A 260962-nucleotide genomic window follows, 5' to 3' on the forward strand; every position below is an offset into this window, starting at 1 on the left:
GCACTTAAGGGGCACCTGTGGAAATGCAGCCAGCACTCAGGTGTGATGGGGAGGGACTGATTCTGTGCTGCTGCAGTGCACATACCAGGTATATGGCTCACAAACCACTGCCCTGTGCTGCTGATGAGAGTGGTGGAAGCTCTGTGGCTGCTCACACAGGTTGTCATTCCCAGTCATGCCACAAATGAGACACAGGGGTTAAATGACCTATTAAACCTTACAGTAAAGCACTGTCAGTCCCAGTGGCTGAATGGTGGGGTTTGTTTGCATGGTTTTGTTACTCTTGCTCAGTTTGTTTTCAAAAGAAGAGAAAGATTATACCTCATCTGTGTGTGTATCAAGGGTTCCAGTGAAACTGAGGTTTTTAATGCCTCTATTATACACTTCTAAATTGTTAATACTTATAACAAGAATGTATGCTATAAAATGCATTAGAGCAAAGTGAGACATAAGTATGGTTCTGTGAGTACAAATCCATATATTATCCTTGCAGGATAGAGGGTCAGAATTGGTAGCTGGTGTAGAAATGCCCCAGATTCAAACACTGAATTGCACACAGAGTAGCCTCAGGTATTTCCAGTTCTGTGAACAAGAAGCATCACTTCTCATGCACAGCGTTAAATCAGGAACACTTCTCAACACCATGTGATGTCACCTGTTAATGATATATATTTCCATATAAGTGCCCAGATCATTCTAAGATGACAAATGCATTTTCTATCCCTAAAATGAAGGTGTAGAACATACATCCCCCAGATCTGTATTACAGTAATGGACTTCCAAGTAGTTAAGCAAAGCCCAGTCTTACAGGGAGCTTAACCGAGGAATAGAAATTCTAGCTTATAGAACTGTTGTTTATTTTTCATTTACATGGAGGTGTTTAAGAATTCATTGGAGGTCAGTGACCAGCTGCTGGCAAACCACATTAGAGTTGTGTAATGCCCCACGTAATCTTTTATCTGTTGATAAACTCAATTGAACTTTTGAGATGCAGTGCCTCTGGTGTGTAGTTTCACCAGGAATTCTGTGTGAGAACCTGGCCGAGTGGTCCTGGGAACCCTTTTTAATTCTTGATTTTCTCCCTCAAAATATGCAAAATGAGAAGTACAGTTGCAGGAATGGCACAGTTTCTTCCTGAGCATCTTCATGTGCCTGTGGCAACCTCTTAGAGTTTTTCCCCAGTCCTAGCAGACTTCCCTAACACAGCAGCATGATCTGTTCATGCAGATGGGAGAAACAATTTTCTAACTGGACTAGAACCTCTTCATCATAATACAACTCATTTGCCATGACAGTTATTACAGCCAAGGAACTCAAAGTTCTTTACTAATATTAACAAATGTCTTAGCCTCACAATACTCATGGGAATTGAAATAATGCTAGAAAAGGTCATTTCATTTCCAAATGAAATGCTTTTAGCTTTGCAAAGGCACCTGGCAGTATTTGCCATCTAAGTAGAATAATAACAGTGAGGAGATGAAGGTTACTGTGTCGGGTGGAAATACCAGACAACTGAGATGGAGAGAAATAACCTGTAAGAGCTTGGCCTTATCAGTATCAGGGCTATGGCCTCATGCATTGTGAAGCACTGTGTGTTTTGTAGGACCAAAGCAGCGTAGTCTATGAGACTAGAGACTGTCCCAGGGAGTTGCCTGGCCATCCCCTGGAGTATCTTCCATCCTTCATGGCACTGACCTGACGTGGAGGGTTACCTGTGTTAGTCCCTTCTGTCAACTTTGCAGGGCACGAAGGACTGGGAAACCCTTTGCTTTGTCTTGCTTCTCTGTTGGTGCTCACCACAAAGGCCTAGGAAGTGCGGCAGAGGGAATGGCTGTTGATCAGAGCAGGGCCTGGAATTGCATCCTCCACTGTGTGCTGTGTTTAGCTTTAGCCAAAGGTAAAATGTGTCCAACCTGAATGCAGCTGTCCGAATGCTGGGTGTCTGATCTGGGCTGCTGTGCTTCGTGGCTGCAGAGATGGACTCTTCTGACTCATCCCGTCTGTGCAAACCTCTGTTTGCACATACCTGTTTGCCTCCTTCAGGAGTAGAGGAAACAGACAAGTTTAGCCTATATATCTACATTTGATATGGGTAATTCTGCCCTGTGTCCTCAGGTAGAGGTACTTATATACAAAGACAGCCTTTCCTATGAGCTTTGCGGAGATGGTCCTGACCAGAGGCACGTTCTGCAGGATGGAGCTATTCTCCAAAGCAGCTCTTGCCCTTTCAGTTGGGGTGTGCTGATATTCACAGCTGTGTGCTATGCTAGTGAGTGCTGGCTTGGGCTGCCAGAGCTGAGCTTCACCTACGGAACGAGAAGAAAGCTGAACAGGGTAAGCGATTGAAAGACTGTGTTAGTGTTTTTCTGTGTTGGTGATCTTTGGTAGGAGAGAAGAAGGGTAGGGAGTACGTTTAAGGACAGCAAGTTGGCAGGCCCATAGATTTTCACTGCTGCATCAAGTTCTTTATCATTTTCCTGAGAGGACCTAGAGCACCTTTTGGATGGACAGCTTTCCATGCCCTGTAAATTCCAGTTCCCAGAAGTGGTGGTGGAAACAGACACTGCTAATTTGCCTTGCAGTTTACTGCATTATTCTGGGATAAAACAGGGCACATCCTATGAATTCGGTTATTATTTATTTGATGTATAGAGTGCCTAGGAGGCATATGCTAACCTCCAGGACAGGTGAGGTGCTGGCTACATATAGGTCCCTAAGCCAGTAAACAGAGCTAAAGCCATCACTTTGTAGGATATGTAGTCTATTCCCAGTCCTGCATCCCTCGCATAGACAGTAGCATTGCCACAGTAGCTGCCTTAATCCTGTGGAGAGCTGCAAAGCCGTCACTGGGTGTGCCTCTCTCCACAATCTGCTCAGGCTGTCTTTTAAGCACACACATCCTCCAGTCCCTTGGGGATCAAAAGACAAGTTCACATTGGCAGTCTGTGAGCAAACAGGGTGGGGAACTTTGTGATGAAAGCATTTTTCACTGGAAAATGGCATGTTACGAAAACAGAAACCTTCTGTGGGAAGTCTCAGTTTGGAGTAACTTCAGCTAGGGATGCAGTTTCTAGAGAAAGAAGGCACCATCCCAGCCCTGCCTGCAGCTTGGTGATCTCCTGTGGGTGCAAGGTCTGGTTTCAAGACACAAGCCTGAATTAGGTGGGAAACTGTACTCATACATCTAGCAGGAGTCCTCTGCACAGCAAGACCTTTGGCTCTCCTGTGGCTGTTTCATGCAGCTTCTTGCAGACACGTTTGCTTCCTTATTCCTTTGTTTTGAAAAATGCAGGAGAAAAAAAAGGCCTCAAGAAAACCCCATTTGCTTCAAACACAGAATGGGAACAAATTGTTTCTCTAGCTGGGAAAAACATTTCCTGCACAGCTTTGTTCAAATACACAGTCGTGCACAGGCGGTTAGAAGCCCAATAGCCAGAGATGTGGGGCCGGCAGAGCCACGGGCACATTTCTGATGACTTGCTGCTCCTCTGTGGGATGGCAGCTTCAGAGGGAAGGACAGGAAGCACACGCAGTCATTAACAGTCTCTGTGCAACTTTCTTCTTTATACAAGAAGGGGAAACAAGACAAAAGGTTTAATGAATCACCCAAAGCCACGAAGCAAAGCTGGAAGAAGCCTGTCAGTCACTTAGGGCAACAACAAAGCAAAAGTGTAAGTAAAGCAATATACTGCAAGCAATTTTTTCTTGAAAACTGTCAGAAATGAGGAGTTTTCCTCTGGTGTGACCTTTTACCCATCCCTGCTACCATCCTGGTGGGTTCTTTCCTCTCTGGCTGGTTGAGGCTTGTCACTGCTTGCATTCCCAGCCTGATCTTCCCTTACATAGTCTTTCTTGCACTAGCGCAAAACCATCGGGGAACTGCCTGAAAAATTCTTAAACACGTGTTCATACACCAGAGGACAGCAGAGCACTTCATCCTTCTGCTAAAACATGGGAGATTAAAGGGTAAAGACTGTTCTTCTCCCATTATATGCTGCTTTGAACCGTAATCTGGTTTTTTAAGGTTTAACATGGGAGGAATATGTGATGTTCCATCTCTTTGTGTTTCCTCTCCAAGGTTGTTTTTGAACATCTCCTTGTAGCTATTTGACTCCTTTATAACTGAGTCTGCCTGGGGAGATCCTTACAGCTTATAAATATAATCTAGGCCCTGGGCCCATATGCCTCATAGGAAGAATTAACTGGTTTGGAGCAGGAGACAGGCTTGTGAGCCAAGAGTACAAAACAAGAGAAATGGTGGGGAAAACAAATAGCCATCAACAAAGACAAGCAGGCACAGGGTTTGATAACTTGTTCTGCTAGAGTTTGTGGCAGAGAGACAAAGGTACACCCCTAATGAGGAAGAAGTTCATAAGCCAGGTTTCATCCACACACAGTATTTCAGGTAAGAAAAATCTTCCATGTCTTTTAAGGCTCCTTCGTCCAGATCTTCTCCCTGCAGTGACCTTCCTCAGTTAGAGGCCAGATTCCATGTGAAAGGTTTTCCTTCGCCAGAATATGAACTTCAAAGTGTGAGAAAAATGGGCTTTATCCAGCTGTAGGTCTCAGAGTGAGCGACCAAGAATGCTCTTTTTATTTATTTTTCTTTGGATTCTTATTCCCTCTTTCTCTCTCTTCGGCGATAAAACAGGATTTTCTTAGCACTTAGGCTAAGAAACATGATTCATTTCCATAGTACTCTGAAGACATTCCCTTTACACTGAAGGTTTCTGCTGACGTCTTCAAAGCATGTTCACCAATTAGAACTGTCTGAGTCAAATAACTGGAGTGGAGGGGGAAAAGCCTTAGAGAAAGAAAAAGCACAGATAGGCCTTGACAAGTGGCAAGGCCAAACAACACTGGCATTTCCAGATCACTCACATTAATCAAGACAGTAGCCACATTGATCACAGAAGTGTTAGGGTTAATTCAACCGACAGCACAGGGCTGCAATGCTATCCTGTGAGCTTTTTAACTGGCACCAGAGGGACACTGTGCCCCAGTTTATCGCTTAAGTCTTAAAATGTTTCAGTGCTTACTCCAAAGACTTTTAAAAGCTGTGTTATAGCTGCTACACCCACTCCAGCCCTTCCCTACTCATGCTGCCTAGTGCAAACTGCAGTGGGAGTTGAGGATCAGCCTGTCCTGGCCTATTTTCTCACCCTGTTTACTACCTTGTAGTGGTTGCAGCATCTGGAGCAATGTGAGATGATCCCTTCAGCACTGACCTGGAAGCCTGATGGGGAGAGACCAGGACAGCCCCAGATGTCCCACTCTCTGGGTAAGCCATCCAGCAAGGCTCTGCAATCCAGCCATCAGCTGGAGAGTGTGTGGTCCTCTTGCAGTGATGTGAATGTCATTAATCATGACACTATTTTTGATTCCTGTTGCATAAGCTGCAAGAATATGCTCAGCCCTCCTTTCACTGAGCTGCCATCTTTCTGTTAGATTTCACAAGTAAATGCTTCTTGTCTCCATAGGAGAGCATTGAGATTATCACTGATTACACTAGCTCCAAAGTAAACCAGAGAGAGCTACAGAGTCAGTGCAGCCAAGCTTGTGAGGCAAAAATAGCAGGCTGGTGTGCTGAAATGATGGAAAGAATCAAAGAGACATTGTCTACCAAAATTAAAATGTCTGCAAATGAGCTTTTGGCCAGTGCAGAGCCAAAAGAAATGTTTCTTCCATAGACTTATTTATTGTGGAAATCTGAAAGGAAGCAGTTGCTAAGGACAAATGGACATTGTGTTTGGTTTTAGAAACGAGACATGGTGGCACAAAGACGCTGATAGTGAAACTGCCATCACTGATCTTCATTGTCCAAGCCAAGAGGGACTGAATAAAAGCTTGAGCTGAAGCCAGTAGAAGTGAATGGGAAGATTCCCACTGCCTTTAATGAGTTTTTGGCTCTGAACCTAGATGAAGAAACATAACTGGCAATGAATAAACTGGATTCTAAAAATCCTTTCACCTTTAACAGGGCAGAGTGGTGTTAGTAAAATGACAAAGAGAATCCTTTTATGGTGCAGGGGGTTCTCAGAAGGTGCCTGTGTCGCACACTGAACAAAAAGTCTAAGCTCCTTGTGTTGTCCTCGACCAGGGCAGGAACAGCAGCTATCAAGCTGGAATCTCAAAGCAGAAACACCCAGCAGAAAGCCTCTCTTCCACCTTTATGTTAGCAGCTTTGGCATCCTCTCCCCAAGGCCATCCACTACTGCCTGGAAGGGAAGAGGTGTCATGCTGGAGAGGACAGAGGGCAACTGTGAGCAGCCATCGACAGAAACAGAAAGTGCTTCAAGAAATAAGCCCCTGCCTCAAGGCTGCAGTGTGTCCTTATGATGCAAAGACCGAGACTCACGGGCACAGTTTATTGCAAATTAAGGAGGGAGGTGCAGAGAGACATTACAGGACAGATTCATCTCTGTCCGGTTCCTGCTCACCCCAGAGAGTGGGTGTTGAAGGAAAGCAGAATTATTTAATCTTTGTTCCTCGTCTATGCTTCAAATGGAATCCAATCTTAGGAGACCATGATGGCTTTTACAGACAGGCAGACTTGGATATAAGAGTCTTTCTCAGCAAGGTCACCGAGTGAGTCAGTGCAAGGCCAGGAATAGCGCTCAGGACCAGCATGGCTGTGTGGAGCTGGAGACAACAGGCTCTCCTTTGTGTCCTGCCCCAGCCAAGGAGGCCAGCTCAGGCCCTTGTTTCAGCGCAGTCCGTGCCATGAATTTCAGTGATAAAGCATAACACTTCTTGGATGCTGTTTCCTTTAGAAAAAAGCTAGCAAGACCTAGCAGTTCCCAGCCACTGCATTCTGCTGTTTTGCCTGTAAATGAAGTCAGATATGTTCTTCCTGTTTCGTGCTTTTCCTCCTCCAAGTTTCTCCATTAGCAGTCTCTTAAACTCAGTGGGGTGTCAGACATTAGGTGGAAGGCATGACCAGGGCATTAGCCTCCGGTTTGACAGTGTGATTCAAGCTGTTTCTCTGCCAAAGCCCACCTGTATGTTCCTGGAAAAGTCACTCGATCTCTCTGTCCTGTTCCTCATCTGGAAAGCTGGGTTAAGGATATATCTCAAAGACATAGGGTTCTCATAAAAGTTGTGCTCCAGACTCTGCAGGAACACCGGCTACTGAGTACTGTAGTTATCCTGAACAAGGAGTTTCAGCCTGGTTAGACACTGGATTTACTAGCAAGGTGAGTATGTGCTTCGGGGTTGAATGGGAGAGGGATGTCACTGCAGCCTCCCATGTCACCATGGTGTGGGGATGAGACTGACTGGTCCTGGGAAGCTGAATTGAAACTGTGGTACAGTAGAGCCTATGTCCCATGGCAGGTGAGCTCTGCTTGTCTCTGCCTGTGGGATCAGTAATGGGTGACGCTTACAAGTGAAAAAACCCACTGCTTCTCCCTTATAAAAACCCCAAAACTTAGTGTTTTCTGGGGCCAGGCACCTGCCATCTCACAGCCTAACACTTAAAGAACAAAGCAGTTCTTTTGAACAGCCTTAATATCCCTAGCAACGCCACAAGGCTTTTTTTCTGTATAGAGGTTCTTTGTCTTCTGGGCATCAGGAAGAATGAGAAATGTTGCAGGGATTTTGTACATTAAACAGCAGAGGTGGGAGTAGCAAGGGCTTTCAATAGGAAAAGCAAGGATTTAAAGAGCAGCTAGATGGGCTCTGAAGGTTGACTTGTGTTTCTATCTCTTAGCATTTCTTTGTACAGTATTTGTCTTAGTCTCTTGGCTGGTGTTTTGGGCAATTAAGACTGAGATCTCCGATCAGTTGTGTATCAGGTAGTACCTTCTTCAGGTGAGGGTTAAACTCACAGTCTGGTTTAAAAATGAAACCAAAACATGAAACTGCTGCTTCATCTTTTTTCTCTTCACTTCAAGCTCCTACAGCCAGACTTGCCCAGTGCTCCACAGAGCACAGACTCCACATTCGCTGCTGGAGAAACTGCCATCTGCAGCTAACTGCACATTTGCTCTGAAGCTGTCTCTTTGTTACTCATATGATTGTGCAATGATTGGTAGGTCATAGAAAACTTTCTCTTCTTCGGAGTCCAGGGACAGCCTCAGATTTATTGTTCCTTGCTACTGGCTAAACCCAAGGTGGCATTGCAAGTGTGAAGGCAATTTGTGCTGCTGCAGCAGCTGCCACGCTGCACAGAGGAGGCCTGGGCCATTTTGCAGGAAGGGGCCAGAGGAGAGCTCCACTGCTTCTGCTTTGGGTTTCATTGCTTTCTGCTTTTTGGGTTTGCCTCAGTCCAGACTCGGATTTCAAAAACAAAGGACCAAATCTCTCAAAACCAGTTGGGAAGGAGGGGAGGAATTGCACTTCTCTCTGTCCACACAGTGTGTCACCCTTACTCCATGCCGTTGTACACTCATATAACATTCCTACAGATCATAAATGGCTTTTAAAGGAGCCAACTTATGGACTTACGGTCCATAAACTGGCACTGTTCAGGTGAAATAGGAATTTTACTCATGACATCACTAGCCTGCAGGAGCATTAAACTAGCAGCTTCTTTTGAAGGAAGGGGCAGCCTTGGCTCATGAGCCATTGTGGTATCCTGCCTCCACCAATGGGTTGCTCGGGGTGTTGCAAAGCCAAGAGCTGCCTCTTCCTTCCCAGCATTATCCCAGAACACTAAGGAAAGCAATTGTCCATTCCTTCTGGATTTATAGCCAAACTTCCTATTTCCACCTGCCAAATGCTGCTTGCTGGAGCCAACAGGCATGAGCACCAATGCTGACAGCAGAGCCTCCTTAGCAGGATTTGACTGTTGCTTTCACATCAGCCAAAGGCAAACAGACCTTTGAACTCGAATTTCTCCTGCAGCTTCCCATGACCTCATCCCATGTTTTCAGATCTCCCTCTCAGCTCTCCTGCACCTCCTTCAGTCATAGCATGATGTTACTGGTAGTGCCATGCTTTCACCTTCATTGCCTGTTTGGACAGTTATGCCGCTAGTCCATGCCTAGCTACTGTGCTGTCGCAGTGTCCCTGCACAGTGCCACTATTGCTCTGCACTCCTTGGGTTTCGTCACGAGCATTGTGTTACTCTGGGTTTGACGTAGACTGCACCATCCTGCTCCAGGGAATAGCAGGTTTGACCTTGGGCAGACTGGAGGGAATGTGCTTTTGGTAATGATACCATTCCCACTTTCCTTGATGAAGTAGTGATGACAGTTCATGTGGAAAGAAGTGAGGTGCAGGATCCCTTTCCAAGGAGACATGTGATTCCATTGGTTCACCTGTGGGGGTTCAGCACATCCTTCTCTTCCCCAGCTATATTGGCTTTATTTTCTGTTTCAGGGGTTTTTTGTTACTCTGTTAGAGGTACATTGCAATGGGCTCAGAAAACGCGTCACTGTCAGTGGGGCTACCTCCTGAGTAAGGGACTATTCAAAATGCACTGAAGTCGCAGTCTTGCAGATGGAAACTGATCCAGAGATGTAACAAAGAGCGTTTCAGGAGGTACATTCTGCCAATTTTATGCGCTGTATTAAAATTCAGTAGGCATGAAACGACCAAGAAATCCAACGCTTTTATAGAAATTGTTTAAATGTATAAGCTGCATCTTCTGTTATTGGCAGAATCAATAGAGCTCTGCTGCTGTACACTGCCTTTCTGTGCCGTATCATTAAGTAACAAATGAGTTGTCTGCCGTAGATTGTTGGAGTATGGTCACAAATTGTAGACTGAAATGATTAGCCTGTGTTAAAGCATGTAGCATTCTCCTAGAAGAGTCTTTCTTTTAGTCCCGTGAACATCACAAGCAGCATTCTGCAGCTTGATGGCTGAATAATACTATGCTTCAAATCCCTTCTCCTAGCCCCAGAAACCTGAGCTGAAGTTTAGATGTCATTTTGACAAGTAATGTCATGACGTTCTTACAGCTCTAATATTAACTCAATTCTGTGTGATTTGACTGTTCTCTATCCTCTTCCTTGAGTCAGAAAAGCAATGCCCCTGAATGACAAGGAAAACATTCCAGGGTCAGCTGCTAATACTTGCTTTTTGCCATCCAGTTTGGCAGTAGCTTGTTACAAGTGCTGGCCTGGAAAACAACAGAGATTTTGCAATGGTTTGCAATGTTACGGTGATGAAGAATTATTTACTGCTTCAGTCTTGTAGCAGTGTTGATGTCAGTCCTCCACCCTCTCCAAACAAAAGCAAGATAGGGAAAATGCTTGACAAAGGGAGAAAAAGCATGGATCTCATTTTAACAGCAAGCACCCACTGAACACTTCCTTTCCCCTGGGTGAGTGTCTTGGCTTCCTCCTTTCCATGGGCCACATCCCCCTGAAAATGATGGTAGTTGCTGAAACTGAAAAGTCGTGGTGTTCAGTTCCAATCCTGGCTTCTTTTAATGCATTTTAGCAGCTGGAAATGAGGAGAGCCAGCAGCATGGGAGCAGCCAGCTCCCTGTGTGCTCCAGCAGCTGACCCACACACCATAGTGTGGGGCTGCTGCCATGCCTGCAAGGACTGTGCTGCTCTGAGCAGAAAAGCAGCAAATCTTTCTGTGACCTCAGACGTTCCTTCTGCTTTTCTCAGAGAAGAGAGGCAGGTTTAAGACCTGTGGAATGCTTGCAGAGAGGCAGCGTGTATCTCAGGATGCTGGTAAGAAATAAGACTCAGTTGGGAACAGCATGAAGGAATAGGTGAAGGAGAAGCAGCTTCCTGTAATGTTCCTCATTTAGCACAAAAACATTTAAGAACATAAGACCATCAATAGTATTTTCACATCAGAGATTCATCTTCTCCATCATCCTGTCTGATAGTGGCTCAAATTAGAGGTATATAAGAAGGCAGTAAGGAAATAGTCTTTTCCAGGGTTGGTTTCCCAGCCTGCAACCATCTGGGCACGTGCTGCCTGAGAGGTGGTGTCTTTTTGCTTAATAACTCTTGGTGTCTTTGCTATGACCTTAACCACTCTTCTTGAGGGCATGGATGCATTTAATATCCACAACAAGGTTTTCCATAGCCTGTCTGCAAGGTGCATGCAGAAGGATCTTCCTTTAAGAAGCCACCTGTGCATGACACCCCCAAACGAAGACAATAACCCCCTCATTCAGAAGCACCACCTCCCCTAGCCGCAGCCCTGCAGCAATTCATTCTGTTTCCTTTCCCTCCTCACGACTGACCTGTGCCACTTTCCCCCACATGACAGTGGTTTTAGGGCCCCTCCAGGCTCAGCAGCTCAACCTGAGGTGCCTCAGAGGGGAGTTAATCATAAAGGTGTTTATTTCTTTCTCAGTCTTTTAACAAGCCTCAAGATATGAGCATGTAAACCCCAGCCACAGACTGGAGTAAGCCTGCAGCCTCCATAGGGAAATCACAATGGATATCTGATAGTGCACTGGACAGTGCATTCACTCTGATTTATCTGGACACAGCACTGTCATCAAGGACTATCTTGCCTTCTGTTCTTGCATGATACGATAGTTAAAAGCAATGCTAGAGATGATTTGATCGTTTATGTTTTCAGCTGCCTGTGGTCTATTGCCATGTGTTGTCTCTGATGTGACAGAGGCCCTGAGAGCCATTATATGGGAAACTCCAGGGAAAATGGGAAAGCTGCTTATTTTTCTTGGCATAGGAATGATTGTTCTGGCCAAAGTGAGTCCAGTTTTGTGTGTGTTTATATCATGCTTCATTATTTGCATGGCTGGCCCTGGTATGGGCTTCAGGGGCTGGTGGTTTTGTAATTTGTACAACCCTTGGTCTGTGCCTTCACTGTAGTTGTGGCAGTTTCCTTTTTTATTACCACTTCCTCCTGAGGGAGCAGTAATTCGTGGTCAGAGGTTAACCTCATTTGCTGAAGCATCCAACTTCTGCGCCAATGCCTCTATAAAAATGGAGAGTGGGGACAAAGAGATGGGAAATAAATAAAAGAGATACTCTTCCAATGACATATGCAGCCATTCTTGTTGAGACACAGAAACAAAGGGATTTCTGTAGTGGCTGGGATCAACATCAAATCCAGTGTTCTGCCTTTATGGGTATATCCTAACAGTTCTTTGGAGGAAAAGAACAACTCCATTAAGTAAAAATTGGGGAGGCATCTGCCTGTAACGGGCTTTGCTCCCTAAGCCGATCTGCTTCCTGAGCCAAATGCCAGTTGGTGGGTACCTGACAGCACAACATTCCCTTATCACTACAGTTCTGTGCAGCTCTGGGTCCTTCCCTTGTGCACACAGCACTGTGAAGCCCTTGACTTGGATGGCAGTTCATGGTAATGAGTTCTGCAGATTAGCCAGGCATGAAGATGATTTCTTTCCTTTGCATAGTGACAGCAAGTGGCTACAACTCAAACTGTCACACCTGTTAAGGCTTTCTCTACCTACAGCTTTAGAAGGAGTGGGGAAGATGTGTTGCATGACAGAAGGCCTCACAGCAGCATGAGGGACAGGCCTGGGTTTGTGTTATGAGACCTTGAGTATTCTTGATTTATCTGGGCAGCTCACGCTGGTGGGTGAGAGCTGAAGTTCAAGGGTTAGTGACTTTGGCAACTAGAGTGCATTCCCCTTAAAGGCCAAGCTCTTGGAATGACATGGATGTGCCAGCTGCTGCTGCCAGGCTTTTGGGTTTTTCTCAAGGTAGATTCTAGCCTTTGTATGTATGTGTCTGTATGTCTGTGTGGGACTACGGAGTGCGAAACCAGAAGGCAGTATTGGTGATCAGGCAGTTACCCAAGCAATCATCAAGCTCAGTTGGTGGTTTTACGGCAGAGCCTGTGGTTTGATTGACTGCTGTCAGCAATAGCCTGTTCTAAGAGATTGCTCACATCTCACCCACCAACCTGCTCTGCTGTTTGAGCACACTGAGATCTGTTTTCTGATGTACATCCAGCATTGTCCTGTCAGCTAATATCTTCTGGTCTTCCCCATTAGCCACCAAGAACAAGTAACCACCATCACTGTTGTTAGCTATTGCTTACTGATTAGCAGATCAGTTCCTGGAACTAATGCTGACTCAGATGCGCTAAACTGAGCAGTAATAATCCATCTCCTTCACAGACCTGTGGGAGTTGTGTTCCTCACTGAACCTCCCTCCATCATCCCATGGGGTGGGGGTTGATAGGACAAGCTCACAGCCGTGGGTGGGCATCCTGTGTGTCTCAGACAGCCTCAGGCATCACCTCCCCTGGGTGTAGTGGAGCTACTTCTGATTCCTCGTAGAGCTCTGTCCTGATTTTGGCTCAGCATAGATGACTCTGTTAGCACTTGTGAACAGAGCAGCTTATCAACCTTGGCTGATAGCTGGCAATTGTGCGATGTATAAATCAGTCAATATATTCCTAATTCAGTCCCCAGAAATGGGCTGCATGGGCTGAGGCAATAATTTTAGGTTGCAGGAGTCATATTCAGCTAAGATGAGTTGGCAGCTTCCCTCAGACTGGAAGAAAAGATCCTAACTACAATAAAAAGCACTCTAAAGCCTGGCTCTAAATAAGTATTGGGCCTTGACACTTAACGGAAAGAAGCAAATTCCCAGCTGCCAAGAGGATGCCCAGCTCCCAGGAATGTAATCTGAGATTCTTGGCTCACTTTGTCCTAACAATTTAATAGTCATTTAGGCTAAAAAAAGCCCCAAAGTGTTGGCCATCAAAGTGATTTTGAACATAAGTTACAATTGTCCAGGGAACTCCTCTAAGTAGCTACAGGGTCGATTGCTTGCTGCAGTCTGCAGATACCCTCATCCCAGTACCTTGGCTATCCCCATCCATCTCCAAACACAGCCCTGCCCTGTCTCATACAGGCTACCCAGAACTTGTCATGGAGAGGGAACACCAGCCCGTGAACCCCAGTCCTGTGCTAAATTCCCATGGAAAACAATGTTGAGGTACTCATCCCTGTGGTTATTTTTTGGCAGGTCCTGTCTGGTAAACTGCCCGTGTTCCGTGTTTACTGATGGGAACAGGGTGGGGATCGCTGCTGCACTGGGTGATTCTAAATATATGCTGCATCCTTTCAGCAACGGATAAAGCAACTCCCCTGGTTTGAACTGAGGGACTCCAGCTCCACTTTCAGAGCACCCAAACAGCGTGATCCACAGGCTGCAAGATTCCCTGGTGACAGACAGAACATCCTGGAAAAAACCCCAAAACCTAAACAAAACAGGCTCCTGTGAGCTAAATACAGGGATACACAGGAAAAGCTTTTAATCTTGGATAGACAGTCAGAATTGTCCTGCCTTCCTCTCCCAGAAAATAAAAAGAGAATCCTATAAACCATGTTTTACTATCCAAGACATTGTCTGATAAATGAGAATGGGAGGGGGGAAGTGAGAGAAGAGGACACACCTTGAGAAAGGATGAAATCCTAGGCTTGGCTTTAGGACATGAATACAAAGTGCACCTCATGCTCATGGATATAGATGAAGTTTCTCTAGGAAAAATGTAGATGAGCAGCATCAGCATTGCATTTAATTATCTTTCCTCTGTTTTGGACAGTTGTTTTTGTGGGGATCAGGGATAAGTGATAGAAATCTCACCTCTGGCAGGAGAACAACGAACAGTGTTAAAAATGTAAATCCCACAGAACTAAATGCACCTGGAAACAGGTCTATAAGGGCCAGAGAGTGAAGCCCTGTCCATGTGCTCAGGCTACAGGTTATCTTTAGGGCATTTGGAAGAAGTTTTGTCCTTTTGCATCTCCATGCAGATCCCATGCTGAGCAGACCTTGGCCAACTCCAAGCCCTGAAGGGAGGTATCCAGGATCCCCCTGCATTCAGTCATACATCCCAAATTTCCTTATCCTCCTCACACACCCAGGCTTGTTTTGAGTCTTTCTCTGACCACTGTGTTCAAGTCAGTTTATGATAAGAAGTAAAAATCTCTTTATCCTGAATCTATCCCTGTTTAAGAAACAAGCAGGGGATTTCATGAGGAGCGAGGAGAGATTATGCAGGGAGGGGAGCAGGAAGAAGGCAGACCCCAAATAACGCCTGTTATTATCTTACTGTCATCTTACAGAAGAACATGAGTGCACTACTGACAGGAGCACCACAGTACAGACTGGGAGAGACCCCCAGGAAAAGTCAGGGCTGTTGTAGGAATGTGTGGCAGGACACATCCTAAACCTCCTGCCTTGCGTGAGGGACCTTCTCAGCAGGACCCAACCCACGGTGCTGCCCCTGGGGAACTGCATCACCAGGTCAGTGGTTGAGTTTGGCAGGCAGGTTGGTTTGTGCCCCGTGCAGGGTGTGGTGCTGGGGTGGTCAGGGGTGAACATCAGGTATATTGAAACAGTCAACATAAGAAGTCCTGAGAACTTTCCCCGGTTGGCATTCCTCTCCGTGCCGCTGGTATGTGTTGGACTGTGAGGTCCAAGTCTGACCTGTGTGTCGGAACTATAGTTCCTATGTGCAATCACAGCAAAATCCCCACCAATGTCTACAGGAACAAACTCCACATCTTAGGATTGGCTTTTTCCCCCTGTGAAATGCTTCCAGAGCAAGTCTGCGCATTCCATTTCTTTTCAGGGCTTGCAGTTAAATATCTGTGGCCTCTGACCCTGAATTTCAGGGTCTTTATTTGAACACACATGATTTCATTTCATTTCATTCTCAGGTTAAAATCTGGCTCTTGGGGTTGTTTCTCTTGGCTTCCTGCAGTTACAAACTCCTACCAGCTCTTCCACGGGTGTTCTTGCACACAAGGCAGTGATCTCATGTCACACCCTGAGCCATGAGTGCTCATGCATCCCTAAATTAATTTCTAGTGGCAACAGTAATGCCTTATTCTAAGATTAAAGAAGGCAGACGGAACTGAACCAAGAGAGCATTAGGCGTCCATGGCTGTGGTTGCCTGCACGATGGAGCGGCCGATGGCCCTCTAAAGGAAACGCATGTGATATCTGCTCTGATGTCCAAAAGCTGAATTACATCCTCTATGCCTCAGGACTGCTTTTTTGTCACCACCCTTCCCCCTGGAAGTATTAATAGCTCTATGGTCAAACAGTTTCACTTGTAACAGGAGGCGGAAGATGAAAAAGTAGAAAAAGGACTCGAGCCAGATCCTCACCTGACGTAGGCTTTGTAAAAGGAGCCAACCCTACAAGTATCCCAGTGTGTGTGTGGCTGTTTATCACTAAGGCAAAAGCTGTTATTGTGGTGTTAAAACTTCTGCAAGCAGAGAGACAAGCAACTGCTTTTGTCAGCTCGATTGCTTCTTCATCCTAAATATGTGTAGCATGTCCAGGACACTTCTGGCATCTGAATCTGGAGGCAGAGCATTAACCTTTATGAGCTTCAGGAGGGATTTAAGCTTTCTCTTGATTTCCTATTTTACCTCTTGTGATTTCATACTTTACCTCTTGCTATGTGTTACATAGCAGCGTGGCAGGAACAATGCACAGTCCTTTTGTAATGCCTTTTATTTAATGACTGCAGAATGCTTTGAAACCATTGACATTGGACGTTAGAAGTGGGTCAGTTCTGCCTTCCTCATTTAAGAGATGAGGACAAACAGGTAGAGAGGTTAAATGATTTGCCCTGCAGAAAGGAAATGTATGGATAGTGCAATTTGAAAGAGTACATAAAACTTTTGGCTCTGTTACCTCTGTGCTTACCACAGGAATGCATTTCCTCCTTCTGTGAAAATGACTTCCTCTGTGATCATTGACAGTGAGCCTGCCAGTCAGAGAGATATAATTAAAGAGACCTAAAAGATGGGCAGCCCAGAGCTGGGATTCCTCTCTCTACAACGAACTGGAAGGATGGATGATTGTGAGAATGGGACTAGCTCATGTGTGTTCAGCTGATGGGTGAAGTAACCACAGAAAGTGTCAGGGCCTCCCAAACCAGCTTTGTACCTGCCCCCCCCACGAGTGTGGGGCAGAACTGGCGCACAAAATCAAACTGCAGGGTCTTTTCCCAGTCCTGTGCTTCTAGGAAACTGCAGAGCTCCAGTGAATAAACCTGGGGAGCCAACAGCTGCAATAAGGATTTCTTCTCTCCATTTCTGTTTGCTTTCATTGCCAATCAAACCCTCAGTGTGGAATCAACTAGGAAGCACACTGCTGTCAATGATCTCATTTATTCTATGGCCTCATGATAACTTGTGGGTTTCTGGTAGTGACAATTTCTGCAGAGCTGGGGTTGCACAAGAGTCTCACTTTTCATTTACTGGTAAATGAAGTTTCCAGCCATCACAGTTGCAGAGAGAAGCCTGGGTGACAGGCCATAGAATACACAGCTTGAAATACTGCATGTCAGATCATCTGCATCAAATCACCCTGAAACAGAATCAACACAGATTGCAGCGTGCTGGTTTATCACCTAGCAGAGGTATTGCAGGCTTAGAAAGCAGAAGCTGTTGTGAAGCATTTTAAGTAGATCAGATTTATTCCCAGTTTATGTGACAATACAGTGACACCAGGTCAAATGGAACTGAATAGTGTTTCAGTGCAGGCTCAACAAAGTATCTCAGGAAGCTTAAAAAGGTAGAACCAAATGCGTGATTGTGCTACACCATCTTAGAATTACAAAAAGAATAATCTGCATTCATACCTGCTCCTAGCCAAGGGTGATACAGTCCCACACAAGCTATAATGCACTTTGCAACCCCTGTTTTCAGTTGCCTTTGCAACTTGAAGGCAAACCTGAGGGTTTCCTGTGTGGAAAAGCTGTTTAATAAAAACAAGTCCATGGCAGTTCCTTCAGTGATCTTCACCTTTGGCTTGAAATCTGCCTGCACTTGACCTTTACCTTTGCCTTGAAATCTGCCTGTATTTATTTCCAGTTGTATCTGTATCATGTTTGCTTTTAATAATCAGGTTTTGAGTTATGAAGGAAAGTTTCTCAATCTTGTGATTCCTGTGGGACCATCTCAGTGCTACTGCAATCAGCATGAAGTGCTTTTGACTGCAGTAGAAAATGTGCAATATAGGCCTTTGAGGAGAGTCTTCTAACAGCTAAAGTACTCTTTAGACTAAGCAAATCCACCCCCAAATACAGTGATTCAGTTCTGCAGTTTTCCTCCTTGCATGTATAAACACTGCTGAGGTGTGATGATGTGCCCTTGCCAAGTGAGTTGTGTGAAGTGAGGGGATACATGAGCAGGAGCAGGTCAGGGCGTCCCAAGGTTTCACTAGATTGTAGCCAAGCTTCATCTTCTTACTAGATGTGACCTACAGACAGGGGATGTCAAAGTGATGCCGCTGTTCACTTTGGTAGGAAACATCCATGTCCTTCGCTCTGTAGCATGGCACAAACCCCTCAACAGATCTGGCTCAAGGCTGTTGTCTGAAGTTTAAACTATAGCCCCTACATGAACGAAAACCTATTTCATTATCCTGACAACTTTTCCTTCCTTCTTGGTGGATCTTTGCAGAGGAAAGGAGAAGATGAGGTCTCCAAAGGCACGACAGGATTTCCAGCAGGAAGGGCAGCATGTTCTTATCTAGGACATTTACTGGAAGGGGAAGGAGGGGGAATGTTGATTCATCACTAACTGTTGTGGAACAAATATTTAAGAAATGGCTACATTTGTGTGTTGTTTATAAATAATTGTGGGTTTAAATGCCATGGCAAGGGTAGGATTGTGCTGGGAATTGCTGGTGTGAGCCTGGACAATCTGGCAACTGTGTGAGCAAACCAGCACCTTTTTATAGGTATCTGCAGAGATAAAGAGGGTTTGGGAGTCCCTGGAGCCAGAGATGAGGGACCAAGGAGTTATTTAGAGAAACAGACTGGAATATTCATGCTTGAACAGGGACCATGAGCTGTACAGGGGCCAAAAGAGCCAGCATGACCAGTGGAAAGCAATGACAGTCCCTTCTCATCCACTTGAAATACGGCAGGAGCTGATTGCAGCTGCAAGAATGGTCTTTTTAGACAGAAGCTGATTTTCAGTGGAGGAGTGCATTGGCATTAGCAGAACACACACAAACCCAGTGTTTGCTTCCAGCCCTCCAAATGGACAAAACATGAAGAATTTTGACAGTGCAGGACCTGACTCTCTGAAAAGTAGTTTTCAGTGAACCTGCAGGTTCTCTTCTGCAGGCTGAAGGGCAAAACTAAGTGTTCTTCCCCACATGAGGGTTTGTTGCAGTCTACCTGCTGGCTTGGCCTGTGAGCACAGCCTGTCTGAGCCGGGCTGGGATGGATAACTTTGACCGGCAGTTAGGGGTGAATGTGTTTCTGTCTGTGTCCAATCTCTGAATGTCCCCTGTGTTGTTCTGTAGCTTTGTGCCAGACATAATGATTATTTAAGGGCAATAATAATGTTTATTTAAAACTATCACAGCTGAAAACAGCAGCAAAAAATAAATTATACTTTTATATTCCAATACGGACTATAATATTTTTGGATTAGCTCAATATGTGTCAACAGGACATAGATCACTGCATCTTCCCCTTTGCTTGTTATCAGTCACACCAGCAATGGCAGAGGACACTTTCCCTTTGCTCCTCGAGGCAAGTCTTCAAGCAGCATTGCTTTTAAGCTGTTGCTGATTGTCATCTTAAAAGCAACCAGATTTCAGGAGCCAAGCAGGGCTTCTCAAATGATTTAGGATCCTGGGTATTGAGAGACTGAATGCCAAACAGGCATTCACTTTGAGGGAGATGGAAGGCAATGGAGACACAGAACCCAAAATGATGTATTTCCATATTCATACATGCATCTGAGAGCCCTGAAACATCAAAATCATAAAAATTGCCCCAAAAGCTTTTTAAATGATGCCAGGGATTAGAGCCAAGTCCCCTGTGATGCATGAGCACCATGCAAGCAGTGAGTGGAGGTAGGTAGGATGCAGGGGCTTTATCAGCTGGGACCAATCATTGAATCACAGCACAATTAGGCTGGGAGGGAGCTCAGGCCTGAGGTCACCTGGTTTAGCCATCACTCGGGCCAGGCCAGCTCCATCTGAAGTGTAACCACTTCTCTTACAGCATACTTGATGAAGCCTCATCCAGCAACTTGAGGACTCTGTTCTGCTGCGCATCACCTGAGCGCTGCCTGGGGAGGTAGGCTGGTTTGTTTTCTACTTCCTTTCTATAAACAAACAAATATTTCCTGGTTCAAAATGTTGGGGGGGAGAGGAGCATGGGGAGGGAAGAGGAAACCACAGAGAGCAGGAAATATTCTCCCCAGCTGTGGGAGAAGAGACAGAGTGGGGAGGCCACCAGCATACAGGTTATTAACAGGGCTGAGGATGTGTTATTTTACTTGTAATAACCAATGAAACCAGCTAATAAAGGAAAATTATAAGGTAGTCAAGGAAACCCAAGTCCTTTCTCTACTGACCAGCCTCAGGGAAAATGAATTCTCTGATAGGATGCCATCAGGGTAAAATTACATTTTAAAAGTATCTCTGCCTGTGCTGCTAGTAGTGCTAGATTGTTGGAGTGATGAGAACTGTTCCCACTTGTCTGGCAATTTCCATCACTGTGCCACCATTAACTAGTGCATCCCTGTCTGCCACCAAGAAGGAACACCAGGGTCAATCTTGTCTGAGTGAATTGTGTGCTTAAGGGCCGTGAGTTTCATTGAAGAGATGAGGAAATGGTTTGAAGTGCTGTCAGATGAGAGTACTTTGCAATGTGTGTGCTGCTTTTGGAGGGGGTACCTGAATCTGTGCTGAGGTTCAGCTCCTGTTGTGAGAGAGGAGAGGTAGGGATTGAAGCAGAAGCCTGACACGAGCCTTCTCCAGCTTTGTTGTCCCTCACTGTCCCTTTCCACAGCAGCGATATGGGTTCTGCCCAGCATGGACCTAGCATTAGGTGCTGGGGATGTGGTGATGCCTACAGCTGGCTGAGAGCTGCCAGCAGAAATCTTCCCATCCCCTTGTGTGCAGGCTGTGTGTGGGTATGAATTTAAGATCTCACTCATCTTTGTTTCACCAACCAACATTTTCCCTTGTTTCTTCATGGCTGGGGTGCTCTGTTAGTCTGTGCCTTACACTCACTTCTGGCTTGTTAGGCCCCTTTGGGTGGCCGGTGGACCCAAAATCACCCCTGGGTGGGCTCAGGGAAGGTGAGTGTGGTCCCAAACAACACTGTGTGGGAACAGACATCAGGTCACGTCTAATGAGAAATATTTACATGTCCGGGGCTCATAAAGCTTCATTGTGAAGCTGCCAGTTTCCTTCCACGGGCTGTGGGACGGCTCCGTCGTGGCTCTGAAGGAAACGGGGACGGGGTGGAGACTGGCCCGAGAAATGCATGGAATACTTTACAGATGAACTCCGGAGAATCCGGAGGGCAGCAGGGGCAGGAGGGCGGGAAGGGGAGTCTGCCGCTCACAGACAGCGGCTGCAGCCTTGGATGACACCATGGGGCATTTGACACTCTGAGGAAGGGTAAATGCAGAGGTAACTGGGCAGGGATGTGGGTGTAGAGTGCTTAGCTCTGAAAGGCCAAGTTTCCTGTGGCCTTTAGCACTCCTGCTATGCAGTTCTTGAGCTCTTAAGTAGGAACAGAAAGGTCATCCCTGCCTTCCCCCTGACTTGGGACTGCTGTCTGATGCTTCATTGCATGGGGATGCCCTGACTCACCCCATGCCTGTGGTGAGCTGCTGGGCTTTGGCAGCACCATCTTCTAAAACAGCACCTCCTCCCATGGAGCAGTCATAAGGAGCTAAAGGACAAGGTGTGTTCCCCTTATCCCAGGAAATCGTGAGGGATACAGGAGTTGCAGTGCAGTCATGCTTCCACTGATAATGCGCTTGAGTGGAACCAGAGGCTTACATGCAGTTTTGGGCTTTTTTGCTCACATTTATTAATGGTTTTCTGCCACTTGAAGAATAGCGTGAATTTCTACCCTAATTATGACAACAGTAATGTGGGAACTTGGAGTAAGATAACAATAATAAGTAGTTGTAAGTAACAATCAATTATTCACACTGAGCTCTTTAAACAAAGTGCTTCTCATCCCAAGTGATTCCCATGCACTTGCAGGCAGTGGCCAGTATTGCCCCCATTAATCTGCAGCTGGGGGCTGTAGCAGAATTGATCACTTCCCTGTACTTGCATCTTACAGAGATATCCTGTGCCATGGAGGACACGGATCATTAGGAAACTGCTTTTAGCTCATCTTTTACTCCTCAGCATCTGTCCTGCTTTCTCCTGACTGATGTTGGTAATTGATAGCCCATCATGTTGTCTCAAAAGAGATCCAGACAGCAGCACATGGGGCATGGATAGCACAGCCTGCACAGCTGCCAGACCCTGCATGATTTAAGCCTTTTGTGCCTCAGTTTTCCCACCCATGGGGTAGGAGACCATGAAGCTTCCTGGTACTGGAGATGCTGCAGGGAAGCTGAGGTTTGCTGAGCACGAACTGAAAACGTGCCCACACTCCAGTGGGATGCAGCGCTCCGGGGTGGAGCTGAGCAGCTGGTGAATGAATCCCAGCACCTTCCTGTGCCCAGTGGTTCCTGGAACCATCTGGTCCTGACCTGCTCGAGAGCAGCAAATCAGACTAGAAAGAATTGCTCTCTCTGAGTGAGTGATGTGGGGTTGCAGGCCTGTGTTCTCCATTCCATGGTAATGATCTCTCCTGAGGAGCAGAGAAGAGATGGGGAATAAAAGCTGCAGTGTACAAATGAGTTGCTGGAGGCAGGTCCCTGGCATTCTGCTTTGGTTATTTAAGCTGGAAAAATTAAACAGATGTAAAAAATGAGATAAATAGAGAAAACGGTGTTTTCTCCACTCTTTTTTAAACTTTAAATACTTCTAACAGTAATCACATCTGGCTTGATCATAAGCCATGTAACACTGAAGGAATGACACAGAACTGATGTTCCTAATAATTCCAGGTGGGCAGTTTACAGTGAGTATTTAAATATTAATATTTTATAATTATTTTAGTGAGGAATGTGTGTGTATATATACATAAACACACACACATACACACAGAGAGAGATCTACCCCAGAACCACTAGCCCCACCAGTGGCACAAGCAGACACTGTGTTTTCCCATGGGCCATGGAAGCCCAAGCCCGATCTGAGGGCTTTGAAGCCAGGTTGATGTCAATTAATGTAAGAGCAAGTTTCCCATCCTTCAGTTAGCTGGGGTGTTGTTCATCAGTGTGACACCCCATGCAGACACGCAGCCTGCATCTGGTTTGGGTACCAGTCCTTTGGCACATACACTTTGAAGATAAATAGATTCTGATGGTATCCAGGGACACTGGCAAAAAAGAGAAACCATTTTTGTCTCTGCACTCAGTGGTTTGTCAGGGGTGAAATGTTTCAGATGCTGGTGCTTGATTGAAAAAATATCAAGTAAACCAGAAGCTGAGCAACTTCAGAACTGATTTCTGACAGCAGTTACATGAGGCTTAGCAAGATGAACTTTCAGTGTCCCCATAAGATAAAGTAGACTAGAAAATTGATGTGATAAAAGAAGAGATTGGTGAAATAGACATTTTTGATGTGCCACCCTGAAATACACTGTATTTCATTAAATTATTCATTCAGTTGGGGGAATAACATTTAAGCACAATAAGATTAGGTATTTAAAAAGACTTCAAGAGAGCTTCATTTCTCAGAGAGCACATTCAGGGACATTCTGACATTTAATTTCTTAGCAAAATGTAAAGTGAAGCTAGAAAATGGAACACAATTAACATTGACTTCACACTTGGATCCAGTTTTGCATCGGTTCAACCAATGCAGTCAGAGGTGAGTGAATAGTTTGCTCAGTGACTTTGCCTCTTTATTTCTGCTTACCAATGCCTTGTGAGCAGCTTGCAGTTTGCTCCAATACCCCCATTCTTTCCTGGGAGGTACTAGTTCTTCATCAGATAAGTTTTATGAGTAATTCTCAGTCTTGCCTTGCTCAGTTCTATATTTAGATTTTCTGCTGTGGTGGCTAATATTGAGTGGAGGCTTAGGTCACACATTACTGTTTCTATTCTCTGACTGAGTGCAAATACACACGGTGCTGAGCCCCAGACTTAACTTCAGATGTCCTCTAATTTCTGTTAATATTCTTGTCCTCTCCAGCACTGGTCAGAAACGAATTGAAAAGGCAAATGTACAGATGTGAATTGACCTCAGCACCATTTTGAGCTGCTGTGGCAGATATCTGATGTGCTGCTTTCTTACTTCTAATTTTAAAACCACCAAACACAAAAATCTGAAGCAACATTCAGTAGAATGTTGCTTCATTAGCAGAATATCTCTGAACACAGACCTTCTCTTTGCCATTACCCTCTCTAGAGAGCAAGCTTAAATAACCAGCCTAGATGGAAAACCTTATTTTTAGATATCCAAATCTACATGAAATGAATCCTGTTTGAAGTAAATAATACCCCAAAAATCTCAGACAGCTTTGAAGAAACAGCTTCCTATCAGAAAAAGAGTTGTAGCAGACAGATTTCAATCACTGGTGTGTATTTCTGTATACCTGCAAATGCATGCTGACCCTCTGTGTTGTACTGGGCCCAAATCTAGTTTTGCTTAGAAGATTTGCTACAGATCCTCCTCTCTCAGCATAGAATCATAGAATAGTTAGGGTTGGAAAGCACCTTAAGATCATCCAGTTCCAGCCCCCTTCCATGGGCAGGGACACCTCACACTAAACCATGGCACCCAAGGCTCTGTACAACCTGGCCTCGAACACCGCCAGGGATGGAGCATTCACAACTTCCCTGGGCAACCCATTCCAGTGCCTCACCACCCTTACAGTAAAGAACTTCTTCCTTATATCCAATCTAAACTTCCCCTGTTTGAGAAGCATGGGTCAGACTGACAGGCACAAATACCCCTTTATATTCTGATGAACCTGAATCAGACCCTCCGTGCATCATTGCCTTTCTGTGGGCTACTAAAACCACTGCTGTATCTCCAGGCTCTACCCCTTACAATTTAAAACTGTTTTCTGCTAGAAACTATTAGGGGGTGAACAATGCATTGTTTGAAATGGAGACATTACTGCTTAGGAGGTTTTCTGCTATTACTTGGGGCTTCATGTGGAATGCCAGATCCATTCACATCACCAGTTGCTGCACTGGAAACGTCAGGTGCTGCACACATTTGCTGTATGTCTCCACAGGGGTTTCTCTGGGTATACACATTCTGTTACCCAATTTAGAGGCTGAACATTGATGTCTTCAGTGTTTGATTCAAAATTCAACAAATAACAAGCACTCAGGGTACAGTTCTGCATTGCATTAAGAAAGAAAATCTCTTTTGAGCTGTGAAAAACAATGTTCTACAATTTCACCTTGAATTACTCCCCTGAAGGCAGTTTTTGGAGAAGGAGCCAGGCTGGCACTGAGCAACAAGAAGGACCAAGGTCTGTTCTGCTTCTGTTCCATTGTGGGCTGCCCTGTGTCACTTTACAGGGGGGGTTCAGAAACTTGGACATCACAGACGCCTCAAAGGAGGTGCCAGTGGACATTAGCTTGAGGCTTGGAGGTCCAGGAGAGGAATCATGGCTGTCCTGAGGGCTTTCCGTCTAAGCTTTGTTTCCTCACCTCTGAAACAGGGCTGCATGGTTGACCCTGCCTTGGGAGGGTGTAGTGAGATGCTGTACAGTGAGGCATTCGCTATGCAGTGATTGTGTGAGCAGTAAAATAATAGACAAATCTATGCTGGGTTTAATCCAGCTAGCTCCAGGGTTGGTAGTTGGTTCTCTGCTGCAACAGGCCAGGCTGGTGTAGCAATGGTGTAACTCCTCCAGGAATGACTTTCATGGCCTGTGGCTATTTTTCCTGCAAGCTGGTTGTGAGCAGGCACCTTTTTAACTGTCCTTGGCAGCTGGTTGATTTACTAAGGTCTGGGTTCTTCCTATCTAATTGTAGGTACCTAACTGAGGCACCCCAGAGAGATGTGCACCTGCAGGGGGGATTCAGACATTCGATGGACTAAGGTTGTTTGCTGATGTCCATCTCTCACTGCCAGCATGGTGCTGGAGGGCACCTACATTCATTGTTTAGGTGACTGCTTTAGGAGCTTGCAGCTTGTGCTTTCATCTGGCTTCTGCCACATTTTTCTACACAACTTAAGAGAGTTGAGTCTCATGGTTCCTGTGTGCTAAGGTCCTGCAGCGTGCTCGGAATCCCAGTGGAGGCTGTTTCCAGCTCACTGGAGAGCTGTTCATCTAATACTATGCTTACTGGCATGCTGTTAGTCTTTCCTTGTGTTTTGGCCTCTTTCGTGTCATTTCCTCTAGTAGACCAAATCAGAGATTTGTGCAAGAACTGTGTAAAAATGGCTCTGGTGTTCAGTAGCTGTGTCAGGAAAGTTGTGCAGATGATACTGCAAAAGAGTGTTTCTAGCTTGACAAACTGCCTCTATTTGTCATTTTCCATTGGGTTTTAAGTTGTTTGCTGTTTTCAAGGAAGTTTCTTTACTCCCCACTAGGAAAAAGACATGGAAGTGGGGACACATATCAGAGCAAATATCACAAAACCTGTTGAGAATCAGTAGGTTGAACTGGCCTGGACAATGTACTTCTATCATGCTTATATGTTGGAAGCTTTCAGAACGTGCCACAGTTGTATGTTTAAGTATTATACTAAGAAATCTGCTTTAGTAAAGATGGGATGAGGTGAGTTCAAAACAGAACTAACAGCTCTCAGATTAATGGATGGGTTTAAAGGATGAGTAGGAAAATTAGTGGTCATGACTCACTAGCCAGGCCTGCTGTTCAAGAGTATGTCTAAATCCAAGATGTGCAAGCTCAAGAATCCTGATAACCACGATCTGACCTCTGAACCACACTGTTACATGCAAGAACATAAGGATCCCCATGGTGATCTCATGAATGCTTATCTCAGCAGGAGAACTGAACCCTGCTGCTGCTTTCAGGTGCTTCTGCCCAATTCAGATTCAAATCCAAAGCTTGGTCCATCTTTTTATACCAAGCCCTGGTCTGTTCTTTTAGAAAAGAACAGTCAATGATATAAAAATGCAATGTCAGAACAGAACATGGTGCCATTTGTCAGTGGTGGATCAGGGCAAAGGCCAAAGAGAACAAAGCGGTTGGCATTGCCATGTCTTTCATTAAAGAGCAGAGTCAAGTGCTGTGGAAATGAGAAAGCTGTGATGTTCAGGAGGAAGGGGAATTGCAGCTAGCAGCCCTAACCTGAAATGACCATTACCATACCACTGTAACCATAGCTACCCTTCTTTGAAAAGAAGTGCAGTGAGATGTGTAAAACCATCTTGATTAATGACAAAGTGAATGAGTCGCATACCCACTTGGAGCAAAACAAACCATCCTTTAACATAGCTTTCAGTACAGCTTTGTTCCTGAGAAAATGGAAGAGGGAAGGTGAGGGCATGATAAGAATGAAAAGACCTGCCATGACTTATACTTTAAATTAATCCAATTCCAGGAAAACATGGCCAGTAGTAAAAGAAATTCAATCTGTTCCTTTACTAAATCAACTGCTGAGTGGATTGTGTATAGACACATGCAGGCAGCATGTCACCAGAGGTCTCTATTACTAGATGACATTGCATGGCAGGTCACTGAGGTGTTCCTGGAACAATGCGGTATGAGACCACTTTAAATCAACCCATTTCTGCTCATCAGTAAACCACTATGAATCACAAACAACCTCGTTGACTGCAGCATGGTGGTTGCTCTTCACCTCAGAGGATCTCATGGAGGAGTCAAGGGGAACACAGCTTTTATTCCTGCAGAATGGCCAACAGGAATAAAAACTCTGAGAGTTCCTTTCAGCTGGCAGTGGTTTAAGGTTTTTGGATCAGAATTAAGGAATTCTTCCCAATCCAGCCAAAAGAGAGCAGAGCGGGTGTTTACCAGTCACCTTTGGGTAGAAAAGAAAGCAAAATTCATCTGTTAACCAGCCTGTGAGTGAGTCTGAAAAAGTCCCCATGTCCTGTCCTGGAAAACAGGTCTAGTGAGAGCTCAGGAATTCCCAAGGCAACAGGCAATATGTGCTTACAGAAGACGGCTATTGCAATAAGATAAGTAAACCATTGTCAACTGCAAATAGATGTGGGTAGAACAAAAAGGATTAGGTAGAAAGAAGGGGTTTTGAGAGGAGCACAATTAAATATTTATCTTTTGTTCAGTGTCCTTAGGGAACTCGAGGGCAAACTGAACTTAACATTTTTCAGAGGATGTGCGTAAAGAGATATTTTTCCCTCACTGCTTTTGAGTCCTATACATGTATTTACTCCAGGAGATTGGTTGTTTCAGTGGCTGATTTGTATAATCTAGCTGTTCGGTAGGTAACCAGGGGTGAAGAAAATGGTTAATAGTGCTTGCTGTTCTAACAGAGTGCACTGATTTGTGCTGAGGCTTTTAACAGCATTTGGTGTTTAATGCAGTATTGTCCAGCTCAAGCTTTCCCAGACCAGCTCTTTCATTGCTTCCTCCTCTCCAAAAATCATTATATTGGCTTATAAGAGAGAGTGAGATCTTCACTAACAGGGCAATGAGCTGAAGGGCTCCGTGTTTTGTAGTTGATGCTTGAAGGGAAACTGGGCCTCAGATGTGTGTGAAGGACTGGAGACCACAACCTGGCTTTACATCCATCTCCCTGTGTGAAAGCACGTCCCTTGCAGGGACAGGAGAGGATAGCCCCTTGCTCTTGGGTGCCACCACTGCTGCAAACAGCAGGTAGTGCCCAGCGAGAGCCCAAAGAGACTGTGCTGCATGTTAAGGGACCTACCAAAGGGATTGCCCTTTGCAGGCATTGCCTTCTGGTCTGTACAGCTTCATGCATCATTTCTTCATGCTTTGGCCCTCAAGTTCCCTTGTCCCCAGGTCCAGCTTGCTGTGCTAACCCCTACTAGCTATCAGGAGAGCGTTCGTGCAGCTTGTGAACCTCTTGGCCCTCCTTCTGTTTTCAGAAATCAATGAAGCTTTCCTCAGATGCCGACCAGGGCCAGTCTTCAGGCAGGGTTGAACTTTTCAGTAGAGGTCAGAACACCACCTTGTTACTATTTTTTCCCTTTCCTTATCCTCCCTGTGGAAGGGATTGAATCTGGGCTATGGCAGAGAATCTAGGCATGGTTGAGAACCAATCTGCATCACCACAGTGAATCCCTGTTCAGTTTGCGCCTTTGTCTTTTGTTGCTGTTCTGTGCCACTTATTTTCTCTGGTCGATGCATTGTCATTTCTTACATTTTCTCAGTATTTAATAGAGAAAAAAAAAAGTAGTTTTATTCTTCAGAGTTCTGATAGAAATGCTTTTGTGTCCATGTTGTTTGCTGTCTTATGCCTGACGTGCAGGATGGGTAATTGAGGAAATTCTTCTGCACCAGTGGCAGTAAATATTGGTGTCCATTTTCTTCCACAGAAAATGATTTCTGTGCTTGTTCCAGAAACTGAAATGACTCTTGTTCTTTGGAAGGAATTATCTTAAATTGTTGATGCATTTTCCCCACTGTTGTTCTCAGCACCACATTCAAGGACAGGATGTGATTTTTGTAACAATTTAAAAATACAGGATCATTTGGGTTCAACCTGCCATAAAAACTGTGTGAACTGTTCTGCAGCACATTTAATCACAGAGGAGATTCACAGGCTCGGGGAAGCTAAACAGTCTTCAGCAAACTTAGTTCATTTGCAGCCAGTCACAATCCTTCTCCCAGTTATTCCCATTTACTTTGACTCATAAGTACTGCAGCAGCAAATATTTTATGGGTTCAGGATGAGAAGTCTCCATCCCAGCTGCAGTGCTCAGGGGGATCCTTTCCTGAAGGCCAGAGGCTGTTTGTATCTATCCCAGACCCACAGCTGAGACCTGCCCCTTGTGCACAGGCCATTAGGGATGCTGGATGGGGCAGGTTGCTTATCTGCTCTGTCAGGAGCCTGGCCATGGAGGTTGTATCACTCATGTTCCACGTGTCTTGGGGCACTCAGTTAAAACACCTCTGAAGGGCAGTGATGCAGCACTTCCATCTCTCTCTGATGGCTCCCACAAATGGGAGTCCAAGCAGATGAGCTGCTTGGAAACAACACTGCAGGGTTATTGGTATTGTCACTAGGGCAGAGACAGAAGAAACAGGAAAATATGCGGCAAGCACATTTTGAAATAGCAAGAGACTAAGTTTCTAATAGCGTCACCAGGTAAGAGTGTCAGGTTGGAAGGGACCTCTGAAGCTTATCTCATGTATCCTGCTGTTCAAAGCAGGACCTACTGTAGCCATAGACTGGATTGCTCTGGGACATGAAGCCTTTGTGTGTCTCAGTCTCCACCGCCTATTACTATTTTGTGTAGATGCAAGCTAGTGGTAAGTTTGAACATGTGGCCATGTTGAAGTTGTCTTGGCACTTTTTGCTCTCCTAAGTGCTGCTCTGACTTGGATTCTTTGGGGAAACGCTTCTTGCAGGCAGATGTGCTAAAATGAGAAAATTAAAGCGTCTGCTACTGTTGTGGCTGGTGTTAATCTGCAGTTTCTGTGCTGTGCCTTTGAATACTTTCTGTGGTCAATAAAAATAGAGGATTGTTGTATTTTGGTTCAATTTCTTCCTGTTCATGTTCTCCATCTGACTCCCTCAGTGGCTCTCTGCAAAGTCTGAGACCACAAGCTTTTCCTGCTGCCTCCAGGGACAGCTCCTCTGGTTTTAGTGCTGCCACCAGAAGTACGTGCATTGGTAGTGAGATCTGATGTGCTGCAGCGCTCTTGTAGAAGAAAGTTTAGCAGCATCTTTAAATATTCCCAGCCACCATAAGGAATATTCTCTGCATGGCAGCTCACCTCTTGAGATTAAAGACCTGAGAATTCCCATGAGGGAGGTCTTTGGTTTGCTGAGGGATGGGTGGTGGGTGAGCAAGAGTGAACCTTACAGCAGGGACTGAGGGATGTCTATAGCTCTTGACTGAGGTGCCTGTCCTGGGTGCAGCTGTACACTGCCCACCTCTGCATGGCTTGATCTCACCAATGTCTTCCCGAGCTACTTGGAGCTCCACAGCAGGGCTGTTCCTAAAGAGAATCCCTCGAGCTAAACCCATCCAAGAGCAGAGTGAGAGCAGCTTGCTGGAGTTGAGAGCCGCATGTTCTAAATGTTAAGGGAATGTCGCAGGAGATGCTTAACAGACGCAAAAGGTCACCACTGCCCAAGCTTTCAGTAAAACAAAGGCCAACTATTTTTAACTTGAAGTGGGAAGCCTAAAGCCATGAGCTGGCCTGATTGCAGAAGGCCTGTACTCCTGTGATAATCAGAGCTGTATGCATAATGTGAGGCCATCACTGCTGCAAGCTGCGTCCAAAATCTGTTCTGACCCCTGCTAATGCCACGAGCCTGCAGTCACAGATGGGGCCTGACCTCATGAGGTCCTGCAAGCCCTGCACTGAAAATCCATTCCTGTCTTGGAGAGTTACTGTAAGAAGCAGTGAGTTCATGAACCAAAGGTGGGGGTTCACAGAGAGACACATGGATAATATGCTTTACTTAGTTGTGTCCCCATCTTCAGCTCTCCACTACAAGTGAGTGAAAAAGCAAGAGACTGATTGCCAGGCCGGTGGGACAGATGCAGGGATCTTGTGTCCTCCCAGGACATAAAGCTTGTTTTCTTTTTAAGGCAGCTGTGCAGAGATGATGTCAGTGTAGCCACGGGCAGGGGTATGAGCACTGACAGGAGAAGGTCTACACCTCTGTTTTGTATGGCTTTCTTCACCCTGGTGTTAGAGCCAAGAGAAGCCAAGTGCTGGTCCCAAATCATTTCCCAGCATTTCTCAGTGCTGCTGTAGAAATTGGGACTGTAGGTGTAGGTCTCTTTTTATACTTGTATCTGGTATGGAATAAAAGCTACTGTGACTTCTTGGTGAACTTTATGATCCCAGCAGGCTCTGAACATCATCTGGGATGTTGCACCACACTTCCTGGAAGTTCAGCTTGTCATCTCTGGTGTGAGTGACAAAGCTGTGTCATGAAGATAAAAATGCAAGTTCGGGCCAGTCTTACTCCTGCTGAAACAGCGTTTGCAGCAGGGCTTTTCTCAAGTTTATGGAGGACGTATGGAATATTCTGATTTCCTACCAGTCTGGAAGTGCTCAGAGGGGCACACTTTGCCTTGCAGTGATAGGCATGAGAGCTCTGCTCTTGTTCCATGCAGTTACAAAGCTGGATCACTTTCTAATTATGGTGCTCTGGGAGACTTTTTCCCTAAGAATAAGCTTGGAAAGCTTTTAAGTAGAGGAGCCATTTGTTTCATTGATGGCTGCTAAGAGCTGGGGACGGAGCGTTGCACTGATCCTGGAGCGCTCAGCGCATCCTTGCACTTGGATTGACAGCTTGCAAGCGAAGCTGATCTGTGCCGTGGGGAGGCTGCCAAGTGCACCATTAGGTCACTGCCTGCAGCAGTGATGCAGGCGAGACTGGAGAGGGTTTGTATCCTAATTAATAAATGCAATGCAGCCTGGGCCTGTTCTTGGCTGCCTTTCCGGCAACTCTGGTAGGAAGCAGTCATCAGTCTGACAGAGCGCTGCAGTGTGTTGTCATCAGAGCAAATGGTGCCAGGTACCCAAATAGATGATCCCAGGGTTAGAATCAGCTCAGCTCCCCAGTCAAACTTTGTATTCCAAGGGGTAGTTCTGCTAGTGCTGTGGTGGGTGGCTGTTTTCAGCTGAGCACAAGCAGGGAGCACACATGGCTCCTTCTGGTTCTGGATGTTATGATACCATCAGCCCGCTCCGTTTTTGCAAGCAGCACAAAGTGGTCTTCCATAGTACTGTAAGAGCCTTGAAGCTGTGTTTGGTATAAAGCCCAGCTACCTCGCTCGTGTCTGTCATCCCTTTGGGTCTGATGAGTGACCCAGCACTCCTGAACGCCTCCAGCACAGTCCTCTTTGTAGCGCTCTGCATTACTGCCACATGCTGTTGAGGAAGACAGTATGTACCCAGGTTGTGGCAGTGGAGTTACAAGAGGGATGGGGCCCTTGCTTTTTCTACCAAACCCACAAGAAATGACAGACCAAATACTTCTTTCTCCAGGTTTGCAAGGACCCGACTTACACACGGGTACACCCTGGTGTGGAGCCTTTCCTGTATTTCACCCTGCCCATCATAAAGCCCCACGCTAGGTGTTTGTACACAACAACCTCCCTCTGCTCTTTGGGAGAACAGCCTCCTAACCAAAACCAGGTTGCATTTCCGCAGTGTCCTGCAGTGCACGCTCCTTGGGGACTTGCCAGGGTTTGCCAGTACAATTAATAACAGTTAAAAGCAGAGCAGAGCAGCAGGGGGATAAATGCCTGTCTCAGTTAGTTTCAAAGCTGTTGCAGATTGCACGCTCCAAATCACAGAAGGGAGCTGATGCCACGAGTGAGGAGCAATGGTTAAAAAAAACCCCTGGCTGCTTCCTGGAGAACTGAAGTACTAATTAGGGCCATGGACAGTCAGCTAATTCAGACCTTAATGAGCCCTAAGGGGCTGAGACAACAAAAGCTCAGATGGGTACACTGCTGTGCAGCCTTGGAGCAGGACTGGTTTATTAATAAGAGCCTTGACAATAGATGGAGCATCGTACGTGCAACTGGGAGGAAGCTGTGGAAGAGAAGCCTGTGGAACCAGGTCCAGCCTTCTCTTGTGGCAGGTTTCACCTGGTAAAAAGCCAGATGCATGTCAGCAAGATTTGAGGGCTCTGTAGTGACAGCCCAGAGAGCTGCAAAATTGGGTTGGTTTGGGTTGCAAAGAGAAGTGAAACCTGTCCAAAGGTGAGACCAAAGTCTTCCTCTTGCGTTGAGGACTTTGGAATGGATCTTAAAGTTCTTCTCTAGGTGGTTGCTTTTGGTTTTGTTTTGAAAGAAGGCCTTTCCTATCCTTTATTTTCTGGGAAAACATCTTTGGTACGGCCATAGCAAGGATCTCTGTGTGCATGAGCAGGCCTGTGATCTGGCCTTGTCCTTCTGTCGCCGATGTGCAAACATGGCTGACATCTAGCACAGGACACTTACATGCCTTTAGGATATAAACCAGATATAAACTAGGATATAAGGCAATAAAGAAAACAAAACCCCTCTCACAGCAGCCTTTGCAACCTGCCCTCAGAGAGCCCCGTGCACCCTTGTATCATCTTTTCTTGGCTCTGTCTGATGCACTGCGGACCCTTTGTGGTCATTATGTGGCCCTTTCCAGCAGTGCCTTCCCCTTGGATATTTGCTCTTTTGCAGGATAAATAAATGATTTTGAACACAAACAAGCAGATTTCCCTTTTGGGGGTATCCTGGCAAAACATTCCCAGTGTCTCCCTGCTGGCTGCCAGAGCTGCGTGGCCCTAAGCCCTGCCAGGGGTGTTTGCTGCTGTCCTGCTCCGCTGTACCTGCGTGTGCACAGGCATTCCTACCCCAGTGTTTCTCCCAGGCAGTGAAGGGCAGGATCTGGCCTTTCCTCACAGGTTTCCATGACAGCTTGTGCCTGTCTGGCTGTAGCACCACTTACCTGCATTCAGCCTACCAGGAAGTTTGGGGTAATTGACACAATTTTGATTTCAGAGCTCATTTTTAATGAATTAAGTTCAAATTTAATTAACTGTTTCTAACATTTTTTGCACATTTTGTCCTTGCTAAGCTAAAATACTAATGGGGAGCAGCTGAGCATGATGTTAAGGTAGCTTTCAAAGAGGATAGCAGAGAGGAGGAATCCTCTGCACACACAATGGGTCCTCCCCACCACAGGAACATCTGGGTTCCTCTCCCTCCTCATCAGTCTGGTTTTATGTACCTGTATTACATTATAGGGATGTGAAAATCCCTCTGGGGCTGTTGCAGTTCTGTCTGTAAAAATAAATGGCCTTTTCTGCAGACTGCTTCAAACCTGATCTTGCTGGGAACTTGGAAACCCCTTCCCTGGTGTGTAAATGTTGTCCCTGGTCACCGTGGTGCTGAGTCCATCCCATTCACCGCTAATCCTTTCCAAATGCTGTATGCAATTTTATTGTCTATTACATGTATCAGAGTAGGCCTGTGCTAAGCCTTTGACTACCAAGCGCCTGCTAGAGAGCAGTTAGGTGTTAGCTGACCTGCAAAGGTCAATCTGGGCAATGGTTAAGAAAGGTTTATCTTGCTTCCCTGCTCAGCTAAAGGATGGTGCCTTGCTCCTTGTTTACACACCTCAGGAACAGCTCCTTGCTTTGTAAGTCAGGATCACACCCTTCCTCTCATTGCTGAAGTGTGCTTCCTGACAAAGTACAACCTGTCTCCTCCATCTGCTGCAGGGATCAAAATAGCCAGGGGGAAGCTCTCTGCTCTGGCCCCCCATGCCTGGCTCCATGCTTCCCACTGGCTCCGGCAGCGCTGCTGGGAGGGAATGACCTACTGGGCTGCAGTTGTACATTGCTGGGCTCGGTGTGCTCCATGTACTGTGTTCCATCCTGCATGGAGGCACCCCGGCAGTTTCAAAAGCTGGTGCTCACCAGGAGCAGGAGCCCAGAGCACTCCACGTGGTCCTGCTGTGACCGCAGGCAATCAGCGTGTTCCCCCATCTCTGTAACACCTTCCTACCTTCATCAGCCCGGCTGCATGGTATCTTCATTTCATTGTGTTTTGCTATTTATAGTTAAGTTTGTAGCTATGTTTTGTTTTCTGCATCATGTCAGTATTAACAGCTTGTGCTCCTTAAATAGCCCAGCCAGGCAAATGTGTTGTTTGCTGCTACCCTCTGCTCTGCTTGTGCCCTGCTCCTGTGCTGCAAAGGACAGCGTGTGTCCCCTCCCACCCACATCAAGCCTCTCGTGTCTACTGCATGGGCAGGGTCTTTAAGATTCTCTGGCTTTTTGTGCTGCTGCAGGTAGAAATGGCTGCAGTGTGGACAGGGAAGAAGTGCTATGGAACTTGGTACCACAAAATAATGGGATATGTTATAAATTGAGACCTTCGGATCATTATTTCTGGCGTGCTATCCTGAAGTTATTTTGCTGATATTCTTGCTACGTGAACCTTTGAAATTTCTTTTTGTAATCTGAAATCCTAAGAACATAAAATACTGCAAGGTTCTAGAGCTGGGGCCACCTGCAAGACAAATGCAGGTGTCGTGTGTCACCTCTGTCTCATTTGCAGAGCTTTTGCTTTAAGAACTTCTTTTAGCCCTGATGTGGGCTTGCTCTAACCTGTTTGCTACAATAATATGAGGATGTCTTGTTACTGTGAGTGAAGCCTGCTGTGTCATATGGATTTGTCAATTGAAATTCCCCAGTGACGGCTCTTCTGAGTCGTCATCTTCTGGGAAGCAGCCATTGGAAGTCTTTTCTCCCCTGTTCCCAGTTTCCAAGCCATTTAAAAGAATTCTGATAGACAAAGCTGTTGTGTTACTGCTCTAAGAGTTGTGTGCTTATTCTGAAGGTCTCTGCAGCTGCTTGACCATTGACTCTTGGAAGTATCCTAATGCTGATACTTCTATCTGTATGATAGATATGATGCATGTGTCCACTGAAATGAAAATGCTATGTGGTAAAATCCCTCTGGATTCTCTGCGTCATCCTTCCAGCTGAAATACATTTGTGGATGTGTTTGATGAGGGTACTTATGTGGAAACAACTCTCTTCTAAGCATTGGAATAGCTTTTATCCATTTATTTAAATTCCCAAGCAGGAGAAGACAATCCCAACCCCCAGAATCCCAAACCCACATGTGTGTAAGAATCATGAAACCTTCTGGTTGAGTCTGGTTTCCTGGCACCTCTGCTCCCCCCCTAGCAGTGCAGTGCATGGAGGGAGGCTGTAGAGTCAAATGGAACGTGAAAGGAATTACGATTTACCAGGTATTTTGCAGCCTTGTTGTTAGAAAACTGAGTATGTGAAAGAGCTGGGTTTGGATTAGGGATTCCTCATCCCTCCTTGTGCTTAGCTCTCTTCTTCCTTTTCACCTCTGATTTACTCAATGTAGAATTCATTACTGTGACAATGATACCTTAGATGAGCACCAGATGGATGCTTTGCCTTTCCTCCCAAGTTCAGTCCTCCTCCTTCTCTCCTGCTCCTCAGCTGCTTTTCTCAGCAGCATCCTTGATCCTAATTTTGGGCAGTAACAGGGCCCAGGAGGGCACTGGTTTATTGGTTCCCATCTGGAACCCTTTTTCCCTAGATTTGTCCAAGTATCTGATACATGTGGTGTATCAGACACCACTGTTTGGTGGCCAGTTCCTGGGACAGCAACTGAAGATAAACGATTCTCAAAGCTCACAGTGATAACAAACTGATTCAACTGTTTGGCATTGTCAAGGAGAAGCAATGTGAAATAGTAACACTCTTTAATTCATTAATGTGCTAATTCATGTTTGCAGGCACTTCAGGCAACCTCTGTTCTCTGCTTTTTATGAACTGCAAGTACAAGGCATAAATATGAAAGACAAGTCTGCCACTTGCACAAAGAAATGAAGATACTGATACAGAAACATTGCCTGAGAGCAGAACCCAAATTCTTTCCTGTTCTGCTGAACTTGGAGTGTGTCAAAAAGACAAACTCTGCATTTTCAGGACTCTGAGAAAAAGAAAAGGGCAATCTATTTCCCCATTAACAGCAAGCACCTAAGGGGCAATGGAATAACAGGGAGCAGCCCAACTTGGTGAATGTATTTTTCTGTCAAAAAGCCTCTCATCAATCTGTTGTCACAGATGAATGTTAGCGAGCGAATTGAGGCTTAGAAATGAAATGGAGTTGTTGTCATACAAAGTGTGTCTCCCTTCAAAACCACTTCTAATGGTATTTATTTCTTTGTATTGATTTCAAGCAGCTCTGGCTACAATACGGGTCCTCATTTGGCATGAATGCTTCTCTGGAGAATGTCTTGCAGGTGTTTTTATGAACACAGATGTGTAGCTGAGAAGTCAAATCAGTGATGCAGCAGGCAAAGGGAATAGCTTCAAAGATTCACCCATTGTAATGGGCTGGCATTACTTCCTCAGCATCTTTGCCTGGACATCTTTGTCCAAACAGCCAAACATGCTGTTGCTCTCAGGAAAGAAGGACCCATCTTCCCCAGTTTCTCTCTGAAAGTCTAATGCACATCCAGAAGATAAGAATGATGCTCCTAGAGAGGGAAAAAGAAGTGCAGATTGCTCCATTTGGAAGAAAACAATTGTTTTCTCCCATTTTATTTGAAGTGGAGATGGGGTTTAATGACAAAGTGTTGCTGGGTGGAAGGGATGTGTTCTTCCTCGCTTCAGATAGAAGCAAGGCTGGGTTGAGCAGGCACAGCCCTGGCCAGTTTGGGTCGTCCCCATGTAAAGCTTTGATTCTGAAAAGCATCTGAGGCTGAAACAGGGCTCTATTCACAGCGTTAAGGGTCTTTCTATCTGAGCACAAAGGAAATGGCAACCATGAGCCATGGGCCAAGGCTGTTTCTTCCCATTGTTTTTCAACACGGGCTTCTCTGAGCGGTGTCAGAGAACTTGCGTTGATGAAGATGGAAGGACTGTGAAGTACTGACATTTGTGATTACTACTATTGTGATGCTATTTGGGGCAGAGGAAGAGTTCAGGCATCTGGAAATGCATTATCTTAACGTTTGGCAAGATGAACATTTGGAGGAGAGAGTACTAAAAACTTGCTTTTCATGAGCACGGCATTAAATCATTGAGCACTTCCAGTACTGCGAGTGTGCAGCCATGGACTATTCTGAGGCTTCACTTGTTCTTCTGCCAAGTCCTAGTCTCCAGAGCAGCTTTATTTTTGAGTGGGAACTAAGGCCTTTTGGACAATGTCAAGCATCATCCATTGGATCTGCTAATTTGTGGCTGGATTGTGCAACTCTTGCCCAGCCGATGGGGCTAAGTTTAGATGTGCCTTGCAGGGCGAGTGTGCTTTGCTTCAGCACAGGCTGGAGGAGCAGTCCCAAGCATGAGGTTCAATTGTCTAAGAATTTAGTGCAACCATGAGTAAGGCTCATCTGATGTAGCCATTTCTTTGAATTCTGTGTGGTAATGACTTGAGCTTTGCTGTAGGCCAGGGTTTCCTGAGGCTATTATTTATAATGCACTCAGTTCCTAAACCCCTTGTATTTCTCAGCAGCAGAACCTCACCCCTTCTGTAGTTTCAGTGCACAGCCCGGGCAAAGGAGCTTTCTTCCCTTTTCGTGTGGAGTCATCTCTTTGCCATTGTGCTTCTCACATCTTTGTTGGATGCAGACTTTGTTTTCCTTTAATGAGCTTATTTTTAGCTCAATAGAGTACACGTGAGCTACCACCCTGCCCAGGCAGCCATGCTGCTGCCTAAGCAACCGGGTTCTTCCTGCAGCATTTAATGTAGGGTGTTGGGGCTTTTTTCCCCTAGTAAGGACTAAAGCTGCTCTGAAATGCATTTGCTGCTTGGACTGGAGTTTTATTTCCTGAGAAAGGCTGAAATCCTGAAAGTGAGCAGTAAAACCCTGAGTGACTCAGGTGAGGGGAGGATTGAACGGGGAGGAGCTGGTTTATAACCTTGATAAAACTGGGAATATGTGGGTGCAGCACATCCAGAGGGAACAAATCCCTGCCTGGCTTCTCACTGAGGAGGATGCAGAAGCTCAATGCACTCGCTCCCTGCTTGTCCCCCACTTTTCACCTCTGAGTGAAGCTGGGCTGCCCGAGGCGAGAGCGGATCCATCCCTCTGCATCCCCAGAGTGACTTTACCAGGGCTTGTGCCTGGGGTGGATTTGGCTGGAGCGTGGTGAAAGGAAGGAGGGAAATCTGTGATGAAACCTGAGAGGAGGCTGAGTGCAAATGGGATTTGTGCGGGAGAGTCAAAACTGAACACAGAGTTTCTAACGTGGACGAAAGCCCCGAGATCAGATCCTGGTGTTTGCCTGGTTAATTCAGAGAAGCATTCCACGTAGGTGTGGGTATGCTGTGAAGGAGGCTCTTCCTCTGCTGCTGCTGCCAGCTTTTGTTCAGTTCATCTTCAGTGAGGCCGTGCTTGGTGAGAATAAAGCTCCAGCACCTTTCCTGAGGTCACTGCTCACCTCACAGTTACAGCCAGCAAGGCGTTCATGGTATTTCTCTCTGGCCATAGGACCTTAGAGCTGGCTGTGTAATAATGCTAACAGAAACCTTGGCATGGAAGAAGTGTGGGCGCAAGCCACTGCTGCAGCTCAGGAATGAGGGGAGATAGGCCAGGGGCACAGATTTGATCTTAGAGGCCTTTTCCAACCTAAATGACTCTGTCATTTGGCTGGTTCTCTGTAGCTCATGAGAGGAGGTTTGCTCATCCCTGAGTTGTCCTAAGGGAGTTCCTGCTTGCAGTCTAGTTTGAGATACACTTTTTCCTCTCACTGCTGTCATTTGTTGTCAGAGTTCCTAATGGATTGCTCGGTGCTGCTCACTGAGCCCCAGAGCACAGAGTTTATTCCTGTGAGCAGGAACTTACAAATGTCTTTCGCAAGGCGCCGCGTGTCAGCAGCTCGGTACCACCGCATCTGTCGTCCTCCACATGGTGCCTTTTCCCACCATCAGCAGGAGCAGTCTTCACTCTATGCCTGGCTCACTGCTGATTTGCAGTGCTCCAAACACTTCCATGCCTGCCTGGCACTGCTTAATGGAAACTCAGCTACAGTGAGAGCAGAGAGAGAAAATGCTCAGGATGAAAAGCAGGAAAGAGATAACACCCTCTGTACACAGCAAGAGATGGTTTCGAAGGAGGGAGCCTTGCAGATCCTTATGGAAACCTGCTCCAGGTCTGAAGGGACGTGCACAGACCAATGCTTGAGAACTGGCTGCAGGGAGGCACCATGTTCCAGTTGGAAATGGAGTCTGGCACTGATTGATGCAGGATACGAGATGATAGCTAGCACGGCTTGGGCTGGAAAGGAGTTTGCAAGTGGAAGCCAAGAGCCCTGCAAACCAAAGGGCCTCTTATCACACTGCTTTCTCCAGTGAGAGGTGAGATGAGGAGGCTGTGGAGCAGGACTGGCACTGCCTGCTCAAGTGGTACATTGTTCCCATTGTTCTGTGTAGCTGGGATCTAGGCTCCATCACACTGATTTTGAATTTAAAAGAGCTCTGATCATGCCATTTACTGGCCTCCCATTGCATTTGAATCACACTATGAGACCCAAACAGCTGATGCTAGGGGTGTCCTTAACCCAGGTGCAACCTTACCAGCTTGTACTGTACCACTTGGGCTGGGTAAGGTGAAGAGGGGTTTGGGGGGACATAAGAGGGGAACTCAGAAGCTGTGATGTGCTCCCTGTGGCAGGCAGTGCCAGGGCACCCTCACACCCTGGTGTGCTGATTTTCCTCACTACTGAAATGAAGGGGGTGCAGGGATGCGTGCACACGGTGCTTTCCCAATCCATGCTGGGCTCCTGTTCACCACTGCATGAATAACGGAATAATGTCACTGGGAGAAATGCTGCTGTTTAAATGACTTGTGCATGGCTTTGTTCCCGCTGCTGCAACTAATGGCCAGGCGCTAACAGACAGCAACATCCTTGTCGCAGATGAATGCACACCCTGAGCTCTATTTGTGTAATGGCATTGGGCTGAGAGATAGTGAGGAAGAGGAATTTTTGTCCATGAATTGCAGCACATGTTAAAAATCACAAGTAGAAAGCAGAGGAGATTGATTGTGAATCACCTCACTGCTGAAGGGTTTACCGCTCCCAGTGCTGGTCAGAGCAGGGGAACAGAGGGTGATGACAGAAGTCCAGGCTTTCTGAATGAGCTGTACTAGCAAGATGTGTTGGGGAAGCAGGAGGACAATGGATTAGATTTCTAAGGAAATCAAAAAAGCAGAGGAAAGGAAAGGGAAGAAAGGAAGGAGAGGAACTAAAAGGGAGGGAGGAAAGGAAAAGAAGCAAATGGAAAAAGAAGGGAAGAAATACATGGATTTGTAAGTTTAAAGCTACAGGTTGGCCAGTCCAGTGCTCCCCTATGGGGAAGGGGAGGCTGCATGGGACTTGGCTGGGTCCATTCAGACACTGCACAGGGTGTCAGGGATGGTCTTTGAGGTCCCGTCCAACCCAAACCAGTCTCTCATGCTGTGATTCTGCGCCCAGCAAGAGGGGTACAGGTTGATGGGCTATGGGACAAGGATGTAAAACAGGAAGGCAGATGGAGAACATGGCTTCAGGCATCGCCCCAGGCTGCGGGGCCGGAAGGCACTGGGCTGGCCATAGGGACACAGGGTGCTGGGCACCGGCTGCCCTTTGGGGCCCACTGTGTGTCAGTCTCTCCAGGACTAAATCTAAACCACTCATTGCTTCTGCAGAGCAGGGTGATGGTGTCACGCATCCAGTGCAGCAGTTTGGGTGCACCCAGCCAGGCACTGAGGCTTTCCCCCACAGTGTGCAGGGTGCCCAGGGTGCTGCAGCAGACACTGATCTCTGCGCCGCACGCTCTTTGCTCACTCCTGGCTTTGTTCATCTTGTCAAGCCCTCAGCCTTTCTGTTCCTGTCAGACCCTGATGGAATGTCTTACACTGGCATGTTCGAAATGCTGTCCCCAGTGCACCATCCCCTTCCCACTGCCTTAGTCTAATCCATCACTGGCTTTAGGCACTGATTCTCAGGAGCCAAATAACAACAGCGCTTCTGCAAGAGCAGCTTTAAATTGATACGAGCCATAAGTCAAGAGGAACAATTAAAAGGCACACTTTAAAATCAGTGTATTTTACTTAGACAAGCAGTGCTCTGTCATCAGTACTGCCTTCATCTGCTAAGTCATTTACAGCCCACTTGGCCTGCAATCTGCCCGCTGTTAGCTCTGAGCGCTCCGCTAGACCGGGCAGGGACAGTGACCCTGAGCTGCTTTGCTGGCTGGTTCTTTATGCTTAGTTTCACTTGAAGGGTCTGGGCCACAGTGTTTGGATAGAAACACTGCAGAAACAGGGTTATTTATTGAACCCATCTGTTGCCATTGGCAGAGAGATAGCCCATCACAATATTGCTGTTGGTCTTCAAACTCTTTGCACACCTGGCAGCGGCTGTACATGATAGCAGATCAAAGTGAATGGCCCCTGCTGTTACCAACAGCTCATGCTAGTTTGGTGCAGGTATAAATAACCCCCGTCACTGAAGCAGTGCCCTTTTTGTGCCACCCTCCCTGAATTTCTCATCCTCCAGCCTGAGAATAGCACAGGAATTACAGCCCAGGGGGTGGAATTCGAACTGCATTTCTACAGCAGTTTGTATTAGCCTTCCTCTTCCAGCAGAAGCTTTTGTTGGTGTTTGGTGCAGAATAAGCATGACTGGGTATTGCTAACATGCCTTTTAATGAAAAGATGAAAGAATTCCAAAGTCAGGGCAAAGCCAGCACTGAGCAGTGTCCGCATTGCTCTTCCCTGGGGTTGTTACCTCTGGCTTTTTGGGGACCTGTTATTCCCTAGCTATAAACCATTCCCGCTAGCTCCTGACCCTGCTAAATCAAAATGGGTCTGTCTGGGGAGTGTGAAGAAACACTTTAACAGGGAACGTGGGCTTTGGTGTGTGCTGCCTCTTGAGTATGTGCTCTGATTTCTTCTTCGCTCCCCACAGGAGACAGCCTGAACACAGCCCAGTATCCCGTGTGTTTGTAACTCAGCAGGATCAGCATGGCCAAGGTGCAAGAAGTGGATGGGAAAACCCAACCCTTTGCTTCCTGTTACCAGGTAAGTGTTGTTATTACCCACTCCAGTATAACCCCGTGTTGTATCCACACACAACAAACAACCTGCTTCTTCCTATCCAGGGATGTCATTAACAGAGCCCCTGGGTAGTACTAAGTTATGTGTGAGGCTGAAACCACTCATCTGTAATCAGGCAACAGAATCAAACTTGTTTAATGGTACATCCAGACAGTAAAAACCAGGCCAGTAACTGCACCAGCAACACGGATAACAGCAGCGTGACACATCCTGGCTGCACGCACAGCTGGCCCCACGCCGTTAGTCAGCCCCTGCTCTGCAGCACAAAGTTCTTGCTTTTCTCCATCCATTTCCTTTTGCTCCCAGTGATCCTGCCCACACCTGATGAGCAACCAGAATCCAGGCTGGGGCAGGTATCCTGCCTGGATACATACCTTGTGTGTCAAAGCCCCTTTAGCATCATCTTTGCAGTCACCTTTACTGTCACCAGCAAACAGCAGATGCCTTCAGGCGGTGAGTCGGCTTTGTGGGGAGCCTGCACACTCAGTGTCCTTAGGGAATGGGCACAAACCATCTTGGGAGCAGAACCAGAGACCACATCACCCGTCTCAGCTTGGCTACGAGTATATATTGTGTTTGCTCCTATTTTCTTTTCCTGGTCCAAAGACTCTGGATTTCCTTTGTATAGCGTGAAACCACCGCAGCAGCAGGGCTGGCCAGGGACTCCTCTCTTGCTGCCCCGTATCTGTGGGGGAGTGAAACTTTGAGGAAATCAGTGCATTGGTCACATATGCCCTCACAAAATCAGCCTGCAGGATGAGGGCTCTGTTAAGGCTGGTGGCAGTGTTACAGCTCCCCTTGGCAGGACGAGAGATTAACCCTCCCTGTTCCTGACCCACACAGCACCCACCCACGGAACAGGCACCAGTGCTTTTGCCTGTTGGAGCCGGGCTCTTGGTGAGTGCCACAGGCTTTTGTGTCACTTACTTCGGTGTCCCCCGGGAGTGCAGGGGGACAGCTGGCCATGGACACCAACACCGCAGTGTTTCAGCCAAACTGAAAGCTAAATTCCACTTTAAGATGTGCTAAAATAACTTAGACTCCAAAGAAGCCCTGCACAGGAGTGATTGATGGTGGAAAAGCTTTCCTATGTCCAGGTCAGCTGGCATTGAATTGATATTAAACCGACCTGGGCAATATGGCTTAACAAAGCTCTGCTCAGCCCATTCATCCTGACAGGCCAGCTCTTGCCTGGGTGAAGAAAGAGCCAGTGACAAAGGACTTGCTGAGATAACAGCAGTGACTTCATTCTGTAAATGACTTATTTGTTCAAACCTGCTGCACTCTTCACACTTCTGGAGTGTTCTGCAGTGAATGTGATTTGATATCAACCCAGCCTAGATAAAACCTGCCTTAAAATCGCTGTCTTTAGGAGGAAGAGGTAAACTATTGCCAAGCATTTCCAGTCTGGATCAGTCCAGTCACTGACCTCTTGGATCAAGCACTGCTTTCAGTTCCACCTGCAATAAGTAAGTCTGTGGTAGGCCACTGAGGTTGTTCCAGTTTATATCAGTGCAGACAACAGTCAGGAATGGGATTCTTATTCACCTCAGTTACACAGTTCTAGGGAAAAAAACCCCACTGATTCAAAGGAGTCTCTCATGGCTTCAGTACAGGTAAGAGGGGCCCTGACCCTGTGCTTGGATAATGGCCATTACTTTTTTGGCATCACCCCCCACCATGCTGTGAGTGAGGGCCTCCTGCTTTCTGATGTCCTGTAAACCTGCAAAGGCTTGAATGCAAACCTGCACACCCTCTGGGTCATTGCTGCATGAAAGTGAGCTGAGAAGAGAAGCAAATGTACGAACATATCCTTGTATTGCCTCTCCAGATGGAAAACCACAACAAACCTCTCCTGGAGAGAACTTCTCCTGACTTCCAGGACCAGCCAGGAAGCCCCTTGGAGCCTCAGTTCTCAGAGGTAATTTATGAACCAGTTTAGTACCATGGTTTGTTCTGAAAAACCCAGATCCTTGCAGAACCATGTACGTGTTCCCCTCCAGCTGTACAATGGGTATAAAAGCCAGGCAGGCTCTAGCTGCACTGTTACAGCTCTCTGCTATTGCAGCACAAGGGCAGGAGAACATGTGAGCATAGCCCTGTGTGTGCACAGCCCCATCTCCACTGGGAGCGTGATTACCAGCAGAGGCAGCCAGCACTGACAGGGTGCCTCGGCCCAAGCACTTCTCAAGCACTGATGTTGTCTTTATGAGGCAAACGTCTCTGCAAGGGTTTAACTTCTTTATATCCTCTCCTAAATGAAAACCACAATCCCCACAGTGGCCATGTCTTGGGGATCATTCTTTGCTGCTGTAACCAGTAATGAAGGAAGGGGAAAGTGCTCTGTGGCTCTCAGACACCGTGCAGACCGGCTTTGGCTGCTGTGCTGACAGTGAGGTGCTGGAGGGAGGTTTGGGAATGGTTGGAATGGGGGGAACATTTTTGAGCCATTGCTGCTGCTCAGCCCAGCCTGTGGAAAGGGCTGAGCACAGAGGCCCTGTCAAACCTGCAAGAGGTGACAAATTACTGTGGCTCTGAAATGAGAAAGGTGCAAATCTTCACCAGGATGCATTTTGCCTGGAGTGAGCTGGAAAAAAAAAAGGATGTGAACATTAAAAGCATTTAAGAAATACCATGTAGCTCTTTTCCATAGCAAAGGTACGAGGTTCAGACAAATGAACACAGTTCAGTTTTGGGGAGGTTCTACTTGCAGTTAAACAGCCCCTGTCCTTCCTTGGCAGGGAAGGATTGTGAAACCCTCGATGGACAGCGCTTAGAAACACTCTTGAAAATGCCAGTTATTCCTGCTGCATCCCCAGCAATGTGCAATTCCAGTTTGCTCTTTAGAACCCCAGCACAGATGGTGCATTACACGCTTTGGAGGATGCTGACCTCCTGCTGTACTTAGTGCAAAACCTGTGTGCTTCTTAGCTACAGAATAACAAGAAAATCTATTGTTTGGGAAGACTGGGATCTGTAATCCCAGCACCATCAGTCAGATTGAAGGCCTGATTCCTTAAAAAGCAGAAGCTCAGCTGGGATACCACAGATATACACACACGGATAACACAGAGATGGCTTTGACGTACAGAGTCATTCATACAACATTCCAGTTATGTCACAGCCATATCAGCCTAAAAGCTTTACCCCTTCTATTGCAGTTCCAAAGCAGAGCCAGGGCCTGGCTCTGCCCATGGGGGCTTTTGCACAGATGCTGCACAACAGCCACACAGCCAAACAACCGCACAGGCAGCAGGTGAAGCACGACGACAGACCAACAACAGGCACAGTAACACAGATGGTAAGTTAAAGTCATTTCCCTACCCATCACCATTCATTGAGGGCTGAATTCTGCACTTTGCTGTGAATGGAGTAACATCTTTGGTGCAAAATGGCGGACTTGAGCATGAGTTGAAGTGAGTGTCTAACCGAGGGCTCAGGCACCAGCTGGTGTGTCCCTGCTGCTACCTTTTTGGTTGTTTTGGGCTGTTACCCAAAATTAATGGCCTGGTGAACCTAGTGCCCTAAGATAAATGGATTTGAAACTGGGTTTCTTTGGTTTTGGTTTTATGCAACCAAAGTTCTTAGTAGCTGAATGCTGGCTGGCTGGAGAGGGTTAAAACCAAACAAACACTGTTACTAAATGACATACCTAAGGTGACTGCCAGCTACAGGCTGCGGGGGCCTTTGTGGCCATGGCGTGCTCTTCTCTCCAGCCACCACCAGGAAAGCAAGCCAGGGCACGGACACAGAGTTCAGTTATTGCTTGAGCCAGCTTCGGTGCTGCTCTTGCTCCCAGCACACGTGCTGGGTGACTGGGTTTCTTCCCCATTCCCTGTGAGGGCTTTTTTTGGTCCATTACACATCTTGGGCGATGCGTACGGCTCCCTGCCTGCACTCCCTCCTTCCCCACAGCTCCCATTTGCAAACATGGAGTGCACAATTCTGGCAAACAACGATTTTGGCCTGCAAAGAAGGTGGGGGGGGTAGGAGAGGGGTTCTTCAAGGGACGTTTTGTACATAACCGCATTTTGGGTCTGCTCTCCCAGCAGCACACTTTGGAACCTCCCAAGTGACTTCAGTGACGTGCTACAAAAGGACCAGGATCATTTGGAGAGCACAGCACCAGCTCTCCACTGCAAGCAATAAGGTAAGCAAAAAAGCTTGGCTTGTTGGGGTATTGCTGAAGCAGGAGGCAAATGTGAAGCTGAGATGTTTGAGGTCTGGGTGAGCCGGTGCCTAAACCTGCTCTAACTCTGGCCCCACAGAAGCCGTCATGCTCATGTCTTTGCCTTTCTACTCTCTCTCTCCCACAGCAGAGCTGCTTTGGGTTTTGTTTCCTTGTCTGACTTGTTTCCTAATCTAGCTTCAATGTGGTCGGTCCATGTGCCAGCAAACTGGCACTGCTCACCCAGGCAGGCTCCTGCAGGACAGGTAGGAACAAGCAGAAAGTCAGGGAAACCTACCTCTTTGGCTGCAGTCATTGACTGTAACTCGGTACGTGTGCCTGTGCTTCTCCACACAACACCAAGGCATTGTTCCCAAGCACTGCTGGGTCCGGATACTGTGATGCCATAACCTGTTTTCTTGGGTGTAACTGTATTTTGGGCTACCTAGAAATACAGGACTGTCTTACCTGGTAAAGGCCACTGGGCTTCTGGAGAGAGCACTTTGCCTTTCAGGGGTGAAGAACCCGGCTCCTCCCTGCAGGCACTTGCCAAGGGAAAAACCAGGGCAGGAACCTGCTCCTCTCTCCCCGGGTCCAGCCCTGGTCCAGTGGAACAGCACAGGGCCAGGCTCCCTCCCCTCCAGAGCCCACCCCCTGCTCTACCTCCACATGCTCTGAAATGCTGCTTGCGTTGCTTACAACATGTTTGGGATCAGCTGTCTATGGAGGATGCAGCTCTCTTCATGCTTGAGCTGGAACTGAGCAAAGGGCAGGAACAAAAAGCGCTTTGAAGCCACGTTTGCAGCAGACTTGCTCTGAGCTGCACTTAGAGCAACCCCTGCCAGCACTCAGCAGTGCCCTGCCAGGGCTGGACCTCCAGCTACTCATTAATCACTGCACTCGCTTCAGATGGAGACACAAAGCACGGGGGAAGTGGGGTAAGTCCACAACAAACCTATATCTTGGGTGCAGACCAATGTCTTAGTGGCTGCTGTGCCGGAGCCCCCCCAGCCTGCAGGAAAAGGGAGCCCGCTCTGAGGGAAATGATTTAAAATGCCTTCAGATGCCTTTTCACTTCTTTTTATTTAATTCCATAAATATTTTCATAAGGCTCAGTGTGTCTTTACAACACTTCTTTAAACACTTTTTCTTTTGTTTTATACACACAACTTTGACACTTGTTTGACAGGGTCAAACAGTCCAATAGAAACAAAATAATAAAACTGGCAAGTGCGGATCAGCTGCGTTACCAAAATCCTTTTTTTTTTTTCTTTTTTTTTTTTAATATTTTTTGCTCTTACTGATAAAACCCCAAAAGCACTAAAATATCGGGTATTTGGCTTCAAACTAGAATTTTAAAAACCTTTTTTTTTTTAATATATTTTTTTTTTTGTGTTAAATTCTCTGCTACAAGTCCCTGTCGTCAATAGTGCCTTGAAACTCCTACAGCCTCTTCTGTTCTTCTTAAGGAAAAATAAGCTTGGTGATGCCATGCAGAACTTACAATAGCTACTAAATATACATGTTCCCTGAAATGTAGCTGCAATGAAAAGATGACAGAGCATAAAGAGAACAAAACCAGAAACCCAAAGCACCACAGTGTACTATCAATAACATTGCAGGGGATGGCCAGTGACCATCCAGAAACTGAAACAGATTTCAAATATATTTCTCTATGTAGTATTTTCTATTTACAACTGTTAGATGCACCTAGGTTGGTTCTTGTTTGAGCTTTTTGGAGAGGGTGGGGAGGCGGAAGGCTTGAATTTAGATCCTCTGTTCTAGTGTCTAGGTCAAGGGGTAATGCATGTCATTTACCTAGGGAAGAGGGTATTTTTTATTCTTTATATATATATATAGATTTCAGCCAGAGAAATACCGTAAACATGTCAGTTTGTTACAACTCTCATTTCTGCACATGGAATGGTAAGTGGGTTCCTCCTGTCTGGCATTGAAAGTCTCTATCAGATGCTCAGTCAAAATCACCCCAAATCTGCATCTGCGCTGCTCCCGGACACACAAGCAGCCCGACCCTGCTCCCTATGGGGAGGCCACAGCAGGCAGTGACAGTGGGACCCAGTGCTGGTTCTTCTTTGTGACAATGCTCCATCTCTTGCAGCACCGTGGCAATTTATGGAGGGGAAGAGCTTTCTTGCGTGCCATTGCCTGAGAGCCAAGCCTCTCTTCCCTCTGGAACAAAGGCCCGCATGTGCTTTGCCTGCCACCGGCCTCGGCAAGCACGAGCAATGCGAGTTTGGTTTGGCTTTCCAGTTAAGAAAGAAGCTGCGAGTCCAACAAGTGGCCTTGTCAGATCAAGCGAGTCTTGATTTATGATGCAAATAATGGTGTGGCGGTGGTGTTTCGTTTTTCCTAGTGCTGAATATTTAGGAAGCATCTTCTCATAAAAATTATGGATGTCTCATTCTCACTCTCTGAGGCACAAAACAGTAAATGAACAGGCTTAACTAATGTGCTTGTTACTTTTTTTTCCCCCTAAGCAATTAAAAAGGCAAAAGGAATAAGTGAAATTTTCATCAGGTTGACAACAGCTTGTAATCATCTCTCTCTTTCTCTCTCTCTCTCTGCGCATCTCTCCAGCCACTCAGAAATAGTACATTTAACTCCTGAGAACCCACCTCATCCGTGCCTTTAAATACCCATCCTCTCAACGAAACAAAATAAGATTTGCTACATGTTCAATATCCAAACCTGACCATCAAAATGCAGAGATACAAAAGAGCATAAAAATAACTTCTGATATAAAATTGGGTTGCTTCCTACTTGCGATTCCCTTCCCACTGGCACAGAGGGGCTGCTCTTCTTCTCCCAAACACTGACCTGCCTTTGCTGTTTCTCCAGTGTTTCTAGATGACTAAAAAGTGCAAGAGAGATTAGTTTTGTACTTAAAATAAACCCCATAGCCACTGCCTTGGAATATGCCCTGAAATAAAACAGGCTCCATGGAAATAATGGAATCACCTCTGCTCTTCCCATTCACTTGTACGAGGGGAGAAAAAACCTCTAGCTCCATGCATGGCCTGGGGTGCTTCTGCAGTGTATCAGGTTCAAAAGAAAATGGTACATTCTGTGATCAATCACTTCATCCCACATTATAAAGGAGCTTGCAGAACAGCTCTGCAAAGGTTTTAGCTTCCTCTTCTAAATCTGGTTAAACAGACTCATCTGCCCTAGGAGAAAAAAATCATCCTAGTGCACAAGGATTTGTTTTACAAGCTTAAACACAAGCTTTGCGCTTGCAAACAAACGTACTTAAGGCTGAAATCATAGGAAGTGTCTTTGAGAATAGAGCTATGAACCTCCAGAGGGAGAAAAAGAGAGAAAGGGACCTGGAGAGTTCAGCTGATCCCTCCAGAGTCACTGACAGGGATACACCTCTGTGAGCCACTGATGGGATTAGATTGAACTGATCTCTGATTTAGATTAGGCCACGTAATCATGGGCATAGGCTAAACCTTGCTAAACTCCTCAGGTCACATCCATCTCTTTCCTGAAAGGCAGTTCTCAACTCGGCATCAGTAAATACTTCCAATGACTTGGGCAATGATCCTTCTGCTACCAGGTCACTGCTGGCAGCTCAGGGTTTAGGTCAATGCCCAAATGAAACCAGGGATCCTGTATGCAACAGAGGGGAGCAGGCAATGACTGCAGCCGTAGTCCTCCTCACTGGTGGGATCACTGCTCCTGAAAATGGCAATCAGTGGTTCATTAACACTAATTAATGTGGGCGAGACTGTGGCCAACAGGATGGGACCTTAGTTCCTGAAGAAAGAAAGAAAGAAAACTGGCCATTTGCTGGAGCCCAATAGCCAATTTTCCTCAGCTGGATGGAGGGCGTGAAGCCATCAGTTGTTCAGCTTTTATCTTTGCAGGGAAAACAAAGATAGGAGTGGGCTTTTCAGAGTTGTGTCTCAGCTTAAAAAGAAAACAAATCAAACCCCACAGAAAGGAAGCTGAATGCAACAGAAATCAATAAAAGCCCCTGATATTCTTTTCTCAGTCTTGCTCCGAGTGTGACCAGATCACACTGAATCGAGAAAAAGAGAGTGCTTAAAAGGAATGCAAAAACTCACTGAGGAAAACCCATCTCTCGCTTCCTAAAGAGCTGAAACCCTTTCTGCTGGTTTTCACCTGCCACAACACAACAGTTAAAGCCAGAGAAATACTGCGCAGCAGAGCATGGTGCACAAGGGAGCACATCCAGACAGGCACGAGGCAGACCAGAGGATGCAGGACGGGACGGGGAGCGGGTCGATGCTCATCGCTGAAATGGCAACTCCGGGGACAGCCAAGGAAGGGACGGAGAGGGAGGGAGAGGGAGCGGAGACCTCCTGGCACTCCAAAAACCAAACAACCCCCCATAAATAAAATCAAATGAAATATACACCAATGTAGTCCATGAGGAACTTCCATGAGGAATTCACACAAGCGAGAAAGCATTCTGGGATGCCAGTGACGACTCGGATGGAAATGAAGAAGAGAAAAAGAAACAAAACAAAAAGAAGATGTCCAACCAATGGAGTAAAATAAAACAGGTCACATGGTCAGAAATCATTGGTGCTTCCTAGTATCTAGTAGCAGATTGCTTCCCAAAAACAACAAAAAAAGTTTTTGGTCCTTCTATATATATACATATATGTATATATATTATTATTTTTAGAATGGGGGTACATATATATATATGTATATATATTTAGTTGCAACAGTGCTTCTCCGAAAAAAGGTCCATCTATAAATATAATTTTATTTATTTTTATTTTTTAAGTTTTAGTTCTTTTAAGTTAAAATTCTCCATCTCTCTAGGTATTATTTTTTGAATGGTGTTAACCTGCTGAAGTTTTGCCAGAATGGTGCCTGGCTGCGTCTGGGTTCGGTGAACTCGAAGACCTGGGACTGGGATATGCCATCTGTCACCATGTATTGTCCCTGATTTAATGGATCCTGGGGTGGTGGGTAGGCTGGAGGAACCGACTTGGAGTAGCTCACACCTGCATCGATGATTGGGGGGAAAAAGAAACAGATCAGTCAAAGTGCAATTGGGTCAGTAGTCTTTCTTCGTCATGCTATCGCTTCTTATCGCTTAATAACAGGGTCCCAAACACCAGGGAGACGTGCTAGAGACGGCAAACCTACAGAGGAAGGCAGCGGCTGCCTCAAGCTCAGCTCGGAGGTTTCCTACACTAGACCATGTGTTGAAGGCTTGGAAAAGGTCCGTTACATTTGTATTTCTGCCCTCATGGAAAAGTCCTGTGAGACATAAGGAGCCCCAGACCCAGCCAGGCCACATGCAGCATCAGTCTGGTCAGACAGAGGCAGACAATCGCATCCTTCACCCCGCTCACATCTAACACTGGCTGTTCCCAAGTGTGGGCTTTACCCTCCCAGACCGCTGTGCTTCCAGAGTGGTTCTGCCCCAACCAGTGACCCTCAGGAGCACCCAGCACTGGTTCCTGCTCCAGGATGGAGCATAGCTACTGTGGAGGAAGTGCTGTCCTGCAGGGCCTGCGCCACCCAACGCTGGCTGCCTACACAAAGGGCAACTCACTGTTTCCTGTAGGAATCTGTAGGACTTTTCCATAGGGTTAGTTTTAAATCTCCCAGTTTGGGTTCAGCCAAAACTGGCTGCAACACAGAAAAGGCTGATTCTGCTCAATCCAAACTGGCAAGGCTACACTTGTAGGTTCTAGACACGCAATTCCCACATCCGTGCTGCACAGCTCCTGCACAGGAATGGGGAAAAGGGGAGCTTCAGCAAGCTGGGACCTACACACCCTGCTGTAAAGGATGGTGTAGAAAGGGTGGCTCTGGGTGAATGAAGTGGAGCAGAAGGGGTGCATGTCACCACCAGTGTAGACTACAGGGAACAGCATTACAGCTACTTCTGTATTCCCTTCCCACAGCACCACTGATGAGGGAGAATCCCTCCTTCAGCCTCAGGGCAGCGTGATCGGCTGGAACCACAACTCCAGAGAAGGGCAGGAAGGAGGGAGGAGCAGGGCTCTGGAGCAGTTGCTGTAAGCTCTGGCCATCTCTGGATCCCCTCTGCCGCACGCAGAACTGCTCTTCCTTCTGTGGGGAGGGCAGCACCGGCGGCGTGGCGGGTGGAGGCTTCCCAGGGCCATCGCCAGGCCATGGCCTCCCCTGGCTTTAGCCACCGAGCAGATCAGTGTCCTCGTCTGGAAAGCGGGATAGGCATCACCCACCTACCTCACACGAGGGTTGTGAAGCTAAATTAATTAATGATTGTAAAACACTTTGAGATCCTCGGCTGGGAAGGTGCTAGAGAAGGCAAAATACGGTGATTAGCACCCAGGTACCACAGCAACGTGTGTCAAAGAAATGCGACTCTTTGCATTCAGTTCATGGTTCCTGCCCACACACAGACACATGCTTCATGGGACCAGCCCGGCACAGGGAGGCTGCACACAGTCGGGTACTTACAGACAAGGGAAAAAGCCTCACAAAGTGCACTCATGGAGCTCACTGGACAACTTCTATACCTTATTGCATTCTAATTCAGGATCTCTTTTGCATACGACGCTGAGGCTTTAGTACGGGTATAGAAAAGAGGATTAATTCGCTTCCCCTGCGACAGAATTTACCAGTCAAGGGTTGTTAAGTCCTCAAAAGGTTCAGGCCAAATGGAGACACCATCTTGACTATGTCTAACTGATTTCTCCTTCACAGCAAATACCATCAAATCATGCAGCTCTGTCCACTGCAGGGAGCAACCAAGATCTTCCCTTACACTGGACAAAAACAGTTCCATGATTCATCCTTATCAACCTTTAACAAAGTCACTGCAGTTAGTACTTCAGAAGCACAACCTGGAGATGTTCTGTGTTTGTGTCCACGTGCTGGAGTAGGGTTACTGATCAACAAAGCTTTCTCCTCTGTCTTTCCCAAGCTCCTCTCTCCCACGGGAAGCCTGCAGAGCAGAATGCAGCCCCAGAGCCCTTGTGTCAAATATGGACAGGGTCAGTTCTAGGATACCTGACACAGCTTCTATAGCATCCTTGTTGGCAGGACCCAACTGCCAAATTTATCACACTCTGTGACTTAAGCCAGCGACATTCCATAAGGGCAGAGCATGGGCTTGAGCTCATCCCTGCCCTACCACTTCCATCCCTTCTTCTACCACTGTCCTGCTCCAGGGCACCTTGCTGGAAGGCAGGTCAGCATGTGGGCAGAGTCTGTTCTGGAGGGCAAACTCCAGCCCTGAACCTGTACAAGAGCACACACATTCTCCTGGAGGCCACCAGCCTTTAGTGCCTTGGCCACTTTTCCCAGCCGAGACTGGTGAGGAACTTTAGGATCTATAGGAATTACTTCAAAGTCCTTGCGCCACCAAGATTACTAATCACACAAGATTACTAACCACAGAAGATCTGTGAATCTAAAGCTGCTGCTAAGGGACATAGAGCAATTGTTCCTAGCTTTGGGAGGGCTAAACCCACACTGCGTTAATGACACAGCCCAAAGTCTTTTGCATCCTATGGCTGCAGCCACCAGCCTTGTGATGCACCAGTCAAGCTCTTTACTGTCTCTAAACCAATTTGTGAACTGATGTATTCTAATAATGATGCAGAAATGCTAATAAATCTGAATAAGCAAAATATTATGCATTTGGAAACCTAAAGAAGTAGGGAAAGGACAGTCTGGCTAAGGTCCACTGCCACTGCAAAGAACGCAATCCATAGCCTGTCTTCTCCAAAAGAGAACAAGGCAGACTCCCCTGGCCAGATCACCAGCAACCCCCTCCTGTTTTCTCCCAAAACAGCCTTTTTGGTCCAGACTCCTAAAGAAACTTCTGCCCACTGGGCCATTGGCTTTAACATCTGAGCTGGACCCACGTCCCAAGCTCCCGCCTGGTTCTACCTGAACAAGCAGCTGAAGGTCTGTGCATATTTATCATATCCATCCTATTTGTCAAGTGCCTCCCTGGCCTCAGCAACCCAAACCGCGGCTCCCAGTGGTGTGCAATGATCGGGTGCTTGTGGGCATGCAGAGAGATATGTTTGTGCTGTGGCAAGCAAGGCTGAGAATTCCATAGGATACATTTTCCTGTGAAACTGGGATACAGCACTTAGTAATAGCTTCAGGTGCCTCAAGAATGGCTTTTCTGGGGGGACATACCCACATTCTAGACAAGGTGCAATACAGGAATGGGGTGGGGGGAATTCACCTTATCCACACATCTTCAAATCCCAAGAAACAGCAATTCTGGGAAGAAGCGTGGCAGGTATTTTGCTGTTCTGCTCTGGAGCCATTTGCTCCCTCATCAGAACTCAGGGCCGTGGTGCAAAGTTGTCTCTCGAGGGATTAGTTTTAATATGCAAAGCCATAACTCCAGTGCAATCCCAGCAAAGCTCTTTTCCAATGCTGCTGTGGGCTGCTTGGGGAGCAGCATTCAAGGTGCCAAGGGAAAGGATCGATAGAGAAGCAATGATTTCTAGGCACGGCTGCCGCTGCCTTCCCAAGGCCTTGGAAAGACCAGCCTTGGAGCTCCTTCTGCTGGCTCCTGCCTAACTCTGCACTGACAGATCCTTCAGCAGGGTGGGGCTGTGGAAATGCTCATTATGAGAACAAGGAAACGCCAGGGTTTATAATTTGGTGCGACAGAAGTGAGAGATGCTGCACTGTCAGTTCAGTCATTGCGGCTTTTAGCACTGGGCAACGACACCAGGAACCTTCAGGATCTCTCCGCTCAGAGGAAAACAATTACCAGGATTTAAAACTCTCTCTTTTTTCCCTTCCAGATCTTTTATCTGAGGTTACCACACGGCTCCAGTAGCACCAGCAGCTTTGGGAGCACGCTATGAACACACAGGCAATCCACATGGACACGTGCAGACAGACCCAGGCAGGACACAGCGGGACACACGGTAACACTGCACCTTTCCAGGGTCAGTACACAACACACAGAGAATACACTCAGAGTTCCCTATATGTAACCACGGGAACTCGCCTTACAACCTGTTTATCCCACCCTCAACCTTTAAGACTTTAGCTTATACTTGATCAGGAGCTATTTATTTCATAGGCTTTTCATCCACCGAGCTGTCTAGGTACCAGTGCTGTCATTAGCCAGAGCTGAGTGGGAGACAATTAGATCTCAACACCTGCTTTCTCTGGAGGTGCTGGTAGGAAGGGAAGCAGCACTGTGCTCTGAGCCTCCATCTGCCTCTGAGCCCAACAGCACATAAGACAACCCGCATCCTTCAGGAGCCATGCTAAGAAATCCCATAAATCCCATTTCCTCCTGAATATCCCAGCCCATACACAACACGGGGTAGCCGGGACCATTCCTCAAGGACACTAATTGTTGTACTCCTGCAATAGCAACAAGTTTCAGTTACAGAAATCAGCAGTAATGACGGAGTGGGTACAGCCCTTTGCCCTTCTTCAGCACATTTCAACAGAGGATCTCAAAGCACCTCACTGCTGGTCACTGGGTTGCTGCTGTGTTTCCAGGTAGCAAACTGTGCTGTGTCTGACCTTAGTTCTGCTCCCTGACTACAGGCCTTGCTTGTGCAGCACAAGGGGGAGTGGCAGCGGGTGGACAGGAGACAGCTTGAGAAATGCAGCACAGAAAACCACTAATCTTGTGTCCTGGCTCCTCCACAGCCAGGCACAGGAGCCACAAACACTGAGATAACTCAACCTTCCTGAACCTATTTATCAAGTCTGTTCCTGCAGCCTGATGTCATTAGACTAGACATTGAGATAATGATCCCTCATGTGATAAGCAAACGCTAAGTGAGGCAAGATGAATAAATGATACCAGGGCTTTATCAATCACAGCCAGGTGAGAACTAATGTATCCCATCTCCTCCAGGACCACGCACTGACAGCAAAGATCATGCTGTGCTGGTTCCGCTGAGGGAAGAGATCAGTTCATCCATGGCTGCCCTGGGATGCAGCCCCTCACCTCAAACACCTCCCCAGGATAAAAGTGCAGGAGGACCTGGGCTGACAAACTTGGCTCTTCCGATGAGGGCCAGTGGAAAATCCAAGAGGCCCATTTCACATCCTGCCAACAAACTCTCTCAGTGCCCCATGTCCAGTCACTGGTACCATCCTTGGGGGTCTCCCAAACAAGAACTTGTTCACAATTTGCCCTAGCCTGTAGTGTATCTGACTGGATCCCAGATGATACTGCAAGCTCCAGTTGGGCTACTAATGCCTTGAGTGAGAAACCAGCTACCTGTGAGATACCACCAGTGAGGCTAGTGCCTGTGGGCCCAAAGCTTTCACCTGCACTGCTCTGTGTCAAAGGGAAGTGACCCAGATTATCTCAACATGCAGCTGCCCCCCTGTTTTAAAGTGGTTAGTCCCTGTGTTGTTCAGTCTCTTTTGATCTCCATGAGGCTATGCCATATTCCCTATGTGGGAATGGGATGAGAAAACTGTCAGAGCCACATCAATCTGGTTAGCAAGGAAGATACAATAAATAGGCTTCAGCACTCAGGAGAACCATGGGAGGCACCTACATACTCCATTTACCTACTAAGACCTGCCCTGGAGCCAGCACAAGTACACTAACAGTCATCTCATTGGCCTCTGCAGCCTTGCTGGGGCAGAGCTTGCAGTGCAGAGCGTGAGAAGTCAGAGAAAAGCTGCTGGGTGTTTGGGTCAGGGCTTTATGACAGCTCACTGTGAGCTCAAGTGATCAGAAAGGAAGAAATCAGCAGGAAAATGCAGTGATTCAGAGGGTGGTTTACTGCAGGCCAAAGCATTTGTGCTGGCTGATGAGTTAACCCCTGCTGGGTTTGCATAGCCGACTGTTCACGAGCAGATTTAAGGACAGCAAACTTCTAAGCTGAGGGCTGGGGGTGATGGTGACTGAACGTGTGAGTCCCAGACCACGAGGCTAAAGACTCGTCCAGGCCAAGGGCATCCGCTTTGGTGAAGCTGTGGCAAAGTGCATGGGAGAACAGAGAAGGCAAGAAGCAGCTGGCTCATGGTGAGGGGCTGGAGAGCTCTCCTGGGGTGGGAAACCCTCCCACCTACCACTAGGGTCACTTCTTTACATTTTCCAGGAAGAAATGTGAGAAACTGTGCTTTCAGAACAGGGTCTGCTTCCTGGCACTGGAGCCTCCACCTCCGGCACCCCTGGCTGTCACTTAGAAGGGCTCTGGGGTTATTGCTGTTTCTGCAAGTCAAGACAAATACATTCCTCTGTTTCTTTACTATCTCTAGGAGACACCACTCTGAGTTCTGTTCCGTTACCACACCGACACTGAGAGGAGCTAAGGGGCAGTAACCGAGAGGCAACATCCAGAACAATCAATGCAAAAAGAAAACACCCACAACCACCAGCCCCTGTCTCTATCTGCTAGTGAGGTGCAGAGTCAGCGCTACCCCTTTACTTTATATCTAATGGACTTAAAGCCAAAAACTGGTTTAATGCTGTCTTAAGGCACCTGCTCTAATATCATTACCTTTTGCCCAATCCAATAAGGAGTGCAAATCCTTCTGTAGTGCTGAAATCTCACCTTGTGCATCATTATATTGCTCTGGAGGAGAGCCTGGTGCTGCACAGACCTGAACGTGAGGAGGGGCTGCTTGTGCCCCACAGAGGACCCTCTAGACCTGGTCTAGTGGAAGGTGTCCCTGTGCAGGGCAGAGGCTTGGAACAGGATGAGCTTTAAGGTCCCTTCCAACCCAAACCAGTCTGGGATTCTATGATTTGGGATCAAAACTTCTCAACATGCTGAGAGCTGTGTGCCCTCAGAACCTGGATAGTTCCCATGATTTACAGAGCAGAGTTATAAGGTTTCTTCCCTGCTATCAGCTGATCCTCTCCCCTCTCCTTCGCCTGCTGCAGCTCTGGTAGTTCACTCGCTTCCTTTCCAAGCACATACCAGGCAGCTCCTGAGCAATCCTGGGAGCTGTGGTACAATGGCACATGAAATCAGCAGCAGTTTATACTATTTGAAAACTGTTTTTCTGCTTCACCTCCAACAAAGGTGATTGCATTTTCCGTTTCACCTCCTTCACGGCTTTTCTTTCCTCCTTAAGTACCCTGTGACAGGGAAATTACCATGGCTTCCTGTATAAGAGGTGGACGGAACAACTGAGATAATGTAAAAACAAGGCTGTAACAGGGATCCCTGAACATGGAGCAGGGCTCTCGCCATGTCAGGTTGAGCTGCTGGCTGTCAAGCCCTGCTGTAGCCAGAGACCCTCCTGCAAAGTCCATGAATCTAAATGAATAAATAGTTCCACTGAACACAGAGGAAGTATCCCTACTCCTAAAGGGCTTCACTGCTCTCCAGGTATAACTGATGCTCCAAAACCAACTTAAAGCCCCTTCCAACACTACTGTCCTGCTGCTGGAGGCTGTGTGGGGAGGGCAAAGGCAGCGACCTCCTGGCACAGGCTCAGCCATCAGCCTGCTCCCACCCCATGGCTGTGCCTCAGCCTCAGCAGCAACCCCAAGGGCCTGCCAAGATCCTTAGCAAAAAAGCTGCTGGCAGTGTAAGTAACATGGACGGTGAGATTCAAACCCTCAGTCACTAAAAGCCAACTCTGAGGAATTTCCTCCTACCTCCCTCTTCTGAGCAACGCCACCAGCTCCCTTGCTCCGCAGCCTCGTGCCTCAATCTGGGTCTGGGCTCAAGACAAACCACAGAGGAAGAAAACGTAGTTTTTCAGCAGCACATTCAGTGCCTGCACTCTAATTAATGTGAGCTCAGGCCATGACCACCACAGTGTAGGACAACAGAGCTACTAATTTAATGACCCAATTTGTTGGTTTTCAGATTTCACATTGTACATAAACCCACCCAGTTTCCCTTCCCTCAGTGCTTGGGCTCTGACTGAGCTTGTCTGACTTGAGGTTTTAATCTCATGAAAAGAACTGCCAGTGTTACAGCATAAGCTCGTTCTTCATAAAGGAAATGCTGACTGATGTTATAGGAGCTAATTAATTTTATAGCCAGAGAAGTCTATAACAGCCCCTCCTTTTCATCTCAGAGAGAAAGAGAGAGAAAGAGAAAGAGAGAAAACAAGAGAGCAACTGCTGTGTAAGATGTAAGTACAGTTGGGCATACTGTGCTTGTCAGGATGCAAGTCCAGTGATTCAAGTGGGAGTACTGGTAGGCATGCTCAGGCACCTCTGAACCGTGTCCCTTAATGACTGAACAGTACAATATTAATTAACACCTCAATAGTATAATTAATTGACAGCAAATAATAATGTAATCTGGTTTCGTCACCATGCACATCACACTCTCTGTTTTCCAGCTGCCACCATCCCCGTGGCTGCCGCCGTGCTGAGGGATGAGCACACAAGTGGTGAGAGGTGAACCTGCAAACCCAAGTTCGTGCCCACGCCTGCTCCGGCCCCAGGTCCCTGAGCACTGCCCGACACTGTCCCTGTGCCCGTCTGCACGCTCTGAGCTCAGGGAATCTGGCCAGGAGAGTTTCCAGGGGACACCTCAGAACACAACACAGGAAGTCAGTAGAGAGGAGAAGACTCGAGACAATGGAGAGACACAGCAAACCAAGGAGGTCACAGTTGGCCTAGCAAACCACTACTGGACCAGCAAAGCCAGTAGACAACAACAAGGCAAGGCAGAAAGCAAAGAGCTCCTTCAACTCCTGCAAAAACCAACCCACTGCCTGGACAGAGCAGGGACAACTCTGCCTGGAACTGCCTATAGCCAAGAAGTGATGATGAAATGAGCTGGCTCAAAACCCATTTGCAGGCCTAGGTGTGCCATGAGACTTTGGTAACGAACTGATGTGTCTACGACTTCGTGAAGCTTTGGACAACCTGAAAAATGACCCCCCTGACTTCCCTTCTGTATTTACCATTCCAAACCCTGTAGCTGCAAGTTATTGTAAGAGATCATGAACACTGGCTGTTTCACTGGTTGAGACGCTGTGTGGTATCCAGCATGGCATTTATTAGTTGGCTGTAGCCTGCCTGGGTGGGAAGGTGAATCTGACATTAAAGAGATAAAGCCTTTACTGAGAAACTTTATTTCCTAGAGCTGATATTATTGTGCTCTTCTTAAAAAGTTACAGGTAGCCCCAGGAAACATGAGTTTCCCCTTCCAAAAGCAGGACAGGGGTAGATCCTTCACCTTCTCCGATGTTTTATCCATCCTTCTTTCCCTGCTAATGGGAGGCTTTGGGAATTAGCAGAACCCCTACACATCTCCACACTCACTCCCACTGCAGCCTGAGAGAAACAACTGAGAGAGATTTCTGCCCCCAGGGACAGCTTCTGGACACCAGACTGGAGACACAAGATCAAATTCATCTCTGGTGCAATCCCACTGGCTTCAGCCACGTCAGACCAGAGATGAATTTGGTCCACAGATACATTAAGAAAGGATACAAAGCACAAACGGTGTTTGATATATAAAAAGAGAGAACGGGGAGGGGGAAGTTCAGGGGGACGCTGGCTCCTAACCCAGCAGGACTCAGCCCAGCCCGCTCCACCCTCACATCACCAGGCAGGGTGCGTGTTGCCGGTTACCTTTTTGCTTACTGACTTTCTTTACTGTCATTGCCGCTTGCCGCTTTTGATTCTCAGAAATCTCAAAGCCTGGAAGAGGGAACACGGCAAACACAATTCAGAAGGTTGCTCATAAAGCCTCTTTCCTTTGGGGAGGGGAGGAAAGGATCTGCACTCTTTGGCAAACACACAATGCCCAGGGAGACCAAGCAGCCCCCCAGAGCTGTGTGCACGGGGAGGTATTTGTCTGAACAGCAAATCTTCCTTGCAGGGACAGGCCTCTTTCTAACCTCACTTGTGCAGGGGCTGTGTGAAAAGTAAGATGAGACCCATTATTATTTATGAAGTATCATAAATAGGCCGAGTGCTTTACAGCTGAACAGCACAAACAGAGCCTGAACTGACTCTGGTTACAGTCAACTCATGGGCTGATGCTGAGGGAAGGGCATGGCCGGTACGCCACCAGCATCACCACCCTCCTACTCTGTGTGAGATGTGCTTAACAAAAGCAGAAGTGATGCAGCCAGGAGACTCTATGGTCAGATGGCCAAGGACTTCCTCCTCCCAAACTGTCCACAGTGGTCCAGGCTTAAAGCTATTGGTATTATTGAGGGCCAAAACTAACTGGAAAGAGACCTGTTGATGACTGTGAGAGCAACCAAGGACATCTGAACAAGGTTGAACTGTAATTCTAGTATCAAAAATTGGGCTTCTCCAACAGCTGGGGCTAAACTAAGCAATACCAACAATCTCCTTTCAGATTCATTTTATATTCCTCACCTATCTTTTCATCTTCTTTTACCATCTTCCTTTCTTCTCTGAAAGCTCTAATCCATCGTAACTTATCCTCCAGTTTCTTGGTAAAGAATAAGTGCATTTCCTCAGTCTCCTTGTTATGAAGCTTGAAGGCATTCTTCATGCTGACATTGAAGTCATCATCTCTCCCATCTTCTGTATCCACCACTTCATATTTATCCAAGTCTATGCGACCTTTGTAATACAGAATATCTCTTCTTATCAGATCCTGCAGAGAGAAAAGGAGAGATGGTTGATCATAAGATACTTACAGAGCTTGAACTCAGCAGGGAATCCATGGCGAATCCTGATCAGATTCTTCAAGCCTTATCTGTTGTGATGACGTTTCTTGCTAGCTAAACAAACAGGGTAGACCATGGGCACAGAGGAAACAAATACAAATCCTCATGCTGCAAATTTTGCTCACAGGAATGAAGAAATGCCTTTGAGCAGGTAATGTCCTTCCATCATGTTCCACAATGGGAAGTCTTATTCCATAGGATGAGCAACCAGGAAGTATAGGGCCTGATGGGGTTCCTGTGCTGCAAACCAGGTTGAGGAGAAGCAGAGATCCTGAGGAACCAGCTGGGGCCTGTTTTGGTAGAGTGAGCAGTGACCATCTCTGTTTTTCAACCGCATTCTCACAGAGTCAGGTCCCTTCCCCTTGGCACCATTCCCCATTCATACACAACTTGCTGGCAAGCAAATCACCCTGATTCTCAGGTCAAAGAGCCCTCAACCTGTCTCTGCCCCGTTACTCCTGGATTTAACCTCTTGATCCAGCTTACATTTTTTCTTTTCCCCCTCTTGATGTTCACAACCTTTACAACCAAACCCCCTCAACCCCATCTCCTCTCCCATTTGACTATTGCTACCATACTGGTGTAGGAGGAGCCCTGGCCCCTATGTAGGAACAGCTAACAGAAAACAATCATCAGAAACAGAACGCTAACAGCACAGGATGGCCACAGAAGGCGATCCAAATTACAAGGCATACAGAGATTTAAAAAGCCAAATTTAGCAACACACCATCAGGATTTCCTTGCCCTGCCCACTCTCAAAAGCAAATATTCAGGCGTATTACATTAGATTAACTTAAATACCTTTTTATTTTTGAGGGTGCTCTGAAGGTAAACGCCAGGTCAAAGATTTAATTTAAGGAGAAACATTAAATCAATGTGTAGTCTGTATTTACTCAGGTAAAATGCAGCAGTAAGGCTTTCTAAAGCCAAGCTGCAGGTATTGGTTTAAACAAATCATTAAGCTTGCAAAATGAATGGTACCATCATCATTTTTTAGCCAAGTTGCTCATGGGTCTGCCAGAGAACATGAACCATCATGAGACGGACTCTGGGCAGAGGCCTGGAGCCTCTAAAACTATTCTGCCCACTGCTGCTCACCCCCAGACCACCCCCAACCAGGCTGTGGGGTGAGCAGCACATGCCTGCACATGGGGACACCCTGTGCCCCCTGGCCTCCAGACAGTTCAGTCCATGTCACAGACTAATAACTGTGCCTGGGTCATGTCCTTCTTAGTGGCCTCAGCATCTCCTACTCCCACTATTCCCTTCTTCCCTACTGCTCAATGAATGGATATTATTTCCCAACTGACTACATTTTGACATCCATAGTATGGGAAACATAATAACTATTTGATCCATGAGTATTTTATCACTTACGTTCCAATAGCTCTTAAAAAGTAACATTATTATGTTTATATACTTACACATTAGAAGGCCAGGTTGGATGGGGCTTGGAGCAACCTGGTCTAGTGGAAGGTGTCCCTGCCTGTGGCAGGAGGTTGGAACTGGATGAGCTTTGAGGTCCTTCCCAACCCAAACCATTCCATGATTCTGTGATTCTACTTAGCTCCTCAGCAAAGCATCTTCAAATGCACTTGGCTTTCAATAACATTTAGAAATTCATCTGGGCTGCATGAGAGGTACACAGCAAACAAGGCCTGCTGCTGCTCCTGGTTATCTCAGGGATAATGTACAAGAGAATGAGGAAGAAGTTACTAAGCTATAGAATTCACCCTCCTTTATATACTGGCTCTGTTAGTACAGCATTATATCTTGCCCTGCCCATAGCTAAGCCATGCTGACGAGTGGCTGGTTTACACTGGCCAGTTCTAACTGTCACACTACATTAATTATTGTAGTTAAAGCAGTTAAGAGCAAGAAAATATAAAAAGACAAAAAAAGACTTTCCAAACCTGCTCAGTGGGGAAAGGCCAAAAATGGAGTTGTTTAATCTAGAAAGGCCATAAATAAAAGGAATATGCTATTGATATTCCAATACCTGAAAGCTGCTTCTCTTCTACAGAGGCTGGTGATCAATTATTTCCCATTTTGATTGTGGCTTGGCTTAATATACCACAAGGGAGAAGAGAATGAGGTACTCGGAAAAAGATGTTTCAAGCTGTAAGAGTCCTTCCACACCAGAACAGGCAAAACAGGGCAGCCTTGGGCTGGCATTCCAAGCAGACTGTCAAACATGAGGTTAGACAAACATCCATCAGAGATGATCCCAGTGTACTTAACCCTGCAAAGGGAATGGCTGATCTCCTGGGGCCTTCCCAGTGCTGTGTCTTGGTGATGCCTCTGGTGAAGGTGACAGATGGAGCAGACCACGGGGTGAGAGCAGGTGGAGTTGGATGGACCTGGGGATGCAGCTGTGAGGCGCAGAGCAGGACACGAGGAGCAGCAACACGGACCTGCAGCCTCTGCAGGCAGCATCCACAGGAAGGAAATGGATGCATCTGGGTCATCTGCACTGATCTGTCTAAACAGGATCTTCTTTTACCCTACAGCTTCTGTGAGTTCCTTTTCTTTCCGTAGCTGAGGTTAATTAGGCTCTTGTGAACAATGCTCTGCAGTCTGCTCACGTAATAGGTATGAAGGGTTCATAAGGAAAAGATGAAGCCAAATTTGATGGGAGCACAGAACAAAGTGTGACACATTATATAAACCTACCACACTCTGCTCCCTGCATGCACTGGGGGCTTACAGCTGAAGTGCTCGTGCTGAGGCAGTGCCTGTGCTCAGGGGATGGACCTACCTGTATGACCTGCTCAGGGTATTTACTGCTCTCACTCCAGCTTAACTACCCCCATTTCATTGTCCCTTCTCTGAAGGGCAGGGCAGGGGGGAGACCTTTTCTAGCTGGTCTTAGAAGAAACAAATCTCATTTGTGCCCATTGTAAGGAAACCAAGGCTGAACTTCCATTAGGAAACCTGAAGCTGGGTGTGCCTTCCACAATAAATTATGCACCTACCCCCAAATTATTGCAGTGCGTATTGATATCTGTAGGAAGGATTACCCTGAAAATCAGGCTGTTCAATTAAATTGACTTGTACTTGTCTTCAGCACTGCTTTCTCCCCCTGCTCTCTAGCTTTAATCAATCCCTTCTTTCTGCCACAAGCACCTCTTTGCAGGCTGTGGTTGTGTGAGCCCTGTAAGAGTCAAACCCTCCCGTGATGCTGAAAAGGTAATTATACTAACCACAAGGACAGCAATGTGCCTGCACAGCCAACTGCTAGTGCAAAATGGCAGTAGAATTAAAAGCTATTTAATGGCTTACACAGCACATGAGGAGGGAATTTCACCTCCATCAGGGGCACAGGTAAGTTCCTGAGAGGACAAGGTCCCAGGTAGTTTGTTCCCATTAGCTTTGTGTGCAGTCATTGTCACCCATTTCAGAAACTCCTCCTATTTATTCCTGAGGGTAATGTGTGAGGATGGATGGGGAGGCCTTATCCAAGGGCTCTGATTTTAAGATGGCACGTTTTTGCAAGGGCTGTGGTTTACTCTATCCTGGGTCGCACACTGCTTCTCATGCATAAAACAAACCATCTGTAAAACACAAGTGGAGAAAGCAGTTTCCAGCCATGAGTCACCAGATCCTTCTTATGAGCTGACAATATAAAGGATGCCAACCACAGAATGATCTGACGCAAGCTCCTCATTGCAAATGTAGGTTATTGGTCCTGGTTATCAAATTCCTGCACATTCCCATGGAGGAGCGGTTTCAAAGTGACTTGGGGAGGAATTCCACACTTGAATCTCTGGGTTCCAGGCTCTGGAGCGCAGCTCCTGAGGTTGGCTGGGACTGGCTGCGGGTCTCTGGGTGAAATGGAATTTCCCCCTCAGTCCCTCCCCATCTCTGTAATGGGATAATAATGCTGGTAAATTTTACAGTGCAGCTCGGAGCTGCAAATAAGTCCTCAGTGAAAGACCCATTGGAAGCCTTTGATGCACAAGAGCATCAGATTCAGAGCCTGCATTTCTGATATCAGAAATAAATCTAAGCCCTGCTGTGGCTGGATGGCACTAACTGAGCTTTGCTGTCACTGCTGGACACAGCAGGTTGGGATGAGTCTGCCTTTAGGAGCAGGGAAATGGGATGAGGGATGGATCCTATTAGATCGGGGGATGCAGCAACATCTCTCTGACACCACCTCAGCCACTTGCTTCCTACCACAAGCTTCCTAGGATAGGCCACATTGGTACAAGATCCGCAGGGCTGCCATGGGGCGAGGGGAGCTGAAACCTCTGTGATAGCAGTTCAGGTAACTCCTCCTTGCCCAAGCACAGCTGTGCTGGGGAGCTGGGCACATTCCTGATGGATTATTCAGCAGTGTCTGTCTCCCAAGCCAGGCAGAGATGTTTGATTCGTTCCTGCCAGCTCCATGAAGCTGCAGTGTGGGATCAGAGGGGGAGGACTGGAGCTGAAAGCATTGCTGGGAAATGCTATTTTTGCTCAATATTTAGTAGAACATTGGTGGCATTTTAGTGCCTTGTTCCACCTCAAGCCCAGTTCCGTTGGTGAGGTCAAGTGTGTTCCCAAAGAGCTGATCACAGGAGATGGGAACCCTCCTGCAGCCACTCGGCTCTTCTGGTCTTGCCAGTTTGCTCCAAGGGGCTTAAACTTGTGCTGCTGAAAGGCCACAGCAGGAAGGGGTTAGAAATTCAGCTCTGGAGGTTGGGCTTGGGAGCCAAACTGACACCCACTGCAATCCCAGGAGCGATAAATTAGGCACAGAGTGTATTGTACAGCATCTTGCCTCTTGCGTGGCTCTGTGGGTAGGCTGAACCTGTTCCCTACCCAGAAAACACAGGCTGTGCAGGACTCTTAAATCCAACACTTTCTGGATTTCACCACTGAGGGTCACTGAGCAAAGCACACAGGGCTGTTTTGCCTATGAAAAGGAATGTTTTCTTTCCTTGAATATGCCATATCTGAAAGCTAAAGTGCTTTTTCTAATACATATCCTGTCAATTGCTGGAATTCATCCTTTGTGTTCTGCTATCTGCTAGCCAATGGGAAGATCAAACTTCCTTGCTGTGCTGTATAGTCTGGACCCACATAAACCTTGTTTGCAGCCACCCTCATCAATGGGCATGAACCAGGCTGTGGGAACAGTGTTCTCCACAAACTTGCTTTCATACTTTGCCCATTCCCACCCTGCTGCAGGCTGGAGCCAGGCCTGACCCAAACCAGGGCAGTTTGTGGAGGTCTGTGCTACTGGGAGGGAAAGGGAAGGGGTGGGATGTGCTGCACAAGTCAACCAGTGTTCCTTGTGGGTCAAAAAACCACTTCAAGTAACAGGAATTGTCCCCATGCTGCTCAGTGTTTGCAAACAAGACTCTCAGCTGGCCCCGAGAGACCTATTTAGCCTGTACTAAAAGCAGGGCTGTTGTTTTGATGCAGAGATCCCCCCATATTTTGAACAGAAGCAATATGGGAAGTAGACTAAAAGGGCTCAGAAATGTCTCTTTTATCTTCCCATTTGGAAACCTGAACTGCAGTGGGGTTTGACAGGATTATTTTATTTACTCTCTCTCCTATAGCAGTGCTATTTCTGGCTGACTGTCTGGCGATTGCTATTAAACTGCTCTCATTTTGCTTCTCATCCAACCTGCTTTGCTCTGAGAGCTCAAGGGAAGACAGCAATAGCAATAAACCACAGGCTGGAGTTTGCATTGCCTTTTGATTACAAGAGACACATAAAAACTGAAAATGAAAACTAAATGTGTTTCATACAGTCACTGATCTTTCTGCGCTGTCAGAAAACACTAAACACAGAGCCCCATCAAGAGCTGTTGTACTACTGGTGAAAGACAAGCATCATTTGGTGCAGAAACTCTGTTAACTCCTCATACTTCATACTGTCATTTCCAGCCTCAATGCCACAGTGCTCTTGAGCCCATTGGAAAATCCAATCTATTACCCAAGAAAAGAAAAAGGAAGATCCTCATCTATTCCATGATCTGCACCTTGAGCATCCCCTGGCGTAACAAGCCACGATCAGAATTAATGCTGTGTATCACAGGCCTGCAAGTGAAGTACTGCAATTTGCTAATTTAAAGCATGCCTGTGTCAAACTCTCTCAACTTGAGGGTGATAAGAAAAGTAGACCCTGTGTCTTTAAGGCAACAGCTTTTAATGCTACCATCATCAAGGTTTGACTTAATTTCTTGATAATTATGGTTAGCATACTGGAATATGTATTCTTCTTTCCTGATTACAGACATATGGTTAAGTCAAGCTGAGGCCAGTGCTTGCTTCCTACACAGTTTATTCCCTTCCTTTCTGAAAGGCATTTTTGCATTAGGGTAACCAAGTGACAGCCTCTCTTGAAGAGAGCACCACTCTGTCCTCAGGCACACTGCAACGTCCCAGCTCTGGTTCAGGAAACACAGGCAGAAAATTCATTAGCAGAGCCTGACATTAATCCAATAGCTAAAAGTTCCCCATCTTTACAAAGATCTAAATCATGAGCTCTCCCAGTGGCTCTTTATCAGGGACTGCAGACATCCAAACCAGCTCAGTGCTCCCCTTCTGAGCCATGGTCTGGGAATGCTCTGCAGCACCTACCTGCACCCCTGCTATTTCAGCATTCACTTTATTAAAGACTGAAATGGTCGACATGACCATTTCATGTTATTAAACTTCTCACTTGGTGGTGACACTGAGAGGGAACCAGCACTGTCTCGGATGGCAAAGTCTAACCAAAGAGATCTGTAAGGCTCAGAAATCATTTTGATATATGAAATTCTCCCCCTAGAAGCTGGCTGCCACTGAGGAGAGCTATCTGCTGTAATGTCAACTTCCCCACCTCCTGCCACTGCTCTTCATGCAGCCCTCGTAAACCTCAGTGCAAGCTTCCTGCTTGGAAGAGAGACATAAATATACCTTTTCTGGCAGCAGTAACATCTGTCAGCACATTTGAATGCGGCCCTTTATAATTACTCATTTTCACAAACTAGGTCTGAAGTCCTGTCAGTTCTCCCAGACGTGGTGGCCATGGAAATGCATTCGGAATTTCTCAGTCTGAGGCAGCAGAACTTCCACTGGCAACCAGGGATGGCTGGATCCGAGCAGTGCCATCACACCCTTCCTGACAGCTGAACTGTATTAACGACTACTTCATCATAGTCAGATTAATACAGTCATAAAGTTCAAGACAGTCACATGTTAATGACCATCCCAATATCCAGCCCTCTGCATGCAAACAAACCATGAACCCAGTAACCACCAGCTGCCCGTACACCCATTTGCAAAGACAGGCCCTTGGCTCAGCTCACACTGCAAAAACCCTTGGCAAATTCCTAGGAAATGGAGCCAGTGGGAAGAAAACATGGACACGTTGAAGAAGCTGCTCCACCAGTAGCTCTCAGTCCATCCCACCCATCTGCTGAGTCCAGAACACCTTTAGGAGATGACTGAGCAATAGGATACAAGGCGTGATTCCAACCTGCAGAGATCAGGATCTGATCCACCAGCAACCCACGTAATCAGTGTCTGCCACAGAATCCATGCGTATTACTAGGGGATTCAACAGCACAGAGCTGCTGCAGTGCAGACACGTACCAGGGAGACAACAGGTCGTGGAGGTGAGGATGATGTGCAGGTAACTGCAATGAAGAGATGGAGGAGTGGGAGGTGTTTGAAATAAATGCTTGTCTTCTAGATGCTCTCAGGGTATCTAACACGCTCCCATCAAACTAAATTATCTGTGATATATTTAACTAAGGATCTGGGTGTAGTTCCTTATTTCTATTAAAAATCTCTTTTGACCAACAAACAGGTAAAATTCAAGCATTATACTTCAAAACCAACCCTATTCTCAAGTAGACTGTGTCACGATTGAGGATGTATCACACCTATTAATTTACTGTATCTGAAGCAAACCCACACATGCAGATGTTCTGAAGAGGACGATTCACTGAGATGTCCATTCTAAGTGGTCCCGAAGCTGGGTACGTTGATCAGGCTCATTGACTAAACAAACCTCATGCAAAACAAGTCAGGTTGTCCACGAATTTCGCACTGCCTGTGCCTGGAGGTCAGATCCTGCTTTGGAAACCTCTAAAGGATTTAATTCTCCTTGTACAGGAGGCAGGGGAGGAGGCAGCCCTGGGCCAGTCTGAGCTCTGAGACCTTTTGGAAATCTCAAACATTCCCTTCTGGACTCAGACAACTCCAACTCCCTGAGGGTTTGCTGAAGTGGGACATCAAAGCACTGAGCTCAGGCCACGTACAAGCACCTGAACTCCTGTGCCTGGCGCCAGGCTGTGCTGCAAATATCCCAGGACATGGTGCTCTTCCCATCCTTGGCCAGGATCTCTGTGGACCTGGTCCCTGGGGATGTGCAGGGCATATTTCATCTCCCTCAGAGTAACTTTAAAGCATGGGGTAAGGAAGGCTTCCTGCACCATGATATAAAAAGTGCTTCCCAAAGAAAGCCCCAGGATACAGTGCTCTGGTTCTAAAGCACAGGTTATCCTGCTAGATGGCTGCCTGCTGGGATCTGTAACAGCAAAGCCTGACACAAGGGTCAAGACAGCAGAGGCTATAAATCATTCAGATATATTTTATACAGGATGTGTGATCTCAAAATGTGAGCTCACACTCCTCTGGATTCCATGCTCAGACAATCTTCCTTAATAATGTCCATGGAAAACATTATCAAGATGTGAAAATCCAGCTGCAACCCCATCTCCCTCGTATTCCAACACTGAAAAGTAACAACTGCAGTTAGATGCTGGAAAAAGAGACGCAGGAGAACCTACTACAAGGTATGAACCATGTGCCCTCAGATCAGGCTCACCAGATGGGTCACCACATGCCTTTTGAATAAGGGAAGAGGACAGTGTTACACAAAAGCTGTTTGCATACAGACAACCTCTAGAGCCAGAGCAGGCTGCTGGGACTTGCTGAACATTCTCCAGTCATATTGTTGACCATGGAAATCCCAGCTCTGATTTTAGTGGGAGGTAAGAGAACATTCAATACCACTCTGGATCAGACCCAGTGCAAGCCAAACTGGACGCTGCCTTAGGAATTGGAAATTCAGGGTGACAAACAAAGTGCAGGAGGTCAAGATTAAAAACTAACCCCAGCTGCATGCTGCCAGGCTTATTGTGACAGTGCTCTGAACATCTGACTTGGCTAGTGTTGCTCTATGGCTGGTTTTGTTTTCACAGAGCCAGGAAAGAAGCAAAAGGCAACAAGGAAGGGAAAAACAAGCACCCGCATTCCAGAAGGCGAGACTTCAGTCAAGCATGACTCAGGAGCAGAAAGTGCCACCCACTGAAGTGCACTGGCCACGGTGCCGCACACCGCGGCAGCGGGCAGTGATGCTGCCGTGAGTCAGGAGCCTCCCACATCCCGGCCCACGCTGCTTCCTGCTGGACACGGCTCTCCTCAGGGGGCTGCCATGCGCCCGGCTCGGTCTCAACGTGTCCTTAGCAGATGAGATGTGACAGGAACATGGCCCCATTTGGCTACAGCTCGCCTTCGCTCCCACTTGAAGCCGGGCCAGGGGACTCCCTCAGCACTGTTATCTGTAGGGCTGCAGTGGGAATGTCAGTAAATCCTGGTCAGAGGCACCCAGGGCTTATGAGCTCTGTCACTTCACGTCATACACTTGTGATGGTAATGAGCTGGGATCACCTTAGCAGGACTACAGCAGTACAGCTGTGATGCTGCTGTTTAACACAGCTGCTCCCAAACAGTTCACCTGCTGCTATTAATACTATACCACATTAGCATCAGCATTCCTCACTACCTTCCTCTGCCTTCATGGCAGAGATATGCCCTGTAAAATCCAGCACAGCAGCTACATAAGCTTTAAAATGCATCTCACCAAGTGACAGCACACACATCCTGCCACGGACCAGGCTGCTGCCTAAGACTTCTTTGAGAGGCAGCAATTACCATTTGATGCAGTAATTGAGCTGTCTGCCCAAGAGCTAGGCTTCATAGTTCATACAGAAATTCCAGGGCTATCGACTCCTAGATCATATACAGCAACCAAAACTCCAAACTAGAAGTGAAGCAATGAGCCAAACAAGGGGTGCATGAGAAAAAGGCATGAAATGAACAAGTGGAGGCTGCATTTGCTATGAGCATAAAAATCTCTCTATCACAGTATACTCACCATCCTGTAACTCAGTATCTCTAGCATGTGGATTGCCCTTCCTCAGTGCCATCCATGTCCTCTTCTGCACGTGAAGCAAACAGCCACCTTGCCCTACAAACCACTTTGGACTGGAAAGCCTGCCCAGAGTATGTCCTTAGCTGTGCTGTTTCCCCCCGGATGTTCTTACCTTCTTGCAGAGAACCAACTGGTGATCAAAGAGAAAGAAAACACGCTGCTGGTTCCGTCCATAAGGCTGGTAAATCCAGGACATCTCCCCTGTGTAGATCAACTCTGAGCTGCGGTCCAAGATATCATCTCCCTGGAGGGCACAGAGAAGGAGGCCAAGTGAAGCTCTGCCCCCAGCCAGGGCAGAAGACATGGTTATCTTTGCAGCATGGGGAGAAGCAATAATTAAATGAGATTTTGGCCCTTCTGAAGCTCTCAAAGCCACCCCCCATCTGACTTCAGGCCAGAAACTGGAGATGAGGGATAATTCTGAAGGAAGGGAAGTGTGGACACTCAAAGCATACTCATTATGGTTCACAGTGCATTGACGAAAGGGCTGCTCCAGATACTGTCCTTGCTCCCTCCTCTCCAGCTACCCCAGACCCTGGAAGTTGCTGCAGGTGCTGGTGGCATCCTGAGAGCAAAGCCCCTTCCTCCTGCCCACGACAGAGCCGCTTTGTACTCAGGGTAACAAATTCCCTGGCACCCGCTCCCTTTAGAACAGCATCCTAGGGCACATCCCTTCCTGAAATCCCGAAGTCATCGACACTGGGCTATCAATTCCCTCACCCATGTGGCTGCCAGAACCCATCCCTCCAGATTGCTGCCTCTTCCCACTCGTTCAGGCAGTTCCAGTCCCTTCTCCCATAGCTCATTAGAGCTCCCCATCTCCCAGAAGCTGTGAGGACCAGCCTGGCTCCCGCAGCCGGCTGCCAGGATGCCCTCACCCTTCCTCTGCCTCCAGCTAACGCTTGTTTTCCTCTCCCAGGTTTTTTTAAGGATTCATGAGCAGATGGTCCTGCAAACACAGCACCCGCTCTCCCACTCTGCAAGGGAACAAATGCACTCACCCTCCGCTAATTGGGATGAGCTGGACTCCTTAAAAAGTTAATTAAAATCTATGGATTAAAAAGGGGTGAATTCACCCCCACTGGCCCTGTGGGCATCTCAGTGGCTCTGAACCACCAAAGAAGGAATAATCAGGATGACTTCAGCTGAAAGGTAAGGAGCAGGATGCAGGAGCAAGGGAGAGAAAAGACTTTTTCCCTCCTTTTTGGCTCTGAAACTACTGCAGTTCTGGCTTTGATGCCAAACTAGAACCAATTTCTGGGACCAGACCATCCCCAAATCTTAGCAAACAGCTTGTAAAGGTGCAGCAGCTACGGGATATGTAGATCAGCATGCTTCTTTGGTGGAGCTTACACCTGTAGGTGCCAAAGCAACCCAGAGTCATCCCCTCTCCTAATTTCTTGGTGCGGATTTCAGGCGGCTGCTCAGGTAAATGTGTAATTAACCTCTGAGCATTGATTTGAAGCGACTGCCTGAGTCCCTGGGCCCTGTGACAACAGCAACTTCATTAAGTCTCTGCATCATCACACTGCAGCACAGGCTTTCAAATCACCTTAGCGAGGTATTTATCTCACTTCTGTGGCTCCGGTATCTGATGGCCTCATTAGGGATAACTTCCCGGGAACACAGAGGGTCGTTCCCAGAAGGGACTGGCTGTGCATCATGCAGTGTCTCAAGAATCAGGGTCTGATTTCAGCATCCTGGCCAGAAACTGCATACCTGAGTGCTGCTGCAACAGCTCAGGTATGTGCAAGCCCTTGGATAAGAAGCCTCTGAAGAAAACACACCAGAAACTGAGCTAAATATGAGCTTATGTGAAGAAGATTCATACAAGCCTATGGACGGGAGCTTTTATGAGAGGGGGCGACCCTAGAAGAGGCTGGCTGCTAAAAATAGAAAAGCCAGTTTTGTCTTTTACTCCTGTCGTAGCATCTCAAGCCTGAGGACACACAGAGGGCTCTGTAAACACTTCTACTTGATTAGCTGAATCTAAACTGTGTAGTCCCTGCAAGCAATATAACCCAACAAAACTCGGATCTGAAACGATAGGATTTGTATTGCATTTTTTATGTTGGGAAAACAGTTCATATGTACAGTCTATAGGCTGGAAAGAGATGATTTCCAGCTCTGGGTTAGCAAATTTGGGAAGAGATACTGCGAACAGTTTTGGATAGCACACACTGGCCAGCCTGCAGCCCATGAGAGCAGCATCTCCCTCACCTGCTCCTCAAGCCCTTGGCTGCTATTCAGCCAGCAATTCAACAGTGTGGTTGTGCTGCTGGAGCCTCCCAGAGCAGATGCAGTGAACCTCAAAAGCCATTTTTCCCCCCCCTCAACACAGTTCTAGCCCCTCTTTGAACAGCAGGAACTGTCTTCTGCTGGTGGAGTGTTCCTACCGGGGGGCTCACAGGGTCAGTTGCAGGGTGGTGGGCAAGGTGAGGAGTGTTTTTCTGTCCCACAGCTATCCTGACTACCCCAGCATGCCTCAATAGTGGGTCCTGACTTGAGGCAGGTTTTCCACACTGCCTCTCCACAGTCCTTCTCTAAAGCCAGGCCTGGGCCTGGATCCCTCCAATCCTATACAAAACAAGGAAAAGAAAACTCTTTTCCATTTTTTTTCCAACCAACTCCTATAGAAGCTCCTCTATATTCTCTTGTATTTAAGAGAAACACTGCTGGAAAAGGAAGAGACTGAACTTTCAGTTACTCTGAACTGGCAGATGTTCTGGCTTCAGCAGAGCAGAGCAGCAAAATGGCCAAGAGAAGACTAGATGGCCTCCTGAGGTCTCTTTTCCTATAAGCCTGTAATAAAAATCCTAAGCCTGCATCAAGGGTTTCACTGTGCATCCTGCTACATACAAAGGGCAGCAAAAAGAAAGCTGACTCCTCTTTTCTTCATGCAGTCACAGGCAGAGTCCAACTACTTAGTGTGCAGTAATGGGAACAGGTCACACAGATCCAGGCTGGATGGATGCTTCCTGCTCCCTTGAGCTCGACACATAAAGTCCGAGGGCTGACCACAACTTGAAGCAGAGGGTCAGCTCTTCTGTTGCTATGGAATTTGCCCATCATCAGCTCCCCAGTTATGCTATAGGTGACCACCGCTTTCTGTAACAAGGAACTGGGGGGAATCAAAGGGTTTTTACTGGTGTCATGAAAAAAAGGCTGTTGGGAGCACCAACAGAACAAGGAAGGGCACAGCCCTGCGAGCTTCCCAGCCTGCTCTGCTCCTTCTCAAGAGCAATCCCTGAGCAGATGCTGTCCCAAGCTCAGAAATGCTCATCAGCCACAGGACCCGCTCCCCTGTGCCTGAGCCCACCTTTTGACATGACTCTTTGCTGTCACCACTGGGCACAAAATCCCCTTTCCTAGTTAACATTCAGCAAGCGGGGCTCTCTTCTGCCTGCCACTGCTGTTCTTTAATTAGAGACTGACAGGCTGATTAGCACTCTGGGCTACACAAAGATCAGAGAAAGCAAGAGAAATGTTGCTCTTTTCAACAGGCTCATTTTTGATACCTTCTGCTGCTGGGGGAAAGGAAAAAGAAAAGAAGAATACACAAAGAAGGATGTGTTTCAGTCCCTGATGCGATTTTTCCCCAGGAGGGTTTCTCATCAGGCTGCCCTCCCTTTGAAAACACTACTTTGGTTGCATGTATCTCTTTCTTCCATGTCATTCTTGGATTCAATAACATAATATTAGGCTGAGGCCCACAATTATGTATTACATAACTAAGGGCACCAAATCTTGATTGAAAGGCCCCACAAATAACAAGAATGGGAAAACATTTAAAAAGACAGTGTTCATTGTAGTTCTCAATTATATGTATTTTTCCCTCCATGTAAATGTAATACTCTTGAAACCTGCCAAAGTGGAAACCCAAGGGAATCTCTGGTAGAGATATCTGGGTATCTACGTAAACCAAAGTAAGCCGTTTAAATGGCAAGTTAAAATGAACAAGGCTCTCTTCCATGCCAAACATCGAAATGATGATGGGCTTTGTGGAAATCGCCTCTTTATAGTACTGTTGTGTGTGTACATATGTAGATATTACCCAGTAACCTTTGAGATCTGTAACTCTCAGAGGGCAAGAGCACAAGGAGGAACTGAGTGTGTAAAGGCTGACCAGGATGGGCTCTGTCCGGCCTGTTTGAAGTCTGATCCAGAGGAGACTGCATGGGCTGTTCTGAACCCGTTCCAGCTAACTTCTTGTGCTGGTTTTGCCTGCCTGCCTTTAAATGTCACTGTTTTGATCTGAGGGTATTTAACTACAAGGAAGGGGATGATGCTGAGCGAAGGGAAATAGATGTTGAACATCAGGAAACACTTCATAACAAGGAGAGCTCTCAGACACTGAAAGGTCTCTGCGGGAGGTGGTGGAAGCCCTACATTCTGTGCCATTAACAACTGAAAGGACAAAAGGCACTACAGAATTCAGTGTAGGCAGGGAGAGCACCTCTCCAGGGTTGTTTATGTGTTGGAAATTCAGGTTAGAAAATCAAGAAGTGAGTCATAGGTGGCAACAGGCCAAGCCAGGCTTTTCGGTCAGGACCACGCTCCTAAGAATTATACAGGAACACATTTCAAAGTGATGGGGATTATTTCTCATTTACAGCTGTCAGTGAGATCAGAATCTTCCCTTAAGAATCTGCTCAGTCATTACTTGTATAAAGCTGCCAAAGCTGCCAATAATTCCTTAAGACTTCATGCCCTGGCTGCCACAGCTTATCAGGTGCCATGAGAGTCAGGGTCCCATTGGCAAGTTAAACCCTCAGCCCCTGCCTATATGACTTCTTGGGGAAAAAAAACCCAGGCCTGGTTAACTCAAGGATATTCACATTTTTCAAACACTGACCCTGAAATTCACCTTCACGAGGCCATGCAGAAAATCTTGAGGGATAAAAACGAATCCTGAAACACACAGGCACAACTCCGTGGGATTCAGTAAAACCCCTTCTGCTTAAATTAGCTAGGACATGCCCCCTGCTTTTTCTCTTTGTTTCAGGATCAGCAATATGTACACAGGCTCAATAACACCCTCTCCTTGCAAGAAAAAATGTGTGCACACTTTGTATACAAGGACATTTCAAATATCCACTCGCTAAACATTTGTTGTTTGGTTTGGGGGTTTTCTTCTTTAAAAGCCTTTTCCCAACATCTCATCGCAAAACACGGGTGAATTTAGAGATGAAAATGCAATTTCAAATCAGAGGATCAACATGGTTAGTCTAGAGATGCTGAGAAAAACCAGACATTGCACCAGTGAAAGATCTCAATGTACTTAATACATTTAGTCTCTGCTGCTGAAATAATTCACCAAGTGCACCATCAGAGAGTAGAAGACCACGATTCCCAGGTCATCTTTGCTGGAAGACACCAAAGTGACCTGCCATCAGCTTTGTGCTTCTGAAAATGCTTATCCAGTTTATTATTAAGTGCTCACTGAAACAGAGAGAAGGCACAAAGGGACAGAAAAGGAGCACTTTTGGGCACAGACTCTAACCAGAGGAATAAGGCCACAGAAGGGGAGGAGAGTAATGCTGTGGGTTCTACCCTTGGACCCAGATAATAAAGGCACGCTCCCCACAGACTGGAAGAAGCCAGGGAGACATACCAGGAAATCCTCTTCTACTCCGTAACTGCCTATGTGTAGAAGAGGAAGGCTTCAACCCTTACAGGCTGGACGAAATATCAACTCCTGATGGTCTACGTCCTGGTACACGTCCTATAGATAAACATCAGCTGAGTGGAGTTTCTGGAGGTCAGCAGCTTGGGTTTGCAATGCCTAAAGGTCTAGGACGTATCTAGGACAGATCTAAGCACCTGGCACTGCTTTTGATTTTCTCCCACATTAGACCAGTTAACTCCTGAGTATTTTGGGGTTTGTGCATCCTTCTGACCATTACACGGACATCTGTGAAGTAGGGGCTGTGTCTGATGATTCAGAAGTTACTTTAGAGGAAAGAATCATGCAGTGAAGTCCTCTGCTGGACCCAGCTCTTATCCTTTAGTATTCTCATCACAACTCTATGACTCTTCTTGATCCAAAATACAGAATAGAAATGGCAAGAAAGTTGTTTTCCTTTGAATGAGGGCAGTAGCTGTATTCCCATCAGATCTCTGAGTGGTTTTGCTAGATTATGAGAAGCTGAAGGACGTTGCTGTAATATTGGGCTTAAAATTTGGAGTAGTTGAAAAAAGCCTGGAGGAATGATTTGGCAAGTTCCTGAGGATAGGATAGAGATAAAGAATGGGTACTGCTAGGCAGGAATGAATTATCAAGGATATGGCTAAATAAAAATGAATTATCAACTCAGCTAATGGAATAGAAAAAGAAACTGCTATTCCATAGATCCTATGTGGAGGTCACCTTGGCTTTGCATTCACACGTGAATATTCACTGACTTGGAATTGATCCGTCCTTAATCTAGGTTTATTTACAATGAGGGTCTCAGTATTTCTTACAAATGACACACATCAGCTCATCACATGGACTACTCTGAAGGCTGAATATCTATGTGATGGTCTTGTGAAACCTTGAGAGCAGTTTCTAATGCTGAAAATGAGCCTACATGTCAGTACGAGAGGTTTCTTCACAGGAAACAATGACAAAACAATCAAGCAAATCATCTTCATTCTCTGCTCCCAGAGCCAGTCATGACTTAACAAACAGCTCTGACTGCTGCATTTATGTGTTTTGCCAAGAGATCCCAGCCTGAATCCAACCTTCGTTACAGCAACAAAACTAATCCAGTCAAGGAGGATACGCAATCAGAAGGTGATCCACCTGCGTTTCCCTGCCTCTCCTTCCAGCCTTCCTAGGTCTTTTCTGGAAAAAACTAATTAAAGGATTAATCCATCTTTCCCATAAACTAATCTACATAGCATGAGCTCATTGACCTGAATGGGGAGTTATTCCAGATCTTCATAACTGTGAGGAAGAAAAAAGGTTGTTCCATCACTCTAAATATCTACTTACTAGACACATTGGAGTGATAACACAGAGAGGGATTTGCATTTGTCTTTGCTCTGCTTCAAACCCCTATTTACAGATCACATTCATACAATGATTTTTACAAAATCAGGATGAAAAGAACAGAAGAACATAATTTTAGGATGCCTTTTTTGTTAACACATGGCAAAAATGCCGGAGACTGGAGGCCTGCTGGTGAGGAATCCCTCTGCTGACTTTGCCTTGCCTGTGTTTCTCAGCTCCTTAATTACATGATCAGTACATACAGGGTTGCTTCAGAAATATCTTTGAGTGGGTACTCATTTTAAATGTGCAAATAGCAGCTCTAACTTCAGCATAATGTTTTGCCTTGTAATCATAAAGCAGCTTCAAGAAGAGTTTTCTCTATTTTCTTGACCTGTCACAATTCCTAGGCCTTTTTGCTATCTCTTTCCTTCCTTCTTCCCTAAAAACAAAGCACAGAGCCAGAATGCACATATTTTGATCCAAATCTCACTTAATCCCCAGACAACAGCATTACAATTGCCAAACTTACTCCAGATTTCTATTGATGAAATTGGAACTGGACCCTAGATTTTCTTCAGAGTACTATTCATGTTTTACATGTTAAGTACCATCTCTAAAGTCTCTAAATAGGTCGTCTCTGTCCCAAGCTTAAACCCAAGTCTAGGTTGTGTGAAATGAACTATACTGTCTTGGGTAATTCACCAGCTGCCTGGAATTTACTTCTTCCAGGTTTATACCATCAAAATGAGAGCTGAGCATTTACTGTACCTCCCAGTCCAGAACGGAGGCCTGCCACTGAGCTATCTTGTCAATGTTCTCCAGCCTCCGCTTCCGCTCGTTGATCTGCAGAGTCACGTTCCTCATGACAGCGAGAGCAGCAGCCACATACCTGTAGTCACTGTCAAACACAGAAGGGAAGTCCATGAAATTCCACACTGAGGTGCAGTGGAAGTGCACATAGGCTTAGCATTAGCAGTAGCATAGTCTCACCATCCTTTTAGAAAGGAATGCAGGTAGGATTTGCTTCTCATTGCTATGATACTGTACTTTTTCCATCAACAGTGTCTTTCTGGATCACCACAAACAGCAGCTTGAAACTGAAGTTGGGTGTGTAGAAGACAGAGAAGCCAGCCAGCCCCTCAGCTCATTCAGTGAGTACAGTCGAGCCTCTACAATGTATGACGGTTATGAATATTGCTCTCTAAAGTCTTCAGATCCTCAGCTAGAGAGCATCCTAAAGGAAAGTCTGGCCATTTTTATAGCCTCTGCCTTTGCACCTGGTCTTTTCCATTTTAAATTGAACATTAGGAACTAGTTTTTAAACAGACACAAGGCCAGAGCACCTTCCAAGCCATAAGAAGACTCCGAGAGTGCCACAGAGCATTTATCCCACAGCCTTCAGGCTTAGTGCAGACTTCAGGTGAGCAAATCAAAGCAGTTCTTTCTTTTTCATTCCTGGATGGGCCTGTGAGTGTAATAACAGAGAGTGAAACCAGCCTCCTGCCAGGGCCAGCAAAGATGATGATCAGTCTTTTCAAAAAGTGATGCCGAAATCAATGCTATTGATTTCCACCCTCTGCCTTCTTTTCCATTCCAAGGAACCTTAATGTTAATTTCAATTGGAAGGACAGACAAGGCCAGCTGCCATAATGCCACCATAATATATTATTAACTTAAGGGTTGATATTGATTGCTGACTAATGAGAAAAGCTGCCATCCTGGGCAGCTGCAGGGGGAATGGCTTTATTGATTATTGCTGGTGACAGCTCAAACGGGTGAGTGCTGTCAATTACGTCCCTTTCCTCATGGGAATCAAACAGGATAAATACTAAGAAACAATCACAAGATGATATACAACAGAGTATGATTTGCTATTTTGCTGCCCTTTCTTGGATGAAATCTGGAGATGCATTTTCAATTTTTATTCAATTCCTACATCAAAATTCCAGCTGAGGTTAAAAAAACCTCCTACAAATTCCAGAACATCAGGACTGGTCCTTCAATAAAGTAAAGGAGAACAGAGGATGGGCTGTCTGACATAGCCATCATGATACACAAGGAAGAATTTCTTGTGCCTTCCTTTGCAGAGCCACCTGTATGAAGTGAGTGCCTGGTTGTGTAACAGAGAAATGGAGCTATGCCAGAGAAACATCAGTCTGGTCTTCAAAATGTCTGTGAGCTCTTAGGGAACAGGTAAGTCACTATGGTCAGAAAGGATCTGCAGAGGTAGCGAGACATGCAGGACTTAAAGATAGTCACTATCTCCTAGCAATTATGCTCATGCAGAGAAGGGAGGCTAATGCCAGTCCACCCCTTAGCAGCATCTCCTCCTTCTCACTCATGTTCACTCACTCTTAACCCCCACTCAGTTCTGCAGCAGGAACGCTCAGGACACCAGGAAGCTGCATTTCAGACCTTCATACATTTAATTCTTATTAAGCTGGAGTGAATCTCTAAGAGGTGAACAGATGCGGCTTTGTGAAACATTCCAATGAACCAGTTTCAAAACAACAGCAACTGAAGGGAGCCAGGCTCTGAAACACCCCTGTGCCTGCCTCCACATGAGGTGGGTCAGTGCCAGCCAAGCTGGTTTTCATCTTGGTAATGCTAATTCACTAATTCTAATGTTATGTTTGAAGAGCAAACCCCATGCAGTAATGAAGGAAGAGTCATGACTGAACTTTTTGGGCTTCTAGCCCATGCCTGTGGCAGAGCTGGCAAAAACTCAGAGGAAAAATAACAGAAGCAAAGCATTTGGCCAGTGAAATAATAATGGGATGCCGTTAACTATGAAATGAAGGTATAAAAACGGTCTGTCAAATATAGTGGGGCTGGAATGACCACTTCCCAGTGCTCAATCAGCATGCAAGTCTAGACTCTTGCCAAACATCACATGCTAATGTCGGGGAGAGTGGTCAGGTTTCCTGTTTCAGCTCTGCTGTCCTGAACTGGTGCAAGGAAGATCCACAGCTCTACAAGTATGATGTTAGTGAAGAAGAGGAGAAAAAAGAAACAGAATATAATATCCCACTGTCAGATGAAGATGACACCTTTGCTTCCATTGGAATTCCTGGTCCTTTCCAAGTTTTGCCTTACTCCATAAATGGTTTTACTGATTCAAACAGTATTTTCTACACACTAAATTCTAATCGGAGTGCCTGAGAGACTCCTAATTCAGTCAATGATGAGACTGACTTCATGGTATTAGTCTGTAATTTTCCAGCTTCTGTTTCCAACTCTCAATCTCACCATGAGCACTGTCACACTACAAGTGCGTGAAGGCAATTTACCACCTGGGTAACGGGCCTCTGAGCTCCCCAGGAGGCTTCTCAGTTTCTCTTGTTCATAGCTGACCCTGATGGTATCCCAGCCTGCAGGTACATGGCTTTCCCAATGTCTTATATTGTCACATCATGATGTTCCCCCAAGATTATTTGCTTTTCCCACCTCAAGCTTTGCTTATCTTAGCCCCAATCACAAAGCAGAAAACAGTTGTATGTCAAGCAGACAACCATAGCAGCCTGGGTTTTCTGCACAGCCCCAGTGCTGTATCACACATTCTCTGTGTCTCACTCTCCTCATTTGTTGCATTGAGCTTGTCTGGGATGTGAAATGGGTTTCCTGAAGGATCAGTCCCTCACAGGCTCTTTGAACACTTGAATTGGAGGAGCTAGATCACAGGGAATTGTGGTGCAATCCACCCCATTTCGTTTTTAAAACATCCCAAAGGAAAAAGGAATGTACTCTCCAAATAATTCAACCCTTGTGCAATCACACTGTCCACATCCCCTTTGGCACTGCTACCAAGTAGCTCACTTTAAGGTCACTTTAAACACAGATCTCCTCTCTGAGGCTCCTTATGTCTTCTCATTGTAAAGCCACATCTGAATTCACACTCTTAAGTACTGTGAGGACATCACATGGCTGGTAAGGACAAAAAGCCACAACATTTGGGATCCTAGAGCTGCTTTCTGAGACCCTTGTTCCCATGAATCCACTCCAAGATTGATTTGATCTTGTTATGAAGAGAAAAAACAGAAATTGGATCTGGAGCCAAATGCTTGTCCAAGTTGGTGATTTTGAACTGAGCATTCAGCTAGCATGAATCAGTCAAACTCGTGAATCAGGTCAAAGCAAATGCATCTCTTTGCTCATATCACATCTCTCTGCACTTCCAGAGCTAGGTTTGGGGAAAAACAAACCCAACCAAATAGTTGCAGAAGTTTCTGAAACATCTCTGGTCATTTTTGTTCTCTGAAGCACTTCCTTTTAAATGGATTTTGGGAAACAGAAAGCTAATTGGCAAGGCAGGAGAAAATTCACTCCTAGGGGGCCTGATTCTTCTTTCACCTTATTTTCTTAGCAGTATATCTCAAGTGATATCACAGGTACTATTCCTGATTTACACTAAGTCAAGAGGTCAGGCTGATTGCCCTCAGCAGCAGCAAGAGACCCTGGGAATGTTGGGAAGTAATCAAACTGCTGGTGCTCCTTTGAACCTAAACCCAGTGGCAAAACCAGAGGTGGAGTCAGGCTGAAAGCAGAGCAAGTTCTGGATTCTCCCCAGATCTGAGCATAATCAGGTTTGAGCTGCGGGTGCTGGCCCTGTATTTGCTGTGTGCTGAGGTCCTCTTCAGGACAAAGGAAGGAGCCTTTCACCACTGAATGCTAATTAGGCAATTTTTCAAGTGTAACTGGTCACATCAGAAAGTACATCCAAGGGTAATTAGTTCACATGTCTGATTATAACAGAGATGAGTTTGGCTCCATTGAGAATCAGCGCTTTGAGAAGCTTTCTAACTGTCTGCTGAACCTTTGCCCTGCTTCAATTTATAATAGATGTCATGAGGAGAAGAGCTGGACAGCAAAAACCCAGCCCCGTGTGTGTGCAGAGACCACGTGAAGCAGCAGTGAGCTGCTTTGGTGTAGCAGGAGACCAGCATACCTGTGATCCTGTGCAGTGTACTTGAGTAGCTCCGCTAGCTGCAGGGGGTATTTGCAGATCTTCTGCACTGGTGTCAGAAGGAAACCATCTATGGCAATATCAATCATCTGCTGCAACAGACGACACGCTTCGAAGAAATGCTGGTACCTGCTGTCTTTCATCAGCTTGGAAAGCTCCATGCATGCATCCAAATGGTTGTTACAGTACTCCGAATAGATCCAGAAGCCATCTTGCTGTGAGAGGCAGGAGAAGAGGGATGCACACAGAGGGGGACACATGTCAGACAAGTGCTGTGAGCAGTCAATCACCCAGATTGCCAACAAGAACATGTTACAACTAAAAAAGAAAGAATACCCTAAGCAGGAAGAGGAAGTGCTGATCCTAAAGGAAGGACTTTTCCTGCTGCATCGTTGTGTTGGGAAAAAAGGGAAGCAGAGAGTGACCTGCATATTGATGTGTGGCTGAGGTCTCTGTAATGGCTGTGTTCAAGTGAAGCCCTGTGCAGTGTTGTCGGTGCTCTCAGTGTCAAAGACAACCTTATAAAAGGTTAAGGTAGAACACAGCAGAGCTCCAGCCTTTGATAATACAGGACCAGAACCTTGTTAGTTCTAGAGCCCTTTCCCTGAAAGCTCTTGAAGCACCTGCCAAGAGTTTAGGAGCTGGGTATATTTGAAATTCCCTTTACCAACAGGGAACTCAAGTCACTAACCACTGTGTTGCACGTGACCAGCAATTCTTATTTCTCAGTCCCATGACGGCCTTCCTGGGAATAACGGAGCCTGGTTTCTTTCCCATCCCTGCAGCTGACCAAGAGCTGACTCTTTTCTCCTCCTGAAGCAGATGAGGAGCAAGATGCTTTGCAGATCCATATAACAGGATCTTAATGTCCTCATCCCTCAGTTCCCCCAAATGGCTAAAGAGGGATCATTTATCAGGAATTCATTAGCCAGCTTCCAGCCTGTGTTTGATGACAGAGGAGTGTCAGATATTGCTCTGAATAACTACAGTAATTCTTGCTGTTGTCACTCTACATGAATTGACAGCACAGCCTCAAGACATGAAATTTCAGCTACTGATTCTCACCAAGATTTCTTGCATCTTTTTTGCACAGAGATGGAATGTGATGCTGCTTTGGAAGCAAGCAGCAGAGATTGCAGGCTCTGATAATAATGAGCAATATCAATGCCATCATGCAACTTCTCAACAAGAAACCTGCTTCTCAATTGGAAGATCAACAATGTTTAAGAGATGCTGTGAACCTGTTTAGGGATGCCTTGCTGAAGTTTCATGAATGTCTATCAGAAATTCCTCTGATAAGAAGTGAACTGTTGCCAGTTGAGCCCTGGCTGCAAGTAATGAGGTAGCACAGTGCAGGGTCTGCCTTCCAGGCTGGAGCACCTCATAGCTAAGCTCTGGTAACAGCACTTCATTCTCCATAAAGGAAAGTCTGGAACTGCGGGACTGTAACTTTCTTGACATTTCCTGGCATATTTACAGCACTGGTCAATTTATCAGCTTCTGTAGCATATGGCCATGGAACAGTACAATGGGCTGGGCACAAGCCTCCAGGACTATATGGTCAGTAAAAACATCCTGTTCAGTGTGAACTTAGTGTGAGCTGCACCTCTCCACCCAGCCCAATAGCTCTGCAGGGGAAGGCAACTGAAGCTCTGTGGGGTTTTCAGCCCTTGAAAGTACATCTCAGTGCCACAGCAAACAGCCCAGGCATTTGCTCTCCTCTCCTTTTTCTGTGTAATGCACAACTAAGGCCTCTTTTTACTCCTCTGAACTCTTACCTATTCCAACCTTCTGGCCATCCATGACCTGATTAGGCTGGCCTGTGAGTGGGTTTAAGTCATATTCTGAAGAGCAAAAGAGGGTGGGGAGTGAGGGACACAGCACCTACATAACATGATTAAGGGTGGATGTTAAAAGGTGTTGGGATTCAAGTTCTAGGGTGTTATCCAACTGCTTCACTTCCTATTTTCCCTTCTCTGCATCTCATGAAGTAGAGGGAGGGCCATGGAGTAATCCCTGATATGTAACTAGAACAGTACTGATGCACAAGTTATTCTGAGTGGTTCCTGCCTCCTGACTTTTTCTGCTACTCCCCCCCTACACTTTCCATCCCCTAAGACCAACCCCAGAACTCCCAAACAAACATGCCCAATTCACTCACGTGTTCAAGGAAACATGGTCCAATCTCGCTGAGATGGGGGTCCTCGTTGTTGTACTGTTTCTCCAAGTCCCGGACAAAACCCATCTGGAATCTGTAGATATCTTCAATGTTGCCAAAGATGATTTTTAGCTGTTCATCACTGAACATATCCCTCCTCTTCCGGCACTGCTTTAAGTAACCCTGTAAGGAGTAAGAAAGAACAATCCGTAAAGTAACCCAAATGCTTACACTGAGGCTGCTCTCAGATTATTCTTGAGGAAGGAGCAACTGAAAACAAGAAGATGGCTCTGAAAACAAAATCCACTGCTATGACATGACAGCCTCCATCAGCTCCTCTCTATCAGTAAGCATGCAATAAACAAAACCTGCCTTGAGACACTATGAGTACTGTTCTTGATAGACAGCATCTCCTTTGCAAGTTCCTACAGCATCCTGCAGTAGACCCACAGCACTACTCTTGCTAAGGACACATCAGACCCAGTACACTCAGGGCTTCACAGCCTGTGATTGGACTCGATGATCTTGGGGGTCTTTTCCAACCTAAACAGTTCTACGATTCTGTGATCATGCTGAGAAACACTCTATTGCCCAGAGAAGCTGTGGCTGCCTCATCCCTGGCAGTGTCCAAGGCCAGGTTGGACATGGCTTGGAGCAACCTGCTCTAGTGGAAAGTGTCCCTGCCCGTTGCAGGGGGTTGGAACTGGATGAGCTTTAAGGTCCCTTCAACCAAACCAGTTTGGGATTCTATTAATGTGTGACTGTCTATCAATGTCCCTTGCTCTAGGAAGCGGGTATGGAGGGTGCCACCCATCCTCACTGTTTCAGCACCAAGTGAAATACTGAAGGCAAACACTCTTTAAGTGTTCCCTGACTTGAAAGGCAACATGGACTATCCCACCACATTATTCATCTTTCCAAGTCCAAGATGAAAGCAGGAGGGCTTTTGTTCTATGTGATGGTCAGGAACCCCAAAGGCAATGCAGTAGGAGGGTAGGAGTTCTGGCTTGCCCAAGCAAGGGAGCCCAGTGGGAGCAAGAAGCCTGAGCTGATGATCAATGCCATCTAGAAGAAAGCAGCAGCATTTTTCTGTACCCTCCATTCCCTTAGTGCAGATGTGCTATTCCAAACAATGCAAAACGAGGGGGATTTTTTCCCTTGTTTTCTCAACAATCATCTTTCACAGCTTTTCTTCCCTTTTCAGTAGGACAGAAGAAAAGGCTTTGTACTCTCCTCTGTACAAACAGCAGGCTCCCTTGAGTCTACACACATTAAAGTCAAGTGGAGAAAGAGGGAGAAAGAATCAGGATGTGGAGAGTTTAAATAAATTCTCCAGAATCACAGACTGAACCTGCAGGAGGTTCTGGACAGAGTGTCCAGAGCAATAATAAACATCCTCTTTGCTGCTTCTTCAACAGCCCATGATGCCCACTGAGACTGAGCTTAGCTGGGCAGCACACAAATACAAACTGGTAGGCAAGCGCTGCTCTGAAGACTTCCTGACCTAAAAAGACCAAAGGGATCAATGTTCTGGCAAAAAGGGTAACACACCAAGTTGTGTCTGCCTCCTGTTGTGCTGACCCTGCCTTATCCATGAACTCACCATCCTTACTTCAGCTAAAAGCTCATCCAGTTCCAACCCCCTGCCACAGGCAGGGACACCTTCCGCTAGAGCAGGGTGCTCCAAGCCCCTGTGTCCAATCTGGCCTTGAACACTGCCAGGGATGGGGCAGCCACAGCTTCTCTGGGCACCCTGGGCCAGCGCCTCAGCACCCTCACAGGGAAGAGCTTCTGCCTAAGAGCTCATCTCAGTCTCCCCTCGGACAGGTTAAAGCCATTCCCCTTGTCCTGTCCCTACAGGCCCTTGTCCAAAGCCCCTCTCCAGGTTTCCTGTAGCCCCTTTAGGCACTGGAGCTGTTCTAAGGTCTCCCCTTAAGGAGGTTTCTCTTCTCCAGGCTGACCCAGCCCAGCTCTCTCAGCCTGGCTTCACAAGAGAGATGCCCCAGCCCTTGGGGCATCTTCGAGGACTTCAATCATGAGGACTTCTTCCAAACTTGTGCCTGAAGCACAAGTGGTTGAGCAGAGAGGGTGACACATGGAGGCTCCGGGTGTCTGGGCTGAACTTCTGGCTCTGCCACCATCTGTGACACTGAGCGCATCACTTCTTCCCCCCTGTGCTTCACCTGCCTGCACCGTTCAGACTAGAAATATTGCAAGGCCAAGTATCAGATGTTGGCCTGGTCTGGACTGTGGCCTCTTGACTGAAGAGAAATAACAAGGGGGGCATCATGAGATGACTTTGGCTGCCTTTATTATATAGGAAGAGAAAAAGAAACAAAGGGAAAAAATGCCAGCAGCTCCAGTTGAAGGCTATATTTGGGCACTCTAGATGCTTAGTCACACAGAGGAACTGCCAGCTGGTGACATGCAGCTGCTGGTCCACAATGCAAACTATTGGAATGCTATAATAAACTGTCCTTCAGCCTCACCATGTGGCTCCTGGGAGGGAGAACTTCACAGAGATGAATGAGAAATACAACTTTGGCCGACCTGGCAAAGACCCAACCTCTGTGATGTCCAGCTTTGCTAGAAGGATGCCACTACCCTGAAATTCCTGGCTTTTTCAGCTGAGAAGCTTGGGTTATGGAATACCTTCTGCACGTACTAAATCTAGGTCTCTCTTCTTCCAGGAGCTCCTTGATGACTCATTTTCCTGGGTTTCCCTCTCATTTTTCAAGGCCAGCAGGAATGGGAGCAGGCTGGTTCCCACGTTGCAGGACAAATACAAAGTCAAACTAGCAAGGAATAATGCAGAGTATCTTTTCCATGCTGCTTTTCATGTTTACCTGCTTATCTCAGATAAAACACAAAGAAAGCAGATGTTCACCTGCCCATGAGGCCAGGCTCTTTCTGACACTGGCTTTGGTGTCAGCAGCACTAAGTGAGTGCCCCAAGGTGTTTGTGTTGGACCTTTGCCCTGCTGCAGGCTGCCTGCAAGGCAGCTTCCCCCCTCGCATGCTGCTCTGTGAACTCACTCACTGCACGGTTTAGGGGAACATCTTTCAGCCCTGGGGTTGCTACTGGCTGCAGCAACTGTCTTGAACATTCCCTGTCCTTCCTGTGCTGGTTCACTGCTTCACCCGAGCCATGTGCTTTAGAGAAGCTGAAGAAGCACATTTTTGAACAGGCACCTATAAAACCACAGGGAAAAGAAAAGAACACACGGAGTTCCCAAGTCGTATCCTCTGTCCAGCTTGTGTGTTTGGAAGGCTGGTTTCCAGCACAAGCCAGCAAAGGGGAGACTGAAGATTTATACAGAACAGGCAGCAAGAGCCAGCTAGAAGGCTGCTGCAGAGTTTTTCCAGTAAATTTACTTCTGTTACATAAAACAATGTCATCTTCCTTCTGCTCATCCCGTCAGGTTTGCTCAGAGAAGGGATAACTGACTGATGAGCAGATGTTGGAGAGCATTTTGCTCAATGAAAACCTAAAAATAGCTGTCAAACTGTCTCTCTTTAAAGTACTTTTCCATGTACTCCCTGAAGTAAAGGCCAAAGTTGGAAAGTATTTGCAGGAGGTTAAGTGCTATGTTTTCTTCCCCCCACAGAGGGTTTAGAGACAGTCAGGAGAGGTGGCCAATCCAGCATCTTCTTCTTGTCCAGCTGAGAGCAAGGTGAAGAAGAGAATAAGGAGATGACAGCCACTGCAGGTCCTACCTTCAAAGGCAGCTGTGATGATATTCCAGTTTGTTGCCATCTCTGAGCCAATTTGGGGCTGTTTATACTGTCCTGTAGATCATCCCTTGGTTTGGACCAGCACCATCTGAGCTATAAAAACACTGCTCTCTGGAGCAGTGCTCTCAGCATTGAGGCGAGCACTGTGCTGATATGCACATAACAGAAATAAGCAGAAGAACAAAGCTGAGTCTGTTTGGATTGAAAAAGCAAACTACAGCCATGTCTGTTCCTGGGCAGTCAGGACTCTAAAGCACTTGTTCAAATACTGGTCTAGAGCAAGGACTGAATGTCAGGCTCTGTGATTGCCCTGGGGCTCACCTAAAACGTAAACTGAAGTCCAGCAGGAACATAAGCCTGTTTCTCTAAAGGGCAAGAAGCAGGCAGCTTCAGAACACAAAACCAGGGTGTGCACAAGCAGGCAGTGAGAGATACCTACAAATTGCACACTGGGGAATAGATCTATGGAGTGTATCTATCCCCACTGATTCAAACAGCTTTCTGCAGTCCCTAACCATTCTAGGATTCAATGATTTTCCTAAGCTCTAAGCCTAAAATTCCCCTTACTGGATATTTCCTTACAGCCAAATCCTTTTTTCTTTCTTTTCTTCTTGGCTGTATTTCAGAATATTGATCTGTCCACTCCTAGTAATGCAACCCAGGGAGCACCCCACATTTTACCCCTAGTAAGAATCTTCACAGAACTCTTTCACCAAGCAGCAGCCAGGCCTTTGTACTCTAAGCCAGGACACAGCAGCATTGTTCAGGGCAGTCAGTGGCACTGTGTGAAAGGGAGGTCCCCTCCAAGCCAGCTGCTTCATGCAGGTCTTGGCTTGCACAGGTCATTTCATTCTGGTGCTGGCAAGCTCATGAGCTCCTCACTTGGCAGAACTATCGGTATTATGAATAATAACATGGTCTATAATAATATAGTAGCAGATAGTGGAAATACATCTTGAAGCAGAAAAGAGCAATTGGAGGGCTCTTAATCACCTAGCAAGGGCTGCGTCCTCTGATAACATCTTAAGGTGCCTCAATGGTATTGGGATTTGTTATTCATTATAGCTCAGCAGCAAGAGTATAACTGCTCACTGCTAAACTCAGTGCTAAATCAGGCTCAGTCTTCACCACCCAGCCACAACTCCTCTTTCATCTCCTCCAATACGTCATACTGCTGCTGTTTGTCCTGACAACTTATAATAAAGAGCAAAGGGAAGAGGGAATTTGCCACTGTCACCAGCCCTCGTGTCTCATCAGCAGCTGTTGGGTGTCCACTTGTTCCCCAGCACAAATAACACCTCCATACACATTCCTCCAGCAGCATGCGGAGGAGCTCAAACCAGCCCCTGTCTCTCCACCTCCAGCCCCCCTCCTCTCATGCACAAACAGAAACCATCATGTCATGCAATGCTGGAGTGCCTGGGATGACTGAGCTGTCTCCCAGCCTTCTCGAGGCAAACGGATTGCTCTGATTAAACTGAGCACAATGAGGCTCTCTTCAGCAAGGGACAGCCCATCACTTTGCAGATGAGAATGCCCATGTCAGTCCTCCTCCTTCTTTAAGAGAAGCAGCTGAATCATTTCCTGGTGCTCTACCTGAAGGTAAGATTTATCCCCTCAACATTATTTTGCATCATAGACAGTAAAGAACAAGCTTTAAGGATCTCTTTCCTATCTGGGACTATCATTAGGTGCTGTAAATCAGTGCTACCCCACAGATACACCTACCTGTGCCTTCTGAAAATCTGATTTGACAAAATCAGATTGACATGGCTGGGAAATGCACGTTAAGGTTTATTTATCATAGAATGGTTAGAGTTGGAAGGGATCTTATTTAGTTTTTCATCAGAAAAGTGCAAACACAGGAAAAGAAACGACATGTGGAAAAGTTCCTGCAGTTCTTCCCTTCCTCAGTGCAAAGCCCTCTGACGGAAATAGCACAGTGAAATTAAGCTCATTTGTTTCCAAACTGAAATCCCAAGACTCTTCCATCTTTGAAAAGCGTCACAGATGCGTTTTGGATGGCTTTGCCTCGTCAGTAGGGAAGCAGCAGTATGAAGGGAGGAAGACATGTTTCTAAGCAGAATTCCCAGGGGGCTTCACCACATTGACTCTGCAAAGACTGGGCACAGGCTCACTAAATCCCAGACATTCAGAGGGATGAGCTGAAAGCCACGGGCTTTAGTTTTAGCGCTAACAAACTTCTGCCTTTAGTGATAAGTATACCCCCTACACATAAAGCCCAAGGTGTCCTGCAACACCATTCATTCCCCTTCCTGAACACCCAGCACCACATGCACTGTGCTTTGGGCTCAGCTCACAGTGCTAATTCTGTACACTGCAGGACAGTGAAGGGTGGTAGAGGTTAATTGTACCATCATGAAGAAGAACCAAGTTGAGGATGCATGGGGTCAGTCACCAAAGTCCATTTGCTTGCTGGTCCCCTTACACTGGATAAAACATACTTCATTTCCCGTGGTGAGAATGTTTTGCTCTCAGTCTCACCATAATAAAAGGCAACTGGGGGCCACCCTGAGGCAGGGGAAATAGTGAACCCAGTATGAAAGACACAGATGAAATGGGTAACTGGTTGGTTTAATTACAGCCTCATTTCCTCAATCACAAGTTCAAAAGCATTAGGTTTTAATTAAGAAGACTGCTTGAAGGATGTCAACCTCATCATTGTTTAGCCAAAGAGGTATGGAAAACTGGTCAGAAAATTGTACTTTTAGTTAATACAAACTCAAGGTAACGATCAGATCCAGCATATCGATACTTACTGACAGATGCTGCTCCTCTGTTAGACACGGGACTCAAACCCACTGCATCTTTTTCCCCCATCACCCAAAGACAAACCCAGACCTCAGCTTTCAACAGCCCACCCCACATCCTGCTGCAGTACCCCAGCTCCACAACCCCCACTGTACCTCACAGATGTCCTTGAGGTGCTTGATGTAGTGGCGCTCCGTACTCATGATTTCATTGATGACATTGGCTCTCATCTGGTCCCGGTTCTGGACGGTCCTGCCGAGACACAGGCAGTCGGCACTTGGATCCAAGTGGCCATTCTGCACATCGCTGGTTCCCTCCTCCACACCATCTTCTTGGTTTACCCATAGCTGTGACGGGAAGAGGGGAGAGAAACAGGCTCAAAGCATCAGGAAGCCAACAAGGTAAAGTCTTGGGCTGCAGGACGTGGGGAGATGGCTGGACCAACTTCCTCCTCACAGCAACAGCGATGCTCTTGCCAGTGGTGTCCTCAGCAGCTTTCAGCCCAGACGGTCCCTTTTCATTCACACTGGTGCAACCAGCCCCAAATGGTTCCTTGCACTGCCAAGCTCCTTTCCTAAGCAAGGAGATTTCAAGTATTGGCAGTTTTGATCCCAAACATAAAATAATCATGTGAAATGTAACTGGACTGTTGGATGCTGTCAAGTGCTCTGAACCAGGATGTACATACATAAACCAGACCAACCTAAAGGAAATGGCAGTTACTGGGGTACAGCCCTTCTTGGCCAGTTCCCACACACCATCAGCTGGGGTCTGTTCAATCAGGAGGAAACCTCTGGGAGGAGGGATAAGCCCTTTGCTCTTTACAGGTGACTGATCTCAGAAGGTTCAGAACCTGCAGCAATGTGATCGGCAGCCCAGGCTGACTGGGTTGTGGCACTGCTGTTTCTGTAAACCTCCCAGGCCAGGATTTGTGAATGAGCATTGATTTTCATTTCACAGCAGCTTTCCTCATCATTTCACATGAAGAGCCTTTCCACTCAGGCAAATGCCCAATCTCAGCATCCTGAGGTGCTGATCCCTGAACCACGCAGAGATCAGAGCAGCTGAACAAGCCTCCTCAAACCTGGGGGCTGAGGGCAGCTGTGGATGGGGTGCCAAGCACTTCTAAGCACTGAACACTCTAAACTGGAACAAATTCCCCCCAAATCTCTGAAAAGGACCACTGCATTTTCAGCACACTGAGTTTCCTTTCCATCATCAAACAAAAACCATACATGAACTTGTAAACTAAGAACTTGGATTTTTAAAGCTCAGCCTCCTGGAGTCAAGTGATCATGGAATCATAGAATCATAGAATAGTTAGTGTTGGAAAGGACCTTAAGATCATCCAGGTCCAACCCCCCTGCCATGGGCAGGGACACCTCACACTAAACCATGTCACCCAAGGCTTCATCCAACCTGGCCTTGAACACCGCCAGGGATGGAGCATTCACAGCTTCCCTGGGCAACCCATTCCAGTGCCTCACCACCCTCACAGTAAAGAATTTCTTCCTTAGATCCAATCTAAACTTCCCCTGTTTCAGTTTGAACCCGTTACCCCTTGTCCTGTCACTACAGTCCCTGATGAAGAGTCCCTCCCCAGCATCCTTGTAGGCCCCCTTCAGATACTGGAAGGCTGCTCTGAGGTCTCCACGCAGCCTTCTCTTCTCCAGGCTGAACAGCCCCAACTTTCTCAGCCTGTCTTCATACAGGAGGTGCTTCAGTCCCCTGATCATCCTCGTGGCCTCCTCTGGACTTGTTCCAACAGTTCCATGTCCTTTTTATGTTGAGGACACCAGAACTGCACACAATACTGCAAGTGAGGTCTCACGAGAGCAGAGTAGAGGGGCAGGATCACCTCCTTCGACCTGCTGGTCACACTCCTTTCGATGCGAGAAAATTCCATTTTCATTTACAAAATAAAGCAGGACAGATCTAATAACAGCAGAGGAAAAGGCCCAAACCCAGGAATCCTACAGGCTTGGGAACTTGAAGGCAAAAAGCAAGTTTGCAAACATTCATGATTTCTGAAACCCTCAGAATTTGCTTTGCCTTTTGTGCACTGCAGGAACACTCCCCACTGCCACATCTGGGAATCTCAGGAGACCTGCTTATTTCCTTAATGAAATTTTTGCTCCTTCCTGCTAGGATTCATGTTCCCAAAAGGAAAAAAAAACAACCCGCAGTTCTAATCGAGACGACTTCTACTTTAGATTAAAAACAAATGCAGCAATTTTATCAGCAGCAGAGGAAGCTGCATGTGCTTCATCCCCACGCTCTGCAGCCTCAGCTGCTGAAAGGATTAATCCCACTGCACTGCTCAAACACTCCTGCTTTCTGTCTTAATCTCTGAAGTTCCACCTAATTCAAGCGAGGATCATTCTTCCAGGGGATCACTTGAAGTCTGGACCTTGAGTCACAGAGATGAGATATCTTGGCAGCAACACTGCTGACCCTGGGCCAATTGCTTCAACTGGTGGAGGCTCTCTGCATTTCTAAATGAGATAATCCACCTTACCAGTGACATTTGTCATGAACATTTTTGAGGCTGACAGACTTTATGTTCAAGGGGAGGACTTAGAAAGCTCATGCATACCCTGAAAAATGGACTTACATGAATAACTTTGAACTCACCAAACTCCTGTACTCATATCAGGAAGCTCTTCCCTGTGAGGGTGCTGAGGCGCTGGCCCAGGGTGCCCAGAGAAGCTGTGGCTGCCCCATCCCTGGCAGTGTTCAAGGCCAGGTTGGACAGGGCTTGGAGCAAGCTGCGCTAGTGGAAGGTGTCCCTGCCTGTGGCAGGGGGTTGGAACTGGTTGAGCTTTAAGGTCCCTTCCAACCCAAACCATTCTATGATTCCATGATCCATAAGAAACAATTTGGCCAGACAGACCTTTGGTGTGACACAGTATAGCTGGTTTTGCAACTTCAGCTCTCAAATCCTCTTGTGCCTGTGCTGAGAAGGAGCTGGGCTGCTCTGGGGCAAAGGAAGGCTGCACCTTAAGTGTTCATGTGTCCTCTGACCCAACACCACCACCCCAGGCCAGATCCTCTCTGCTTCACTGACCTGCTTGCTCAAACCACAAGGGTGGTGTGCTGCAGGCGACAGGAAGGTGGAAGAGGCAAACTGGGGGTGACACTGGTTTTTCCCAGTAACATTAAATGTCATACTTAGTTGATTCAGACAATGCTGCAAAGGTTCCTATTTTAGCCCAGTCGACAGTCACCTCTAAGTAGGGTGTTCACTACTTTGGATGGGGCTTGGAGCAACCTGCTCAAGTGGAAGGTGTCTCTGCCTGTGGCAGGGGTTGGAACTGGATGAGCTCTAAGGTCCCTTCCAACCCAACCATTCTATGATATAAAAGCTATGGAAATGTGATGTATCAACTTGCAGCTATCCCCAAATGGTGCATAAAATCACCAAATGGCACTGTTCCAACATGAGCTGACCTGTAATTATTATATATTTAGACTGCTGAATGCACACACTGTATATAGAGGACATTTTACTTGAATAGGCTCTGAGGGCTGACAGTCTCATAATAATCACAAAGCATGATAAAACAAACATTTTACCAGCCATCTGGATTATTAATCTCCTTCCATTGGATATTCACAAGGACAAAACTAGCAGATAATGTGCCATCCTGGATTTTAGCTCACAATTAAATCCTGCGGCAGATTAATGATACAGGCAGATCCTTCCAGAGAGCTGCTGCAACTCCACTGAATCTCTGCTCACCACTGACTTTATAACAGATATCAGCGTGAGCAGCCCAACCTTCACCAAAACCTGGTATCAAGCAGTGGTCACTCCAGTAACTCTGCAGCACAAAGCCTTGGGACTGGTTCACCCACCAAACCACCCCTGCTCAGCAGAGCCACCCCATGAGCTGCAGGGTTTGTCCCCTCTCCCTTCTGGTGGTTCTCTAGTGCTGTGCCCTTGCTTTCAGCCACGTGCACTGCTTTATATGCATGCTCTGTTGGACTCTGCACTGGATTAAAAAGATCACTTGCTTATTTGCAATCAAGTAGGGCTCATGGTGCAGAGCTTTGCATAAGTAAAACATCATCTGTCTCTGCGTGTCTCTCCAGTGATCCAGCACAGCCTCTCTCTGCCCTCAGGAGGAAGCACAGGCTGTCCCGGGCTTTACAAATGCCCAAGGGCAGATGCTTCTCCCCTCTCTGTCATCAGAGAGGAGGTGAGAACCTGGCACATGGGGATGCTGCCTGTCCCCTAGCAGCTGCCCAGGCCAGTCCCAGCCTTGCTGCCCTTCTGTGTGCCCTTTCCATGAGGAAGTGTGGGACTGTGGCTGGGATGCCATTTGGTGTGAAACACAGCAAATCCCTGTATCCTTTTCCAGGACAAGGAACAGGACATTTGGCAGCAGAAGGAAAGCAAGCTGAAGCAAGCAGATTTTCCCTCCTGTGGTCCTACCACTGTTTTCTCCCACAGCCTGAATTTCTTCCTCTGTAATTTGGCTCCAGCCTCACCATCCTTCACTTCCCTTCAGTTCACAGGGTCTTTGGTACCTTCTCTGCTCTTCCCAAAACTCCCCAGCTTCAGGCAAACCCTCTTCCAGCTCTTCCTCTCCCCTTTAAAACTCCTCACTCCTAGCCTCAGAAGTTCCCTTTATCTGAGGTGAGAAATACCCTTCACTCCTTTCTGGAAAAGAAGAAAACAGGGACTATAGGGACAGCTTCACACTCTGTATCTGTGAAAGGTGAACACAAACAGCTCCAAAGACCTTGACCTGTGTTTGCTCCCTGTTTCCTCCAGTTTAAATGTACAGACTCCCATGGACTGGAGCTCCACCATGTAGCAAAACTTGCTTGCAATAAACTGGATGTTCTACACAATGTTCACCAAAATACCTGAGCTAGGGCCTTATTTCCTAAAAATCAGAAGCCCTCACTGTGTGATGCTACATATGATACACAGCAGGGAAGAGCGGAAGCTCAGCAGCTCCTGCAGAACCTCACCAGAGGCTGGATCTTCCTTCATGACCAGTTTGGCAGAGGACAGGAATGGGGCTGTGAAGATTTGTGCCCAGTTTACCTGCCTCAAAGAATGGTCTCAAAACATCAGTTCTGTTCCTGCAGTCAGCTCGTATAGGGAAGGGCCTCAGTGCCGCACTTGAACCTTTGGGGATCTGGCGCAGGCTGAGCTGAGTGACATAAGTTGTCATGATAATGGTATCTGCAATTAGCCCATTTGGATGCTAAAATGCTGCTTGACTTTAAAACCCCAACAAAAGCCCCCGTTTGTCTGCAGCGCATCCTGGATTGCTGCTCCACTGCGGGCGATACCTCTACCAGCAGCTATTTTTATGCCGGATTTGCCACGGGAGAATAAAATCTCCTTTGGAAGGCAGTGACTGCAGCAGACACTGCAGCACACGCTGTCCTGCTTGTCCCACAGGTAACAGCCACTTCAGCCCATCCTCTCTTCTCTGGAAAACCTCACCTTGATGCTGCTGCCATTGGTACTCAGTAGATGCAGTGACTGCAGTGATGGACAAGCAGGTGAGTGATGTGCTGTTGTATCAAGATCCCTATGCATGCAGTGAGACTTTAAAGGCAAAAAAAAAAGGCCTTTTTTTGCCTTGCTGATGGGCATCAAGATGTGGTTGGTTCTCAGAGCTACCCCTGCAATACAGAGCAGTCAACTCCCACAAATAAAAGCTAATCCCACCTACCCGATAAAAGGCATGAGCTGCTGGGCACTAAGACAAGACTCTGGGGTTAGAGTCTGCTTCTAAACAGTGCCTTAAAAGCTTACACCAATCCATCTAGCACTTCTCCTTCAGCATCAGAAAATAAAGTGGGTCAAAGGCAGCTTTTTCAGCAGGAAAATCAATCTAAAATTACAACACTTGGGGAAAGCTTGGCAACGATGAGAGAACAAGGAGCATTGCTGCACTGATCCACCCCTGCAGTTCCTCCTATGTAAGAGGTATGGACTGCATAGAATTTATACACCATCTTTGCTCAGGCTTTTAGAGGACCATTGCCCTTCATTTCTCATGGCAACCAAGTCAAAGGGCACTACATGAAGTTGCAGTAAAACCTTCTCAACCCCAGATCTGTCCGTTAGTTTAGCTCAGTAAATATAAGGCAGGGGTTGAGGTAAGAAATACAGTCTGGAAACTGTCTGCCTCATGGTGTCCAAAGAGATTAAGGAGAGCTTTATAACAAAATCAATCCCCTGCTCTGCCCAGGGTGGGTGCATTCTGCCACGTCTTTGGGGAAAGATTCCACAGCACTAAACATCCATAAGCTTTCATGGTTTTATTTCTTTCTCAGTGGAAACATGCCAGAGCCCAAATATGATGCCATTTGATTTCCTGTGTTTGGAGTGCTTGAATCTCACTTGGGCCTCACTATTTTAGAGATGTGATGCTGGGCTCTGCAATCAAAACTTTGTTTTAAGACTTACTGTATTTTCTAAAGGAGACCTTAAGGTACAACAATCGATGCATTTGCAGCACTGGGCTATTATCCTGGGCTCTAAATTCCTCCTTACAAACACTAAGTGCATTTTTTGAGTGGATGTGGAAAGTGCTGGTATGCAACAATGAATTTGTACCATATCGTGCAAAGACAGCCCAAGGCTATACCATCCACAAAGGAGAGAAGAGCAACAAGCAGCATCACCACTACAGGAATATGAAATCCTCTTTAAAAGTCCTGCTGGTTTCCCCCCAGTTGTACCTCCCACCCTCTCGGACCCCTAGAAGCTGACAGGACATTCAAAGACACTGTGCAGCACAAGACTGATGGGTGCACCCTGTGGCTGCCCAGCATGCTCACTTGATAACATGGGCTAAAATACAACACAGACACCTTCATCTGTCCTAAACCCAGCTCATCATTCAGCCTTAAACCTAGTTCTGGGGTTCTCATCCACCTCTCTAATGACTCAAGGCTTTTTGTAACTTTCTCACTGACTGCAGCAGCTTGCAGCAGAAAACCATGCCCCATTGCTTACTAGCTCCTAATTCTACTTCTCCTATGTTGTGCCTTTTCTCTTCCCCCAAAAGCACCACTTTACCATCCAATGAAAGTTCCTGTGCTCCCAAACTCTATGGCTTTCCCCTCTCTCCGTTATTTAAGCCAAGTCTCAAGCTACTAAGAGGATAACTGCAGGTGTTATGCGTAAAGGCAACAGCTCCTGTACGTGCAGGCAACTCAAGTATGCTTTTTGTTTGCAGCCCTCCCAACCACGCGTGTAAAGGAGGCCAAGGGAATCAGCAGGTTCCTGTTTTCCTCTGCACTCGCAAATGTGATTTTTTTCCTGCTATGAGATTTTGTGAGTGCCAAATGCTTTGCCAAACATTTTCATATGATCTGGCTGGAGAGCAAGAAGCGTCAGACGTCTCAGTGCAAAGTAGGTTTCCAGCCCAGGTTTGTCCTCAGAAGTGATCCAAATGACTTTTAGAGGAATCTGACTTTGCAGTGACCTGCTGCTGTTAGTAGGGACCTGCTCTTTTAGGTCCCTGTTAGGACCTACACGAGGCCTGGAGTCTAAAACAGCCTGAAATGAATCCTGTTTGATTCTATACCAGCCTGGTCTGTCCTGTCATCCCTCATTTGAACTGCTTTTCATCCTCTGCTATGCAACATGTTGTTCCCTTTCCCTCCTGTACTTGCATAAGAGAAATACAGATATAAAGGAAAGCAATTCTTTTGCAAGTAAAACTAGAACCACCCAGGCTAAATCAGGCAGTTTTCTAGCATCCTCTTAAAAAGGCAGGGCTCAAAGTACAACAGAGAACAAACCAGCCTCCTCATTATGAAGGAGTGATCAGCTGCAGAAGTACTACAAGGGAGAAAACTGCAGAGAAGAGTCAAGGGAAAGGGTTTAGGTTAAAAGGTCTTTGACTGGACCCTGAAGGAGCATAAACACCTGCAGCAATGGTCCTGCAAGTAAAAGAAGGATCAAAAGCACCTTCCCTAAAGGCTCTGCAGGCATCTGGTTCACATAACTTACTGAGAAAGACAGAGACAGTGAGGGGTGCAAGAATAGAAGTGAAGAGGCAAGCAAGCGACCTCAGCCAGCGAGGGGAGGAGAACATGACAGCCCAAATGGCAGTTGTTTTCTCAGCACAGGACAACCAGTGAGTAGGCTGCAGCACACAAGTGCTGCGGGGGTAAAGCAGCTCTGCTGTGTAAACCCAAGTGGTAAATTGTCCCCTTCAGCCTTCCTTGCAGAGCAGTGGACAAACTGTGCCAGAACTCTGCTTGCATGATAGCTGGAATGCCTGGGACTGAGTGTTAGGTATTAACTATCATTCATAGCATCAAAACCATGCCCCTTTTGGAGTGCATCAGTTGGTGCCAGGGCAGAGGGAGATGGAATAACCAAGCTGGCCTCTTGCAGAGCTGATGGAAGGACTGATTTTGTCGGAATGAAGTCAAGCCCCAGGGTTGTGGCATTAGGCAAAATGGGCAAGAAACTTGATGATCCTAAGCAGCAAGGTTTGTTCCAGGATGTTGTTCAGATGTTTGCGTACAACCATCCGAAATTCACTGATCCCTCTCCTTTGTTTTTCCCAGTTTCTAAAATCCTTCTTCCAGGCTTTGAAAAGTGTAGGGAGAGATGGGAAGTTCAGCCAAGCCAAATGATGCACGGTTTGGGGCCTCACAGCAAACAGGCCTGTTTGTTTTGGTGTTTGGTATGGGATTTAGCAAACAGGACAGTGCAAAACAAGGCTGTTATCACCTACCATGAACAGTATGTTTACAACACCACACAATAAGGATATTAAATCTTTTCCCCAGAATCACAAACCAAACAGCACTGGTCAGTGCACTGGAAAGTTAAACTGGCCCAGAATATGTCAGCCTCTAAATCAAGCGAAAATAAAGACAGACTTTTCCAGTTCAGCCTTTGCAGCCAGCAGCACACAGATGTGCTAGAGACACTGGGGAGAGCATTTCCTGCAATGAGATTACCATCTGCATCACACCTGATACAAAACCATTTCCAAACTTGTTGCCTCCACTGGCTGCAGGGTCAGACCCACAGTGTCCTATTCAACTAAACACACTTTGTTATTCTGGGCCAGAATAACTATGTAGCTTTTTCACACAGGCAACCCAGGCTCCAGTTCCAATCACTGATCAATCACTCTTGGCTCTGGTCAGACCTAGGACAGGCACAAGAGCTGCATCATGGTACCATGAAGGATGCATTTTAACCCAATTTTCCTAATCTGTATGGCTGTTTCCCAGATGAAATGATGCAATCAAACAGGGATGCTGATGACGCAGGGTTGCCCAACACAGGGCGGGTGACAGGCAGAGACCCAAAGCAAACACAGCATCTCCTTGGGGTGCAGCATGGTCTTCAGTGTGTGTTTCAGAGAGAACAGTCTTCCCCTTCACACTGTGAAGCCTGTCAAACTGCCTGGAAGGCTCAGAGGGAAGTCATCTTTCACAGTTTCACAAGGCAAAAGAAATCGCCATTTTTTGTTCCATAGCATAGAAGATATTAAACCTCTGATCCCACCTATCAAACACTGCGCAGAAAGGAAAGGAGAAGGAAATGCATGTGGTCAAAGCCTGAGGAAGGCTCAAGAGTGCCCAAATCGTGTGGCAGGAGCTGATGACAGCAAAAAGGACATCTTCTTGTCCCTTGGCTTTTTTAACACATACTGAGCAAAGGAAGTCAAGTGCTCAAACCCTTCCGATTTGCAATCACCGCTGGAGGTGGCTGGGCACAGCAAAACCTGCTTCAGCAGGAAAACACAGACCAGCCAAACGGTGCCTTGTCTCCTTGTCAGGGACTAATCAGTGAAGTGATTTTACATCCCAAAGTGCTGAAGAGTCAGAAAGCAGCACTGCTTTTGGCAAGGGGGGTGCTCACTTCTCCCTGTGCTAAAGCTCTTCCAAATGCAGGTCACTGAGAGCTGATGTGAACTTGCATGCCCCACCAAATGATCTACTCATAATCCACACAACATTAAACTGTTTTCCCAAACAACTGCTTAAGGAGAGAGGCTACAACAGACAGCAAAAGCCACTCCATATCCCACCAGCATGAAAAGCTGCGCCAATACCTATTCCTTCCCCCTCTACCCCACACCCATTTCTTTTGAAACCTTCTTTGCTCCCCATTTTTGCACAGGAAACAGACACACTGGGAACAAGTACCAGTGATAACAAGCACAGGAACCAGTTCAATTCACTGACAGTTCTGAGCAGCCTCGGCAGTGATTCATTGTAGTGGTAAAAAGAAGAAAGTCACTCACCCTCACGAAGCTGGCGGGAAACCATCCTTCTTCATCATCGATCTGACCCCACCACCAGTCCTTGTTGGAAGCATCCAGGACCTTGATAACGTCTCCTGCTTTAAACGCCAACTCCCGGTTGGCCATGGTGACGTGATCCCATACTGCCTCAGCACTTACAATAGAACCACCACTGATCAGCTTTGGAAACAGAAAACCAGCAGTCAGTAAGAGCTCGGTTCCCCAAAGCAAGCACATTCACAGCAGCAGCACAGAAAAAGCGCTCAGCCAAAGGAAAACAATATTCCTTCATTCCAATCCAGAACCATTTCACCCTCACGTGATGGAATTCAGGCTGCGACAGTATCTACAGACCAATGTTCTGCTCCTAACCATGCCACACAAGTGAGTACTGCAGGTGGATGCTCAGGATGTCTCAGGCCCCGGCCCCATGCGTGGAACAGCAGCACCCCCCATCTTAATGCCACCACCATGTAGTCATAAGCATGCACATCTACCAAGGCACACGGCTTTCAGATGCAATTTGGTTCGTGTAATGGATAGCTGGGAGGTCCCAAACATGGCAAAACTGAGCGACAGAGTCCTGCAAAGGAACCTCTCTTCCAGAACAAGTTGCTCAGTTAAAGGTTCAGATCGCAGCTCCAGGCTCAGAAAGGTTTCCATGCAAATCCAAGCAAAGTTTGTCAACATATGCAGAACATTTTTCTTTAAAACTAAAAATTGTATATTTATTCAGTGCTGGTGATGTGATGTACTGACATCCCTCGCTTCTGAAACCTTCAAGCTACCCAGCAGATACGAAGGGCCCTGTGGCACTCACTGACCTGTTCCAGACCCATCCTGGAGCACAGCCCAGCTCCATGGCACACTCAAACATCACTCTGGCACATGAAACCCTCCAGCACTGGCTGTCCTGACAGTGTTCCAGGGGCAGATTCCTGCCCAGGAGAAATGACTGAGGCCAGACCTGTGTCTGACAGGACCTCCTGAACGTCTCTCCACGCATATGGTCACTTTATTGCTGGGCCAGCACCATGGCATGACCTCACCAGTTCTCATTTCATTGTGAGCCATAAGTTTTCTATCCATCAAACTCCCACTTGATGCTGGCAGGAAGGACCCATCCAAACACTGGTGCTTGTGCATTCCCAGGACAAAGCATCCACCCGTGCTAGGCCACCTGCTGCTCCTCAGAATGACAGGCAGATAGTTTTTAACAGAATAATAAACTGTGTTTGTGATTCATCCACAGGAATTCTGCACTCAACAGTGAGACTGCCCGAGCAAACAGAGACTTTACCCATATGCTTATGAGCTTGTCAGAGCCATCCTGAACCTTGTTCATTAATTCTGCTGAGACTCGCTGAATATGTGCTTGGGCTCGCCTCCAAATCCAAATTTCAGCTCACAAAGAAAGAGCTCAGCGCTGCAACCATTACAGACCCTCCACATGGCAAGACTTTAACAGCCACAGATATCCATTCAATTTAGGCAAGCCATACAAAGCATAAAGACAATAACCCATCACAGCGGTTTTGCAAGTGTAAAAGCACTGGGAATGGTTAGAGAGCTCTTAACAGCTCTTTTATAAGCTTGGCTTACTGAAGTGCCTGCTAATAGCTACCTGCACAGTAAGAACTTGCAGGAAACCTTCTAGCACTGCTGCAGGGTTCGGAGCATAAACATGTAAGAACATTCAAGTCCCCACAGGCAATTCAGTCAACAGATTAAAGGACGTGATTCACTGTTTCCCTTGAACTGGGTTTCCTTTAAGAGCTCAAGCTCCTCAGGTTTGTGACAATTACAGCTGCAGTTTCAGCTCTTCAATTAGAAGAGTCAGTTGTACATAAAGCAGCAAGATCTAAGAGAGCCTAACTTGATACTTAGTGCCTTTCATCCTCAAAGCCAAGATGTATCTAGTCAATGGACCACTCTTGTTCCTGCAGTAGGTAAAGTAAAACCATGTTCTTCCTACTTCCATTTTGGCGAATCATCCTTTCTGATTCAAAATGAGCTGTAAAAGAAACATGGCTTCTTTGTGGATCATATGGAGGACTTCCTGCCTCACAAGATCACCAAATAGCAGACAGAAAACAGAGGCACGTGTTAATAACAACCTGTCATTGAAGAGTCAAGCAATGGACCTGATTGATGTGCTAAACTTATCGCAGGTGGCAGCTACTTGGGGTTATCTCACGTCTGGGCTTCTGAAACAGAGCTGCAAGGGGCTGGGTGCAAGAGGATCCCATCTAAACCAGTGGCAGTTGAAGTCAGATGGTGTGGGACCCCCCCCTTAGATCGTGAGATGTTTCAATGCTTCCTCACACATTCCATTGCTCTAAACCAAGGTTTCTAGATGCTTTAATTAATAAGAATCAGTTTAAACCACAAAGAACCCGAAGACAGATCTGAAAGAATGAAGACTCCACAGCTGAAGAAAACCCCTTCAATATATTCAAGACCAGATAACAGTCATCTGCTCTGTGGCCAGGACTGAGCTCTTCTCCTTCACCAGTGTTTCCCCTTGCTGTATTTATGGCCACTGTCCAGCTTGTGGTTTCCTAGGCTGACCAAGCTCTGCTCTTTCAGCCTCACCTCAGCAGACAGCTCTTCCTTCCCCTGAGCATTTCACCAGCTCTTTTCAGCAGCTGGATATTTTACCTGCATCTTTCTTGAACACAGATGACCGAAACAGCAAATTCTATTCCCAAAGAGACCTTACCAGAGATTTGTGATACAGTGTGAAGTAGTTATTACAGTGTCACAGAAATCCTGCAGTAATACATAACATCTCCTTCCTTTTCCCATAGCTACCTCCCACCAGTGGCTCGCTGTGATCATGCATTTAGCTTATTTAAATAAACGGGGTAGAGTCTTTGTCTGGAAAATCAGTGTTCCTGTCAGAAAATAGATCAGGTTGGCCTGACCCTCGTTCCTTTTGTTAATGTCATGGGGTATTTTAGCCCATTTTCCAGTGTGGATGAACCAGGAACAGAGCTCTTACGCAGAAGCCACATTTCTGTTTTTTCTGCTTCAGCTGACATAAGACTTTGCTGTCACTTCATACACAGGCAGTTCTGGGCATGAGCTGCCACAGAAACGTCATCGGGACCCAGCTTCAGAGGGACTGTGTTTCAGAGCCTACTTTGCAAAAGCACATTTCTGAGCCTCAGGCACAAAACCCCAGCTCCGAGAAGCCCGGCTCAGCCAGCAGCAAGGGCTGGCAGGGACTCACAGAGTCAGGAAAGCAGAGACCTGGGAGATGCTCTCAGTGGAGGTCAGGAGCTAAAGTGGCTTTGCCTTGCAAGGTGCTTTTTGGTACTCAAGGAGAAAGGCTCTAAGTCCTTGGCTTTCACTGTCTAGTGCCAGCAGAGGGAAGAAAGGCCCCTTCAGCCAGTCCTTTCCAGCTGGTCCATTCTCAGTCCAAGGAAGGCATCCACATGCCAGAAGCCTGCAGGCAAGCCTTAGCCTTCCAAAAGACACAGTTCAGCCTGTGAAAGGAGGACAGTAGGATGGCAGAATCCGAGTTCCAGCCACTGCACGTGCTGGGTCCATTGAGAGAATGTCAGAGCCTAAAATTAAAAGATCCAGTGTAATTTATTTTGCAAGACATCTTAAGCATCTGTGGAGCCATCTGCCTTGTGCAGGGCAGGGTTACAGAGACAGAACCTGACATCTGCAGCAGCCAGAGATGAGCAACTAGAGAAAGGTCAGGATGAAATATTATTTTCTGAGCAAATTGAAGATAGGAGCTTTTCACTCCCAAAAGTTCACATCTCTTGGATTCAAATCCACACCTCAGCACTGTGGTCAGACACGCTCAGCCAAAGACCATGAAAGGGACTTATCTCCTGTAATATTAAATGCCTACCACACAGCATCTGGACTCCTTTATCACCAGTGAAGAGAAAGAGACACATCTGGAGTATGATTCACCTCAGCTATTTCAGTTGTCTACCTTCAAGTGAGGTGAATCATGGCCCAGAAATGACTATTTCTCTGTGTTTAATTAGGTGATGCAGGAGTTTACATTCCACCATCTCCCATTCAGCCCAGCTACAATTTGGCCATCATTAAAAAGGGATAACAAAGAGCTGGGTTGAACAATAATAATCACAATAGGAATAGTCCAATCTTAAATCACACCCTCCCAGACACAGCAGTTTCTCAGTATGTGAAGGTTGCTGTAAATAATATCATGTTCTTCGTGCTCACCCAAAGTCACAAAATCACAGCCTTGTGAATTTACAACAATGAAGATTTGCAGAAAGTGTCTTAGGAGGAGAGGGAGGCAGGCAGAAAAAATGCAATAGGTGATAATGTATATTTGGCTCTGACATACCCTGAACACTGCTTGTCTTGCAGGTGGGAGTCCTAGTTCCCATTAAAATCAATTATTCTTGTCAGTTGGTTGTTCAAACTAAAGAGCGCGAAGAGGAAAGTTCCTCGACGCTTTTCACCATGGAACATCAGAGCAGAAGAAATGCCCACGAGCATTTCTTAACAACAGAATAATGTGTACGGTTTGACAGGAGACCTCAGAGCACTGCCAGCCACTCTGGGGAGAAGGAAAAGCTCTCTCAGTAGGCAGGAGGTAAGAAGAACTACTGGGATGTTGCCCATGGTTTAGGGACGAGAGTCACTGCTCCTCATGGGTCCTCTTCACCTCCTAGCAGACACTCGGCCATAGCCAAAGGTAAGAACCAGGACAGACAGATGAGGGACCACTTCTGTGTCCCAGCACCATAAACAAATTGATTTAATGAGGAAAAGAAAAAAGGAAAAAAGATGATGCTCTCTCATTATACTGACACATTTCTGGAAAGCACACTAAGAACATGAGCATTATCACTGGATCACCAGGACCGCACACATCGGCCTTCCAGGGATTTCTACTGCAGGTTTCCAAAGCACTCTGTAAACCTCCAATAATTCAGTCACAAAGCCTCACTCTAAAGATGCTTATTTAAGACACTCCTAACACTCAAGTACAACAGGTAAAGGCCTTCACAAGAGCAAGTCAAGCTAGTGGAAAGGAATTAAATCATTCCTACTTAAGGTCCGGTTGGATTTTCCCTTCTCTTCAAGTCTGGTGTTATTTCCAGGATGAAACATGGCAATGGGAAATACTGAATGACATGAGAGGTGCTGCCAAAGTAAAATGACAACAGCAACAACCAGTACAAAAGGGTTTCAGAGTACTCTGCAAGTCACAACCTCAGGGATGCAGAGCCATCAGTGCCTGCCAGCCCAGAGCCCCTGGCTCTGGCACACCATGGATGCTGTGGCAGAGATGCTGAAGGATGTACCACACCAAACATGTTGTGGTACATCAATGCAAAACCTCTGCTGAGCTCACCTCTTTGTGATGGTCCTCACCGGTGTGGGGAAAGCTCAGAAGTGCCCATCCAGCCAATGATCCTAACTGTTTCCTCCTTCCCTTGTGCTTTCCAAAGACCTCAGCAAAGGGAGGGATTATCATTAATGTCAAAGGGGGCTTCCAAGGAATATAAGGGAAGAGCTCCAAAGTAGTAGTTCTACTCTGGAATTCATGATTATTTCTTTCCTGGCCATGGCTCTGTAGCACTGCTCTCAAGATGAAACAACTCTCCCCATCAAAGCAAGCAGGAAAATCAAAATAGAAGGAATAACAAGAACAGCACCTGTTACATGGCATGACAGAATCACTCTGCCTAACCCCATTACTAGAGCAAGTCTGGAGCAAACCTGTACAACCCAAAGGAGAGCAGGGGAAGGGGGATGCCACGAAAGCCCCTCCTGCAGCAGCAGGTCCCACACACCTTGTCACCTCCTATCTCGTGGTCCTATCTATAGCACATCCTGATCAAACAAGCCCACGATCAGTGCCTAGGATGTGTTTCTAAAGAAAACTTCAGAAAGTGACCTCCGAACCAAGGCTTACAATGTCTTCCAGTCTACTGCAGGGTTTACATCTACCAGGCAGGAACCACCTGTGACACTACAAAGGAACTCTGATGCATCCTCTTAGAAGAGGGGTTTGGGGAATGGGTGAGCCTCTGCCTCCAATGCATCTGGTGCATCTCGCCTGACTTTGCTCACTTCCGAAGCCACGGTGCATGGCTGGAGGCCAATATCTGCTCCTCAGCAGCTGCCCGCAGTGAGGCAGCTGAGTATGAAACATGTATTTGGGAAATCAGCCACTCTTACACAACTTTGCTAAGTATTCCCAACGAATCAACCCTTCCTGCCTTCTTAGGGGCCAGCCTGGAGAAGAGATCAGGGACTTGCTGGTTCCTGGAGACTGAAATGGGCAGAAACCATCAGAAATATTCTCAGGGGGTGATCTGGTTTGAGGCCACACAAACCACTGTTACCAATCCACACCTCTTCCAGGGATAATAATCAGTGTTAGCCCACAAGATTCTGCCCTGAGTCACCAGCACAGAGTTTTTCACTAGTCCAAAACTCACTTCTTGTAGAGCCACCTCCCAAAAACCCCAAAGAAATCTACCACAGATCACCATCTCCTTAGAAAATTCTAAGTACCTACTGAGTTCGCAGGACCACAGCCTTTGGTAGCATGAACAATCTTAAGGCAGGGAAATATTCTTCTATTTGATCATTTATTAATGCATCAAGAGAGTTCTAATAGCTTTAAATATAAGCTCTGGGTAGTTCCCTTTCAACTCAGCATTACATCAACTCTGTGCTCCTCCAGAGGAGCAGGCTGTGAAGGGGACATGGAGAACTGTGGTGAAACTACACTGTTTGTTCAGATTGTTCTTATCCAGACATGCCCTTCATTCAGACAACATAAGAGTACTGTAAAATAACAATAGCATTTCCCACTGTACATAAAAGGCCCTTCCACAATGGCAGCAGGCAGCACATCTTCAAACAAGGATATACAGAGAGTTGGCATTTAGAGTAAAGAAATCAATGCTCCAAGCAATCCCAGCAGAACAGGAGCCACAAACCATCTGCAAACCTCCAGCCAAATGAGAATTCCCACTCTGCTTCCCAGAAGAAAGGCACCTGACACTGCTTTACCCTCCTGGGTTTTAACTGCATTGCTGCCTCATGAGCAGGAACACAACACACAGCAATGGGGCTGTTAATTATGGGGCCATTTACTGCAACAGCAACGCTGTCATCTTCAGGTTTTCCCAAGGAGGCATCTGTAGCTTTGTGGAGACCCACTTGTGTGGATCTCCCATGAAACCCATGTATATGGTACAGCACAGGAGCAGTTTGATGGTGCTCAGCTGAGCTCCACAGGCAGCAGAAGCCACAGCCCATGTTTCTGCCCAACACGTTGCTGGTTTTCATAACTAGGACAGGTTGATGGAGCAGACAAAAAGGTAGTGTACAGGAAAACGTCAGCCACCCCCCACCATGTTGTACTTTTGCTCTTGTGTGATCTCCCAACAGTCCCTGTGGCTGTGTATTTATTTTTAAAGCCCTCCTCAGAAATGAGACAAACTGAATAATGCCAAATCACAGCGAATTCTCCACACAGCTCATTCACAAAACAAATGGGAGGGCACTTCCACTTGATTTGCTTATTCTCTGAAGAGGTGCAATCACACAAAGGTCAAGCACAAGGCAAAGACTTTCCCTTTCTGCTTTCAAGCCCTTTGATGAATTTAACTAATGGCTGGATTTCAGCTGAAAGAGGCTGACTGGAATGAGAGAGCCACTGATATCCCCGTATACTGGAAAGACAGTGACACTTGGTTGGAAGCTCTATGCATATGTATCTAAAGGTGGAGAATCAGTACAAAGGTTCACTAGGGCTGGGTTATTTTATTATTCATTGATTTAAATTTTCCTGAAAAGATGTGGCCTGACAGACACGAAACCACCGGCCCCATGCAGGGTGCAACAGCAGACCCCAGGCTATGCCATTAGCCTTCTTCTCCACCTTATTATGGCTATTATCTATGGCATTCCTATTAATAATAACAGCACAACACAGAGCTGTGAGTGCCCATAAAACCCAGGCAGCAATGAGGAAAAGGCCCAGTAACAAGACAGAGTTCCCCCTCTAAAGCACTGCCCATGTGGTTTGTAATTGGCTCTGGGGCAGCAGTGAGCCCTCTGCTTTGATGACACATGTCACTGTAATTGCTTTCCAATTCCTTTTGCGTACCGGGCACATTAAGCCTTCCTTTGCCTGATGACATATCTTTCATGTAGAGTAATTACAAATAACCACTAACTGTAATCTTTTAACTCAGATGAATTATGAGATTGGTTCCAGGACTCAAAGTTAAAATTGCTCCAGGAAAACCAGCACCTTCCATCAGACACAGGCAGAGCAGCTCCCAGCACCTTCCTGCCATGTGGCCAACACAGGCTGTCAGCACGAATCCCTCCTTACAGCACATGGAAAACAAAGGTCTAAATACTCTTTATCATCTAAACCTAAAATACCTGCACAAATCCCAGTCTTCTGGGACTTTAGATGATTTTAGGTTTAAATGATAAAGAAGGACTCCTCATGTTCCTAAATGAAGGCTGGACCTGACTCAAAGAGCTAGAGTTGTACTGGAAACCCTTCCCGTGGTCAGAGAGTCAAAGCTGTGCTTTGGTTTATTCCCAGTTTAACATTCCTAGGCTGAGCCTGCAGAGTGCTGCCTGGGTGGGAAGCAGCCCGGAGATCACCAAGCCATGGTTCCAGTGTTAATGAAGCACCAGTCCCGCTGGCAGTGGCAGCAGAGGCTGTGCCAGACAACATCGAAGCGCCGTGTACAGATCACTGCGAGGCTGCGGAAGCTGCTACAGTCATCTCTCAACTACCCAAGGTGCAGAATGATGCTGATAAGCAACATGGATATTACAAGATACATATAAATTAGGCTCTGGGAGTGTACAGTGAGGGCAAGAGGCTGCTGTAGAGCCCTGAGCCAAGGGTCCCAGCAAAGAGATACAGCACAGAGCAGTCAGCTGTGCCGAGAACATCCCAAACATCCCTGTGCCCATGGTGTAGCTAACCCACAACCTCCAAACCCATTTGTGGATAACAAAGACTTGACTGAAAATGTCAGGAACGCCAAACCTAGCCTCATTTTACCTAAGGAGCCTGTCCTTATTGAAATGGGAAAGCAGAAGACTTGACCAGACTGGCTGACTGGAGGCAAACTGAGTTCATCTGAGCAACTGGATAGTTTTTGCAGGGAGGGAAGATAAAATTGTCATTGCTCTGAGGAAGGCAAGAGCCCCTGATGGTTTAGAGATTATGTATTTTAACATGCACATCACCTGCACTGTGGGGCATGGGAGTTTCCAAAGCAAAAAGGAATGAAAGAGCAAATTACACCAATTACTCCCAGAGGACTGCATTATTCGACACAACACAGCTACTCAACAAAGGCAACAACACAAGATCTGCTCATCCCAAATGTGGGGTCTTTACCCCTGAAGCCACAGGAGCTGCCACAAACCTGATGACACATGGGCACATACCCCAGCAACACAGAGTGCAGCAACTTCCCTTGCCTAGAATGAGGCATTCATAGTGAAATGAATAAAGTGACAGGCCCGAAACTAATGAAAGCCTAAGTAGATACTTTGTCCTATAAAAGCTGACACAGTTGGCCAGGGTCTAAAAATCATGAAAGGAAATTAATTCAAATGTAGGGCTGTTAATACAAATCAGAAACATTATTCCTGGATGGCCAAGTACAAGGAACACGCAGTAAAAGCCCCTTTGTGATATCAATCACTGCAATGTGTTTTGAAACACCTTTTAAAAATGAAGCAGATGCCTGATTATGTCATGTTAGACCACAATGTATGAGAAAACATCTTCAGTAATAGACTTAATAATGCATAATTCCCATCCCTCAGTATTGTAGCATGAGGTCAAAACGATAACACTGAAAAAAAGGAGAGCTATTTTTAGTAAGTGATGAGAACTTGGAACGTAACAAGCAGTGGCTGTTACTAGTGCAAATCAGAGCCCAGGCTGGATTAAAGTCCAGATCAATGTATTACACTGATTACACTCACTGCCCAGGCTCCTTATTTGCTGTTCTGATCTCTTAATTTCTTAGGGTCAGTCCCTGCAGCTCACATCTAATGCAGTCAAGGAGTGGCTTGTTGGCAGGTCAGCACAAAGAGGGGAAAATCATCTCCATATTGGTTTGCAGTCTGAGCTTCCAGAAACGTTTAATTAAATGCAAGTATGAAGTGAGCAGTGGCTGGAGAAAGAATACATGATCCCCAGCAACCATCCCTGGCTTCGCGTGGCTTTGCAGGGGCACTAACAGTTCCAGTGTCCAGCTGCTCCTGTGCAAACCAAGAGTCATCCAGGAAAAATCCCACTGCTTCTATCTCAGGCAGCAAAAGGACAAACCAGGATGAGCAACCAGAGTAAGCAATGACTGGACAAAGCTTCTGGCCCCTCAATTATGCTTCAAGAGAATTATTCCAGGAAAACTGCAAGTCTGCCTCACGTCTTTCAGTATTACAGTATTGCCTCTGGACCAAAACACAGTAAGCATCCTGAGCTAAAAGGATAGGCCATGACTGCTGCTTTTGGGGAAGCAGCACATGGGGCAATGGAAAAGAGAGGGGTGGCACAGCAGGGCGGGTATCACAGCACATACCTTTGCTCCTTTGGTTTCAACAGTGAGATACCAGGCACAATACTCTTATTCCCACCTAATTGACTTTGCATTACCAAGGGTTCTTCCTACTAAGAGCTCAAGGGACAATCCTGGATGTAAGAGGCTGTCTTGTCAGTGAGGTAATGAATTGATGCTAGTTAAGTGTGTGTAACTCTTGCAGATTGTCATCAGAGCCTGTAAGCCTATTACATGGCTTGGCCAGATCAGTGAGGGGATACGCAGCCTTCCACCTCTAAGCTGCTTTTCTCCATTCAGGTTAGGAATGAATGGAAGTCACTGCCTGATGGCTTTGCAGATTTTACGGGAAATTGCCACAGCCAAAATGTCCTCTTCAACAGGAACAACGCAAAGCAGACACTTGCCACAACCCTCTCCTTCAACCGGACTGCAGCTTGCATCTACACTTCCAGAGGGCTGGAGCAGCTCTGCTCTGGAGCCAGGCTGAGAGAGCTGGGCTGGTTCAGCATGGAGAAGAGAAGGCTCCTTAAAGGGAGACCTTAGAGCAGCTCCAGTGCCTGAAGGGGCGACAAGAAACCCGGAGAGGGGCCTTGGAGAAGGGCCAATCTGCCAGAGGGGAGATTGAGATGGGATCTTAGGAAGAAGTTCTTCCTGTGATGTGTCACCTCATCTGCTGTACAACCAGCCCCTTCCCATCTCTCCAGGTCACAGTGCACAAGACACATGCAGGTCCCATCCCTCTCTGTTCCACCTTTCCTGTTCATAAGAGACATTTGCTATCTAATATACCAAAATGATCAACTGGATGGTGCTGAAGAAAACAGTTACGTACCAAGAGAATTCTGTTCAAAAAATCTAGAGGGCAAAGTTGTCACAGATGAAATATCATTGTCTGTTATCTGTTGGCAAACACAGGACATAATGGCAGCCATTCCACTTAATGCCTTACATTCCAGCTCCTTCAAACGAGCCCGTCACTGCTCTATGTAAGCACAGTGTATATTTAAAAGCATAATTTCCATCCAAAAAGACTGTAGCTGGAGCAATATGACTCATACAGTTCCCTGTGCATCAGAAAGCATGTCATGAAGACTGGGATCTGTGAGCCAGCTACCATCTGTGGACAAATTCAGCTGCGGACCTGGCTCTTCAGACCAGTTGATGGCAAACTCCCTCTGACACAAATGGCAGGTTTGGGGCTGCTGAGACCTAAAAGCCCAGCCCCTCGCTTTCAAGAGAAGAGACACGTTCTCTGAAGCTGCGTGAGAAGGAAGGGATGCAAATATTAAAGAGAAATACACTAGAATTAAAAGGCTTCTATCCCCATGTACCTATTCCAGCACTTCATAGCTGAGTAGTTATAGCTGCAAAGTCGGTTTCATTTCTGCCGTAACAAAGCCATCTCCACAGCATAATTAGTGTGTTCACGTTCAAATGGGTCCAAACGCATGGAAAGAGGCATTCAAATATGATTTGTTTTTCAAGGCAACGTGATGTTTTCCCTGGCTAATAGATTCGATTCATTAAGGAACAACAAACCCTTTGCAGCAAATGCTTGTGATTTTAGCAGCCTTTCCTCCTTGGTGAATTATCCATCAACAGACTGGATTTCATGTTATTATTTCTTACCTGCTATGATTTGAGAACCTGTTTTAGTCTAACCTGGCTATGCATTGCTTACAAAGGATCTGGTCTGTAACTAATGCTTCAAATGGTGCTTAGTCCTAAGTTCCTTAATGGATCAATTAAGCCACCTGCACTGCTCTGTTCCTGGACTGGATGACTACCACATTCACACGCAGTTTTGATGAGAGCTGGATTGAACCTTCCTGTGGGCAGCTATTTGCACTAGGATTTGCAACACTATCTTAAAGCAAACATCTGAGTAGTCTGAAGGGGGTTTGAATAAATAATTTTCTGCATTATTCACCTTCCTCTAGAAATACCACTCCATCTGTTCATGGAGCAGCTCCTTTCTCTTACTTAGGTAAAATGAAGGTTATGCAAGCAAAGGCAAAATGTGCACATCCCCAACACCCTACAACCAAACACATTTACACAGCCACACGTGTACCTGGTCAAGGTCATTAACCAGTCAGAGGGAGAAGTACAGCTGTCAGGTCCAGGGTGGTGAGTAATCACCGAGTGCATCATTGCTGCGACAGGCACCCCGGGACACGGGCTGGAGTCAGAACCTGTCCTCTGCAATTAATCACTAATCAGGACATGTTACGACAAAGAAGTCAAACAGCAGCCCTAAAGGTGAACCGAAATGTGGCTTCTGAAACACCTACACTGAAAAAAACAAAAGGCAGCTCTTAAATCTGAGGAGAAAGGCAAATGGAGTGTGTATAAAACCCATACCAGCCTCTGGGTGGAAAACATCCAGCTCCTGCTGGAACATGATTCACCCCAGAAGAACCAGCAGCAGTCCAGCTCATGTGAAGCTAATCCCTGGCTGGGTGGGCTCTGCTGGGATGGAAGATCTCTCCCTTCCCTGGCCTGTTCTATGTCATTGACCTACAGAGGCCTGTAGGAGCAAGCCCTGGTTCCTTTGTATGGAAATAGTCCAATAGTATGGGCACTGTCCTCTTGGTTTCCAGCATCTAGCTCCTGCTTGGGCTAAACTCTTGGGATCCAAGTCATGTACAGCAGCCAGGTAACCCTAAACCCACACACTGAGCACTTATGGTCATGGTTAGTACTTGAAGGAGTGTGTTAAATGCAAGTCCTGCTCCAGCTTCAGGCTTCCAAAATGGAATTCAAGAGCACAAGAGGCCCAAGGGCACCTGGGCTCATACTCTGAAGAAAAGCGACCAACTTCTCAGTGCAGATCTTCACAGCAATCTAAACTTTTCTTATTTCCACCTAATACTATACTGCCCAATTGCACGTTGAGCAGGGCCAGCCTCGTTTGTACAGTAAGACTCTGTCCTTACTCAAGTGAATAGTGACACCAAATCAATGGGAACATCTGCAAGACCACATTCATCAAACACACTGGATTCTTCCTTCAAGGAACATATAAACCTCCCGTTTGATGTCTTGGCCGATTTCAATGCTGCTTTCCATTTTTAGAGGAAAATTTTTAGAGCAAAAGTAGTGTAAAATACGAATGACAGGCCAGGGAGGTTGCTACACATAGGCACAGACAGATCTGAGGGTGCATTATGATGGCCCAGTTGTATTTGTACTGAAACCTGCCCAAATGGACCTTGTTAGAGCCCATTAGCCCCAACGAATTCTCATCCATGGATCTGCTCCAAACTCAGAGGAGTTTGGCTTTGAGGCTCTGCTTCAGCTGAACACACAGACAGGTGCTCTCTTATCCACTCCCCATCAAGTGACTTTACCACGTCCTGGCTTTCAAAGCCCTTGGCTGGTAGGAGCCCAAACAGGAACAATACCGATGCAGGACAATAAATTCAGCTTGAGAGACAGGAATGGGCAGGAGGTGGCTGTGTCAAACTAACTCTAGAGAAGGTCAGAAACCTCAAAGGTGTGCTGGATGGTTTCACAATTCAAGTCTTAATACTTGATAGAAGGGGCTGTGCAATGTTTGCTCTGCCTCATAGGAGAGTGTGTCACTTCTACAGTAACATCATGGAAAGAAAATCATTTCCCCTCCAATTCAGTTGCAGTCTTTGATAACCTGGATCACACATGGAGCTGGCATCACACAGGCTTAGAGATCCTGTGATGTAGCACAAAGGCAAAAAAAAAAAAACAAGTGCAAAAAACTAGAAACAGGACCCAACATTTGCTGCAGTCTTTGATACCTCCACATCGTCACTGCAACGTGGAAGAGGTGATATTATTCACTACCATTCTCTGATGATACCAAACAGACAGATCTGTGAGTATATCTGAGGACTAAGAAATAAAACTGATGAACAGAAAGCAAATTCATTCCAAGCCCACGTTCAATGGGAGATACGCTCCTAGAGCAGGGAATCACAGAGCAACAGTGGCAGGAACCCTGGAATGCACTGAAAGGAGGGCCAAATCCATGCGAGGCTGTGACAGTTCCTCTTCCTGTGGCTGGTTCTGCAGGAAGCGACTCACTTCAGACAGATACTGGCGGTGTGGGAGGGACTCAGGGAAAGACAACAAATGTCATCAGAGGTTCCAGAAGGATTAATACCCAAAAGAGATTAAACATGCTAAAAGCTCAGCTAAACTACCACTGCAGAGGCTGTGCTAACACAGTTTAATAGTTCCAGGAGAGGCATTATTTATGTATAATGTAGGAGTCTGAAATGGAGAAAGGCTGCATTTTAACTATCGAAATGGAAACACCAACAAAGGGTTTAAAACAAAGGATCTAGATGGTGAGGAAGCCTTTGATCAAAACCTGAACTCCTTTACCCAGAAGGAGGAAGCAGCACCAGAGCTGCAGCAGCGCAGGAATGGAGGGGACAGTGCAGGAGGGCAAGGCAAAGGCCAAGCCCAGCAGCACGTGTGCAGCTGCAGCCAAAGAGCCTGGCAGGACAGAGGAAAGCATCAATTTGCTGTAGGACACATCACTTGGAATGCTGCAAGGTCAGAATAACACTGATGTGTTTTAATCTTCCCCAGTTATTCCGTCTCTAAGCCACACGTGCTCACATCCCCTCAAAACACCTTCACAGTGCCTATTCAGAACTCCTCTTACCACACCATTCTGTCAAATTAATTCATCATTAAGGACAGGGTTTTTTTTCCCTCACTACTGAGTGTTAATTAGCCAAAGGGTTGCCATGGGAACCAAGTAAAGGGAATGAGCACCACACACTTCACCATACTGGTAGAACGTGGGCTAGAGCCCTGCAACAGGTTCCACAACAGGCTCCAATGCCTGGGGTATGTCGAAGCCAGACTTGCTCCCTTGATGGAGGCTTTGATGCCCCTTTACTCAATAAAAGTTGGGAAAACTTCTAAAGACCTGGACACTGGGACTAGTTCTGCTGTGCATGGGGCTATGGCCAGGCTCCCCTTTTCCTGATGGTTCTGCAAATACAGTTTTATGACAAATGTAAAATAATTCTATGCCACATCCCTGGCAGTGTTCAAGGCCAGGCTGGACGGGGCTTGGAGCAACCTGCTCTAGTGGAAGGTGTCCCTGCCCATGGCAGGGGTTGAAAATGGATGAGCTTCAAGGTCCCTTCCAAAACAAACCAGTCTGCGGTTCTGGGTTCTTACCACTATGACACCCTAAGGGAGGCTGCTCCATCACCACACTCCTGCCTGATAATCAGAAACTGCCTCCTGACAAAGAGCCTGTGCTTCACTGTGCTTATTCAATACCAACTCACCCTTTCAGTTCTTCTGCTCAGTAGGTGTTTGTCCTCTGATCACTTGTACACAGTGGTTCTGCTCCTGCTCAGTGACCACTTCACCAGGCTAGACAAGGCACTCTGCAGCTCACCCTCTGCAGACAGAGCCTCCATTCCCCCAACTGTCCTTGTCCCTGTTCCAGTTCAAATACATTTCTGTTGAATATTGGCAGTCAAACAGCCTACTCCAAGTGAGGTTGCACCACTGTCTGGTACAGCAGCATCAATCTCTACTGGAAATTCATCTTCTAATACATCCTTGGATCATACCTTCCTTTCTTTCGACCATATCACACTGTCAGCTCCTCTTCAGCCTTTGATCACCCTGACAGAGCTCAGTCTTGTGCCTGCATGCATGACAGAAGGCTGCAGCAGGCACTGCTCTCCCTGCAAGCCACACACTGTTCTCTGCTGCTGTGTGCTGATAGTAACCTCCAATCTGCTGTCTGCTACTCTGGTTACCCTGGTAATATTCCATAGCTGCCTTTCCTAATACAAAAAAGAGAAAAATCCAAGGCTTAAATCTCTTTAAATAGTCAGTTTTCACTATCTGGGTAAAATTAGATCCAAATCTCAGCACCAGACTAATGAAGGTATTTCAGAAGAGGCAAAAAATCACAGCTTCCCCCAGCTAACAAAAGCTGAAATAAAAGCAGGGATTTGTTGGCACCTTGCTGAGCCAGCTCCCGAGGAATGCCAGAGCAGCAGGTCACCTTGGCGTGCCAAACCAAGGCACATTCCCCCCCTCCCACACTTCCTGGAGAAGAAACAATTCTGGCTATTCCAGTCTGTGAAACACCAGAGACCACCAGCAGGGCCCAACCACGCCGAGCCACCCTGTGGAACACACCATACTGAGCACAGCCACCTTCCCACCGCACCAAAACTGCTTCCTGGGAAGGACGTAGCCAGATAGGACTTTTCTTAACCTTTTCCACCTTCCTTCACTCCAGAGGGATGTGCATGGCTCATGTCAAAGCTGCCTGAAACATGGCACATGGAACTGGCCCTGAATCTGCTTCTGCAGAACATCCCATCTCCAAGCACCTCCTCCAGCTCCAGGGCACACCAGCAGACCCTCCTCTACTCACACCTCAGCTTCAGCCATTGCTGCAGCTCAGCACATCTGTGCAATGAGTAACCTACACCACCTCTGTGTTTTGGGAAAAAGAAAGGGATGTCCAGGTTCACAAGAGCAGGATCTGTGGGGAAGTTCAGCCTCTCCGTGAGCATCCACATGAAGAAAATTGGATTTCACAGAACTATTGAAGAAATTGGGCTGAAAGAGATACCCACTGCCAAGTTCCCCCATCCCTTCACATCATTCTAGCCAGCCATCAGCACAATTTTGTTCTCATCTTGAACGAACAGTTATTTTTGCCCTTTTCCATACTTTGAAACTTTCTCTGGCATCCCCATCAAGCTCAAATCCCTCCCCCTTTCTGGGGAGAAACATCCATGGCTTGTGCTAAAAGCCCCAGAAACTTTCTTTCATGGGCTGATGTTTCCTCAGCAACTTGCTTTCCTCTTAAATAACTCAAGAGCCAAAAAGAGACATGAACAGTGAGAAACAGAAATGCTCAGCCAAGGTTTGAACAGACAACCTGAAATGAGGGAGATTTGGCTTCTGAAAGGCAATATTTGGCAGAAGAGACAGTCAATAGGATCTCCTAAGCCCAACGCACATTGTTCTACCTTAGGTCAGAAGAATATGAAGCTTCCATGTCGTGTAGTCAAAGCAGAGACAGCTTTCCCCAAGCTGAGGGCACAAGGACGATTTGATATTAATAAAGGTTTAAGGTTGATACATCCCATCAAGCTCAAATTGCTGTTTCCTCAATTAGTCATTCTCAGTCCTGTTTCAAGTAGACAGGAATCCAGAAAGCACCAGCAGAGCTGGGAAATCAATGCCAACCTGCTGGACTTCCCAATTTCCAATAGGTTTTATGTTTAGCTTATATGACTGTGAATGAGATCAGGATTGGGTCTTCTTGTCCCAGGGTAGGATTGGGTTACCTGCCCCTGCAAGATGTCTGGTAAAGGGAAGAATATGAGGCAGAGATCAAGAACGAAGGGAAACGAAGCAGGTAGGCACGTCATCCAAATTTGGGAAAAGGTACAGTTATACTTGGATAATTCCCACACATTTCTGTGAGTATCCAGGCCAAACCTGATTTGGTTCAGAGAGTACCACCTGCCTGGTGCATTGTGCAGGTGGGTGGTATTGCCTCTCCAAGTAACATTGATTAACCCAGGGCTGGCCATATCCACCAGCAACACTCTGCTCTAGACATACTCCACTGTTATCTGTGGAGTCACTTCTCTGTCTCATCCACAGAGCGGTTACACCAGATTTAACTGCTGAGATTGAGGCCAGGACCCGGCCCAAAGGAAGGGACAGGGGAGACAGACAAAGGTTAAAGCAGAAGAACAGAATGTGAAGAGGAAAGCAGAGGCTGGAGGGGCCTTCAGTTGCAATTCAACCACTGTTCAGCTCAAGTGACCTGACACAACACAGCTGTTTGGGTTTCTCAGCCTGGATTTGAGGATCTGCATCCAAAGAGAAACCCTCTTCCCTTGTGTAACACACTGAAAAGCTTCTGTTTTCAGACCAGCTTGGGCTACTGCAAAGACTTATGGCTTGTTATTTTCTTCCAAAGGAGTGATTTTTGCTCATATGTCTAACTGAAAGCATTAAATACCACCAGAACAAACCAGCCCTTGAAGACAAGGGACACTGGGGGAGAAGGCACCAAAATACAGATGAAGGTAAGGCAGTGCAGCCAAAGCAGCCACATGCCCAAACAACTCCTTATCAGCCCTCCCAGCACTGCCTTAACCATTACTGCTGCTCCTGTGTCTTTTTTAGAGTTACTGAGCATCTCTCCACTGCAAACCTCCTGGGTAACAGACGTAAAACCCTCCTGGTCCTCCCCTCCAGGATTTAATCCCCCTTTATTTGGGCCAAACAGGATGCTCTGCTGGTTTATTCCCCTTGAAGCCCCCAGTCTCAGGCAGAGAGCACAGACGTGAAACCACCCAAGCTGGGAGCTGCAGATGAGCTGCATGCCGACAGCCCTGCAGCACAGACACTCTCCTTATCTCCCCTTAACTCTCTGCTCAGTGCTCTTCCTACGAGTCTTTTCTCTAGCAGCTTTAATTTAAGCATCGCCTTGCACTAGAAGATGCAGCTCTTGTTGACAGAGCTTTACTGGGAAACATAGATTTATGCATGCAAATGGTTCAAGTCTGCAGAAACTTGCTTTGGACATAACTGCGAGTTTGCTTTTGAGGCTGCTCTAAAACTGTCATTGTAGAGGATCTAAACTGGCTAATTCCACCAGTTCCATGCTCACTAAGGCTACCAAGGCTTGCACAACTCTACTTTCACCATGGTGGAAATACAAACCAGTAGACCCATCCCAAAGATCCTGCAGCCTCCGGGTGAATTCCCCAGCACTAAGCCATGAGGCAGCAGCACTGTGGCTGCATCTGGGGCAGCTTGGAGCTGGGCTGCAAAACATCACTAGGCATCACTTGCCTATAGTTCCCCTCCAAAAAAGAATCCCAAATTTCTCTATGGTGCCCAAAAGGTTCTGCAGGGGTCTGTCCATACACAGCTCACCAGATCTCGGACATTGCATTTCAAGTTTCCAAGCGCTTTAAAGCATCTCATCCCAAATTCCTTGCTTCAACCAGGATAGAAACTCCTTTTCTCTAACATGGTTTTTGAATAGGAATTAAGCCCAACACACCCCCCCCCCGTTCCCTGTTTCCATATTGCAAACCCAGCGCCGCAGGGCTGATGAGTGTGGACCATCCTGAGAATGCCAAAGAAAATGAAAGAAGTTGAAGAAAAACTGAAGCAACTCCAGAAGCATGGAGAGGAAAGGTGGATTCCCCAGCTGCACAGGGAGGAAAGCACCTGCTGTCCACGGGGAAAACTGCTGCCCACGTGCAGCTCCTTCCACTGCAGCACCCAAGGCAACAACAGGAGCTTTTAAATTACTGTTATCTCAACCACCTGCTTTTATTTGTGCCTTGTAGAAGGGAGATTTCTTCCTGTTATTTTTAAACGCTGCTGCTCAATACCTTACAGATTACAACCTCTGCAAACAGGCTGGCTCCTGTGGAAAGGTGCCTTATTTGTTGCATCTCCACATCCCATCCTCAGAGCTCGAAACACCAGACAGGGGGCCCCAGGGGATGTTCTGCAGAGAAAATCGTGGGCAGCAGATACATAAGGATAATTCTTGAACTGAAACCTGGCGGGACTTCCCTTCTTCTTTGCTTTTTGAGTGGGCTTTTTCAGTGTCCTGCATGAAATTTTCTTTCTTTCAGAGGTGTTTCTGGAACATTAGGCAAGAGATTTTGCATGATGAAGGTTCCACAATAGGAATTCAAAGAATCATAGAATGGTTTGGATTGGAAGGGACCTTAAAGCTCATCCAGTTCCAACCCCTTGCTACAGGCAGGGACACCTTCCACTACGGCGGGGTGCTCCAAGCCCCTGTGTCCAACCTGGCCTTGAACACTGCCAGGGATGGGGCAGCCACAGCTTCTCTGGGCACCCTGGGCCAGCGCCTCAGCACCCTCACAGGGAAGAGCTTCTGCCTAAGAGCTCATCTCAATCTCCCCTCTGGCAGGTTAAAGCCATTCCCCTTGTCCTGTCCCTACAGGCCCTTGTCCAAAGCCCCTCTCCAGGTTTCCTATAAGCCCCTTTAGGCATTGGAGCTGCTCTAAGGTCTCCTCTTAAGGAGCCTTCTCTTCCCCAGGCTGACCCAGCCCAGCTCTCTCAGCCTGGCTCCAGAGCAGAGCTGCTCCAGCCCTTGCAGCATCTCCGTGGCCTCCTCTGCACTTGCTCCAGCAGCTCCACGTCCCTCCTGTGGTGTTGCCCCAGAGCTGGATGCAGGATTGCAGGGGGGTCTCCCCAGATAGTTTATTACTCATCATCCACTCACTGACACATAAAGGCCCCACAGAAGCAGTGCACACACCTCCAGAGCCTCTCCGCCATGCAGCACACCTCCCTCAGCTGCTTCCATTCGCTGTTAGACACTGAAGGCAATCACCTTTCCCTGCAGCAGCTGCAACGATGAGGCAGCAGCGTGGCGCGTGGGACTCGTGCTGCTGGCAGCAGGATTAGCATATGAACAACCCAGAGCAAACCCAGCTCAAACTCACCTGGGGGAGGAGGAAGGATGAGGGGACAGTTGGGAAGGACAAGGCTGCTTGGTTGCCTGTGGTGGCTCTGGTAAGCAGCGTGCCAGCCCGTGAGCACACGTCTCCATGGAGAGAAACAGAAAGCATCTGGATCAGGGTTATCTGCAGTGCAAGACTGATCTTTCCATTCTCCATCACCCACAAGATCTCAGTGTGGTTTGCCACACTGATGGGAAGAGGAACTCCTGCCTGGCTAGTTGGGTTTTTTTTAAATCATAATTTAATCCCTGTTTTCAAACAATGCACAGCTCCCTGCGACAATCTGGGATTGTGCCACTGACTCCAGAGCATGTGGATAAATCTCATGGCAGACAAGCTAACCTATTCTTAAGGAAAGACACTGGGGTCTGCAGCAGTGTCAGCACAGCCTGACAGATCCTCCTCTCTCAGGAAGGCATTTATGCCCTAAACAAGCTCCAGAGCAAGGCACTGCTGTTGACACTATCTTCCAGCCACCCTGACATAACGGATCGTGGGATGTCAGGGAGGACGTTATCAGAGCTCACAGGTAATGGGAGCAGTGCCACTGCACTTCCTACCCACATCCTTCTGCAGGCAACCTCACCATGTTACTGGGAACACCAGCACCCACCCAAGCAGCTGCGGCTGAAAGATAACCACATGCCAGACCTGAGGTGGAAATCACTCTCCCTTCTTTCCTACATCAAGATATCGCTTCAATTTCTTTGGCTTAAACATGCACCAGACCTGAGTAGTCATTACTAGAGGCTGAAGGCTGCCCACTCTCTGGCTTTGCAAGGGAGCAGCCTCAGGGAGGTAAGGTTTGGAGGAAGAAAGTATTCTAGTAATTAATTCTCAGTTCAGACTCCACTCATCAGTAAAACAATATTAAGAAGAGGGAGGTGATGTGTGATCCCTAAAGTCATTGTTGTGCATCAAACAGCAAAGAGTTATTCATCAATCACAGAAAGGTTAAAAGACTCCGAACTCCTGTAGCACACTGTTCTCCAGCCTCTCTAAAGGCTCACTTGAGCTTCTTGCAGGAGAAAGGCAGCCACATTTTTATTTCACCTTAGAAAATACTGTGTATTAAAGCAAAGCAATAATACTTATTCTAGCTGCTGCTCCAAGTGCCACTGACATACTCATGTACAAGGACTGATGCTCATCCTGCATACACACAGAACTTCAGCAGCAAAATTCCCAAACAGGAAAGAGCACAGGAAACTGAGTATTCCTCTTGCCATTGGATCAGCATTTCATTTAGAAACAAAGAGAAAACAAGATAAAAGACAAACATGGCATGCCAGAGGAGGAAAAACCACAGTGCCACATAAATCTGATGTGCACCATTTCTTATCTTAAACAAATTAGTTCTTCTGATTCTCAGAGACAGAACATCCAAAACTCAATTATAGAAAAACATCTGGATTTGAGGCTTGCAGCTCACATGCTTTGAACATGGGTCTTCAGTATAGGTCTGGTGCAAACACACTGCTTCCCTTGAAACATCAGGCAACATCACCTGGCAAACGACTGGTGTCTCTCTTCTTTATCCACAGGGTTGTCTATCCCAAGTAACAGTGTATTTTGTTATAATGGCCAAAAATCACCTTGAAAATATGCAAAGCCTGGCAATTTCTGATCTTCTTCCAAATAGCGCAGCTCTGACATTTCACTTTGCTATTCCAGCCGTGGACAACCGGTTCTGATAAAATATCTGTCACAAACCAGTCCCTTACGCCCAGACCACAACAATCTCTTCTCTAAAAGGTTCTCTTAGACCATTAGGAACTTAACTCCAGCCAGAAAAGAAATGGAAGAGCTGGAGCACCAAGGCAGCTGCTATGCTTGTTAAACATTTTTTCTCCATTTTTCGAGTATCCTCTGAAACATTACAGAGATGAGAGCCCTCCGCTGCTCTGAAATCATGTGAGGTCTCTAAACCCCACCAAGTTTAATCAGGAATGTTCCATTCCAAAATCCCCTCCCACGTTTTCTAGGGTGTTCTGACTCTCAGTTTTCCAGGTCCGAAACACTAACCAAATAAACAGTCTGTTTCTTCCAGATTTTCCATGCTTCAACTTTTAAAAGGCCGAAGCACAAACACAGTTCCTGGGAGTCAGGGAAGCTTCAGCCATGGACTTTGTTATCAAAGACCCAGCTGCCAGGTTTTGTGCTTCTTGTGCACAGGAGTTCACCATTTCCCACAGTTACTTAGTGCCATTTACCATTGCCTCCTTTCCCAGTGTTCTAAGCCCTTGGCATTCTTGAGATAAAACTTCTCCTGCTTAGATCTTAGGCAGAAGTTCTTCCCTGTGAGGGTGCTGAGGCGCTGGCCCAGGGTGCCCAGAGAAGCTGTGGCTGCCCCATCCCTGGCAGTGTTCAAGGCCAGGTTGGACACAGGGGCTTGGAGCACCCTGCCGTAGTGGAAGGTGTCTCTGCACATGGCAGGGGAGTGGAATGGATGAGCTTTAAGGTCCCTTCTAACCAAAAACAGGATTCTATGACCCTTAACTGACAACCCTTAACATCAAGTATGAGCATGCTGCCCTGGTCTTTACATTTTCCATAAATCCCCTACATTCATGTAGGTTCATATTTCCCCTAAAGCAGGTTCTGAATTGATCAAAGTGCTTCCTCCTTCCTTTGTTCTCCCTCTTCCTGCCATTATGGATACATCGCTGTTTCATCTAACAGACTGAAATCCTGCAATACACGTACAACGTACCGTAGCTGCAGCAGCCCAAGGTTGCACCACATCAATTTACCAACACATACAACAGGCAATCTCTGGGCTCAAGGCAGGTCAGCCCTTGGCCTTGACAACAGTATCTTCAATGAGGGACATGAATTACAGTAATGGTGGTGGTGTGGGTCCAGTTGGACTGAAGCTGCAACATTATCTGGGGTCAAACAGTGATGCTTTCCAGATACTAAAAGCCAGGACTGGATTTACACATTTCATCTACTGCATGTCAGCTTTGTAAAACACCATCTTTCTTTCTGTCCTGCCCTTCCTTTCCAGATTAATTTTATTAACAGCTCTCTTCATGGGCACTATAAACCACTGTTCACATTCAGGCCCCTCTGAAGAGGACAAATCTCTTCTATGATCTGAGGGTGACTCTTCAAGCACACTCCACATTCCCCTTGACTTTTCACACTGGGCTCCCATCCTTTCTGTCTCCTTCAGAAGGGGTCAAAGCAATGACACAACCAAGCACTGAAATACCACAGCTGGTTTCTTTGAGGTTCATGCATGGCACATCATCACTCCTAAAATGCAAGCAAGGATGCAGAGGACCTGTGGCCTCCAGGTCCCTGGGGTTGGCCCAATCAGCTGCTGGAAAACCAAGGTGAATGCTGCTGTTTTGTGATATATACTTTACCTGCACCACTCATGTTCACAAATAAACCCCAATGTCTTATTTTCCACTGAATGACAGCACTGCAGTTCAGCAGATTCATACAACCACTCACCAGCTTTGTGTGTTGATTACTCCCTCCCTTTTATTATGAAATAAAATGTCAGACCTTTAATTTGAATCTCTGCAAAGCATTTGAGTGGTTTAGGAGCAGCTTCTCACCTCTGAAACAACCTGCTCCATACACAAGCCCACATCTGCTTTCTGATTTCATTAGAGCTGCCAACCAAACCCTACCAGGCTGAATCCCAGCACAAGCAGCCAAGGACTAATCTCTGCTGTCTGGAGCTGAAATTGCTGGAGATCATGCTATCAGATACTGAGATTTCAGGCTTGATTTCCATCTTGATGCTGAGCCACAAGCACGAGCCTCAGCTAATTCTGTGCAGCCAGCCCTCAGGTTGCACAGAGCTATCCTAGCCACCCAGCTAAGGTGCTTAGGAGGCATCAATCACTGCACTGCCTAGCGTCAAACACTGCGGTTAAGATTAACGTGTCAACCGAGGTCAGCACAAAGCTCCCCCTGTGCTCTCCTCTGCAGCTATTTCTCCACCAACACCAAGGGCACTATCCCTTTTCTGCTCTTTGATCTGGTGTGGTGATGACGTTCCCCTCCCCAGTGTTTGCTAAGGGGCTGCAGCAGCCGTGTCTCTCACTGAACATATTAATGAACCTTTGATGGAACACTTGGATCCTGCCAAGTCAACGAGGATGCTTCACAGAAAACAGTGAGACTCACGGGTGGCCAGGGGCTGTGCAGCACTGCCCTGGTGCTCAGCCCTGCCAAGAGCTCCTGATGGCAGCATGATCTTGACAATGCCGCTGCCTCCATCCAGAGAAGAACATTCTCTAGTAATGATTTACATGGCTAAAATGCTGCTCTCCCTGCTTTCCCAGCACTCTGCTTCACTGAGGTGCTGCATATTTGCCCCAAAGCACATACAGGCACACGGCTTAATGTTTAGCATGTCACTTCCTCCTCCTCCTCCTCCTCCTCTCCCTCTGAATTCTCCCTGCCTTGTTTTAGCCCATCGTACAAGGGAAAATTCTAGCCTGAGCTTCATTAGTATAAGACATAAAAATAGAAGCACGTTATCTTTTGTAGTTCTCTCAGTCAATTCATCAGTGGCATGAAGGTAAAATAATTGATGTTTGTTTAGTGAATAATCACAGGAGAGGTGGGTTTGTGCTTTACCTGAATCTGAGCATGGGTCTGTGGTGCTACAGACTTTGCCCTCCCCACTCTCCATAGCTATAAAAATACCTGATAATGATGATGATACCTCCCTCCTAGCTTCAAAAATTAACACAGGATGGAGACTCCAATTCAAGAGAAACTGGCAGAACATCCCTGCTGCAAAGCACGAGCCTCCACCAAATCCCCTCAACACTTCCAACCAAATCCTGCCCAGCAATTCCCTCAGCACCTCCAGAAGCTCTCTCCGAGGCTAGAGCAGCTGCATGTGTCTGCGAGGACCAAGGTCAGTCAGCACAGGAGATACTCAAACCCCATGAGCTTACTTGATCCTTCATAAAATACTTTCTGCTTTTCCTCCCTAACACTTCACTGCCCACGATGTGGCAGGTTGAGCCGATGTGACAAACTGTCGGAACACATTGTTTTAAACAGAAAAAGTTAAACCTACGCTTTCAAGGTAGAACTGGCCCCTTGGAGTCCCCCTGTCACACTCGACCTTCCTGCTGGAAGAACCATCAGCTTTGGGAGCAACTTGCTGGGAAAAGGCTCCAACAAGCTGGTCAGAGCTCCAGTGTGCTGAGACAAGTCTAGCAGCAGCAACCTCCTGGGTTTCACCTTGCCTTTTAAACTCGCATTAGTTAACAAAGGTAACCACAGAGGTGCAAATGCACCTCAGCATTTGTCAATCCCCAGACACTAACCTATGATAAGATGCTGTTCACTGATCGCATAAAGTAACAAGCAATTATTACCTAAATCATTCCTGCTGGCACTAGAAATAACATCTGTTACCAAAGAGGAAGGAACACAAGCACCATCACTCCTGACTCTAAATTCAGACATTGTGGTTATTATTGCTGTTGTATTAGTAATGACCTATTTACCACAAGGTATTGAGGATGTCAGATCCCAAATGCCTTTGTGTTCCCTGCTGGAGCCTAAGATTGCTATTGATGAGCTTCAGGATTTGATGGAAAGGAAATGAGCTGTGTTTAAGGCTCCTGGCACTGTTACTGGATAAATGCCAGGGAATTTTTAGATACAGCAACAATAAAATACCAGGGATCTGAGTCAACATCTCCCTGTAAAGCCATTAGCAGCAGAGGTCTGTCTCTGTACACGCAATAACTACACACATGAGAAACTAAGGAAGAATCCCACGTGTCCAAATTCCATGGAGCGATGGGTGATGATGTATTTGGTTCCTGAAGCTGCACACAACTCAAGATCGCTCACATGCACAGAGGGTCACCATTACAGTGCTCTGTAGATGCTGATTACACAGCCACATACCCACCTGCACAGGTAATTTCTGATGTGTGCGCCTGCAAATCAGTGTCTTGCTGCACACACTGTGTGTCTGTGAGCATGTAGCAGCCAATAAACATTTCATATTCTTTGCTTGTAATTACATCAGGTAGCAAAAAACCACCCTTTTCTTGAGGTTAGGTATGAGTATGTGTAGAAAGCACCTTACATATGGCCTGGGAATAGGCAAATGCCTAGGAATATTCATTAATACAAACTCCAGAGACTAAACCATTAAGTTTTCCTACAGAAAGTGGTGGTATATTTATTATTACTTCAATATTATTCTCCTGAAAGTGGACAGGTTAAACATATTGCTATCTCATTCAATCATGAGATAGCCATGATAGCCACAATGGAAAATTCATATCTGAGAGCTATAAGAATGAGGAAAGCTCAGAAACCTTATTTGCCCAACAATGTGGTTCATGGTTTTGGAAGTTCCTCCCCATTAGGCCCATCAGGATTAGCCAGAACCCTGGGGTTTCAGCTCGTAGTATTAAAATGGTGCTGCTGCTGCAGGTACAGAAAATGGAGGAAAACAATTTGCTCTGGATTTATGTATCAGCACAAAGTAGGGATGGTTTATGAATAAGTAGCACAGGATGGGACAGAATTATTTAAGAATTAAGGACTGGGTTTTGTTAGAAGATGCTCTTGGTGATGAATATAGAAGACTCTTTAAAAAGCAGCTACTGAAGCTGTTGGACCCAGATAAGGCTCCATAGCTTCATCTCTCTAGCACCCCAGCAGAGCAAATACTGCCTGTGCTTTCTAAGGTCCTCCATAAATTCAGGGCAATTCTGGCTAAACTGCAGAGATCAGGAAAGTTTGGGATAGGCTATCAAACTGCCAAGATAAATCCTTTCCTTACAGCCAAATCCACCTCTACCAATCTTTCCAAAGCAGTAATCAAAACACTGAGTCCAGCATACGAAACATCTCACTTACTTGTTTCTTCTTTAGGAGTGGTGCCAAACCCAAGATTTACTTGCAGTATAAGCTCCCAGCACCTATAACCACAACAGTACCCACCCTTGAGCTTTCACTTAACCAGTCTCTTCAGGTTCACAAAGCACTGGTGGACACAAGACCCAGAGTGATGGATAGGACTGATCAGCTTTCCAGCACAGTCCAACTGGCAAATCCCACCATCTGTTTAAGGCTTGAATCCACTCCAGGTAATAATCATAGAACATTCCCTTCCTCCCTGCTCCAGTGTTACCAATGGCCCATTTTCAGAACCCCTCTACATGTGAATCCATCTGTCCCTGTGAGATCTGTTGCTCCTCTCTGTCATTACCATTAGAATAAACTCCATCTTGAGCTGATCCTGCTGCTGCTGCCCCTTCACTAAGCTGAGCTGCACAGAGCTGCTCCAGGCTCAAAAAACCCCATATGGAATCATCTGTTCTGCTCAGAGCCAAAGGAAGTCTGTCCTCTCAAGTACCTGTTGGGGCATTTCCTCCAGTCTCATGAGAACTGTCCCACTGAAGATGCTTCAGTTATTTTCTAGAAATCCATGGCCCAGTGGATCACATTTTCTGCATGTTCTAATTTTCCTGATCTCCAGCCCCAGTTTTCCCTTTATAACCCCATTCCTCTATACTTAGTTTCATCTCTAGTATCATATCCTTCTCCCTCTTTCACCTGCATTCTCTCAATTCAGAGCCTGCATCTCCCCTTTCCTTGCCTTCTTCCCAGACCACGGATGGTTTCTTTGCAATGCAGTCTCTTCAGATTCATCTAAACGTACTGCAAACTCTCTTTCCATGTCTCTCTGTTGCTCTAAACCAGTCATTTAAATGCGTTACTGTTAGCTCCTGGAGTCCTGCGGCTGAGCTCTGCCCAGAAACGCTGCTGCTTCAGCCCCTGCATGGTGCTTGCCAAGATCTGGATCCAATGCAAGTCACCATCAGCAGCCCTGAACACTCAAGATGGACAAGAAACAAGGTAAAATGTCCTTCAGAAATGTCACCAAACACAAGAGAAATGTCAGGTGCACCACGCTGCCCTTTCAGGGGTCTGCTGGGAATGACACTGGTGACATCTGTTGATACAGGACTTCATTCTGCCAAGACCAATGTACCATACTCTGACAGGTACCTGAAGCCTTTAACACATCAACCAGTCTCTTACGGAGGCTGAGAATACATCTGGTGAAAGATAAACAGCAGAGGATTAGGCAGCTCTAATACCCATGTTGCACAATGTGATCTAATGTATTTTCAAAGGTGATTGGAGTAAATAACAAAGCATGGCCCCAGCTCTACCACTCATACAGACAGAAGTATTGTCCAGGGACAAGAAGAGCCCCCTGCGTGGGAGCGACAGCTCATCCAGTTGACCTCAGTCTAACCTGGAAGATGTAGATGGTCCTCTCAAAAGTGGGGTTGTCCTGTAGAAACCCTGGGGCTTCCAGCTTCCATCCCCCTGTGCTCACAGCACCTGGTGAGCTCACATCATGGGGTTTTGAGAGGGAAAATTCCAAGTAAAAAGTCTCAAGACACTCCACTTCCCACCCCACCTGCAATGCAGCCGGGGGCGGCGGGGGTGTCTTTCCATAGCCACTGCAAGGAAAAGGGATTCAAATCAATGTGGAAGGAAGCTGAAAATAACAATCCAGAAAGCTGCAAACATCTGGAAGACCAATGCTTTGCTCCACAATTTGGAATTGATTTCTTGCCTCAAATAGATTTCTAGAGGGACTGCAATTAAAATGAGCTCCACAATGCTGTAAAACCCTTACTCATTTCCGTTTCACTTCTTATTTTTGCATCTTTGCTTTCTAGATCCTTTCACATTTCAACAGCCACCCCCTGGCTTTTAATTGTCCTTTTCTTTCCTCTCTTCTCCTGGCCAAATCACTCCGCAGCCATTTTGCTGGTTTATTACTACAAGGATTATACTGGTGGTGGCTGACACAATCTTGTAACATTTCCCTCTGAATAGCTGTTCAGTGTGAGCATTGACTACAGCTGTTGAGAAACCTCAGAGAAACCTCTGAGCATCTATCAGAGGCAACTGATACCCTCAGGATGCCCTTGTCACATGCCCCCAGGACATACATGCCCATCTATTGTCTTGATTCCTGCTCCTAAGCCACAGGGAGGGAGGAAAACGGTGGGGAAGGAAGGATGGACTAAGGAAACCAGCTTGTAAAGCAACTCCAGCTGCCACTGAGAAGGGCAGCACTGCCCTGAGCCCAACGCCAGCCTTTGCTGACCATCATTGTGCAGGGATGGACATAAAAACAAGATAGAAAACATGGGATTTCCTGCCAGCCCAGCAGCAGGGATGTTACACACCAAGTCCAGCCCTTAACAGTATCAGGGTTGAGTTTTACAGATGCATTTATCCTACACAACCTTAGTGCTGAGCTCCTGTGGATGAAGCAGAGAACTGCTGCTAGTCCCAAGCCTTTGATCTCCATTGGACTTTTGAGGGGTTTCAGGCATCCGCTTCCATTTAAAATAGAAAAACTACTCAGGATTTATACAGCACGAAGACTTTTAAGTGACCCAACTTCAGGAAACAGTTTTAAGATGCTTGAATGAAGAATGTCAAGTATTATTGCTTGAATTTCAATCTGGGTTTGGAAAAACCTGCAAAAGTAAAACTGCCTGAAACAGAAAGACCTAAAGTCACTGCTGCTGATGGTGAGATGTCTCCGGCTGTGGGAGGACTGTTCAAAGGAAGTGGTGCAAGTCTTTCATGTCCATCTAAGACTTCTCACCGCAGACATTTCCTGCCAGGTTTGACAGAACAGGAGAGAATGTGCCCCAGAGAACAGCCTTCCCTTTGGGGAGAGCCTGGCCAAACACAGAAGCTCTAAAAGGAAAGACTTGGGAAGTAAGACATGAGCTCATGTTACTCAGTTGGAGAGACAGCATGTCTCTAGGAGCCAGTGCTTTCAGGGGATGCCACCATCAGAGCAGGGCCAGGCTGCCTTGGGTGGCCTTTGTGCCATTCCTTTGTGCAATGGGTGACTCTCCTGCACCTTCTTACTGGCTGTGAGGCAAGGACCATCAGCTACCCTGAATGCTTCTGCCCTGGAGCTTACAACAAGGAAGACTGAAAAGCTTCTGCTCCAACATTACTATTTTTACTGAGGTATTTTTGCTTAATGCAGATTAATTTCTTAACTGCACAGAAATACCACAAAAGGCTCAGAGAAACAAAAAAAAGCCTCATTGAGATCAATTCAGAACAAGGAACAACTGTATTATTAATGAGGAAGGACTGAAGGCTCAGAGGTAGAGACACCTTACATAGCTGAACGCTGTTCCAACAGTGAGAATGAAACCTGATGTTGCAGATGCAAAATATCTGAGGCCAAATACACCTTTGGCAGAACCCTGCTGACATCATCTGGCATCTCCTCTCGGCTTGGGATCTCAGGTGGGATTCAAGATGTTGCTTTTAACCAAAGGAGGGAGCTGGGGTCTGCCAGAGGCATTGTCAAAGCCCATCTCCCCTTTGCCAGCCCTCAGTCTGCTCTAATCCCACCTATCCTGAACACAGAACTCTCAGTCTTCACCCTGCCATGTCACAGGAAAGGGCCATTTCCTTTTACAGAAGTAGAAACAAAGATGTAGATGAAATGGCCTCTGCAGCATCACCCCTGGGGCTGCAGAGAGGCTGGAAATGGCTGCAGCTCCCCCAGACCCCAGCCCTACAGCACCCTGTTCTCTATTGCTCCAAACACACAGCTCAACCCAGGTTTTTGGATGAAGCATATGGAGAGCGCTGATGGATGGTGGCCTGAAGAGCACACCCCCTTTGCTGAGCTCCAGAAACCTTCTTGGTTATAGCAGAGATTTTTGTGATATTAAAAACACAGAAGATTTCAGTTCTCTTGTGTCCAAGCCTCAGAAAGTGGGGAGCTAACGGGGGTGAAGACAGAGTGCTCTGGATAAACAGGTTATTCCATCATCATCAATTCTTGTGTCTCTCTCCATTTTCTCGCCAGCGTGTCTCAGACACGGTCCCAGACAGGGCACAGAACACTCACACTCTGGCTTCAGCCAGCACAACAATTCACTGCCTCCTTGGGAAGGCTTTGGTATTTTAAACCCACAACAGAGCTTCCTCTTTGCTGGAAAGGCAACCATGAGCTCAGCCACAGCAGAAGGGCTTGCAGGGCCCTGGGTCATGAAAGCAGCTCAAAACCTGCCGGTTTTATTGGGCAAATGAAAACCAAACAAACAAGTCCTGTTCTTTATTTCCTTTAACTCTGCTAGTGCCCATTCCCATCCCAGGCTTTCAAAGCACCAGAAATGGAGGGATTCAACTGAACAGCCTGGAATTAAGCCTGGAATACTAGATGAGAACCAGAAATATGGCACTGTCGAGAGGGTAAGAGCACCCAACCACCGTGTCCTACTTGGTGTCCCACTGTTTCCTCTCCCTCCAAGTGTGCTGCAACTCACAACACCCATCATATGGCTGTAGGATCCAAACGTGCTGTCTGACTTGAGCCAGATCCATCGCACTCGGTCTTTTGTTTGTCCTCCTCGGCCTCTCCATCGTTCATGATGCTTCCCCTCTTCCCAGTGACGCTTAGTGCCCAAAAAGCAAACCGCATGTCCTCTCTCGTCCTTTATGTTAAGGCATACAACAGCACGATCACCGACAGGACCAAGCAAGTGCTCTTATGGCTGCAAAAGCTGTTAACATGGTGCTCAGCCCCCTCTGACTTCCACCCTCTGCACAGGCACCATGCAGTGCTGGGAAGGAGCTCGTGGGGAGCCAGGCAAGAGCAGGAGATGAAGGCTAAAAGCGGCTGTTGACTTCACTCTCCCATGCGGGTGGAGGCGGTGGAGGTGGAGGGGGCAGCATTTATTTCCAGCTGTACTCATCTCAGTGCTGAGATTTTATAGCAAACAGCAGGAGGGGGGGAGTGGGGAGAACCAAAAAGGAAAACCGCAGAGACTTTGCAGGAAAACATGTTAAGGAAGAGGAGAAACGTCGTTGTCATCATCACAGCCCTGAGACTCTGCTGCTGTTACTGGGGGGGGTTAAATATAACAAACCCCAATGCTACTGCAACTGTGTTTCTGCACAGGACACAAGTGTGGCCGAGGAAAATAAGACCACTTGATCGAGCGGCACACACTAATGTGCACTAACAAAATGATATTACAAAAGGCTGCTTGCAGAGAGCTGCCTTCTAATAAATGGGAAGTTTTTTTCCCTCCCTGAGATTATGTAATGTGTTCTTGCTGCTGCTGACTCATATTTTCCAAAATATATCTGGGAAGGAAAACATATGCACATGTGTTTTAATCTGTTCTGCTCCCCTCTGTATGTGAGAGAAATACATACGAAGATGCACAAGTGCCTGCACATGTATGCACACATGTGCACGTTGCTGTGTGCGAGGATGGGAGAGGGACAGCCTGGCACCTGCTCTAAAAAAATAGATTAAACCATCACCATTTTCTGGGGCAAAACACAGCAACTGTTTAACACAGGGAGTGTGGGAGGAGAACAAGAAACTGGGAAGCTGGGGGGGAGAGGGGAAAGCAAGACACAGTGGGCATGCGCTGCCTACAACCTCCAGCCAAGCCTGGGCTCTGAGGACCAGACACAGTCTCATACCGAGGTTAAAACTGAGCTGGGAAAATGGCTTTTGGGGCCACTGTGAGAAGCTGCAAAGAGCTGTGGGTTCAGAGTAGCATCCCATCTATCAGTACCTGGCTCGTCGGTACCACTCCTGCAGTGGGTGCTGGGTGTAGTGAGGCCAGTGCTGTCTGATAGATCTAGGGCCTTGATCCTGTGTGAATACACTTCCCAGGCTCCAGGTATGCACTGAAGAAGCCAGGCTCCTCCTGGCTGAAGACTGATAATTCAAAGGCAGTGGTTAGTCTTCAGCATACTTGCTCCCAGGCTGCAGGTCTGAGGTTTCGTTTCTTTGCTCTGCACCTTCACACTTTAAATTCTTTCCAAAGGACCTTCAGATGCTTCTGCCAAGGCCTCAGTGTCCAGGGAATGGGATCGATCTCCTGCTGGGCTCCAGATGAGACATTCATCTACCCTGGACCAGACTGAAAGTCCATCCTCATGTCAGCTCCTGATCACAAAACCAAGGCAGACGCTACGCTGCTGAGAGCTGAGCTTCCCCATAGCCCTGGGTGCCTGTGCCCGTGGGGCTGGGGGCTCCCCGTGTGCCACCATGGTGCTAGGGAGGTGGCTCAGAGCAGACACGACCATCTTCCTCACCCACCTCCTCCTCTCACCTGTTTCAGCATGAGCACAGCACCCTATGTCCCCACAGCCCTTCTCAATGGCACAGACACGCGACGCTGCCCCTGACCCTCCTCACTCTATAGGTGCCTACGGAGAGAGAAGAGTCCTCCTCTCCCTCCCCCTGTATCACATAGGTTCACACAAACATACACTCCTACATGCAGGCACCATTAATATTCTGTGTTTCAAGCACCCGGCTTTGCCTGTGTGCAGCACTACAGTAACACAATTCCAGTTTAATACCTAAACCCACATCAGTGAGCTGCTGTTTAAAGGCTGCTCTTTCTTGTTTTACAGACACTTGAAAGCGTTTCATCTGGATTCAAACCCTCTGTCTATATTTGTTACTTTTAAACTTTATTCGCTGAGAACTTCACAAAAGACCAAACATCCAACGTGCCCAAAAGGCTTTGGAATAAACCTGAAAAACAAACATTAAAGATTGATCACACTTTTCCTAGATTATACTAAAACTGTGAAGCTCAACTAGATAAGGGAAGAGAGTTGCATCAAATTAATCAGCACCTTATCGAGCCAGGAAGAAAGAATTGTATCAAAACAGAAACGTCAGTGCATTGCCTATTAAGAAAACCTTGTTCAGATACGCTGAGTACAACACAGGAGAGTGGAAACATCAGAAACAGCACAGGCTATGTGGCCCATAGAAATCCTTTCAAATAAACTGTTTTCTGATAATTCCAGCATTGGACCAATTTTCCTTGACAAAACTTTCCTACGGATACACTCAGCAAGTTGTCCTACTGCTTATCAGTGGGTATGAGACTGACCCTGAGGGTATTTCTCTACTTTACATTTGTGTAGCTGAGGCTATGCTGCATTTTTCAATCCTAAGAAACAGTGCAACACATGGTTTGGATCTTTGCTGCCTTCAAAATCCTCGTGCTTTGACTGATTCTTCTCCCGGCATCTTTCCAGCGTGAGCTGCAACCCCCCTCATGGCCAGAAGCTCCGAGCTCCCATAAAGCCCCACAGCGACCCAGGAATTGGCACCAGAAGCTTAACCCTCTGGTCAATATAGACACCCTCTGGTCAAACATCCCGAGTATCGAGAGGGAACTGACGCAAACGAACCCCATCAGCAACCTCAGGGATGTTTGTCTGATGCCTGGCTCTGGTGGCACAGGGCATGTCCAGGATGCTCAGGTACATCCCTGCCCATGTGGCAAACCCGATGACAGTTATCCTCATCATTTCAGGCAGGACCTGCTCTGAAAAGGTCACACAGGGGAGCAGAGCTGGGGACAGAGGCCATAGCCTTGAGCAGCAGTAGGACAGGCAGGCATGCTGCCTCCCATCAGCACCACTCGCTCCATCTACAGTCTCCACTGCCCTGCAGCAAGAGCGCAGACTTCCTGGTCAGGTCCTAGGGAAGGCGACAGGGCTACAGGAACAGCTCATAGACTTCCACAGGATCCCAGAGCAAAGCAGCTTGCAGTGCAGCCCCTGCTTCACTTAGCTGGAGATGCTGCCTGAAATAGCAGCACAGCGTTGCCGGGAATCTGTACACTACGTTATACACATCTTAGCTGACGCTAAAGAAGGGGCAGGAGCTAAACCACATGGGACCTTACACAGAGGCATGGACAGACCCTTCTGCTCTTGGAGTCTGCTCCCAAATCCCCCCAAAGCTCCTGCTCCAGCTGCAGCATTAACCTCCTCCCTGCCTCACACTGCCCTCTGACCACAGCGTGCCTCAGTTTCCCCAGCTGTGATGGAAGAACACTCCTGTGGAATTTGCTGTGTGAATAAAGCAGAATCAGTCCAAATCCAGACCTAATTCTTTAAGTATCTCCATGCAGGTGCTCCTTCACCCCTTTAGGCCCTCTTCAGTTCCGGTGGCAAAGCTCTCAGGCCTGCCCAACACAATCATCACAGGAGAGCTCTGAGAGCTTCTTGCCCTGAGCTCGGCTGTCCTAGTGAACATGCCACCAGTGTGGTGCTTCCAAAACACAGGAATACTCCACAAAACTGGAGATAAGCAGTCGAGGCTGCATAGTCCTTCACTGGTGAGGACAGCAGGGTTAGAGGCAATCATCCATCTGTGGGCTCTTTCAGATTAAGACTCATTTCTACTCAGGAAAGAAATGCAACCATAACCAATAAACTAAACACAAATAAATCATGGCTCCTCCAGCAGCTTTTCCTCCAGAGCACCTATTTTTAGTGAGAAGCATCAATCACCACAGCTTGCTGTCTACAACAGTTCCAACAGGCAAAGTCCTGCTGCACATAGTTGTGCCAACACGGGCACACACACATCCACCAGAGCCACCATTCCTGCCTCCTGAGCAGCACAACAACGCTCCATGGCTGCAGAACACAGCAGAAAAGGAAAACGAGGAACTGATGGGTCTCAGCTATGCCTCAATAATGGGTGATGTTCCTTTTCTAGAGCTGGGAAAGAGGAGTCACAAGGTAGTGAAAGAACATGCCCAAGGCCATGTAGTGAATCAGTGGGAAAGCCAGGAACTCTGCCACTGCTGTAACCCCTGGCCAAGCACCCTCTGCACAACAGGACAATTATTACCCAGTGACTGACATCAGGGAGTTTTCCTGAGGTTTCCTAACTTGTGGTCATTGGAAAGTCCACATACAAGAGACAAATCCCTGCATCTCACCAGAATAGCTCTCATGACGTTTCACTGGAGATGCACATTGAGCACAATCATCATCCCCCCCCGAGAAAGAGACACATTGTGAATGTAAAGTAAGAAAGCCTCCCTCCCTACTGTGAGCAACATATAGCACACACAGCTACAGCACAGGCATGACACGTACCTACACGCAAGCACTGCACACAAAGAGCACCGGGTCTTCCCCCTCACAACCAGCATTCCTTAAATACAGCAACCAAAGGATGACAGCAAGATGGAATGAACAACACAGGAGAGGGGCTCCAGGCACAAATTAAAACAAAACCAAAGAAAACTTACATGGATTTGGGACAATTTCCCTTCAGATATTACACACATCAGCTGGGCTGTGTACTGATACCTGATCCAAAAAGGAGTATAAGCACATAATGCAAAGTGATGGGGGCAGGAGTCAGGTGAACATGAAGCCCTCAGCAACAGTCACGTACAGGATGAGAAAGCACCTCTGCATTCCCACAGCAGGGCTTGCACTGGGCACATCTTCATTCATTACAAAGCAGAAGCGAGTGCCGTGCTGCTGCCATCCTGGGCAAAAATCCAAATGAAGGGCAGGAAAGCGCCACCACGTTGAGACCTCTGAGCTGCCCCGGCCCCCTTTTAACTTGTTGTGTGAGATTTAACACAGAGGTGGGGAATAGCCAGGGTAGGGAAGAAAGCTTTTCAAAATCCAAAAGGGATCCCTTGTATTAGGCTTAAAGCAAGCATCAGAATCACAGGGACACAGGACTGGCAGGGATCATCCTGACACATATGCTGTTTTCAAAGCACCCAAAGAGGGGAAAATGCACCTTTCCCATGGCAAGAAGGGGGCTGAATCTGTAAGACAGCGGCTCACTGCTCGGAAGGAATGGACTTCTTATGGACTGTGTGGAACAGGGTTGCTATGATACAGTCAGAGGCATTTCCATGAATCCTGTGGCAAATAACACTGAATCCTGCTTAAGCAGACAAACAGCGAGGCACGTCTCCTATCACCCAGCCTCAGCAAATACACAGGAACAATCACTGAAAGAGATTTTATGCATTATAAAGATGCTATTTGCATACAAATGACTATTTTTTCTTTGGGGCCATATTTTCCAGAGGGTCAGTGCTTGGATTCATTTAAAGGAATGATCCCTCTTCCCAAGCCCTGGGCTTGAGCATCCCCACAAACATGAAGAACTCAATGTTCACTGATGGGGGGAGTTATGGGGCTGACCTACCCCCAGGAACCCTGCCACAACCAGCCACATACGTGACCCAAATCGTCCCACAGAGCTCAGGAAGAAGGAAGCCTCCACTACGTGTTTGTGCACTGCAAAATATCTACACCCCGAAATTCACAAGCACAGTCACTCGTGAAGATAGAGGATCTACTGGAAGTGACCGGGAACGCTGTCACCTCAAACAGCTGCCCATGCAGAGGGGCATGGATGGAGCTGCTCCTGAAAGCCCGGAAGGACTGAGCTGTTAAAACTCAGAGGGAAATGCAGAATCAGAGGTGAAAAACTACACACACGGGGCTGGGGGAGATGGCTCAAGGCCTGTTTGAAAAGGTGGCCACTGAGGACTGGGGTGGGAAACACAGACCAGCCCTTGCTCACTGTTCAGCTCATTTCCTCTCTTTCCCCTGGAAGCCCAACATGAAGCCTGATAGAACAGGAACGGTGCTGCTACAATAACAAAGTTTTCTGCTCCAAACTTTCAGGCTCCTATTGCTCTGCACAAACTGGCTTTCCCAGCCTTTGGAGGATAACAGGCGAGAGAGCTGTAATAAAGTCACATTAATTCTCTCAAGCACATTCCACGATGGCAAAAACCACTCACCCAGTGCTTGCTCCCCAGGAAGCTGAGCGCGCTCAGCACCCATGTCCTGCCCATGCATCCACCGGGCAGAGATCCCCTAGGAGCACACACATAGTTCCACCAAGGGACCTGAAAGTCCCACCAGGTCCCGACACATGCGGTTACACACCCTGTGCACACACACACCTCCCAAATACCACCCGAGAAGCACACGCTCCGGATCAAGGAATGCACTTTGCATGCGCTAAAAAACCACGTCAGGTACTGTGTGTTCCTCATAGAAACCTTATTGAAGGGTAAACCTTCATACCAGAGAGCAAACCTTGAGGAAAATAAGGTCATATCCCATTTTTAACTTGCTCTTTTGTTTTGGTTTGGATTTTTCCTCTCATTTTTCCACCCTTATTCCTCCTAATCACTGTGTCGCTTGAAACCATCTCCCTGAAAGGACTGTGTTGGCTGCTGTTTGATTGATTCCCTTTTCCATGGTGATCTTCGCTCATTTATCCTGTTTCCAGGTGATTCTGCAACCTAGAAAACTAATGACATACGGTAGCTAACAGTGCTCTGTGCTCATTTATTGTATTTCCAGGAGATTCTGCAACCTATAAAACTAATGGCATATGATAGCTAACAGGAAAACAAAGCAAATTTGAGCTGTTTAACAACCCAAACCATCCTCAGCATCAGATCCGTCAGTTTTTGTTTAATAAAAAGAAGATTCCTTCTGTCTCTTCAGAAGTGAAGCCGATGCCTCTTGCACAGAGAGCTACAAGTGAAGAGGGGCAAACGGAGCCAGTAGGCACTGGAGCGTCTTTGCTGCGCTTCTAATGGGTCTTCTACCCATGAACATGGGCTGCTGCCACTAAACCCTTCGTGTCAGCTTTGGGGGCTGACTGTCATCACCCCAGCACGCGGGGAAATGTTATTTACAGCTAAAGCCACTTCGAAAGTGCCAGATTTGCAGCATTTAACTCCATTTCCAACCACACCACCGACCAAAACCAGCTCCTAAACTCAGCTATGCATTTAACTTGCAGCAGACAGACTCACGTGGCAGTAACTACATGTCTCCAAGTTCCAGCCATGTCTTTATCAATCAGTTCCATGATTATTTGGGTTTGCCCCATTAGAGGAGGACATCAAATGAATAACAAACAGCTGGAATTAGCATGAACTGGTTAAATTATCACACGCAGTATGATGCCAGTGAACATCAGCAAGAGATGGAAACATTTCCAAACTGTCACTATTTTGGTTTGAGCAATTCTGATTTTTCCAGAGGGGTAAATAAAACATAATACATAAAAAACTTCTCAACATTTCTAACAGAGACATATTTTCAAGAGGAAAAGCCATTTCTCTCTTCAGACATTCCCTTCATGTCCTCTCTAAACTTCATGCACTGCCACTGGAAGCCCCTGTCAGCTCCCAAGCAGTAAACATTGCAGTTCTGGTCTCCACAGAAGGACCTCTAACTATTGGACACCTTTTCACCAAGCCCGTAATATACAACTTGGCACTTCATTTTCAAGAAAATCAATGTAAATAAAGTCACCCAAAGAACCTGTCTCAAAATCTTGTTATCCTTGAGGTGGGCAAAGATTTTTCTTACATACATTACCAAAAACTCTATAGATACACACACAAGTACAGATACAGGGAAGGAAAGAAAGGCAAAATAGACTCTCTAGAGAAATCAAAGCAAACCCCAACCCCTCCGTATCTGTTGCTTTAGCAAAGAAAAACAAAGCATGCATCCCCCTTTCCTCTTTGATCCCTCCTTCCCAATGTGCAGAGACAGAAACTACATACAAAGAGGAAAAAACCCCACCAGGCTACGTTTCAGTCCCCCTCTCATCTTTAAAGAAAGAAGCAGCTACATCAGTGTGGCCGTAGAATTTGGAGGCTTTAGGGCTGAGTATTGAGAAATTAAGTCAGAGGATCAAGCAACACAGATAAATCAAGTCCAATTTCTCTCCCCCTTTTTTTTTTTTTGTGGCTGAATGTTATTTTAGCAAAGATTTAATCCTCTCATAGGATTTCTCATCTCCCTTCCCCCCCCTTAAAAATATCCAGAGCTCAATTCAATTGCAAACACCAGCACCTCTCACCTGGCAGCTACATGGTTACTCAGACATTGCACACTAACTGCTTGCTAGAAATATCACACAAAATGACTTCTTATTCACTGAAGCCCCTATTTTAAAGGAAGCAAACAACCCAGCCCGTGCTTACCACAGAAAGATATTTTCACTCTGCTTCTAACTAAACAGGAACAGCTCTATCTCACCAGCACAGAATGACAGAGGAATGGATTACTATTATTTATCACATTTAAAACCCAGGCAAAAGCAGCTACACTTACAGGCATACTTAAAAGACAAGACATGACAAAAGATTTAGGGAGAGATAATATACCAACGTCATACATATCACAGCGAGGCCATGTTGAAGCTCAACGCGTTTCCCCCCTCAGTAAGCAATCTCTCTCTGTCTCTCTCTCTCTCGCCTTTCTCTCGCGCTCTCGCGCTCGCTCTTGCTCTCTTGTTGAATTGCTACTGGTAGTAGTAGTAGCCCCCAACAGCTCAGGAGAAAAAATCCATTAACGAGTGCCCAGGAAGAACATGAGTATGACATTCACAAGCAATAGCACCACGATCACCGCAAAAACGACCACCGTTTGAACATCCAAGGTCATGGTGCAATGCAGAACACTGTAGTGTTCAAGATGTGGGGCTGGTAGATTTGGAGAAGTCAACCTCTGCTCTGTAAGACTGTCCATACATCCACCATGCTAGAATAGAGGAGAAAACTGTTCCTGGTTTTGGTTTTTGCGCGTAATGCTTTGTGGTCTGCTTAGTTTCTCCCCCTATCTGCTGTCTCTAGCTCATTCTGGAGCCCGCTAAGTGAAGCATCATCACAACCCGTGAGCACTTAAGATGCAAAATCCTTCCTTTAGGAGAAGAAAGCGAGCGCTGTCTGCAAGCTTCTCCCTCGCTCTCTTTCCCCCTCTCTCCCGGTCTCTCTCTTGCTGGCTGGCTTGCTTGCTTTTTAATTCGTCAAGCCAGTGCAGATAAGGAGCCTGTGTGAGTGTGACAGCTCTGCAAGCTGCTGCGGCTGCATCTCTCGAAGAGGAGCGAGGCGGACCCTTGCGCATACAAATCAGCTCCGGTGACCAGGCAGTGAAGGGATCCTGGCTGTCACTCAAACGCAGGAGGAAGCGCTGGCTCCATAAATATGCGACTCTTCCGCCCGCCGTGGCAGGAGCACCACGCACGTAGGTTCTTCCCCTCTGCTCCTGCGGCTGTTTGGGGCCGGGAGCCGGCGGATGCCAACGCTGAGCTCCGGAAAGGCGGCTCCGGGCTTTGTGTGCGGCGCAGCTCTCGCTGCTCCGTGCGCCGGGACTCGTCTGTCCGCCTGCGCCCGGCTTCGCATGGAAATAAACCCCGGCAAACAGAGCCGGTGCTGGTGGGAGCCTGCTCAGAACAGGTAGGGGAGCAGGAGGGGGAGCGGAGAAGAAAGGAACAAAAAGGCAGCCCCTGGTGACTTGGAAATTCGCTGTGAGCCTTTAACGTGGGAATTCTGCAGGGGAATCACTTTTTAGCTCAGGGTAATATTCACATCATCCCTTCATAAATCTATCGCACACCCTCTCGCCTCAGCACTGGGCTTCTCTGTGTTAAGAGTTAAACTGAATTCCTGTTTTACAGACAGAGATGTATAAAAGGGGGGTACAGGGGACGACAGGATGGGGAAATTCATTCCTTCTTCATTCCTGTGGTGAATCCACATACGCACCCAGGGTTGATGGTCCAGGTGCCAGCTGCTATCCCAAACATAGCTCTCAGATCCCAGAACCAGCAGTTACCTTAGAGAAGCATCACACATACACAATGATGTGCTCAGCTCGGAAAAGCAAATGATTCCACAGACAAATACAGAAATGGTGCCAATGCATGTACATTAAGCACTGAATTGTGCATACAGGGGCTGATCACCAGCACCTTCTAGGAAACCTGCTCCTTTGAACACACCCAGGACAGTCACACACAGGCCAACATGCACCAAACAAGCTCTTAGGTTGTTCTCCAGGAGCAAACAGCAAGAGTTCAGGAGGAATTTCATGTTTAAACCTGAACAGGCAGGGCCTGGATTTGACTCGCCTTTTTCCCATCACAGCATCCTTCCAGGGCACTCAGAGAAGGGACAAGCAGGCTTATGCTCCTACCCCCCCTCACCATTCAAACCAACACTAAACCCAGCCGCTTACTGCAAGGTGTATTTCATTTTCCTTCCTCTGCTCTATGGCTTGCTGAGGGCTCCCTCAGACACAGCAGGCTTCTGCATCCACCCCATATCACCAAAGGAGAGACAGTGTCTGGTGGGTGAGGTGCGACAGTGTTTCAGCCTCCATTGAGGCCCAGTGCTTGTGAAGACCAATGCTCATCCTATGCTCCATCCTCCTCCTTTCTGACCCCCCTGTAGCACATGTAGGCTGTGATGTGCCCACAGATGCAGGGTGAGTTGTGTTGAGCACCGTTAAATAAGAACAGTTTGGGTTAATCAGGTAGTTCCTTTTCTTCTCTTTTTCCTTCAGTGTGATAACTGAAAGCCAGAGGCTGCCTCCCCAGCAACCAAGATCCCTGCTCTGTTCAAGCGGACAATTTCTCACTCAGGAGGACAGCGAAATGTGATTTTTCACCTGTATATTGGTAAGAAGCTGCTGGAACTCTGCCCCAGGCAGGAAGCCCCATTAGCACATGTGCCCAGATGATGGATCTGCCTGATCATCAGCATCCAGACCTGCATCTCCTATCAAGGATGCATTTTTGGATAGCCAGCCTGTCTAATGCAATTTCAGACTAATCAGAATAGAAAACATAAATTAGATGTGGAGTATTTGTTACTGTTACAATCCTTTCCCAAAACAATGCAGGCAATTTTCCAAAAGCCAAGCCTGACCTCCCACAAACATCCAGGAACTCCCAGTTTCAGTCTCAGTAATAGCAGTGACCTCTCCAAAACATACAACAGGCCCCAATTTAGAGGCATCTTTACAACCAGTTCATCTTTTCCTCTGAACTGAAACGAGCACAGAGGGAGCCTGGGTTAGATCCAGCCTTACTCATACAGGAGGCACAGCAAAGATACTCCTCCTGCCCACAGCAGCCTGGAGGGTCTACAGCCACCTCCACAGCCATAGCCCATCCCTCGCCTTGATCTGCGCTGTTTCTGTCCTCTTAATGCCAGAAATGGGACATGACCACAGGGTATCACGGCAGATTCTGCTGAGCCTTTGCATATAGACAGAGGGGGTGAAAATTAGGCAGGTAAAAGCAGCAGAGGCCTAAGAAATATCCAGAAAAAGGTGCAGTAGCTACCACTCATGCTCAATAGCTACTTCCGTAGCTGAAGAAGAAGATTTCATCACAAGCAGTGTGCCTGGCAGGTCTCAGGCAGTCACTCTGCAAGAGCTGAGCCAGTCACAGCACAGGGGAGGGCAGAGACTATAAATAGAGGCGGTGGAGCCATCCCCTGCCTGCTGCAGGCAGGAGGTCCCCCCGATCCTGCTCACCACCATCAGCTCCTGCGTCACCAGCGGCTGTGCCCATCCCGGCTGCAGGAGCTGCCGCAGCCCCGGGTCCGGTACAGCATCCTCCTTTCTTGTCCTGCTTCACAGCAAACACCCCAAAGGATCGGGGTGTGCCCCATCCACATACATATGTATGTGAATGAGCGGCGCCCCATTCAAATACACATATGAATATCCAGTGAAAGCTGTGTGTGTATCAGCCACCAAGAGTGATCAGCACAGATTTACTGCATCAAAGCTTCCTTCTAAATGATATTCACAGTATTCCCAATAGTACTTGCTGCTTTATGTAATTTGCCATGCCTTCTGCATGTACCAAATGTTAATTCTACTAAAAAAATGGATGATACCTTCTTTTCGAAGCCTCAGAAAGAACACCTACACATGAGGGGTTTATATAAAACCACCGCAGAGTTTTTAACTCCGTGCAATGCTTTCTGAAAAGTTTCCTCTAACCTTCAGTAGAAATGAGCTGAGGAACAAGAAAAGATTTGTTCCAGTTACATAAAATACCACCTCCCCTCCCAGTACAGCACATGCCCTGACACTACAGCATCTTGCAGGAGCACAGTAATGCAAGATTAGCGCTGGCTTCTTCTGTATCAGAAAGCAGTTCTGAACCCCAGCACCTCTCCAGCAGCACATTAGCTAAGGAAGGAGCCAGGGCTTCCACTAACACATCACTTATACCTTTATGTAGACAAAACCTGCATATACACATACATAGATATGTTTATATCCGAAATAACAGACAAATCAGAAGGGCCCCTACAAGAACATTAATGACAACATGGTAATTTTGAGGCAAGCCTCCGATGCCAACTCTTCACTCCTTATGTGTGTGCAGCACATTGGGCTCAGACTTGTGACCACGACTCCCTCCAATGGATGTCTCCAGCAACTGGCACAACCCACTACTTCCAGCTGAACAAATACAGCTCTACTCGGGAGTGAGGATTTACGATTTGAATGCTTAAAGATCCCACATTCCACCCCCACTGAAAGGCACACCATCCCCACGTTAGCTAGCAGGATCATCCCACAACATTGTGGGGTTTCAGCTCCAATTCCCTGTTCTGCCACAGATTCCCTGTGCAGATGAACCTCCACTGCAGCCATCTCTTGACATGCAGAGGCATCTGTGTTTTCTAACACATCAGCACCATCTTCCATTAACTGCAAAAATGAACCACTAAATCTGTAACCGCAATGCAGACCCAGTGAATACTAGTAATGCTGTTGTAGTGGAGCTCTGGGCCCTGGCATAGGGACCCCAGCTCTGCCAGGCCTGGAAAAACTGCTGAGCAACACCAGTTGGCCAAAAGAGATGAATCTTTAAGTGAATTAGGGAAAGTTTCAAACAAATCCCATAGTTTCATGATTCTGAGTGGGAATAAAAGTATGGTTGTGTTGGCCTGGACTGGATGAACCATGGCCAAGGGCGAAATAGCTATGGGCAGCTTGAGTTCTTTGTTGAGCACAAGCCCCATCTCAGACCTGTATTTCACCATGAGAGAAGTTCAGTCTGCGTTAACACTGCCCCAAAGAGCAGCAATCAGCAGGGATGTGTGTGCAGGAGATGGGAACTGCTCCTCTATTCCCAGTCTCCTCTGCTGCGCACTCACTGACCCCGCCAGGCATCACGTGGGGTTTGAGTCACAGTCTCCATTAGAGATTATAAAACCATCAAATTAAGTATTTCTTTTCTAAATCTGGCCAGGAATTAAGGTCAGGGTTTCAGAGATTAAGGGCCAGTGGGATTATTATTTGCTAACTTTCCAAATAGAAAGATTTTCTTAAACCAGGACTTGCCTCTTTTTCCCTTTTCTTCACAGCAGGTCTGGCATCTCTTTATCCCACCCTTCAGCCAGATGGGATGCACCAGCCTATGAGCTGCAGAGCTGCTGCAAAGGGCAGTTTTGTCCTCAAGAATCTTCATTATCTTGTCTGTTCATTGACTGGCTTCACAGGAAGCTTTGAAAATCCCCAAATGCCTAAAGTTCCTTACCCAAACTGAGGTATGGAGAAAGATTTTTGGCAGTTAAAAGATTATCTTTCCAATCACCCTGCCTGTCCACTCCATCCTCAACAGGAAAACTTCCTCACTGTTCACATCAACTTGGGACTTTCTTCCAGTAATTCCCTCTACTTCCTTCTTTCATCGTTTTTCCTTTTCTTTATGCTACACATCTCCCTTAGAAGCTTTTATTCCACCTCACCTGCTGCCCCAGCCCTCCCTCCCACAGCAGCTCAAGGGTCCTCCAGCATAGAGACACACCAGAAACAAAGCGCTGTGGTGGCTGGAGCAAGCACAGCTCCCTCCAGCATCATCCACGCTAACCACACAACACAAGTAAGCAAATTCACAGCACAGCTAGACAAGAAATGATTCATTTACAGAGCTAACAAAAAATACAATTACAGAGAGACAAAGGGGGAAGAAGGAGAGGTGGGGAAGCATAAAATGATGATCTCAAAAGCTGCTGAGGCATAAACAGACTTCAGAGGAGGAACTGCATGAGAAAAGGCTAAGTCGAGAGCCTGCAAAGCAGTGAAATGGGAGAGAAGATAGATGGGGAAAACAAAAATAAGAATTTCACCAAAAGATGGGAAGCATCACCCTGACCTCTACACCTTACCCTTGGTAGATACGCTATATACAGACACACATTGCTGAGGGAAGCTGTAGAGGTAAACTCTTACACATTCCTCACCAGTTCTATTTTTATCTCAGAAAACAAGAAGTGACAGACAACAGATTTATGGCCTCAGTGCAGAGATTGATTTATTTATAACCATTTATTTTAATACTAAAGGCCAGACAACAATGAAAGGTAGGCCAGGGAGGTTGCCATATGCTTGTACATCAGCCCTGGTTAACCACAACCATGTTCCAGATGAACAGGTCTGAACCCCTTGAACGAAGGGCAGCAGTGACATGTCAGGTACTAACCTTGGACCACATCTGGAGACCTCAATTAATGCTGGTTCTTTCTACACACAGAACCAGCATCTCAGCAGATGGTGCTCTTTCCTCTGCTGAAGAATTAAAGCACTTGCATGATGCTGTGAGGGGGAAAATAAAGCCAAAACCTTGTCGCTGTTGTTACAAGGTACCCAGATGCTTCTTCCAAGGTACCCTGGCACACCTGCATCCCAGCATGGCTTAGTGCATCCCTGCTAACATCCTGCCATGCTGCACCACACACACACAACTGCAAGGCTCTACCCCAGCACTAGCTGAACCACAATGGGGAGTGATGTACAGATATCATCAGTTTCTATAGCTTTTGTAACACTACACAGAGCAGAAATGGCATGGAGAGCGAGCCTGTCTGGGGGTGGATTTCATTGTGCTTGTCTGGATTGCAGCGAGAACAGAACTGCTATTTTTGAGTTTACTTGAACTTGAAGCATTAAGACAGACTAAAATCTCATGCCCCTGGCAATCATGGTGCAAGTGCTCTCTCTTCTCCTTGCATCTGTTCTGCACCCCAGCCTGTGCTCTAGAAGTAACCTGAGACTCCCAGTTTTGAAACAGAAAAGGAAAAACCCCTCAAATGCAGCAGAGGTCAGATGTAGTGACACCAATTACCCTCATCACAGAGAGACACTTCAGGGAGCCATGAAGTTCAGTTTAACAGGACCCATCGAATCCAGATTGCATTTTATCCTTACATAAGCTCTCTTTTGCCTGAAAAAAAATGGCCTAAAAGAATACACAGACATTGACTTCTTAATTTTACTTCTCAAGCTTCTGGGCTTGCAATTGAGCCTGAGAACAAGATAAAGATGCAAAGCCCAAACAGCAGAGAAATCCAAGACAATTCCCTTCCTTCCACTGCTCCCTCCAGGAACCCATACAGGAACTCCAGTGCTTCTGCTCTCATTCCTGACATTAAATTGCAGAGATCTGCACATCAACACGTGCCTGGCCAAAGTGTTAAGTGAAGAATCACTGCTAGAATCTCCCTTACCAACCCCAGAGTTGTCCTGGACAAACACAGCTGCAGACACAAAGAGAAAGCTCTCTGCTGTGAAAAGCAGACAGTGTATTTCAGCTTTGCCACAACACAGGAATGTCCTTTGAAATCCACTGCATCCCATTTCCTATGCAGTTAAAAAGCAAACCTAACAGAGTATTTTCACTTGCTTAAGCCTGCAGAGGTCCAGCCATCAGCAGTGAGATGCTGGGCAGAATGGAAACAGCATGACCCATGATGCATGTACTGAACAGCAATGTCAGGAACCACACAGGGAAGAAAGCAGAACAGAAGTTGCTCTTTCTGGATCTGCTTTGTGCCTTTCCTGACTGACCTTGCAGAAGGGGTGGGTTCAGCGAGAAGCTCCTGCACCAGGACTCTCCCCTCTCCTCCGACCAGGTTATAATCAGCTCTGTTTATAGGCATGGCTGCATCAGGCCCTGCCCCAGCGCACCAGGAAAAGCACAAAGGCTTCTGAATGCGGAAGCCCTGATGCTTTGCACTCCTTGGGACTTGTGATTCAACTTGTTACTGCTGCTCTGTCAGCCTGAGCTTATGCTGAGGGAAATACGGAATTATCCACCACCTATTTATTAGGAAAGCTGAGCCTAGGCACAGGCCCATGACTTGCTGTGAGTCACGACATGCTGTGGCAGATGGGAGCAGAAGCTACGGCCCTGCTTCATGCAATAGGCTGAAGCTGGTTAAGAAATCCTTGCAGCCCTCCTCATTCTCCTGCTGTTGGCTTTGGCTTCCTTGGGTTTATCCTTGTCAAGATATTGAGTAAAGAAACAACCATCCTATTAAGAAGCTGACCCATGGGTCTCATGTTCTTCACACAAATTAACCTAGAGAATTAGATATATTTCATACAAATCATGTTCTCCTCCTCTCTCTGCCTCCCAAAACAGGAGAGGGAACAGCCTATTGAATCTGGCATTCTTTTAATGAAGAAAATGATGCAAGGCAACCTAATGAAGTAGGAATTCCAGCTGGATATCACTCATTGTATGAACAGCACATAAAATGCTCATTTTTAGCAGCAATAATATCAGCATTAAAAGAAGGAAAAAGAAGTTTATAGCTTTTTTTCCTGCCTCCAAATGAGGCAAATGAATGCCAGCAGCTTTCATTTCCTATTCCACCCAGCCCAGCGGGATGGCGTGCAGCGAGGCTGCAGTCCCCTCTGATGCCACGTTCCAGCCTGCAGGAGCAGCCAGCACTGCCTCTCGCCCACTGCTTGTGACAATGTGCCACCACCACGAGCCAAAGGACCGCTCACTGTGAGGGATCACACACACAGACCTGGGGGCCATGTCCCCCATGCTGGGGACATGGGAAGAACCTGGTGCTGCACTGGCTTCCTCCAGAAGCACAACTGCACGTTCATCACCAACAGGACAGAGCTGAGGCAGCCAAACCACGGCATTCCAAGGAGCTCCGAGAGCTTCAGCAACCTGGAAACAGCTACAGCAGCGCTGTGGTGTAATACACTGCACACCCAACATTATCTTGGGCTAAATCCTGCAGCATATCAGAGCTGGGGAGGCACAAGTTGGAGTCCCTCTACATAAGAATGCAGCTCTTGGGGTTCAGTGGAAGTTCACCAGAGCTCCAGACCAGCAGCTGGACTTCACTTTTCACCCACACCCTCCCAACCAGGCCACACCGGAGACTTCAGAGCCTGAAAGCAGTTCCCAGACATGCCGCTCCTGCCATTCTCCAGCAACACTCATCTCTCTTTCCCTGCCCATCTTACATAATAGGCAACTTTATTTATTTTTTCATAAGATGTCTTTTCATAACAATAGAAACTATCAGAGACTGAGATAACTTGATGAATTTCTCCTATTATCTAAGAGCTTAGTCACTCGGGGAATTAGTCATGTTCAAAATAACAGCCAGGCTCAAAGAGATTCAGAGCAGCCATTCTGGAGCAGGAGCAGTTAATGCCATAAATACATTAAGATGTCAGCTTGAAGCGTTTCAGAGATTTTTCAAGAAGCATTTAAAAAAAGAAAACCCCTTTGAGTAGCTACAAGGAATCAGGTTCCTCACAGTTAAACCAGCACTGTGCAAACCCGCTGGGCTCAGACACCAAGACCCTGCACACAGGAGGGACAGATGGACTTGGTGAGCACGCAGCGTGCGTGGTTTCCCAGTGCGTGCATCGTGCTCCATGCTCTGTGAAATACTGCCTCACATTCCCATGGCACACTCCAAGCAATGCTCTCAAAGGGTTTTCCAGACATCTCTGATGTATCATCAAGACGTATCTTGGGAGACAGGGAAGTTACCAGCATGTCTGTTATCCAGCACATAGGAACTGGGGCTCAGAGCCATGGTTTGTGCATGGGGCTTTAGTCAGGCCTCCTTCAAGCTCCGCTGGGACTGACACAAGGGCAATCCTCAGCATGCATCAGGTATTTACCCAGATATTTTTATTACCATAACATCAACTCTTTCTTAACCTGGACTCTTACTGTGTATTCTTACAGCAGCACTAGTAGGAGACTGTAAATGGAAAATTAAAGAAGCCCCAAACTGGGAGTGAAATGGAGAACAGAACATGAACCATGTGGGTGAGAAGAACCCCACTCAGAAATGCATTTGGTAGGACTGGCTTGAGGATTTGGGAGCTCCACAGCATCGCAGCATGCACGGAACACTCCAGTGCATGCAGAGCTCCTTTAACCCAAGTATCAGCCTCAGTGACAACACATCCTGGGATGAACAGGAACAAACCTGCATAAGGACTCTCCTATGGGAAGAGGTGCTCCTGGCTGAGGCTGCAGAGAAGATGCCCAAAGAGCATCCTCTGCGCACAGGTCACTGCAGTGAGAGCAGAGAGCTCTCTGCTCCCTTTGATCTCTGCAGGAGTCCAGGGTGCTCTGAGCCTTTCCAAGTCCCATTTTTCCCTAATGCCTAGATACTGCAAGATCCTTTTTCCGTCCCATCCTGGCTTCTCTCCACCAGCTGCATTTGCTTATCCACACTTTCAAACATGAAAATGGGACCCAAACTGCTTCCTTCCACTTGTTTTTTCCCAACTTCACACGGAGCTTTTTAGGATTCTGGAGTACAAATAGTCTCTGTACTTTAAATATCCCATGACGTGCAGACTGACAAGTGGAGAAGAATCAGTAAGGAAAAATGTAAGGAGGTTTCTGGCTGCTGCTGAACATCCCCGCTTGCAGTAGCTGGCCCTTTAGTCACTGAATTCCTTTTCAGTATATTTTAAGCTGTGATAACTTACAATAGCTCACTTTTTGTTTGTGACAGAAATGTAAAATATCAACAACAGATTGGTTTTAAATATCTGAACAACATGCACTGTCAAAATATGGCTATATGTGCCTGGAAAAAAACTAAACTAAAAGGCTGGGGCTCTGTGTCTATTGAAGCCAATGGCTGCGCTCACTTTACTTTTCACAGGCACAGCGTTAAGGCCAAAAGCAGACCCCATGTGAGAAATACCAAGGAATATGTACACTTGTCTCTCCTATACCACAGCCAAAGGCTTGGGGAAAAGCTCTGCCCTTGTCAGATAAAAAGCCATTCCAGAAAAGGCTGTATTTAAGCATGATTTGAACCAACTCATTTGATTATAATGCTGGATCAATACTCTCTGCAAGGAATGCCTAACGAAATAATTATCATGCTCCCAATGCCCGTCAGATGTGTAGATTTATCCTCATCACGACCAATGACAATTAGTTTCATCTTTCTAGGTTAGAAACTGATACTAGAGGAGTTTAGCAACTTAGTACCAATGAAGCATGGAAAATACCCTCCTGGGATGCCAGCATAATTGGCAAAGATTAATTGTTTAAGAAACAGAAAGCAGCATATGCAAAGGAGCAAAAAAAGAAGCCCCGACAGCTTAATATTATGGAATAATAGTAGGTTTAAGGGGCTGATTTAGGAATAAAGAGCCATCTGCCAGGAAAACAAAAGGTACTATCACTCGTAAAGCATAAGTGACATGCTTCTTAGAGATGATTAACTCTGAAAGGGAGCAGGTCTGATCCTTTAACCCAACCCAGCACTGAGAGCAACAGAAAACAGCACTTTGAATAAACCAGTGCTGTGCAGAATTTGGGAGCAATAAGTCTAAAATCTAGGTTTAGACCAAAGTGCCCGAGTAGAACGAAGTCCAAGGATGCTCTAAAATGCATTTCTACTCCTGATCTCTAGTTGATACACAGAAAAGAGTATCAGAATTTAAAAAGACAGCTGAAAATCCATAGTAGAGACTCAGTGCTTGTGAAAACTGGCCCAAATAAAAGGTGAAGGTCCTTCACTGCATGGCAGAAGCTTAATGTGTGTGAACAGATCCAATCTCCACTTAGGAGTAAACTGAGCCACTTTGTATTCCCATAGCACATTCCAGCCAGTAGACTGAGATGATAATATTCACACTGACTTGCTTAAATGCAGCTACTTCTGGTGTGGAGTAACTCATTTGTATAGCAGGGTACACCAATATGATCCAACATTTTAAGTACTATGAATTAAAGCAACTTACCAATGGGAACAGGAAATAAAATGTGCACTGGATGGAACAGAGCTCTGTGCTGGCATTTGGCCAGCCCAGCTGGACCAGGCTGCCTTGTCTTGCAAAGAGAGAGCAGGATTTGCAGGGACCAGGCGTGGCCAGGACCTTGGCTTGGCAGCACATCCAGCAGGAGCTCTGCGCACCCATCGGATCCCTGGACTGCAGCCTCCATCCCCAGGGAACCAGGCTCCTCTCTCACAAGTGACTGCAAAGATCTCTGCTGCATTTAAAGTTATTTGGCTCGGTTTTACTTTGTTTTGTCATCATTTTTCCCCTTATTTCCAGATGATCTCGAGATACACGGAGCATCCTCAACTACTGCTCTATAAAATACAGAAGCCACCACCCTTTCTTTTATTTTTCCCTTATTAGAAAGAGCAATATTGGGAAATTCCTGGGTAGTACCTGCTTCAAAATCAATCATTGGAGTTTCCCCCCAAGATGTTTTTAATTACTGGCTATTCAGCAACCACTACAAATTCTCTTTAAAAGGAGGCAAAGATTAGGCTAATCAGAACAAAATAACAAAATCTCCCTTATTGCCAGCAGCAAGAAAGGAAGCTGGAAAGATAAGAGAGCAAGAAAGTGTCAAGTCTTGTGCTATGTCAATTAGAAAAACCGTTTGCTCTGCACCACATCCCTCCCCTCGCACCAGAGCTCAGTAGTCACCCAGGAGGAAAGGAAAAAGGATGAAAGAGCCACTTTCCATCCCCACTTTTCTGTCAGTACAGACATCTCTGACAATGTAAATGGGCAAACGGGCGAGAGGCGATTTGTGGTGCTTAGGCACTGGCGGAGAGGGGAGAAGTGCTGGTGTGTGGGACAGGGGGAAGGAAAGCCTGGATGCTCAGAGGGTGGGAGGAGACAGAACCCCCCCACACCAAACTCTTGCTGGGTGCAGACAAGCCTTAAACAGGACCCCACACACACTCACTATCTGCTGCAGGCTGCTGCCTGCACCCCCACATTTGCTTCCAAGCACCAGCTTCAGTCTTTCCGAGGCATAAGCCGCTAAGTTCCTGCTTGTGGAAGTGTGGAAGAGGGGATGAGGGCAGGAGTGAGCTGCGCAGGGCGCCACGGAGCTGGCAGCTGGGCATCAGCAGAGAGCGGGCAGCGATTCCTGCTCCAAAGCATCCCTGCTGCCAGCAACATCTGCCGGGTGCCCCCAACGGAGCCCGAACACGGGGCTGAGCCAGGTGACACTGACGCCGCCCGGCACCGGAGGCAGGACCAGCCCGCAGGAATGCCCGGAGGCTCCCGCTGGGATGGAATGAGCCCAGGGAAGGGTAAAACAAAAACCCCCGCAAAACCCAGCACGGAGAGGGGAAAGCAAAGGGAAATGCCATTGTAAAGCAGAGCTGAGCAAGGAGGGACAGTGGGGAGGAGGATCTCAAGAACAACCTCATCTCTTCACAGGGAAGTTTCTGATGGAGAACCAGGGACCCTTGCTGTGATGGGGGAACTTCCCGCTGTTCCCCCAGGCAGACACAGCCCCTCGGAGCTGTGCTCCAGGCACCGCTGCAAACTGGCAGCGTTTTCCTTTATTAAGCAGAGCTGTCACTGTTTCAACTGCTCTCCTGAAGCCTCCACACTTCAGAGGAGTGTTTTACAGTCTGATGCAAGCAAAGGCAGCGACGCTCCGGCTCCCCCCGCACCGCAACTCATCATCCTCAGAAGGGGCAGATCTGACAGGTCCCAGCGGCGGCCGCCAGCCCGCAGCCCCGCTCCGCTGCTCCTCTCCCTGCCTTCCTCGTCCCCAGCTCTTACCCCACACACCCCACATGCAAGCACCTGGAAAACCCTTTGTTCCCCCCCGCCAAACCCACGGGTTCGCCCTCCGGACTCCCCTTGCCCAGCGCCTGCCAGCGCCGCTCCCCCCTCCCACGCCCCAGCCATGCACACCCTCCTTCCTTTCCTTTAAAATTCCTCTTCTGCTCAGCAGTTTGGGAATGCCGAGTCCATAAAATGGCTACAGAGTGATCAATGGTTTCAAGGACAGGGAGTAAAGGAGGAGTCAGGAGATAGGACGGAGGCTTATTTCCCTGGCAAAGTACTGCAATAAGAGGACAAGAGAAAGACATAGCTACCTGAACTCACCATTCCTGATCCATCCCTTAGCCACTGCATCTTGCTTCTGATGATGTCCTTATTATCAGAGAGGGGAAGGGGAAAAAAATCCCTACTGCCTGGTGAGGGCTGGCAGGAAAAAGAAGAAGCCCCCCACCCCCACCCGAGCCTGGAGCTTTCAGGCAGACATCCCTCAGCCCGGCAATCCCGTGCTGTCAGCAGCACGTTAGTAGCAGCCTCCTCACTACCTGGATTGTAGTTATTTATTTCAGTCACAGACCCAGGGCTTTGTGGGGAGGGGGATGTCCTGTTCCTTCCCCTTGCCGTGCTTCCAAACTCTGCAGGAGGGAAGGGAAGGAAAGGGGGGACCTAGAGAAACTTGAGGGTCCTGGAGGGACCTTGCACATCCCTGCCCATGGTAGGTCACCCTCATCCCCAGTGCTACAGGACTCCCCAGGCTGCAGAGCCAGAACCTGCCTCCATGCTCCTCCAGGGGCAGGGGATTTTGCTGAATCTGGAAGGGCAGTAATTGCTCTCAGCTCTCCACATGCAGGGTTAAGTCCCTTTCCCACTGAAACTAAAACCCCAGCCTAGCAAAGCGCTGCACCAGTGCAGGGCTATCCCCCCGGCAGCCACACTCCACTCCACATGGACAGCTTTAATCCCCTGCCCGCTCCCCTTGCCTTTTGCTGACTTTCTGGTCAGAGCAAGGAAACAACAGCCTCCTGCACAGTTAGGAAAGACAAGACAGTCATTAAGCGTTCATCATCCATACAGCCACCCACCACACCGGGGTACAAGAGATGAGTCTGTCTGGCGCTGGTTAGAAGAGGCGGCGATAGCATATGGGATGTGCACAGCCAACTGGAAACAGGAGTGAATCCTCCCAGCTCCTCCAGCTGGGACACGTGTGTCGACATGGTTCTCCCCATCTTAGAGAGGAGACATGGAGACAGAAAGGAGTTGGCCAAAGTCACTCAAAGAGGCTGTTGTGCTGCCGCCGCAGTCCTCTGCCATCCTGCTGGAGCCAACTGCCTGCAGGAAGGGGCGGCCCATGGCAAGGACTGACACACACCTGAACACAGCCAAAACACCCCACCAGCATCTCCTCTCTGGCAGCTGATGCGGCAAGCTTGAGAGGCAGGAGAGCACAGGTACGAAATGTGGAGACATGTGGGAAATGGCTGACATCCTGCTCTGGGTAGAGAAGCCACAGCCAGGACACACTTATGCTGGATTATCCTGTATAAGGATCCAGTTTTACTGCAAAACCCCCAGAGAAGCTACAGTCTCCTCTAACACATTTGCAGAGGATTTAGGGTCATGTTTGAATGGGGTTTTCTCTATGCACTCCTGCCTCAAGGGCAGGAAAGCATCTGTATCTCCTGCTCCGACCTCCAGAGGAGGCAACATTTTCCCTGCAGCTGGAGATCGTGAGTCAGGAAGCACCGTGCAGCTCCTCGTGACTGCCGCTTTCTGCTGGTCCTGCACGAAGCGAGCAGAGCCCGTGTGTCTTCACTTATCTATTGAAACAGGACAGACAAAGGGATGGGATGCTGCCCAGCATCTCTGCACTGCTGGGGCCCCACATAGCCTGCTCTAGTTAAATCAAGCCATATCCCATCACCTTTTAGATCAGCACTGACAGCCATCATTATTCCCTGAGATGCTGACAAAAGAAAGAGTCAGGAGCCAAACCCTTCTAGACATCCAACTCTGGAATTCTGCCCAGGTTTCCTTTGTTAGGTGGCAGAAACCCCAGGTAACTTATTCGTATCCAAAGGAGGAATCTCATCTGAAAATCCCACCTCTGAAAACCATTCTGGGATAGGTATTAGCCTGGGTCTGCTCCTAACTTCCTCCCCAGGAGGGCCCAGCCTCCTGCTGCACGTGACAGCCGCATCTCTGCAGTCCTGGTTTTCACAGGGCTAACAGGTACATCATCTGTTTGGATGTCAGTCAGATCCACTGCAACGTCACCAGCTCATTTGAAAGCTGTAGGGGTTGAGGAGTGCTGGGACAGAAGAACTGACAGACAGACACATATCCCTAATGCATGGGGTATTGTGTCCTTTGGAAAGTTGGCCTATAAATGAAAGCAATGATCAGGTTATCCGTAACTGAAGGGTAAATGTTTTTTCCTAAAGGAAATACTAAGTGAAAGATGCGTGTTACTCTCAAGCACACACACTAATAGTACAACAAAGACTGTTACACACAAGATCATCTTTAAAACACGCACTGCCATCATTCCAGTAACTCCACTAACATCAAAGTTACACTCCTCTTAACCTTGCAATGCAATGCAAATGGAGGGAGCAGTTGTCTGGCACATCCCACGCCGCTGCTCTAATTGTAAAGCAAAGCCGGAGGAGGAGGAGGACAGTTTTTGTTGAGGCTTGTTACACACCAACAGAAGTTACTCTGATTTGTCTCCTGCTGTCAGCTGCTGCTGAGGCCTGTCAATAAGGCGAATGTCCTCCTGCTCCACCTCCTGCCCCTTGTTTATGCTAAGCTGATTTGAGAAGTAAACCAAAGGTTGCCATGTTCATTCTTGCTCTCTGCAATGGTGACAAAAGGCAGCAAGGGCCAGAGATTAACCAAATCCCTGCATCAGCATCAGTCTGCACTCAAATCCAACCTTGCCCAGCCCAGCAATTCTCTCTGGCACATACAGTCTCAGGAAGAACCCAGCTGTGTTTCCCCTACACTGAGTTTTCACTGCAGGCCCCTGCCCTGGGACTCAGCTGTGACTTCTGCTATGAATGATAGCGAATAGTTCAATATTGCTTGAAATAATTGGAGGCAATCCCTCTATTTCTATAAAGGCACTAAGGCAGATAACAGAAGGTCCTTTTAGCTGTCCCTTCCCCATCCCTCCACTGGCTATGTGCAGTGGGGATGCCCCAGAGCTCCCAGCCCAAGGTGACCATCCTACGTGGCTGCAGACAACGTCATGCCAGATGACGGGTACATCTTCCCTTTGGGGGGACTCCACTTTGAGCTCTATTAAACGCGTATGAGCAGAAGGACACTCACTATCACACCGCACTGCTGAAAAGGCAAAAAGTCATCTCCATCCCTGTGCCTCATCCAGTATATTCGGAATTATGTAAGGCATACACCTGAGACTTCAACATTCCCACTGCGATCCACTGTCTGATCCAGCACCTGCAAACACCCCCCCTGCTCTCCCCACAATTACTCACTACTATGCTGCATTATTGCAGGGTAATTCTGGGTGCAGATCCCTACTTTTGGGATCCCACACTTGATGGTTCATTTTCTTGCAACCTGAAAGAACAGCAAAGGAAGCACAGCAGCATGATAGGGTTTTACCTGTCTCTAATCTCTTCTCTTGACTGTACTGTATTACCGTATCACCACTAAAATCTCCTTTAGATCTTCAAGGCCTTCTTTCTTTAATCCCACCATAAGGATACTGCTATAAACTGCTCTCTGAATGTGGAAATCCAGAGATGTGGCACAGCAGGGGAGGGAGAGATGCTTCTCTCCCTCTCCTGCTGCTGCCTTCACAAGGGCATTTCCCTTCCTTTGCTTTTCACCCACTCTCTCTCCTCCCCAACCACCATGCTGACTGCAGGCATTGGAGAACATCCCCCAGCAGACACTTCCCCATCCAAATTCCAGCCTCATTCAAGCAGAAGCCCAGCAGTGCTCTTTGGAGAGCCCCATCACACAATGGTTATTTCACTGCAGATGTTCTTCAGCATGTATTAGAGAGCACAGATACATTCTTGCAGCCAGTATCTCTATTGAAGTGCAAAGAAAAGGCACCAAATCCTACAGGTTAATTAATGGGAAAGGAGGGGAATCTGTCTAACCTGTACTAAGAATTATGCAGCCTGGCTTTGTAAACCAATCAGCCACGCTGCACAGCCAGGAAATATGTACCTTCCTGCAGGAAAAAGCCTCAAACCCTATGGAATACTTGCATAATGGCCCAGTGCCTCTCAAATTAGCACAGCAATAATGCAGAGCTTCAGGCTCTTGCAAAGCAGTATTATTATTTATGGTACATTACAAGATTGTTTGTTTGCTCTTTAATAGGAGATGACATATTCAGAAGCTCCAGATACAAGTGTCCTCCTGAACCAACTCTGACACTAAGATAGTTTCAGCCATAAATTATAGGACTTGAACAAGTGCATAAAAACCTTTGCTCTGATGTAAGCGATGGGGATCTTGCTGCTGACCACAGACAGGGGATAAGATGATGATCTCCCTCATGCAGATGCAGACCAGGGGCATTCAGATTTTCTCTTGACTTGCCTAAGGTTACGCATCCAAACAGCAACAAGGACAGAACAGAGAGCCCAAACTTGTGTGTCTCTGCTCCAAACCACCTCTCCAGTCCAGATCAGCTACATGCACATACATCCTGTCACAAACTATAGTTAGTTAGAGCTGGATGATCTTAAGGTCCTTTCCAACCCTAACTATTCTATGATTCTCATTTAATTCTATATATTTGACATTATTCATTAGTCAGTGTATTATATTTAGCCAGTCAGAGAAAGCAGACACCAGCCTAGCTCATCCTAGCTGGGAATGAAAACACACTGTAACTCTGATGAAAGCCCCAGTGTGTCTGCCTGTTTTTAACAGCAGGTTGTTATGAGGTAAGCTGTTGAGCTGACAGCAGAGGTCCCCCAGGCACCCAGACGTCCCCTTCCTGTGGTCCTGTGGCCTTGGGAAGGCAGCAAACACTAAGCCCTGTCGCACCTCCCTCCAGACCCACTCCCTGCCATGCTGCCCCATGGTTTGCATCTTGTTTACTACTCCCTCTTCCTCATCACCACCTGACTGACAGGACAACTCATGCCTCAGCCCATTTGCTTTGCTAATCTCTTGCAACTTCTTCTACCAGTGGCATTTTCACCCTCCCACACCTGATTTCATTAAAACACCGTGGTCTGTTGCCAAGGAATGCGCTCTGTTGCCAAGACCTCTGCTTAAGAAGCAAGAATTCATAACCTGCAGTCAAAGGCACCTCTTGGGTGGTGAGGAAAGCACCCCAGTTCAGATCCCCAAGCCTAGTACAAGGCTCTGCAGCATCAGTCTCCTTCATGTCCATCTGTCACTAGCACTGCCCTAGTTCTGCTTATTCAGGGAAAATCCTATGGAGATTAAAAAAAGGCATAAACCTAAATTTGACAAAGAAAGGGCTTTACAAGCAGTACAGTGCTCATATAGAAATTCATTTTGTTTGTGTACTTAGAGATCTGCAGCCAAAAAAAAAGAGTATTTTTAAGAAAACTAGAGCTTAGTATTACTATTCATGAGACTATCTCCAGGGAAACAATAGATGCACTCAGGCATTCTAAGGTCAGCAGGGACTAGCAAAGCCATATGCCCTGTAACTGTGCTCCTTCCTCTTGCCTAGAGGGATGTTCCCTTGCAGGACATAGGGGCCCATGTCATGGCCTTGCCTCTTCTCTTAGGGGCTCTTACAATCCTCCCCATACACAACCTCAAAAGCAAGAGCTCCTGTCTGTCCCCTCTCTCCCAAACCCTATGGGGACCTCACTGGAGCTGGGTGCCTTCAGACAAGGCATCCCAATCTGGTCCTACACCCAAAGACATGCACCAAACCTTGGAGCAGAAATGCTTTTCCTCCTTCTAAGGCATCCACACCAGCATAACCCACCATGGTGAGACGGTCACAGTGTGACCCAGCCAGGGCAGAGCTCCCACTGAAGTCCAAAGGATTGTTGCTTGAACACATTTTACAGCTTGGCTCTCACTAAACAACACGTGCAGAAGGTGAGTAGACTGCTCTCCAAAGACCTCTCATCAGGCAGGTGAAGGCTTAACGAGCAGGTCACATTCAGGTTATGGCCACAGTTTATCATCAAAATGCCCTGAGCGATGCAGAAGTCTTTTATATCTGTTCACTGCTCTTCTAGCTCTATTATTTAAAATCCTGTGGCCCTGGATGCCGAGCTTAAGCAACTCAGCTCACAGTTGTGTTTTCATGGCTTCAGTTAGTCTGAGTTGCAAGTACACAGTAAGAGACTCTCAGCCAAGCAAAGTGAGCAGAGAGGAGCACACACTGGAGTAAGGGCAGCTCCTGGAGCAGCTGAACCTCAGCCCTACAAACACAGGGTGTCCAGTGACAGACATCCAGGACAACAAGGAGTGTTTTGACCTTCTCTAGATGATGTCTATTCAGTCCTTCCATGCATGTTTGTCTCTTGCGCCTGGGTTAGGTCACTCTCCAGGTTTTTAGTGCCCTCTTGCACATCTCATTTTCTCTCCCATGCCTTCCATCAGCTGCAGCAGGCAGGCCACAGCTGGGTGATGAAGCAGGCAGGGAAAGGAGCAGCTGGGACCAGCCCCAACCTCACCACGAGAGCTCCTTGTGCTGGAGCAGCATCTGCAGCTCAGCTCAGCGTAAGGAAACCTCTTTGTCGAGTCCCTCTATTAACTGGGACTATTGACTTTCAGAGTCAGGAAAGTTACCCGGAGAGATGCTCTCCTTCAATACTTGAGGCTACTAAAGCACTATGAGGCTTCCCTCCTGAGAGAGCCCTGCCTTGAGTCACCCTCTGGAGTCAAAAGGATGGCAGAGAGACTCTCTCTTCCCCACCCACCATCCACAGAGGGATGTAAATTCACCAGATAAACAGTGCTGCAGACTGAGGGCTGCAGCTCTCCAAACACACTGAACGTGCTGCTTTCATCCCAGGCTACTCCTCAAGACCCCTCCAAGTCACTGACACAGCCAGTCCATGGCTCTTCCCCACTGAACTCAATCTGCAAACTAAAGTTTCAAAGTTGCTTCATTTACAAAAGGATACAAATTCACTTGCTCACATTGCCTTTCTTTCAACTTCCATCCCCATTCACTTCCCTAAACCTACAGCTCCTTGCTGGTGTCTTTTGAAATCACTAAAACTCATCTGCCTACAATAATTAATAACTCAACAGTTTAATTCCAAATGAAATGAGATCCCTCTTGGGTTTGTTTTAGTATTGCAGAGGAAACAGCCCATAGGCTCAAAGAGTCTCTGTCTTGCCAGGAAGAAAGCAGTGAGAAGGGGTATTGCTCTCCCGCTGTTCCCATGTCTTTCATTTCTATGCTCCCACACACTATGATACGCAGCATCAGTGCAGCTGAGTGTGCAGTAACATGAGGAGACAGGCAGATCCAGGAGGAGCCAGAGTTTTCCCCATGGAAGCCACTTCACAGCAGGGATGCTCAACAGCAAATACAGGGTGTAAAACACAGACAAGGATCATCCAACATCTTCAAGAGCATTTGCCATCTCAAGTCACAAACCAACAGAAGTCTACAGAGGTCAGATCTCAGGAGCAGTTATAAAACCACAGTTACATAAAGGGGTTAAACCCAGCCACAGCACTGCCTGGAAAGCTCTTCTGTAGAAAACCAATTTTCCAACCTTAACTATTCTATGATTCTATGATTCTTCATTAAGCACACATCCCCACACACATACAAAGCCATAAATATGTAGCATTCCCTCCCTCTAGTGGCTGGAGGCTTGGAAACTAAGGATGGAAAATGACCCTGCAATTTCTGGAAACAAATGGAGTTTGTCCCAGCTTGTTTTACCTGAAACCCCCAGAAAGCCAGCAATCACCCCAGCAGCTGAGGTACTGGATCCTTTGGAATAGGATGCAACAAGCTGGTATCTAGAATTAAGCCTGTTCTCGCTACACACCGACGGGTCATTGCTCCACAGTCACTTACTCACGTGCATTCAGTTTTCTTCTCCACAACGTTCCACTTCATGAGGCTAGAAGTTGTTAATGCTCCGCTGCCAAGTACATACAAGAGCCACTTCACACTTATTCTCACCGTGTCATCCCACACCAGTCAGTCTGCCAGGTCTGCCCACACCTTACAATGTCAGCATGCTTGTAGTAAAGCATGAGGCATAAGGAAAAGCCACCCTGAGAAGGTCTGACCACACAATGATGAGACAACCCAAATGTATAACTTGAGATGATGTAACACAAAAAGATCCATAATAAATTGTTTCTGAATATGCTCATCTTTGTGCTAGTACTGCTGGGGGATTTTAAAGCTCACCAAAGACTGAGCTTTTTGTACCACATCTCAGGTTCCCAGGTTTGGTTACACAGCTTCTCTATTTATAGGAGAGGAGGGACTTGTTTTCATATAAGCTTTCTGCCATTCAACCCACCCTCTAAGGATAACCAGTCTGGTACATGGCCTTCACTTTCAATAAACAGGTATTTTTTAGAAGGACAGCATTCTTGGAAGGAATGCAGCACAGAAATACCAGGTCAAGAGAGCTCTTTTCCACCAAGTGCAGTACAACCCTACCATTGCTTTTATTTTAGTCGCACTCAATAACAGGCATCATTACATCAGCACAAAATATGTGTGTGGGCACAAATGCTGGATGAATACTCTCAACAGCAGCAAAAATGTTCTTATGAAAGGCAAGGGAGAAAGGAAGAGAAAGGTGAGGGATGCTCTCGAGCAAGTTGGTGGTTTTGATTCAAAGCTAACGCTTGCAAACATTCTTTGCTGTTTTCCCAGGCTTACATGCCAATCAGAAGTGTATCTGGGTCTTTTCAACAGCCTTGGGAAAAGAGGATGAGTTTGAAGTGGAAAGGGCTGAAGCTCTACACAACCAGGAAAAGAATGTCCCAAAGGAAAACCTGTTTGGACCTCTCCTGGTGCAGGTTAACAGAGCTCCCCACAAGCCACCACTGTCCCACTGCTCCTGAGCTAACACACTGTGACAAGCCTGCCTGGGGCTTCTGAAAGGTCAGACTCATTGTATGACTATAATCATTTAAGTGCTGGCTTTTGAAGTGGATGCAAACCAGAATACATTCACCCAAGCAGATGCCTGTGAGAACTAATGGGGCAGGCAGATACTAAAAAACACATTTATGCCAAAATCTCATTAAACTATATTTAATCCAAATCCCATTAAGCTGTACTGGCCTCTTCATGCATCTCCTTCCCAGCTACTCATGATTCACAATGACCAGGGCCACCCTCTGCCCTCGAGAACCATCCTCTGCCATTTGGTACTTTGATTGGCAGTGAAGCTTGTAATTAGGTCCCAAATGTGCCACAACATCACTGCTGAGTACGAGGGATTAGACAGAGGTAAAAACTTCAAGAGCCCATGTGACGTGAAGTCAGAACATCATCTACTGCCTTCTGGGGTGCTAAATATACCCATATTTTACTATATACTTGTCTACTTAGCTATCTCAGAGCAGTCTGTATCAGTCCCTAAAAGAAGGCAGTTTGCTATTTATATATAATGTGCTTAGCCATTTTTGTCACTGAAGTTGCACAGATATATTCTACACGGGACTTTTCATCCTTCTAAACTTCAACACAGGAAAAAGCCATGCTACAAACTAATCTGCACAGGTTCTTAGAAAGAGATGTTGTCATTAAGGATGAGTGTCCTAATGCCTCTGAGACTGTAATTCCTGTAAACTGACAATTCCAACCACGTTTAGAATGTGGCATGAGAAATAAGTTATAGAGGCAGCCATTTAAGTTTTCCTGTATTCCATCTACAAGAATGGCCGATTGTTGTGGCTTACTCTGGATTTTCACAAAATAAAGGTGTACATGGAGTTCCTCAAGAAAAAGATACACAAAGTTACTTGCACAAGCCAGGTAAGACTCACTGCAAGATCATCTTTTCCATTTTTTCCCCAAATCTAAAGCTGCTGGGAACATGACAAGCAGATACATTGACTTCACATGCTGAAGACAACCACTGAGACTCCTGAAAACCTCAAAGGCACAGTGCTTTTACACTGGGTGCGTGGCCCTTGCTTGCTTAAACTGCCAAATGGGAGCTCAAATGGCATTAAATCTGAAGGGGGCCTATAAGGATGCTGGGGAGGGACTCTTCATTAGGGACTGTAGTGACAGGACAAGGGGTAACGGGTTCAAACTGAAACAGGGGAAGTTTAGATTGGATCTAAGGAAGAAATTCTTTACTGAGAGGGTGGTGAGGCACTGGAATGGGTTGCCCAGGGAAGTTGTGAATGCTCCATCCCTGGCGGTGTTCAAGGCCAGGTTGGATGAAGCCTTGGGTGACGTGGTTTAGTGTGAGGTGTCCCTGCCCATGGCAGGGGGGTTGGACCTGGATGATCTTAAGGTCCTTTCCAACACTAACTATTCTATGATTCTAAATCCATGAAATACACAACGCTGTTCATCCAAGCTGCACTGTGAACTATAAATGCAGCCAGAAAACTCCTCTGAGTGTGCTAGTCCAAGCCAGGCACTTGCCATTTACCCCCTGCATCCTGCTGGGGTACTTCTGGTTTTGAAGGGGTGGCTTTGAGATGTACAGGACTATTTATAAAACACAGTTTTTCTTAATGAAGCCAATATAAAAATAGCCTTTTGGGAACAGCAGACAAACTGTAGAGACATCGCCAAAACATTCCTGTGTGAAGTGAAAAGGTGTGAAATAACATGTTCTAAAAAAGAAACGTGTGGCTCATGTTTTACTCTGCTTCCACTATGCAGCCATATGTTGGCTGCTGTGTTCTATTAATAAACACAGTGCTCTGCCATCATTCCACTTCGTGTCTGGATAAGCATGACTGGTGCACAGTTTTGGGTACGTAAATACTTACTGCTGGTACCTTCAGTGGATAGTAACGCTCCAGTGGCAGCTCTGCCATAAAGAGAATTTGATTAAGCCTCCTGCAAGCCATTCTATTAAGAACACACTGATCCCATAAAAGTCACAAGTGGGAAGAGGAGGGAGGGCTTCCTCCACATCTCTAAATGACTCATTGCTCACTAATACAAAGGCCTTTCACCATAAAGACAAACAAAAACCATATAGAACTTCCTCCAGCTTTGACTCACAGCCACATCTTGGGTAGCACATTCCAGCTCCAGACTGGCACAAAGCAACATGAACACAGAAGGTAACAGGGTACCTGGGAGGTGCACCTCACTGGCAAGCAGCAGCTCATGGCTCATGTGTTGGGCACTGCAGGATTACTGCAGCCATTTCTGCTTTTGAATTAAAATGCCCATGTTGCATGGCAGCTCACTGCTGAAGTTCCTGGCACACAGATGCTCTCGCTTTCAGCTGCACAACCTTAGTTACTTTGGTAGTACATCGAAAGTGGCAGCCAACAGATCAATATTAAATGTGAACTCATGAGCCAAGAGAAAGCTGCGGGGAGACCTTACAGCAGCTCCCAGTGCCTAAGCGGCTACAAGAAACCTGGAGAGGGGCTATGGACAAGGGCCTGTAGGGATAGGACAAGGGGAATGGCTTTAACCTGCCAGAGGGGAGATCGAGATAAGAGCTTAGGCAGAAGTTCTTCCCTGTGAGGGTGCTGAGGCGCTGGCACAGGGTGCCCAGAGAAGCTGTGGCTGCCCCATCCCTGGCAGTGTTCAAGGCCAGGTTGGACAGGGCTTGGAGCAACCTGTTCTGGTGGAAGGCGTCCCTGCCCGTGGCAGGGGTTGGAACTGGATGAGCTTTGAGATCCCTTTCAACCCAAACCAGGCTGTGGTTCTACGATTAATTCTTTTTTGCCTCTCCCCCAATCCATTTTTACATATCAGTGTTATTTTTACATTTAATGGCAGCCCATGTCCCCATCCCAGATGGGGCAGCTCCTGTGAGACTCCAGGCATTTTTGCTCCCACTGACTTCAAGCCTATGTAAACCAGAGTGAGCAGCAGGACTGAGCTCTAGGGGCTCTTAAGTATTCACTTCTTTTTTTGATATTCTTAATGCTGAATCCTGTAAGACCTCAAATCACTTTATACTCATTTACAGGAATTACACACAATATTCACTTGCTCTGTCACTGAAATGGAGCTGGCTTGTTGAAGGCAGCTGTTATTTCTCAGCCCACACAAATACCGTACAAGAGATTAAGCCCCAAAGTAAAGAACACTCAGATGCACATTGTGCCACAGCCGGCATAAACCACTCAGATATTAAAGCAGGTTTAGGTTGTGGAGGTTTTCTATTTAGGGGTTTGTTTTGGATTTTAACAACCTTTCTGTAGAAAATGTTCAGTTTCAGCTAAAACCTGAAAGCAAAGTGTGTTCAGAGCACTAAACCTTCCTGATTGTTCTCATTTGTGCCTACACCCTCATAAAGAAGGAAAATACTTCACAGTAGCACAACTGGATAAGAAAAGCCTGGGTGCACACTGGTCCATCACTGCTGGGTGAGTGAACAGGAGAGGATGGGAAAATGTCTTACTGGACATTGCAGTCCTACTGGCTCCAGTGGGAGTTTTACACCTGGATTTATGGAAAACCCCCAAAATGCTGTATTGCTGCTGTGCTCATTCCATGGCTCTTGGTTTAATGGTACGTGATGGGCAAGGGTGCCAGCAGAGATGTTCCCAGGAGAATATGCACAAGCAGGACTCACAAATCCCTGGCAATCCCACAGAGCTCTGCAGTTATAGTATGTGAGAGCTTCATGCTGGCCCTGTTGCTCTTGGGGTCTCCAGTAACTCCAAGCCTAGGAGCACAAGGAATATTGGAAACCAGTCCCTTCTCAACCATCCTGGATGCGGTGAGCAATCCTGGTCCATTCCCATCTATCGCCCTGCCAGGGCCAAGTTAGCACTCCTCCTGTGAAGCTTTGTTATAAATCAGAGAGCTTTTAGTAATACTTTCAACCATCTACAGAGCTCACTGACAAAGAGTTATCCCTGGGGATCAGAGGACTGACCTGCCTGTGGAAGCTGCAAAAGCTCCATAAGAAAAAGGTACTGCTCTGACTGGAGCTGTTTGGAGCATGTCGGCAGGAACAACAAGGCAGTTTATCCTTGATGAAATTCCTTTATTTTTTTGGCCTCTTGCTTTATTTGTTCCCTCAGGGGGATTAGTGTTTTCTTGAGTTAAGACAGACTATTGAACCCTGAAAAATCAGTGTACCTGAAGCTTACTGGAAAACTACCTCTGGTATGTTCCTACACTACATTGACTGTGTTGCATACGCAGTATTTCAGCACATTAAATTGCTTCTCCCTGAAAGCTCTTCTCCCACTGAGCCTGTTAATTGTTTCTGCTTTTAAAAGTTATTAGTTGGGTATAGATGCTGGTTTAATAACCCCTGAGACTCTAAAGCAGGTATTGGATAAGCACTGGCAACAAAAGCCTCACTGCACCATCCATTAAACATGACTTGTGAAACCACCACTGCCCCCAAAGAGGAGAAAGCATCAGCTCATTCCTTATCTTTCCATGACATTGCCATAATAAGGCCAACTTCTGCCCCAAGGTAGGGCTTCATTCAGCTCCTCCTGAGAGCAGACCAGCTCCCTCACTGACATGAGGGCACCATGTACAGTGCTCTTGGACATGGAGATGGACAAGTCTGCACCCTCAAAGCACCTTCAGTCACCATCTGTGCACAGATATTGCTACCTGGGCAGCTAGACAGGAGACACTAACATCACCACAGAGCAGCTGCCAAAAAGGCAGTGTCAAGCTTCAGCATTACAGAAGCACTTTCAGGCTGAGAACATGTCCCACAACACCACTTTCAGAATCTGAGCCAAGCTTAGGGAATCCCAAATCATCCTTGGGCTCTTGCTGCTTCTCCCACTCCTATCTGTCTTCTCAAGCTGCTCTTGCAGAGATAAGAGATGCTGTTCCCTTTAATAAGACACATTCCAGCAAATCAACAAGTACTTTTCCTTCAACAAGGCTCTTGTTCCTATTCCCAGACGTGCATTCACATACATCTCCCACCTGCTTTGGGAATCCCATCTGAAACTGCACACCAGAACATTTTAAAGACTCATGAACCGATATGGTGGGAGGAAGAGAAGGAAAAAGAAAGCTGCCTGAATGTCTCTGAGATGATGAGACAGCAGAACACATACCCCAAATGCAAACATTGTTCCAGGTCAGAAAATGAGTGAAATATATTTAAGTTCCTTTGTGTCTGGTCTAAAATAAGAAGTGCTCTGGGCACGGCCATGAAAACATGCTCCCTTCCCAACTGTCTGAAGCACCAGCACCACATCAATCTGAATGCAGCCTCCATGCCATCGTGATGCCAACACAACGGCAGCACACAGCAGGTTTCTCAGCAAGACCAGGCCCAGGCCAGAGACACGAGTCTCCAACCAGCAAATATCAGCAAATCCCCAGTATGAGCAGGGGGAGGACAAGGAGGATTCTCAGATGTTTGCAAACACCTCCCAAGATGATTACAAGTGTGTCAAATACCTCCTTATTCAGAGGAAAGCAAGAGAAGGGTTTATGGAATCAGGCCCCAGGGGTGTCTGCACTGACATTTCCTTTACCCATGACGTTACCAGCCATGTTCCTAAAAATCAAGGTACTGATACGTTCCTACACAGAAAGGGAAGCAGGTAAACAACAGCATGTGTGGGCATCCTCCTCTGCTCACCATGGCTTTCATCTGCCCACCCCGAGCTCAGTTCAATCACTTCTTTTTTAATATCAAATAATTAATACAACCAAAGTGACTACAGCCAAAATGACACAAAACATGAAAGCCATAAAGTGCCTTCCAAATATACTCTTGCCCTCTTGTTTTGCTTTTCACCGAGTCTCTCGTGTATCAATTAAACCCGTCTCCCTGTGTTCGCTATGGAAATCAGACTGCCAGAACCTTGAAGCAAGCACAGGGCCTCTTCTAAACAGCCAGAGATTGTGCAGCGTTTAGCTGGATGGGTTTAATATTCATGGCATTAAAACTGACTTCAAAGTGTTCAATACTTAAAATCAAACACACACTTTAGGACTTTTGGGTTTTGGGCCTGAGTAGTAAATGTAATACTAATGCTGACAATACACTTCAGCTACTAACATCAAGAGAAGTGGTGCTGCAAGAGTGCAAGGAAATAATCAGCACTTAATATTTCATCCAAATGTTTAATTTTTGAACATTGGAGTTGGTGGGGAGGGGGGGGCGTATCAGTTTTAATTACTTAGGTGGTTTTACAGCATCTTTGAGGATTTCTCTTGGTGCTTTGCACAGCTCCAATGCCAACTGCTCACCCAATGATGCCACACATTGGGTTTCAATTTGGCTGCTCAACCAGTGAGCTTTTCAATCAAAACCTCTGGTGCTGACTACCAGTTGTGTTTGATTCCTGAGGAGGAGCATCTTCCCCTGAGCTTACACACTCCTGGGAGAGACCAAGCCCTTCTTCCAGCCCTCCTTCCTTCCTTGAGACCTGTTGCAAGGCAGTGACAAGGTGGACATGGCTCTTCCACGCCTGGCCTTCACTGACACTCTGGGTTTGACACCTCTTACAAACAGACAGTGGTTACCTCAACATTCAGCACTTTTGCCCAGCAAAGCAGCATCCTGATGGACCACACAGACATCCCAGGGGAGAGGCATGTCCAGCCCATCTCCCTCCTGGTTCTCTGGTCCCACCAGTCTCTCTGCAACCAAGGACAGCCCCAGCCACATCAGCTCAGGGGGAAGTAAATCTGACATCATGCCTTGCTTTCCTTCTCGCAACCCATCCCTGCTTCCACACACAGATGGCCTTGCCCTTCTCCACCTCATCAGTGGCCAGAGGAAGGCAGAGGCAAAGCAGTGTCTGCTCTTCTCATTCCCCAGCACATCACAGCTTTGGATGCACAAAGCAGAGTTCTGACCTGTGTCTCCCTGACAAAACCACCAGCTAAAGGCTTTTTTTTATCTGATGAGGTTAAAATGGAGGAGGAGGATCTGCTGTGTCCCAGGTGGACTTGCAGAGTGGCAGTTAGAAGGACCATCCTGTAATCAGAGCAACATTGCCATGGATGTCACTCAGGGAATAAACACGAGCCTCTGCAATCCACTTTTACACTCACTTGCCTGTCTCTATCTAGCCTTTAGCACCCCGAATACGGGATGTGAAGTGTTAGGACAAGACATGCTGTCAAATCCTGGATACATATCCTGCCAAAATTCTGACTTTTGGAATCAAGCCTCTACTGAAACCATCTCAGACCTGCTTCTGTGCAGCAAAAGAGAGCAAGCATGTTCCATGACTGTCTGTACCATGCCTGGGGAAGGCACAGAAAGTAACTCCCAAACAACCTGTCACTAAGGATAAATACATTGCAGAGTGTTTTTAATCCCCCTCATGCTGCCCCTTCCATAACCATGTATTTCAGTGCCTCCCCACACCAAGGGCTGGTGCTGCAAGAGCTCATCGGGGTTTTCAGAGCCATCTGTACAGAACAATCTTCAGATCACCTGGAAGCAATGATATTCAATGGGATTTTTGTTTTACCACCTTCTAAGAAATAGATGGGGAAGTTAATATTAGCTCTTCCAGGAATAGTTAGGTGGCTAAAAAGGGAACAAAGGTGATAAAATAGACTGTCTGCAGCAGCTACAGGAAGGGTTTTATTCCTCCAGCCTGCTATCTCCAACAGCCTTTGCCTTTTGTTGTCACTTGATGGAAGAGCTGGATAAAACCCTTGGGTCAGTTCTGTGACACCCACCATCAAAAGGGAATAGGATTAAATGCACATGAGCTAAAACTGATCACTGGCAGGTTTGGGCCTTCTGCCCAAATGTGTATCAGCTGATAAGGAAGGAAGAACCTCTGGCCAGCTCAAGGGCTTTTCATGTGCTTTTATTAAAGAGCAGACTCCACTGCACACCCAGCAGCTGAACGTCATCGTGGACATTCTGCATTCCCCAAAAGCCCTCACTGAAAACCCTGAGGGGCTTTAGAGAACTGAACATGCACTTTGCAGCTTCTCCAATGGAGAGATGCCACCCAGAGAGACAGAGGTGGGTTTGGCTCAAATCACAGCAGGTGTGGAGCCATAAGCTCCAGTGTCATCTCTGTCCAACCAGGGTGTGCTCATCACAGGCTCCTGACGTTCCTTTTCCCTCATTTCTTATCCCACCACACAGCACTGAACATGGGATCTCTGGGATCAAATAAATGCTGCCGTTTCCTGTGCATCAATATTCCCAATCCCTTTCAAATACAACTTTTTAACTGCTAAATTACCTGATGGCTCGATGTTCACCATGGCCAGGAAAGAGAAAGACCCTACAAATGGAAGTGAGTTAACTGCTGCCCAGCTACAACTAAGGTACAGCATCAAAAGCCACGAGTTAAATTCCTCCTGGATGTTTCACTTGCTACAAGCAAGGTAACAGTGGGGGAGCTGCATAATTTGTTTCCATTTCTGTGACTGCATTCTGCCTTTTTGGGCCACCACCAGGCCTGGCTTTAACGGCTTGCAAATTATACCCAGAAACACTCCAACTATGCCGAAGTGCTAAAGGACTTTTTCCCCCCTTCTCAGAAACAAAGGCTTGCCCTGCTGCTGCCTTATTAAGTCTATCATGAATGTGCCTGCTTGGAACACTGTAATTACAGGAATTTTAATAGGGTTTGGTTTTGTTTTATAAGCTAAAAAAATAGGGATCTAGAGAAAATGGAAGAAGAAAAGACCAGTGGACACAAAACCAGTTTCTAGGAACCACAAGTGTGAAGAATTGCCATTTGTGGCTCTGGATGGGGTTAACAGTGCAGAAGAGCTATTAAGCAACATTCAAAAAGCAACAGGGCTCCAAAGAAGGTATGTGGGAATCACATTGTGTCCTAGAGCCTCTTCATGGTACAGGGTAGCATTAGAGGAAGGTCTACAGTACTGTGAACAAAGTGGACTTACTCCATAGCACAGGCTGAATGTTTGAAGGTCCTCAAGAGGAGGCCTCAATGCTGTGTCCCTCATTCCCCCAAAAGTAACCAAGGCAACACTCCAGAGCAGAACACACATACCACCTTCCAAAATACATACCAACAGCCACAGAAGCAGCTTCCAGGTGCCTCCCTGTTAAGTGATCTAGTGTAACCAGAACATGAGCCACAAGAACAGCAGTGAGGCGGTGGCAGACAGTTCTGACATCTGCAGACAAGCAGGTTTGCAACACAAACAGAAGCTTGGTTCCACTCAGTGCAAACTGTACTATCCCACAATGAAAGGACACAGATCTTCCCAGGTGAACTCCAAAACTCAAAGCCAACTCCTGTCCCAATTTCTGCATAACCATCACATGCAGACAGGGAACATCAGCCTGCACAGGTACAAAAGCTAACACCTGTTACAGAAGAAAACAGCTTCTTGTGGTTTTTCCTTGCCAATTGGGACAGCTGAGAGCAAACAATGGCTTGTCACTGCTGTATCTTCCCTGCAATGGGAGCAGACCTGGAAATCCCACAAGGAAAGTGTGGATCTGATTCTGTGATGACTGTCTGATTTGGATCAGCAACCAGCAAGATACCTTCGTGCCCTGTATCTCACTGCTCCTCTAGACAAAGCTCTGCATCTATTAGCATCTGCTGCTAATAAACAAGCAGCCAAGCTACCAGCTCACTGCTATTTTTGGATTAGAAGCCTGTTGTGAAAGCAAAGGAAATTTCCAGCTTTCACAAAGGCCTTTAACCTTCATTATGTGGGAAACTACCTGCTGTATATTCCCACCAGGAATATACTCACATACAGGTTCTTTAAATTACCTGAAATGCTATTAGCTTCATTTCCACATTGGAAGCTAAAGGCCGCTGTCAGAAGAGAGAAAACAGGATCTAAATTAACATTAGCCACAAATGGAACATAAACCCAACTCTGCTGCTGAGCCAGTGAGAGACAGAGAGCCATCAGCTGTTTGGTACAGGAGGCACTGAGCAGTGAAGAAAGATCTCTTGTCCTGTGCCACTAGAGGCTCTTGGAGCTAAGCCACATGTCTGAGGTCAGAGCAAGACGCATTCACACAGCCTATGCCATGAGACTCCTATGGAAGCAAGGAGCTCAGAAGAGGAGCAGTGCTCTGGGTCACAGAATCTGACACCTTATGTCTTTACAGACAGATCTGCAAGAGAACAGTGAGGTATCATACAGGTATCACACAGCACAACACCAAAATAAGCACTTCTGTCACAATCTCAGCATCAAAAAGCAAAGTCATTGCAGATTGCATTAGAAGGCAGCAGTGGGATGAGTCCTGTGATGAACACAGCACCTTGTCTTGTAATGCAGCTAGCTGTGACAGTTTTCGAACTAATCCACATACTGGATACAAATGGGCCTCAAGCAAAACCACAGATCCTTAGTAGCTCCCTGCTTCACAATCAAGATCTCGGTTCAGTTACAAACCTTCTATTAGCACTGGGTGTTCCCAGCTGGATTCTGCCAACACTCAGAGCACATGGATCTCAAGGTATAAAGGGTTTGAAGCCTGGCCCAAGTCGCAGATCACCTAAAAGTCACAGATTCATCCAGTGCTGGTTTTATTTTCCTTTTTATCAAGTGTCAGCAGGCTGCATGTGCCCAGTGCCAGCAAAACTGGAGGCAGAGGAGCACGGGACGGAGCCACATGAGCCAAATACAACACAAAAGCTCCAGTACAAGGGCCAGTTTAAAGAAAGAACCCAAACCCACCATGTTCCTTTCATTTCTATTTGAAACAAAGATGCAATTTTCCCCTCAGTGTTATAATTTGAGGGTAGGTGGTGAGGACTGACTCAGGACTTGTGAATGCTTTGGGTTGGCAGTGCTGCAGCAATGGGGGAAACTACCATTAAATGTCCTTTCTTCTCAACCCTGGAGACAATCATTGCCACCAGAGATCAGAGGGCTGCAATAGCAACAAGGGACAACTTAGAGGGGTTCTCCAGTGACATTCTGTTGCTCACTCTGATACACACAAGCCTGAGCTCTCCTGCCCGCTCCAATGCCACCCTTGCCCCCTCCCCTCCCTGCGTCCTTGCCTCACTGTGCACAACCCTATTCCAAAACCATCCAGGGCAAAATCTTGGAGCAGATTCTCCTGGAAGGCATGCTAAGGCACATGAAAAACAACAAGGTACTTGGTGACAGCCAGCATGGCTTCACTAAGGGGAAATCCTGCCTGACCAATTTGGTGGCCTTCTATGATGGGGCTACAGAACTGATGGACAGGGGCAGAGCAGTTGACATCAACTACCTGGAACTGTGCAAAGCATTCAGCACTGTCCCACACAACATCCTTGTCTCTAAATTGGAGAGACATCAATTTGATGGGTGGGACACTTGGTGGATAAAGAACTGGCTGGATGGCCACATGCAAAGAGCTGTGGTCAATGGCTCAATGTCTGGCTGGAGGCCGGTAACGAGTGGTGTCCCTCAGGGATCGGTGTTGGGACCAGTCTTGTTCAACATCTTTGTCGGTGACATGGACAGTGGGATTGAGTGTGCCCTCAGCAAGTTTGCCAATGACACCAAGCTGTGTGGTTCGGTTGATACGCTGGAGGGAAGGGATGACATCCAGAGGGACCTCGACACGCTTGTGAGGTGGGCTGATGCCAACCTGATGAAGTTTAACCATGACAAGTGCAAGGTCCTACACCTGGGTCGGAGCAATCCCAGGCACAGCTACAGGTTGGGCAGAGAAAAGATTCAGAGCAGCCCTGCAGAGGAGGACTTGGGGGTGTTGGTGGATGAGAAAATGAACATGAGCCGGCTGCAGTGTGTGCTCGCAGCCCAGAAAGCAACCGTATCCTGGGCTGCATCAAGAGGAGCGTGACCAGCAGGTCGAAGGAGGTGATCCTGCCCCTCTACTCTGCTCTCGTGAGACCTCACTTGCAGTATTGTGTGCAGTTCTGGTGTCCTCATAAAAAGGACATGGAACTGTTGGAACAAGTCCAGAGGAGGCCACAAGGATGATCAGGGACTGGAGCACCTCCTGTATGAAGACAGGCTGAGAAAGTTGGGGCTGTTCAGCCTGGAGAAGAGAAGGCTGTGTGGAGACCTCAGAGCAGCCTTCCAGTATCTGAAGGGGGCCTACAAGGATGCTGGGGAGGGACTCTTCACTAGGAACTGTAATGACAGAACAAGGGGTAATGGGTTAAAACTTAAACAGAGAAAGTTTAGATTGGATATAAGGAAGAAATTCTTTACTGTGAGGGTGGTGAGGCACTGGAATGGGTTGCCCAGGGAGGTTGTGAATGCTCCATCCCTGGCGGTGTTCAAGGCCAGGCTGGACAGAGCCTTGGGTGACGTGGTTTAGTGGGAGGTGTCCCTGCCCATGGCAGGGGGGTTGGAACTGGATGATCTTAAGGTCCTTTCCAACCCTAACTATTCTATGATTAGGGAATGAAGCATGCGTCACTATATCTGCACATCAAAGACCTCGCAGCGACAGCATCTGCAGGGCAGGGAAAGGGAAGACAGAGAACAGAGGTGACAGTAGGGACTGATTGTGCGTAGGGGGAGCTCCCCATTGAGACTTTGTCAGAGTGTATTTAAAGATCCGGGAGGCTGCAGCTCCCCTGTGCTTCCATAATCCCTGCTCAGCACAAACCGGGCTGCATCAGCCCCCTCCCTCCCCTGGCAACCCTTTTAGTACCCAAACAAAGTGTCAGCCAGAGACAAAGGGAGGCTGAAATCTGCTGCTGGAGAGTTGTTGGTTTTGCATTTTTGTTTTCCACTTTAGTCTGCATTATCCACAGCAACTTGAATATTCAGATAATTCAAGTAACAGAAACCAAAGCCTGCAGTATGTGCGAAAAGGCCAGAAAAGAGAAGCCAGCCTCTTTCCAGTATCCCAAGAGATGTTCAAATCCTTTCTGTTTCTCATGATCCACTAAGTTGTCCCTCCACCCCTCCCCTCATCCCCCTGAAACATTGTGTTCAGGCACAATGTTTCTAAAAACATTTTAGACATTTATTTCACCACCAGACACACTCAGCCTGAACACATCCTCACAGTCACTTCAGCACTTGATGCACCACCCCCAGAAAAGGTGCTGGAGTTGTCTCCCTCCTGGTCCTGGTGAACATCACCCCCAAAGCTCAGCATCACCAGTGGATGCAGCATTAGCTTGCCTGGAAATTTACAGCTGATGAACTGCTCCATAATGGCCATGCCTGAGCAGGCAGCTCAATGAGAGGTGCCTCACTCCTGGTATCCAGCCAAATTGGCTTGTAGAGCTCTAACAAATTTCCAGGGAGAGAAGCACAGGGCAACAGATCACTCAAAGATGAATATAAGCTGCCTGCTATTTCTTGGTTATTGATCAGAGATCCCTTCAAAGCAGCACACAGAGCACAGCTCAGAAGCCACTGCTCTAACTACCACACCTGAGACACCAGTTGCTGGAGCTCAGCAAGTTTCCATAGCTTGAGGGCTGCCCACAATCCTCAAATTTACCACAGAAGAAATGCCTGGATTGCAGAGAAGGATACAGATTTAGGCTCTGACCTCTCCGAGATGATACTCTGTTCTCAAACCTGTTATCTAGTGGTGCTCTGAACATGTCAGTGATACTTACACTTACTCCAAATATAGGTAAAGAGTTCCATCTTCCTTCTGCGCAAACCAGCAGAGTTTGAAACTCTGAGATACTGCAACTCCATGAACAACCAACCCCACCTCTTCGTACTCAATACTTCTGTTAACCACCTCTGTGGACCTGATAGCACGGGATAATTCCTGCAGCAGCAGCACTGAAGGGTGCAAGGAGGTGATGAGACCACCTCTGCCCCAGCCAAGCAGCACGTCTCCAGCCTCCTAATTTCATGCCAAAGCCTCCAGCCCGTGCCACAGAGCGTGCTAATGAGATGACTTACATGACTAACCAGCACAGTGCGAGTTGTACATGTCAGCCAGTGCCAGCTGAACCACGGCGCACAATTCCCTCTGGGAGAATCCTCCTGCTTTAGAGAGTGATATTTATTTTTTAATGAACACACGACTGTGAGTATTCATGAGGCTACAGGAACAGAGCAGAGCAGCAGTGTGCACACACCTTAATCATCACTTCAATCTGGTTTATAGTATTCGCAGGTTTCTTCTATCCTTTTCACAGCTCCAACAAAGAATAACCCATTAGCTGAACTCAGAAATAAACCCCAACAGCTTCAAGCTATAAGTAACCAAGAATAAACTCCTATTTTCACCATGCAGGGGCAAGCAAACAGGAAAGGCAAGGAGAAAGGGTGGAGTTAGAGCCATTATATCTTTCTTAACAGCATATTACTGTAACAACAGACAATGCCTATATACAAATGCTGTGCGGATTGTCAGAGCTGAAGACACATGTGAGCTGCAGAATCACAAACCACCACCCTGGCTGGGTCTGTAAACAGGTCTCTGACCATCACTTTAGGTGTTCCCCTCACAGGAAAACATCTCCACAACCAATCTGGGTGGAATTTAGTGGAATTTGGTCAATCCCAGCATCACTGAGGCACCAAGACAAAGCATGTTACTTGATGCTGAGGATGCTCCAGAGGTCAGTGGTGCTCAGCACCTCTCTTCAGCTAAAAGGACTACAGGGTTTCCCTCCTGGCATCTTAGCAGTGGTTCTCCATGCTCAAATACCCTGTAGGAGACCTTAAATAACTCAATACCTTTCTCCCAGTTCATTTTATCCCTGCTGCTTAATAAGAGCTTGAAAACCTCATTTTTAAATAATAGTCCTGATCATATTCAGGGATAACTATTTTTGTTTAGGAATGGAGCAAAGAAATGGTATAAATTATGCTTAAGAAAACCCTTTGGCATTTTAACAGCACTGGAAAGAACTCATCTCAGAACAGTGCCTTATAATGGATGTCTCCATGGATACCTCTTTGTCAGCACCTCATTAGATAAGAGCTGAGACATGTAAGAGTATCTTCTCCTGCATTTCAGAGGCACCTCAAAAACACTAATTATGCAAATCTCCATCCTCTAACTGATGGATACTTGTAAGTTCAGGTGAGAAAATGCATCAGCTGAGCCCTGCTAAGAAAGGAGGGCATTAGGCTCTTTTACAATTGCTGACATTTAGACAATTACCAGAGACTGGGGCCACAAAACTGCTTTCCCCTCACCCCACTTTTCCTTTTAACAGCAAGAAAGAAAGATAGAAAGGAAAAGACAACTGGAGAGGCAGAATTCAGAGAGCAGCACCTGGGAAACCTGTGGTGTTTGAAAGAAAGCGGAGTCTGGGTGGCAGAACCACCGCCAGGACCAGCCCTGAGCAGCTCAGACAAGCGCTTTTTCTGGATACTTCCCAGAGCAGTGACTGATTAGTCTCCATAGGGACAAATACTTCCATTAAACCAAAAATCTAGCTCTGGTAGAAAGAGAGGAACCACAAAGCAGCCTGACTTCCAGAACAGTATCAATGGCACTAGAAAGACAAAGACATCGCGAGAGCCATGTTACCTGTAAGCTAGACACAGTTAACAAAAACCTCAGGAACAAGGTGAGTGTGGGAGATGGGTCCCACTGGGACCTCCAATTTGTTTTTCCACTGCTGAGCACAACACAGGTTATAAATGCTGCAATCTCCTGCTCCTGAAGCAGCTGGGAGCCCACTGAGATCCGAGTATGGCTCAGCACTGCCACAGGGAAGGGGGGTTTCTCTATTGCTGAGCAGTCACTGTCAGTCTAACTCACAAGAGAAATCCTTTGGACTGCTCTGTTATGCTGATGTGCAGCAGCCCCGTGGGACTATCCACCTGCGGGGAATGCCAGTGTGCTGCTTCTTGGCACTACCTTCCCTGCTTCCCAGGTGACTGCAGAGAAACAGGGAGCTCCCAAACAGGGAGAATCTTCCAGCACCAGCCAGCTGCATGCTTGAGCCTCTTCCCATGGCAAGGCTCAGGACTGAACCCACAGGGATAACCTCCAACAATCCTACTGAATCCTTAGGGGGATAATCCAAGATATGAGTTACCTGTTGGAAGTAACTCACTGGAAACCTTCCTGTGCATTGCTTCCATTTCAGGCATGCTGCTTTGGAAGCTCTGAACAAAGTGAAGCCATGAGGGTTTCTCACATCCAGAACAAAGAGGGGTCACCTGAGAAGCTACACTGCAATGCTTTGAACAGAAATAGGGGTTCAGTTGCACAGTTATGACTGGCACCAGCTCAGACCCAGCTTAAAACTGGGTTCAGGCTAAGAGAGGTGGATAGGAACATGAAGAACTGTCCAGAAATTTCCTGGTAAGGACTCAGGAAGAGTTCTCCTCCCAGCATCATCTTGCTGGCAACTCACACTCAGACAAATAGATTGCTCACACCCCTCTCCAAAGTGCATACAACATCCAGCTTACATGTCTCATTAAAGGTCAATTCTAAGTGTCCCCACTATCCATGTCTACAATGAGGACACCAGCACTTCACCATTCCCACAGGGAAGGTGCAGCAGGGAAGGTGTATCAGGAGGACACACCACCAGGAGATGCTGCATGCACGTTACATCACCAACCTATTACACTTTTGATGGCTGTTTAATGAAAATTCCTCTGATGCTCCTTTGCAAAAAGCTTCTTCAATCTCTGGGAAATACAGTGTCGGTGGGAGATGCCCCCAAGCAGGTCAGTCTCCCCAGCTTCTCTATCAGTCAACACCAGAGCTCTCCACCAGTGATCCCTGTGGCTGCCTGATCCACAGCCTTCCTGTCTTCCACATCAGGCGGAAGCCATCCCAGGCTCCTGCTGTGCCATTCTTGTACCCCAAGGCACACCAACACCAGGCACAGTAATTGAAAACTCTTTCTCTTCCTGCCACCTGAACTGTTGACTGAGCAGTGCCTGTACCCCTCTGAGCAGACCAAGTATTTGTGTTTCATCTGTCAAACACACCCCTAGATTTAATTACACAAGAATTGGCTCCCTTGTGGCTCATCTTCATTATTAGTCCTTTATCTGAGGCTGTGAGGTTTGGAGTTTTTCTAATGACAATTACTTGTATTTATAGTGCCTGTCATCCCAAAGAACACCTGAGCACTCTACAAGCAGGGAAGCACTTCACTTCTCCTTCAACTGTAGGAACCTCAGCAGAGCAACGAGGCAGCTCTTGAACACATTGTGCTGTGGGATTGAAAGGAAGAAAGTTTCCCCAACCTGGGACAAGGAAGCAGAAGAAACAACTTTACACATGGTGTTTCTTAACACTGAGACCTTCAGCACAGTCCTACCACATCAGACAGTCCCGTTGGGACACTGCCATGCAGACATGGGTGGCTCTTCAGACACAGACTACAGGAGCTCTCGTGGAACTCTGGTTGTGCTGAAAAGAGGTATTTTGGGTTAGCCCTTCAGGCTGATGACAGAGCTGTGACACACAGATAATGCCATTGAGTCAGGTACCCTGAAGTAAACATCGATATCCTGCAGCTTGTGGAGAGCTCAGAGGAGGTTACGGCACTTCTCAAACACAGGAAGGAAGCGATGTGGTTTGCAGAGCACAAGAGCACTTCTGAGCCTCAAATGTCACTCATTTTTTAAAGGGCAGACTTCTGCAAACCTCACTTATGAGCATTTTTTTTCTCCCAGCTGTTTTCTCTAGGAATCCCTGTCACAGAACAAAGCCTTGTTGTGCATACAAAAGATACATCCATTCCTGCCAAAAGCCTTCCGTACATAAGCAGAATTCACTGAAAGACTCCTGGCTCTCAGCTCTCCTCCACTCTCCCAGGAGTGGCAAACCAGAGCTTCCAGCTACCAACCAAGCACCATTCTACTGTGATTTCCTGTAGACTGGATCAGAACAATTACTATGCTCATGGTAGGTGTGGCAGTAGTTTTCATCCAACATCTCCTTCAGAGCAGATGTGAAGGAAGGGGATGGCTGAGGTTAACCAAAGCAATACTGACTACAACCTTAGAAAGTTCAACAGCTGAGTAAAAAGGATCATAACCTGTACAGAGGTCAGGGAGTCAAGAGCAGTTCATTCATTTCTACCACAATTCATCCTCCACGACCCTGAGGAAATCACATGGCTTTCTGGAGTTTCATTTGCCTATTCAGCCTCACACAAACCACAGCTCACGTTGGGGTGACTGGAGGAAAGCACTCTGACCACAGACTTACCCTCCACGTACATTTCTGTCATACAACACCCTTTTTGTCAGAGGCCTTCTTTTTATTCTTCATTAATTTCCTCAATAACTACAGCTTTCAGAATACGTTTTAAGACAAAGACATGATTGAATATTAATGTTATCGAAAAATAATGGGAGCTGAAAGTATGTCCTTGATCATGTCTAGACAGAACCAGATATAATGGATTTCTAGTATCTAGGTAGTAGATACAAATAGATTAATATTACTCAAACCTGGAACATGTCTATGCAGTATCCAGAGGAGTGATCCAATAGCACAAGCCCTTACCAAATATCTGTTGTCTACTGTCCAGTGCATCATTCGGCTGCTGAATTGTTACCTGCAAAGTATGTGGAGGAAAATGGTCCAGGGGTGCTGGGGAGCTGCTCAAAGCCTGAAAGGACCTGCCAACCTCTTCTCTTCTCATAAAGGGAGTGACAAATACCATCAGAACTGATCACAAAACTGAAGCTCAGGAAACTCTGAAGATCAGGAAACTGCATTCAAAGACTGCAGGCAAAGGGGCCTACCAACCTCCGAGTTCAGAATGTCAGTGTTCAAGTCAAACAACTGGCCAAGAAACATGCGAGGTCAAACCCAAGTCTGAACTCCATCACTGTGGTTCAGAGCCCTCGAAGGGAGAAGATCAATTCCCAACTCTGAGCTCCTAAGAAACTCCTGCTCCCATCCTGTTACAGCCAGCAACCCAGAAAAGGCATGAACTGAATTCCTCCAGCACCTTACAGAGCTCCTCACCAAGGCTTGAGTCTTGATACTGTGGAGTACTGCAGATGTTAACATCTGCAAACAGACCTAGCTGTTGAAAAGAAACAGCATACAGGCTCCCAGAAGCCCTCTTGCATTCCAGGCAAGCCCTATTCCCATTGCTTATGCCCACAGATTTGTTTCCCCAAGGGCAGCACAGAAATGTTCATTTGGCCCCAAAACTGGTTTGGTAAAAGCAGCAGAGTGTTGGCATGAGAAGCATTCACACCAACCAAGCACTCAGCAGCAAGGGGACCTTTGTCATGACAGGGGGAAAATGAGAAAGAAAGGAAAAACACAGCGAGCAGGAGTGGGTTCATCTCTGAGTTAAGGCTGTTTTAGGTGTAAGCCTGAGGGAATTCACTTTAACACTCCACTTCAGCTTCTTTTTTCCCCTTCTCTTTCGCACAAACTTGCATCTCTCTCCTGTCAGACTTTGATGGCTTTATGTAACTGTTTAAAAATTGAACAAGCTTCTTAACTTAGGTTTAGCAGAACACACGTTTTTTTGCCTCTCGGTCTCGAATGCACATTAAGAATAAAGATTTCCGGAGAAAACAAGACCTTTTCCATCCTCTGACATCAGCCACTGGAGTACACAAAGCCACGGCCTTGAGGACTGGAGTTTTTTGTACATTCTGTTCCAGAACAAGCCGCGGCATCCACAGCCCCAGTGGGCTTTACAAGTGGGAGCTGGAAAGAAAGCCTCATCCCAAAGAAAACACAGGTTCACCACCACAGCAGCACTCCAATGGAGGAGAATCCCGAAAAGTGGTACTGAGGGAAGAAACCCAGACCCCTTGGCAGGAAGGTATGGCAGCGAGAGCCCCAGGGAACAGGCAGGGGTCTGCCCCACATTATGGCCTGAGAAATGCTCTGTGACCTCCTGCCATCATGAGAATCACTTCTCTGTCTTTCTGAAGAAGTCTCTGCTCTGTGTGACTAAGATGAAAAAGCTTGAGAAGAGATTCCCTCAAGACTCAGAAAACAGAGGCAACTAACCCCCAACATTTTCTGTTTGGATTCCCTAAATACGTCAGTTTCTAAGACAGAACTGTGTTTGTAGATTCTCAAAGTTGGCAATGCTGGTGGAAGAGGCTTTGGGGAAACCCAGTAAAAACATCAACAACAAGATTTGTAATTAAAGTCCCTTTCTTCTTTTGCTTTGTCTATTAGAAAGTGTCTGTCTATGTTTGCATCATGGGCTCTTCAGGGCAAACACTGCTTCTTGCTGTATGCACAAGCTCAGAACAACAGACTCGGTCCCATCCATGGCCAGAAGCTATATTCAACAACAAACATGCAGCACAGGCATCTCTCGCCCAATCTGGTTTGTTCCCAACTTAGAGCTAAACCACAGGGCTTGTGGCACAGGGTGAGGACTGCAAAAGGCACCAGCCACAGGCTTTGCTCCGCTCCAGCTTTGGGAAAGAATAAGCAAAGAGCACCCAGTTCTGGGTGACAACCCTGAGCATCCCTGGACACGGCGATCCCAGCCAGCAAATCCAGTGTTCATGCTGCACACCAACACTACTGGCCTTCCTCAACACAATGGGCTGTGCTTCCCCCAAATCCAAAGAGACACAACTGCACGGAACACTGCAATCCCAGCAGCATAAACCCAAACCGAACATTTTGATACCCAACATCTCTGGCATTCAAACAACTGGGACACGATGTTTCACAACACTGCTGCACGGAGACCAGCATTGCCCCTGCTAAGGATAGGAATCACGGAATTAATCACAGACCGGTTTAGGTCGGAAGGGACCTTAAAGCTCATCCAGTTCCAACCCCCTGCCACAGGCAGGGACACCTTCCACTAGAGCAGGCTACTCCAAGCCCCATCCAGTGTGGCCTAAATGCCCAAGCACAGCAACACCTGAGTTTTCCAGTATCACACACAGTGAGTCATACAGGTGACATTAAAAACTAAAAAATTCACCATGATTATCTGCTGTTTGTCTCTAAACAAATTCCAGCCCACAGCCCAGCCACAAATGATCTCCTGAAACAACTGCCAAGTCATGAGCACTGTGTTTTTTTCCCTTTGTTGCTTTCGCCTGCCACATTCCCACACAAAATGTCCAATGTCCCCAGCTCGATGCTGTCCCTTGAGGAGGTATCCTTGACACCCACCTAACCCCATGGTGTCATATTGGTGCATCCCAAGTCAGCTACATGTGGACAGTCATGCTGCTGTGTCAACAACCCACAGTGAGCAGGATTCAGCTTTGGGGATGCAGCCCAGCCCATGGGCCATACATAGGACAGGTTTGCCTTAGGGACTGTCCAAGTACAGAACAGAAAGAAAATCTAAAGTGCAGAGCCAAAGTTTACACTGCAAATGGGACTTTGGAGTCTAAAGGCTGGATGGAGCAACCACTAGACCATGGGTGCATAAAAAAGAGCAGTGTCTTGAGGAAAATAAACACATTTTTAGAGCCCTGACCAAAAGATTTTAGTTTCATGAGGTTTCTGAATGTGGCCTGCTTAGGTATCTGCATCCAGAGGGCAGCATGTGGATCTAAGCAGACAGCAGAAGCTTTATCAGCAAAAGGAATGCCTAATGCAGACTTGCAGAACAAAAAGCAAATAATAAAATAACAATGGGAAGAAGGTCCTGGCCCTGCCTTAGAGCTGCAGAGGTGCTGCTGCCAGCAAGAGATCTGGGGCTCTACAGCAGCACTGGGGCTGACAAGGCGCAAAGGGAGAACATCAGGCTCATCTCCGCAAGGACACTGCTCTGCAGCACACCACAGAGCACAGCGCCTGCCTTCATCACCAGAGAGCTTCAACCTGCACTAACCTGCCCTCAGACCAGGCTGAGCTGCTTGCAGCCACCCTTGTTTCCTTCCCCATTCCATACAAAGCCCCCAAGGATCACCACCTGCCCTCGGGACTCCCACAGAGGCGGCTGCACCATGCTCTGCACCATGGGACCAGACCTGTGCTAGCCTATATGCAGCACATTTGTATAACAAGTATAGAGGCAAGTTCTTTCTCACCACCACCAGTTACCAGTTAACCCCCAAACCACAGCAGCATCACTCAGCTCAGCTCCTCTGTGTCAAGCAAGAGTTACCCACCGCCAAACTTCTGACCTACTTCTGCCTCGTGTTTCCCCCTCCCTACTCCTGCCCTCAGTCCCCAATTAAATCTGTGTGAGATTTCCTCAATTATCCTCTTCCTGCTAATAGATGTGGAAAGAGGATGCCATAACAATGTATTCCCCTGGCAATGGTTCAAAATAAATCTCAGAATTAATGTTGAAGAGTGCAGGATGTAGAAGTGTTTTAATTAAACAGAAATGGATAGGAATGAGCAGATACATTTAAGAAAGCTGATTTTTGGCTGGCACGAAAATACTCAACCTCTCAGCCATGCAAGGAGAATCTCAGTGCTCTCTTTTGACAGGCCAATAAATCAGTACTAATCTCCCCTTTCTGTGTAGCTATGCATGCTGAGGTTCAGCTGTTTCAGAACACAGCAATACCTAACTGGCACAACCTAAACAGCAACACGGATGGGGTTCCTGTTTGGGATACACTTGAGTTTGGAAGAGGCAAAGCATCCTAATACTTGAAGCAGCCACATACCTATAGCAAAGCTTGGAAGGGGGACATAAACAATAGCAACCTGTGTTTGCAGATTTTTAAAGGATAATGTTTCTATGTGGAAAGAGGAGGAGAAGGGATAAAGAACTCCTGTTTGAAGACATAAAGTTAGATGTTCCAATACAGATATAGAGATATTCTGTGTGGATATAATGTGAACACAATTCCTAATTAAGACAAAACACATCTGTGAGGAACAGGTAATGAACAGAATCTGGGAATCACTCTGCCCATTACAGAAGACATTAAGCCTTTGTTCAACTTCATAGGCCCCTTTTGACTCACCCCAGAGAAGTACTGTGAGATAAGAAATTGCGAGTCTTCATAAAAAGGAGGCTTTAACCCAATGGAAACCACATCTGCACACCTAAAAGCTGCATTTCCATACCTGAGCTCCTACTTTATCTCCTCTAGAAACAGAGCCACAAACACTCCACAATCTCTTAACAGCTAAATAACAAGCTGCACTTAAACCCATCACTGCAAAGGGAGCACAGTGGAGCAATATTACAGATGGAAGAAGAAAGTTTATTTTAAGCCTGGTAGAGAGTAACGCACAGCATGTTAAAGGGAGCCAGAGCACATCACTGCTGCAAATACCCAGAAACTTAACAGGGAGCATGTGCACAAGTACACAGTAAATAGCTCATAGGGTGAGCTCAAAATTATTTAGGACACTGCAGTGCTGGATGGGCTGAAAAGAAAACATGAAGACTTAAGTCAAGGTAGCAAAGGAAAGGCCTCTGTGATGAGATGTGAAACCACCTCCCACAGCAAGGAACTGATGGGCTAAGAATGCAGAAGGCTGCGCAATCAAGGAGGCTTTTGCCACGCTAGAGATGGACTTAGAGAGGAAGAAAAGGAAAGGAACATTTTTTAACTATTCTCCAGCATTTCTTTATGCTCTGGATGTTCTCATGTTTGTTCTCATGCAGGACCTGGATGTTAAATATTATTAACACCCCTGGTAGCGTGCTGTCTCTCAAAACCATAGTCCCCTTTTGTATACGAAAGGCAGTAACTCCTGTCCCACTGATATTATAGGCAGCAATACTCTGGTTCTCTCTGGAAAACACACTTCAAATATCTCCTGAGAGGCTCTAAACACAAAGCTGCAGCTTCCCCTCCTGCCTCCCTCCCTCCCACTGCTGTTTGCTGTATGTACACCAAAGGCTTCGTTTTCCACCTTACTGCACATGCACTGAAGCTATTTTTGGCCAGGAGTGACGTGGCTTTGTTTGCATAACTGGGTTCCCACCTCAGGATCTGCCGCTCTAATAGTCTGCAAAATAATAGCTGCAAAATGCCTGATTCCAAAGAAGTGCCTCTGAAGTTCAGTTTGCCTTGATCTTAAGACCAAAAAAGAGAAAAAAGGAGGAAAAATGTCTTCCTGCAGCAGCACTTATAAAATGCTTCAGCGAGATGTAACCCAAATTATTCAGTGAGGAGCAGCTGGGATATGGGGATTTGCTTCTCCTCTGTTTGGGATATCAAACCAGAAAAGCCAAACCGAAACTCATAGGAGAAGATAAGCATTTTACACGGTAGAGTTGTAACCACTACAGCCAGATCTACCACAGACCTGGTTTGTAACAACTGACGTCTACCCCAAATATCCTCCAAAGTTAATGCAAACTTATCAGGGGTGGCTAAAAACAAAAGCAGAGCTCAAGATAGCAGCATTTTAGATGAAGCAAATATGTTGGTTGGACTATTCTCAACTGTCAAAGCTGAGCTGTAATCAGAGATCTCTCCTGAGGAGCATCTGATATTTGTCCAGTGTTAAAATGATAAAAGTGAGATATTGTAGAACAGAAACAGCCCTAATGAAGAATGTAGGGAAATAAATCGTGTACAAGAAGATCCTACCTTGGCTGGATGGTTCTTCTTGTCCAGTCCCCAACTACTGGCAAAAGACGGATAAAATCCACTGCTGTAACAGCTCTAGTACTGGAAAATGTTTTCCTAATCTGTGCAGGCAGAAGAACTGATCATTTCCAGTTTAGCACATCCTTGTTTTGAAAATTCCAGTGCTTCAGGTTCTTACTTGACTCCCAGCCAAAGCTTTGCCTCCCAGGGTGGTGTTGCTTGACCAAGAACTTCACATTTGGGCAGGATTATAGTTCATTTAATACTTGAGACATCTCTCCGTTCACTATCTTCCTCCCTCATCCATCACCCTTATTCCCACCTGCACGCAATAGTAAAAGTACTTGAGGCATTTCAGTTACATCCTCATTGGCTCCAGTGAAGTCACACGATGAGTAACACAAGAACCATGAGCAGCTCAATCCCTTACAAACCCTGGTCACAGTTAAGAGATGGGACAGAGGCTGTGGTGGGGAACAGCTCTCCCTCCTCGCCGCTAGGAAGACGTTTCCCACCTGCACAAACCACTGAGCTGCCAGAGACAGGAGGAGAGTCTAGAAACATCTTTCTTACCCTGAACTGAAACAACACATCCTTGGAGCTTAGCTCACAACATTGTGCTGTTGTATTTTAGCAGGCTTCGGCATCACTGTTGTATAGAAGATGCATCTCAGAATCCCACCTCAGCAGCTACAGAAGAGATTTTGAATCTACAACTTGTGCTTTCATCTTTCCCTCCCAAATTTAGCTCCTGTTCAGCTAAACCCTGGTGACACTGCAGTGCCCCTGAACCACAAATGCATTGAGAGCTTCAGAAGCTCTACAAAAGCATTTGTTCCAATATTTACTCAGAGATTTTTCATGCTACACCTACCACAGACTTTAGTTTATTGAGAACATAGTGCACTGGGCAAGGGCAAACCACACAGCATATACTACTGCCAAGCAAAATGGCATTAAGGTTTTAGCAATGCAACACAAATTGAGTTTACAGTAAAGCTTCTTTTGTATAAACCATATCCCAGAGTGAAACACAGAGACAGAGCTGAGTAATGAGTTGAAGCAGAGCAATCAAGGTGGAACTAGTGAGCAGCAGGGAAAAGGATCTGTTCCAAGCTGATATTTAAGATGAGAACAGAGAGCTTAATTTGAACTATAAAGAGGTGATTACACACAGTCACCATTACACACACATTTAACACCATGTGGGATGCAGCAACCTGCAGTTGCAGAGAAGACACCCCAAGGTCCAACTGCACTATAAAGACTATCACAAACTGGAAACTGAGATTCTTCTTCATTTAGGTTTATACGTAACCTCTAAACAGCCGAAAGCCTCTTCTAAGTCTGGAACGTCAAATCTCTCTCCTGCTACCCAGAACAGAAACCCACCACGCAAAGTTCACCATTTTGTCATTTCAAGCTTCTCCCTCCTGTAAGGATTCACCCAGGTGTAGTGACCATGCTATGGCACTGCTGGTTCAAGGCTTATGTCCCCTCAGCACTACTTTGTGCAAAACCACGACAGTGAAATGTTATCTCTAAGAAAGACAAAATAAGCAGAGCTTAAGTACTGCTCACTTCTGGTACTAGCAATCCTAAAGTGTGTTTTGCACTAATATTCATCACAGTCACTGGAGAGCAAGTTCAAAGCACAGTCCAGTCATGCAAAATGGATGCAAATGGATTTAGGAATGACCTAGAGTTCACTGGAGACTTAAACACATTCATTCAATGTTCTCTGTGCTCTGACCAGTTCATAAATTAAATTGGATTAGACACATCAGACCTCAGGTGTCTGAAAGGCTGCCCACTGCTGCAAGCCCCATGAACACAGAGGTCCTGGCTGAGCACTCTTCACACAGAGGGGGGACCATAAAACAGCATTAGAGTTACGAGGCTTTGAGACAGGGGCATCAAGATCTTTCAGCCTGGACTGGATTGCCATTTCCCCCTTGAATGAGCAAGCCAACCTTTAGAGTTTTAACAATACTGCACAGACAGAGGTTTTAAGAACTTAGAACAAACATTTACAAACACCTCAGTGTGGCTTCATGGAGGAAAGCAATATGAAAGTTACATAAAGATTTCAGAGCACCCCTCCCCAAAACCATGCAGATCAGACACCGTCTGCCAGAAGAAGTAGTGAATGTTTAAAACAAGGGAAGAGAGATGCCAAGGGGCTGCATTTTCCTGGCAGGCCTCCATATGTGCATATAAAGCTCTCGTAACCAGCACAGTGATATTTAACCTAATGAGCAGCAAGAAAGCCACGGGTGCTTTTCCATCAGCCTCTTCACATGGCCACAAGGACTGAAAGATGACTACAATTACATACAGCTCACGTAGCAGAATGCAGCAGTCCACAGTGCCCACCACACCCTCTTCCTCCCCCAAGGAGCAAGGCAAAAGAAGCATCATGGTGCAGGACACATTTCAAATAGAGGGAAAAAAACCATCCCCACTAAACAGAATGCTCACTCAGCATTATGCCACCAGATAAAAATAGAAAGCAGCAGAGCTGGTACTGAATAGCAAGTAGCATTCCCTATTCATTGCAGCACTGTGTGAGCAAGAGAGAACCCAAATCAACTTTCCCTTCACTCTGTTCTCTTGGAGGCTGCACGTTGTTTGAATTTCCTATTCCTCATAAACAGGGCAGTGGGGAATCAGCTTTGGGGAGCTGTGACTCGCACATCCACCCTCTCTGCAATGGCAGCCCCCCACCAGCCTCTGGAAATAGCTGATGACTAGAGGGGACAGGCTGGGTTGGTGGTGTTTGGTGAATATTCAACACCTCTGCACAGCAGGCCTGCCTATTCTTAGCAGAGAGGATGTCAGAGAAGCTGGCTTACATGCAAAGCTTCCATTCTAACTAATTAGACAGTAGCTTCCTCCAGCATATAGATTTAGGCTTCAGTTCCTTGAACAAGAGCACAAAGGACAGGAAAGGGAGAAAGGAGCAGAAAACAGGAATGTATGCAGTCACCTTTGCTAAGTTAAAGGCTAAAAATCACATCTCAAGTCACAGGTAAGATAAAGAGAACCAATACACACACCTCCACACATGGAGAGGATGGTGCAGATTTTAGGATGGGCTGAATGTCTTTCTGGAGTACAACCCCACAGCATTTGTCTATGGAAAGAGACAACTCAGACTGGACAGCTAACTGTAAAACAGGGTATTTCATTGCTCTAACTGGAAGCAACAAGACCATTCATAAATAGCAGCAGAGGCCAGGGATTTGTGTGAGGATGAAGCCAGTCCAGTGTGGGATTGTCACCCTCTGCTTCTGCCGTCCAGAACATAGAACATCCTAGAAGCTGTTCCTCAACAGCTCCACATTCTGTGTGACATGTAGTGACACCAACGCTCTTTTTGCACGACCACCCACATCTCTCCAAGGGCCATGATGGCACCAATGCTGCTAAGACAAGCCCCATGCTTTGTCTGTCTCTTCTTGCTCTCTCCACCTCTCTCATTCCAATTCAAGATGGAAATCAGGCACAGTTTCTGCAAAAGCCTGGAATTCTAAATCACTCCTCCCTGTGCCAGCTCTACCACCTGAGCAGCCATCAGCTGCCAATGAATGAACCCAACAAGAGGTACCCAAACCCACAAATCTTACCTCAAATGTATAAATCTTGCCAAAGAAGAAGTTTCTTTCTGGCAGAGGCGATTTACAGACCACTAGATCTTCACTCAGCTTGGGGCAGAGGCGACATGAATTTTCCAGCACTGCTATTGTAAGGCACATTTACACATCCGACTATATATCCTAGGCTCCTTGCAGCACTTACCACAGCACCTCTGATTTATAAACCCCAGCACAGGTTTCACACCTGCCTGTTCACCATAACTCAGGCTGAGAAATTGGCAGCACTGAACAAGCCTCTGAAGGCACCTTGATTAGCACCAAACCTAACTCTCTGTGCTAGTGATGGGTCTTTCACATGCCCGTGTCAGAGCCGAATGCCACACACAAGTGTCTGCACTCAGGGGAAGCTCATTTCCCTTTGCATTTCCACATCCTTCCTATACATCACCACTGAAGAAGCAAAGTTCCTTCACTAACCCTTCCCAAACTTCAGCTGTATTTTTGGTTTGCTGACGTTTCAATTTTCCATTGCCTTTGTAAGGCTGCTCTAATGTCAGGCTAGATTTGCAGTCAGAAACAGGTCTGGTTTGACTGACACGACCAGGACACAGACCTTGTTGTTTCTCATGCATTCAGAAGCAATACTGTGTCAAAATAGAAGAGCACCTTGGTTTCCAAGCAGAATCTGAAGGACAGCTGAAGGCTGCAAAACATATGGCTCCTCTATAACCAGAACAGCGTTCCTGAGTAGAAAGAAGCAGTTTATATCCGGGAAGCAAGACAGGACCTTGGGAAGGGAGAGAAAAGGAAAGGCTGAACTCCTTATTTAGCTAAACTCTGGTTGATATCTCAGCCCACAAAAGGTCAAGAAAGAAAACAGGAGTGATGCAAGATGACATTCCAGAGAGTCAAAAGCAACTGGAATAGCAGTGATCCATCCCTGCACGTGGTCCCTGGAAGCCAGCACCCAACACAAGCAGGCTGGAGAAATCTGTCTCACTTATTGGTAACTTCCTGCTCTATGATGGAAAGGCAGACACAGAGCCCAGGTCCTCCCTGGAAACCACACTTAGGAAGGCAGTCCATCAAGTATCAAAGGGAAAATTAATACAATACAGGATTGGTGAGGAAGGACAATAACTGGTAAAGAAGGGGTGGGAAAGAGCCACAGAGATGCAACTGCAGAAGGTCAGTTCCCCCTCTTGATTCCATCAGGGAAGTTCCTGGCTCCCAGATTATCCTTTGTTTGCCTGCCCTGGAGGAACGACAAGGAAGGCCTAAACCTCTTCCGCCCTATGCACTAGAAAACTCTCCCTGAGTCATGTTAGTTGCCAGCTCACAAATCCATGGATTTTGAACAATCCAGAGTCTTACTGTTGGGTACCAGTGAAACCAGAATCTCAAATGATACAAATCCAAAACAAGACCATGGAATAACCAAGGCCTCCAGCCCTCAAACACATGGCATAGCATTGATGGAAAGCAATTCCCACATCCAAGCAGGGAAACCTATCAGACAAATGGTAACATTTTTGCCTTCTTTTCTGATTTTCCCCAGACAGACATGGGCATCCCCAGGCCCATAACAGCTTTTACTTCCCCTGCTAGAAGCATGATTCACAAAAAAAGAGCACGGTATATTGGGCCTACATTTGCAAAACACTTTGGGAAAGAATCAGTGCCATGAATTTGACACCAATTTGCCAGAACCAAATCCAAAGGACACGCGGTTAAAAAGGGAAAATCATCAAAACCACAAACCAAATCTATAGGTGATCTGAAATGTCACAATTCTTTCCACCTGCAAGGAACACTGAAATGAAGAAATGGGAGGCTCAATGCCTCTGTTAGACCATAGGACCTCCAATATACATTGAAAGGAAACTAATCCAGCCTGAAAAGGATAACACAGCTCTTCCTGTATTGCTACAAAATAACTCCAGTAACAAAGAAATTCCCATCTGTGGCTGAGGAGACCACAGATCCAGGAAGCTGTTAGTAAAGCACAGTTAGTTGCTAAGGCTAAACATGCAGCAGGTCAATGCTACCCCGGGAAGCAGGCAGAGGCATACGCCAACCACCACCTTACCCTACTGATCTGCAGCTTCTCAGCTCCAGGCTTGAAGAGGTTCCATCGGCGTCCCCCGTTCCTGCAGTTCCCGCGCACCTTCAGGGTCTTTGAAGCCTGTTCGTTCTCAGCTGCCAGGATAAAATCCACAGGAAAGGGAAAAAAAAAAAAGGGAATCACAAAAGAGAAATGCTGTGCTTCAGCTCAGGCTGGGGGCGGAGGCTGCTCTTTTCAATGAAAGAAACAAAATTGTTTGCAAGAGACTCATTCAACTTCTTCTTTAGAAAACGAGAGCAGGGAGTGTATTTAGGTGCTTTATTCAGAGCTCTTGGGATCCAAGAAGAAAAGTGCAGCTTGGATACTACAAAACCACAGCACAAACTGAGAGCCACGTTCAGAAGTGGTCACACAAGCTGGGTGGGAGGTCAGGGTGCTCTCCCATGAGCACCAGGCAGCACAAGAGCCTCATCCACATGCACCACTACTGAAAGTGCAATAGCTGCTTGGGACATAACTGTTCACAGCATCTCTGCAGTTTGGACCTGCAGAAACCCCAGCTCTACACTGTGCTCTATGTGATACAATGCCTTGAGAAAGACACAGCTCCTGGAATTTATGCAGGAAATAAAAATGGAAAAGTCCGTAAGAGCTGCTTTTCAAAGAAACTGAGTTACTTCTCACCCCAGCATTTCAGGCCAGTCCCTCACAGATGCAAATCTGATCTAGCCTTAAGCAAGCTGTACAACTGACACCAAACCTCAGCCTGTCCTCACAGATGGTACATATCCAGGTACAAACCAGCTCGTGCAGGAAAGGCAAGTAAGTGGAGGGGGGCTGGCAACTCATCTTTCAAAACTGAGTTCTCCTTTTCTAACCAACCCAAATTTTCTGCTCCACATTGTCTCCCTCCCTTTTGGGGTGAAGATGCCATTCTGTGGGAGACCAGGATTTTTTCCTACCACATTTGGCAAGGGTAGATTTTAATCCCTTCTCCATCAGACTCCTCATGTTCCCTAGCCTGCGATGACAGCCACTGGGAGGAACGAAACAGAGCTGAGCCCTGCTCATGCCCTCAGCAGGTACCTATGGTCCAGGCAGCACACTTAGATGTGCTTGTGTATGCATACACACACCCCCATGGGTGTTCCCATCCCCTGGAAGCTTGTCAACCCCTTCATGGAGAAAGGCATCTACAGAAAACAGCCAAATTCTGGAATTCTTCCCTGAAAGATGGATAATGCTCATTTTCTTTTCCCTGCTACACCTCTAATCCAGGCAGAGGTTTCAGACTGGGTCAGACCTGAGGGGTTTGGAACCAGATAACAGAAGGTAAATGGTGCCAGACTTTGGGAAAGGGGAGATCCACACCTGTGAATGATTTTCTGGCAAAGAACGGACACATACCCAGATCAGCAAGTGCCTACGTGGAGTTCAACATGAACCGATGGACAACTAAAGGTGAAGGAGGATGGGAGTGAGGCACTGGGAGTGAGAATCCCAGCAAGATAAGAAGGAGCTGGAATTCACTGAGTTGATAAATTGAGGACTGTTGGAAAACTTTGAAGGTCAAGTTCTCACACCTGTGCTTAACCAATTATATGTTAGTTGTTAAGGGCCTCACAGATATGTATCCAATCACAATGGGCCAAGTTAGTGCAAACAACTTTAAGAAACAGTATATAAAGAGTTCGTTTTCTATAATAAATGGCTTTGCCTGATCACATTGATCTCCGACTGAGTCCATTCCGTGACACACACCCCTGCTCCTGAGGTTCAGGTCACTTTACTTTCCAGGGGCAGCACACACACACACTACAGGCTCCCTAGCTCCAAATCAAAGAGGTGGATACCTGCTTTGCCCAGGACAGCAGCACAGCATGGAGCAGGGCTGAGACCCTGCTGCAGCCCTGCCATGGCTGGGTGGGCAGCAATCTTGGTTTTCTTCCAGCATTACTGGGAGAGAGATTGCACTGAGACCTGTTTCCTCACTGTGATGCTGATGCAGGCAGCCTGATGGTATTTTTAGCAACAGCATTTCACTTTCTACACTCGCAGAAAATCAAACTGCAGCTTGAGAGCCGATTATAGCAAGAGGCTGCTCCCAGACTCCAGAGGCAATGTGCCCATGTAGTAGCACTCAGGAACAAACACAGTGATGCTCACACCAAGAGGTGCCTGCGTTACTACCTGTGTGCTAGAAACACCTGCACCCCGACCCAGGAGCCATCAACTGAAGAGGCAGCCACTTTGCCTTCTCCTCCCTCTTCTTATCCCTGATGTGCTGCCACCATCCATTCTCTGTCCAGATCGCCAGCATGCTCTGGAGCAATGCCAGCACACTCCAGCAGCACTCCTGCGCTTGAATTCTTGGTGTTCACAGTATCCCTTCAGGAAGTAATTTCCTTACTCTAATTATCAATCTCTTCAGTTAGAGGTTCAAAAAATGATGTCATCTATTCAACCATCAGCATATTCACCTGCCAACACAAGACCCTTCCAGCAAATACCTTCAGTAGTGCTTTCCCTAGTGTCGGTTTAAGCAGGACAAGTGCAGAGGATAGCTCATGATAGTCTTTGGCTCATGAGATCCCTTCTTAAACAGAAACAGTACCCAAGCACAGGAGAAAAATCCCTCACTTCTTGCTGTGTCTCCAAACAAACATCAGATTTTAGTTGAGATCTCTGTATCCATCACCTCTTGCCCACTCCAAATGGCATGTACTCACAACAGAGGCTGGGAAAAGGGGCAGAAAGCCAAGAAGAAACTACCAAATGAAAACTCACACAAGCTGCAGCACAGCTTTTACACCTGATGTCCCTATCTGTCTTCTCATAACCAAATTATAGGAATTGTGTTAAAAGACATAGAGAGAAAATAGCTTTATGTCATCAAACTCTGAATATAAACACATCTTATTAGCTAATAAGAAACTCCTCAGCATGTGGCTATCAGAGCTCCCTCACCTGGCTCCAGGGCTGTAACAAGCACAGATGCAAGCTGCATTTCTGACTTCCCAACCCCTACTGCCTTCGGCTTGCTCTGGATGAGCCCAAACACACAAACTTGGGAGCAAAGCCTCACAAAGCTACTCACCACGTCTTTTGAGCAAGTGCTGCATGCGTTCTCCTAACTGATCCAGCCCCATTGGCGTGCTCTGGGACAGGGGCTCAGAGCGGCATCTCTCCACGAGGACTTTGAAGGGTGGTGTTTGTGGGGATGGTTGAGAAGGATGAGATACAGGCTGGCAAGAAAAGGGTCAGAGAATTACCAATATGTGTCAAACCTCAGACAAAGCAATCACAGTACATACAATTTTCAAGACAGTGCAACATGCCTTAGACCTTCTCACTGCAACCTGCACCCACTACTTGTTTTTGTAGGAAAGTTCTGGTGATGGAGTGCCCTGACTCCCACTGCATGAGGCTCATACCTTGAACACAGCACAGTGAGAGTGAACACCAGAAGTCTGCTTCAATGGGCACTCCTGAACTGGAGACCCACCCTTTGAATCTTTCTCTAGGTTACAGCTATCAGTCACCACTGATCTCCATGTAGAGCCATGCTCAAGATACTTGTGAGTAAGCAGTGGAAAATAGAAGAAGTATCTTCAGAAAGATCTCCAGCACTTGAAAGACATAGTCATAGAGTAATAAGTTTGCAGTGGTGAGATTCAGAACAGCCTGTTTATGTGTGTGCTCATGCAACAGTGTAATAATAGCATCTAAGCCTACTATTATAAAAATAAAAGTTACAAGTTCTTAGAATAAAACTGGGATACCCATCCAGAACAATTCCTGCAAAACAGACTTTCTGGTAATAAGATCCATGTACAAGTGAATTAAATTAGTAACAGGATGTCATTTTTCTCATTCCCAAAACCCTTAACATAACACTCCCTTCCAGGTATTACCAGAGGTCATATAAGGCTTTTTAAGAAATCCATAAAAAGAAGCCTACAGATGGTCTGTGGAGAGGGCAGGAGGTGAACAAATGTAACAGCATTGCTTATTGCTGTGCTGCTGGAGTCATTGGGAGGGTACAGAGAAAGGCCTCTTCACCTGCAGATGGACTGCAATCACTTTGCTGGAACACATAACTGCAAAAGAAGATACCAGACCCACAGACTGTCCTTCAAAAGCCAAGACTTGCATCACTTACCTGCTAACAAAGGTCTAATATACATGCACTGATCCTCCTGCAACCCAGTATCTGCAATATCAAGGCTCTTTACAAGCACAACTGCTTTTCTCTCAAAGTATTTCCTACCCACCCTACATCACCCCCTGGTGGCTCCTGGTGTGATTGGGGAGATGTACCCAGCTGCTGTTTGGTAATATTAATCCAAAGCAGGAATTAGCATTTATAGCTAACTGGAGAACAACAATGGAATTCCCCTCACTTTTGGATGATTCCAACTTTTATCATTCTTTTCCAGAAGGGGAAGATCCTGAAAGACACAACTTGTACAGCAATATTTTGCAAAATGGGATTTTCTTCACAAAAAAAATAATCACAATTCAAACTCCTACTTTTCAGTGTATTCTCTGTGACATGTGTCACTGTGGAAGTCTTGTGTGTAATCTTAGAGGCAAGAAATCAGCAGAAAAATCAGTTTATAAAGGTCAGGAGCAGAAAACAGGAGGTGCTCCTCACTGGGAGGCTTCTAGCCTCAATTAGAGTTGTCATACATCCATGGCCCTGATAATAACTGGGTGCCTCCTATGGGTCAGTGGATCTGTCCTCAGACTCCAGCAGCCCCAGTGTTTGCTGATGTGCCATTACCTTTATGTACAGATGGAAAACAAAGCAGACAGGCTGTAATTACCCCAAACAGCACAGGGGAAGTCTAGATCAAATAAAGCTTCATCTCCCGTTCCCCTGCTCCCAGCACCAGCTCTGTGCCCAGTGAGGCTTCTTTTGACCAGGTAAAAGCCAAACAAAACCTTCCACCCAGAGAAATTCTGGACACACAGTCCCTTTAGCACACAGGCCAGCAGCATACCATTACACCGATGGCACCAAGGATGGCAGGAAGTGGCCTGTTGTAACTTCAAGGCTGGGAACTAGATGAAGGCAAGACCCAACAAGTATTTGAGGAAAACACGTGGAAATGTGAATTATCCATGTGTTCTGTGGCTGGTTATATATACACACATGCAAAGCCTATCAGCTTTGCAAACTCAACCTGCCTTTCTCTAACAATGCTACAAATGTGTTTCCCAAAAAAAACCCTACCCCACTAAGGATAGCACTAAATATAGGCTTTAATTCAAGATTTTGCTAGCACCCCATGGTTATTACAAATATAAAAACCTGAACAGCTTGGAGACAGGCTGTAGAGGCTTTGTCTCCTCTAAAAATAAGATGATTGTCAGACATAACCATGTTAAAGGCCATAAATACACAGAATCTTCTTTCTGTGACTAAATCGTACCTTGCTACAAACAGGAATATAGTGCTCTTTGGCAACAGCAGGATTTAGAAAGTAAAGTACTATTTCTTATTTTGGAACAACTATGAAGACTTTTGGAAGCACAACTACCAGCAGCATGCTGAGACCCAACCCAGTTTACTGTTAATAACCAGGAGATGAAGAGAGCTCTGAAGATCAACTCTTAGCAATACCCATTTCCTGGTTAGTGTTACTCAACAGAGCAGGAAAGGAAAACACAAATCGGCTCGGCAGCCCCATTTCTGCAGCTGCACCTAAAATGTTCTGTAGCAGAGAGACAATAAACCAATCTCAAGTTAAAGGTCACTGTGAGAACTTGTTGCACATCACGTGCAGCTTCTGATCAAACACAGAAAAGAACATTGCTGTATCTTCCTCCTGCACAAAGGCACTTGCAGCTGCAGCAGTAAAACTCCCAACCTGCGGGAGGATCTGATCTCTGCCCCAGGTATCAGATGGCAAATCTGCAAATGCATCCTCTGGCATGTGCATGCGCAGGCAAAAGAGTAATCCTGTGCTTCCAGTCGGACCCACCACAAAGGGAGAGTCTCATTTTCCCACACAGAGCAACACAGCGTGCAGCTATCATACAGAATCCCAAATCCCAATAACGGGGTGGAAGTACCGGACCTGCACCCGCAGCATGGGCTGCTCACAGCATCACCACACTCCACAACAAGGAGTTACAGCCTTTATGGCACCCACACAGGTTGGCTCTGGTGTAGGACTCAGAGGAACAAACTCGATGGCTGTTCAGGAGAGACATCTGCAACCATCTGCAGTGGTGCTGAGAAGTGACATTAATCAGACAGCCTCTCATAGGGCTCTGCAACCACACTGGCTGGGAACATTGAGGATCCTGGTGGGCCTGGCACCTCATCCTAAGGGACAGACCCCTTTCACAGATTGACAAGCCTGGAGAAATCTCATTTTCACACTTCTGGCAATGGTAATTCCTCCAGGAACTGACAGCACAAAGTCAGCTGGTGTCTCTGTGCAGCAACAACAGCCAGAAGCAAGCTGCAGCCTGGTAATGTTCCAGAGATAAAAATTTAAATCCTATGAAAAAACTGTCCTGGTTTCAGCTCGGATAGAGCTATAAAATAACTTCTATTATTTATAAAATAAACTCTTATTTCACAAATAAGCCAGCAGAGGGCATAGAAAGACTGCAGTGAAAATCCTCTGCTCCTTCACAGCAAGACTGACACAACCCAAACACTCTACAGTGCTCAGCCCCTGTGCATGCCCCTGCGCAAGAAGGATCTCTGCCAGCAGTAACCCTGCACCCAGGTTCTGGGTCCTACAAGCTCGAAACTGATGCCTGAAATACGAACTCAGATGCATATTTTGCAACCTTTCCTCATGTCATTCCCAAAGGAAGTAATCAAATCCCCACAAACCCTATCCAAGGACACATGGTGAGGTTTGAAACCCCGATGGAAAAGCCAGAACCTCGAAGTAGCCTGTGTGGTATCAAAACTTCCTTCCACCCAAGCATCACCACAAGCTACAGGAAGTGGTCAAATACACCCTTTGAGGGCATGCCTGACTCTCTGCAGCAGCATTCTCGCTGTTGGGATGCTGTGGTGGTTTTAGAGGTGGGATAACAATAATTCACTTCAGTGGGGACACTTGTTCTGGAGACTTTCACGGCTTACAACAGTCACAGATGTAGCAAAACCTCCCTGTCACCTCTCAGTTCATTCCTCGTGTCTATCTCAAAATAATGAAGGCACTTACACTCCAGAGTTGCAGTGAAATCAGTAATTCATTTCCTATTGACAATCTATTTCGACCTTTACTTTCTGTCAATTCTTCAGAACATTTTAACTGCACTGTTTCACAAGTTCCCAGAATAAAGGAGAATTTGGGATGGGGTCTGAAAGCAACTTGGCAGGGGGACAGTTTGGCAAGTGGTTTTCTACCTTCCTACAACTGTTCTTAAATGCTGCTGCAATATTATTCCCTTTACAGCATTAAGATCAAATCCTATTGAGCTTTTACTTGCCTGTAACATCAATCAGCTCCTGCCCAAAGACATTAACATTTAAGAAGGCAAGATTAGGAAAGAAAGAACCAGGCATTAATTGCAGGAGAATACAGCTAAACATATTTGCTGATCTGCTAAAACCAGTGCGCAAGTCCCAGAAAGCTGCAGAGCCAGCAACTGTCCTAGGGAACAAGAGCCAGCAAAGAGCTGGATTTAGCCCTAAAACAATAAAAGGCTGGAGTTCACTGCTACTGTCACGCTCAGGCTGAAGTTATTCCTCTTCCATGTTTATTTTTGGTAAAACATTTCCAAGTGCCACTCCCTGATGAGAGATAGGCAGGCAAATCCCTCGGGTATTCCAGGACATTTGTTACTGGAGCTGCAGATGGACTCTCCAGGTCTGGTTCTATCTGAGAGCACCCTTCCCTTAGCATGTCTCTTGGCTGCTCTGGATTTGATGCTGCCACCAGATCAGTGCCTATTTCTCAATCCCTAGTCTGAGTTTCTGGGATGCAGGAGGTGTTTACAAGCTGTACACTTTCTCTTCCATCCCATTGCTCCTGCCTGGAGAGGAAGCCGCAGCAGTCTGGAGGCCGTTCTGCTCCCGCTGCACTCGACGGGAACTCGGGGGAGGTTTCCTGTCCAGTTATCTCAAGCACCATATTTAAGTTTCTTGGTCATGTTTGTAAGCTGTGACAGCTGAGCTGGGACTTACCCCATCTCCTGTTACACAGCTGACCTGGGAAATGGCTCACATTTTGCCCCAACAGCTCTGCCATCAGGCATGCAGCCATTGCCCTCAGCTACCAGAGATGTGGCTGCTCTGGGAAAAGAGTGCCAATGTTTTCCTCTGCTCTGCTTAATCCTTTTGTGCCTCTGTTATCTTGCTCCTGCCCAGAATGCTTTCAGCTTGCTCCTTGTGAAGGGATATCAAATCACAGCCCTCTCATTCAAGCTCCTCCTAAACATTTCTTCTGGAGACCACAAGAAGTGACTAACCATTATCCACCCCACTCCATAAGTGCCTGGAATTACACTGCAAGCTGTCTTTATTCTTTTGTATTACACAAAATGAAGCAGAAAAACAAATCCAGGAATAACTAACAATGGTTCTGACTATTTTAGCTGGAGTCACAAGTTCAGACTTTTTTTTCCCAGCATTTCTAATCTGCTGCCAATTTTCAATCACTTCCCCTCTTGGCTCTGAAGTTACAGTGACCCCTTTTCCAACAGGGAGCAATGTCATCACCTCTGCAACATCTCTGGTCTCTTCAAGCCCAAAAGGAAAGGAGAAAGTTTCTTCACAAACTGATCCAATTTCCCTACCTGGCACCTTAAAAACAAATGAAAAATAATATAAATCAGAATTTTAGCCTCAGCTAATCAGCAGGGACCCAATAGAAACCAACTGGGCTCCACACTGGGTCCTACCATGGTTTGTGGACAAACCTCATCGATTCCACAACTGGCAAGGAGCAACATGAGCCTGGCACAGCTGGCAGGGCTCAAGGCCAGGTTGGATGGGGCTTGGAGCAACCTGCTCTAGTGGAAGGTGTCCCTAATCATGGCAGGCGGCTAGGACTGGATGAGCGTTAAGGTCCCTTCCAACCCAAACCAATCTGTGATTCTATGATGATTATATGAGACTGCTACTGCTCAGGGATTTCTGCTCCACACACAGAGATACATGTACAGGTGCTACAGAGATGGGATGAGTTAATGGGTGAGTCTATCAGCTTTGGGAGGGCTTTTCTAGATGTGTTCTAGATGTTGTGCTGTAACTAGCATCACCCAATAAAAATCAACAACCACCACCCCTACCGCTTTTTTTAGGTAAAAGAACACAAGGTCCAAAGTGCAATTGCTGAATGCCAGCTGCCCACAGCACACTTCAAACCTCTAGATGTTTCAACAGCACTCGTCTCACAAGTTTCTACTTCAAATTAACTAAATGCAGAGAGGGCAAAGGTTAAAGGTAGTACCTAGAAGTACATAAACTTCTACTACAGCCCTCTTCTAGAGGCACTGATACAAACAAATGTCCAGACGGTTGTAGGAGGCATAGCTCTGGAGGTTTACACTAATAGCTCAGGGATATGCCACTTATCTGACTCCTCTTGGACAGACCAAAAAGCTGTGTCTGCTGCCATCATTCACATGACCATTTACTTCACTGAAAATCCCAATGAATGATATATAAAAATGCTTTCAAGTGCAGACCACCTCCATACAGTACCACAGTATGGTCTTATTGAAACATTGTAGTAAAAGTTACTCATACCTTTCCATTCTTGAGACGTCCAGAGGAGACAATCCTGGAGACATGCACTTGGAAGGGCTGGCACTCGTCGGTGCAGTCCGTGAGCTTCACAGAGCTCTGCTCTGCAAATGAAGCAGCTCCGCGCTTACGCAGGCAGCAGCTGCTCTGCCCTGGAACTGTGGAACACTTCAAGAAAGTCACTACAGAGAAGTTCACATCAGCAACTGCAGAACAGCCCAGGCCCACAGCATCCAGGTCATCCACAGGAAAAGCCTGAGAACATGGCAGGTCCCTGACCACAGCCTGTGTCTTCTCTGGAGTACTGCCTGAGTCCTGGACCTCTGTAGTCAGGGTTGGCTGTGGAAGGTGGATCGGAGCCTCAGTCACTGCAGGGAAGTCACCATCTGCAGCTGAAGAACAGTCCAAGTCCACAGTATCCAGATTATTCACAGGAAGATCTTGAGAACATGACAGTTCCTTGCCCACAGCCTGCGTCTCCTCTGGAGTACTGCCTGAGTCCTGAACCCTCAGCTCACTTCTAGATAAGTCTTGCAAAGGCAGCTCAGGATTTCTCAAGTCCTGTATATCCAGCTCTGGCTCTGAAAGCTCCTGAGCCACTGCTGGAGACAGGTCCACATCTTTAGCAACCACTGGAGCACCAGCCACATCCTCAGCATCAAGTTCAGTTTGGGCTTGCTGTGGAACGTGGATCAGAGCCTCGGTCACTGAAGAAATGTCACCATCAGCAGCTGGAGAACAGTCCAGGGATGCAGCATCCAGATTAGTCACAGGAAGACCTTGAGACTGTGGCAGGTCCCTGCCCATGACCTGTGTTTTCTCCAGAGTACTGCCAGTGTCTTGAATCCCCAGCTCACCTCTAGACAAGTCTTGCAAAGGCAGCTTAGGATTTCTCAAGTCCTGTATATCCAGTTCTGGCTTTGAAAGCTCCTCAGCCACTGCTGCAGATGGATCCATGTCTTTAGCAACCACTGGAGCACCAGCCACATCATTGGCATGAAGTTGAGTCAGGGTTGTCTGTGGAACGTGGATCAGAGCCTCAGTTACCGAGGAAACGTCACAGTCAGGAGGTGAACAGCCCAGGCCCACAGCATCCAGATTATTCACAGGAAGACCTTCAGAACATGGCAGATCTCTGCCCATGACCTGTGTCTTCTCTGAAGTACTGCCCAAGTCCTGACCATCTTTAGTCAAAGTCGTTTGTGGAAAGTCCATCAGATCCTCAGAGGGGTCTTTAGTATTTAGGTCAGTGAAGGAGCTGTCTGCAAGCTCTGGCAGGTGGGAGATGGATGGTTCTGGCCCAAAGGGACAAAGTGATGTTTCATTAAATCTGTCATTCTCACTGCCCAGAGCAGAGGATCCAATGTCTTTCAACACTTCTGTGGTTTTGCAATGCTGCACTGGCTCCTTCCCCACTAAACTCTCAAAGCTCAGATTATCCCACGTGCCTGAATCTGGGGACTGCAGACATGCTCCCACTGTGCAGAAGGCCCTTGCGCTCTCATTCTCAATAACCAAGACCTCTTTGTGGGAAGCAACATCCTGCCTCCAGCTTCGGAAACTCCGCTGAGGCCTTTTTTCATCAGGTGAAAATGCCCTTGAGGAGCCTCGCAGCCTCCGAGCTGCCTCAGCCATGCTGGTTAAGAACCTCACAACACCACCAAAGTGAGTGGCTTTGGTTGCACTGTTTGATTTTTTCCTCTGGTTGAGATTCTCCTCACATCTCGTATCAAAGTCACAATAACATGTAGAATGATCAGTTATATTTTCTAAGTTCTGGAAACTGGTTTCAGCCCTTTGATCTGGAAGCCTTGAATTATCTTTGCTAGTTAATGAAATTCTTTTCAGATAGCTCCAGACATCTGAGCTTCCTCCTCTTCTGCCCTCCTGGGGGAGCACAGTACCCCTCTTTTGATTGTTCCCTTCTGTAATTGCAGGGCTCTGAAAGTTTTCACAATTCAAAGACTCGCTCTTTCTAGCTGGTATTCTATGGCAGTTACTATCATTATCTTCACTGTGTAACCTGACATTAATATCCCTGAGACATTTACTTTCATTTCCATCAATTTCAGGAACGCTGATATTCAGCTCTATGTCTTCAAAAGAAGAGTCCAGATCATCAATGTACCCCGCATAGGAGTGACGGGAAGGCCTCCGACTGTCACCCAGCTTCTTAATCCTGTAGACAGCTCTCTGCCCACTGGCATGATTGTCCTCCTCAGGGTCACAAGCAGCCTGGACTCCAGATGCTCTCAAATCCACGTTCTTAGATATCCTGGAGCTTCTTCCCTTTTTTGATGGCCTTACCCTGTCCATGAAGGATGGTTTCTTCAACTCTGAGACCTCAGAGGTAACTCCCAGCAGGATCATGGACTGGGGTCTTTCTTTATTTGTAGACAGTCCTTTCCTTCGTTTAACAAAATTCCAGATCCGGTTGCCCTTGGTTGTCTTCTTATACCTGGGTGCCTCCTCCAGTTCATTTGGGATGGTATCATTGGAGGTGCAGTGCTCAGCACCACAAACCTCCAAGGCGTCAGTACTCCCTTTCTCCATGTTTGCTTGGAAAACCCTGTTGGCATATCCATTTGGAGCTACCACGGGACCAGTATGCCGGCGGCCCTCTACAACTTCCATTGCCCTGCCTCACAAGCTGGTATCAGGGGTCACAGATGCATTGTCTTCAGATTGTTTTCTTCACAAGACTGAAGGAAAAAAAGAACAAAAGAAATGCAATTAGGAACAGAAAGGGTTTTTAGAAGACACATTTGTTAAAAGCATCACAGGTCAAATCTTATCCCAGTAGTGGTTTTGCCATTGATTTCAGTGAGTTTGAAATTTTGCTCCCAAACCACTTAAATTTTAAACCAACTTAAATCTGATTTAAATGACTGAAGATTTAGTGAGCACAAATAAACCTCCTGCATTAATAAAGTTACCACAAAGTACAGGCAGGATACCATACATCACACCTTCCTTTTGCAGATCACTAGTACACTGAATACATCAGATACACGGCAGAGAGGAAAAGAAGAAACCACAGTACAGTGTTCCTGTGCATGTCACTGTCATCTTCACCAGTCTCATCTGCCAGGAACTGGCACTGCACTCCCAGAGAGTTCAGTCTTTTCAAGCAGGCATTTAAAGAAAAGTCAGGATGAGGCTCTTCCTGGAACCAGTGCAATCCTGAAATACTACAATATCAGAAAACTCATCAATAGCCAAGCCAAGTTTTTCCTACTATAGCTATGGCACCAGCACACAAATCCCTCACTAGAACTGGACTGCTAAATGAAAGCTGCTTGGCCACCATTCAACACTACACAAAACACACGTTCCCCTCAAGTGAGCTCCAACTTAAGTGAACAGGATTATAAGTACAAATACCTCATATCCAACAGCAACGGAAATGGCCCCAAAACCTTTGTGGGAATACATTTGGACTCCAGCTCATATAGATCCTAAAGCTTTCCTTCCACTGACGTACCTCCATTCTGTCTCGCTGCTTCAGCTTCATAAGGTGGTCCTGGGTTTGTTGTCTGCCTTCACAACATGCAGAACTACATGCCAGGCACTAAACATGGTTAAATTCCCTATCCTACTTTCAGCTGGCAGAAGGAAGCGAGAGTGGGAACAAGGGGACCACAGCCTCAGAGAAGTGGATTTAACAAAGGAAAACCCCTCCATTTTACCGCAAGCAGAGGGAGGAGACAGGCAGTCACACTGTAGCACTCCGGCACAAAGGCATGAAGCTCACTCCTGCTCTTGTCCCTTTCACTCTTACTGCTTTGTGAACAGTTGCCATATCTATAAAAAACATAAACAACAACAACAAAACCAAACAAACCAAACCCAAACAAAACCATTAAACTCACTATTTCCACTACAACGAAGGTTGTGCAGCAGCTACTGCCCTGGACACCTCATGGACAAGGAAAGGCTCAGCCTTGCATTCAGGCAAATAAACTTCTGTTTCTACCTTGCCACCACATCCATCTTCAACAAGCGATAAGCCATGAGACCTCCATGGATGGCAAAGGCATCAAGGAACCAAGTGAGGTTGAAAACTTTAACAGAAGCAACTACTGTCCTGCTTTTTTATGAACAACAATCATCTGGCTTTCGCTACAGCCATGACACAGGGGTTGTGCCAAGCATTTTTGGCTCCAATGGTACTGAGAGTAGCAAAAATGAATGTTGACTACGGCCCGCTGCTGGATGCCCACCTCACTGCACCATCACTTCTCTCTCCAGACTGGACAGGGGGGGAAAGCAAGATGAAAAAGCTCATGGGTTGATATAAAGATATGGAGATCCCTCACCAATTACTGACACAGACAAAACACATTTGACTGGGGGGAAATTGATTCATTGCCCACTAAACTGATTTACATAATGAGAAACAGAAATAAAACTAACACAACACCTTACCTCCACCCACCCTCTTTTCCATGGCTCAGCTTCCCTCCCTTGCTGCTGCTGGCTCTACCTCCCCTGCAAGGGGAATTGGAAGATGGACCATCAGGACGTAACAGTTCCTCTCTGCTACTCCTTGCTCCTCATGACTTTTCCATGCTCCTGCGTGGGGCCTCCACACACCATTCCCATCAGGAGAACCTCTCCTGTGAGAGCTCCACACACCATTCCCATCAGGAGAACCTCCCCTGTGAGAGCTCCACACACCATTCCTGTCAGGAGAACCTGCTCCTGTGGGAGCTCCACACACCATTCCCGTCAGGAGAACCTGCTCCTGTGGGAGCTCCACACACCATTCCCGTCAGGAGAACCTGCTCCTGCGTGGGGCCTCCACACACCATTCCCATCAGGAGAACCTCTCCTGTGAGAGCTCCACACACCATTCCCATCAGGAGAACCTCCCCTGTGAGAGCTCCACACACCATTCCTGTCAGAAGAACCTGCTCCTGTGGGAGCCTCCACACACCATTCCCATCAGGAGAACCTGCTCCTGTGGGAGCTCCACACACCATTCCTGTCAGGAGAACCTGCTCCTGTGGGAGCCTCCACACACCATTCCCATCAGGAGAACCTGCTCCTGTGAGAGCTCCACACACCATTCCTGTCAGGAGAACCTGCTCCTGTGGGAGCTCCACACACCATTCCCGTCAGGAGAACCTGCTCCTGTGGGAGCCTCCACACACCATTCCCGTCAGGAGAACCTGCTCCTGTGGGAGCTCCACACACCATTCCCGTCAGGAGAACCTGCTCCTGTGGGAGCTCCACACACCATTCCCGTCAGGAGAACCTGCTCCTGTGGGAGCTCCACACACCATTCCTGTCAGGAGAACCTGCTCCTGTGGGAGCTCCACACACCATTCCTGTCAGGAGAGCCTCTCCTGTGAGAGCTCCACACACCATTCCTGTCAGGAGAGCCTCTCCTGTGAGAGCTCCACACACCATTCCTGTCAGGAGAGCCTCTCCTGTGAGAGCTCCACACACCATTCCCATCAGGAGAACCTGCTCCTGTGAGAGCTCCACACACCATTCCCATCAGGAGAACCTCTCCTGTGGGAGCTCCACACACCATTCCTGTCAGGAGAACCTGCTCCTGTGGGAGCTCCACACACCATTCCCATCAGGAGAACCTGCTCCTGTGGGAGCTCCACAGGCCGCCATTCCTGTCAGGGAGCATCCCCCTGCTCCAGCACCCCTTCCCACCATCTCCACTTACCTCAGGGATCACAGCACCATTCCTCACCTTCCTTTACCCCCTCACTCCTCCCTGGCCCTTTTGCCCTCCCCTCAGACACATCTCCATGGAGGCACTGCCAGCAGCTGCCGGGCCCGCTCTGGGCTGTGCTGCGGCCCCATCTCTCCACAATGGCCGCCGGCACCAACGCCTCCCCCCATGCACCCACACAGAGCCCAACCGTCACCCTCCACACACCCGCTTGGCTCGGCTTTGGCCACTGATTGACTGAGCCCATTGCCTTTTGTCCTCGCTGTGTTGGAGACTGGGAAAGAGAACCTTCCTCCTCAGGCCTCAGCACCACCCGAAACGCTGCAGCCCAGCTTCACACAGGAGCTGTGTCCCTGCAGACAACACGTAAAGCTTCCGCTCCCAAACACACAAGGGATTAGCGGGAATATTCCTCCATCTGGTGCTCGAGGAGGAGACCAGTTCCCCATTCCCTGGGCTGTCACTCTGGGCATGCAAGCTCTTCACAGACATCCCCGCTGTGATTAAAAGAGTAACGCATTTGAATGGATCTGAAGTGAAGAAAAGGCCCCAAAAGAGCATCTGAGGAGTTTCAAGTTGTGCAGCCAACTGGCAGCAAAAGACAAAAATCACAAAAGGTCCCTCTCTTTTTGTTTGCTCTTTCCAGCTTTATGGTTTATTGGTTTTGGCTGGGTGGATCCTGCATGAGGAAAGAAGATTCAAAGGGAACGGGCTTGCCTGGGAAGTCTTTGGACGGATGCTAGCAACGGAGGCTGTTGCTCATGTGTCAAGCAAATAGAGCCCATAACAGGAGGCACATTCTCTGTGGCCCTCCCCAGAGAAGCAACACAACCCAGAAACACAGGTTACAAGGGCAGCTTCCAAATAAATATATATATCTTTATTTCTTTTAAAAGCAGCTTTAAACCAGATGTAAACTGAGCCACCATCACAAAGCCAAACCTGAGCACCCAAAGCAGACAGGAGACCAGTGCTTGGTGGCCTTCCCTTCCACCACAGCTTCACCTGAACCTCTCCTGATCTTTGAAACCATCATCTTTGCTTTCACAAAGCTCTCCCTGATGGATAAATGGAATAACAGGACACGGGCTTTTTGACCAGCTGCTAGCAAATATTTATGTGAGAAAAGCATCTTGTTGTTGTCTAATCCACACCAATTAAGCCTGTGGGATTGCACACACTGAAATCACTCACTGCCCTTGGCAGGAGCCATCTCACAGCAGTGCAGCTTTGTTAGTGGCTGCAGTCCCAGCACCATCCCCTAAACCAGAGCCAGCCCAAGGACTGGCACCGCATTGTATCCATCAACTGATACAGCCACCAAAAGCAGTGTCTGCCACTGAGCAAACACGCAGCAGCAGCATGCTTGTGGGAAACATTAAATAAGCCAAACAGAAAAGACAGCCTTATCAACCAAACCACACAGGCTCAGGGGCAGTAAGGCCCATAATGACAAAATAAGACCTGAGTATGGAGAAGAACAGCTTTGAAAGTGTCTTTCTGGGTCACAGAAGGAGGAGGTTTTGAAGAAACACTTGGAGCATATTTTGGAGCACACCTATTAGCCAGAAAACCACTACAGTCAGCCAACTGCCTTCATTTTTCCCCCTCCTCAAGCTGCAGGTGTTTTGCTGATGTCAAGCTGTAGCAAGTTACCACCTCACAGGCAAGCTGTGACTACCATCTGTATGGGGGGACATCAATCATTGACAACATGAGGTAATGCAACTACCTTACACCTCTTCTACTATCCTCCGAACTACCTCGAGCCCAAAAAGGGTGGCTCAACCACCTCAGGTGGCTGTGGCTGGTGCCTTTGGTTTACCAAACACACATCATCTTACCTGGAAAATGGCTTCCTAAAACCACAGCTATCAATCACAGCTCCAACTAAGGAGCTGCACAGGTCCCTACCCTGCCCTCTGCACAGAGCCCTGTTCTCACACAAGCAGCAGCTCTTCATTCTGAACAGTCACCTCCCTTTTCCAAGTCACTGAGGAGGACAAGTAAGTCAGGATTGCACAAATTCCCAAGCAAATGGTACAGGGTGTTTTACACAAATACTGTGTCCATGGCCATGATTTGTCTCTAAATTCTTTCCATTCTTTTGCACTATCCAAATCTTTAAGGAAGAATGAGGTACTCTCTATCTCATTCATAATTGCATAACATTTCCTTGGCAACAAGGCTTTTCTTGCATGATACAGGTGGGAGCAACAGCAATCCTGCTCCTTTTAAGTGTGATTTAGCAGACATGTACAAGAGCAAAAATAACAGCACAGGCCCAGGTAATACCCACTGAAGTTCACAGTTCTCACAGACTTAAAGGACACTGAATCAGGCCCAAGCAATCTGGGCTGTCACAAGCCACCACTCAGGGACTGATGCTTTACTTGGGCAACCTTGTTCTTCCAAGCTGGTCCTTAGTAAATTTACAGGAGTTATCCACAGACACAACAAAATAATGGTATCCATGAGCCTACCAAAGGCAACAGGGTAGCGAGACCAGCTAGCAAAGAAGCATCAGTTAGGAAAGGTCTGACCCTGGTCTGACCCAGGCTGTGTCCAGCTCTGGGACAAGAAGACAAGAGGGATGTGGAGCTGTTGGAATGACTCCAGAGAAGGCCACAGAGATGCTGTGAGGGCTGGAGCAGCTCTGCTCTGGAGGCAGGCTGAGAGAGCTGGGCTGGTTCAGCCTGGAGAAGAGAAGGCTCCTGAAGGGGAGACCTTAGAGCAGCTCCAGTGCCTAAAGGGGCTGCAGGAAACCTGGAGAGTTTTGGACAAAGGCCTGTAAGGACAGAATAAAGCAGAATAGTTTTAGATTAGCTATTAGAGAAAAAATTCTTTACTATGAGGGCAGTGGGCAGAGAAGCTGTGGCTGCCCCATCCCTGGCAGTGTTCAAGGCCAGGTTGGATGGGGCTTGGAGCAACCTGCTCTAGTGGAAGGTGCCCCTGCCCGTGGCAGGGGGTTGGGACTGCACGAGTTTTAAGGTCCCTTCCAACACAACCCATTCCATGATACTGCAATCCCCAGGCATTGCAGAATTCTGGAGAATGCATATTCCAGGTTACAGTCAACTCCTAAATCCCCTCTATCAAGTGACCTGAAAGAGCTATTTTGACTGGGGCCCTAAGGAGCAACAAGCTTTTGAAGGGATCAAAGAGGAAATTGGCAATGCGGTTGCCCTTGGGGCAGTACAGACAGGATCACATGTGAGAAATGTGCTCTCCACCACAAAGCCTTTGGCAGAAAGCACCTGGAGAGACTTGAGGTCAACCTGGAGCCAGGGGTACAGCAAATCTGAGGCTCATTACACCATGACTGCAAAGGAGATACCAGCAGCATAGGAGAGAGTTCAAGCCACATCAGAAATAGTTGGTACTAAAGCTCTTGGAACAACGACCTGTGCTGCACTGGATGTTCTAAGGAGAGGATCTGCTCCTGCTGCAGAACAATGACTCCAGACACCCCTCCAAGTTCTCCATCCCCCTTCTCTCACCTTTCAGCAGTGCTAAAAGTGCTTCAGAAACCCTTGGCCACCTCTAGCATCACAGGGCGCTGCTGATTCCTGCTAAAGGCCTGGGGAATGTGCTGCAAAGGCACCAGCAGCCTTGTAAAGCAGCAGCCAGAGCTGGAATGCACAGAGGGCCCCCAGGGACATGATCTTCCATTCGGCTCTTCCTCTGCAGGATCCAAAATAACAAACAAGAAGGAGCCTTTGGCCATTGTTTGTCGGGGAAGGGGGGTGACGGGGAGAGGGCACGCTGCATGGCCTGCCAGAAGGCATGGCTGAGCTAAGGAAGTCCTGCCTGGGCTTCAGTGTATCCGCTCCTCTCCAGGAGGGGCGGGGGGAGGCAGGAAGGAGAGAAAATAGAGAACAAATGATCTTATAACCCTTGAGAGAAACCTGTCTGCTCTCGGGGAGCGTATTTAGCCCAAGCACGCGGTGCCTCTTGCTATACAAAAGAAAAAGAGGAAAGAAAACCCCGCCAGTTCTTCCGTTACCATGTTCTACCACCATAAAAAAATGGGAGGAAACAGATGTTAAGCTCTCCACCGTCAGGAAATTATCTCTTTCATGAGGGTATGGTTACTTCAGTGTATTTAGGTCAAATAAATAGGGGGAGAAGTCATGATTCTCTTTCTATGTCTCCTCACACGTTTCAGCCTCTCTCAGTGCCGCTCCAAAGGATCAAAGCCACATCCATGCCTTCACAGCACACAACGAGTTGATGCAGGCAGGGCTCGAGCCCCTGCCCCCCCCAGCAGATCCTCAGCCCACAGCCACCCTCACCACGAATTGCTGCAGCCCCTACAAAATGCAACACCCTCTTGTTTTGAGGACAACAGGACGGTGCGCTGCCTGGCTTCGGCCAGCCATGGCAGTGCTGATGCTTGCAGATTAGCTTCTTTTAAATAGAAGTGGAAGGAGAATGGAGAAGAGACTCGGGTGAAACATCTGCAAAAGGGATCTCCAGGCCATTAGCAAGAGCAGTTACGGTTTTCCGGTGCTGGGCTCCCCGAGGAGGGCTGAGCAAGTGCCCATAGGAAGTGACCATAGAATTCAACCAGTTTTACATGCTCTGCAAAACAGGTTACACAGGAAGCTAAACCCCCTCATTAGGAGCAGAAGGCAGAGGAGAGCAGTTTGAGTCCCTATGCAGTGTGGAGCAGACAGACCTTGCTGAAACACTGAGTTTTCAGTGAAAGAAGGGAATCTGTAGCAATAGTTGCACTCCGTCACTGACGACAACCAGACCAGTTAACACCAGGCAAACACATTGCTTCCGCTGTGGCAGCATGCATCTGCCCCACACAGTTTGCAATGGTTTAAGCCAAAGCTTTTACAGTACTGGATATGGCTTTGTGTTTCTGTTAATTCAATATTCACCAGGCAGACGGATGGATGCACAGACAGATAGCTCCATCCCTGTATTCAAAAGGACGGAACTCAAAACTTGGGTTTGAGTAAATCAGTTCACTCATGTATAATTTAAACATTACTTCCTTCCCATTACAGGGAGCTTTGGAGTTTGTGCAATGGCTAAACACAATGAAATTAGAGCAGGAGAATCTTTTTGCCTGTGGCCAAGGAAGACAGAGTTGCTCAGCTGCATCTCTCAGATAAAGTGGACTTGTGCTGGTGCTGCCAGGAGAGGAACCAGTTCCTCACTGAGGGCTTCGCGGGCCTGATGAAACAGTGGGACAGTGCAGAGAGGTGCCAGGCAGGTTAGCAGGGTACCAGCGCTTGGCTCTGCCTCATGCTGAGCTTTAATATCTTCTGCCAAGCCAGCAACAGCTTTATATATGCAATGCCTCTGCTGAAAAGGGAGAGCACCATCATCTAGTTCCTCATGCAAAGTTAAACTGGAGAAAGTCAAGAAGAAAACAGAGGTTTAAACGCCCATGTTAACTGGAATCAAAAGATGAAGATGCAATAGATTAGCTTCTCCTGAAGCTAAATTTCTGAGCAAGGCTTTTGCATACAGAAGGCTTTGGCATTGTACCTGTGGCTAGATATTTCTCCAGACTCCCACAGCTGACCCATGAATTGCAGATGAGAAGCCACCCTTTCTCCATCTAACAGGCATTGTGGCTGTGGTAGCATGACCCCCTGCACACTCCTGTACATTTTCATAAGCCCTTTTTTGCAAGTCTAAACTCTTTTGCTATGCAGAAAATAAAACCAAGGTATCAAACAGATCCCAAAGGAGACTTTGCTATTGACACCCAGGATGCACAAGAACCCCCCAACAAAGAGAGGGAGCTTGAAAACACAGCCATCTTTCAGACCCAGGTTATGTTTTGATGCACAATAGCTGTTTCCCCAATCTTCTCAGATACTTGGTGCCAACTGTCACCACTATGGTAGAGAAATATCTGCTGTTACATGTAGTTTTTTAAGCTGTTCAGCAGTCAGTTGAAAGTAATTATATGTAAGAACACTTAATTATTATCCAGTAGCAGACGTAGGTACTCCAATACCACAGCAATGAGCTAAACTGCAACAGTACAGACAGATTCAGGGGTCTACACCCATACACACCCCATTACTGTCAGCTGAACAACATCAAGCTGCTGGCTGCTGTTCTTCATGAGGATGCTGGAAGGCAATGACTTCATGATGCTTGTGACATTACTCTGCATTCCCAAATAGTCAATTTAGGAGAGATGCCTCAGGAGCTTTATAGCCAGGACATTTCTCCACCATCAACCCCTTAAAAATCCCTTCCCCCAAAATCCTTCAGCAACAAAGCACGGCTGCCCATAGCCTGAAGTGGAGAACAGAAAGCAGTAGCCATTATTTAATTGTTTATATCTTGAGACAAAGACAGCGTCTAAATAATTGTCTATTGTATCCCAGAGACAGCACAGGAAAGCTCTTCCCCTAGCAGGGAGCCTACAGGTCACACATGCTTCTGCCATAACATTTGCTATAAATAATCTTCAGTTGAGCAAAGGTTTGTGCTAGTTACAAAGCGGAGTAAGGCAGGCACCATGCTCCTATCGGTTTCAGCCATTAGCAATCCCCAGAGAGTGCATATCCTACCCTATTGTTCCTGCTCAAATGTTTGAAAGAATTATTTTTTCCTTGCTTCTTTTGTCTGGGGAGTTTATTTATATTTCCTCTTTGACATGGAATTACTACTAGAAAAAATAAGTGCCATCTTACAGGGCAGCTCACCAAAACTGCACTGAAAGTAGGTGCAGAAGGTCACATTTGTAGTTCTATTGCCATAGTTACGGACCTTGCAGTCTGTGATTCTGTGTTAATGTATGTTCAGTGCATTCAGCTCAGGATCAGAAACAAAGAGCTGTGTGCCAATGACAGCCCCAGATTCCCATGCAAAGCCTGGGAGCACATGCAGCAACTGGTTTTGCTCAAGCATTTCCAAGAATTACTTCAGTGTATTACTCAGCAACTCCCTTACATTACCCTGGTGATGACAAAGGGCATCTCACACGTACTTAAGTGCTCCCTCTAAACCCTACTTCTGTCTCCGGACAGATCCCAAGTGACCTATTCTTTTTAGCCAGCTATATAGGTGGGATTTCCCCTGTACTCCTTTCCTCCCTGTCCTTTTTCCTTACAACAGTTTGAACAGGAACCATCACCTCTTTCAGGTTTCTTCATCAAACATCATGTCAAAGGAGGGAAATGGAAAGGCAATGACGCAGGCTGGAGTGCTGCTCCCAGCTCTCATGCTGAGAACAAACCTGCTTCACAGCCTTGGTTTATAACACAGCAAACCACACCAACCAACACCTCCTTTCAACACAAACACAACGGCACAGGACTGACAGTTGGTTGCTCTCCATTCCCCAAGCACCACGTCACAGAAAACCTAACTCACCAAGCAAAGGTGAGGTATAGCTTTACTGTGCTCTGAAATGGGTGACAAGTCTCACTTTGCAACCCAGGGTATCAGGTGTAAAGTGTGTTTCGTCTTCAAGAGCAAACAACTGCTTTAAGAGTCTTTTGCAATGGTTTTGAGTAAAATACAACCCAATTTCTGGGTATATGGAGGTTTGAAGTTTCAAACAGGCCAATGACACCTGCTGCTGTGTTCCAGGATATCCAACTTAGGAATGCATTGCCTTCAGGTATACGAAAACCTAACCTTTGCAGAAAAGCACCATGACCGCTGGGTGCCTGCTCTCCGGCTGAGGCTCTCACCTCAGAGAGGCACAGAGATATTAGGGGTGCCTCCTGGCCATGCAGAAACCCTTCTCCTGCCTTCCCCCCTCACTAGCAACAACAAAAAATCACCCTTATTTGCATCCAGAGGCCTCACACAGTAGCTGAGACCACACGGTCAGCCCTGGCCAGCACATGGAGTGGTTGCTCTGCAGGAACCATCAAGCGGGTGATGTCTGGAGCCCAGTTTGGGTGGCAATGCTGCCATTGCTGTAGGCGTTACCCTGCATTTCCTCAGTCCAGCTCAGCCAGAGCTGGTCCTCTCATGCACATCTTATAACCCAAGACTTCTAAACTTTAGTTTGTCAGTGCAAGCCTGCCCTGCTGACCCAAAATGGATGCTAAACCAAATGAGCATCATGAGCACATCCCCTGTCTGGACCACTGCGCGCTTTGCCTGATGTGGCTTTTCCCTTCAAAAGGGGCTGTCAGCTCACATTCCTCACGCCCCAGGGACCCGCTCAAGCCAGGCACACTCTGCTGGGCAACGGAGCAGGAGCCGGCTTGGAACACAGGGAAGCCACATCGGATTCTATCAGCATCATTACCGATGAGTTCTTTCATCTTTTGGCTGTGCCCTCGCCACACACCCCAGTCATCAGGATAGGGCTATGCCCTCCTCAAGAATACATTTATCCATTTTTAGGGTTAAAATACTCAGCTGAGCAGGAGCAGCTAAAGGTTCCCTTTATCACCACTTATGGAACAAAGCCTGAATCTTTTCTACACGGAGCTGGAGATTGTGTTCCAAGTATTGGGCATCTTTTTATTTCACTCTTTTCTATATTCTGTTGAGTGTCTCCAATAACTCCTTTTCAACAGCAAGTGAATTTATTGCTATAGGTGGCAAGGGACTGAAAAACTGTAAGCAGGAAAATACAGAACCAGTCACCTTAAAAGTGCCCATTGCATTCCCTCTGAAGGTGCATCTCTTCATCTCCAAAGGTAAGCCCAGTGCACCTACATCTTCATCCCTGCTTTAAAAGCACGAACGGTTTGGGAACACATCCAGACAGCATCTAGTTTTCACAGGAAATTGCACAGTATGGATGGGATATACAAACATTGCTATCATGCAAAAAAACCAATGTGGTGATTACATAGAATCCCAGACTGGTTTGGGTTGAAGGAACCTTAAAGCTCATCCAGTTCCAGCCCCCTGCCACAGGCAGGGACACCTTCCACTAGAGCAGGTTGCTCCAAGCCCTGTCCAACCTGGCCTTGAACACTTCCATTACACATTTCTCCAAGGACGTGCACCCCACAGGAGGCACAGGACCAGCCCACAGTGAGTCAAAGCAACAGCACCTTGTGTTTCCTCAGTGATGAGGTTCAAACCCTGCTCAGCTGGTGTGAGAGCTGCAGGAACTCCCACACCAGTGCTCAACCTGCTCACACAGGCAGGGCAGGGCCAGCCCTGGCTCAGCTCACAGCACTGCCGGGGTTTGCAGTATCTCCTGGATATTATTCCAGTTGTGTCTTTCATTTGGCTGGAGCTAACACTCAGCACTGAGGCAAAATCACCTTGGCTTCCAGGCCATACACTGGATCTTTGCTACGTGTTGACACACTTCCTTCCTGTAGTAAAATGAACAGGCTGTCCATACATACACTGTATCACTCCCTTGAAACAGAAGCCTTTAAGGAGCTGATCCTTCCTGTCCATCCTACTCAAGAAGCACCAAAAGAGCCCTCTGAACTGCGGTCATACCCAACCACTTGGCACCTGGGTTGCAAAACACTCAAGGCCATCAGGATGAAGATGGCTAATGTTGTGACAGGTTACTGGTCCCAGTAACAGCACTTTCCCACGTCCCTTGTGATTCACCCTTCACGTCAGCAGCATGGAAAAAGTGACCTCTTGCTTCAGAGGAGACAAAAGAAGTGCTTAACAAGAAGTGTTAAAGAATATAGGCTTGTCCAGCAGAAAACCTGAGCAAAACTCAACTACCAAAGAAGCCAGAGGAATCTTTCATTAAGTTTAATTGCTGTTGGGCTTTTTCTTATTGGTCTTTAAATACATAGTCCCTCCTCCCCATAGGAGCATGCAAACAAGAGTGAAAACCCCCACAGATGGCAGGGAAGCATTCCTGGCATTAGCAGAACAGCCACTATTTCACAACTACTCGCAGCAAGAAAAATCAAGAAACCCAACTCAGTCAGTGTGCCAAAAATAATCTCCCTGAAGGACATGGCAATGGGGAAGGGTTGCAAAGAGCTTCCCTGGCACACGGGCAGGCAGATGCTTTGGACCTGACGGCATCAGCTGAGGATATGGATAAGTCAGGCAGCGATCGCTCTGCCTCACAGCCCCAGAGGGTGACAAAAACAGGCCCAGGGACATCAGGAATGAAGCAGCAAGAGAAGCACCTGTGTACACAATTAAACCCCGTCTTTTTGATTCTCATGGCAAAGGCATATGCCCATGTTCAGTTTGGCTTCAGCTCCAAAAGACGACTCTGCTGAACCTTCCCCCCAAGCTGCACCTCCCTGGCTGGTCAGATGCAGTAGCAGAGAAGGGACAAAGGAAGAGATAAATGAATCAAGCACCTAATTTGGGAGCTGAATATGAAGTTATGACCCAGCACTACAGCAATGCAGCTCCACAGCCTCCAGGCCAAATCTGTCTGCTGCTTACCCACCTCAAAACATGATTTCCCCATACCCTTATGGCGAGAAAGCACAATTTAAGCCACATGAGGCTGAACCCCAGCTTGTTACCACCAGCAGATAGAAACAGCACATTAACACAGGGTTCCAAAGGGTATTTTGATATATTTCTTACGTAGACCTTGTCCCATATTGCTACTCCTCTAGAAACCTTCCTGCACGCTCAGGAAATGCTCACAGCCCATTCACCTCACAGACACCCCCAAGCACAGCTCCTACCAACCATGCCCCAGCTACCAGGGAGGAGAGCTGCACCTTCAGGTTTCCCACTTTCACACTCAAACATGTATTTAGGTGCCCAAACTAAACTTGAATTAGGGATCTTACATTCATTCCTGCAATGTATTTATCCTCATGCAGCAGAGGATGTATAAAGAACCATGGAAATACAGCAGAGAACATTCTCCAGCACCACCATTCACAGATCTGGTCTCCAAAGACGATTTAATACCTAAATGAATGGCTCAATCCTGCTCCCAGCAAAAGCTGCACCTCCTTTTGTGAGTGTGTTTGAAAGAAGACAGGCAATGCTTTTGCTTTTCTGAAGATTGCCCACAGAAGCACGCAGTGATCAGGTCAGTGTCCCCTGGCTATAGCACTGCACTGATCCATGGAGCTGTCCCACATCATCCTGCAGGAAAGGTTTTCTCCAAGAAAACTTCACTGTGTTTTCAACTCTGTTTTATTAAAGGTGTTTACGCTGTAGCTGTAAACAAAGGTGAAACCATTCAGGAATCAAAGTGTCTGGAAAGATTAGAGAGTAATTATCACTTAAAGTCCAAGCCTGAAACCATACAAACAGACTCCCTCTATTTATTACAGACAGTTTACATGGCAATGCTCTAACTTTTTATGGGTGCAAAACCCACCGATTATAATCAGAGGGATGTCAAGGAGTACAAACACACCAGCCTGGATCACACAGGGCCTTCCACTGCTTCCTCCTATGCTCTGGACAAGGGCAAATGCTCCAGGGGAAGGAGGCAAGAACTTCATTAATGAGTAATTATGGAATAATCTGTGCCTTGAAGAAAATTGCTTCTACCTCTGTCAAACATGGGCTGGCTTATGCCCTGAAATGCATTTATTTTCTTTCCTTTTATATAAATATTCCTAACTAACGCCACTTATTATCTTCATAAAAGATTATTAAAATGCTTGGCTTTAACTTTGTATAGCAAGAAGTCGCAGGGACCAATTACAGACCAGAGAGAGACCAGGAAGGCAATGCCTGCCCTTGGGGGTTACAACACAGTGAGAAAACATCAACCACTGAAGAGTAAGAAGCAAAGATTTGGCTACTGCTCCAGCAGATCCTATCTGCAGGAGTCCTGTTTGCAAGCACCAACTTCAGGCAGCTCACAGCATTAGACCTAGGCAGGAGGACCTGTAGGGCAGCCCAGCTGAGGAGTTCAGCTCCCTTCTGCTTGAGAGAGACACCATTCCAGGCACATATCCACCCCAAACCTTGCTTTCCACAGGTGAAGTGGTGACCTCCCCCCCACACCTCCCAGGACTGCCCTGGCACCCTTATTCAGAAGGGCAGCACCTCACCTAGCGACTGAGTGACTTTGTTCCTGTTTTTCCTTCCTCTCAGCAGCCCACTCTTAGGAACGGCAGTGCAGCCTATTCAATTTCAATTGTTAGGTGGTGACAAGAGCCCTCCCAGCCCTGGAGCTGGGTTTGCAATCAGGAAACCTGAAAATGATTCCTTTATCATAAGCAATTGTGGCTGATCTGGTACCACCTTCTACAGGCTCGTCCTGGAACCCTGCAAACCTTCTTGCGGCTCTGCGTTAGGTTCAGTTTGTTCACCCAAAAGGAATTAAAACCCAAGCAGAAGAGGGTTTAAGATCCATCTTCAGTCCTATTACAGTATTTAAGGTTTGGCCTTATAAAACTGCCTTTGCAGGAGCAGAAACCCACATTCAGCAGCACTTGTGCAGCAAGGGGAAACAGAACGATGCAGCAACATGAAACGTCAGAAGCCACAAGGTCCAAGCTGGAGAAGTGGTGAGACTTGTGGTTCTCTCCCACCTCCATCCAGGTCCAAACAAACCCAGCTTCCGCTTCCACAAGCCTTTTCTTCAAGGCCAAAGTCTTTGTCATCCTTAAGTACCTCCTTAGGCAACTGAATAGAGAATTCTTGGGAAATATCACTTTAAATGAACCTGATCCATTTGGTTACAGACAGACCCTACATAAACTACACTCACATGTTCCTTCTATCATTTAACTAAATGTAACTCTGAAACTTAGCTAAACAAGTGAGGAAAAGTTGCCCTGAGAACTGTGCTCACAGCTCCCGGATTGGAGCAGGAGAGCCTCTGGGAGAAACCAGCTCCCTGCAACAGGCTCTTATCGCTCTGCTAAGGCTGGAGGAGCAATAACAGGAAGAAATTGTTTTGGCAGGACTTACACCACATAACGTAAACTCACCAGCTGCTGCCGTGTAAAACCTCACTGGAAAACACACGCAGCCATCATCCCCGTGGCTGCAAACAGCATTCCTTGGATGTGGTGGGCTCCATGTGCCCACTCCGCCAGTATCGCCCACATAAAGTACTGCCTGCACCATGGAGCCATGCACAGCACAGTGTGAGAATGTTCAGAGGCCACCACCTCAAGCCCTGCTGCTACTTCTCCTGGCTTTCTGTGTTATCTATAAGCAGATGCTCCAAGTGTGATCACAGAGAGTCACCAAGGGACATGGGGTGTGCTGCTCACCTGCTCTCACTGCTGCCAGTGTCTCTTCCAGCTCTGGCCTACAGTGTGCAAATCAGAGAAGCTTAGGATGTGCTTTGACCCAGGAATGTGGTCAAACTCCCTACAACAGGCAGGAAGGATGGGAAGATGGTAATGGGCTCTGGGGCTGGTGCCTTTGCTCACCCAGAAATGCCCTTCCAGTGCAAACCCAATTCCTTGCACAGCTCAGAAACGCAGCTGCTGCTCTCCTCCTCCTGCTTGCTCTCTGCTGTGCTGCCTGAGCTCAGGCATGACGCTGGTGCCACCCTCCAGCCTCCCAGCTAGGAGCATCCTCCACACCAGTGTGGGTGAAGAAGGCCAGGCAATTCTGCGATGCTGCGGAGAATCCCAACACAACTGCCTGGTCGAAGCTGCAAGTGCAGAGGCTCCATGACCACAGGGCTCCAGCTAGATATAAGACTTCATGTACTTCAGCTGAACAACCCCAGCGCAGAGGACAGCCATTCACATCAGTGCCATTGTTTTGACACACAATAGGCATTTCTCATACGCGCGCGTGAAATGGGGCTGGTTTAAACTGATTAATAGTTCCCTCAAACAAGTCCTTAAGTGTACAGAGGCCTCTGACAGACAATGCCAACCCAGTTTCAGTGGGACAGCATCAGCTGCCACCCTGGCACACAAGGAGCAGCAGGAGCAAATGAGCTACAACCGCTCCCAGTGTGGCTTGTTCAGATGAGGGACACAGGACGGCTGCTGCCAGGCTCTCCATCCCTCTGCCAGGCACGTGCATCACATAGCATCAGAGAAGCCTTCTGGATCACTTTCTCATGCCAGAGCACAGTGGCATCAGCCACCTGGTTTCCAAAAACCCAGCAGAGCCCTCGACCTGAAGCTGGGGTCCATTGAAGTGAAGATACCAGCAGTTTGCTGCAGCAGTGACAGAGCCTGTGGGCATCTCCTGCTGCCTCCCCAGCCAGGGCTAGATCCAAGGGGACTTATCTCTTCACCTAACACATACCAAAGCGCAGCATCAGGATGAGAACTCCCCAACACCAAATCCCCTCCAGCGCAGGGCTGGTTGGTGGCAGCTCTGTGCAGCCTGTGCACGGAGGGTTGGCTGCCTCCACAGCCTCACCAGGGCTTTACTGGGGCAGCAAAAGCTCAGCTCTTGGGACACAGAGTTTGCAAAAGCCTTGGGAACTTCTATGCTCAGTTCTGCCCCGCTGTGCAGTGGTAGAGGAGTGTCATTCGTGCGGCTTTGCTCTTTACACCTGCCCCGGTTTGGTGCTTTCCCTCTTTTGGGATGGCAGCCAAAAGCCAAGGGAAACACAGTGAGAGGGAGCCGAGAGCTGGGCAGGCAAACCCAGGGGTGAGCAACCACTCCCGGTTCATACAGCAAAGCTTTCAAATCCTCTTGCTGTGCCAGCAGGCAAGTCATAGCCAAACATGACACATAGCCCTGTGTGAGAGGAGCTGCGGTTCGCACGGGTGAGGAGCCGTGGTTTGCAACAGGGAGAGCACAGCCTGGGAAACACGGCTATCGCTGCCAACCATCTAAGCCACAAAGATTAGGTAAGGAAAAAACAAAGTGAACGCAAACACAGGCAGTGCAGCGTTCACTCCAGTGCTCAGATAAGAAACTGAGGCACAGACGGGTTAACAGGCATCCTCGATCACGCCACGAGGCTGCAGCAGATGAAAACAGCCTGCCACATGCTGTACCTGCCTATTTACACCTGTGCCATCCAGGCCACAGGTTTTGGCATCTCAAAGGTAGGGCTTTGATGAGTTCCTGCATCCACACACACCCGGGTACACCAACTCTGCATCACTCAATGCATCTGCTATGCATCACCCACAAGCATGAGCGAGCCAACCAACAAGAAGCTGCCAACTGTGATGAGGGACCTTGCCCTGACTCCAGTTTCATTCCAAGATTTCCTTAACCCTGCAGATTCCCATAAAACCCCGAGCAGCGTTAGCACAAACACAGGGATCTGGGCTAAGCGTGAACTCGGCACAAAAGCAGCTCCGAGCTCCGCCACCCCTTCAGCAGCCCTGGATAGTCTGCAACATCCTTTTAACGCAGTGAGACATTGTAGGATGTGAGCAAGACCAAATCCTGCTCTTGCCCCAAACAATAGGCTCTGTAATAATGGTGCAACCAGAATTTCCTGTGCAGCGGCGCACGCCAGCTCCTGGGAGAACACACCATGGGAAAGCGCTGCAGAGCACCAGGGCAGCTCCTCCAGGCTCCCGGGACAGAGCTTCTGCAACAAGCAAAGCACCAGAACCAAGTCCAGGCCAGGAAGCAGGCGAAACCACACCAGCGGCTTGAAACAGGAGGCGTCCAGCCTGGGAATGGCTGTGGATAATTCATTACTGCACCGAGCCTTTTCCCACATCTGGATGCGGCTCTTCTCTCACGGATATTTCACTACCCTGCAGCCCTTGTGAAAACATCACATCAGAGTGGGTTATGATTTGAAGGCTTCAATCTCAGCTTGGCCGGGGTAGATTGTTCAACATCATGGTGCAGGAAGCTCGGAGTGGGGCTGATCCAGTGCATCTCATGGTAAGGCAACTAGTCCTCAGATGGCACAGGTCCCAGTAAGAAAAGAATCACTGCATCAGGCACTGAGAAGAAACAACTACATTCAAAATGCTCCAGTGCTGAACTGTTAAGAGCTTCTACGGTGAATGAGGAATCAAAATGGATTGCAGTCCCAAACACAAAGAAAAGCAAATTGAAACTCCTACAGCAAAACAGGAACTGGGTATTCCACAGCTCTGCTATGCTCAAGAATGTGTTAACAGGAAAGGACTAAACCGGTGCTCAACACAGATACCACCAGTGCCCTGCTCCAAGCTCAAGAGCTTTTTGCCTTTCACCTGACAGCACAATGCAAAAGCTACAGGGTTGAAGCTGCAAACATCATGTGCTGGGGCTTTGCTGCCACCCCCTTCCAGGGCAGAGACCTCTGACCTTCCTTGGCAGCAGGAGATGCAGTGTTCAGCATCCAACACAGGGTGGAGGATCACCTTTATACAGCATCTTTCTGACATCTCATCCTTACCATCTCTCTAGCTTCGCTTGTGACACTTGTCATCAAACACTGGTGTCATACATAATCTTTTCCAAAGAGGGGCAGAAACCATTTCTACAAGGTTTTTTGGTCGTAAAGTTATTTACCTGCCTAAAGGTATTGTATTGGGTTTGTGTGCCAAGGTTTTGGTAGCAGGGCGGCTTACAGGGGGGCTGCTGTGAGAAGCTACCAGAAACTTCCCTTATGTCCTCTTGGAACTAACACAACTGGCCAAATTCAGACCCTTACTGCTGGATTAGCACATATGAAGCACCCAGTGTTGCAAAGTGTATCACTACGAGCTGTTTAGAGGCCTGGAACCTTCTACCTCTGTTCCAGAGGTACGTTAATACACAAGAAGAAGGACACTTTACAAGGAAAACTGCCAAACCAGAAGTTGGCACGTTGAACAGGAAACAAGTAAAGAAAGAAGAGGTTTTCACCCTACTTCTTCCACCAGCTCACCTAACTTGTCTCTGCCTTGCTCTCCCCAGCTATGAAGAGGGGATGAGAGGCATCACAGCCCCACACAATAGTTCCCACCACGCAAGGTTGCAGCTGAGAACCAGAAGCTGTGGCTGCCCCATCTCTGGCAGTGCTCAAGGCCAGGTTGGACAGGGCTTGGAGCAACCTGCTCTAGTGGAAGGTGTCCCTGCCCATGGCAGGGGGTTAGAAATGGAAGAGCTTTAAGGTTCCCCCCAGTACAAACCAGTCTGCAATAATTCATTAGCGTGTAGGTGCACAGTAACTTTGTTCCATTTAGTCACCGGGGAACTCTTCCCCAAGAAGCTGTGGTTTCCAGATGTGCATCCCTGCCTGCTGAATTATCAAGCTGAGCTGTGCCCATGTCCCGTGCTATGAAATCCTCTTTGGTGTTTGCAAAATGCCCCCTTCTGGCAAATTATAACTCAGGTTTTCAGGTCATACTGCTTAGATGAAAACTCCAATAAATCTGTCATTTAACGGAAAGTTAATGTTGTACCCTCATGTCAGCACTGAACATGGAAATAACCTCTTCTCCACAGCCAGTTATTGCATGTTTGACGCAAGAAGGCCAAATGCAACAAACCTTAAACACAAAAAGCCCTAAAATATCAAGGTTGGTGATGTTCATGGCCTGAAACACAGCTGGCAAGAGGCCATCAGGCAAGACACGTGGGTCAGGTCTCCGGCTCGTGCTACCGGCAGAAACCTGGCCATGGAGGAGGCAAAAATTAGGGAAGTCTTTGAGATCACAAGACACAACCGACCAGCCAGGTAAATACAGGCAGAAATAGCTGCCCCAAGCGTAACCAGGCTGTGGTAATGAGCTCGGTGGTTTTCAGCTCCCAGCCTCAGGTCCTTGGGATTCCCAAGACTATTTCTGAAAGGTTTTAGTAGGATAAATCCAAACAGAAACCCATTTTCACGCTTCAGCTCGAAGTCACACAGGAGCCTGCAAGCTGAAGAGAAAACCACTGAACAGGATGGTTGAGAGGAATTAGCACTCGAGGAAAGAGTGGTGGCAGGAGAGGGCAGGAGACTCCAGTGCCTGGGGAGCCAGGATGGGAAGAGATTTTCGACAGGTATGGGACCAACCAAAACTGGAGCAAAGGGCCAGAAGATCAACCTGTTGCACCCTTGACTTTTAGTTCCCAGGATCAGGAACTGCAGTTTCCAGACTCATCTTCTCAAGGCAAACCTTTCCCCAGCACCTCCAGCTTAACTCATCAGGAGGCTCTTCCAAAGGAGATGATATGTTTCCCTGCCCTTGCCTGCACACCTATGTGCGGTGCACCTGCTGCTTCCTCCTCCCATGCGCAGCTTCTCCCCTTGGACCACCAGCTCCTGATGTCAAAGGGCTCAGGTCCCACCTCCACAAGCGATGACCACCACCAGAGCTCCGGTTTGAGACACCCTGCAGCAGCCAACCAAGCTCCTTGGCTCTGGGATGGGTCTTCTGTTGCAGGAGAGCACAGCAGAGCTTGCTGGAGCCTCTCTCAACGACAGAGCCCATGCTGAGGCCACAGAGCCACGCATCCTGCCCCACAACCCCACCACAGCAGGCACCAGTAACACAGGAGGGTTTGCTCCAAGAGGCTCTCGGTACATAAACTCCCCAGTACCGTGGATGCCAGGCAGCACAGCATACCCCTCTCCTGCCCTGACAGAACCATCCAGCTGGCTCTTCTAGAGGAACACCTTGAAATCAAACCAGGACACATTAACTTACTTTAAAAGACATAAATTTGGCACTTTTATTTTCCCCAAAGCCAATCAGTGAAGATCCAGTGGAGGGAGTGAGCAACATTCCATAAATACTTGATTTAAACAGTTACAGTACATTTAGATCCAGCTCGCTGCATCACAGACAGAGGCTTTGATAACCTGAAGCCAACAAAACGCCTGAGCCCCGTGCAACAACTTCTGCACCACGGCTCAGCTCAACTTAAAAATGGAGCTGGGGCTGGCAAGCATCGTGCCTCGTCTTAGAATAAAGCATGAGGGAGGAGCAGGGAGGTTCTATCACTTATTAATCCCTGTATTTTGAAACATCTCATCTCACAAACGTGAAGGTGTAAAACAAAACCACAGAGGGGGTGATCTGAACATGGCATCAAACAGGAACCCTCCAGCCAGGCTCTGTAAACACATGAGTAAGACTTTCTCCCTGAGATTGCCCCATCCGCTTCCCTGAGACTACTAAAACCAGTCAGGACTGAGCCCTCCCCATCAAAACCCATTTGCTACAGCCAACAGAAACACTCTCCTGGGCTCAGCCGTCCTTTGAATCAGTCTAGGTGAGTAATGACCCAGTTCTTGGGCAGCTCACCCGAGCGTTAACCAGGCATAAACTACAGAAAAGTGACACATACAGTGGAAAATTAAACCAGAATCGGGCCCGCAGTAAGCTCAACTTCAACTTGCGCTTCTTCAGTAGCTCAAACAAAAAGAAACATGAAATAAACCCATTTTACGTTATACAGAGATAGTTTTTCACAACTGAGCTGAACTCCGCGGCTTTGCGCTCACATTTGAGCTGCGGGACGTGCCCTGCAGGTACCTGCGCGGGGGGGGACCCATATTTATCAGGTCAGAACACAAAGCATAGCGATGCTACCCCTCTCCCCCGACAGCCCCGGCGCCGCCTGCGCCCGGAACAGGACTGGCGCTGGGACCCGCAGGGGAGCCAGTCCCGGCCGTGGCTGCGCTCTTACCTCTCCGCATGGCCTCGGCGCCGCACGGTAACACGGTCCCGGGAAATAAGTGCAAATCTCCGCGGGTGTCTTCAAGTTGAAATGATGAAAAATAAGAATAAAAAAAAAAAAAATTAAAAATAATAATAAAAAAAAAGACTACTGGTGCGAGGCTCCTCCGAGGAAAATTAAACCCAAAAAAGAAGCTGGAAAGGGGGTGCCGGTGCCATGCACGGCCCCGTCCGCCGGGCCGCCCCCGGGACCTGCCTCCCGCCGCCGCCCAGGGGAGCGCTCCCCGCCGGCCCCGGGACCGGCCCGGGACCCCCGGAGCGCTCAGAGCGCGGCGGCGAGGGCGGCCCCGGGCCGGGCGAGGGCTGCCCCGCGGGCCGGGGGCCGCCCGCGGGCAGCGGGGCGCTGGGGGCGCCCGCCGAGGCCCGGCGCGGGCCGCGCTGCTCTGCCGCCGCCGCGCATCCCCCGCAGCCGCGTCCCGTCGGGGCCCGCCCGGCGCCGGCCGGTGCCCGCCGCGCCCGGGCGCTGCCCCAAAGTAACGAGAATAACACAACCGAGCTTAAACAAACTGATCTCTGCCGAAGCGGGCGGGAGCGCGCAGGACAGCGCTCTGCAGCCGGTGCGCGAGGAGCCGCTCCGCGCCTCTCCCCCACCGCAGCCTGCGCGGCGCCGCCCGCGCTCCGCGGCCGCGGGGGAGGCTCCGCGCCCGCCGGCAGCGCCCCGGGGTGACGGGGCCGCGTCCAGTGGCGATGCCCCGAGAGAAAGGCTCCGGTGATGGGAAGGCGCTGCCCCGCTGCCCGCGCCCTCGGGCCGTGTGAGTGCCCGCGGCCGCTCCCCTCCGCGGCGAGAACAATCGGAGGAAGCGCTGCCGCGTCTGCTCCAGCCCCACCGCGGTTACTGCCCCATCCCGCCCCGGCACACCCCGGGCCTCGAGCGTTCGGAGACCGAGGCCTCGAAGCCTGAAGACCGCCTCCGACCGGGGCTCCTCTAAGCCCTCAGCCCCACAGGGACCAGCACCGCAGTTGTGCAGGTGCCCATGGCAGGCACTTTGCCGCAGGCACAAGTCAAGACAAGTACCAGGTTTCACCACGGCTTGTCCACCATTGACCAGCCCATAGTTGAGATTAGAAAACTACCTCAATTCTATCCAGGGTCCTCAGTCCTGAATGGAGGCATCATCATGGACTAGGTTCACCATTAGCTCTTTCCAGCTTCTTTGGTTTCCCTCTCATTGAAGAAGACAACTTCTTTCTCCCCCTCCCACATGGAGAAATGCCCTTTTATACAGCCACAAGCCCACCTGAGCAAAATCAAATCATTTGAGTTCAACCAGGTGCTTCAAATTGCTCATCTGACAGCCCACTGGCACCTGGTGAAGCAGCAACGAGCGCTGTCAGCCCCTCAGCCCCAGTCTTTCTCCAGGCATTCCCATCCATCCCTGCAAGGGGCTGCCCCTGTGGTCTTAGAGAGATGGAGAACAACACCTTTTCCACGGGAGAAGTGAGGTCTTGAGAGTGTTCACTAAGCTACAAGGGAGGACAAGAGATGGGGACCCTCAATGGCCTGCCAGAAGGAGATGGGTCCTCCCTGAGGTCTGACAGAGCAAACGGCATCATGGCACAGCAGCGTTTGAGGCTGTTTTCACTTTACCAAGGAACAGCTCAGCCCTCCTGGTGCCATACGCAGGGATTACATCCCAACTCCTCCCCATCCCATAAAGGACATCGGGAAACATCCATGGGCAGCCCCAGCACATACAGCACTGCCTGCCTTGGGTGGTCAGACACATGGGACAGGGGGTTGGCTGTGAAAATGAGGGCTCTTCTCCAGGCTGCAAGTTCTCTTTGCACTTGCAGTGTTTAGCCACGATGTCTCCCATTCTCCTGCTTGCAGGGGACAGCTAAAAGCTCGCTTTTCCAGAGAAGAAACGTCAAAGTCTTACACCTTTAGAAGCTGGGCCTGGAGAAAACCTGCAGAGCTTAAAGGAAAAGAAACAACTCGTAATAACCACAAAACCCAGGGGCAGCAACACTGATGTGCCCATATGTGCATCTCCCACAGATGAGGGTAACACCTTGCATCCCTCTGCCCTTTTTGCCCCCCCCCCCCCCCCCAGTGTTTATGATGTATCTGCCCTTAAACCTTGACAAACAGCCCCACCAGGCAGGACCTTTTCCCTCCTCTGCTAAAGCAGCACCTGCCAACAGCCACCTTAACTAGCTAAAGGAGCACTGATGAAGTAATTCTGTTCCACTCTTTCCCCTCCTCCCAGCAATGTTATTTCCATTTCCTTCAGCTGAAGCTGATTATTGGCCACAAACCACTGAGCACAGCAGGGGGCCCAGAATTTGTGACTGCTCAGAAACACCTCCTGCACTTACCTGCTGTAGAGCAATGCTCTGGCCCTCCTTGGCTGCTTCTGTAGGGATGATCACGCTGCAGGAAAACCTCTAAAACCTGGACCATTAGATGAGCCATACGGAACATGAGGCCTCTTCTGTTTTCCCTGAAGATACTGTTGTGTTAGGGGGGTTATTCCCGCTATGGACTAGAACAAAATCTAAACCATGGACCACCCATCACCAGCTGACCAACAGTGATCACTAAGACAGCATGATTCTATTCTGTCTTCAGGAGGATCTATAGCTCTTGTCCCTTTCTCACCTACTGACTTCTGAAGCTGGATGCTGGTGTTTATTGTCAGTGGTGTCTTGACAAAGCCCTGAGCAGTGACAGTCCCAGGAATTTGGTTACATGCTCCTATGAGAAGAAACCCATAGCTGTGTGGACACACCAGCTGTTTCACCGCCCATCCTTCCAGACGTATCCCCAGCATCTTCCTATCCTGCCTGGGGTGGAGAAGGCCAGGCCACACCGTCTCTCCAGCCCCCAGGAGCATCACCCTAGCAGCTCTGGGCTCCTGTTTACAAAAGCCCTCCAAAAAAACCCTCTTACTAGCAGAAGGAGCAGAAGTGTAACTGGGTTCATTTGAGTAGGAACCTACACTCTGCAGAAACATTGAGGATACTGAAAGCAGCAGAAAGACCTGAAATCCTGGTTACACCAGGAAATTCCTTGATAGTTACTTCCAGTGCTCTGCAGAGAACTAAATGACCGAAATGCAGGCAGGCCTGCAGTGAAGATGGGTAATTCTCAAATAGGAGGTGGTGGAGCCCAGGTGAGACATAAAGGACAGGAGCAAGTGGACATTTCTTTGCCTATTACATTATTACAACAGATTAACAGCCTTAAGGGACCACAAGGACCACTGAAGGTTAAAGCAAGCCCAGAAAACACTGAACTGGCTTAATTATTGATTTATTTTTTCCAGGCCTAGCACAAATTGGCAGCTTAAGGCAGCTCAATGGTGGCTTCCTCATCCCTGTTCCTTCATCCCTTCCCTCCCTCCTCACCTCTCCCCCAGCAGATGCCTCAAGTACCATCAAGGATGTGACTGCCCCGAGGCCACCTAAACAGGACTCCTTCATATCCCTGAAGTGAGAAAAACCAAAACAATAGTGATAAGGAGTTAACAGCTTCTTGGAAACCCAAATAAAGTCTCTGTAGTGATGCAGGTGCCAGAAATTGTGTCTCTGTAATTGAAGACAGTCCAACTGCTTCCTGCCGGGATGCCTATAGGGAGCTCAGCCCTATAGCAATGCAGAAGCAGCTTGAGAACTGCAGCAGCTGCCTTGTAAAGGAGATCTTGAGTGTCTGCAGGAGTTCAGATTTACAGCTGGGTCTTATGGACTGGGTCAGGAGTGGATTGCAAAAGCCCCTGTTTGAAAGGAAATGGATCATATCAGCAATTTCTTCTAGTAGATACCAGGTGGAGGGATGCCAAATTACCACGGTGTTACCCCATCCCATAACCTAAAGTCCTTTCTTCTCTCTGTAGCCAAATTGCCATCAGTCTCATCTGCGATGTGTGCACTGAAACCAATGAAAACAAGAGATCATAGAATCATAGATCCCCATCAGAATTCCACCAAAGCTGTTTGTCTGAGGGGAGGAACATCCAACCACCCCATGCTTGGGAGCCAAATCCAAACACAGACCCTCCTAAATCCAGCAGATTTCCCATCCCTGTGGTTTTTCTGGTGCTCCCACTGGCTTCCAGGTGACACCTGGCCTGGGGTAGGGCAAACACCATAACATGGAGGTGGGGGGATTAAACTTATGTGAGCTTGATTTGTGGTGTCAAAGGAGACAGGCACTGGGTGGCTTAGTCCAAATCCCAGTTTTATAGCCTACAATTAATTCATTTAAGTGACCCATAGTCCAGGTGACATGGCCCTGAGGAGCTCGGGGGCATGGATGGGAACAGCTTCCACTTCACCACCAGCATGATGCTGAGTTAAGGACGGTGGGCTGGAAATACGGCAGCATTTTATCCTACCTTTTAAATCAAGCACAGCCCTGGGGCTTTGGCCGCACAGAGCAGGAGAAGGAGGGGACCCCTCTGTCCCTATGGGAAGGGGAATGAATGTCCCCACCCTGGCGTTAGCATCCCTTCACCGGAGGGTTTGGTTTACTTTCAGGTCCATCTGCACATCCAGGATAAAGCAGTCCACACAGAGCAGGAGAGCTGAGGCTCCCTTTTCCCCATTGAAAGTTTTGATGGCTGGAGATGGAGCAGAGAAACCTTCTACTCTTCAGCATATCACCAAACCACACTCATTAACTCCCGATTCATGCTGTAACGAGGGTTCGTTTGTGCTCTTTGTCCCCCTTTAAGCCACCCAAGCAATGTGCTAGGTTTATTCATGGGTGACTCCTGTTCTTGCCCTGGGCTGTGCTTCCTCCTCATCTGCAAGTGTAATTCTTTAGAGAGCCCAGGAGTATGTTCCTGGAGTAACACAGGAGCCCTCACAGCATTGCCTACACCCGGAGAGCCCAGGCGGTGGCAAACCACAGTGGGAAGCAAATTAAGGCTGGGAAACCTGAAGGAAAAGGTGAAATCCCAATGCAAGAGCTGAACACGAGGCACATCACTGGAGTGGCTCCCTTTCCATGGGAGCTCCGGTGGTTCTCCGTAACTTAGCAGAAAGTTTCCAGGATGTTTTCCATGCTGCCTCCACTCCTCCGGCCAGTGCTTGGTGGGGAAGGTCTCGCTGTCTTGCAGCATCACTGATGGGATGCTCCATCCGCACAGGTTTGGGGATGTGGCGCTTGCTCAAGCATCTGCTGTACAGGTCTCCTTGCACCCCGTTTCTGTGCTCAGCTCCCCACGTCATGGCTCTGCCCTGCAGCAGGCTCAGCTCCACCCAGGAACACATTAAGGAGAATCTTGTCTTAACAAGAAACCAACTGGCAGAGGAGCAAACAACAAACAACAACAAGAGTCAGCATGTACCCCAGAGCCACCCCATGGAGGCAATGCCATTGCTCTCACTCTCTCACAAAGGCAGGAAAGCATTTTGACAGCACCATGGTAGGGTTTGGGATTTGCCCGTGAAGCTGCTCTTTGCTGAGTGAAGCCTTGCTCTTGGTGTGAGAGCCAGGGCTCCTGCCCTGAAACCCCAGTTTTCCTGTCTCCAGCTACCGCAGAGCTCTCACATGGGGCTGGCAAGAAACAACACTGCCCCCAAATCCACAAGTAAATGTACTCTTTATCACTTCACCCCTAAGGAACAGCCTCCTCAACCCCTCTCCCTCTTTCTATGCAGCTCAGACAAGCCTTAAACATCCTTTCCTTTCAGTTTGCCATCCCCAGGATCCCTGTTCCTCAACACTTCACCCTAAGCTGGGCTCTCCCAGAGCCACCACCCAGCCCCTGCGTGTGTGAGAGGGGCAGGAATGACAGGCAGGCCCCTGAGCACCAAGTGGGAAAACAAGGAAACATTTCCACGTATTAACTTCATTTCCTTCATTTCCTCATCCCGGCAGCCTTGTGGGTTATTAATAGCACACTGCAGATGAGTGCCACGGCTGCAGCACCCCTCCGTGCCCGGGGGATGCTGCTGGTGGGATCCACTCACTAAACACACAGGAAAACCATGTCCCCTGTGGCTGCCCTGCAAATACCTCACAGGAAAACAGCACTGAGGAAAGGTCTGGGAGCACCCAGGCTTTCACTGCTTCCCCACGTGGGATCCTGGAAACCACGTTTTCAACATCAAACCTCCTGCGGCCTCCTTGCTTTCTTATTTGTGGAGGAGGAAGCTATGGTCTCCTGTGCTTGCAAAGCAAACGCTGCTGTGATCCAGTGCGCAGAGGGGAGTTAGACAAAGACAAAGCTGCTGCCCAGGCTGGGAGCAGCACCCACAAAAGCAGAAAACCCCATTGGCCCCATCACTTACAGCACAGACACGAGCATTTCTTAAAGCACATAACACTCTTCTAACTTGAGAAGTGGCTTTTTGAGTGAGCAGAGGACAAAGCAGAACAAAGCTGGATGCTTGCAAGGCAGTCAGGGAGATTCTAAGTCCCATATGATGGGTGCTTCACCCTGGCTGCATCTTTGGGATAGATCTGCTTTGATGTGCCATCCAGGATGTGCCACCAAGGGGAGGGGGGACCCCTCTGGGACCCACCAGTGACATGGTCAGGACTGAAAGCCCCATTTCCCCACCATCTCCTGGCCAAACTGCCTTGTCTGCCCTTTGCTGCTCCCGTGTTACAACCTGTGAGAAGGCATTTCTTCAGCAGCATCCTCCTCCCACTCCCGGGGCTCAGCCCATGTGCCTCAGGCAAGGGGGAAGGCACTTGTGAGACCACCGCCCACATCCACCCTAGGGATTCGAGTTGAAGCCGGGAGGGAGAGCCGGAGTGGGCAGGAGCCTCTGGGTCCGTCCCCGGGTTGAGGAGCGATGTTCTCACCCCAGCCCAGCTCCCCCATCATAGGGTGCCAAGCCCTTTACCCAGTTACAGCAGCTCTGCTTGAACCAGTCCCAACGTGCCGCTGGAGATGGGCACGATTCCCAAGCACAGGAACCAGGAGCAGCCTTGGGAAGATTCCTGCAGCGTGATTCACGCTCACCCAGCCCGGAGCAGCGCAGGGACCTGGGCAAAGCCCCTGCAGCAGCCCAGGGTGGAGGAGGATGGAGACCCAGCACCCAGGCAACATCCTGCAGTTGGTTTTAAGCCTGAACGATGTAGTTTTGTTTATCCAGCCTGCCCCGACTCCCCTGGGCAGAGGAGTTTCTCCTGCTGACGGCTGCAGACCTGGAGATGCCGCTGGAGGGAAAACCCACGCTTGAAAACACCTGAATTGAAACTAAAGCTTCAGAGCAATGGAGAGGTTCCAGCTGCCTTCCAAAGCTCCCCAGGTGCCAAAGACCCTCTGAAAATCGCAAACTCCGTGTTTTGTGGGAGGTTCCTGACCTGCAGCTTCCAGCCCTGGCTCTCCCCAGAGCAGGATCCTAAACCCAAACGTTCTGACCCTAGCACTGACTCCACCACCTCATCTACATTGCGAATGGTCCTGGTGTCCTCCGCCACTGCGTCCCCACTCCTTCCTACAAGCCAGGATTTAATGCTTCCAATAGAACTGCAGCATGACTCCCCACAGACAGACCTCGAAAGGGTTCCTGGAGACCTGCCAGCTCCTCCTGGGATCTGAAGACAGAGCTGCATTCCCTGGGGAAAGCTTGTTGAGGAAGCGAACTGCTGAGATGCTCCTGGGACCATCCGGGGCGGCTGGAGCAGGCAGATGGGAGCTCCTTCACCCAGCACCATGGCCAGGATGGCTTCTGCTGCCCCATCCCTCCAGATCCTCTCTCAAACCCCATGCGTAAGGGATATCCAGCACTTCCAAGTGCAGAGCTTTGGTGGCTGATGCGTTCCAGCCACTGTGGCATGGATAACACCCTCAGAAACATCAGCTTCATGATTCAGTGTTTGGGCACAGTGCAATTCCTAACAGTAAACAGGGAGGAGGAATGTGCAGGAGAGATCAATGACAGGAAGGATTGAAATGGCAGGAAGCACAGAAGTGTGTGAATCTGTGGCCGGCATAGTTCAGTGGGTGTAAATATATGCATTTATTATTTTGGCTTATGTTTTGTTATTTATCTGTATTCTTCCAGTTACACACTTGTGTAAATAAACCCCTGCGTATCCTGGGGTGTATTTTGAGCCAACTGAAACCCCTTGTTCCTGACTGCTCATAAAGAAGCTTTCAATATCAAAGCTGATCAGTCTTCTCAAACACCTTGCTCCGGTGCTTTTCCAGCCATGCCTTATCCCAACAGCCTTTCAAAGCCAGCACTGTCATCCTCTGCTGTTCAGATCAATGTTTGGTGTTTGGTATCAGCCTGGCTTCAGACACCTGGGCAAACCCACCACCAAGAATGCAAAAGCCTGTGTCTGAGCACATTCTGCACCAGCAAAAGGTAAAAGAAGTTGCTCTTTATCCTTGGCACGGGAGGGTTGACCCTCCCAGCCTTGCAAGTGGCTCCCATGGGTGCTGTGCTCCTGGCAGATGACGTTATGCATCATTAGTGGCACCTGGTCACCCGCTGGGAAGAGATTTTGGGTAAGAGGGACTGGAGAGAGTCAAGGTGTAAGAGAGGCAGCCTTGTACCAACAGAAAGACATGCATAGCTGCATAGTTATCCTGGCAGAGGCTAGAACTTATCTTGGTTGCAGGCAAGTACTTATGCAGCGAGAGTATCCAGTGAAGAACCCTGCAGGAAAAGTGCTCCATGGCTCTTAGTCCTTGTCCTGGAAAACCAGGACTTGAGTTCATGGTCACAGGAGGGCAGTAAAATGGTGTTCCAGCTCTGGCACAGGGCAAGAGCACTGCCCCGCTCCCCTGTCAGCAGAGACCATGATAGCCCAGGGCGGTGCTGACTCCAAAAGGCTGCACACGTACCCGGGCAGGTCTCACCGATGACACCAGCCTCACCTCCAACACTCGTTCTGGGGCCAAAAGCCGGTGATGTGTCTGTCCGCTGTGGTCATGGGACTTGCTGGGGTGAGCAGCTCCAGGGAGGACGCCTTCGGCACCGGAGCGAGGAGAAGCTCAGGGTCCAGGAGCCTCAACTCAGAGCGGCAACAGCCACCGAGGGAGCCTCGAGTGCTCGACAGCACCTGCCCAGGAGCCGGCAGCTCCACTGATGAGAGCAGGGACTCACAGGAGGAGCAGCACCAGCCCTGACAGGGTAAAAACCTGCCCCAGGGAGTGCGGTGCGGGCAGGCGAGCGGGATGGTGAGTACTCGCCGTATGACCAGGGACCGGTCTGGGAGCTCTGCTCTGGCTGCCCTGGCAGGGGCCAGCGTAGGCACCCAGACAGAGCTGATGAGAGGGGAGGCTGCAGGGCAGAGCTTGGGGTGCAGAAACTGCCTGCACTGGTCTCTTGAGGTGAGGGTGCACAATGGGCAGGGCTGCACTCGGTGCTCCCTGGTGGAGGTCCTCCTGCAGCAGGGGCTGAGCTGCGGGATGCTGTTAATAGGCTGCAAGATGTCAGGGAAGCTGAGAGGAAGCAGGACTGCTTGCTCCAGGCCCAAACTGTGCAGGGGCCTCAAGCATCCCCTGTAGTTCATGGAGGAAAGAAGGAGGCTGCTAACCCAGGAAGCTGGGAAACAGCAACAAAAAAAAAAAACAACAAAAAAAGGAGGAAGAGGACAATTAAAAGCAAGGGGCTCCCTCCTCAATCTGTTGTCCCCACCCAGAACCGCTCTGCTGTCCTCCAGGGAGCTGATGAGGAAATACCCTCGCACCAGAAACAACCGGCTGGGGCACTGGTAGAGAAGATCTCTACTGGTGCTGCCAGGAAAAAGAGGCGGATCATAGTGGTAGGGGACTCTACTTTGAAAGGGATAGAAGCACTCATCTGTCAGCCTGACCCGCTCTCAAGGGAGGTGTGTTGCCTACCTGGGGCACGGATCAGGGATGTTGCAGACAGGCTGCCTGCTGTAGTGAGTCCCACAGACTATTACCCACTTCTGGTGATCCATGTGGGTGCTAGTGATATTGATAGCAGTAGCCCGGAGAACATAAAGAAGGACTACAGAGCCCTGGGAGAGGTGGTTAGGGGCTCTGGAGCTCAGATTGTCTTTTCATCAATTCTCCAGGATAAAGGGTAGGACCTTAAAAAAGCTAGGAGGATTGGCCAGGTTAATAAATGGTTAGAATGGTGGTGCCATAGTCAGGGGTTTGGGTGTCTTGAACATGGGACCCTAGTTTGTAGGCCAGGTCTACTGGGCGCTGGTGGAGCTGGTCTGACAAAGAAGGGAAAGAGTGGTTTTGGTAGGAGGCTTGCCAGGCTGGTCAAGGATGCTTTAAACTAGATGTGTTGGGGGAGGGGGGCATCATTCCATCCCAACACACCCAGTCAGTTGCCAGCACATATAATAAATGCTTGGAGCAATGCAGAGATATTCCAGCCACTCCAGCCAATGAGCCGGCTTCATTTGGAGCTCGGCTCAGATGCCTCTGTACAAATACCCGTAGCATGGGGAACAAACAAGAGGAATTAGAGATGTGTGCACGTCTATGGGGGTATGATATAATAGGCATCACAGAAACATGGGGGGATGGCTCCTAAGACCAGTCAGTCTCACCTCTGTGCCTGGCAGAATCTTGGAGCAGATTCTCCTGGAAGGCATGCTAAGGCACATGAAAAACAACAAGGTACTTGGTGACAGCCAGCATGGCTTCACTAAGGGGAAATCCTGCCTGACCAATTTGGTGGCCTTCTATGATGGGGCTACAGAACTGATGGATAGGGGCAGAGCAGTTGACATCAACTACCTGGAACTGTGCAAAGCGTTTGACACTGTCCCACACAACATCCTTGTCTCTAAATTGGAGAGACATCAATTTGATGGGTGGGACACTCGGTGGATAAAGAACTGGCTGGATGGCCGCACGCAAAGAGTTGTGGTCAATGGCTCCATGTCCGGCTGGAGACCGGTAACGAGTGGTGTCCCTCAGGGATCAGTGTTGGGACCGGTCTTGTTCAACATCTTTGTCGGTGACATGGACAGTGGGATTGAGTGCGCCCTCAGCAAGTTTGCCAATGACACCAAGCTGTGTGGTTCAGTTGATACGCCGGAGGGAAGGGATGCCATCCAGAGGGACCTCGACACGCTTGTGAGGTGGGCTGATGCCAACCTGATGAAGTTTAACCATGCCAAGTGCAAGGTCCTACACCTGGGTCAGAGCAATCCCAGGCACAGCTACAGGTTGGGCAGAGAAGAGATTCAGAGCAGCCCTGCAGAGAAGGACTTGGGGGTGTTGGTGGATGAGAAAATGAACATGAGCCGGCTTCAGTGTGCGCTCGCAGCCCAGAAAGCAACCGTATCCTGGGCTGCATCAAGAGGAGCGTGACCAGCAGGTCGAAGGAGGTGATCCTGCCCCTCTACTCTGCTCTTGTGAGACCTCACTTGGAGTATTGTGTGCAGTTCTGGTGTCCTCATAAAAAGGACATGGAACTGTTGGAACAAGTCCAGAGGAGGTCACGAGGATGATCAGGGACTGGAGCACCTCCTGTATGGAGACAGGCTGAGAAAGTTGGGGCTGTTCAGCCTGGAGAAGAGAAGGCTGCGTGGAGACCTCATAGCAGCCTTCCAGTATCTGAAGGGGGCCTACAAGGATGCTGGGGATGGACTCTTCATCAGGGACTGTAGTGATAGAACAAGGGGTAACGGGTTAAAACTTAAACAGGGGAAGTTTAGATTGGATATAAGGAAGAAATTCTTTACTGTGAGGGTGGTGAGGCACTGGAATGGGTTGCCCAGGGAGGTTGTGAATGCTCCATCCTTGGCGGTGTTCAAGGCCAGGTTGGATGAGGCCTTGGCTGACATGGTTTAGTGTGAGGTGTCCCTGCCCATGGCAGGGGGTTGGAACTGGATGATCTTAAGGTCCTTTCCAACCCTGACTATTCTATGATTCTATGATTTACCTGTCTCACTGCAGAAGCATTCCGGCAGCTCCGTTTCCTTCTGCTCAGCTGCCAAATCCATTGCTCCAATAAAATCACTACTGTGTGGGGCTTCAGAAGACAAAACAATCCTTCCATACACCTCATTGCACCAGCAATGGCTCGTGCTCCTTTTTGAGCATCCCACCTCTGGAGTGGGCTTCCAAGTGTCTGATGCTGTGTCCATGGTTCAGATGCCAAGATCGCTTTATCCCAGGTTTAAAACTGATCCCCAAAATTACTGTTCACGGCCAGTTTTACCTCTATTACATGGTGCCTTGGTCACTGCAGCTCCCCTGCTTCCAAGGTCCAGATGCCAGCAGCTCTCCCAGATGCAAGAAAATTGTAGGACTCATTTGCTGTGTTTAATGGAAAACCAGAGTTGAACCTCTCCCTGAGTGAGCCTGAACTAAAAATCCTACCAGCTCCTCTCATCCTGGGGGTCTCATTGCTTCCTCCTTGGCACAGGGCTCTCATCAGCCTCAAAACTCCTAAAAGAAGGAGCTGAGGATGCTGTGTGACAACCAGAAATATTCCCAGGGTGGTCAGCGTTGGGATTCGGGAAGAGGGAAAAAGGCCCTCAATAAGAAGCCGTGCTGTGCCATCCGCCCTGGGGAGGGAAACAGCCACCAAGCAAAAATAACATGCTGCAGTGCCAGGGGAAACACTTGGGGTGCACAAGAGGAGCAGAAAGACCCGGCTTCACTCTGTAACCTCGGCATTCCTGGTGGTGTTGTTAATGTACAACCTACAGGCACACACTAAGGAGTTTTCTGTTTTAGACTGATCCATGGGTGGTTTTGGGAGGAAACAAGAAATCAGCACTCCTCCCTCCCCGGGCCTGGCTCAGCTCCAGATTTCACCTCTCTCCCCCCCCTTAGTTTCACACCAAGAGGCACTTTGTTATTGTAAACAAGTGATTTATCCAAAATGAAACAGGAGCCCTTAGACAATAACAGCACATCCTTGACACGACGTCAACACGCACACGGAATTTAACATCCCTGCGTTGCATAAAAGGCACAGGGAAAGACGTAGCCGAGCGCAGCAGGGAGGCAGGAGACGAGATCAAACAGATCACATCAAACAGAGCAAACCTCCCCATCAAAGCCAACACGACTTTGCATGTCACCGCTCAACAGCACCGACCCGGGGCGGAGGAGGAAGATCCTCAGACGTGCAGGAAGCACACACCGGCACCAACAAGTGAGTTCCTGCCTTCCCTCGCTGGGCCTTGGGTTGGACAGCACCGCTTATCCCCAGTGCCGAGCCCTCTGTATGGACACACAGGCAGGATTTGCCCCAGAAGGAAGGCAGGGCAGGGGCTGCAGAGCATCCACGGAGGCTGGCAGGAGGAGCTGCTGTTACAGAGCCCCATTGTGCTGGAATTCCCGAGGGAAGAAGTCAGGGTGGAGCCAAGCAGGTGAAAATTGAATAAAGGAGAAAGCACCCAGGGAACAGAGGTGAGCAGTGAAGGGAGGCAGCAAATCCCCACCTCCTGCAGCGCTGGAAGGGGTTAACCAGGAGTGGACAGAAGCTGGAATCCAGAGAAGCTGTGGCTGCCCCATCCCTGGCAGTGTTCAAGGCCAGGTTGGACACAGGGGCTTGGAGCAAGCTGCTCTAGTGGAAGGGGTCCCTGCCTGTGGTAGGGGTTGGAACTGGATGAGCTTTAAGGTCCCTTCCAACACAAACCAGGCTGTGGTTCTATGACACCGCAGCACCCTGAACAGGAGCCTACCTGCACTGCATTACATGGGGGATCAGCACAGCCCAGATGGCCAAAGTGGAGCTGAGCTCACCACCACCACCCCAGCAGTACGAGAAACCCTCTCTGCAGGTCCCATTGCAGCAGCACAGCATGGCCTCCCTCCCCATCTGCACCCGCTCCTGGAGATGCTAAGTAACGCCCTGGAAACCTTCCTGTGCACTTCCGAAGTGCAGGGAAGAGAAGGGAGCCTTCCTCAGGCAGTGCTTGGCACGAGAACAAACGCAGCCAGCCTCCTGTGGCTTTATAAAGCATTGGTTTATTTATCCATTGGTGTGTCCCTAGCAACCTGCCCTTTAGACATCCCTTCTCCAGGCATGGCAGCTCCTGCCTGGCCCCAGAGCACCCTTTAGGGACATTTGAGGTCAGCAGTGATGGCACCAAGTGCACTACCCAAGGGCCAGAAGCAATAACCCAGTGGCAGGGCAGGGGCTGGCCCCGTGATACCTGAGCAAGGTGAGCAGGATAAGGATGGTGCCCAAGGCACGTTCATGGTCATGAGGCAGCTCCACGGCCAGGCTGGGAAGTCAATCCATGCACTGGGGTCCGGGTCAGTGGGGTCCATGGCCAGGGATGGGCTGGGATTGAGCTACAGCCCCGCACCCCTACAAGACAGCCCAGGAAGGGCTAAAGAGCAAGGGCTGAGCTTAAATGGGCTCCTGGGCCCATGGGTGGGGGTCCCAGGTGAGGCTTCTCAGGGCCATTAAGGACTATTGGTGCCCTCAGTGCTCCGGTAACTGGCTCTAAAGCTGTCCTGTGGGAAAGCAGGGAGAGAACTGTGACACTGTGTGACACGGCTACTTGATGGCATGTGAGAAATAGTAGTTGTGGGCTCATCAGCCAAAGGCAGCTCATGTAGATAAAGAATAACTGATGAATAATGGTTAGATGCCCCAAATCACCCTGCTCTCTTGTCCAGACACTTGTTGGAAAAATAGGGAGGGGAAAAATAGGGATAAATAAGGAAAACCCATAAGGAAGCCCAAGTAGGGTGAGCAGACCCATGCAGAGCTGGGATCCAGCCAACAGTGCTGCAAAGCCAGGTTTGTGTCCCTCCAGCATGATGGAACATGGCTGATGTATTTTACAGGGCACCACATCACTTGCTGTGGGGTTATGTCTTAGAGCAGCTGGTGCTGAAGGCTCATGGACCAAGGCAGGCCGGACCCATGGGAGTGTGAAGCTCTGGACTGTCTCCGTTTCCCCCCATTGTGTCCCCAGAAAGCCCTGGGAAGGACTTTGGGGAACACTGGCTCAGCCTCACCGCAGCCGGATAACTGCAATAACTGAGCTCTCCCTTAGAGGTCAGCCCAGCACCAAAACTGGTCCGAAAATCCCGGCAGACGGGTGTGATTCCTGCCCAGAGCGGGAGTTTGATTCGAAAGCTCCTCAGGGAGCGCAGGGGTTGTCCCAGCACCTACAGATCTCTCTGGAGGGAGCTAAGAGCAGCCAGAGATTCAGGACCTTTCCCCAGCCCTCGGACCCAGGCTCAGATCAGCAGCTGTCCTGGTACCGTGACAGACTGGAGCAGTTCCAGGGGGAAAAGCCTCGTTAAAAGGAGCGATGCTCCGGGATGTGATCCAGCCCACTGCGACGGAGCAGCAGTTAACCAGGACTCAGTCATTCCCTGCATGAAGCCTGGTCCCCAGCCCCGTATCTCTTTGGCTTTCCCTGTTTCCAAGGTGAAACGTTATTTGCAGTTCTCGTGTTCCATCCCTGAAGACTTCAGGGGCACAAAGGGCTTTACCTGCCTGACAGTTTCTCCCATTAACAGCAATCCCATTAAGTAGATCCTGCCTGACCCCACTGGCTTTGTGCACCTTTGAAAAGGGATTTACCTTGACCGGCGCTTTCACACCCCGCACCCCCCCCCCCCCCCCCCCCCCCGCCCGAGCAGAGAGTTCTGCTTCAAGTGAGGATTTAGAGAGCTAAAGATTAAAGCCTGACAGAGCGGGTGGTGCAGCAGAGACAGTGGGAAGAGCTTCATGGCCCCAAATCCCCAACAACTGCCTGGATCAATGGGCTGGCCACTAATTATCACATCAGGCTTAAGAAACAGGAGCCAGGCTGGGCTTTGCCTGGTCCCAGTTGGGATCTCAGTCCCACGGGTCCCTCCAGCACCCACGTTATTGCTGAGCTGCACCCTAAGCTCAAAGCCCCAGAGCTGCCCTTCCCCAACCACCCCTTCCTCCACTGAGGTGAAGTTCACAGTCTTCTTGGTTTGGGGTTTTTAATGGGTATCCACAGCTGGGACCTACATCAGAGCCATGCTCAGCCCTGGAAAGACCCATTTTGCTCCAGTCTGGGAAACAAGAGCCACGAGGAATCCTGCAGGCATCACAGATGCTCGCGTCTTCCTGCTGGAGCGATGTTGTTGTGTTGAAGCTTTTTAAATGACTTCGGAATAAAAAGGGAATAAAAGAAGAAACACTTCAAAGTGTGGAACACATCTGCATGATGACAGCTGCCTGCCAGGGTGTTCCTGTCAGCAGAGCCTTGTTTGCACTGAATGAGCCAATTTGTATTTACTAGCAGGCAATTAAGTTTGAAGCATTCCCGGTGGGATGAGCCATCTCAAGTGTCCATCACACCATCTTCATCAGCACGGCTCCACTGCCACAGTCCAATGCTTCTCCTGCCACGTGTGCAGCAGGAAGGTGGTGCGAGAAGGGGAAAGCAATGCAGGGACAAGGTGGAATCATCTCCTGCAGCATCCCTCTGTCAGTCTGTGCCCTGGCAGTCCCTGGATAAACCAGTCCCACAATCCCAGACTGGTTTGTGTTGGAAGGACCTTAAAGCTCATCCAGCTCCAACCCCTGCCGCAGGGACACCTTCCACTACAGCAGCTTGCTCCAAGCCCCATCGAACCTATCACACCATTAGTTCCCAGTTGCCTCCCATTAGAGCCATCAAGCATAAGTAGGGGTGACCTGTGCAGAGCTCTGGCTGGTCTGTTGAGGTGCCCTGAAGCTTTTCAATGGCTACAGGCATCGATGGCTGTAGACAGCAGATGGTGGCTGTGCTCGACCTGGCACAGGGCAGTTTCCCTGATAGCTGATGCTCGGCCACATCTGGTGGTCCAGGAGCAAAATCAGTCACAATTGCAGAAAGGATGCTCCCATCTAAGGAGGTTTAGGGCAGCACAAGGAGGAGGAGAGGCAGCACACACCCCTGATTGCTCACAGACCCCCGCAGCAGAGGTTTGCCCTTCCCACCGGCATGATGGATAGCCAGGAATCTCCAGTGGATGGAGTGAGAAAAGAAAAAGCCTCCCCAGAGCATCTGCCTTGCAGCCAGGGTTTGCTCAGTGGCTGCTCCAGACTCATTAATGTAGCAACTCATCAGCACTAAGATAATTGCAGCTCTTTAAAAATGCAGTTTTTGCCTGAGGAGGGGAGGGAGGGAAGCAGGAGTCGTCTTCTGGGCCTTCTGATACATTTTGAAACCTTGGGATGATCCTGAGGAATGCATGAAACAGCATCCAAGCTACTGCCAGGATAGACGGTAGCTCTCCTCCGGCGGTATTCAGAGCAGGCTGGGTGGGAAGGATGTTCCCGGTATCTGCATCAACCTTACGGAGACACCCATCATCCCCACCCTGTGGTGCAGCAGGACCCCATGGCCAGCAGAGCAGGTGCCACCACAAATAGAACTGTTTGGGCAGGGAAAAGCCCCATCTCCGCCAGCTTCCTCATTTAATTTGCCCCAAAGGCAGCTGAGCCCTGAGCCAGTGTCCTGCATTACTGCCTGCCCCTCACCCTGCCTCTGGTCTGTGCTCCATCACACCTCAGACTGCAGATGTTCAGAGAAAAGCCAGTTTGGGGAGCACTGTGTCTGCACTAACAGCAGGAGAGGTTCTGTCCTCCCATACACACATGGGGTGATGCATCCCCATCGCTCTTGGTCATTGTTTCTATTCACTCAAAGCTATCACTTGGCTCAGGGTGTTACAGCAAATCTATTTCAGCTTTCCTCCCCAATTCCAGCATGAAATCACCCAGGCTGGGTGCTGAGGAGGAAGAGGAGGGGGTGAAGCAGGACTCATGTAGACGGATGGGTTTCTTTCATCCAGCAGAGCAGGCGCCTCAGCTCACCTCCACACCCTGCCCCATCCATCATCAGCCACATGCTCCCTACACACTCTTGAGCACCTCATCACCCAGAGCGGTGAGGCTGCTAATTAAAACCCATCGGGAATGAAACATTCATCAGCTATTAGGTGGGGGAAGCTGCAGTTCTCAGCAGTGCCCATGAGCACGTGCCATCGCCCAGGGGTACACACAAAGACACAGCAGAGCCGGATACAGAGACACAGCCTGGAGAAACTCATAGACCAGGGAACTAATGCTACTAAACAATACTGCTGATGAGTTTCCCTAGAAATGCTTATTACTTAATAGAAAAACAAATCAAACCATCCCTTCAACCCCTTCTATACCAAGAAACCTACTGGAGAGGCCAACCAAGTAGCACAGGGCAGAGGAGGAGGTAAAGGTGTCACTGGTTTTCCTGCTCCCATGGACGCCATGGAAATTCCTGTTGTAATATATCCTCACCACCATCAAAAGGGGCCAATAAGAAACCTGGAGAGAGGCTTTGGACAAGGGCCTGCAGGGACAGGGCAAGGGGAATGGCTTTAACCTGCCAGAGGGGAGACTGAGATGAGCTCTTAGGCAGAAGCTTTTCCCTGTGAGGGTGCTGAGGCACTGGCCCAGGGTGCCCAGAGAAGCTGTGGCTGCCCCATCCCTGGCAGTGTTCAAGGCCAGGTTGGACACAGGGGCTTGGAGCAACCTGCTCTAGTGGAAGGTGTCCCTGCCCGTGGCAGGAGTTGGAACCGGATGAGCTTTGAGGTCCTTTCCAACCCAAACCAGTCTGGGATTCTACGGTTCTATGGAATGTTGCTGGAAGGGAAGGAGCCCGGCTCGCTGCTGTGTGCTGCCTCAACCCTGGGAGGAGCAACCCCACCAGTGATGCCTCATTAACTCAGAGCCACACGATCTCTGCTCTCCATCACCCACATCAGCCCCGGCCACCACTCAAGTGCAGCGACAGAGAATGAGAAATGAAGAGGAAAAATTCACCTCTGGGGGCTGGTGTCTTAAATGATGGATGTTCTGCAGGGTTCATTTGGCCGGGTGTGGTACGGAGCAGCCGCGTGCTGTGCTCTCTGAAGCATCTCTTCTGTTGCCTTCTCCCACTGAAAAGCCACTTCACTTGCAAATAATCAAGAGATAGAAGGGGAAGAAAGATTAAATCAAGCATAAAATAAGCAGGAAGAAACCAAACCACAAGTGAAATCCAATGTTCTCTAAAAATCTGAAGTTTATTCATTAGAATTCAGTGAAAGGAACATTCACTTTGAAACACAATCAATACATTAGAAAGTTGAAAGGACGAGTAGCAATGAGACCAGAAAGAAAGCAAAATAACCCCAAATTCAGACAAGTTGGTCACTGGGGAGGAGCTGCCTCCGGTCCCAGCTCTGCAGTGGGGCAGCGTGGTCCTGGCTAGGGCAAGGGGAATCACTGTATTTCTGTATTACCAAGAGGCTTTTGTAGCTCATCACCCAAGCGAGGCCTCCAGAAGGACTCAGCACCCGGAGAGGAGCAGGAAGCTCCAGCTGGAGGAGAGGGAGCCTTAAGGGGCAGAGGGAATGTGGAAGGCAGCACGAGTCGGAGCACCCCAGGAATGTTTGCTGAGCAACCTGCCCACCCCATCCAAAGCCAAACACCAGTGGGTGAAGAGCTATTAAAGACATACAGATCTATGTAGAGCCCAATGGCTAGGCACCAGTTGCCGTCTCTGCTGGCGTTGGTGGGGTGAAAGAAGAGGAAAAATCTTGTTTTGGGCTGTAATCTTTTAGCTTTTCAGCACTTATTTTTCTTGCTGCCCACCACTGTTTGCTCACAACCACAGCCTTCTGCAGAGAAGCTGTTTCAGCCCTTACCCCTGTGCAGGGTTGCAAACTCGGCAGGGGCACAGCTCCTCCAGAGTCAAGCAAACGAAGCAGCACATTCATTCAACTAAGTGAAAAACACAAGCAAGAAGAGCCACATGCACCAGTGTTAGGTCTTATCTTACCAGAAGCTCTCCTTGCTTTCCTGATCCCAAAATTCAAGGTGCTATTATTCCAGGAAGATGCTTTGTTGATGCTGGCAACGCAGGCGGCTTGGGGCTGGAGCTCCCCAGGCTCCAGCCCGGCATGGCAGGAGAGGAAGAGAAGGTGGAAAGCCCTGTTAATCCCATGTGGATCCTGGGATTATGGGAAGAGCAATCCTCAGACATGGACAAGCTCCCAGCCCAGCCAGGGAGCACCAAGGGGAAACTCATCTCTGGCTTCAAGAGCATCGCCATGCACCAACCCACAGCATCTCCTGCCTGGGGAGTTAAGTAAAGCCACAGTTGGACAAAAGAATTTAAGCAGACAGAAGGGGAAGCCCCAGCTGAAATCTGTGGTTTTCTGGTTTAAAGACAACATTTGAGGGAGAAATCACCAAAATCCGCAAATTCAGATTAAAAACAAAGCTTAAAAAGTAAGAAACAGCAGTTGATGAGCGTGACAAAGCTGCCTGAAAGCAAAGATGTCCCAGCGGTGTGTGCAGAGAGGGGTGTTGGTAATGGGGTTTTGGAGCGGGCCCCGGGTATGGAGTGGAGCATGAGGTGACAGGAGGTGATTTCCTTGCATTGCACAGGCAGTGGGAGCAGCAGCAGGAGTTGCTTTTTCTCCATGGGAAGGGGTGAACCACACCGCTTCACCAGACACCGCACACGAGGAAAGGAACAGTCCGTAAAGATTCCCCATGAATAGAAAATGCCAAACTATACAAAAATAGATAAAATTGACCATTTTCTTATGTGTATAAAAACAAACAAACAAACAAACAAAACCCTAAAGTCCCCAAAATGCAATACAGAATTACTTGGTAGACTGACCCAATGTCAGTGGTTTCATCGCAGGTTAACAGCCATAACTCATCCCTTTGAGGCAAAACCTTCCATGCATTCCAGGAGTTCCTCAAGGGGAAATTCCCTTAACACCCTGGTGAGACAATCTGAAGCCCTTTTTCATTGAAAAGCCTCCATTACCACTCTCAGATCTGAGTTCCTCAGGTAAGGCAGGATCTGACTAAAGGATGGATCCAGATCAGGACCAGAAGCCCTGTTCCTGTTTATCCCGGGACAAGACGGGTGGTTTAGGAAGAGCAGCACGTTAGGCAGTGAAATCCAATCTCTCTACAGCAGTGATAATTTACAGGCTGGGTTAGCCCATTGAAAACTCTTCATTTCTTTGGGTTAATGGAGCAGAATATGCCAATAATCCAGCAAATGAGCTCCAAAACTGCTTCTGGAAAGCTCATTTAAAGCCAATGGATTTTTGCTTCATTTAGTTCCCATCCAATTAAGGGGAGAAACCTTTGGTATAAAGTCAGATTATCAAGTCTTGGCTGTATTGCTTTCACCCACTCGAGCCTAGAAGCTGTTTGCACTGAGCCTTCCCACGACGTACCTACAACCAGAAGGATTATTCCTAGAGACATGCGCTTGCAACGGAACATTCATTTGAGCACCGAGACACTTCCACACCTCACCAAGGCTTTGGCAAAGGCTGCACCATGGAGACACAAAATGCTACAAGAAACCCCCTGAAACCCACGAGGTGCCTTTGGTGACACGCTGAAATTAAAGAGTAATTAAAAAGCCATCAAGGAGCTGCTGTCAGGGCAGGCAGAGGCTGTGAACGCCTGCGTGGCCAACCGGGTTCTCCTCTGCAGGCTGGGGATGCGGAGCAGGAGCGGCTTCAAGAGCCAGGTTTGTCCCATGAAATCCTCTCTGGATGTGCAAAGGGATGGGAGGAAAGAAATGTGGCACTGCAGTGACTCTCTGGAGCAGGACTGGGACAAAACCACTGGAAAACTGAGGTTTCAGCCCAGGGATAGAGATGGGTCTACTCTAACCGCAGCAGTCTGCTCAGGGATGAAAACAATGAAAACAAATAGAAGCAGGCAGGCAAAGCCTGGCTTTACCTTTCCCTGCTCCTTCAACACACACAAGGACAAGGCAGTAAAGAATCACTTCTCAATAGGAAATACCAGCACCTCATTTTGCTTGGGAGGGGGGGACCAAACCCCAACCAGCTCCTTGGGCCTGTAAATCCGGCAATGCCAGGGAGCTGCTGAGGTTTCCAACCGGAGCCACATCCCTGCAGGGCTGTGGGTCAAGAGAGCAGCAGGAGTTGGCAGGAAAAGCAAGTCAGGGCCGGGAAGAGCTGCCCCTTGCCCTGCACTTTGCTCCGGAGAGGGGAGAAGACACCAGAGGCAACTTGGGAGGAAACTCTGATATTTCAGGTCGTGATCGTTCCATTTAATGCTACAAATTCTGCAGGAAAGAAAGCAGAAAAGGGGCAACTCGGGGGAGAACAAATCCCATTGTCAGGACCTGAATTAAAATGAGGATGCAGGGAGGGAGGGCAGGGAGGAAGCAGCTTTGAGAGTCATGGACAGGGAGGTTTGGTTTAGAGACGTGTGTTTGAGATCAGAGTGAGGACACGGGAGATGCCTCCAGGACCAACAGCCTCCAGCGGATGCTTGCAGGAGCTCGTCTCAGCTCGCATCCCTCCTCCATGCTCCTTCAAACAGGAAAACCAAATCCCAAACCTGCAGCAACCTCCAGCTCTTCCATCCCCTCCAGTCAGGAGGAAGAAGCCGTGGAGGCCAGCTGGGGCTGCCACATTCTGCGTTCCAACCAACAGAACACTTCCCTCGCATGAGTTTATGCAAAGAAAGCAACCATAAAGTAATGGGAATTAAAGAAACCAACCCCCAAACCTTCCTTCTGAAGGAAGTGACAACACCTGCAACTTCACAGCTACAGGCACGAGGCAGATTTAGCTTATTCCAAAGACCTCATCCCTGTGCCCATGGCGTGTGAGAGGCCAGGAGCCTGGGACAATGCACGGGAAAGGCTGCAATTGGAATTCTACACTGTGAAGACAGACAACGACAAAGAAGGTACTGATGCTTTGTTCTTAAGAGGGACAGCACATCTCTCCAAGCGTGGCATCTCTTAGCAAATCAAAACTAGACCTGGGGACGTGATGAGCACGCACACACCAGCTCCTGCTCTCCTTGGGGCCAGGGAAAAGAAGTAATAAATAAGAGCGTTACTGCAAAGTTCCCCTTTCAGCTGAGTGTCCTCCATCCTCACTCTGGAAACAACATCCCTCCTCCCCAAATGGAGGCTGAGACGGAGACATTCAGCATGAGCCTGAACCAAAGCGTTTCACCAAGAACAGGAAGACCCCCCCCCGATTTCCCTCAACAGCTTTCCCCAAGCTCCAATCCCGCAGGAAACCCCCAACCATGCCACGGGTCCATTCCCAGCTCTCATTCCAGCAGCAACGTGAGCATGCACGGGGGCAACAAGAAGGTGCCTCAGTGTTAACACACAAATCCCGCAGGCGATCCGGAGCCTTGGCAGAGCATCCGCAGCACCGAGAGCATGGCCAAGGCTGCAGCAGAGGAGCTCCTCAGCCCAGGTCTCATTTCAAGTCACTCACTGGTCTATTTCCTCCCTCCCTTTGCAACCACTGCCGCTCCCTCCGCGGAGCAGCTACTCGGGGTCGGTGCGGCTGAGGGCAGCGCTGCGGGTGCCGGCGGGGGCTCTGCCTTTCAGGGGCTCTCCGCAGCGCTCCGGGCTCTGTGTGGAGCCGCTGGGATGCTGCGGAACGCCCTGGGCAATGCCCACGGGTTTGCACTTGCCGCGCTTCTCCAGGGAACAAGAGAACCCGAAGCCCGGGGGCAGCTCGGGCTCTGTCCCACCCGAGGGTAACAAATGGGGCAAGGTTTTGGTGGCGGCTTCTCCACGGTACCTGTAGGAACCGGCTGCCTCCCGGGACCACCTCGCGTCAGGCTGCAGAGGCAAGTTGTGGGGCCTGAGCGGGTGCCTGCTCAGCTCCGGCTCCGGGGTCTCCCCAGAGATGCTCTGGGAAAGAGGCAAGAAAGGGGACACAGAGCCAGGCTGCTCCGGGGACTCCCAGGCACCATCCATGGCAGTGGCCGGAGCGAACCCCCAGAGCTCCATCCCCATGTCGGGGTCGTGCTGGAGATGCTGCAAGCCCGGCCAGCTCAACCCACCATCAGGAGCCGCCAGCTCGCCCTCCTCCTTGCTCCTGCTCCTCCTCGCTCCACCGTCCCGCTTCGCCCAGAGCCGGCCGGGCTGGGGGCCGCTCCTGGCAGCCTGGGGCTCAGCGAGCTCGAACTCCAGGCTCTCTGTGTCCAGTGACCGGCTCCTGCGGTCCATGGAGAGCGGCGCCATGGAGGGGCTCAGCCCGTGCAGGCGCAGGTGCCGGGGCAGGCTGGTGACGCCCCAGTCGCAGCTCTGGAAGGAGCCCGGGGCGAACCCCGGGGACATTCGCTCGTCACATTCAGCCAACGACTCCTTCTGCCCGTAGCTGTCCTCAAAGGCCTCGGCAATGTCCTCACCCGCAGTCATGTCAGGATGCTGCTCGCACTCCCCTTCTCCTTCCTGCTCCACATCGACCACGTCGAAGGTGACCATGGTGGGGAGGGCAGGGAGGTTCTGGGTGAAGGAGGAGCCGGAGGCCGAGCTGCCCAGGCTTTCAGACAGGCTGGAGAAGAGGGTCCCGCTGCTGGCAAACTCCACCAGCGCTTGCGAGAAGCTCACGGCGTGCTCAGGCTCGCTGCCTGCCTGGGGCTTGCTGCTGGAGGTCTCCTCTCCACCACCATCTTCGTCCTCCGGGAGCCTGTAGCCAGGGAACATCCCTGCTGTGGCTGGGGTGATGCTGCCATGGATGGAGTCCTGAAACAACCTATGGTCTGGGTCTGATTCGAACCCCGAGTTGTTCTGCACGAGCTGAATAAGGCAACTTCCAGCTTTTTGGCTGGTGTAACAGTTTTCTGGACACAGAGTCCCTGGAAAATCCCTCCACTCCGGATTTTCAGCTCTAGCCACAGAACCCACACTGTTACCCCCTCTGTTTGGGGCGTGCGAGGCCACCTGCTCACCACCAAGGCCACTCTTTTTGCCAGTTGAGCTGGCTGCTCTGGTTTTACATTCAACACACTGCTTCTCAAGAGGACAATTCTCCTTGCTGGGAACATCAAGGCGTTTCAAGACCGGTTCCCGCTGCAGCTCCCAGTACAGCAGCTCTTTCTGAATGGCCGCCAGCCCCTCTTCTTCCTTCTCCATCACCCCTCTTTTCTGATCAATCATCTGGATGAGGCTCTTCTCAGCAGGGAGGCAGAAGTCCAAGAAGTAGCTGAAGATCCCAGGGAGGGAGATTTTGCTCTCAAACAGGGATTCCTCCCCATGAGAGGGACTCATCAGCGTGTCGAACTCATAAAGTGCATCACCGCTGTAACTGTCCCGGGGCAGCCGATCCTTCTTGAGCTCACCCAGCCCATCCCCGGCGTCATCCTCTGGCCCCGGCGTGGTAGAGTCGTAGTAACCCTCGTCGCTGTTAGGGGCGGACTCTTGCTGGTCACTCTGTGGCGTCAGGAGGTCAACGCCATCCATCGCATCCCCTATGTAGGGGTGGGCTTCAGCCTCGTGCGAGGCGTGGGTCTCCAGGCTGCTGCTCGACACTTGGGCTCCGTAGCTCCTGTCCCCTGCCACGTTGCTGCTCCACAGCTGGTGGAGGTACTCCTCTGCCTCCTCGGGTATGGCCATCTCCTCCCCACCGCCCTGGTAGGTGACCAGGCAGGAGCTCCGCTTCACAGCATCTCTGCTGCGCTCCACAGAGATGGTGCTCTCGGCGATATCGGGCTCAGCGATGTCATCTCCACACCCCGTCAGGGAATCGAAGCTCTTCAGGGACGCAGCATCTCCCAGGATGAGGCTCAGCAGGTCCCCAGAGTTGAGGCAGGGGGGGTCGTTGTCCATGAAGTCCGGATGAAAAGCCAGCAGCATATTACCATGGTCAAACTCTGCGCACACAACAGCGTCAGCCTCTGATTTTGTATCCAGAGCATCCCTCTTCCCTGGCACTGTCCCTGTGTCACACTCAGAGCTGCCCTCAGCAGCGGTCAGGCAGCCGGGCTCGGCCTCCCCACAGTTATCAGCCGTGCCCACAGAGTGCTCATCCTCTGGGCCCCCTGAGCAGGCTGTGCCAGGAGGGATCGGTTCCAGTCCCCTTCCCTCTGCAGCACCGTGGCTCTTCACTGCCCCTCCGGGAGCTTTGCCGGCCTCCTCCGTGTCCTCACTCCACTCAGGCAGCTCGGCTTTCTCACACTCGGCCACCTTGCTCTTCCGGTGACGTCGGATGCTGCTAAAAAACCCTTTCAGGCCTTTTTTGGGTCTGGGAAGAGAGGATTTATCTCCACTGGGCTTTTTCTCACAGCCCTCAATGCTCCCGGGTGGTGAGCCATCCTGTTGGCCAAAATCACACCTGGCGCTGGCGTCTACGGCAACATGAGCACTTTGGGAGCTCGGCAAAGGGCTGGGATGTGGGTCCCTGCTCCCCTCCGCAGGGCTTTCCAGCTGTGCCCCACCACCCTTGTCATAAGCAGCACTGCTGAGCCCATCGTGGGTCTTACATTTACTGAGGCCCTTCTTAGAGTTTGCCTTGCCCTGGCCTTTGCTCCTGCCCCCAAAGAAGCTGGGCAGCGTGCAGATGCTCCTCTTCCCTCCAAACAGCTTGAACGCCGTCTTCTTCAGCTTCCCGGGCACTGGCTGCGGCTCCGCAGCTGCGATGGAGGCACTGCCCTGCTCAGGGAGCTGGTCCCTGCTCTCCTCCCGCTGCTGGTCACTGGCACAGGCCACCGACTGTGTCCTGGTCCGGGCAGGCTCCTCCGTGCAGCCCGTTTCCATGGCAGCTGCCTGGTTTGGGTGCATCTAGCTGGAAAGGGTGACTTTGGGAGGGGAGTTCTCTTCTGGGTGCGGAGATCGAGGCATCACAGCTGAGCTAAAGCAAAGAGAAAGGGGAGAGACGTGAGAGGAGGGCAGTGGATGGTGCAAAGCCAGAGATGAAGAGCGTGGTCACCAGCTGCAACTGGAGCTGCAAATGCCTCCAAAAGCCACTCAGCTCCTTCCGTTCCTTAAAATGAGCATAAAAAACATCACGCTGCTCAAATACACCAGCTTACAATAGCAGGAAAACCATTCCCACTGACCAGGGACAAGCAGCTCTCATCCCTGAGCCACCTCCCTCCAAACCCTTTGGCTTCCCGGCCCTTTTGCCACCAGATTCTGGTACCAGCCACAGCTGAGCTGGCAAACACAGGCTGGGACAGGGACCAACACCTGCCAAACCCCATCCCAGCCCTCCCAGACCTAGTGTCGAGCTACAGGGAGCATTCCAATGGAGACCCAGCCAGGATGCAGCTCATGCTGAGCACCTGCCCAGGAGGAAAGCTGCTCTAATGCACTTGTTAGCTTTTTTAAGAGGATTGCAGCTGTTTTCCAAACCATCTCTCCAGCGAGAGGGAATTGCATCCAAAGCACCCACAATGAACCACCCTGATCAGATTATCCCAGCAGCAGAGAGGGAGGTTTTAAATCTGATCCTGGATTGATGTTGGTAACATGAGAACTAAGATAATAACGTTTCCTTTGCCAACCTGAGGCTGGAGGCAGTAAATACGTAAAAAAGCCAGGCTGGACGGGGCTTGGAGCAACCTGCGCCAGCGGAAGGTGTCCCTGCCCGTGGCAGGGGTTGGAGCTGGATGAGCTTTGAGGTCCCTTCCAACCCAACCCAGTCCAGGTTGCTCCAAGCCCCGTCCAACCCGGCCTTGAGCGCTCCAGGGACGGGTTTAACCCCAGCCCCGCTCCGCCCCCCGGCGCTGGGCCCTGCGGAGGGGGCGGCGGGACCCGGCTCCCCGCTCCCAAGTGCACCCTGGGCACGGCAGCGGGAGGCCCCGGCCCGGAGCCGCGGGGAAGCGCGGCCACCACCGCGCCGGGCGGTAGCGGCGGCCCCGGGCCCGCCCACAGGAACCGCGCCCCCCCAACCCCCGGCACTCACCGGCGGCGCGGCGGGGCCCGGCGCGGTCCGCGGGGCTCGGAGGGGCCGAGGCGGGCGGCGGAGCCCGGGGCAGCCCAGGCCGAGGGGCCGCCGGGTCCGCGCGTCCGCCCGGCGCGGCCCGAGGGGCGGGGCCTGCGTCACGGCGGGGGCGGGGCCTCTCTGACGTCACAGACCCGCGGGTGGCACCGGGTCCTAATGCCCGCCCCGGCACACCCAGCCCTGCACACCCAGCTCATAGCACAGCGCGCAGCCCCTGCTCACAGCACCCATTGCACGGCCCCAGATGAGCAGCCCGGCAGCGGAGACACCTCCCTCCTCCTCCTCCAAAGCTCCACGTGTCCCTACAGCCACACACAGGCCCCACACGGGAGTGGCAGCGTGGACACTCCGAGCACAGGAGACACCCTCAGCTCCTCCCATGCATGGAAACCCGCAGCAGATTCGTCCATAAATCAGGCAGAAACGTGCCTGGGCTCTGCAGAGAACAATCCTCAAAGCTCCTAAAGGCCATGTGCCTCTGCCCTGACAGCACTTCCATTTGAGGTGCAGTTAGGGCAGCATGG

General features: G+C 47.9%; 3 protein-coding genes across 6 annotated transcripts; all 3 read right to left on the reverse strand.

Moving 5' to 3' along the window:
- Positions 1–52430: 52430 nt before the first annotated feature.
- Positions 52431–159298, reverse strand: ARHGEF9 (Cdc42 guanine nucleotide exchange factor 9; the record flags this gene model as incomplete). 3 transcript variants are annotated; one of them, XM_080624767.1, is made up of 10 exons in its annotated part: positions 52431–52665; positions 62172–62240; positions 62931–63174; positions 73564–73695; positions 81199–81328; positions 85376–85608; positions 87555–87734; positions 94213–94404; positions 104314–104493; positions 159269–159298. In XM_080624767.1, 10 exons carry the CDS (start codon positions 159296–159298, stop codon positions 52484–52486), a joined length of 1572 nt encoding a protein of 523 aa, XP_080480893.1. In that variant the 3' UTR covers positions 52431–52483. The 3 variants fall into 3 exon arrangements, with proteins under 3 accessions (XP_080480893.1, XP_080480895.1, XP_080480894.1); XM_080624769.1 differs by lacking the exon at positions 104314–104493; XM_080624768.1 differs by lacking the exon at positions 73564–73695.
- On the reverse strand, positions 145640–145819 carry LOC308224791 (uncharacterized protein; the record flags this gene model as incomplete). Its single annotated transcript, XM_080625002.1, has 1 exon — positions 145640–145819. The coding sequence occupies one exon, from the start codon at positions 145817–145819 to the stop codon at positions 145640–145642; it is 180 nt and encodes a 59-aa protein (XP_080481128.1).
- A 92520-nt stretch (positions 159299–251818) lies between the features above and the next one.
- AMER1 (APC membrane recruitment protein 1) lies at positions 251819–260526 on the reverse strand. Of its 2 annotated transcripts, XM_080624890.1 has the most exons (3): positions 260400–260526; positions 256290–259343; positions 251819–252799 (listed from the first exon to the last, which is right to left on the reverse strand). In XM_080624890.1, the coding sequence occupies exons 2-3, from the start codon at positions 259271–259273 to the stop codon at positions 252760–252762; spliced, it is 3024 nt and encodes a 1007-aa protein (XP_080481016.1). In that variant the 5' UTR covers positions 259274–259343; positions 260400–260526; the 3' UTR covers positions 251819–252759. The 2 variants fall into 2 exon arrangements, with proteins under 2 accessions (XP_080481016.1, XP_080481015.1); XM_080624889.1 differs by lacking the exon at positions 251819–252799 and having other exon boundaries at positions 255645–259343.
- Positions 260527–260962: the final 436 nt, after the last annotated feature.

The sequence above is a fragment of the Psittacula echo genome (assembly GCF_963264785.1).
Source record: "Psittacula echo genome assembly, chromosome: 8".
In the NCBI taxonomy this organism is placed as follows: Eukaryota; Metazoa; Chordata; class Aves; order Psittaciformes; family Psittacidae; genus Psittacula; species Psittacula echo.

Coding starts and splice junctions, on each gene's coding strand:
- AMER1 (XM_080624889.1), bottom strand. CDS start 259,273: ATGCACCCAAACCAGGCAGCTGCCATGGAAACGGGCTGCACGGAGGAG.